The 243,793-nt window shown below is 44.2% G+C and overlaps 3 protein-coding genes across 5 annotated transcripts in view; 1 reads left to right on the forward strand and 2 right to left on the reverse strand.

Annotated features, from left to right (window-relative positions):
• Nucleotides 1-33,048, reverse strand: part of UBN2 (ubinuclein 2) — a 140,805-nt gene extending 107,757 nt beyond the window's left edge. The window contains exons 1-7 of one of the 2 annotated variants that reach the window (XM_040406644.1): nucleotides 32,435-33,048; nucleotides 26,100-26,192; nucleotides 19,093-19,194; nucleotides 15,818-15,955; nucleotides 12,044-12,153; nucleotides 3,803-4,292; nucleotides 3,642-3,712 (exon numbers count right to left, since the gene is read on the reverse strand). In XM_040406644.1, coding sequence (XP_040262578.1) covers nucleotides 3,642-3,712; nucleotides 3,803-4,292; nucleotides 12,044-12,153; nucleotides 15,818-15,955; nucleotides 19,093-19,194; nucleotides 26,100-26,192; nucleotides 32,435-32,842 — 1,412 coding nt within the window. In that variant the 5' untranslated portion in view covers nucleotides 32,843-33,048. The remainder of the gene's footprint in view (nucleotides 1-3,641; nucleotides 3,713-3,802; nucleotides 4,293-12,043; nucleotides 12,154-15,817; nucleotides 15,956-19,092; nucleotides 19,195-26,099; nucleotides 26,193-32,434) is intronic. The other variant, XM_040406645.1, reaches the window with a different exon arrangement.
• A 73,150-nt stretch (nucleotides 33,049-106,198) lies between these two features.
• Nucleotides 106,199-237,347, reverse strand: TTC26 (tetratricopeptide repeat domain 26). Of its 2 annotated transcripts, XM_040407768.1 has the most exons (18): nucleotides 237,192-237,347; nucleotides 209,380-209,517; nucleotides 208,076-208,168; nucleotides 195,905-196,019; nucleotides 182,440-182,489; nucleotides 175,061-175,206; nucleotides 174,673-174,844; nucleotides 168,609-168,683; nucleotides 168,401-168,503; nucleotides 135,217-135,272; nucleotides 132,965-133,018; nucleotides 131,392-131,455; nucleotides 126,887-126,975; nucleotides 115,347-115,430; nucleotides 112,947-113,016; nucleotides 110,307-110,413; nucleotides 109,605-109,738; nucleotides 106,199-107,461 (listed from the first exon to the last, which is right to left on the reverse strand). In XM_040407768.1, the coding sequence occupies exons 1-18, from the start codon at nucleotides 237,303-237,305 to the stop codon at nucleotides 107,350-107,352; spliced, it is 1,776 nt and encodes a 591-aa protein (XP_040263702.1). In that variant the 5' UTR covers nucleotides 237,306-237,347; the 3' UTR covers nucleotides 106,199-107,349. The 2 variants fall into 2 exon arrangements, with proteins under 2 accessions (XP_040263702.1, XP_040263703.1); XM_040407769.1 differs by lacking the exons at nucleotides 195,905-196,019; nucleotides 208,076-208,168; nucleotides 209,380-209,517; nucleotides 237,192-237,347 and adding an exon at nucleotides 182,646-182,650.
• A 174-nt stretch (nucleotides 237,348-237,521) lies between these two features.
• Nucleotides 237,522-240,047, forward strand: SHLD2 (shieldin complex subunit 2). Its single transcript, XM_040408319.1, has one exon. The coding sequence runs from the start codon at nucleotides 237,585-237,587 to the stop codon at nucleotides 239,889-239,891; it is 2,307 nt and encodes a 768-aa protein (XP_040264253.1). The 5' UTR covers nucleotides 237,522-237,584; the 3' UTR covers nucleotides 239,892-240,047.
• The last annotated feature ends 3,746 nt before the right edge of the window (nucleotides 240,048-243,793 follow it).

Below are 243,793 nucleotides of genomic sequence, written 5' to 3' on the forward strand. Positions count from 1 at the left end.
GAGACTACACTGACATGTAGAAACCAGCTACCAGTAGAGCACAATGAAACCCCCAAGGAAGGGGGAAGAAACTGACAGTTGCCAAAAATGGCAAGGCCCAAGGGGACGGCACTACTGTCATGTAGCACCACTAAACCGCAAATCTAAGGGTGTACAAGAACGCCTGGACCATGGAAGAACTACAGGACCATATTCAATACCAGGGCGAGCAGAGGAAAATCCCACCCACCAAGTTGGTGTGAGGTGCTCACTAGTCCCGTCACAGCCATATCAGCAAGGACCTCCAGCGATGACCAGAAAACTGCAGTAGTGGCTGGTGCTCACAATGCTTTGTATCCCTGCAGGATAGAGCATTCAGTGGAGATCCCGGAACTCTGTCAGGACTGGACCATGTAACTCTGTGAAAACAAAGCAGAAAAGCAGTAAAAACAACGCGAGTACTCCATCATGAAGTGGGGTAATGCGACTGTGCGGAATACAGTAGTACTTTATGGGGTTGAAAATCTAGCATGACAGCCAACAACCTGCGCACGTGTGGTTGTCTGGTGCGCGACAAGCATTAAAGTAAAAATCATGCCTAGTACAGGGGCAATGAGAATACTTGGAGGTACTGCATCGAGTGTCAGATCTGAAGAAGCCAGCCATACACTGGATCTAAGAATTGCAACTCTACTCCGTCCAAAAAGGGGCGAGAACCTACGGTTGCCAGGTACATACTCCAACCATGATGGCCTGTCTGATACAGCGCCTTGAGATAGTACAAGTACACTGCCGAGCACGATGGTAATGAGATGCCAGATGCATACTAGAAATAGAAAAGGGTTATGAATACAGAGTCTGCGGATGGTACCATCAGCATGAAGAGGGACTCCAGGATTGCCTAGCACACAGAGCCAGGAAAATACACCCAGTAATGCAGGAGCCGTATGGGCCACAGATTGTACCAATAGGGAACAGCACTTGGAGATACTATAAATACTCCGCCTGAATCGGAGTAATCTGATTGCATGGTACACACGATAATGAGAGTGGAGACATAGCTACAGCATCTGGAAATGGCATAGGTACTGCGCTTGATAAAGGAGTAGAATGACTGCATGATGCATACTAGAACCAGACATATGTAATGGCGAGAAAAACGGCTGTGTAATGCAGATTAAAAACCAGACAGGTGTAAAGGCTACAGCATCTGGAGATGGTATAGGTACTCCACTGAAGAAGGAAGCAAGGTGGTTGCATGGTGCACACTAGAGCCAGACAGGTGCCATGGCTACAGCGACTGAACATGGCAGGTATACTTCGCCTGTGATGCACACTAGAACCAAACGGGTGTAATGGCTACAGCCGCTGGAGATGATACAGGTACTTCACCATATAAAAGAGTAATATGGTAAACCAGGGCTCCCCCAATAAGATGTTGCGTGGTGCATGCTAGCCCCAGGCTGGTATACTGGCTACAGCATCTGGAGAAGTAATACGGTGGCCTGGAACACTCTCCGACTAGGAGAGTGTGTTGAATATAGCCCTGGAATAGAGAAATTACTCCAGCTGAAAAGGAGATACCTTGGAACGAGGAAAGTCTGCCGGATACAGCATTTGGCAGTGGTATGAGTACCCCCTGTGAAGGGGAAGGCGTATGTACCTGGGACACCACATAGGTGTACTGACATGCTAAACACGGTGACGGGTAAAGCACCACATACTGGAGAGGCGGCAAGCTGACTTACCTGTGTAGATAATATCCTGTGCAGCCAGGGAAGTGCCATCTGAAAATCCACTAAAGGGGGTACCAACCCTGGAGAGGAGAGGTTCCTCAGTGGACATTTGTCTTTGACCACCCAGAGAGATTCTGTATGGTGGAAGAATGCCTGATGCTATGTTCCGAGTCAGAATCGGTGCAGAGGAGTCCCCCGAGGAGGCGCAAGATGCGGCAGGGAAGAATACGTCACCAGCCTCAGACCTGTCCTGGGGTAACCGGAGGATGCCGAGGAGGAGCAGGACTTAGTTGTGACAATCCAAGGTAGTTTACGGGACCTAGTTACCTGAATGTGAGCGTGCCCCGTCCGCAGAGGAGTCCCTGGGAGGGGCAGAGGCGGCTGCAATTTTGGCAGGCAAGCGGTCCAGCAACTCCACCATGGATTGGGAGAGTCAGACAAGGTTCCCTATGGCTTGGGACAGGGAAGAGGCCCAGTCAGGGAGACATGAAGGGCCTGGGAGCAAGGTACTGCGCACAAACAGGGAAGGCTGACCGCATGGCAACTTTTTATCGCAACGGGCGTATGTAAGATACATGGCGACCAGAAGCGGGGGCTGGGAATGAGAGTCCTCTCTGGAGGAGGATATGGGGGCTGATAGGGAGCCCGGACAAAGAAAAACAGGCAGACAGGTGCCGGGTCCCTGAAGAGGTGCAGCAGCTGCAGAAGCATGCAAGGAGGTTTGCTGGCAAGATGGAGGCTCTTTCTTCTTGAAAAAGAGGTAAAGTGGAAACCTCCCCCAACAGGGTTAAAGCCCACTCTTGGCTGGGATAGGAGGGGGAGTGAACCCCTCCCATTAGCCGAGAGGAGCAGGGAGGGGCCAAGAAAGAAGCCGGGGCCTCGATTAATGAGGTGACCGGAAAAGGTGCGCTATTGGCAGACTGGAACCGCTGGAGACCTGGGGCCCTCTGGAATAAAAAAAATAAAATAATAAATAAATGGGTGAGGGGGTGGGGGGGCTCCTGAGGAGGAGCGACGCTCAGGGAGGGTAAAAACGGGACAAAAGGAGCACCAGGAGCCCGAGGACAGGCCGGGGAAGATGCAGCCTAGTCCCAGCAGAACCAGGGGACTAAAGTAAAGGGAAAGGACGGGAGAGACATGGGTGGCCAGAGAGGTGAAGGATACCCAAGGGTGGTAAGAAAAAGGGGAAAGGAGTGACCTAACCAGGCCCCACAAATAAAATGAATCCCATCCCTTGGCCAAAAAGGGGGGTTTAACCCCGGGAACCTCTTGAGGCAGGGGAGAATACTTACCGTCCAGCATCTTCAGGTGCCGCAGGGTTACCCCTTCAGCAAACTCAACACTTACGCGAGATTGCCAGCATGCCACTGTGGATGCAGTAATGGGGGAGTGGGTGACCGGCGTAAGTACTTCAAGTACGTGCCCGCAGGGGGTGCAACTAAAAGTGGTAATCCACGATGGAGCCCCATCCTGCAGCAGGCAGAGACCTGCAGAAGAAAGAAATAAAAGAATAAAATAAAAAATAAAAAGCAGCAACACCTGCAAAAAACTGAGTAGGTCATGTCTGCCTCCTACGCACTCTAGACTAAAACTGATTAGCCTAGGGTCTGTGGAGAGGGTATAGCCCACCTGGGCGAAGCCAACCTTTTAGATATCTAGTGTCGCTTCCTAGTGGTAGCTGGGCATATACCTATGGTGCTGTGTCCCCAATGACATTAACGAGAAAGAAAAGCAGGCAGAATGCAAGTCAAGCGAGTCCAGAATTCAATCCTTTAGACTTTACCTTTCTGAAGTGAATGGATGGCTGAGGAATAAGTCTGAAAATAGTTTTTGGGTATTCAGAAAATCCAACAGAGCATAAATGCAGTGCTAACAGATGATAAACTGAATGTGCATTTTTCATAGCAAAATAAAAGTTTGACATACTCTAACAAAATGTTATTCATCTCTTGAGTGAAAAATCTTTTCCGACCTTCTTCATCAAACATTTTTGCAGCCTAGGGGAAAACAGAGGGATATGCTAATGAAAACACAGACACACATATAGAAAGAGCACTACTACACAATCCTGCCTCTTTCGAACTTACCGCCCGCAGGTCTTCAATTCTTTTTTCCAGCTGAGCTGGTAGACCCTCGGGAAGAGGTGGGATTGGTTTTGGTGTCTGCACCTGGGCTGGATTTGTTGTCTGTACCACGTTCCCATTCTCACCCTGATCTGAAGCTGCAGGACTGTCATTAGATGCAGAATCCAAGAGTTTATCAAGGTCAAAATCCCCAAGCATTTTAAGTGCACACTCTGCCTCCTGTAAAAGCTCTCGCTCACTGCCCCCACCAAAGATGGCAAGGACCGGGTCATTACCAAGTGTCAGATCAGACAAATCGCTGGAAATGGGTGCGGTGTTGGCCTTTGGAGGGGCAGAAACTACAGTTACAGTTGGTGGGTTTGGTTTGTTTTCATTTTTTCGCATTGCATCTTTCTCCTTCTGAAATTTCTGAAGCATTGCAGCGAGAGCCATGGAGTCTTTGTACAGCTTCTTCTTCTTTTTGTCAGGTTTATGCGCATTAAAGGCCACAACCCTAAAACATAAATATGAGGAATAAATTAAAACCCTGAAACGAGCCATACTTTACAAATAACTCTTCTCTCCTAATTTATAGCGACACCCCTTTCTGAAGTAAAAAGGCTTTCACCACCCCAGCTCAGGCATGCTGGGGAGAGTAACTATTCAGAATGGGGCTGACAGACATTTTTACCCTTTCCCCTTGTCAGAAGGATCAACTATAGGGATGGTTTCACACACAGGGGGATTTAAAGCCCTGCAGAAATTTGAGACTTTTGGCTCTTTTATGCATTTGTAAAAACTTTGCACCAGTTTTCTGGCTGCTAGCGGGCACAGATGGCAGATTCTAATACAAGAACTGCCCAGATGCAGCAAAATTATTAAAAGGTATGGGCCGCTTCATAAATCTGCCGCATCTCATGCAAACTAGATCACGACAGCTGATAGAAATGGCAGTCTTGATAAACTCCCCTCTTACTGTTTTTTGGAAAAATACTGCCGTTTTGAATGCAGTATTTTGAAAGAAAGGCAGAAGTGGATATAAAAATGGAATCAGACATATATAGAAAGGGCTTATACTTCTCATTTCTGTTGGTTCCCTTCTGGCTATGGTTAGAAGTAAGAAGAAAAAAAAAAGCCACAATTACTAATTTGTCCAACAAAATGGCGCAATCTTTCAAAAAATAAAAATAAAAAGTGGCACAAATTGGTGCAATTAGGGTTTCTATGCTTTTTTCTGACTTGTTTGAAAAGGGAGTTTATCTCAAAAGGGAGCTCCACGAGAAAGAGGGTGTAGCATAAGATGTAACATTTCGCACCTAATTCAAGCCACAATTCTGGTGTAAAATTCTGTATCAAAGCAAGCAAAGAGTTGGTATAAAGAAAAGTGACTACCCCTGCACCACATTTATCATCCAGCCTGAGCCCCTGTGATACATCTGGTGCAGGTCTAGGCTCAATAGGATTAGTAGATCTGGAACAGTGAGTGAAACCACTTTTAGTGTATCAATCTGATACACTGCAGATTTTTAAATCTGCATGGAAGAAAAAAGCAAAAAGTGTACATAAGATTTGTCAAATGTCATTCACTTTGATGGTAATGTACTATGCTGCGGTTTTATTTACTGCAAGAAAATCAGTGCGGAAAAACCACACGTAATCTGCATCGTGTGCAGTTACCATTAAAGAGGCCTTTTCAGTGCATCCCCTTCTGATTGAGGAGGACAACCCCCCAGCTGCCCAAACCATCTGCAAAGACAAGCAATGCATATGCAGGATGCAAAGGGAAATATGTACAATATTTTACACACGTTGTAAAGCTAGAAGGAATTACATTATCTTGTTCTTCAATAAAAAAATACAGGAACATTTTAGTTATGTTAAAGAGGTTGTCCAACTTAAAGGGTAACTCATTTTCATAAAAATAAAAAAAATATAAGAATTTTAGCATATGTTACTGCTGTAGCAGCATTATGCATAAGGCAATCTTTAGTTTCTTCACATACCACTGTTTTCCTTAAGTTTTTCCCCTTAGTTACGGATGTTTAAACATTTACAATATGAGGACCTTCATAAGGCTACTTTCACACTAGCGTTCGGGGCTCCGCTTGTGAGCTCCGCTTGAAGGATCAGTCTGGCAGCGTCTGTCCGCCTGGCCGTGCGGAGGCAAACGGATCCGTCCAGACTTACAATGTAAGTCAATGGGGACGGATCCGTTTGAAGTTGACACCATATGGCTCAATTTTCAAACGGATCCGTCCCCCATTGACTTTTAATGTAAAGTCTGGACGGATCCGTCTGAAGCTACTTTCACACTTAGAATTTTTTCTAAACTATAATGCAGACGGATCCGTTCTGAACGGATCCAAACGTCTGCATTATAGAAGCGGATCCGTCTGTGCAGACAGCAGACTGATCCGCTCTGAACGCAAGTGTGAAAGTAGCCAAAGATGGCTTCTCTGCCAGTTTTCTCAGGCCAAAACTGCTTTCCCTCACTTCCCATACACACTTGCTGTAGCAAGCAGCTCCCTGCCAGCCAATCAGATTGGATTACTGAGAGACACGCCTCCTCACTCTGAAGCCTAATGCAGGCATGCAGTGTGGAGGACTGCCCCTCCCCTCCGTACATTAAAGGGAAGACAGACAAGCCCTAGCAACAGTCTTAAGGGAGCAGTGGAAAGGGATAGAGGACAATAATGAAAGCTGTTATTATAAGGTCATTACAGATCTTTTGACAAATCATTGACAGACTAACTCAGGTATATATGCCTAGCTCTAATAAACTTGCAAATAAAAAATAAATATGACAGTTACCCTTTAACCACTTGCCATCTGGGCCATTTGCCCCCTTCCTGACCAGGCCAAATTTTGCAAAACTGACATATCTCACTTTATGTGGTAATAACTTTGGAACGCCTTTATTTATCCAAGTCATTCAGAGATTGTTTTCTCGTGACACATTGTACTTCATGATAGTCATAAATTTGAGTCAAAATATTTCACCTTTAATTATGAAAAAATCCCAAATTTACCCAAAAATTTAAAAAATTCGCAATTTTCTAAATTTCAATTTCTCTGCTTTTAAAACAGAAAGTGATACCTCATAAAATATTTATTATTTAACATTCCCCATATGTCTACTTTATGTTGGCATCATTTTGGAAATGTCATTTTATTTTTTTAGGACGTTAGAAGGCTTAGAAGTTTAGAAGCAATTCTTCAAATTTTTAAGAAAATTGCCAAAACCCACTTTTTAAGGACCAGTTCAGGTCTGAAGTCACTTTGTGGGGCCAAGTGGATACCCCCATAAATGACCCCATTGTAGAAACTACACCCCTCAAGGTATTCAAAACCGATTTTACAAACTTTGTTAACCCTTTAGGCGTTCCACAAGAATTAAAGGAAAATGGAGATCAAATTTTTAAATTTCACTTTTTTGGCAGATTTTCCATTTTAATCAATTTTTTTCTTTAACACATCGATGGTTAACAGCCAAACAAAACTAAACTCAATATTTATTACCCAGATTCTGCGGTTTACAGAAACACCCCACATATGGTCATAAACTGCTGTATGGGCACACGGCAGGGCGCAGAAGAAAAGGAACTCCACATGGTTTTTAGATGCCATGTCCCATTTGAAGCCCCCTGATGCACCCTTACAGTAGAAACTCCCAAAGAAGTGACCCCATTTTGGAAACTAGGGGATAAAGTGCCAGTTTTATTAGTACTATTTTTGGGTACATATGATTTTTTGATCATTCATTATAACACTTTATGGGGCAAGGTGACCAAAAAATTGCTGTTTTAGCACAGTTTCTATTTATTTATTTTTACAGCGTTCACCTGAGGGGTTCAGTCAAGTGACATTTTTATAGAGCAGATTGTTACGGACGTGGCGATACCCAATATGTATACTTTTTCTCATTTATTAAAGTTTTACACAATAATAGCATTTTTGAAACCAAAAAATTATGTTTTAATGTGTCCATGTTCTGAGAGCTATAGTTTTTTTATTTTTTGAGAGATTTTCTTATGTAGGGGCTCATTTTTTGCAGGATGAGGTGACGGTTTTATTGGTACTATTTTGTGGGACATACGCGTTTTTGATCACTTGGTGTTACACCTTTTGTGATGCAAGGTGACAAAAATTGCTTGTTTTGACAGTTTTTTTTTTTGTTTTTTTTTACGGTGTTCACCTGAGGGGTTAGGTCATGTGATATTTTTATAGAGCTGGTTTTTACGGACGCGGCAATACCTAATATGTATACTTTTTTTTTTTTTTTTTCATTTTTAACTTTTTTTTTTCATTCCTTACTTGGGGACTTTTATTTTTACATGTGAAACTTTTTTTTATTTTTTATTTTCAACCTTTTATTTTTATTTTTTTTATTTTACACTTTCCACTGTTGATTTCTCCTGTAACTGGGGCTGACATAGTAGCCCCAGTTACAGGACAAATACACCCCTAGAGAGGCTGTACAGCAGCAATCCAGCGCTGTACAGCCTTAGAGCAGGGCTGTTCGAGGTCTCTGAGAGACCTCACACAGCCCCTGCACTCTCCGGTCACGGCGGTCACATGACCGCCGGGCCGGAACAGGAAGCGCACAGCGCTTCCTTCTCTGCAGACACAGCGCTCGGTGAGCGCTGTGTCTGCAGCGATCTAGGAGGCAGGGACACCTGGGCACTGTCCCTGCCTTGTCTTAGGGTTGCCCTGCTGTCACTGACAGCGGGCAACCCGATCAGCAGCTGCACGATTAGCGTGCAGCTGCTATTTCTGAAAGGACGTTCTAAAACGTGCTTTCAGAAATAGACGTCCACCCATAGGACGTTTATATCCTATGGGGGGACGTAAAGCGGTTAACTACTTCCCCCACATCAGTAAATGTAATAAAGTAACAACCAAAGTCATACTTAGTACATTTTTCCCCTGCTGCTTCCTGCCATGCGCTTTGGCCCCCTAGAGCTGATTGTGACCATCATATGAACCAAACAGGATGCAGTAGATATATTCTGTGCACAGCTCACCACCATGCAGCCACCAACTGGTCTCAGCAGTGTATAGTATGTGACTGCTGATGGCAGTGACTGGCTGCAGCAGTGGCACATGGTGTATGGGATTTCACTGCTGCAGCCAAACATTGGTGAAGAGGCGCAGGAATGCACAGGGAAGAAATGTGGTATTACATTTACCGCTACTGGGGAAGGATTATTGCACTTGGATAATCCCTTTGAAGGCAAATTCCAGTTTAAGCAGACAAAAAAGTTATTCACTGTACAATTAAAATGCATACAGTTTTCTAATATACTTTCTGTATCGGTCCTCACAATTTTCAACATCCCTGCTTGCTGTCATTTAATAGGAATCTTTATTGCTTAGTTCCAGCAGTCCTGTCACATGATGGACACATAGGTGGGCAGCCAATTATGGTACAGATATCAGAGCTGCGGCTTTCAAAGAGTCAAACATCTGTGTGACCCGAACAAGAGGTGAAGAATAAAGGGATCAGCCACAAAAGGCAGAATTTCCACAATGGATTCTGTTGTAAATTCACAGGAAAGATTCACAAGTTTCGCATTGCAAGGGCCGCAGCCAAAATTTGCAGCATATACTGCGGATTTAAGATTTGTACTGCAGCTCACTTTTGGTGCAAATACTGCAGGTATTTTTTACACATTATTTGGATGGGATTTCGCAAAATCTCATCTGGTTTGCTGCTACGGTATACGCTACAGATTATCCACCTGCAATTCCACAGCCTAACTGAACCGACCCACATATTGCGTATATGCTGCAGACTTTTCAAAGAGGAACCGAGATAAAAAATACACAGCATTTACAGTAGCAACAAAGTGAATGAGATTCCAACTAATATTTCACACACTGTAGGCGATGTCTGCAGCAAAATCCGCACATAACTTGCAATGCAGATTTTAAAGAGTATCAGTCAGCTCTGTCTGGTAGGGTCAATCATGCTGAATAAAATAATATCTTCGTTATCTATTCTCATGCCTGCGCCATTGCTCAGTGACTTGGTACTAGCACCCTCAATGTACTGCTGCTTCCGAGGCAGTGCAGATGCTGACTGTGCATGCCCCAAGGGCACATGAGTCCACCCGGAAATGGAGAGGACAGCTTTGATACTTCTGCTTCCAGGTGCAGTCTCAAGTCATTGGCATATGCGCAGTCTGGCTCTTTGCTGCTCGAGAAGCAGCAGTAGATCAAGGGTGCAAGTATCAAGTCAATGAGCCATGGCACAGGCATGAGAATACAGGGCTAGGTGGGATGTCTAGCGCTGTAAATCACAGGGAAGGGAAAGTCCACAGAGGAGATGGGTGTTTCAAGGCTTATATGACCGGCCCACTGGTGCTCAAAAGAGCACACCCATGGAACGCACGCAATGGACTGCGCAACAAAATCTGCACCATTTAGTGATATTGCTGCTGTGGAGATCCAGAAGATACAAAGATCTCAAAAACAGTGAGGAACAGATATTGAAATAGATTTAACAATTCTTTCAATTATACAGAGAATAACATTTATTAGTTGATACTGTAGCTGGCCAGCTAAGACCTGTCCTGGGTTGCTAGGACAGGTCTTAGCAAGAAAAAAGCAAAGTGTACATAAGATTTGTCATTTTCCCTAAATAAAGCAAAAAATTAAAAATAAAAATTGGTTAAAAAAAAAAGAAAAAGAAAAAAAGTAGACATATTAGGTATCACCGCGGCCGTATCGACCGGCTCTATAAACATATCACATGACCTAACCCCCTCAGATGAACACCGTAAAAAATAAAAACTGTGCTAAATAAACCATTTTTTTGTCACCTTACGTCACAAAAAGTACAACAGCAAGCGATCAAAAAGGCGTATGCCCACCAAAATAGTACCAATCTAACAGTCACCTCTTCCCGCAAAAAATGAGCCCCTACCTTAGACAATCGCCCAAAAAATAAAAATAAACTATGGCTCAGAATATGGAGACACTAAAACAATTTTTTTTGTTTTAAAAAAAGCTGTTCTTGTGTAAAACTTACATAAATAAACAAAAGTATACATATTAGGTATCGCCGCGTCCGTGACAACCTAGTCTATAAAAATACGCCATGATCTAATCTGTCAGATGAATGTTGTAAATAACAAAAAAATAAATAATTTGCCAAAACAGCCATTTCTTGTTACCTTGACAAAAAGTGTAATATAGAGCAACCAAAAATCATATGTACCCTAAACTAGTACCAACAAAACTGCCACCCTATCACATAGTTTCTAAAATAAGGTCACTTTTTTGGAGTTTCTACTCTAGGGGTGCATCAGGGGGGCTTCAAATGGGACATGGTGTCAAAAAACCAGTCCAGCAAAATCTGCCTTCTAAAAACCATATGGCGTTCCTTTCCTTCTGCGCCCTACCGTGTGCCCGTACAGCAGTTTACGACCACATATGGGGTGTTTCTGTAAACTACAGAATCAGAGCCATATATATTGAGATTTGTTTGGCTGTTAACCCTTGCTTTGTAACTGGAAAAAAATTATTAAAATGGGAAATCTGCCAAAAAAGTGAAATTTTGTAAAATGAGTTTTGAATACCTTGAGGGGTGTAGTTTCTAGAATGGGGTCATTTTTGGGTGGTTTCTATTATGTAAGCCTCACAAAGTGACTTCAGACCTGAACTGGTCCTTAAAAAGTGGGTTTTTGCTTCTAAACTTCTAAGCCTAACATCCCCAAAAAATAAAATGTCATTCCCAAAATGATTCTAACATATGGGGAAAGTAAAGTAATAACTATTTTTGTAGGTATTACTAACTATTATAGAAGTAGAGAAATTGAAACTTGGAAATTTGCTAATTTTTCCAAATTTTTGGCAAATTTGGTATTTTTTTATAAATAAAAATGATTTTTTTTTTTACTCCATTTTACCAGTGTCATGAAGTACAATATGTGAAAAAAAAAAAAAAAAAACTCTCTCAGAATGGCCTGGATACGTAAAAGAGTTTTAAAGTTATAACCACAAAGTGACAATGGTCAGATTTAAGGTGAAAATGAGCCCGGTCCCTAAGGGGTGAAATGATTGTCTGTATGACAACATCTTCCTTCTGTCTTCACTGCAACAAATTTACTATTAGAAAAGAAATCATTTGTCAAAGATGACAAGTGATCACAATGTGCTCCTCAACATTCAGGAGCATGGACAAGAGCCAACCAGGCCAAATACCCCCTTTCACTTGCTCTTTAAAGTACAGAGATAAGGAAAACAGTTGTCCCGTTGTACCCCATTGATTTGGCGACTTTCAGTTTTCTTGACTGTTTTTCCTTCTCTCCTGGGTCTTCCTTCCGTTTACGTTTCTTAAGTGACCGATCATCATCTTTCAACTTCGATACCTAAAGAGAACAAAACTGATCAAAAAAATTCCAGATGCCTATTACAGGAACTCATTGTTGTCATTTGCGCGTACTGGAAATCTGAGGTCCTCCATTCTTAATGGGGATGGCCACTTTTTAGATTTTTTCCTCGACCCTGGTCAAACCTGCAAAGGGAACCACACTTACCTGCTAGCGTTGTTTGGTCCTGGCTCCTTCGATCCCTGGCCCCGGCTGATTCACTCTGGTCCCCTGCTGTCAACATACGCTTTGATGCCGCTGTAGCTAATGACTGGCCACAGCAGTGACCTGCCCACCTAGCGTCACACAACCAACTGACATGACGCAAGTGGTCAAGGCTGCAGTAGCATCAAAGCAGATGTCAACAGCAGGGGACAAGAGCAAGGCAGCAAAGGCTGGGAAGCAAAGGAGGCTGGGCCCAGCAGGAAGAAGGTAAGTATGCTTTCGTTTGCAGGTCTAGCCAGGATGATTTGGGTATGCCCAAAAAAAAAAAAAAAAAGTCCAAACCCTTTAACATAGACTGTCAATATGAAAATTGTGGACAACTCCTTAAGGCTACATTCACACGTCAGTATTTTTCTATAATCCGATTTTCTGTCCGTTGTTTGCGGATCCGTTTTTTCTGAAAATGTTTCCGTATGTCATCCGTTTTTTGCGGATCCGCAAAAAACGGAAACATGTATAAATTTCAATAAGCAAATAAAGTTGTTTGGATTTCTTTAAAAAAAATAAAAATATTTTTAATGTCATTTCCAGGAACGGATTCCGTATAAAACGGATGACATACGGAATGACATCCGTATGTCATCCGTTTTTTGCAGATCCATTGACTTTGTATTGTACCAGGATCCGATTTTTCAGGAAAAGAATAGGACATGTTTTATATTTAAACGGACATGCGGAACGGAACAACGGAAACGGACAGCACACATTGTGCTGTCCGTTTTTTTCCAGGACCCATTGAAAATGAATGGGTCCAGAAAAAACGGAACAGATCAGGAAAGAAAAAACGGATGTGTGAATGGACCCTTAGGCTACTTTCACACTAGCGTTAATATTTTCCGCTTCCGTTTTGTCCCCATTCATCGTTAATGGGGACAAAACGTAACTGAACAGAACAGAATGCTCCAAAATGCATTCCGTTCCGTTCTCATAACAGAGAGCAAACCGCAGCATGCTGCGGTTTGCTTTCCATGCTTGGATGAGGACCAAAACGGATACGTCATGACCCACAATGTAAGTCAATGGGGACAGAACCGTTTTCTCTGACACAATAGAAAACGGATCCGTCCCCCATTTACTTTCAATGGAGTTCATGACGGATCCGTCATGCGTACGTTAAAGATAATACAACCGGATCCATTCATAACGGAAGCGTTTTTTCTGAACCTTGCCGGATCCAGCAAAAACGCTAGTGTGAAAGTAGCCTTAAGGAAGCACATTATTTTTTCCCAAAACTTGTACAACTTTCATTTAAAAGGGTTGTCTCATCATGGACAAAGGGGGCATATCGCTAGGATATGCCCCCATTGTCTTATAGGTGCGGGTCCCACCACTGAAGGGCGCACTACACATGCGCAGCCATCCTTTATTCATTTTCTATTGGTTCGACGAAAATAGCCAAGCGCTGGCTCGGCTATTTCTGTCGGCCCCATAGAAATGAATGGGAGCGGGGGCCGCGCATGCACAGTACGCTCCTATTCACTTCTATGGGGAGCCGGCTATTTTCGTAGAAAATGAATGGAGGGCGGTTGCACATGCGCAGTGCGCCCTCCTTCACTTGCTGGGCCCCGTTCGATATAGGTGGGGGTCCCAGCGGTGGGACACGCACCTATAAGACAATGGGAGCATATTCCTAGTGATAGGCCCCCATTGTCCATGATGAGACAACCCCTTTAGGCCCCAGTCCCAGAACTTGAACATATGGTACTTTTGATCACTTTCATTATACAGGGTGGGCCAACTATATGGATACACCTTAATAAAATGGGAATGGTTGGTGATATTAACTTCCTGTTTGTGGCACATTAGTATATGTGAGGGGGGAAACTTTTCAAGATGGGTGGTGACCATGGTGGCCATTTTGAAGTTGGCCATTTTGAATCCAACTTTTGTTTTTTCAATAGGAAGAGGGTCATGTGACACATCAAACTTATTGGGAATTTCACACAAAAAACAATGGTGTGCTTGGTTTTAACGTAACTTTATTCTTTCATGAGTTATTTACAAGTTTCTCTTTGTTTACAGCCATTGACATGTCGCCGAGGTTAACACGTGAGGAGCGGATAGAAATTGTGTTTATGTCTGGTGAACGCAGTAACCGGGTCATTGCAGCAGATTTCAATGCAAGACACCCAACGAGACCACCCATCTCCCATGCTACAGTTAGCAAACTGCTTGCTAAGTTTCGTGAAACTGGTTCAGTGTTGGATTTGCCAAAATGTGGATGCATGAAATCTGTCTCTAATGAAGAAACATCAGTGGCTGTCCTAGCTTCATTCACCAAGAGCCCACAGCGTAGCACTCGCCGCATGTCACTGGAGAGTGGCATTAGTCGAACATCCCTTCGGCGGATATTAGCTACTCACAAATGGCACCCTTACAAACTCCAGCTACTGCAGCATCTCAACGAGGATGACCCAGAACGGTGCACTGAATTTGCAGAATGGGCAAAACAAAAATTGGAACAGGACCCTCAGTTTACGCAGAAGATTTTGTTCAGTGATGAGGCAAACTTTTATGTGAATGGTGAGGTTGACAAACAAAACCACCGCTATTGGTCTGACACTAACCCACATTGGATAGATCCCTCCAAGACTGTTGGAACAAAAAAAATTGATGGTATGGTGTGGTATATGGGGTACAAAGATAGTGGGGCCATTCTTCATCAATGGAAACCTCAAGGCCACTGGATATGTGAAATTGCTACATGATGATGCGTTTCCCTCTTTATGCACTGAAGCTGGCACATTCCCTGATGGTGCACCACCACATTATGGGTGTCAGGTCCGAGCATTCCTAGATGAACAGTTTCCTGGAAAGTGGATTGGTCGTCGTGGGCCCCCAAGGTCTCCTGATCTGACCCCCTTAGACTTTTATCTTTGGGGTCATCTGAAGGCAATTGTCTATGTGAAGATACGAGATGTGCAGCACCTGAAACTACGGATACTGGAAGCCTGTGCTAGCATTTCTCCTGCGGTGTTGCCATCAGTGTGTGAAGAGTGGGAGAAGAGGGTTGCATTGACAATCCAACACAATGGGCAGCACATTGAACACATTTTATAAGTTGTCAGAAACTTGTAAATAACTCATGAAAGAATAAAGTTACGTTAAAACCAAGCACACCTCTGTTTTTCTTGTGAAATTCCCAATAAGTTTGATGTGTCACATGACCCTCTTCCTATTGAAAAAACTAAAAGTTGGATTCAAAATGGCCGACTTCAAAATGGCCGCCATGGTCACCACCCATCTTGAAAAGTTTCCCCCCCTCACATATACTAATGTGCCACAAACAGGAAGTTAATATCACCAACCATTCCCATTTTATTAAGGTGTATCCATATAAATGGCCCACCCTGTACAATGCAACACTTTGCACTGCATAATGCCTGTGAGTATTGAAAATTTATTGTACTGCACAGAAAAGGGTTAACTGCATACTCACTTTCGACGATTTGTGCTTTTTACTTTCAACAAAATCTTCAGCTTCTGAATCTGAAGCCTGGCGAAATTGCAGTGTCCCTGTGTTTATATAAAAACCCCCGTATTTCGTAGTCAATGATGCTGGAACCAACTCATCATACTAACAATGAGGGAAAGAAAAGAACAAAAGAACGAAGTTATTTTAAATGTAACAATATAAATTATAACAAGACATTTTGTTATTACAACAAAACACATTAGACATTTTGGACAAAGAAAGAAATACGGAAAATGAACCAAACATTGGCAAAGTAAAATCCCATTAGGGAGTGTAATTTCAGTTAGGGAAAAGGTTCATTGATTAGGTATAGGTTATATCTCTTTTTTTGCTACATGGAAGCCTAAGATGTGTGGAATACCTGAGCCTACATGAGATAGAATAGGCCTGCAGCTACTGATTCTTTCAGTAATCTAGTATTCTATTCATTAATCCAACAATTAATCGAGTACTCTAATAAAATAAAATAAAAAGCCATCTGTACCCTCCATGCCATCAGTTCCCCCACTCCTAGCTGTCAGTGCTCAGCCACAGCTCCAGTGGAATCAAATACTTACCACCGACACTCGACAGCTCTTCCATCCTCTTCTTCATGCGATGCACTGGGACCCAACGCCACAAAGTGTCAGGTCACAGTGCGTTCTTAAGTGCACTACATCCTGACTATGTGTGTAAGTCAGTGAGTGTAGCACAGTGCCAGCTGGCGGGAGACCAGATAGTGGTGAGTGATCGCAAGCGCTTCTCTCACGCTCCATGGTCACATGATACCAATGGACCCTCGATGCAAAAAAATTTGCCGAGGATATTTTATGTATGTTACTCAACTGATTCGAGTAATCATTTCAGCCCTAAAGATAGACATTAGACATACATGTATTTACTTAAAAGGAAAAAAAAAAGAAAAAGAAAAAAATTACACATACACACTGTACAGTAGCAGTATACTTTTCCTCAGCATTGCTGGGCGAATGGGAGATTATGTACGTTTGCCACGTCCGCTGGGAGCTTCCCTGATGCACATGCCAAAGGTGGCAAAAAATAAAATAAAAAATAGACGACATATTCCCTGGACATGTAAAGCTAAAATAATGGGCGAATACACTTCATTTGTATCATGAAGTACATAAAATTTAATTACATCCAATAGGTCAACACGTGTATAAACATAAAATCAAGTCATTCAATAAAATAAAATACAATAAAATACCATAAAACCTATGTGCTTGGAATAGTACACTTAGATTAATACCACAAATGGGTGGGATGATTTTCCACAATGTAGTGAAGTCCAATTGATGGTATTGAGACCAGAGTATCATATACCTATAGATATCATGTGAAAGTCTGCTAGTTTAGTAGGGTATCTGAGGTTCTCCTATCCAGGAGATCTCTATTCACAGGTCTAATTCACGGATAGTGCACAAAAGATATATGCTGGTGTTATGACTCCAATGTGGATAGGAAGTGTATAGATCTCCTATTTCAGTCTCTGGTCGACTGCATACATTGAACTCCTGTATATTCCCCAAACCTTGGATGCTGGTTTTCTACACCAGTTTGCTGAATAGTATTTCAAAGTCCCGTAATCACTGTCTAAATTTCAACTTGTATATAAAAGATTCTTACCTCCCTCGTGGTGGACGGACTGTTTCAAGCGTGAGTCGGGCAGCGCAGGACACTGCCGGCGTCTGACTTCGTTCAGCTGCTCCCAAACGGGATTTCGGCCGGCACGATAGAGAGGGCACAGTGAATCTCCAATATGTTTCTGGTTATTGAAAAAAGTCCTTCAGTTCAGTTTCATAGCATGGCCATGCTTAGACGTGGAGGTGCTTATATTACAGGTGTGCGATCCGGCCCATACGCGTTTCGGGAACTCTCCTTCCCTTCATCGAAACGCGTATGGGCCGGATCGCACACCTGTAATATAAGCACCTCCACATCTAAGCATGGCCATGCTATGAAACTGAACAACTTTTTTCAATAACCAGAAACATATTGGAGATTCACTGCGCCCTCTCTATCGTGCCGGACGAAATCCCGTTTGGAAATCTCGTGAGACCTCGGGTAAGTCAGCTGCAGCTGAACGAAGTCAGACGCCGGCAGTGTCCTGCGCTGCCCGACTCGCGCTTGAAACAGTCCGTCCACCACGAGGGAGGTAAGAATCTTTTATATACAAGTTGAAATTTGCACAGTGATTACGGGACTTTGAAATACTATTCAGCAAACTGGTGTAGAAAACCAGCATCCAAGGTTTGGGGAATATACAGGAGTTCAATGTATGCAGTCGACCAGAGACTGAAATAGGAGATCTATACACTTCCTATCCACATTGGAGTCATAACACCAGCATATATCTTTTGTGCACTATCCGTGAATTAGACCTGTGAATAGAGATCTCCTGGATAGGAGAACCTCAGATACCCTACTAAACTAGCAGACTTTCACATGATATCTATAGGTATATGATACTCTGGTCTCAATACCATCAATTGGACTTCAATACATTGTGGAAAATCATCCCATCCATTTGTGGTATTAATCTAAGTGTACTATTCCAAGCACATAGGTTTTATGGTATTTTATTGAATGACTTGATTTTATGTTTATACACGTGTTGACCTATTGGATGTAATTACATTTTATGTACTTCATGATACAAATGAAGAGTGCTCGCCCATTATTTTAGCTTTACATATTTACCCTTCTGAGGGTGGGTGTTTCTCTTATTTGGGCTAGCAGCACCTGTTCCACATTACCGTCTAGAGTGAGCCACCGCCCTACTGTTTGAACACTATATTCCCTGGACAGCTACCTCATCTTAAGGTGGTCATACACATGAAATTAAAGTCGGCCGGAATGGTTGATTTTGGCCATTCCGCCAACTATTTGAAAAACTAGAGTGAACAAGCATTCGCTAACGATGACGGCAGACAACAAATTGCGATCCACCGTGCTGAAAAACTTTGGCTGTTCATCAGCCAAAACGTAATGTTGATGGCATGATCGGCTGAATTCGGCCAATCACTTGTTTTCTAAAAAACGTACTCTGTTCGGGCAGCTTAATTGGTGGGATCATTCATACAAATGATCCCAAGGATTACTGATCGGCCGCAATGTGGCCGATCATTATCTCAAATGTATGGCCAGCTTTAGGTGGTGTTAACCTGTTTTTTGCACAGGTGCAACAAGGTTAAATTGTTTTTGTAGTACACACGTTAGAATTGAGAAAGTATACTTACTGCCTCAGAGTTATCAATAAAGGGATCTGTCTCATCATAGCCATAACCTATATCAATAAGATCCTGCATACGATCCTTCCGATGGCGGTGACTTTTTACGCCCTGCAAAGATTTAAAATATAAAATTGGAATTTCTAATTGTAAGTTCTTTAAAAATTTAGCTGAAGAGTGGGCAGGCACTTACTACTATGTTGCTCTCTCACACTTGGGAGCTCTGAACCAAAGTAAGAGCAAGCATGCCAGGTAGAGCCTGCTTACTTAAAGGGGTTATCCCATGACTAATGTAAATAATGAAAATCAGACATCATATAGTACATCCTGACAATCTCTAACAAAGCTTGAACCAGCCCTGTACCTCACATGGATCCAGAGATCTCCCCATTCATTGCTCTACTAGATTTATGTCAAGCTGTCAGCTCAAGGGGAGTGTCTTTTCTGCTGCAGCTAAGGGGCGTGTCTCAGCTCTCCCTATCACAGCTCAGGAGGCATGTCTTTTCTGCTGCAGCTAAGGGGCGTGTCTCAGCTCTCCCTATCACAGCTCAGGAGGCATTTGAAGGATGAAACTGAGCATGTGCGGCCTTCTCAGTGAGCAGGTCAAAGTAATAAGAAAAAACAGCAGGTGGCGCTGTAGAGATACATTTTATTGAATAACACAGTGGCTATACTAAATCAGCTGTGTGAAGAGGCCTAGCACTGTATCCTCTTCACTGTTTAACTGAACGCTGTCTAACTTCTAGTGGCAGTGTAATTACAACTGCTCGGCTCCTTCAAGACAACGGGACAAGCAGTTGTAATTAAACTGCACTAGCATTAAAACGTTACAAGTAAGATCGTGTGCAGTTAGACGTCAAGCACATGACCATATTTTGTATCCTTGTCCAATACATTCATTTCTATGCTGTCTGCATCCATGTGTCCGTTCCTTAAAAAGATAGAACATTCTTGGCCACAAAATGCTCACCACAGACCCATTGAAGTAAAAAATAAAAATAAAAAAATAAAAAGCACACAGACGTCATCAGTGTCTTGTGGACAAAAATGATACGGTCATGAGCATGAGGCCATAAACAGTGAAGAGGACGCAGTGCTCACACAAAAGCCACAGCCTCCTTAAACAGCGGAAGGACCCCATCTTGTTGGGTACTTAAACAGGTTGTCCGGGTTCAGAGCTGAACCCGGACATACCCATATTTTCACCCATGCAGCCAGCCTGATGTTAGCATACTCTGATGCGCTCCCTTGCCCTGCGCTAGATCGCAGGGCAGGGCTCTTTTGTTTAAAATAACACACTGCCGGGAGAAAGCTTCCGCCCAGCAGTGTTGTTCGGTGACGTCACTGGCTCCGATGGGGGTGCTATAGCGCTGCCCTAGTCATTTTACTGGCTAGGGCAGCGCTGAAGCCCACCCATCAGTGCCAGTGACGTCACCAGGCTTCCTGGCAGCCCCATGGACAGCCCAGTTCGTCACTGGAACTCCTGAAAATGCCTCTGCCCTGCTAGATTTAGTGCAGGGCAAAGGAGAGCATCGGAGCATGAACTGCTCCGATGCTAAAGTCAGGGGGGCTGCCTGAGTGGCTTGTATTAACTTTCTCTATATGATAAATGCCACTTGCTGAAGTGACACAACCCCTTTAAGGCTCTGTTTTTTTCTTATTTTTTTTCCCATCTCTGCATTGCAAAAGCCATTACTTTTTTTATTTTACCGTCAAGTCATATTAGGGCTTGTTGTTTGTGGGAAAATTTTAATTTTTAACGTCACTATTTTGGGGTACCTTTACTGCATTGTATAACTTTTTATTTTTACAGCGTTCATTGTGCAGAAAAATTACGTTAACTTTTTCTGTACAATTATGGAGATACCAAATTAGGGCAGCACGGTGGCTAAGTGGTTAGCACTGGGGTCCTAGATTTGAATCCGACCATGGACAACATCTCCATGGAGTTTGTATGGGTTTCCTCCAGGTAATCCGGTTTCATCCCACACTCCAAAGACATACTGATAGGGACCTTAAATTGTCCCACTGGGGACCATGTGATGCTAATGCCTGTAAAGCGCTGCGGAATATAGTAGCGCTATATAAGTACATAAAATAAACAAACAATAAATAATGTTTTATGCTGTGCTACTATCAGAAAATTAAAAATTTCTTAAAAAATATGAACTGTGTAAACTAAACTATATTCTGACATCCATAACTTTTTTACTTTTCTGCCAAAAGAGCTGTGGGGGCAAAATGTTTGCAGGTCGAGTCATAGTTTTTAAGGATATCAATTTGGGATACCATTTGATCATTTTCTATTTTTATTTTTATTAATTATTTATTTATTTTGGGGGGGGGAGGGACGAGGTGCGACTGAAGAGGCCATCTGTTGCGCACTGTGGCCGCCTCCTAGTCCAATAAGGTAACACTGGCTATGTGTAGCTTAGACGCATTGAAGAAAATAGGCCATGGCCTCAATACCAAGAACTGCTCCATGGAGCTTGGTATGCTGAGGAGCTCTGCATCCCTTTCACACAGCTGATCAGCAAAGGGTGCCTATCCTTAGGACAGGTCATTAATATTATATTCCTGGAAAACCTATTTAAAGGGAACCTGACACCTCCATAATGTCCCTGCCCCCAACCGCTTGCAGTACCTTAACCCCTTAAGGACTCAGCCCTATTTCACCTCATTTTTTGCAAATCTGACCAGTGTCACTTTAAGTGCTGATAACTTTAAAACGCTTTGACTTATCCAGGCCATTCTGAGATTGTTTTTTCGTCACATATTGTACTTCATGACACTGCTAAAATTGGGTCAAAAAAGTAAATTTTTTTGCATAAAAAAATACCATATTTACCGAAAATTTTGAAAAATTAGCAAATTTCAAAGTTTCAGTTTCTCTACTTCTGTAATACATAGTAATACCCCCAAGAATTGTGATGACTTTACATTCCCCATATGTCTACTTCATGTTTGTAGCATTTTGGGAATGATATTTTATTTTTTCGGCTTAGAAGTTTAGAAGCAAATCTTGAAATTTTTCAGAAATTTACAAAAACCCAATTTTTAGGGACCACTACAGGTCTGAAGTCACTTTGAGAGGCTTACATAATAGAAACCGCCCAAAAATGACCCCATTCTATAAACTACACCAATCAAGGTATTCAAAACTGATTTTACAAACTTCGTTAACCCTTTAGGTGTTGCACAAGAGTTATTGGCAAATGGGGATGAAATTTGAGAATTAAATTTTTTTGCCTAATTTTCCATTTTAACCCATTTTTTTCACTAACAAAGCAAGGGTTAACAGCCAAACAAGACTGTATCTTTATTGCCCTGACTCTGCCGTTTACAGAAACACCCCATATGTGGCCGTAAACTACTGTACGGGCACACAGTAGGGCGTAGAGGGAAAGGTGCGCCGTATGGTTTTTGGAAGCCAGATTTTGCTGGACTGGTTTTTTGACACCATGTCCCATTTGAAGCCCCCCTGATGCACCCCTAGAGTAGAAACTCCATAAAAGTGACCCCATCTAAGAAACTACACCCCTCAAGGTATTCAAAACTGATTTTACAAATGTCGTTAACCCTTTAGGTGTTGAACAAGATTTATTGGAAAATAGAGATACAATTTCAAAATGTCACTTTTTTGGCAGATTTTCCATTTTAATATATTTTTTCCAGTTACAAAGCAAGGGTTAACAGCCAAACAAAACTCAATATTTATGGCCCTGATTCTGTAGTTTACAGAAACACCCCATATGTGGTCGTAAACCGCTGTACGGGCACACGGCAGGGCACAGAAGGAAAGGAATGCCATACGGTTTTTGGAAGGCAGATTTTGCTGGACTGTTTTTTTTGACACCATGTTCCATTTGAAGCCCCCCTGATGCACCCCTAGAGTAGAAACTCCAAAAAAGTGACCCCATTTTAGAAACTACTGGATAGGGTGGCAGTTTTGTTGGTACTAGTTTAGGGTACATATGATTTTTGGTTGCTCTATATTACACTTTTTTGTGCGGCAAGGTAACAAGAAATAGATTTTTTGGCACTTTTTATTTTTTGTCATTTAAAACATTCATCAGATTAGATCATGTGGTAATTTTATAGAGCAGGTTGTCACGGATGTGGCGATACCTAATATGTATACAATTTTTTTTATTTATGCAAGTTTTACAAAATGATTTCATTTATAAAACAAAAAAAATGTTTTAGTGTCTCCATAGTCTAAGAGCCATAGTTTTTTCAGTTTTTGGGCCATTATCTTAAGTAGGGTCTCATTTTTCGCGGGATGAGATGACAATTTGATTGGCACTATTTTGGGGTGCATATGACTTTTTGATCGCATGCCATTACACTTTTTGTGACGTAAGATGACAAAAAATTGCATTTTTTTACACGTTTTTATTTTTATTTTTTTACGGTGGTCATCTGAGGGGTTAGGTCATGTGATATTTTTATAGAGCCGGTCGATACGGACACGTTGATACCTAATATGTATACTTTTTTTTTTATTAATTTAAGTTTTACACAATGATTTCATTTTTTAAACCAAAAAAATCATGTTTTAGTGTTTCCATAGTCTAAGAGCCATAGTTTTTTCAGTTTTTGGGCGATTATCTTGGGTAGGGTATGATTTTTGCGGGATGAGATGACGGTTTGATTGGTACTATTTTGGCGTACATGCGACTTTTTTGATCACTTTTATTAGCTTTTTTGGGAAGTAAGGTGGGCAAAATTTCAATTTTCTCATAGTTTTTTTATTTTTATGGCGTTCACCGTGCGGGGAAAGTAACATGACCGTTTTATAAATCAGGTCGTTACGGACGCGGCGATACCCAATATGTGTAGTGTATTTATTTTTTATTTATTTTTTATTCAGTGATAAGTGTTTTTTTTTTATCTTAACTTTTTTTTTACATTTTTTTGACCCAGACCCACTTGGTTCTTGAAAATACAGTGGGTCTGATGTCTGTATAATACAGTACACTATATAGGGTACTGTATTTTACTTACACTTTGTCTGAACAGATCTATGCCTTTAGCATAAATCTGTTCAGCACCATGGACAGCAGGATGCCTGAGAAGGCGTCCTGTTGCCATGGGAACCTTCCCGTCTGCTCAGTTGTAGCCACAACTGCGCAGACGGGGAAGGGTAAGGACGGGGATGTCGGGGGGCTCTCTCCCTCTCCCATCGGGGGGCTGCAAAGGCACAGCAGCCCTCTGATGGGAGAGGGAGGGTGCTCCCTGAGCTGTTAACCTTTTCCATACAGCCGTCCGTACGGACCGCTGTATGGAAAGGGTTAAACGGCTGACATCGCATCACCGATGTCAGCCGTTTATACCAGGGTGTCAGCAATGTGCTGACACCCTGGTATAACCACTGTCCACCAACGATTATTCAAGGGGAGGCGGGCGGGGGATCGCGATCCCGCCTGCCGCGCCGCCCGCCTCCCGCACCGCCTGCGACAGCCCCCTGCACCACCCGCCCACATAATATCATTCAGGGGTGCAGGGAGGGTTAATAAAACTTTATTTCGGGCATTTTCAAGTTTGATCCCCGATCAGAATTGGCTAAACGCGCAGCAAACCGCAGGTCTGAATTGACCTGCGGTTTGCTGCGATCGCCGATACGCCCCCCCCCCGGCGTTGTGACAGGATGAAAGGCTGAATGATTTCAGCCGGCATCCCGTTCGGATTAACCCCCGGGGTGCCGCAATCTTATTTTAAACTCATGACGTACCGGTACGTCATGGGTCCTTAAGGACTCGGGACCCATGCCGTTCCGACACGTCCTAAGTCCTTAAGGGGTTAAAGCTCAAATCACCTGGTCTTCAATGCTGTATTTTGTCCTGTCATCTGATGGCCAATTTTGATGAAAATCTACTTTGTTCCCTTGGCTCGGCATATGTAAAGGAGAAAGCTGGAAGTCAAGGGGGCAGTAGGCTTCACACCTCGAGTCAAGCTTGCCACATCTCCTTCCTGTCCCCTGCAATCTTAGTCGACAGCTATTTTCTTTTCTTCAGGCCAGATGCGCCTGATATCTCGCTCTTTTGCTCTATTATTTTTTCGGCGCTTGTGCATTGTGCCAGGCCAACTGTAGTGTACTGGGCTTCCAAAGCTCACTGCGCAGGCGCCCAGGAGTGAGCAAGCCTGGGAGTCTGCGCAATGAGCCTCAGAAGCCCAGTACACTACAACTAGGTGCACTGGGAACAATGGAGGATGGTGCAAGCGTGAGAAATCAGGTGGTTAAATTGCGAGCACCCACAAGCAATGGAGCAGGCCCAGTTCCTGAGCCTGCACATGACATGCTACTGCAGCACAGGGCATTAATTACCAGTGCAATGTGACAAAGTAAAAGGCAAACTATTTCTTACGTACTAAAATCTAATTGGTGAGCTTAAAAAACTAAATACAAAAGACATTCCCTTTAATATGAAAATGGACATAGGACTACTTCCATGTGGTTTATACACCGAGTTAGGCCTCACACGAACGATATGGATTAGGTCCAGATGCATTCAGGAAAACTCGCACCATTTCGCAAGCAAGTTCAGTCAGTTTTGTTTGCGATTGCGTTCAGTTTTTTCTGCGCGGTTGCAATGCACATTGATGCATTTTTCACGCGCGTGGTAAAAAAACTGAAGGTTTACAAACAACATCTCCTAGCAACCTCGCGGATGCGATACGTTTTTGACGCAGCCCTGTTCACTTCTATGGGGCCAGCAAAAACGCAGAATATAGAACATGCTGAGATTTTCACGCAACGCAGAAGTGATGCGTGAAAAACAACGCTCATGTACACAGACCCATTGAAATGAATAGGTCCAGATTCAGTGCGGGCGCAATGTGTTCGCATCACGCATTGCACCCGCGTAGAAAACTCGGTCATCTGAAAGGTGCATAACAGTCATTTTTCCATTAAAAAAAGGTATTTGCATAACAATGGAAAGCAATAACCATCAGTGGATAATCCTTCATTTGCCAATTCTTTCCCCAGTACAGAGAACTAAAAACCTACTTACATATTTAGCTTCAAATTTCTTTGCAATTCTTTCTACTTCAAGCCTTTCACGTTCGTCATCATTAAACGGATCATTGGATGGTGGAGCTTTCTCCTAGAACGTAAAATACAGCAGAACTGATGGTTATGGGATCATGGGTTACTTTTTAGTTATTTTATTCCAAAACATAGAGCTTTGTTTAAGGGGTTTTCTGAGATTTTTATCCAATGATCTATCCCCTGGATGGGTGATCAGTATCTGATGAGTGGACGCTGGCCAATCAGCTGTTTGAGAAGGCAGCAGCACTACTGTGAGCACTGCAGTCTTCTCTGAGTTTATTGTTCACGTGGTCTAAGAGCAGCTCAGACTCATTCAAACAATACCGCGCACATCCGCTATACAATGTACTGTGCTGTGCTTGGTGAGCTGAGAGAAGGCAGCAGCACTCACAGGAACACCAATGCCTTCTCAAACAGCTGATCAGCGAGGGTCCAGGGTGTCGGACCCCCACCAATCTGATACCGATGACCTATCCAGAGGATAGGTCATGAGTAAAAAAAAAATAATAAAAAAAAATCTCAGAAAACTCTTACTCGAAAAAGGTGTCACTATTAGTACAGTGAAATAGAGCATACTGCTGAGCAACACCCACAAGCTGCTTGTTCCATGCGCCCAGCAGACACAGCATGATGTTGACAAGGTGGTCCCTTTTTTCAGCTAAGGGTGACTTCAGACACAACCGAGCCTGGCAAATAACACTGCGTCTGATCCGAAGCAACCAATCCAGAGAAGCAATGAAAAATGAAAGGTGGAATCTGATTGGTTGCTAGGGGCAGCTAAGCCTGTTTTCCTCTACATCCGTTTTGATAAATCGAATTCTGTGTGTTTTTGGCACCAGTCTATATGCCTAGCGAAGGCCTGTGTGGCATCCATCACTCACAGGGTCCCATGATAAAAGCACCATCAGTGCAGTACCTGATGCGGCGATGTCCGTGCCCACGTTGCAGAGTCTGCTACTACGGCTCAGTCTACTCCACTGAAGGGGCAGTTTGCTATGGTAGCTCCAGCTAGCACCACTTGCCTCTTCTCGTCTGTGCAGCATTGCTACAATATTCTGAAGTGCACGCTCCACACCTCCACTAGCCTTCCAGTCTGCTTTCTTCACAGACATGGAGACCAGCCCGGTACACAGGCATTAGCCTGCCTCCGGCACTCCAGCTGTGGTAAAACTACAACTCCCATAATGCACATTTGCTGGAGCATGCTGGGAGAATTAGTTCACCACAGCTGGAGTCCCGGAGGTTAGCAATCCCTGGCCTACCTGCATGCGGGTATGGGGTGTCTAGCGGACATGCCACACAAATGCATGTGCATATCTCCGGGTTACGGATTTTGGTGCAGCTTTCATGCCGTTTTGATGCAGATCTTATCCTTTCACTAAAAAGGGTGAAATCTGCACAAAGAACTGACAGGCTGAGGATTTCAAACTCCACAAGGCAGATCAATTTACACAAAGAACGCCAAAAAAGTGTACATGAGATTTGTCTAACTTCATACACTTTGCTGGTACTGTATAGCGTGCCCGCAATGTGTGCAGCTAGCCTTTTAGTTTTAAAGCGGATCTCTCAGCTGAACTTGTCCATGCTGGACTCTTAGTTAGGAGTCCGACATATTCATGAGGTTGTTCTATTCACAGCTACTTGTCAGTCAGCGCCACGAGGGACAGGGGTGGCACTCCCTTCATAACTACCAGTCTGCTGTGCTCTTCACATGCTCAGATTAGTCATATGCACAGATTTCGGGCCGTTTTGGAAACAGGGCATAAGGATGAGTAGCTGCGATGTGATTTTGCCCTACAAAATCTTGGCAACTCCTTAAGGAAACATACTGTTAGGTTGGGTTCACATGCGTTGCATACTACATTATAACAAAATATTGGAATTTAAGGATGGGATGTAAAACAGAACCCTTAGGGTCCATTCACACGTCCATTGTTTCTTTCCTGATCTGTTCCGTTTTTTGCGGAACAGATCTGGACCCATTCATTTTCAATGGGTCCTGAAAAAAAAAAAAAAAATCAGAGATTGAGCTGTCCGATTTTTTTCAGGACCCATTGAAAATGAATGGGTCCAGATCTGTTCCGCAAAAAACGGAACAGATCAGGAAAGAAACAACGGACGTGTGAATGGACCCTTAAAAGACATTCCGTTTTGATCCGTCCTGATGGAGTTCTATGGGCACAAATAATCGTTCCATCTTGTTCGGTTGTGTAAGGTGGAAAAAAAATCCAGTCTACAGGCCTTTCTCCATCTTACATAACGGAACCGTTATTTGTGCCCATAGAACTATATTAGGATGGATCAAAACTGAATGTCTCTTAAAGGGAACCTGTCATGTGGATATATGATTATAATCTAACTAATTATATACAATCATTAAGTACTAAAAAGTGCCTTAGATGTATTCACTTACTGGTGTGACAGATGGTTACCTCATAATATACACACAAAGATGCCGCATGCTAATGAGCTGATTTGAGTCCAGCGTGATGTCAGCGAGTCCAGCGTTTTTTTCATTCAGAGCTATAGCCACTCCCCTGCCCACCTGCTGCTGATTCATATGGAAACAAACTGTCATTCAGCAGCAGGTGGGCAGGGAGAGTCAGGAGCTCATGAATATTCATGACTCATCATTATCAGCTGGAGCTTTTTAATACAAGATGTTGGCAGATTGACTGGGTCAATTAAAGAAAGTGCCCCAGCATTGTGCTAAGAGAATCAGTCACTTATTTATGTTGCCCTTAGTTAGGACACCATAAAACTGGTGACAGGTTCCCTTTAAGGGGTCTGTTTTACATTCCATCCTTAAAAGGGGTTTTATCACTTCAGCAAATAGCATTCATTATGTAGAGAAAGTTAATACAAGGCACTTACTAATGCATTGTTATTATCCATATTGCTTCATTTGCTGGCTGGATTAATTTTTCCATCACATCATACACTGCTCGTTTCCATGGTTACAGACCACCCTGCAATCCATTAGTGGTGTTCGTGCTTGAACACTCTGGTGACCAGGACTGCGAGAGTGCTCATAGTCTGGCACTTCCTCCTATAGTGTGCAAGCACAGCCACTGCTGATGGATTACAGGGTGGTTGTAACCATGGAAACGAGCAGTGTATAATGTGATGGAAAAATGAATCCACCCAGCAAAGGAAGCAATATGGACAAAAACAATACATTAGTAAGTGCCTTGTATTATCGCTTTCTACATAATAAATTCCATTTGCTGAAGTGAGACAACCCCTTTAAATTTCATTATAACATACCGGCATAACGGAATATAAAACCCGTGTGTGAACGCATCCTTACACTATAACGATGACCACTTTATAATAAAGCACCTTAGAAGAGAGGAAGAGCTTACAATCCCTTCATTTGGCACAGCACGACAACTGCATGGCATGGCGTTTCACCAACTATGCTTGACAAACACAATATGGCACTTAAAGGGGTTCTCCAGAATTAAGAAAATTAAAATACTTAAATATGACTTTATTAGAAATATATTCCCAAATACCTTTAGTTATAATGGCTTGTTTTGTCTAGGGAGCAATCAGGGAAAATAAAATGGCCGCTGTAAAACCTGTACTGATCACACAGGAGGACAAGTTACTACACATCACTGAGCTGAAGAGCTGCCTCACTCTCCTATACTACCTGTCAGGGAATATATTTATAGGCGTTATCCAAGATCTATAATGCCCCCTCATATGTCTGGGCCCCTCACATGGATTGTACTTACCTCGCTCCCGACACCCGCATCACTTCTGATACTGGCACAGCCGCCGCATCTCCATGTCGTACAGATGAAAACATCCGGCGTCGGTGGTGAATGCTGGTGGTAGCCAATAGAAGGCCGCGATGGGAACGAACTTCCCTAGCATCGCAGGTGACGCGACCGGCTATTCTAATCTGTGTGAGGCCCAGGCATATATGGGGGGGCATTATTGAATTTGGATAATCCCTTTAAATATTTTAATTTTTTTAATCCCTGGAGAACCCCTTTAAAGATGACCTTTCATCGGTCCAAACATTGTGAACTAAGTATCATGATCTGTACAGCGGCGCCCAGGGATCTCACTGCACTTACTATTATACCTGGGCACCGCTCCGTTCTCCTGCTATGCCCTAGGGCGGTGGTGGCGAATCTATGGCACGGGTGCCAGAGGCGGCACTCAGAGCCCTCTCTGTGGGCACCCGCACCCTGGGAAAAGTCTATGGTGTACCAATATGCCTTAGACTTTTCCTGCCATTCATCAGCGCAGGGCGCACTGTAAACAGCACAGGCAGTGCATTGAATGTAGGCAGGCTATTATAGATAAATTACATTGAAGACATACTATATTGGTATTCATTGTCATTGCAGTGTTGGCACTTTGCGATAAATAAGTGGGTGGTAGGGTTGCAGTTTGGGCACTCGGTCTCTAAAAGTTTCGCGACCACTGCCCTAGGGTATATTCGGTCGCTTGGTTATAGGAGAAAAAAAACTCCCAGGCTGTGAGCTCTGCGCTGCGATTGGCCAGTGCTACAGCCTGGGAGAAGGAGACGCCCAGGAGACCAAGGGCAGACTCCTCCTACTATAACCAAGTCCCGTAAGTCTCCACCTACTATAACCAAGTGACCGAACATACCGGAGGATATAGCAGGAGAACGGAGCGGCGCCCTGGGATAATAGTAAGTGCAGTGAGATCATGATACGTAGTTCACAATGTTTGGACCGATGAAAGGTCCTCTTTAAGTAGCCAAAGATGACAATCAGCTGCAAACATTACACCCCGAATATTTAGCACTTTTATATAACAAGTGCATTCACACATGTAATCTCCATTCCAGGTGAGCCTTAGACCTCCTGCACACGAACATGTGCGCCCCGTGGTCGTGCTGCGGGCAGCAATGCACGAACACCGTCCATGGGGCAGCCGCAGTGGATCGCGGACCCATTCCCTTTAATGGGTGCGCGATTCGGCCGTTCCACAAAAAGATAGAACATGTCCCATCTCTTTGAGGAACGGAAGTATGGGACGAAACCCCACGGAAGCACTCCGTAGTGCTCCCGTAGGGTTCCGTTCAGTGTTTCTGTTCCGCATCTCCAGATTTGCGGACCCATTGAAGCAGAATGGCCACAGAACGGTGCCAGTGTATTACGGATCCGCAAATGCAGTCTACAATACGGCAACGGGAAGCAAACGTTTGTGTGCAGGAGGCCTTATAGGTGGCACGACACTAGAGCAGTGGCACATGTTAGAGAACCTGGCATCATAAAAAGCAGTGCGATCTGCAGGCAGCATGTGAAAGAGCAGGAGAAGATGAGCAGAGTGATGTATATTTGTGTGGGGAACGATGAAGTAAACACAGCTCTGAGGGAGGTGTCACCAGTCATAGCATTCTGTGTGTGTATAGCCATCTCTAATATCTGTACATGGAGTGGGGGCAAGTCAGAAAAGGCAGAGATCTAAATGTATAAACTAGAAGTCATGCTGACTATTCTCCCCAGCTCCTCCTGGTATATCACACACCTGCAGATTACACTGCATTTGGTGGTGGCAGGCTCTCTTTAACCCTTGGTTACAGTCCACACTCGTAATGAAGGCGAGAAGTTGATAGGGACAAAATCTGAAAGGAGCGGGTTGTTATGCGCTGCTGCTCCATTCAATTTTATAGGACTGGCTAAGATACCCAGATGCTGTACTTGACTATTGCCCACAGTCCTACAGAGTTGAGTAGAGGCAGTGGACAAGCACAACCACCTGCTGCACTGAAACAGGTTGAATAGGATCAGACACGTGTCCCTTATACTGTGGCTATGGGATAGGTGTTTGATATCAGAGAACCCCTATGTTACCTGTCGGTAGGTTTAGGGTCACTTAGGCACCAGCATGTTCTTGTGCAGTTTGGGTTTACATCCCTGCTCACTCTGGGCTTTGGAGTCCAGGGGGCGGTCCCATCAGTGACTGGCAGCTCTCTATATACACAGTCATAGAGGGAAGGCTGTCAGTCACCGATAGGACCACCTCCTTGACTCCAAATGAATGAAATACAAGTTTTACTGAATGATGTCCCATAAAAGCCTCAGTCTGCTCAGCTCCTCCTGCCGCCATGTCCAATGTGACTGGTTCCCTCTAATGCAGAAACAGCTGGTTTGGATGAGACAATTCAGGAACACTCAGCCCCAGCTGCATAAGGAACTGCTAGGGGCTTAGTGGCCCCAAACCTGCTGACAGCTTCCCTCTCACGAGGACCAGGGCACTGAAGAACGTGCCCGACAGGGCTATGCCCATACAGTGGTGCCGCCTCACCTCCTCCTTGGCCACACTGCCGCCTTTCTTCTCGTTCTGCAGCAGCACTCGGTAGCTGAACTCCGCACAGCTCTCCTCCGTGGGGTCTGCCAGGGTCAGCTCCAGCCTGATGGTGTTCTCCGACCTCGGCTTCTCGTCCTCCGCTTTGCTGTTGGCCTTGGCAGGACAGGATCCGGCCTCCCTGACCGTAGTGGAGGAAGTGGCTGCTTCTCGCTGGGGCCGCTGGAGCGAGGTCTGTGGAGAAGGCCTCTGCTGCATACCTGGAAGCGGAGGACGAGCTACCTGGGAGCGCTGAACGGCCGACGGGGTGGAAGTACTCCGCTGCTGCTCCGCCAGCAAGCTTCCGACAGTCTCGCGTGGCTTCACGGGTGACAGGCTAACAAACGGCACCCTGCGCGGCTCCGCCATTCTTTACCTATACGGGCACCTCCTGCGAGACCACCAGGCTAAGGGCCTGCACACCGTCTTGCTTATTCCTTTACTTCAAGCCCGTGTAGCCGGAGCACTGGTGACGGCAAAACTCCTATGTCCTGCTAGCCGCCACCAGCTCCATTACATTAACTATCCTGTGCCCCACCGCCATCTTGGACCCCACATAAATAATAATAGGGCCGCTTTCTGACACGCATGCGCTCAGAGGTCGCCGTGTATGGGCGTGAGTAAGACGTCATTACGCAGCTCGGGCTCCTCGTTTTGCATTTGTTTGGACGTGGTGACGAAAGGTTACGCGGCCGGCTGACGTAGAAAGCGCGTGCGTTGTCAAGACAACTAGGACGCTGCCTTTGTGCAGATAGTGGTGTTAGTAAAAGCTGTCGTGACTGTGCTGAGAAATATAAAACCAGAGCTCATGATAGTGCCATGGAGCGCACATTGATAATGATGTGCTTCTGCTAAACCTCTAGACTACAACACACTGTATCATGGCTGTGCCTATCCAGCCCCCAATAATCCTCAGAACTCAAGTAATGCAGACAATGCATTCAATCGTTTTCTTACATCAAAGTTGAACTGTTATCTATTGTTCCATTCATAGTAATACCGAATACGTAAAAAAAAGATTGTCACCAGATGTAGCCATTTACAGCCCACACTCAAGACCGTACCCATCATTTCATAAAAGCTCTGGCATGTCATGGAGATATTCCATGTAAAGGTGAGACCTGTGCCATGCTGTATGCTGCCAGTGGAGATGACATGTTCCTGTCAGACAATTCAATATCAAATTCCACAGCACACAACAGAATTTGCTATTTCTATCTGGATTTTTATTTGAATGCACAATGTGTATCCAGGTGAAGTCAGGATGAAGCCCTTCACAGTAGTTATGCCACCTTAGTGCCCCCAGACAGTAGTTATACAACCTTAGTGCCCCCACACAGTAGTTATGCCCATTAATGCCCCCTTCACAATAGAATGCTCCACAGCCCCAGGGGTTGACTGGCCATAGACCCTACAGGGAAATTTCCCAGGGGCCACCCGAGCCCTTCTCACGCTGCCGGGTACATAATGATCCAATACTCTCAACATGAATTAATGTTAACAGAATCTCGTACTTATGAACCTGGCCAGCGACCGCAGGTGCCCTCCTGAACTCAACTGTATCACCGTCCTCAGGATGAGGACAGTATTTTATGCTGCACTGTGGTATTTGGTTCTGCTGGGGAGGTATTTTGTGCTGCACTAAAGTATTGCTGGCCCTGCCTGCCTGTGTTGGACTCGCCTACAACATGGGGCCACTTTAAGTTCCCAGTCCGCCCCGTTCCCCCTGTGAATCCTGACCATCATACTCTCCTTAGCAGCAAGATGAACACAAGAGCGCACAGGCTGGTGAATGATTATCAATCCTAGGCCTGTGCACAGTGATGGTCGGTTCACAGTGTTCGCCAGCCCGTTGAAGGCTGTTTTCGGAACTGCCTGCTCCCGGTGACTGCATTTGTTCTCAGACCAGGTAAGGGCTTACCTGTGCATCGCCGGACGGGTGAGTCTACCTTACTAAAGATGGTAGCCCGCATGTGTTCGCTGGCAAACACTGCGAACTGACCATCACTGCCTGAGCACTCTCTCAGCACCGGCCAGATGAATGGTCATGCAGGGAGTTGACGGCTACCATTGCATTCAACTGTCTCTGCGCCCTCAGGATCCTGGAAGGTAAGAAGGTACATAATTGGTCTGCCCTGATGCCAGATTTATCGCCAATTGACCATTTATTGGACCAGCATGGTCTCTAACTTCAGCAACGTATGAATATGCAGGAATTACAGCCCCAGCTGCATCTGTGGGCAATTATGCCGCTGCATACCACACGGACCCTGTATGCCTCCATGCCCAACTGTGTCTCATCTTGTACCACTGTACAAGGGTACTGCTAGAAACTCCATCCAACTGTACAGTTTTCCCCAGTAAATTGTATCCTTTCACTCTAATATTGTAATTACATATATCATCATTACATTCAAACATATAACATTTTATTTCATTCCACTTCTTGGTGCCTTCTTTTTTTTGTCAATGAGTGTATATCAATTAAATAATTCTTCTCTCCAGTGTAGTATTCACCGGTTTTCTTTTTTTAATCACATTATTTGGAAGACTTGTGACTTTCCTTTCTGTGGGACTTGTCACTGTTACGGACAGTTGGCTTGGATCCACTGTGCCAAATAACTGGTTTGGCTATGGGTTAAACCTAAGGGCATTGTCCTGGCGGTTGTTTGGTATTTAGCCATTGGGTGAGGAAGGATTTGGATGTGTGCACTGGCCCTATAAGAAGCTGAGAGCAAGCATGTGCGTACCCTAAGGAAGCAGACCAGGAGGCCAACAAAGAAGACATGCAGGCCACAGACAAGGAGCACCACAGCCAGGGAGAAGGGATGAGCAGTGTGGCACCCGTGCCTGCAGGAATGAGCGGGACAGCAGAGGACACCAGTGGAACTGTACCCTTCCTTACTTCCCCTTTTCTTTGCACTGGATTTTTGCAGAAATGTCTTCAAAAGCACCAGGACATCAATATTCTCCAGGGGCTCCCAGGATCTTTCCTCTGGGCCAAAGCCCTTCCAGTCTATCAGAAAGAAAGTCTTGCCTCTAAGAGGATATCCTTAACCTCATACACGTTTTCAGCAGTGACCCGTGAGACAGCAGGAGTAGAACCTCTGGAATAGGGATTGAAGATCACAGCTTTGAGGAGAGATATATAAAAGGAACTGGGTGTTTGTTGAAAGGCTGGTAGATGTAACTTATAGCAGACCAGAAAATCTGTAGTTTATTTATGCAAAAAGATAAGAAGCCATACAGATATACAACTGTTGTCTGTGTATGGCTTTTGATCTTTTTGCATAAGTAATCTACAGATTTTTAAGCTGAATTTCTCCATATTTTTATGTAAACATTGGTACACCCATAGGTGAGCAGGACTTGTGCTTTATATCAGACAGGATTCCCTTTCGGAATGATTTCAAATGAAACAAGGAGCCAACTTGTAAGACTGTTGCCAGTGGTTTAGACATCAATGGATATGTGTTGAGTTATTTTGAGGACACACCAAATTTACACTATTATACAAGCTGTACACTGACTACTTTACATTGTATCAAAGTGTCATATTGTCAGTGTTGTCCCCTAAAAAGATAGAATTAAATATTTACAAAAATGTGAGGGGTGTACTCACTTTTGTGAGATACTGTAGAGGATAAACAAACTTTATAGCCTAGAGAGAACTGAAAATCTGCGTTCATGGTTAGTGTTGAGCGCGAATATTCGAATATCGAAATTTTTAAGCAAATATCGGCACTTTGCTAATTCGCAAATATTTTGAATATAGTGCTATATATTCGTTATTTTGAATATCATTTTTTTATTTTTTTTTATTGTTACCCTTGCTTTGTCCAAAAGCAGTACTTTTAAGAGAGGATTCCTTGCTCCCTGCCCGCTCAAGTCAGTGCCCGTTGCCGCCTCTATCTACTTCCCGTGCGCATGGAGCATCCCCATCACCATGGGAACGCCTCCATGCTAGAATGTACTGTCGGATGTGAGAATCAAGTTGCAATCGCAATGCGAATAATATAACTTGAATAAATCGCATAACGATTTTAACTTGTACCTGGTTTACAATGGTTGGCTTTCTTGAATTAGCGAAGATGGAGAATATTTTGTTTTGACTAATAAATCTATTCGTCATCCTCGCTAATTGAAAGTAATTTAGTAAACCAGGTCTAAGTTGAAATCCCAATGTGATTAATTCAAGTTATATTAATCGCATTGCGATTTTAACTTGTAGCTGCTGCTGGGTCTCTAATGGAATGGGTCAGCTTGCTAGAATTAACGAAGTTAACGAATATGGAATCTAGCAGTGCTAATTTGTAATCGCAATGCGATATTTGCTATTATTATTAACCGCATTGCGAATCCAACTTTTATAATCCACTATTCTTAGATCTAGTACTATATTCGTTATCCGACCGTTAATTCTCCCAATACCACCATTATCAAAATCTCCTCTAAGTTGTAATCACAATGCGATAATATTTGCTATTATTAACCGCATTGTGAATCCAACTTTTATAATGCACTATTCTGACATACAGTACTATATTTGTTTTATTAGTTATTCTACCAATACCACCTATAGCAAAATCTCAAAAGCTGGAATTGCAATGCAATAATATTAGTCGCATTTCGAATCCAACACTATTGCTAAAAGATTTGTATTGCTTATATTGTTATAGTTAACAAGTGACCACTACATCTTATGGGTTAAATATCCACCATCGGTATTACTGACATTAGCCGTGGGTTTATGCAGCCACACAAAGCAGGTGGCCATGGCGCCCGCATAAGGATTGATTCATGTTTAATTATTCTGCTGGATGAAGTGTAGCTACGTCATTGGGTGTGAAGCGGTAAATGATTATGACACAAATTATAGTGGTTACATCACACTACAATGTCTGTAACATGTATGTATGGATAGCAGACAAATATCTCTCATATGCACATAGCACCTCTATTTACGTGCTACACACTGTATATCCCACGCTATAAAACCCACACCAATAGTAACTTTAATACAGTGTTATGCTAACTTTTTTGGAGCATTAAACATAGGAAGATATATCACCTTACTCGATAATGACGTAGTTGTCATTATCGCGTAATGCGATAGTAACGTTAATACGGTGTTATGCTATTTTTTGTGGAGGATTTCAATGCTGTATTGGGACAACATAGGAAGATATATCGCTTTACTCGATAATTACGTAGTTGTCATTATCACATAATGCGATAATAACTTAAATTAAGGAAGATGTAGAATACTTCGCTATCTTCGTTGATGTAGAATACTTCGCTATCTTCGTTGATGTAGAATAAAGAATACTTCGCTATCTTGATTCTTTTACTAATATAAAGAGTGACATAGAATATAGTGCTATATTCGTGTTTAATCTAGATCTCCAAGATTAAAGAATAGGAAAGTTGCCTTATTATTAAGTTATAAGGCAATTAGAAGTTCTAATTTATAACTTCTAATTCCAATCTTAAAAATCGCAATATGCAAATGATTAAATCGCATATTAATCGCGATAAATACAATAATGACAAATATTCGATTTCGACGAATATAAGACGAATATTCAAGCGAATATTCGCGAAAGGTCTATACAATCTTATCAACTAGCGCTTGAACACATAAATGATGCTGCAGTGTGATAGCAGTCCCGTACCTGCTATACAAGACTTAATACAGACCAGCTGTACAAGACACGAATATATAAAACAATGTAACACTGCGCGTCAAACTCTACAATAAACAATTAAATGATAGCAATTAAATAATAGCAAAGCTTATCTCCACCCTCCTATCTAACACGCCGATGTGTAAAGCAGCGTGGATACCTATATATGTCTCAGTGCCTACCTTGACATAGGTGTCCGTACTGTGATGTATCCCGTGCAGGTCTTCGCTTTTTCTCCTATATGGTAGTTGCTAAATGGAGCAAAATAGGGAGGGAGGGTCCCAGGGAAGATGGCTATAGCATGAACTATTAAAAAGTATTAAAGTTTTGGGAGTACGCCCCGGCCGGTGGCGTTATGCTCCCGTCACCTTTCACTTGAGCTCACGTATGAGCGGGTGACGTCACCGTTAGTGAGCTACGGGTGGCAGTGAGGGTCTAACTTCCTACGCGTTTCGAGTACAGGCGAAATCGAATATGGCACCTCCCGCTCAACACTATTCATGGTCAGAAATTCGCTGACAAGGTTGTTGTGGGAAAACTCTGCCCAAGGGAGCAGCTCGGCCATGGGCGTCCGCAGGAGGGGGCAAGGGGGGGCAAGTGCCCCCCCTGGCCCGCCACAAACTAACCCAGTACTACTTAAGTTACTCCCATTATGTTGCGGCCGGCGGGCGCCTGCCGGCCGACTAAACAACAGCACTGACTGAAAGCGCATGCCCGGCCTGAAAGAGTGAGGAGGGGGCGGGGCCCGCGGCCGCTCTGAGCTCCGCTGCCTGGCCTGCCTGTCTCTAGACTCTGCAGACAGTGGCTGCTGGAGTGTGCCGCAGGCTCGCAGCTGCCGCACACCACAGGCACGTCTTCACATAATGTTGCCATGAGCTCCGCCCCCAGTAGAGCCTGCCTGTCACTGACCCTGAGCCAAGTTCGGTAACGGCTCCAACATCAAGTTCCAAGTTTCCTATTCCAACAGTCACAGAAGTAAGTTAACGTTATTACAGGAATTTATATTGTACAAACAAAAAGAAAGATAACATAACAACAAGTGGATGGATCATGATGACATGGTGGATGATGGATCCCATGTCTGCCACTGGTCTGGCCCATGAGATGGAGTGGGAGAAATGTGCCTGGGGAGGGGGGGGGGGGGAGATGTGCTGCTGACATTGGCCCATGGAGGGGCCTGGGGGAAGAAATGTGCCATTCAGGGGGGGGGGGGGGGTGGAGGGTCACGGGTGGGAAGTGTGCTGCCCTGATGGAGGAGGGGGAGAAATAATGTGGAGCGAAGGGGGTGATGTAAAAAGAAGGGGGTGATGTAAAAAGAAGGGGGGGTGACGGGTCACATGACATGGAGGGGGAGAAATGTGCCATTCGGGGGGAGGGGTGGAGGGTCACGGGTGGGAAGTGTGCTCCCATGATGGAGGGGGGGGAGAAATAATGTGGAGCGAAGGGGGTGATGTAAAAAGAAGGGGGTGATGACGGGTCACATGACATGGAGGGGGAGAAATGTGACATTAAGGTCGGGGCCCGGGGGGGCATCATTGGGGGCACTTTTTACTGGCACATTATTAGGTTGCACTATGGGGTCACTTCTTACTGGCACATTATTGGGGGGCACTATGGGGGCACTTCTTGCCAACACATTATTGGTGGGCACTATAGGGGCATCTACTGAGGGCGAGGCTACAAAGAAGTGGTATGTTATATGGAGGGCTCTGTACAGTAGTATTTTATACTGGGACACATTATGGTGGGTACTATGGGGAAGGGGGAGAGGAATACTATGGGGTCATCTACTGGGGGCACTAAGAAGGGGTATTTTATGCTTGCAAATTATGGGGGACACTGAGGGCATCTACTGGGGAACTATATAGGGGCATTTTATACTGGTACATTATGGGGGCACTAGGAGGAAGGGGGGAGAGGAGCACTATGCGGCATTTACTGGGGGCACTATATAGGGGTATTTTATACTGGTACATTATGGTGGCACTATGGGAACATTAGCTCAATTGGGGGCATTACAAGGGGGTATTTTTTGCACTGTCTAATATAAGGAGAATTAGTTCTACTGGGGGGGCATTATGGTGGGCTTTATTACTCCCCCATGGTATGACCCCCTAGTAGCAGCACCAGCCTCTCCCTGCTCTGCTATCCCTCTGCCCCTTCTCCAAATCCTTATTATGAAATCTTTCTCATTAGGATAAAACACAACATCAGCTCCGCCGAGCCCCCCGGCCAAAGTGTGGAAGTGGTGTCCGAGATCCCCAAGGGCCAAGCCAAGTAATTGTAAGTTTTCATGTAAAATATATTTGTTATACACATATTGCCTACACTGTGCCACACAATATACAGTTTCTTCTGTATGAACGTCCACAAATTAAATCTCCAAACTGATTGATGAACCAGATGTGTGGGCCAGTCACGATTAAACCTATTATTGTTTTTATTGATGAGAGTACTCCCTGAGTGTTAGGTGTGGGGTGACCAGGCGGTATATGAAGGGGCAATACTGGTATTATATGGACAGCAGATATGGCATCCTCTGGGCAGTACTGTCTATGGTCAATTCATCCTTAACAAGCACCCTGACTGCCACCTGCTTGGCTATCAGTGAGTGACAGTCAGTCAGTGTCACAGTGTGACTACTGAGTCACTCCCTGACCCTGAGTGTTAGGTGTAGGGTGAGTCACTGATAGCCAAGCAGCAGGCAGTGAAGTGCCATGAGAGCCAGGCCAAGCAGGTGGCAGTCAGGGTGCTGGAGAAGGATGACCATAGACAGTACTGCCTAGAGGATGCCATCTCTGCTGTCCATATACCAGCCAGTATTACCCCTTCAATCACATACCGCCTGCCCGCCTGGTCAGGGTGACCAGGCAGGCAGGTGGTATATGAAGGGGTAATACTGGTGGTAGGCCTGGTATTCTGCAGACCATCTGCTTGTAAGTTACATATGACAATGTGGATACAACTTTGTATTCCTGGCACTTATAATATCCATTTAAGCTTTTCCATCACGTTGCACAGCTCATGCATTATTATACTTTGTGATAATGAATATGCCCCATCCCTTCATTACATTCTCAGAAACAAGCAGAGCATGGATGTCAATAAAATTATGCAGTTTATATAGTGAAATGGTGTAGATAGTTGGTCAAGGTTTGATTTATACGCTCACTTGTCCATTAGACTAGGAATGGTAAGCAGAGGAGAAGTCTAAGGATACATCCAAAAGTTTACAAATTGCTCTCTAGAACTTTAACATAAACTGCATTCCTCTATTTGGCACAATATGTTGACGGAAGATATGAAGAATGAAAATCTTGGCTAGCGGACATGGGTATAAAATAGGCCATTTTAGAAAAGCAGTCTACCACTATGCAAATAACTGCATCCAGAGGAGTACAGAAGGTAAGTAATAAAGCCCATACTAGTTGTGTGCTGCTAGGTAGCTTTAGAAACATGTATGGAGAAGGACGGCGGTTTTTGCCTTAGAGTCTTATTCTGGGCACACGTGGTACATGCTGAAACAAAACTCCGTACATGGACAGCCACCAAAATATTAGGAAATTAGTTTGGCAGTTTTATGTTGCCCTGGATGTTTGGCAGTTTTGGAACAATGATCCTGAGGCAGAGCCAGTCTCCTCTTGGATTCAGATACATAGGTTTTACCAGGAGGAATGTACCTTATACAAACTCGGGCAACAGTCACAATTTTGGCAGAATCAATCATATGCTGCAGTTTCTCCCCTTAGGCCTCATGCACACGAACGTGCCGCTTTTTGCAGTCCGCAAACCGCCCGTGTTGCCTTCCGCAATTTGCGGAACGGAACGGGCGCCGGCAATATAAATGCCTATTCTTGTACGCAAATCGCGGACAAGAATAGGACATGTTATATTTTTTTAGCGGGGCCACGGAACAGAGCCTCGGATGCGGACAGCACAATTTTGCAGCCCAATTGAAGTGAATGGGTCAGCATCCGAGTCGCCAAAATGGCGGCTCGGATGCAGACCCAAACAATGGTCGTGTGCATGAGGCCTTAGTCAGTAGGATTGAAGGATCTCGACAGGGCATCTGCTTTAATATTCAGAGCGACAAGAAATTAAACCAGGCGAAAAACAAGGACCATCTGGCATGACCAGGGTTAATGCATTGTGCAGACTGAAGATATGTCAAATTTTTATGATCAGTATAAATGATGACTAGACAACTAGCTCCCTACAAAGGTAGCGCCACTCGTTCAAGCCCAAGTGGTCCCAGGCACCAAATCAATTGGGCAATCGTAAGGACGATGCATTGGCAATGACATGGCTTCCTTTTTGTCAAAGACATTAGCAAAGTCTTAGTAAGCTACTGGTAGACCTTCCAGATTTTGAGGTACAGGTAGATGTCGAACAGGCTGCACAGAAAACATGTATTTGGAATGGCAGGTTGATCTCCAATGTAGAATGTTGACATCCCATCAAGGACTGGAGTATGCAGACGGAGCCAGGGTGGTCCCAGCAGTAGGGAAGTAGAGGACTTCAGGTGAACCATTAGGGAGATCTTCTCAGAGTGGAGTGCACCCACTTGCAAACCCATCAACAGACGTCACCACTAGGGATGAGCGAATCAACTTCAAATGAAACATCCGAAGTCGATTTGCAAAAAAATTATTTCTAATACTGTACGGAGCAGGAGCTCCGTACAGTATTAGAATGTATTGGCTCAGATGAGCCGAAGTTATTGCTTCTCGCGAGACTTCGCGCAATAACTTCATAAATTAACTTGTACTGTAAAAAAACATTTCCAGAACTCGGGTTCAGTTCGCGAGACTTCACGGAGCAATAACTTCGGCTCATTGAGCCAATACATTCTAATACTGTACAGAGCTCCTGCTCTGTACAGTATTAGAACGAAGTGTTATGTGAATCGACTTCGGATGGTTCATCCAAAGTCGATTCACTCATCCCTAGTCACCACCAAAGGTCTCTGAAGCCATTGCATGAAAACCGATATTCGCCACAGCCTGATGCAAGAAGTTTCCTGCCAACTGTAATACAGAAGGGCCGACATGGTGAGCAGAGTACCAGGGAAGGAAATAATCACAGGCAAAGTCAATATTGCAGATGACTGATCTTCACCTAGGGTAACCTCTCCTACTAACCCTAGGCTCTATAGTTCCCCAGCTTGAAAGGGGAGGTGCGTGCATTGTGATCCTTGCCTCCATGATACATACACAGATTATTGGTATGCCTGTGCATACTCTCCTCATCCATTAGCTTGAGCCTGTCCACCTGCATAGGCTCTGGTCCAGTAGCTAAGGCGGAAGTAGGAGATGAAGAGGCAGTCTCTGGAACTGGGGTGCCAGTGGAATAGATCTTCATTTATGGGCTGCTTCCCTGGAAAGCTGGTTGATACTTATGGCCAAAGAGATCAGAGTGTCCAGAGTAGAGGGAATGTCACAACCTGCCAACTCCTTAAAGACCCTCCCGGAAAGATACCACCAAAACTTTATTATTGCAAGCCAGTTCCAGGCCAGTGTTTGTAATTGGATGGCCCATGGTGAGACTGCCCTGAACTGTAGTAGATAGGAGGCAGCTGAAGAAGTGCTCAGGGTTCTTCAAAGACCCTTTGGAAGACCTACAGGAAATCTATAATCCATAACGGATTTATCCAGGCCAGCGCTTCTGCTGAAAGATGGGATATCAAAGCGGCCAATGGGAAACTGGTGGGACAGCAGCTCCAAATTCAATATACACTGGTTAATGAAACCTGGGCATTGCTTAGGATCACCATCATAATGTGGATTTGTTGACAGATCAGGACCGGAACCTCCCATAGCTGTGATATGATGCAGTGGTATGGGTACTGTGCCTGTAAAAGACCCCATATGCTAAAACATTATGTTAATGAGATCCACGTGTGAGAATATATTAATAGTATTAAATACACGTACAAACCCATTGAATTAGGACATATATACCGCCCTCCAGGGGTCAAGTCCTGGGAAAAAAAGTGTGGGAACTCACCCAAGATGCACTGCAAACCCCGCCCCCCCGCAACCCCGCCCCCCAACCCCGGCCCCCCCCCCCAAAAAAAAATATAGATTTCGCTGAAAATTCAGTGCAACATTTATTGTAAAGTGCCAGTAAACAAGTGCAAAATTAACATGAAACAAATATATATATATAACAGTTGGAGCAAATTAAATTAACACAGTGACACAGCCCATTAGAAAATAGCCCACAAACTGGAATAACGTTGCCCTTGCCGTGCAAGATTTTCAACTTTCCTAGATTTATTATCATCTGCGCTGCGATGTGTGGTCAGCCATTTTGTGACGTATGGTAAAGGATCCCATAAATGCACAGGAGGCCCAATGAGACTGATAAACAAAAGAGAAGACACGCGTTCAATGCCAAGCCCACTCCTAATGGGCGACATCACCAAATTCATTGTACTGAAGCCCCTTTCACAATCACCGGATGTCACTGGAAGACTGTTAACTGCTGTCACCACTGGTTTCAGATTTTCAGGAATCTCTACACCACCATTATCAATGTAGTCTCTGAAACCTTCACAGATGGATGCATAGTTGAGACGGAATCTTTTGCATAGCTGCTCCAGCTTCACTTCACCTTCAAACCACGGACTGTCCACATTGATTGGCCAGCGTTGTGAATTCAGGATGTCAATTTCAGAAACAAGAGTTTCAAATTCACCCGACTGTGATGAAGCGGCAGGTCTGTTGCTTGCAGTTAAAGCAAAGAGTCTGGAGCGTAAATTATCCACCAAACTTTGATAAAATTGAGGGAGATTTATCCTCACTTGGCCTTTTGAACTCCCTGGGTTGATGGTCACACCTTTTGAAATTCCCTTTCTGCAGCGATTCCATGACTTCTTTCAGATGTTTGCCAGGCATGTCTTTCATTTTTTCAATTGCACGAACTGAACGATTGATCAGCTGATAAGCTCGTGGAAGTGTGATGTCATCTCTTTGTAGCGCTTCAGATAACAGTCCCATTTCCTGAACTGCATCCGCAACCCCTGCAAGGTTTAACAAATAATCTTCTGATGTCAAGACCTTGTTAAGGCCACTAAATACAGATTTCTGCTTACTGTTATGAGCGGAGCTTACGCTTGCTTGCAGGAAATGACTGTGTAGTGCAGGATATGACTCCCAAACTGCTCGTATAGCTCTCTGGCTTGAAGCAACCCATCTAACTGAAAAAACTTTTCCAATTTTAAGAATTTGTACTTCTAGTTTTTTTGCACATTCTGAGAGCTCTGCTAGATTTTTTGGTGACTGATGATACACAGCATACAACTTCTCAAAAAATGATGTGACATGATGAAGACCAGGAACAGAATCAATTGTATCTGAAATGCACAATTCAAGCCTATGACACAAGCAGTGCCATTTCACAATCTGCGGATATTTTTGACTGAGTCGTTCCAGAACACCCGACTTTCTTCCAAGCATTACACTTGCACCATCACTGCAAGCTCCAATCCAGTTTTCGGCAAGAAAGTCATTACTATACCCAAATTTAGAAAGACAAGCTAGAAGAGTGGCTTCAATAGACTGTGCATCTGCTTTAGGCAAATCAAGCAAATCGAGAAAGAAAGTGACTGGGTCTTTTCCGTTAACAGCGGCACGAATATAAACGATTAACACTGAATGGGTAGAAACAGTTGTAGACTCATCAATATAAACAGAAATTTTTGGAGCCTGCGCAACAATTGCTTTGCAAAGCTTTTTTCTCATTTCACTAGCAATGCAATCTATTATTTGTGCCGCTGTGTACTCACTATGGAGAATACATCCTAAGTCAGCTCCATTTGCAACTTGCAAGCTGATAAGATCTCTGAAATCTGTGAAAGGGCGATTTTTTTTCGCACAAAAGTAGGCAGTGCGAAATACCTTAGTGGTTGACACAAACTTATGCTTCTGCTGTTCTGCAATATTGGATTGCAGAATCTCCTTTCTGGATACTGCTTGGATATCTCCTGCCTTTACATGTGCTTCTGAAATCTTATGTATGTGGATTTTTTTACGTAGTGAGGTCAACATATCTTTTTTTGTTTTGCCATATGGAGTAATTGTACCAGTGCTCCATTCTTTAGAAATGGATACACCTTGCGAAACAGACACTCCAAGGTGTTTAACCTCCCGACACACTTTGCACCCTAAAAGACCATTGTCTACAAACAGCCAAGGGTACTTTTTTTTAAATTCTAGCCACCGATTCTGGTCCCAACATTCTGGAAGAATGTTATCATTGACATCGGCATCTTCAGCCACATCAGTAACCATGTCCACTACAGCCGATTCACTGACTGGTATAGTTTCTGAAGCGGACACCGCCGCCTGAAGCAAAGGCTCCGACTGAGTGGAGCAACTTGCAGAATCAGCATGTGATTTTTTATTGGATGCGTTTATGAAGAAATCCGTAATGCTGGTTTTTCGCTTTCTCATTTCTGTACAAATAAAAATTAAAAAAATGGTGTCAAATCATTTTCGGATTTAAAAAAAAAAAACTAAATATTCTGATAAAATGACCTCTTTAGGTAAAGAATTCCCCATCCGTTCTGTTATTACCTCTTATTGTGAAAAACTCTTTCCTTTGTTGTCTCTGGTGGCAGTGGTTGGGTGGTCCGGTGACTGTGAGGTGCAGGGTAAGGCACAAATCTGCACACTTGTATGAAATAAAATCTATCATTATTCTAAAAATTATTTTAAAAAAAGCCTAAATGATCTAACAATTAGTCTCATATATGAGTCTCCAGTCCAGTGGATGTGACACAGATATCTGTTATTTTAACCCCTTAAGGACACATGATGGAAATATTCAGTCATTATTCCCTTTTATTCCAGAAGTTGTGTCCTTAATTACATATGGTTTGTGATTCTGTTTGCCACCCTTTAGTGACTGTTTTTAAATCCTTAAAGGGGTATTTCCATTTCAGACAATGGTGGCATATTGCTAGGATATGCCCCCATTGTCTGATAGGTGCGGGTCCCACCTCTGGGACCCGCACCTATATCGAGAACGAAGCGGGGAGACTTGTGGCTGGAGGACCCCAGGTTTCCCGGGGTCCGTCCACCACCAGGCACAGCGCCCCGCCTATCCAATTGAAATGAATGGGAGCGCGCCGCACATGTGCGGCCACCACTCCCATTCATTTCTATGGAGCTGACGGAAATAGACGAGGCAGCGAGCCACAAATCTCCCCGCTTCGTTCTCTATATATCCTAGTGATATGCCCCCATTGTCTGAGATGGGAAAACCCCTTTAAAATACAATACATGTGAATGGGCTTTTGAAAGCTACATGTAGCGGGAAAAAAAAAAAAAAGCACAGAAAATCTAGCATGCTGTAATTTGTGTCGCTGCGGACTGAGCCAAATGTACACATTGTGATCAAAACAAAACAAAAACTGCCCTTATATATAATTTACTTACAGTTCTGAAGCCTCAGGGGTGCTGACAGGCAGCTGGGCTCAGGGGTGCTGACAGGCAGCTGGGCTCAGGGGTGCTGACAGGCAGCTGGGCTCAGGGGTGCTGACAGGCAGCTGGGCTCAGGGGTGCTGACAGGCAGCTGGGCTCAGGGGTGCTGACAGGCAGCTGGGCTCAGGGGTGCTGACAGGCAGCTGGGCTCAGGGGTGCTGACAGGCAGCTGGGCTCAGGGGTGGAAGTGGGCACCGCACAATAAGAAAAAACTTTTTTTCATTACACCTCAGACCACCAATCAGACCCCCAATGTTAATAAGACCCCAATAAGACCTCAGATCAGAACCCAATATGAATGACCAACAATCAGATAGCAACCCCCCAGTGCCTCTCCATCAGCCCCCCCCAGTGCCTCTCCATCAGCCCCCCCAGTGCCTCTCCATCAGCCCCCCCAGTGCCTCTCCATCAGCCCCCCCCCCAGTGCCTCTCCATCAGCCCCCAGTGCCTCTCCATTAGCCGCCCAGTGCCCCATTCACTAGCGCCCAGTGCTGCCCCCTCCACCAGCCTCCAGTCAGTGCCTCTCCATTTAGCCTATACGCCTTTAGTATAAAATAAAAAAAAACTTACACTTACCTCTCCTGCTCCTGGACGCTCTTCTCTTCTACTGCTGTAGGCTGCGCACGGAGTGACGTCACAGAGCGACTCACTCGGCTCCTGTGCGCAGCCCTCACAGCCGAGGACCAGGAAGGTGGCGGGGGGCAGGGGCGTAGCTATTGCCTCCCTTAGGCAAGTGACAAACTGCCCCCCTCATTCTTAGGCAAGTGACAAACTCAGCTCTGCTACATCTACAACAAATCAAATGTAATGCCAAACAGCAGTTCCTCTATGTGATGGACGGTCCAGTGTAAGCTATCCAAGGCATCACAATCACATAGAGGAACTGCTGTTTGGCATTACATTTGATTTGTTGTAGTTGCTTATTGTAGATGTTCAAAAGCAATGGATAAGCACTCGCGCTGCCGTCTGGGTAAAGTGGGTTGGAGGTGAGCTCACACAAAAAGACTATGTGTGCGCCCCGTCGCTGCTGGGTTCTGCTGTGGGGTTAATTGCCAAAAAACAGCCCACAGAATAGGAGAAGACCTAGTATTAGAAATAAAAGAAGAAAGAACCCGCGCTGACCTTGTTCCTACCTATAAGATATACCACTAATGAAACACTGGATATAGTAGACACTGCCTAAAACTTTCTGGTGTCTATTATGGTACCTCTATTATCATTCGTTTATAATCAATCACAACATGCGTTTTGTTCCAGGAACATACGGTGAATATTGCACAGTGATATAGTACTACTAGGATAGTCTGCTGTGGCAGGGCAGTGGTTAACACTTACTGTTATGTGCCCCGCTCAGTCCGTTCCTGAAGAAACCGCTGTTGTAGGTAAAGATGCTGGTAATCCTCTTCTCTTGTCCTGTTCTATCTTCAGCTTGCTTTGTGTTGCGTGCGCAGCTCCAGCCGGTAGCTTGCGCGCGCACAGAGCAGCCGTTGTTAGGTTCGCTGTCCTGGAGACCTGCAGTGTGACGTCACACCCGAAGCTACGGAAGCCTCTAGGGTCCACAATTCCTCCGACGCGTTTCGGAATAGACGTATTCCTTCCTCAGGAAGGAAGGAAGGAATACGTCCATTCCGAAACGCGTCGGAGGAATTGTTGACCCTAGAGGCTTCCGTAACTTCGGGTGTGACGTCACACTGCAGGTCTCCAGGACAACGAACCTAACAACGGCTGCTCTGTGCGCGCGCAAGCTACCGGCCGGAGCTGCGCACGCAACACAAAGCAAGCTGAAGATAGAACAGGACAAGAGAAGAGGATTACCAGCATCTTTACCTACAACAGCGGTTTCTTTAGGAACGGACTGAGCGGGGCACATAACAGTAAGTGTTAACCACTGCCCTGCCACAGCAGACTATCCTAGTAGTACTATATCACTGTGCAATATTCACCGTATGTTCCTGGAACAAAACGCATGTTGTGATTGATTATAAACGAATGATAATAGAGGTACCATAATAGACACCAGAAAGTTTTAGGCAGTGTCTACTATATCCAGTGTTTCATTAGTGGTATATCTTATAGGTAGGAACAAGGTCAGCGCGGGTTCTTTCTTCTTTTATTGTAGATGTTGCTCATTGTAAATTGCCCCCACATACAGTAATATTGCCGCCACATACAGTAATATTGCCCCCACATACAGTAATATTGCCCCCACATTGCCCCCAATACTGAACTGCCCTGCCCCCACAGACTCAATCACAGGCTCCATTATGTAATTTGCCCCCCAGTGCCCCCACTAAGTAATATTGCCCCCAGATACAGTACTAATACAGTAATATTGCCCCCACATTGCCCCCAATACTGAACTGCCCTGCCCCCACAGACTCAATCACAGGCTCCATTATGTAATTTGTTCCCCAGTGCCCCCACTAAGTAATATTGCCCCCAGATACAGTACTAATACAGTAATATTGCCCCCACATTGCCCCCAATACTGAACTGCCCTGCCCCCACAGACTCAATCACAGGCTCCATTATGTAATTTGCCCCCCAGTGCCCCCACTAAGTAATATTGCCCCCAGATACAGTACTAATACAGTAATATTGCCCCCACATTGCCCCCAATACTGAACTGCCCTGCCCCCACAGACTCAATCACAGGCTCCATTATGTAATTTGCCCCCCAGTGCCCCCACTAAGTAATATTGCCCCCAGATACAGTACTAATACAGTAATATTGCCCCCACATTGCCCCAATACTGAACTGCCCCCACAGACAGTGCACAGACTCAATCACAGGCTCCGCTCCATTATGTAATTTGAAATTGCCGCCAAAAAAAAAAACCCCACCCCCGTACATACCACAGAGCTGTCGCTGATGATCCTGTTCCTGTACTTGCAACGGATGTCTGTCTAGTGATTTTTCCTTACCCCCCGTAATATTTGAATGCCTTCAGTCGTCACTTCCTGTTGTGACGTCCCCCGGATATGACGATAGGATCGGGTGCGAGATCCCGCGAGACCCGCGACCTCCAGCCGAACAGGAGGAGTCAAGAAGCCGGCGCAGATCATTATCATTAATGCAGAGCAGGCGCAGCAGATGATATCAGTCAGACATGGATCACAGGTAGGGGGCGTGGCGCGGGCGGCGGCTAATGGTACTCGGGATTCGGAATCCAGAGCGTGAAAGGGAACGGCGTTCCTGCCATGAAAAAAGTGCAGGAACGCCGTTCCCACGCGTTCCCCCTCGACTCGACCCCTGCCGCCCTCCCCCTATATTTTTTCTCATACACAGGTACACTACTAGGATATAATGTAGATGTTCAAGGGATATCCGATTTTTTTTATCCCATTTTTCATGTATTATCACTTTATATTGCATTTTTTTTACTTTCTTGCAGGGGTATGCTAGGTTAAAACATTCGGGGCCTAGGCCACAGATGTTTAGTCCCAGGCCCGAATGTACCGCCTCCTCAGGATGGCAATACAATTGAATCTAATGCACTGCAAGGGCTGAAGGACCTGTGATGACATCACAGTCCATATTATCAGTGCAAAAGGCAGTAGTTGAGAAGGACCTGCGATGATGTCACCATCATGTGACCAGTGCAGGAGCTGATGGCGTTCAGGAGTGAAGAGGACAAGTCCTGGGAAACAAGCTGTGGTGAGGTCTGCTACATGAGGAGAGGTAAGTGAAGGGATAGATTCTCAGTGTGAGAGGCAGAGTAATGCTAGGAGTTGTTATTTAACTGGGACTGTATGTTAGGGCTGAAGGAAGGGATGTTATTTACATAGGACTGTATGTTGGAGTGGGGTGGAGTGGTGTTATTTACATGGGACTGAATGTTGAGGGGGTGATGTTATTTACATGGGACTGTATGTTGATGTTGGCTGTGGGAGGGGGTGATGTTATTTACATGGGACTGTACATTGGAGGGGCTGAAGGGAGGGGAGTGATGTTATTTACATGGGACTGTATGGTGGAGGGGCTGAGGAATTATAATTTCTGAGGGCATTAATCCCTTGAGGACCCTGAGATTTTCCATTTTTGCGTTGTTTTTTTTTTACTCCCAGCCTTCCATAGTCCTAACTTTTTTATTTTTCCATTCACATAGCCTTATGAGGACTTATTTTTTGTGGGACAAGTTGTACTTTCTAATGGAACCATTTACGGTTGCATACCAAGTAGTAGGAAGCAGAATTTCTTTTCCAAATGGTGTACAATTGGGAAAAAACGCAATTCTGATAAAGGCTTTTATTTTTATTTAAACTGTCCACTATGTGGTAAAATTGACCTGCTATATTCATTCTCCAGGTCAGTACGATTAAAGCGATACCACACTTGTATAATTTTTCTTGTGTTTTAATACTGAAAAAAAATTAATACCTTTTGAGGAAAAAAAAAAATTTATAACCATATTCTGACCCCTATAACTTTTTTGAAGTTATGTGTACGGGGCTGTATGAGGGCTCATTTTTTGCGGGACGATCGGTTCTTTTCAGTGATACCAATCTGAAGTGTACAGTCCTGGCCAAAAGTTTTGAGAATGACACAAATATTAGTTTTCACAAAGATTGCTGCTAAACTGCTTTTAGATCTTTGTTTCAGTTGTTTCTGTGATGTAGTGAAATATAATTACACGCACTTCATACGTTTCAAAGGCTTTTATTGACAATTACATGACATTTATGCAAAGAGTCAGTATTTGCAGTGTTGGCCCTTCTTTTTCAGGACCTCTGCAATTCGACTGGGCATGCTCCCAATCAACTTCTGGGCCAATTCCTGACTGATAGCAACCCATTCTTTCATAATCACTTCTTGGAGTTTGTCAGAATTAGTGGGTTTTTGTTTGTCCACCCGCCTCTTGAGGATTGACCACAAGTTCTCAATGGGATTAAGATCTGGGGGGTTTCCAGGCCATGGACCCAAAATGTCAACGTTTTGGTCCCCGAGCCACTTAGTTATCACTTTGTGCTGGAAAATGCATTGTTCTTCACCAAACTGTTGTTGGATTGTTGGAAGAAGTTGCTGTTGGAGGGTGTTTTGGTACCATTCTTTATTCATGGCTGTGTTTTTTGGCAAAATTGTGAGTGAGCCCACTCCCTTGGATGAGAAGCAACTCCACACATGAATGGTCTCAGGATGCTTTACTGTTGGCATGACACAGGACTGATGGTAGCGCTCACCTTTTCTTCTCCGGACAAGCCTTTTTCCAGATGCCCCAAATAATCGGAAAGAGGCTTCATCAGAGAATATGACTTTGCCCCATGTAACGGACCGTTTCAGCAGACAAGGGGTTAAAATCCGTTTAGGCGATAAGCCCCTTTCTGAGAGACAGGCACAGCTACTGCAGGATACACCAAACTCCCGAACTGGATACAAAATAGCACTCCAAACTGGAACCTCACGAATAGCTGCTAGCAGATGAACAGGAATCAGCTTACACTCCTGGCAATCAGCCTCTATCAGCATACAGCGGATCCCCCCAATAACGAGACAAGGCTCCGTGTTTAGGGTCAAGCAGTGGTCTGACTGTACTTCACGTACAGCCTCTTTTATTCATAAACCACAAACATAGTACTGCCCACAGGGGTTTGAAATATAACCAATCAGTAATTTACAACACATACAATGTAACTACAGCAACCAATCGTTCACGCCCCCAGAGGACCAGAATGAAGACTGTGACATAGGACAGATACAACATATCCCCACAATGCATCATGGTTCCCTCCTCTCTGTCCCGGAGACAACCTGAGGAGCAATCCAATTATCTCTCAAGACAAAGAGAAGTCACCAATACACATGTGCAGACAATAGGACAGACATCACCCTTTAAACACACAATGGGACAATGGCACAATAGAAACACACCCAGCATATTCCTCCCAAGCTGACAAGTTACACTTATTATAAATTGTTACAACTTTGTGAGTTTACATTGGCCATACATATAACTTACATCAATTTAAACAGTATAACTTCGGGACAAACCTATCCAAAATTCACTTGAATCGGTTCAGGGGTTTAAAAGTTAGTATATGGCCCATAATCCTGGGGCAAGAGGCCAGCAGCCAGGCCTCTCCAAAACCCAGTGGCGAGGTTGGTTTCGCCACACCCCAGTTCTCAGCAGTCCATTCACCATACTTTCTGTAGAAGATCAATCTGTCCCTGATGTTTTTTTTGGAGAGAAGTGGCATCTTTGCTGCCCTTCTTGACACCAGGCCATCTTCCAAAAGTCTTCGCCTCACTGTGCGTGCAGATGCGCTCACATCTGCCTGCTGCCATTCCTGAGCAAGCTCTGCACTGGTGGCACTCCGATCCCGCAGCTGAATCCTCTTTAGGAGACGATCCTGGCGCTTGCTGGACTTTCTTGGACGCCCTGAAGCCTTCTTAACAAGAATTGAACCTCTTTCCTTGAAGTTCTTGATGATCCTATAAATTGTTGATTGAGGTGCAATCTTAGTAGCCACAATATCCTTGCCTGTGAAGCCATTTTTATGCAACGCAATGATGGCTGCACGCGTTTCTTTGCAGGTCACCATGGTTAACAATGGAAGAACAATGATTTCAAGCATCACCCTCCTTTTAACATGTCCAGTCTGCCATTTTAACCCAATCAGCCTGACATAATGATCTCCAGCCTTGTGCTCGTCAACATTCTCACCTGAGTTAACAAGACGATTACTGAAATGATCTCAGCGGGTCCTTTAATGACAGCAATGAAATGCAGTGGAAAGTTTTTTTTTGGGATTAAGTTAATTTTCATGGCAAAGAAGGACTATGCAATTCATCTGATCACTCTTCATAACATTCTGGAGTATATGCAAATTGCTATTATAAAAACTTAAGCAGCAACTTTTCCAATTTCCAATATTTATGTAATTCTCAAAACTTTTGGCCACGACTGTAGGTGACTTTTTGATCACTTTTTATAAAAAAAAAATATTGGGTAGTTAAAGTGACAAAAAATGGCAAATTGGTTGTTTTTATTTTTTTGCCGTTACACCATTTGCTGTATGCCATTAATATTTTTATATTTTAATTGTATGGGCATTATCACACGCAGCTACCCTTCTTGACACCAGCCCATTCTCCAAAAGCCTTTGCCTCACTCTGTGTGCAGATGCACTCCCACCTGCCTGCTGCCATTCCTAAGCAAACTCTGCACTGGGGGTGATTCGATCCCATAGATCAGGGATGGGCAAACTGCGGCTCTCCAGCTGTTGGCCAACTGCAGCATGTGACCCTGCCTCTATTTAAGCTGGAGTCACGTATCGCGTGCCCGTCACTCTGCTCGGATTAGTGTAGGGAGAGGCTGCAGCTGCTGTGAGGGAGAGATCAGGGAGAAATCTTATCAAGAACTTCTTTTTTTACTCAGCGATCTACAGCAAATGTGTTTTGTGGGTGCAGTGCACAATTTTTTTAAGCCTGCCCTGCTGAAAACGAACTTTTTTTACTTCAGTTTGTCAATATCAATACATAATCGGCAGCCATTTTATGCAACGATTTTATGCACAGGCTATCTGCATGTCTGCAAGTCCAGAAATACAGTTTTTTGCTTACTGGGGTTAAAAAAAAACTATTTTTCATATAGTGGACATTTGGGATAAGACGTGCATAAGTGACTGTCACATTTAGGCCAGAAATACATCTTTTTGATTACTGGGGTGAAAAAACCCTCTAATATACTGCACATCTGGGATTAGACGTGCATACAGTCAGGTCCATAAATATTGGAACATCGACACAATTGTAAAATTTTTGACTCAATACACCACCAAAATGGATTTGAAATGAAACAAACAAGATGTGCTTTAACTGCAGACTGTCAGCTTTAATTTGAGGGTATTTACATCCAAATCAGGTGAACGGTGTAGGAATTACAACAGTTTGCATGTGTGCCTCCCACTTGTTAAGGAACAAAAAGTAATGGGACAATTGCCTTCTCAGCTGTTCCATGGCCAGGTGTTTGTTATTCCCTCATTATCCCAATTACAATGAGCAGATAAAAGGTCCAGAGTTCATTTCAAGTGTGCTATTTGCATTTGGAATCTGTTGCTGTCAACTCTTAAGATGAGATCCAAAGATATATCAGTGAAGCAAGCCATCATTAGGCTGAAAAAAACTAAATAAAACCCATCAGAGAGATAGCAAAAACATGAGGCGTGGCCAAAACAACTGTTTAGAACATTCATCCCTGGTGAGCTCAGCAACACCAAAAAACCCGGAAGACCACGGAAAACAACTGTTGTGGTTGACCGAAGAATTATTTCCCTAGTGAAGAAAACACCCTTCACAACAGTTGGCCAGATCAAGAACACTCTCCAGGAGGTAGGTGTATGTGTGTCAAAGTCAACAATCAAGAGAAGACTTCACCAGAGTGAATACAGAGGGTTCACCACAAGATGTGAACCATTGGTGAGCCTCAAAAACAGGAAGGCCAGATTAGAGTTTGCCAAATGACATCTAAAAAAGCCTTCACAGTTCTGGAACAACATCCTATGGACAGATGAGACCAAGATCAACTTGTACCAGAGTGATGGGAAGAGAAGAGTATGGAGAAGGAAAGGAACTGCTCATGATCCTAAGCATACCACCTTATCAGTGAAGCATGGTGGTGGTGGTAGTGTCATGGTGTGGGCATGTATGGCTGCCAATGGAACTGCTTCTCTTGTATTTATTGATGATGTGACTGCTAACAAAAGCAGCAGGATGAATTCTGAAGAATTTCAGGCAATATTATCTGCTCATATTCAGCCAAATGCTTCAGAACTCATTGGATGGCGCTTCACAGTGCAGATGGACAATGACCCAAAGCTTACTGCAAAAGCAACCAAATAGTTTTTTAAGGGAAAGAAGTGGAATGTTCTGCAATGGCCAAGTCAATCACCGGACCTGAATCCGATTGAGCTTGCATTTCAATTGCTGAAGACAAAACTGAAGGGAAAATGCCCAAAGAACAAGCAGGAACTGAAGACAGTTGCAGTTGAAGGCCTGGCAGAGCATCACCAGGGATGAAACCCAGCGTCCGGTGATGTCTATGCGTTCCAGACTTCAGGCTGTAATTGACTGCAAAGGATTTGCAACCAAGTATTAAAAAGTGAAAGTTTGATTTATGATTATTTTTATGTCCCATTACTTTTGGTCCCTTAACAAGTGGGAGGCACATATGCAAACTGTTGTAATTCCTGCACCGTTCACCTGATTTGGATGTAAATACCCGCAAATTAAAGCTGACAGTCTGCAGGTAAAGCACATCTTGTTCGTTTCATTTCAAATCCATTGTGGTGGTGTATAGAGCCAAAAATGTTAGAATTGTGTCAATGTCCCAATATTTATGGACCTGACTGTAAGTGACTGTCACATTTAGGCCAGAAATACGGCTTTTTGGTTACTGGGGTGAAAAAACCCGCTAATATACTGCACATCTTGGATTAGACGTGCATAAGTGAGTGTCACATTTAGGCCAGAAATACGGCTTTTTGGTTACTGGGGTGAAAAAACCCTCTGATATACTGCACATCTGGGATAAGACGTGCATAAGTGAGTGTCACATTTAGGCCAGAAATACATCTTTTTGCTTACTGGGGTGAAAAAACCCTCTAATATACTGCACATCTGGGATTAGACATGCTTAAGTGAGTGTCACATTTAGGCTAGAAATACATCATTTTGCTTACTGGGTTGAAAAACTCCTCTAATATACTGCCCATCTGGGATTAGACGTGCATAAGTGACTGTCACATTTAGGCAAGAAATACATCTTTTTGGTAACTGGGGTGAAAAAACCCTCTGATATACTGCACATCTGGGATAAGACGTGCATAAGTGACTGTCACATTTAGGCCAGAAATACGGCTTTTTGGTTACTGGGGTGAAAAAACCCTCTGATATACTGCACATCTGGGATAAGACGTGCATAAGTGACTGTCACATTTAGGCCATAAATACGGCTTTTTGGTTACTGGGGTGAAAAAACCCTCTAATATACTGCACATCTGGGATAAGATGTGCATAAGTGAGTGTCACATTTAGGCCAGAAATACAGTACATCTTTTTGCTTACTGGGGTGAAAAAACCCTCTAATATGCTGCACATCTGGGATTAGACGTGCATAAGTGAGTGTCACATTTAGGCCAGAAATACACCTTTTTGCTTACTGGGGTGAAAAAACTCTCTAATATACTGCACATCTGGGATTAGACGTGCATAAGTGACTGTCACATTTAGGCCAAAAATACATCTTTTTGGTTACTGGGGTGAAAAAAACCCTCTAATATACTGCACATCTGGAATTAGACGTGTATAAGTGACTGTCACATTTAGGCCAGAAATACGGCTTTTTGGTTACTGGGGTGAAAAAACTCTCTATTATATACTGCACATCTGGGATTAGACATGCATAAGTGACTGTCACATTTAGGCCAGAAATACAGCTTTTTGGTTACTGGGGTGAAAAAACCCTCTGATATACTGCGCATCTGGGATAAGACGTGCATAAGTGAGTGTCACATTTAGGCCAGAAATACATCTTTTTGGTTACTGGGGTGAAAAAACCCTCTGATATACTGCACATCTGGGATAAGACGTGCATAAGTGACTGTCACATTTAGGCCACAAATACCGCTGTCATATAGAGTTTAAAAAAAAATAATTGAGTGCAATACCTTACATCAGGGTTTTTTTTTTTTTTTACTTTGCTTTGTGAACGCTAACTATGAGGCAAACATCTAATAAGGGACGCGGTCATGGTCGTGGTGGTGGTGTTGGTGGCACCTCTGGTGCAGGGAGAGGACGTGGCCGTTCTGCCACAGCTACACGTCCTACTGAACCTACTACCTCAGATCACAGTAGCCGCCAGAATCTACAGCGATATTTGGTCGGGCCTAATGCCGTTCTATGGATGGTAAGGCCTGATCAAGTACAGGCGCTAGTCAATTGGGTGTCCGACAGTGGATCCAGCACATTCACATTATCTCCCACCCAGTCTTCTGCAGAAAGCACACAGGTGGCGCCTGAAACCCATGCCCATCAGTCTGTCACATCACCCCCATGCATATCGGGGAAACTGTCTGAGCCTCAAGTCATGCAGCAGTCTCTTATGCTGTTTGAAGACTCTGCTGGCAGGGTTTCCCAAGGGCATCCACCTAGCCCTTCCCCAGGGGTGGAAGACATAGAATGCACTGACGCACAACCACTTATGTTTCCTGATGAGGACATAAGAATACCACCTCAGCATTCTCTGATGATGACGAAACACAGGTGCCAAATGCTGCATCTTTCTGCAGTGTGCAGACAGAAAAGGAGGTCAGGGAGGAAGACTGGGTGGAAGACGATGCAGGGGACGATGAGGTCCTAGACCCCACATGGAATGAAGGTCGTGCCACTGACTTTCAGAGTTCGGAGGAAGAGGCAGTGGTGAGACCGAGCCAACAGCGTAGCAAAAGCGGGAGCAGGGTGCAAAAGCAGAGCAGCCATCGCCAAAACAGTTTGCCTGCTACTGGCCACCGTCACCAGAGACCGAGCACACCAAAGGCAGCTTCAAGGAGTTCCCTTGCATGGCACTTCTTCACACAATGTGCTGACAACAAGACCCGAGTGGTTTGCACGCTATGCCATCAGAGCCTGAAGCGAGGCATTAACGTTCTGAACCTTAGCACAACCTGCATGACCAGGCATCTACATGCGAGACACGGGCTGCAGTGGAGTAAGCACCTTCAAATCCAAGAAAGGGCTCAGGCCCCTCCTGCTCCCTCTTCTGCTGCTGCCTCGGCCTCTTCCTCGGCCTCTGGAGGAACTTTGGCACCTGCCGCCCAGCAAACAGAGGATGTGCCACCAACAACACCACCTCCGTCACCAAGCATCTCTACCATGTCACACAGAAGCGTTCAGCTCTCCATCTCACAAACCTTTGAGAGAAAGCGTAAATTCCCACCTAGCCACCCTCGATCCTTGGCCCTGAATGCCAGCATTTCTAAACTACTGGCCTTTGAAATGCTGTCATTCAGGCTGGTGGAGACGGACAGCTTCAAACAGCTCATGTCGCTTGCTGTCCCACAGTACGTCGTTCTCAGCCGCCACTACTTCCCCAGGAGAGCGGTGCCCTCCCTGCACAACCAAGTATCGGATAAAATCAAGTGTGCACTGCGCAACGCCATCTGTGGCAAGGTCCACCTAACCACAGATACGTGGACCAGTAAGCACGGCCAGGGACGCTATATCTCCCTAACTGCACACTGGGTAAATGTAGTGGCGGCTGGGCCCCAGGCGGAGAGCTGTTTGGCGCACGTCCTTCCGCCGCCAAGGATCGCAGGGCATCATTCTTTGCCTCCTGTTGCCTCCTCTTCATACTCGGCTTCCTCCTCCTCTTCTTCCACCTGCTCATCCAGTCAGCCACACACCTTCACCACCAACTTCAGCACAGCCAGGGGTAAACGTCCACAAGCTGTTCTGAAACTGATGTGTTTGGGGGACAGGCCCCACACCGCACAGGAGTTGTGGCGGGGTATAGAACAACAGACCGATGAGTGGTTGCTGTCAGTGGGCCTCAAGCTCGGCCTGGTGGTGTGCGATAATGGGCGAAATCTCGTTGCAGCTCTGGGACTAGCCGGTTTGACACACATCCCTTGCCTGGCGCATGTGCTGAATTTGGTGGTGCAGAAATTCATTCACAACTACCCCATGTCAGAGCTGCTACGTAAAGTGCGGGCCATCTGTGCGCGCTTCCGGCGTTCTCATCCTGCCGCCGCTCGACTGTCTGCTCTACAGCGCAACTTCTGCCTTCCCGCTCACCGCCTCATATGCGATGTGTCCACCCGGTGGAACTCCACCTTGCGCATGCTGGAGAGACTGTGCGAGCAGCAGCAGGCCATATGGATTTTCAGCTGCAGCACGCACGGGTCAGTCACACTGTGGAACAGCACCACTTCACCACCAATGACTGAGCCTCCATGCAAGACCTGTGTGCCCTGTTGCGCTGTTTCGAGTACTCCACCAACATGGCCAGTGGCGATGACGCCGTGATCAGCGTTACAGTACCACTTCTATGTCTCCTTGAGAAAACACTTAGGGCGATGATGGAAGAGGATGTGGCCCAGGACGAGGAGGAGGAAGAGGGGTCATCTCTAACACTTTCAGGCCAGTCATTTAGAAGTGGCTCAGAAAGAGGATTCATGCACTTATCAACAAGCTATAGCACTACCACATAGAGATACATTATTTTTCTGTGCTTAGAAGCTAACACATTACTGGTGTCTGTATAATCATATATTGTGCTTGTGAATAAAGCAGTAACATGTAGATTAGCTTTATGAGCAGATCTCAGTGTGGTGAAGCTATAGTACAGTATATGATTAGGGCTGAGCGAACCCGAACTGTAAAGCTCGGGTTCGTACCGAACTTTAGGATTTTTGGACCCTGGACCAGAACCCGAACATTTCTCTAAAAGTTCAGGCTCGGTGTTTGGCGATTTCTTAGCGCTTTTTAAAAGGCTGCAGAGCAGCCAATCAACAAGCGTTTAACTGAGTGACCTTAGAAGCCATTACAGCCATGCCTACTAATGGCATGGCTGTGATTGGCCAGCGCAGCATGTGACCCAGCCTCTATATAAGCTGGTGTCACGTAGCGCTGCACGTCACTCTGCTGTTACAAGTGTAGGGAGAAATCTGTTGTGAGGGAGAGAATAGGACAGAATCTGTTATCAGAACTCCAATTGAATTCAGCGATCTACATAGATTTATTGTGTGGGTGTGCAGCGTCCCACTACGTGTGTGTGGGCACTGCTTAAAGGCACTTTTTATCTTGTCAATTGCATTATGTTGTATTGTGGTACTTTGTACTAATGTATCTACAAAATCCCTGTTACCAGGCAGATTAGGTGTAATTTATACATCCCACCACTAGATGAGGATAAAACTTAGGTTATATATATACCTAGGTCAGGCCTAGTTAGGAGTGGAGACAGGTCAGTGTGGAGATCAGTACTTAGTAGACTGATACCAAGAGTGAAAGAGTGCAGATCTAGCACTTCTGCTCTGATGAAAGTTTAGTCCAGAAAGGGAGGAGGAAAAAGGACTTCTCTATCCAAAGGATAAAAGCCACAAATCAGGCATCAAGGACCTTTGGGATATTCAGGTGAAGGATACCATAGCCTCCGGCAACCTCACCAAATTGCACTGATACAGAAAACATCCGGCTAAGCTCCAAGACAAACCTAAAAAGCCTAGAAACAGTGGATTTGCAGACCTACTCTGTTAACATCAAGAGACTGTATTTTTGTACTGCTGCAACCAAAGTCATCAACAGTAAAAGTTGTGAGTTGCATCTTACCACTGTCTACCTCATTATTACCATTACTGGTTGTACCACCATTAACGGTACTGGCGTCACGACAAAAACCATCAAGGGACTCAGCCGCAACAAGCACCCCTAACATCAAGGGCACCTCAACCACCATCTTGGCTGATGCTTCCCTTCCACAGAGCGTGCCCCGGAGGATTTCGTGCTGTCCACCTCAACATTGTGCTGCCAGCCCAGGGAGGCTTTCTGCTAACCGTGAGTAAACTGATGAACTGTGTGTTATAATTTGGCCCCTCATCGGTCCACCATGCACCTCACGTGTTGCCCCTGCGCTACTGGCTGGCTGCATATCTTTTCTTGGCGTCACGAATAGGATATTAACCCTTGCGCCATATTTGAGAGACTGTTGCATGTGAATAAGCGCCTTTATTTGATTGAAAGACTTTTGCTTATTGTGCGCTGTTTTGAGCTACAGAACTGTTTAAACTGCTTGAAAAGTATATGGAGGTGCTATACTAGTCCCCAGCATAAAAATTGCAGTGTTAAAAATGAGAAAATCCAACATTTGTGTGTCACTAAAACTGCTTGCTGTCAGTGAATGGACTGTTTATAAGCACTTAAGATGGCCTCCGGAGTTCTTGTTTAAAAAGAAATACTGCACCGTCACTGTGTACAAGTTAGCGACACCCCCTGAAGAGCGGGAAAACGCCCATTTATGCAAACTGTCTGGTTAAAGCCCATCCTACCTTACTGTGTTGTTTCTGAAGAGGCCAGTCCTGTATGCAAACGCAGCGCCGCCTATTCTGCCTGTAGCCACATCAAAAGGAGACGCCGCGCACGGAAGGAGAGTGCATTTAGCCGGTATCAAGTATTTAAAGGGCCATACAATGCAAAATAGCGGTCACCAATAGTAACGCCACATAAAAAGTATCTACAGCCACAATTGACTTACTTAACTATAATTCACCTATTGACACCATGTCTGTGCAAGAAGATAACGTGCAGGCTGACGTCCGCGGACCCCCTGCGGCAGCCGCAGCTGGTCCCAGCGCAATACCAACTGCTACAGCACCAAGTTTAATGCCTTTAACTATGCCTTATTATTTTGGGGCCCCCTGGTTCCCACGGTATTCTGGAGAAGTTCACACTTTAAGGGATTTTAAAGAAAAAATTCTTGCTGTGTTCAGATTGTACCCTGTATCCCCAGAACAACAGATGGAGATTCTCCTTGCGCAATTGGAAGGAGCTGCTCTCAGAGAAGTGAAATCCTGGCCAAGCTCAGAAAGGAGGACACTGAAGCAGATATTTGAACGTCTCTACACCACCTTTGAACCCAGGACCATGTCAGAGGTCAAGATGAGGTTCTTCAGCAGAAAACAGCAAACGGGTGAGTCACTCAGAGACTTTGCATTATCTTTGCAGGAAGCCCTTAGAGCTGTTGTTCAAGTAGACCCCCGTGAGGCAGAGAATCAGGACAAAACCCTGAAAGAGCAGTTTAATGAAGGTGTCAATACAGACAATTTAAAGAGCCAACTAAGAATGTTAGCCCCCCAGCATCCAAGTGCTGCTTTCTTAGACTTCAAAGAATTAGCTATCAGTATACTGGGAAAAAGTTCACCAACAGAACCCGTTGGATCCGCTGTAGTGCCAGCAACACAGCCAGTCACCCCTGTCAAACCTTTACCTGTCGTCAGTCAGGCAACCCAAGCCCCAATTCCTGATGCAGTTGCTGCCCTTACTGAGCAAGTCCAATTCCTGACTAAAAGTCTGGAGAAAGTTCACAAAAAATTGGAACAATGGGAAAAGCCACTATTGCTGGAGGATGAGAAACCTGTGTCCAGAAGGCTCTTCTCCCCTGATTATAAAGAGACTTATTCTAGAAATTCAGGCGGATGCCCACCTGACCGCACTAATACCCCCAAGCAGCCTATTTGCACATACTGTCACAAGCCAGGCCATACTGAAGCCACCTGCTGGCAGTTAAACGGGTGACCCCCGAGGTCAAGGACCACCCCTCGGGAGGTAGATCAATAGGTCCAGAAGATCCCTATTGGATGCCAAGATATGTAGGATCCCGTCCAGAAGTGACACTTCAAATAAATGGAGTTCCTTTTGTTGCCCTATTTGACACAGGATCCCAAGTCACTACCATCCAACAAACTGCATTTGAAAAATACTGGGACCAAAATCTGCTTACCCAGCCCCCAGAATCCTGGCTGAGTCTCATAGCTAGTAACGGCAAACCTGTACCAATACTGGGTTACTGGGAACCTACCATTCAAATAGGAGGAACTATTCTATCCCAACAAGGCATTATTGTAGTACAAGTCAAAGAAAACAACAATAACCCTCCAATAGTCCTAGGCATGAATGTCCACAGGAACTGTTATGTTGAAATGCTGGAAGCCTTACACCAGTCAGTGCCTACTGCTTCTTTTGCTTTTAAGAAGGTGATCCAACAAACCATCCGTGTACTGAGCGCACAACAGAAATTCGCCAATGAGAAAGGAGAAATCTGCTGTGTCCGCATCCGAGATAATCAACCTGTGATTCTCAAACCCAACACCAAAACCCTCTTGTGGTGCCGAGCTGTAGTCGGAATTCAAGGTCAAGACTACCAAGCCTTGGTAGAGCCAGTTGTCTTGGAAGACTATCCTTTAGTTAGAGCTGCAAGAAGCCTGGTAACCGTCTCTGAAGGTAAAGTGCCTATTCGTCTCCTCAACTTGAGTGATCACAGCGTAACATTAACAAAATACTGTCCCATTGCACAGCTGAACCAGTTACCTTTCAAGATGTCATCAGTGTGACTACAGATCTCAAGAAACAACACCCACAGGGTCAAAACTTAAACACCCCCTGGTGGAAAGAACTTCATGTGGGAGATGCTTCCACACCAGAACACCAATTGGAAGGAGTACTGCAAGTCGTGAAGGAGCATCACCGTGCCTTCAGTAAGCATTCTACCGACTATGGGGAAGTGGATATCATAAAACATTCCATCCCCACAGGTTCACACCAACCGATCAAGGAAAGGTATCGGCCTATACCACCTACTATGTACCAATCCGTAAAACAAATGATCCAAGAGATGAAAGACTCAAATATCATCAAAGACAGCCATAGCCCATGGGCTGCACCACTAGTCCTAGTCCGAAAAAAAGACAGCCACATCAGATTCTGTGTGGACTACAGAAAAATCAACCAAATTACTCACAAAGATGCTTACCCTTTACCACGCATAGAGGAATCCTTGACAGCCTTAGGATCTTCAGCCTACTTCTCTACTCTTGATTTAACCAGTGGATACTGGCAATTACCAATGGCACCAGAAGATCGTGAGAAGACTGCATTTACCACCCCTATGGGCCTATTTGAGTTCAACTGCATGCCCTTTGGACTTTGCAATGTGCCTGGAACTTTTCAGAGATTAATGGAGCGTTGTCTGGGCCACAAAAAAATTTCAACTGTCCTGTTGTACTTAGACAATGTCATCATCTACTCCAAATCTTATGAAGACCACTTGAAACATCTGGCTGAAGTTTTTCAAGTTCTTATTAAGCATGGACTTAAAGTCAAACCATCCAAGTGTCATCTACTGTAGCCAGAAGTTAAATACTTACGGCATATCATCAGCTCTGAAGGTGTTAAACCAGATCCAGAAAAGATAGCCGCTGTCCGAAATTGGCCTACTCCTACTACGGTGAAAGAAGTGAGAAGTTTCCTCAGTTTCACAGGATATTACAGACGTTTCCTTCCTCACTTTGCCCAAATTGGAACTTTTGAGAGGGCATCCTAAAAGATATCAGAAATCTCCAATACCAGTTGAATGGAACACTGAAAGAGAAATTGCCTTCCAGCTCCTGAAAAAGAAGTTAACAGAACCACCAATCTTAGGTTATCCGGATTATCAACAGCCATTTCATCTTTACACAGATGCAAGTAAGAAAGGCCTAGGAGCTGTTTTGTCACAAGTACAAGAAGGTAAAGAAAGAGTAATTTCCTACGTTAGTAGATCTCTTAGAGGTGCTGAAAGAAACGACCAAAACTACAGTTCCTTCATATTGAAATTCCTCGCACTTGTGTGGGCTGTCACAGAAAAAATTTAAGATTACCTTGCCGCAACACCCTTCGTGGCCTTCACAGATAACAACCCACTAGCACATCTTAACACCGCTAAGTTAGAGGAGCGTTGGAACAAAGATGGGCCTCACGCCTTGCTAACTACAATTTTAAAGTACAGAACATGAAAAGCAAACGAAAATGCGGATGCATTATCCCGTCTGCCGACCCAAGAAGACCCTGCTTCACAAGAAGATGTTTGGGAAGAGTTAGAGATGCCACCCTTCTACAAAAACTTTGCCCACCAAGACATCATCACTGTCAAAGGTAAAAAGGTTTTCAACCTTAGAAACATAGAATGTGTCGGCAGATAAGAACCATTTGGCCCATCTAGTCTGCCCAATATATCTAAATCCTATGAATAGTCCCTGGCCCTATCTTATATGAAGGATAGCCTTATGCCTATCCCATGCATGCTTAAACCCCTTCACTGTATTTGCAGCTACCACTTCTGCAGGAAGGCTATTCCATGCATCCACTACTCTCTCAGTAAAGTAATACTTCCTTATATTACTTTTAAACCTTTGCCCCTCTAATTTAAAACTGTGTCCTCTTGTGGTAGTTTTTCTTCTTTTAAATATGCTCTCCTCCTTTACCGAGTTGATTCCCTTTATGTATTTAAAAGTTTCTATCATATCCCCTCTGTCTCTTCTTTCTTCCAAGCTATACATGTTAAGGTCCTTTAACCTTTCCTGGTAAGTTTTATCCTGCAATCCATGTACTAGTTTAGTAGCTCTTCTCTGAACTCTCTCTAGAGTATCTATATCCTTCTGGAGATATGGCCTCCAGTACTGCGCACAATACTCCAAGTGAGGTCTCACCAGTGTTCTGTACAGCGGCATAAGCACTTCACTCTTTCTACTGCTTATACCTCTCCCTATACATCCAAGCATTCTGCTGGCATTTCGTGCTGCTCTATTACATTGTCTTCCCACCTTTAAGTCTTCTGAAATAATTACTCCTAAATCCCTTTCCTCACATACTGAGGTCAGGACTGTGTCAAATATTCTATATTCTGCCCTTGGGTTTTTACGCCCCAGGTGCATTATCTTGCACTTATCCACATTAAATTTCAGTTGCCAGAGTTCTGACCATTCTTCTAGTTTTCCTAAATCCTTTTCCATTTGGCGTTTCCCTCCAGGAACATCAACCCTGTTACATATCTTTGTGTCATCAGCAAAAAGACAAACCTTACCATCGAGGCCTTTTGCAATATCACTTATGAAGATATTAAACAAAATTGGTCCCAGTACAGATCCCTGTGGAACCCCACTGGTAACAGGACCTTGTTTTGAATGTTCTCCATTGACTACAACCCTCTGCTGTCTGTCACTCAGCCACTGCCTAATCCACTCAACAATATGGGAGTCCATGCTCAATGACTGCAGTTTATTGATAAGTCTTCTATGTGGGACAGTGTCAAAAGCCTTACTAAAATCTAGATATGCGATGTCTACTGCACCTCCACCGTCTATTATTTTAGTCACCCAGTCAAAAAAATCTATAAGATTTGTTTGACATGATCTCCCTGAAGTAAACCCATGTTGTTTTTCATCTTGCAATCCATGGGATTTTAGATGTTCCACAATCCTATCCTTTAATAGGGTTTCCATTAATTTGCCTACTATTGATGTCAGACTCACTGGTCTATAGTTGCTCGATTTCTCCCTACTACCTTTCTTGTGAATGGGCACGACATTTGCCAATTTCCAATCTTCCGGGACGACTCCTGTTACTAATGATTGGTTAAATAAATCTGTTAGCGGTTTTGCCAGCTCACCACTAAGCTCTTTTAATAATTTTGGGTGTATCTCATCAGGCCCCTGTGACTTATTTGTCTTCACCTTAGACAGCAAACTTAGAACATCTTCCTCTGTAAAGATACATGCATCAAATGATTTATTAGTCATCCTTTCTAGTGGAGGTCCTTCTCCTTTTTCTTTTGTAAAAACTGAACAGAAGTATTCATTAAGGCAGTCGGCTAGCCCTTTATTCTCTTCTACATACCTTCCGTCCTTTGTTTTTAATTTAGTTATTCCTTGTTTTAATTTCCTTTTTTCATTTATATATCTGAAGAATGTCTTATCCCCTTTTTTCATAGACTGAGCTAGTTTTTCTTCTGCCTGCGCTTTAGAAGTTCTTATAACTTGCTTGGCCTCTCTCTGCCTAATCTTGTAGATTTCCTTATCTTCATTGCTCTGGGTTTTTTTATAATTACAAAATGCTAGCTTTTTATTTTTAATGATTTGGGCCACTTCTGCTGAGTACCACAGTGGTCTCTTCCTTTTTTTGCTTTTACTGACAAGTCTAATGCAATTTTCTGTTGCCTTCAATAATGCACCTTTTAAGTAGTCCCATTTCTCCTGGACTCCATGTACTCCGTTCCAGTCTGATAAGGACTCATTTATGACTAATTTCATTTTTGAAAAGTCTGTTTTTCTAAAATCTAAAACTTTTGTTTTTGTGTGGTGGGACTCTTTCACAGTTCCTATATTAAACCACACTGACTGGTGATCACTAGATCCCAAGGTTTCGCCTACAATGACATCATATACCGAATCCCCATTTGTGAATACCAAATCCAAAATGGCCTCCCTCCGGGTTGGCTCCTCAACCACTTGTTGTAGAGATAACCCCAGTAGGGAATTTAGAATATCTGTACTCCTGGTAGAACTTGCTATTTTGGTTTTCCAGTTTATATCTGGAAGATTGAAATCTCCCATAATGATAACTTCTCCTTTCATTGTCATTTTAGCTATTTCTTCAACTAGTAGATCATCTACTTCTTTTACTTGACCAGGTGGTCTATATATCACACCTACACGAGTTACTGCATGGTTAGCAAACTGCAACGTAACCCAAACTGACTCTATGTTGGCCTCACCAACTTGTATTAGGTTAGAGTTAATGCTATCTTTCACATACAGGGCCACTCCTCCTCCTTTCTTGCCTTCTCTGTCTCTTCTGTATAAAGAGTACCCTGGTATGGTTATGTCCCAGTCATTTCTTTCATTAAACCATGTCTCCGTAACAGCCACTAAATCTACATTCTCAGATGCCATTATTGACCCAAGTTCATTGATTTTTTTACCTAAACTGTGAGCATTTGTAGACAGGACTCTGAGCTTATCATTTCTTAACCTCTGTGCTTCTGACCTGTTCTGGCATTGTTTCGGGGGGCAATTGGACTCTTTTATTTTCACTCTTTTGCCCCCCCCCTTCCTAGTTTAAATACTCTTCCGCAAATTCTTGGAGTTGTTCACTAAGTACATTTGTTCCTTTGAGAGAAAGATGCAAACCATCTTTTTGTACAGTTCCTTTCTATTCCAAGTAGAGCTATCATGAGAAACAAAGCCAAATCCTTGCTCTTGACACCATTTACCAAGCCATATGTTGAACTCCTTTATGCGCCTCTGCCTATCATTCTGAACATTATGCACAGGCAGAACTTCAGAAAATGAAATGGTGGATGCAAAATCCTGTACGTCATTACCAAGTGTGATAAAAGATTTTTTCACCTCTGACACTTCATTGCAAGCCAGGTCATTTGTCCCTAGATGGACAAGAACATCCACGTCCCCTTCCTGCTTTGCTTGCTTAACAATATTAATAATACGTCTTCTAGCAGTAGCCCCAGGGAGACATCTCACAAAACCATTTTCTTTAAGCTCCACACTTCTTATGATTGAATCACCCAGCAACAGCTGCTTCCTTTGAGACTTCACTTTATCTTTTTTGTTGCATACATTAGACATAGGAGTCGATAGTTTCTCACCCTCTGTGCTTGAGTCCATATCCATGTTGTCCTTACATTCTGAGAGTGCTGCAAATGAATTATGGAGAACCACCGACTGTGGGACATGTCTTCTATCCACCACTCTAAGTCTTCCAGAACCTACATTAACCCATCTGCCATTTCTGGGGGTCCTCTGTGGCAGTGGCATTGCAGCAGTCCTAGCTGGAGTTTGTTTAACAGATAATTTAAATATTTCAGATTTCAAAAATGCAATTTCCTGCTGCAGTAAGGAGAACTGTCTACAGATCTGACAGCATCCGAATCTCCAAAGAGTGGAACATGAAATAAATGCACAACAATTCCTGCACTGAACCAAGTCTGCCATTTTAAAGAGGAAAAAAAAAAAAAATAATAATAATAATAATAATTTGTAAGTTTAAATCAAACAAATCTTACCTTTTTTTTTTTTTGTATTGTTTCCACCTTCCAGCCTACCTCCTGACTATCTCCTGCAATATCTCTTTACTGTACTTAATGTAGTACTTGAAGGTAGTACTTGCAGCTAATGAATTAGGCCAGCTAATGAGTCTGTCTCTATATATACACACACTGCTTCCCAAGCTCCTCCCCCAGCAACAAATGTAACACCTTAGTGAGCTAGGCTCATTAGCAAACGCACAATAGCAAACACCTGACCAAATTCCTTACCTCTTTTTTCAAGCAATGGTCAGAAAAAACAACACAGATGAGCCAGTTGCAGACTCTAAGCCAATCTCTTGCAGTCTCTCTTCAATCTCTTCAGTCTCCTGCAATATCTCTTTACTGTACTTAATGTAGTACTTGAAGGTAGTACTTGCAGCTAACCTTCAACAAGTGGATCCAAAAACCCCTGTAGACAAAGAAAGATGGATCAAGCTACAAAATGAAAGCAGAGTGTTAGGTGAATTGCAAGATTTCTTCACCAGTGGAAGAACACCCAAAAGAATCCGCAGGAAGAATGCTGATCTAGAGTTGCCAAAACTATGGAGACACAGAAAACACCTCTTTCTACAGAAGGGCCTACTATTAAGAAGAACTTTAGACCCAATTACATGGGATCGTCTATATCAAATCCTAATACCACGCCGTGATGCAAGAATCATTCTGAAGATGTACCATGATCAATCAGGACACTTTGGCGTGCAGAAAACAGAAGCCACCATCCGTAGAAGATTCTTTTGGATTGGGATGAGAGGAGACATTGAAAAATGGTGTCAAGAATGTTCCACCTGTGCTGTCGGAAGAAATGAGAAACATGACCAAAAAGGCCCCTTACATTCCATTGTGAGCAGAACACCGCTAGAAATAGTAGCAATTGACCATGTGAAGTTGGAACAAAGTCGCTCAGGTTACACATATGCTATGACCATCATTGACCATTGCACTAAATTTGTTGTAGCCGTGCCTGTCAAAGACTTGACCGCAAAAACAACTGCAGATGCTTTCTGGAAACATTTCTTGTTGCCATATGGATGCCCAGAGAGAATACTCACAGATCAGGGATCTGCCTTTGAATCACAACTCTTTAAAGAACTGTGTACCTTTCACAACTGTCAGAAAATCAGGACCACAGCATATCATCCCCAAGGGAATGGACTTTGTGAAAAGATGAACCAAACCATAATTGAAATGTTAAGAGCAGTCCCACCTGCTACAAGAAATGATTGGCCTACTCTATTGCCTCAGCTGATGTATACCTACAATAACACTATTCATTGTTCTACTGGGTATACACCCTACTACCTTATGTTTGGCCGACAAGGTACATTACCTGCTGATCACACTTTGGGCGTACAAGTGCCTGATGCAATCAACCCCCTACCAAAAACTGATTGGGTGACTGAACACCAAAGGCGCTTGATTGATGCACAAGAGATTGTTCAACAACGCATGGGACATGCCCATGAAAAACAACAGAAAGACTATAATCAATCTGCCAAGGCAGAACCTCTCGAAATTGGTGATGGTGTGTGGTTAAAAAATAACCATCGAACCAGCAAATTAGATAGCAAATGGGAGAGAGAACTTTACACCATTACTGCTATTCTCAATCCAGAAACTGATACGTATGAGATTACCCAAGAGGACAAATCCCGGGTAGTACATCGAAATCGCCTAAAATTGTGTCTTAAAGAAGACACTCCAGTAGAAACTTCGCAAGAAGAAGCTGTTCGAGAAGAAATTCAACCCATTGAGCCAGAACTGGAAAAACCAACTAAGCCAGAGGGACCAATACAGTCCTTGGGAAAAACATTATTAGCCTCTGATCCTTTGCTATGGTTCTTAACTCCATGGCTCAACATCTTAGTGCCTGCTAAAAACAACACCCCAACACTTCAACCAGAAGCTGAAGTTGTTGCAACTCAGGAAACCTCAAGTTCCCTTGAAGCAAGGTCTGAAGAGTCTCAGCCGCTTCGTAGATCCGACAGGATTACAAGAGGACAACCACCAGTCCGTTACAGAGATTTCCTGCTCCAGCAGCCGAGAAATTAATTTACAGCTCTGTTAATTCAACGTTGAGGACACCCTTAACTTATCTGGAGTTCCAGCGATCTAGAAAAAGGACTAATCCTTGTTTATCATGTTCCTGTCACGGATGGTGTTGCGGAAAGCTGGAACTTATAAATAAACATCTGACTGGCTTGATCCCAAACTAAGGAGCATATGGGTGAGCCCTATAAAACCCCTGGAGCTCTCCCTGACTGCTATGCCCATGCAAAGATCTTTATGGTAGACGATTGCATGTCCACGTACCTTATACTATCTGACACCTGAAAACCCTATAATAGTGAGGGGACACGACCACCGGCTCCCTGCACTTAATACAGACGGAGTCAGGGTCACCTACAATCAAGCCAGCAAGTAAACACAAATAAAAGAAACATACTTATCTGAGGAATAAGGAGAAGGAGCATCCAGCAGTGAACAACTCATCCAGGAAGAAATATAAACCTCAAAGTGAGGTAGTATGGGAGGGAATATAAAAAGAGACAATCAGTGCAAATAGATGACATCTGGGAGAAGGAAAGAAGATGACAAAGTGAAACCAAAACAAAGCACTTCATGCAAGAGGTAGCGAAGAACGTCTAACAGACCTTCTCACAGAGCTGGCGGTGACAGTACCCCTCCCTCTACGGGTGGACTCCGGACACTCAGAGCCCACCTTCTCAGGATGAGACCTATGGAAAGCCCTGATGAGACAAGTGGCCTTAATGTCCGCCACTGGGACCCACATCCTCTCCTCAGGACCATAACCCTCCCAATGAACAAGGTACTGGAGAGAACCGCGAATAATGCGAGAATCCACAATCCTAGAGACCTGAAATTCAAGATTACCATCAACAACAATCGGAGGAGGAGGCAAAGAGTAGGGTACCGTGGGTTGGACATAAGGTTTTAATAGGGACCTGTGAAAAACATTATGGATCTTCCAAGTCTGAGGAAGATCTAGACGGAAGGCAACGGGATTGATAACGGACAAGATCTTGTAAGGCCCAATAAACCTAGGACCCAACTTCCATTAGGGAACCTTCAGTTTGATATTCTTTGTAGACAACCACACCAGATCCCCCACATTCAGGTCCGAACCAGGCACACGTCTCTTATCCGCCACACGCTTATATCTCTCACTCATCCTCTTCAGATTACCCTGAATCTTTTGCCAAATAAATGTCAAAGACGAGGAAAATCTCTCCTCATCAGGTAAACCAGAAGACCCCTCTCCAGAGAATGTCCCAAACTGCGGCTGAAACCCATATGCACCAAAAAATGGTGACTTATCAGAGGACTCCTGGCGACGGTTATTTAAAACAAACTCGGCAAGGGACAAAAAAGAACACCAATCCTCCTGATTCTCTGCCACAAAACAGCGCAGATATGTCTCCAGATTCTGATTGACGCGTTCGGTCTGACCATTTGACTGTGGGTGAAAAGCAGAAGAGAACGACAACCGAACCCCCAAGCGAGAACAGAAGGCCTTCCAGAATCTGAAAACAAATTGCGTGCCTCTATCAGAAACGATGTCTGAAGGAATGCCATGCAATTTAACAATGTGATCAACAAACGCTTGCGCCAGCGTCTTAGCATTGGGTAACCCAGGAAAGGGAATAAAATGCGTCATTTTGCTAAAACGGTCCACTACTACCAGAATCATAGTCTTCCCCGAGGAACGAGGCAGGTCCGTAATGAAGTCAATGGACAGATGCGTCCAAGGACGGGAAGGAATGGGTAACGGGAGGAGAGAACCCGATGGCCGTGAATGAGGGACCTTGGACGAGCGCAGGTCTCGCAGGCTGCCACAAAACCCTCAACCGTCTTACGAAGAGCCGGCCACCAGAATCTCCGAGCAATGAGATCCACTGTGGCTCTGCTCCCCGGGTGCCCAGCAAGGACAGTATCGTGGTGCTCCTTAAAAACCTTGTGTCATAAAGCAAGAGGCACAAACAACCTCCCAGGGGGACAAAGATCAGGAGCCTCTGCCTGGGCTGCCTGAATCTCTGCCTCCAAATCAGGATAAAGAGCAGAGACGACCACCCCTTCAGCCAAAACGGGACCCAGGTCTTCAAAGTTCCCCCCTCCCAGAAAACAACGTGACAGGGCATCCGCCTTCACATTTTTAACCCCAGGGCGGAACGTAACAACAAAATTTAATCTAGAAAAGAACAAAGACCATCTGGCCTGTCTCGGGTTCAGACGCTTGGCCGATTCCAAGTAGGCCAGATTCTTATGGTCTGTAAACACAGTAATAGGGTGTCTGGCTCCCTCTAACCAATGGCGCCATTCCTCAAAAGCTAATTTGATGGCCAACAACTCCCTATCTCCCACATCGTAATTTCTGCAGCGGAGAGTTTCCTTGAGAAAAAGGCACACGGTCGCCATTTGGCAGGAGAGGGACCCTGAGATAAGACCGCACCCACACCCACCTTAGAAGCATCCACCTCAACAATAAAAGGTAGAGAGACATCAGGTTGTACCAAAATGGGAGCGGAAGCAAAACTCACTTTGATACTAGAAAAGGCTTTAAGCGCATCTACCGACCACGAAGAAAAATCTACCCCCTTTTTAGTCATATCAGTGAGTGGCTTAACAACAGAGGAATAATTCAAAATGAACTTTCTGTAATAATTGGCAAAACCCAAAAACCGCAAAAACACAAATAAAGGAAACAGACTTATCTGAGGAATCAGGAGAAGGAGCATCCAGCAGTGAACAACTCATCCAGGAAGAAGTATAAACCGCAAAGTGAGGCAGTATGGGAGGGAATATAAAGGGAGACAATCAGTGCAAATAGATGACAGCTGGGAGAAGGAAAGGAGATGACAAAGTGAAACCAAAACAAAGAACTTCATGCAAGAGGTAGCGAATAGGGATGAGCGAACCCGAACTGTATAGTTCGGGTTCGTAGCGAATTTTGGGGTGTCTGTGACACGGACCCGAACATTTTCATAAAAGTCTGGGTTCGGGTTCGGTGTTCGGCACTTTCTTGGCGCTTTTTGAAAGGCTGCAAAGCAGCCAATCAACAAGCGTCATACTACTTGCCCCAAGAGGCCATCACAGCCATGCCTACTATTGGCATGGCTGTGATTGGCCAGTGCAGCATGTGACCCAGCCTCTATATAAGCTTGGGTCACGTAGCGCTGCACGTCACTCTGCTGTTACAAGTGTAGGGAGAGGTTGCAGCTGCGACGTTAGGGCGAGATTAGGCAGTGATTAACTCCTCCAAAACACTTAAGACAGTGATCGATCTACAGCTGTGGATCATTGAACTGCTGCTATTCAATTGCTCACTGTTTTTAGGCTGCCCAGAGCGTTTTTCAGTCACTTTTTTCTGGGGTGATCGGCGGCCATTTTGTGGCTTGTGGTGCGCCAGCACAAGCTGCCACCAAGTCCATTTAACCATCAATAGTGTGGTTATTTTTTGCTATATCCTACATCAGGGGCAAGCTGCCACCAAGTCCATTTAACCATCAATAGTGTGGTTATTTTTTGGCTATATCCTACATCAGGGGCAAGCTGCCACCAAGTCCATTTAACCATCAATAGTGTGGTTATTTAAATCTATCCCTAAAAGGGTATATTAGATTCAAGGTGCTGATAGGGTCATTCTCAATAACTTCACACACACGCTACTGTGCAGATCCAAGTCTAATTCTGTCCGTAAACGTATACCTGTCACCCAGCGCCTAAATAATAGGCCTCAAATTTATATTCAGCTAAATCTGTGGCTATTGCTGTAGCTGGTTAAGTTATATTGTGTCCGTCAAAGCACAGTTTTTGTTCTGGTTTGAAATACAATTCCCAACCTAGCAATTTCCTAAATTAGTGGTTTCTGCTGTATCAGGCCTACTTTAAATCTATCCCTAAAAGGGTATATTAGATTCAAGGTGCTGATAGGGTCATTCTCAATAACTTCACACACACGCTACTGTGCATATCCAAGTCTAATTCTGTCCGTAAACGTATACCTGTCACCCAGCACCTAAATAATAGGCCTCAAATTTATATTCAGCTAAATCTCTGGCTATTGCTGTAGCTGGTTAAGTTATATTGTGTCCGTCAAAGCACAGTTTTTGTTCTGGTTTGAAATACAATTCCCAACCTAGCAATTTCCTAAATTAGTGGTTTCTGCTGTATCAGGCCTACTTTAAATCTATCCCTAAAAGGGTATATTAGATTCAAGGTGCTGATAGGGTAATTCTCAATAACTTCACACACACGCTACTGTGCATATCCAAGTCTAATTCTGTCCGTAAACATATACCTGTCACCCAGCGCCTAAATAATAGGCCTCAAATTTATATTCAGCTAAATCTGTGGTTATTGCTGTAGCTGGTCAAGTTATATTGTGTCCGTCAAAGCACAGTTTTTGTTCTGGTTTGAAATACAATTCCCAACCTAGCAATTTCCTAAATTAGTGGTTTCTGCTGTATCAGGCCTACTTTAAATCTATCCCTAAAAGGGTATATTAGATTCAAGGTGCTGATAGGGTCATTCTCAATAACTTCACACACACGCTACTGTGCATATCCAAGTCTAATTCTGTCCGTAAACGTATACCTGTCACCCAGCGCCTAAATAATAGGCCTCAAATTCATATTCAGCTAAATCTGTGGCTATTGCTGTAGCTGGTTAAGTTATATTGTGTCCGTCAAAGCACAGTTTTTATTCTGGTTTGAAATACAATTCCCAACCTAGCAATTTTCTAAATTAGTGGTTTCTGCTGTATCAGGCCTACTTTAAATCTATCCCTAAAAGGGTATATTAGATTCAAGGTGCTGATAGGGTCATTCTCAATAACTTCACACACACGCTACTGTGCATATCCAAGTCTAATTCTGTCCGTAAACGTATACCTGTCACCCAGCACCTAAATAATAGGCCTCAAATTTATATTCAGCTAAATCTCTGGCTATTGCTGTAGCTGGTTAAGTTATATTGTGTCCGTCAAAGCACAGTTTTTGTTCTGGTTTTGTCACGAGGGTGTCTAGAACCACGCCTGACTCCGTTATACCCGGGGTCAGGAAGTCGCAGCGGTTGGCTGCGCGCTCTATGTAAGATAGGGCTGTTTCCTTATGGTAGCTTTCTGGGTTTGCTTTGCAAACCCTTTTGGCTCACTCAGGGATCCGTAGCTCCTTCTCCTCAGCTGTTCCTTGTCCAGCACTCCCAACCTCCTTATATTCCCCTCTCACACTTCTCTGGTTGCCAGATATAGAGCTTCCTGCCTGGACATCTATTCTGACCCTCTGGAGCTGTGTTGCTGCGTTCTCTGGTTGTTGGTCCAGAACGCTGCCCTCCGGATCCCTGTTGGACCTTTGTGGTCTGCTGTGGTCGCCCACCTGGGTGTATGTGTTTGTCTGTATTGTCTGTCCTCTCCCTGGTGTTTCCCTCTTAGTGTCAGTGGTGCGGACTAGCGATCCCATCGGCCCGTTCACTATCTAGGGCTCATTTTAGGGAAAGCCAGGGTTTAGGCACGTGATCGCCGCACGGGTGAGGAACCCGTCTAGGGACGTCAGGGCAGTCAGGTGCCAGCCGCAAGGTGAGTCAGGGGTCACCACCTTTCCCTCTCCCTTGGGCAGGGCTTTCCCTTTTCCCTCCCTGTGCGTGTTGCCGGTCATTACAGGTTTGAAATACAATTCCCAACCTAGCAATTTTCCTAAATTAGTGGTTTCTGCTGTATCAGGCCTACTTTAAATCTATCCCTAAAAGGGTATATTAGATTTAAGGTGCTGATAGGGTCATTCTCAATAACTTCACACACACGCTACTGTGCATATCCAAGTCTAATTCTGTCCGTAAACGTATACCTGTCACCCAGCGCCTAAATAATAGGCCTCAAATTCATATTCAGCAAAATCTGTGGCTATTGCTGTAGCTGGTTAAGTTATATTGTGTCCGTCAAAGCACAGTTTTTGTTCTGGTTTGAAATACAATTCCCAACCTAGCAATTTCCTAAATTAGTGGTTTCTGCTGTATCAGGCCTACTTTAAATCTATCCCTAAAAGGGTATATTAGATTCAAGGTGCTGATAGGGTCATTCTCAATAACTTCACACACACACTACTGTGCATATCCAAGTCTAATTCTGTCTGTAAACGTATACCTGTCACCCAGCGCCTAAATAATAGGTCTCAAATTTATATTCAGCTAAATCTGTCATTACTGCTGTGCCTGTATTAGTGTAATACAGTACCTAAATAGATAGCCAGATAGTGTTAGGTGTCTGTAAAAAAAGGCCTGAATTTGAATTCAATACATTGGGCCAAATAATATTTTTCTTATTGTGGTGAACGGTAACAATTAGGAAAACATCTAGTAAGGGACGCGGACGCGGACATGGTCGTGGTGGTGTTAGTGGACCCTCTGGTGCTGGGAGAGGACGTGGCCGTTCTGCCACAGCCACACGTCCTAGTGAACCAACTACCTTGGGTCCCAGTAGCCAGCAGAATTTACAGAGATATTTGGTGGGGCCCAATGCCGTTCTAAGGATGGTAAGGCCTGAGCAGGTACAGGCATTAGTCAATTGGGTGGCCGACAGTGCATCCAGCACGTTCACATTATCTCCCACCCAGTCTTCTGCAGAAAGCGCACAGATGGCGCATGAAAACCAAGCCCATCAGTCTGTCACATCACCCCCATGCATATCAGGGAAACTGTCTGAGCCTCAAGTTATGCAGCAGTCTCTTATGCTGTTTGAAGACTCTGCTGCCAGGGTTTCCCAAGGGCATCCACCTAGCTCTTCCCCAGGGGTGGAAGAAAAAGAATGCACTAACGCACAACCACTTATGTTTCCTGATGATGAGGACATGGGAATACCACCTCAGCACGTCTCTGATGATGACGAAACACAGGTGCCAACTGCTGCATCTTTCTGCAGTGTGCAGACTGAACAGGAGGTCAGGGATCAAGACTGGGTGGAAGACGATGCAGGGGACGATGAGGTCCTAGACCCCACATGGAATGAAGGTCGTGCCACTGACTTTCACAGTTCGGAGGAAGAGGCAGTGGTGAGACCGAGCCAACAGCGTAGCAAAAGAGGGAGCAGTGGGCAAAAGCAGAACACCCGCCGCCAAGAGACTCCGCCTGCTACTGACCGCCGCCATCTGGGACCGAGCACCCCAAAGGCAGGTTCAAGGAGTTCCCTGGCATGGCACTTCTTCAAACAATGTGCTGACGACAAGACCCGAGTGGTTTGCACGCTGTGCCATCAGAGCCTGAAGCGAGGCATTAACGTTCTGAACCTTAGCACAACCTGCATGACCAGGCACCTGCATGCAAAGCATGAACTGCAGTGGAGTAAACACCTTAAAAACAAGGAAGTCACTCAGGCTCCCCCTGCTACCTCTTCTGCTGCTGCCGCCTCGGCCTCTTCCTCGGCCTCTGGAGGAACGTTGGCACCTGCCGCCCAGCAAACATGGGATGTACCACCAACACCACCACCTGCGTCACCAAGCATCTCAACCATGTCACAGGGCAGCGTTCAGCTCTCCATCTCACAAACATTTGAGAGAAAGCGTAAATTCCCACCTAGCCACCCTCGATCCCTGGCCCTGAATGCCAGCATTTCTAAACTACTGGCCTATGAAATGCTGTCATTTAGGCTGGTGGACACAGACAGCTTCAAACAGCTCATGTCGCTTGCTGTCCCACAGTATGTTGTTCCCAGCCGCCACTACTACTCCAAGAGAGCCGTGCCTTCCCTGCACAACCAAGTATCCGATAAAATCAAGTGTGCACTGCGCAACGCCATCTGTGGCAAGGTCCACCTAACCACAGATACGTGGACCAGTAAGCACGGCCAGGGACGCTATATCTCCCTAACTGCACACTGGGTAAATGTAGTGGCGGCTGGGCCCCAGGCGGAGAGCTGTTTGGCGCACGTCCTTCCGCCGCCAAGGATCGCAGGGCAACATTCTTTGCCTCCTGTCTCCTCCTCCTCCTACTCAGCTTCCTCCTCCTCTTCTTCCACCTGCTCATCCAGTCAGCCACACACCTTCACCACCAACTTCAGCACAGCCCGGGGTAAACGTCAGCAGGCCATTCTGAAACTCATATGTTTGGGGGACAGGCCCCACACCGCACAGGAGTTTTGGGGGGTATAGAACAACAGACCGACGAGTGGTTGCTGCCGGTGAGCCTCAAGCCCGGCCTGGTGGTGTGCGATAATGGGCGAAATTTCGTTGCAGCTCTGGGACTAGCCGGTTTGACGCACATCCCTTGCCTGGCGCATGTGCTGAATTTGGTGGTGCAGAAGTTCATTCACAACTACCCCGACATGTCAGAGCTGCTGCATAAAGTGCGGGCCGTCTGTTCGCGCTTCCAGCGTTCACATCCTGCCGCTGCTCGCCTGTCTGCGCTACAGCGTAACTTCGGCCTTCCCGCTCACCGCCTCATATGCGACGTGCCCACCAGGTGGAACTCCACCTTGCACATGCTGGACAGACTGTGCGAGCAGCAGCAGGCCATAGTGGAGTTTCAGCTGCAGCACGCACGGGTCAGTCGCACTGCGGAACAGCACCACTTCACCACCAATGACTGGGCCTCCATGCGAGACCTGTGTGCCCTGTTGCGCTGTTTCGAGTACTCCACCAACATGGCCAGTGGCGATGACGCCGTTATCAGCATTACAATACCACTTCTATGTCTCCTTGAGAAAACACTTAGGGCGATGATGGAAGAGGAGGTGGCCCAGGAGGAGGAGGAGGAGGAAGAGGGGTCATTTTTAGCACTTTCAGGCCAGTCTCTTCGAAGTGACTCAGAGGGAGGTTTTTTGCAACAGCAGAGGCCAGGTACAAATGTGGCCAGACAGGGCCCACTACTGGAGGACGAGGATGAGGAGGAGGTGGAGAAGGATGAGGATGAAGCATGTTCACAGCGGGGTGGCACCCAACGCAGCTCGGGCCCATCACTGGTGCGTGGCTGGGGGGAAACGCAGGATGATGACGATACGCCTCCCACAGAGGACAGCTTGTCCTTACCTCTGGGCAGCCTGGCACACATGAGCGACTACATGCTGCAGTGCCTGCGCAACGACAGCAGAGTTGCCCCCATTTTAACGTGTGCAGACTACTGGGTTGCCACCCTGCTGGATCCCCGGTACAAAGACAATGTGCCCACCTTACTTCCTACACTGGAGCGTGATAGGAAGATGCGCGAGAACAAGCGCACATTGGTAGACGCGCTACTGAGAGCATTCCCAAATGTCACAGGGGAACAAGTGGAAGCCCAAGGCGAAGGCAGAGGAGGAGCAAGAGGTCGCCAAGGCAGCTGTGTCACGGCCAGCTCCTCTGATGGCAGGGTTAGCATGGCAGAGATGTGGAAAAGTTTTGTCACCACGCCACAGCTAACTGCACCACCACCTGATACGGAACGTGTTAGCAGGAGGCAACATTTCACTAACATGGTGGAACAGTACCTGTGCACACCCCTCCACGTACTGACTGATGGTTCGGCCCCATTCAACTTCTGGGTCTCCAAATTGTCCACGTGGCCAGAGCTAGCCTTTTATGCCTTGGAGGTGCTGGCCTGCCCGGCGGCCAGCGTTTTGTCTGAACGTGTATTCAGCACGGCAGGGGGCGTCATTACAGACAAACGCAGCCGCCTGTCTACAGCCAATGTGGACAAGCTGACGTTCATAAAAATTAACCAGGCATGGATCCCACAGGACCTGTCCATCCCTTGTGCAGATTAGACATTAACTACCTCCCCTTAACAATATATTATTGTACTCCAGGGCACTTCCTCATTCAATCCTATTTTTATTTTCATTTTACCATTATATTGCGGGGCAACCCAAAGTTGAATGAACCTCTCCTCTGTCTGGGTGCCGGGGCCTAAAAATATCTGACAGTGGCCTGTTCCAGTGGTGGGTGACGTGAAGCATGATTCTCTGCTATGACATGAAGACTGATTCTCTGCTGACATGAAGCCAGATTCTATGTTATGGGACCTCTCTCCTCTGTCTGGGTGCCGGGGCCTAAATTATATGACAATGGACTGTTCCAATGTTGGGTGACGTGAAGCATGATTCTCTGCTATGACATGAAGACTGATTCTCTGCTGACATGAAGCCTGAATCTCTGTTATGGGACCTCTCTCCTCTGCCTGGGTCTAAATATCTGACAATGGACTGTTCCAGTGGTGGGTGACGTGAAGCCTGATTCTCTGCTATGACATGAAGACTGATTCTCTGCTGACATGAAGCCAGATTCTCTGCTATGGGACCTCTCTCCAATTGATATTGGTTAATTTTTATTTATTTTATTTTTATTTTTATTCATTTCCCTATCCACATTTGTTTGCAGGGGATTTACCTACATTTTGCTGCCTTTTGCAGCCCTCTAGCCTTTCCTGGGCTGTTTTACAGCCTTTTTAGTGCCGAAAAGTTCGGGTCCCCATTGACTTCAATGGGGTTCGGGACGAAGTTCGGGTCGGGTTCGGATCCCGAACCCGAACATTTCCGGGAAGTTCGGCCGAACTTCTCGAACCCGAACATCCAGGTGTTCGCTCAACTCTAGTAGCGAAGAACGTCTAACAGACCTTCTCACAGAGCTGGCGGTGACAGTTCCACTTTCCTTAAAGGACTTTTTAAGGGACTATTTGCCTTTTATCCTGTTTGCAACGTTCAAGTCTGCACCCGGAGATAGACTTTCATGTACCCGAGCCTCCGTGATATTCCATTTTGACATTTACTTAAAGGGAACCTGTCATGTGGATATTTGATTATAATCTAACTAATTATATACAATCATTAACTTCTAAAAAGTGCCTTAGATGTATTCACTTACTGGTGTGACAGATGGTTACCTCATAATATACACACAAAGATGCCGCATGCTAATGAGCTGATTGGAGTCCAGTGTATATTTAATTCAGAGCTATAGCCACTCCCCTGCCCACCTGCTTCTGATTCCTATGGAAACAAAATGTCATTCAGCAGCCGGTGGGCGGGGAGAGTCAGGAGCTCATGAATATTCATGACTCATCATTATCAGCTGGAGCTTTTCAATACAAGATGTTGGCAGATTGACTGGGTCAATTAAAGAAAGTGACCCAGCATTGTGCTAAGAGAATCAGTCACTTATTTATGTTGCCCTTAGTTAGGACACCATAAAACTGGTGACAGGTTCCCTTTAAGCCCAGGGAACGGACTTATACCCTGTGAGCCTCCTGAGATGTTATTTTTGTTTTTCTTCATCATTGTGGACAATTTTGGTTTCCGGTACATCAGCAGTATTTAGAGAGAAAAAAAAATGTTACCCCATTTGTCACATTTCGTTGTTGCCTGAGATATGCTTGCCTAACCCATTTTATTTATAGGTACAAGAAGTACAAGAATGGAAGTTATGGCATTATTTTCCTATGCATGCATGCTTTTCCTTTTTTATATCTTACAGCAAGATACAACATTGAGTAAGGAATGTGTCGAGGTAGACTTACATTTTACCATGGGGGTATGCAGCGTCCCACTACGTGTGTGTGGGCACTGCTTAAAGGCACTTTTTATCTTGTCAATTGCATTATGTTGTATTGTGGTACTTTGTACTAATGTATCTGCAAAATCCCTGTTACCAGGCAGATTAGGTGTAATTTATACATCCCACCACTAGATGGGGATAAAACTTAGGTTATATATATACCTAGGTCAGGCCTAGTTAGGAGTGGAGACAGGTCAGTGTGGAGATCAGTACTTAGTAGACTGATACTGAGAGTGAAAGTGCAGATCTAGCACTTCTGCTCTGATGAAAGTTTAGTCCAGAAAGGGAGGAGGAAAAAGGACTTCTCTATCCAAAGGATAAAAGCCACAAATCAGGCATCAAGGACCTTTGGGATATTCAGGTGAAGGATACCATAGCCTCCGGCAACCTCACCAAATTGCACTGATACAGAAAACATCCGGCTAAGCTCCAAGACAAACCTAAAAAGCCTAGAAACAGTGGATTTGCAGACCTACTCTGTTAACATCAAGAGACTGTATTTTTGTACTGCTGCAACCAAAGTCATCAACAGTAAAAGTTGTGAGTTGTATCTTACCACTGTCTACCTCATCATTACCATTACTGGTTGTACCACCATTAACGGTACTGGCGTCACGACAAAAACCATCAAGGGACTCAGCCGCAACAAGCACCCCTAACAACAAGGGCACCTCAACCACCATCTTGGCTGATGCTTCCCTACCACAGAGTGTGCCCCGAAGGATTTTGTGCTGTCCACCTCAACATTGTGCTGCCAGCCCAGGGAGGCTTTCTGCTAACCGTGAGTAAACTGATGAACTGTGTGTTATAATTTGGCCCCTCATCGGTCCACCGTGCACCTCACGTGTTGCCCTTGCGCTACTGCCTGGCTGCAGGTGTAGTGCACAATGTTTTTACCCTGCCCTGAGCCCAGTGACAGATGATATATATTTTTTATCTGTCTGTTAGTTAGGTGGGCGGCGGCCATTTTATGCAAGCTCAGTGCACCAGCACTGCATCTGTGCTTTTCTGACATTCAAATCCAAGCTTGAAATACTGCAATAATAATCTGGTTTAAAAAAAACACCCTTTTTTGGCAATATCCTACATCTGGGGCCTCTGCAGTATTAGTCAGTGTGCAATTTAAGCTAGAAATACAGCTATAATTTTCTGGGTTTTAAAAAACACCCTTTTTGGTCAAAATACACAATTTTACAGCCCTTGCTGCATCTGCACGTGTGAAATTCAAGTGTTATATACTGCTGTCCTATTCTGTTATTAAAAAAACACCCATTTTGGGCAACAAACTTAATTTTGCAGCCCTTGCTGCATCTGTGATTGTTAAAAACAAGATTGAAATACTTCAATAATTTTCTGGCTTTCAAAAAACACCCATTTTTGGCAATAACCTTCATCTTGGGCCTCTGCCGCATTAGTCAGTGTGCAATTTAAGCTAGAAATACAGCTATAATTTTCTTGGTTTTAAAAAACACCCTTTTTGTGCAAAATACACAATTTTACAGCCCTTGCTGCATCTGCACGTATGAAATTCAAGCATGATATACTGCTGTCATTCTTTTATAAACAAAACAAAATCAATTTTAGATAAAAAACTTAATTTTGCAGCCTTTGCTGCATATGTCATTGTGAGATACACCCTTTAGATACTGTGATTCTATTCTGCTAATAATAAAACACCCATTTTAGACAAAAATTTTTAACCCCTTAACCACCTCAGCTCCCCTAGCTTAAACCGCCTTAATGACCAGATCACTTTTTACAATTCTGCACTACAGTACTTTCACGGTTTAGTGCTCGGTCATACAACTTACCACCCAAATAAATTTGACCTCCTTTTCTTCTCACAAATACACCTTTCTTTTGGTGGTATTTGATTGCTGCTAAGATTTTTAGTTTTTCCGATATTAATCAAAATAGGCCGCAATTTTCTCAAAAAAAGTGTATTTTTAACTTTCTCTGGTTAAATTGTTCAAATATAATTACATTTCTATGCAAGTCAGAATTTATTGTGCTACATGTCTTTGATAAAAAAAAATCCAATAAGTGTATATTTATTGGTTTGCGCAAAAGTTATAGCATTTACAAACTATGGTACAAAAATGTGAATTTCCGCATTTTGAAGTAGCTCTGACTTTCTGAGCACCTGTCATGTTTCTTGAGGTGCTAGAATGCCAGGATAGTATAAATACCCCCCAAATGACCCAATTTTAGAAAGAAGACACCCCAAAGTATTCACGGAGGGGCATGGTGAGTTCATGTATGATTTAGTTTTTTTTCACAAGTTAGCGGAAAATGACACTTTCTGAGAAAAAAAAAAATAATAATAAAGTTTCCATTTCTGATAACTTCTGGCAAAAAAAAAAAAATCTCCCCCGGACTCACTATGCCCCTCAGTGAATACCTTGGGGTGTCTACTTTCCGAAATGGGGTCATTTGTGGGGTGTGTTTACTGTTCTGGCATTTTGGGCGGGGCTAAATTGTGAGAAACCCTGTAAAGCCTAAAGGTACTCGTTGGACTTTCGGCCCCTTTATGCACCTAGGTTGCAAAAAAGTGTCACACGTGGTTTCGCCGTACTCAGGAGAAGTAGGGCAATGTGTTTTGGGGTGTATTTTTACATATACCCATGCTGGGTGAGAGAAATATCTCTGTAAATGACAACTTTTCCCATTTTTTTTATACAAAGTTGTTAATTTACAGAGATATTTTTCTCACCCAGCATGGGTATATGTAAAAATACACCCCTAAACACATTGCCCTACTTCTCCTGAGTACGGCGATACCACATGTGTGACACTTTTTTGCAGCCTAGGTGCACAAAGGGGCCCAAATTCTAATGAGTACCTTTAGGATTTCACAGGGCATTTTTTACGCATTTGGATTCCAAACTACTTCTCACGCTTTAGGGCCCCTAAAATGCCAGGGCAGTATAAATACCCCACAAGTGACCCCATTTTGGAAAGAAGACACCCTAAGGTATTCCGTGAGGGGCATGGTGAGTTCCTAGAATATTTTATTTTTGGCACAAGTTAGCGGAAAATGATTTTTTTTTTATTTATTAAATTTTTTCTCTTACAAAGTCTCATATTCTACTAACTTGTGACAAAAAATTAAATTTTTCATGAACTCACCATGCCCCTCACAAAATACCTTGGGGTGTCTTCTTTCCAAAATGGGGTCACTTGTGGGGTATTTATACTGCCCTGGTATTTTAGGGGCCCTAAAGCGTGAGAAGTAGTTTGGAATCCAAATGCGTAAAAAAATGCCCTGTGAAATCCTAAAAGTACTCATTGGAATTTGGGCCCCTTTGCGCACCTAGGCTGCAAAAAATTGTCACACATGTGGTATCACCGTACTCAGGAGAAGTAGGGCAATGTGTTTTGGGGTGTATTTTTACATATACCCATGCTGGGTGAGAGAAATATCTCTGTAAATGACAACTTTTCCCATTTTTTTATACAAAGTTGTCCATTTTTCAGAGATATTTCTCTCACCCAGCATGGGTATATGTAAGAATACACCCCAAAACACATTACACTACTTCTCCTGAGTACGGCGATACCACATGTGTGACACTTTTTTGCAGACAAGATGCGCAAAGGGGCCGAAAGTCCAATGAGTACCTTTTAGGAGGGCATTTTTAGGCATTTGGATTCCAGACTTCTTCTCACGTTTTAGGGCCCCTAAAATGCCAGGGCAGTATAAATACCCCACATGTGACCCAATTTTGGAAAGAAGACACCCCAAGGTATTCCGTGAGGGGCATGGCGAGTTCATAGAAGATTTTTTTTTTGGCACAAGTTAGCGGAAATTGTTTTTTTTAAGTTTTTTTCTCACAAAGTCTCCCTTTCCGCTAACTTGTGACAAAAAGTTCAATCTTTCATGGACTCAATATGCCCCTCAGCGAATACCTTGGGGTGTCTTCTTTCCAAAATGGGGTCATTTGTGGGGTGTTTGTACTGCCCTGGCATTTGAGGGTCTCCGCAATCATTACATGTATGGCCAGCATTAGGAGTTTCTGCTATTCTCCTTGGGCCTCACGCACACGACCGTTGTTTGGGTCCGCATCCGAGCTGCCATTTTGGCAGCTTGGATGCGGACCCATTTATTTCACTGGGGCCGCAAAAGATGCAGACAGCACTCTGTGTGCTGTCCGCATCCGTGGCTCCGTTCCGCGGCCCCGCTAAAAAAATATAACATGTCCTATTCTTGTCCGCGCTTTGCGGACAAGAATAGGCATTTATATTGCCGCGCCCGTTCCGGACCGCAAAAAACGGCACGGTCGTGTGCATGAGGCCTTTTATTAAGCATACGGGTAATGAGATTTTTTTTTTTCGTTCAGCCTCTGGGCTGAAAGAAAAAATGAACGCCACAGATTTCTTAATTCGCATCGATCAATGTGGATGAAAAAATCTCTGCCAAAAAATGTGCAAAAAAAAAAAAGCTGCGATCGCTAATAAAGATCCAAAAAGCTCAAAAATGATCTTTATAGCGCCGCAGCGATTTTACAGTGTTTTTGCAGTGATCATAAAAAAAACATTTCTGTCACTGCGGTGGGGCGGACTGAACGCAAGTGTGCGCACAAGATCAGGCCTGATCGGGCGAACACTGCGTTTTTTGTAGAGCCTAAGGTGACACTAATGTACTGATATAGATCTGATTGCGATCATTCTTGATCACTTACAGATACTATATAGTACTAGTGCTGATTAGCGACAGCGATGATGCTAATCAGCGGTGCGGTGGGCGCTAACTACCTAACAAGTGGCTAACTAACTGGCGGTGATAAGGGACCCTTAGGCCCCATTCACACGTCCGCAATTCTGTTCCGCATTTTGCGGAACGTAATTGCGGACCCATTCATTTCTATGGGGACAGACTTTGTCCCGCTCGGATCCGGAATTGCGGATCTGCACTTCCGGGTCCGCACTTCCGTTCTGCAAAAATATAGCAATTGCGGACAAGAAAAGGCATTTTCTATATAGTTCTGGCAATGTGCGGATCCGCAAAATGCGGAAAGCGCATTGCTGGTGTCCATGTTTTGCGGATCCGCAAAACACATACGGACGTCTGAATGGAGCCTTACAGGGGGGTGATCAGGGAGTAAATATGGGGTGATCAGGGGTTAATAAGTGACAGGGGGGGGTGTAGTGTAGTGTGGTGCTACTTACAGAGCTGCCTGTGTCCTCTGGTGGTCGATCCAAGCAAAAGGGATCACCAGAGGACCAGGTAGCAGGTATATTAGACGCTGTTAACAAAACAGCGTCTAATATACCTTTCTGATGTTAAAAAAAATCGCATCTACAGCCTGCCAGCGAAAGATCGCCGCTGGCAGGCTGTAGATCAACTCGTTTACCTTGCGATCCTGTGAACGCGCGTTCACAGGAAATCTCGCATCTCGCGAGATGACGCGCCGATGCGTCCAGGAGGAATAACCCCGCCGCCCGCAGGACGCATCCCTGCTTTAGGCGGTCGGGAGGTGGTTAAGGACTCAGCCCTATTTCATTAAGGACTTGCCAATTTTTTGAAAATCTGACCAGTGTCACTTTAAGTGGTGATAACTTTAAAACTCTTTGACTTATCCAGGCCATTCTGAGATAGTTTTTTCGTCACATATTGTACTTCATGACACTGGTAAAATGAAGTAAAATAAATTCATTTTTATTTATAAAAACATACCAAATTTACCTAAAATGTTTAAAAAATTTCAAATTTCCAAGTTTCAATTTCTCTACTTCTATAATACATAGTAATACCTTCAAAAATTGTTATTACTTTACATTCCCCATATGTCTACTTCATGTTTGGATAATTTTGGGAATGATATTTTATTTTATGGGGATGTTACAGGGCTTAGAAGTTTAGAAGCAAATCTTGAAATCTTTCTGAAATTTTCAAAAACCCAGTTTTTAGGGACCAGTTCAGGTCTGAAGTCACTTTGCGAGGCTATTCTATAAACTACACCCCTCAAGGTATTCAAAACTGATTTTACAAACGTCGTTAACTCTTTAGGTGTTCCACAAGAATTAATGGAAAATAGAGATACAATTTCAAAATTTCACTTTTTTGGCAGATTTTCCATTTTAATATTTTTTTTCCAGTTACAAAGCAAGGGTTAACAGCCAAACCAAACTCATTATTTATGGCCCTGATTCTGTAGTTTACAGAAACACCCCATATGTGGTCGCAAACCGCTGTACGGGCACACGGCAGGGCGCAGAAGGAAAGGAATGCCATACGGTTTTTGGAAGGCAGGTTTTGCTGGACTGTTTATTTTGACACCATGTCCCATTTGAAGCCCCCCTGATGCACCCCTAGAGTAAAAACTCTATAAAAGTGACCCCATCTAAGAAACTAAACCCTTCAAGGTATTCAAAACTGATTTTACAAACGTCGTTAACCCTTTAGGTGTTCCACAAGAATTAATGGAAAATAGAGATACAATTTCAAAATTTCACTTTTTTGGCAGATTTTCCATTTTAATATTTTTTTTCCAGTTACAAAGCAAGGGTTAACAGCCAAACCAAACTCAATAATTATGGCCCTGATTCTGTAGTTTACAGAAACACCCCATATGTGGTCGTAAACTCCTGTACGGGCACACGGCAGGGTGCAGAAGGAAAGGAATGCCATACGGTTTTTGGAAGGCAGATTTTGCTGGACTGTTTTTTTTTTGACACCATGTCCCATTTGAAGCCCCCCTGATGCACCCCTAGAGTAGAAACTCCAAAAAAGTGACCCCATTTTAGAAACTACGGGATAGGGTGGCAGTATTGTTGGTAATAATTTAGGGTACATATGATTTTTGGTTGCTCTATATTACACTTTTTGTGAGGCAAGGTAACAAGAAATAGCTGTTTTGGCACCGTTTTTATTTTTTGTTATTTACAACATTCATCTGACAGGTTAGATGATGTGATATTTTTATAGAGAAAGTTATTACGGACGCTGCGATACCTAATATGTATACTTTTTTATTTATTTATGCAAGTTTTACACAATGATTTCATTTTTGAAGCAAAAAAAAAACATGTTTTAGTGTTTCCATAGTCTGAGAGGCATAATTTTTTCAGTTTTTGGGCGATTACCTTGGTTAGGGTATGAGTTTTGCGGGATGAGATGATGGTTTTATTGGCACTATTTTGGGGTGCGTGTGACTTTTTGATCGCTTGCTATTACACTTTTTGTGATGTAAGGTGACAAAAAATGGTTTATTTAGCACAGTTTTTATTTTAAATTTTTTTATGGTGTTCATCTGAGGGGTTAGGTGATGTGATATTCTTATAGAGCCGGTCGATATGGACGCGGCGATACCTAATATGTATACTTTTTATTTATTTATGTAAGTTTTACACAATAATATCATTTATGAAACAAAAAAAATAAATCATGTTTTAGTGTCTCCATATTCTGAGAGCCATAGTTTTTTCAGTTTTTGGGCGATTGTCCTAGGTAGGGTCTCATTTTTTGCGGGATGAGATGACGGTTTGATTGGCACTATTTTGGGGTGCATAGAACTTTTTGATCGCTTGCTATTACACTTTTTGTGATGTAAGGTGACAAAAAATGGTTTATTTAGCACAGTTTTTATTTTTTACGCTGTTCATCTGAGAGGTTAGGTCATGTGATATTTTTATAGAGCCGGTTGATACGGACGCGGCGATACCTAATATGTATACTTTTTATTTATTTATGTAAGTTTTACACAATAACAGCTTTTTTAAAACAAAAAAAATTATGTTTTAGTGTCTCCATATTCTGAGCCATATTTATTTTTATTTTTTGGGCGATTGTCTCAGTTAGGGGCAAATTTTTTGCGGGATAAGGTGACGGTTAGATTGGTACTATTTTGGTGGGCAAACGCCTTTTTGATCGCTTGCTGTTGTACTTTTTGTGATGTAAGGTAACACAAAAATGGTTTATTTAGCAGTTTTTATTTTTTATGGTGTTCATCTGAGGGGTTAGGTCATGTGATATGTTTATAGAGCAGGTCGATACGGACGCGGCAATACCAAATATGTATACTTTATTTTTTACCAATTTTGTTTTACTTTATTTGGGGAAAATGACGTTTTTGTTTATCTTTACTTGAAACGGTTAATTTTTTGGGGGGAAAACTTTTTTTTTTTCACTTTAATTTTTGTCCCACTTTGGGACTTGAACTTTTGGGGGTCTAATCCTTTACAATGCATTCCAATACTTCTGAATTGGAACGCATTGGCTGTATGAGTAATACTGTGTGTATTACTCATACAGCTTCCGCCTGTGAGATCCAGGGGGCTGGATCTCACAGGCACGTCACAGGAAGGCAGCGCAATGCCTTCCTTAAGCATCGCGCTGCCTTCCATGCCATCGGGTCCCCCCTACATCCGCATGGGGACCTGATGGCACCGCCACACGTCGCTGCAAACTGCAGGTAAAGCAGCAAACAGCAGGTCTGAATTGCGGGGGTTAATTGCGGCCTAGTTAGCATCTGTACGTGTGAGATACACACTTTAGATACTGTGGTTCTATTCTGCTATTAATAAAACACCCATTTTAGGCAAAAATCTTTAATTGGGGCCTAGTCTAGATCTGTACGTGTGTGAGATCCACCTTTTACATACTGTGGTTCTATTCTGATATTAATAAAACAACCAATTTGGGCAAAAATCTTTAATTGCGGCCTAGTCTGGATCTGTACGTAGGAGATACACACTTTAGATGCTGTGGTTCTATTCTGCTATTAGAAAAACACTAATTTTGGGCAAAAATCTTTAATTACAGCCTAGTCTGTATCTGTACGTGTGAGATAGACCCTTTACATACTGTCGTTCTATTCTGGTATTAATAAAACACCCATTTAGATCAAGATCCTAAATTTAAGAAATATGAGAAGAGCGTCAAATAAGGGACGTTGCCCAGGTCGTGCTGCTGCTGGTTGAGCTCCTGTTGCAGGGAGAGGACGTGGTCGATCTGTGCCAGCTACACGCACAAGTGAAACCCCTTCCTCAGGTGCAAGTAGGCGACAACTTGCAGCGGTATTTGGTAGGGCCTAATGCGTCTCTACGAATGGTGAGGCCAGAACAAGTACAGGTGATAGTAGATTGGGTTTCTGACAGTGCCTCCTGTTCCTTCACATTGTCTCCCAGTCTCCTGCTGAAAGATCAGAGTTGGCACCTGCAGCCGATGTCCATCAGTCTTTCACCTCACCCCCTTGCAAATCAGCCAAGTAGTCTGAGCCCCAAGTCATGCAGCAGTCTCTTCTGCTTTTTGATGACTTTGTTAGCAGGGTTTCCCAGGGCCATCCACCTATCCCTGCCCCAGAAGTGGAAGAGATTGAGTGCACCAATGCCCAACCACTTATGTTTCAAGATGAGTACATAAGAGGACCATCGCAGCACTTCTCAGATGATGACGAAACACAGGTGCCAACTGCTGGGGCTTTCAAAAGTGTGCAGACGGACAAGGAAGGCAGGGGTGAAGACTGGGTGGAAGATGATGTGGAGGACGATGAGGTCCTCGACCCCACATGGAATCAAGGTCATGTGAGTGACTTGTGTAGTTCGGAGGAAGAGGCGGTGGTCTCACACCAGCACAGCAGAAGAGGGAGCAGGGTGCAAAAGCGGAGCGACCGTCCCCTAGACAGTACGCCTGCTACTGCCCACCGCAGCAAGGGACTGAGCACACCAAAGCCAGCTCCATGGAGTTCCCTGGCGTGGCAATTCTTCGGGGAGCAGTTTGCTGCTTGTCCTTCCACCACCGAGGATTGCAGGGCGCTTCAGTTTGCCTCCTGTTGCTTCCTCCTCCTACTCCGCTTCCTCATCCTCTACCGCCTCCTCATCCGGTCAGCGTAACACCTTCACCACCAACTTCAGCACAGCCAGGGGTAAATGACAGCAGGCAGTTTTAAAACTTATCTGTTTGGGGGACAAACCCCACACCACGCAGGAGCTGTGGACGAGCCTTGAACAACAGACCGATGAGTGGTTGATGCTAGTGAGCCTCAAGCCCGGCCTGGTGGTGTGCGATAATGGGGGAAATCTCATAGCAGCTCTGGGAGTAGCCGGTTTGACGCACATCCCTTGCCTGGCGCATGTGCTGAATTTGGTGGTGCAGAGATTCCTTAAAAATTACCCTGATATGTCAGAGATGCTGCATAAAGTGTGGGCCGTCTGTGCGCGCTTTCAGCGTTCTCACCCTGCTGCTGCTCGCCTGTCAGCGCCTTGCTTTGTTACTGGAAAAAATTGATTAAAATGGAAAATTTGCCCAAAAATTTTAATTCTTAAATTTTATCTTCATTTGCCAATAACTCTTGTGGAACACCTAAAGGGTTAACAACGTTTGTAAAATCTGTTTTAAATATCTTGAGGGGTGTAGTTTCTTAGATGAGGTCACGTTCATGCAGTTTCTACTCTAGGGGTGCATCAGGGGGGCTTCAAATGGGACATGGTGTAAATAAACCAGTCCAGCAAAATCTGCCTTCAAAAACCACATGGCGCACCTTTCACTCCACGCCTTACCGTGTGCCCGTACAGTAGTTTACTACCACATATGGGGTGTTTCTGCAAACTACAGAATCCGGGCAATAAATATTGAGTTTTGTTTGGCTGTTAACCCTTGCTTTGTTACTGGAAAAAATGGATAAAAATTGAAAATTTGCCCAAAAAAAAAAAAAAAAAATCGAAATTCTGAAATTTTATCTCCATTTGCCACTAACTCTTGTAGAACACCTAAAGGGTTAACGACGTTTGTAAAATCAGTTTTGAATAACTTGAGGGGTGTAGTTTCTAGAATGGGATAATTTTTGGGTGGTTTCTATTATGTAAGCCTCACAAAGTGACTTCAGACCTGAACTGATCCTTAAAAAGTGGGTTTTTGAAAATTGTAGAAAAATTTCAAGATTTGCTTCTAAACTTCTAAGCCTTCTAACGTCCCCAAAAAATAAAATGTCATTCCCAAAATTATCCAAACATGAAGTAGACATATGGGGAATGTAAAGTAATAACTATTTTTGTAGGTATTACTATGTATTATAGAAGTAGAGAAATTGAAACTTGGAAATTTGCACATTTTTGCAAATTTGGGTAAATAAAAAGTTTTGACTCCATTTTACCAGTGTCATGAAGTACAATATGTGACAAAAAAACAATCTCAGAATGGCTTGGATAAGTCAAAGCGTTCGAAAGTTATCACCACATAAAGTAACACTGGTCAGATTTCCCAAAAATTGTCTGGTCTTCAAGGTGAAAATTAACCCAGTCCTTAAGGAGTTAACCAGCCATTGTTATACTACAGCGCAATTGCTATATTTTGGATATTTCACACTCTTTTTGAGTGTACCTTAATTAAAAAATTAAAACCAAAAAACATTGTTGGCTACCTCGTCCTCCTCCACCACTGCTTCCACCTACACCGCTACGTCCACCGCCTCCTCAAACTCCTACTCCATATGGACCTCAACCATTTAATGTCATTTCACAAATTTGTCTGTTACATTTTTGGGTAATATTCACCAATGTTTGGGTGTGATATACCACTGCTATACCTAGTAGACAGGTTAATAAATCTCACAAATTTTTTACATTCTGGGGTTGACATTTTACAATTTTTGACGTGAATAAACCCCTGCTCTGCATAGGTGACAGGGACAGAAATTTTAAAAAATAATCTGTTCCATTGGTGGGTGACATTAACCCAATATTGGCGATGAAAAAACCCTACTCTGCATAGGTGACAGGGACTTAAAGAGGACCTTTTACTAGAATAGAAAATCTAAACTAAGTATACAGACATGGAAAGCGGCGCCCAGGGATCTCCCTGCACTTACTGTTATACCTGGGCGCCGCTCCGTTCTCCCGATATAGGCACCGGTATCTTCATATGTTCGGCTCCACCCAGTTGAGCCTGCCGGCGTCTCCTTCTCCCATGCTGTAGCGCTGGCCAATCGCAGCGCTCAGCTCATAGCCTGAGAGTTTTTTTTTTCTCTCAGGCTATGAGCTGAGCGCTGCGATTGGTCAGCGCTACAGCCTGGGAGAAAGAGACGCCGGCAGGCTCAACTGGGTGGAGCCGAACATATGAAGATACCGGAGCCTATACCGGGAGAACGGAGCGGCGCCCCGGTATAACAGTAAGTGCAGGGAGATCCCTGGGCGCCGCTCTCCATGTCTGTATACTTAGTTTAGATTTTCTATTTTAGTGAAAGGTCCTCTTTAAATTTCTAAAGTTCGTCTTTAATTGGCCCTTTCCTTCGATCCTTCTGCTTTAATAACTTTTCCCATATTTCCGCTCGATCAAAATAAAATTTCATCCATTTATCTCCCTTGGATGTGGTCTCTCTTTCTCCCTCTCCCTCCCCGGCGTGGAACCCTGATTCGCCGATAACCGTGATCAAGATGGTAGGCTCAGAAAAGAACATCAAAAGTTGATAGAGAAGATATCCAAATGGATGGTGGACGTCACGGGGGCACCTCTGCATAGGTGACAGGAACATACATTTCAAAAAATCATCTGTTACATTGTCAGGAGACATTTTACAAATTTTGCTGGATAGAAACCCCTGCTCTGCATAGGTGACATGGAATTAAATTTCAGAAATTCTTCTTTAATTGATGCATGCCACCTCTTTTCATTCAATGCTTAAACTTTAACAAGTTGTCCCACATTTGCGCTTCAATAGTTTGTTTGTCCCACATTTCCACTCTATCATATTTAATTTGAAATAATTAACCTCCCTTGGATGTGGTCTCTCTTTCTCACGCTTCCTCTCCGGCGTGGAACCCTGATTCGCCGATAACCGTGATCAACATGGTAGGCTCAGAAAAGAACATCGAAAGTTGATAGAGAAGATTTCCAAATGGATGGTGGACGTCACAGGGACGTGCGATCAGGCAGAAGTTATCTAGCGTCAACAAAGCGGAAGCAGGGTCTCTCCTGTCTAACGTTTCCTAATCCAAAATACTGCAGTGACATGACCTGTAATTTTTAATTAATCATTCAAATAACAGGGCATCTTAAGAGTCCTGTATTGTTATTTATCGTCACTACCTCCCCGAGACAGGAGTGGGTAATTGCCGCGCGCCCCCTCCTTAACCTCCTCAGGACCGCCGTACGCAGGATTGCGTCTTTGCGGCGGCCCTGCTCTTCTGGGTGGACGCGCTGGCGCGTCCTCTCGCGAGACGCGAGATTTCCTGTGAATGCGCGCACACAGGCGCGGAAGGTAAGAGAGTGGATCTCCAGCTTGCCAGCGGCGATCGTTCGCTGGCAGGCTGGAGATGTGATTTTTTTAACCCCTAACAGGTATATTAGACGCTGTTTTGATAACAGCGTCTAATATACCTGCTACCTGGTCCTCTGGTGGTCCCCTTTGTTTGGATCGACCACCAGAGGACACAGGTAGCTCAGTAAAGTAGCACCAAACACCACTACACTACACCCCCCCTGTCACTTATTAACCCCTTATCAACCACTGATCACCCCATATAGACTCCCTGATCACCCCCTTGTCATTGATTACCCCCCTGTCATTGATCACCCCCCTGTAAAGCTCCATTCAGATGTCCGCATGATTTTTACGGATCCACTGATAGATGGATCGGATCCGCAAAACGCATACGGACGTCTGAATGGAGCCTTACAGGGGCGTGATCAATGACTGTGGTGATCACCCCATATAGACTCCCTGATTACCCCCCCTGTCATTGATTACCCCCCTGTCATTGATCACCCCCCTGTAAAGCTCCATTCAGACGTCCGCATGATTTTTACGGATCCACTGATAGATGGATCGGATCCGCAAAACGCATACGGACGTCTGAATGGAGCCTTACAGGGGCGTGATCAATGACTGTGGTGATCACCCCATATAGACTTCCTGATCACCCCCCTGTCATTGATCACCCCCCTGTCATTGATCACCCCCCCTGTCAGGCTGCATTCAGATGTCCGTATGATTTTTACGGATCCACGGATACATGGATCGGATCCGCAAAACACATACGGACATCTGAATGGAGCCTTATAGGGGGGTAATCAATGACAGGGGGGTGATCACCCCATATAGACTCCCTGATCACCCCCTTGTCATTGATCACCCCCCTGTCATTGATCACTCCTCTGTAAGGCTCCATTCAGACATTTTTTTGGCCCAAGTTAGCGGAAATTTTTTTTTTTTTCTTACAAAGTCTCATATTCCACTAACTTGTGTCAAAAAATAAAATCTCACATGAACTCACCATACCCCTCACGGAATCCAAATGCGTAAAATTTTTTAGACATTTATATTCCAGACTTCTTCTCACGCTTTAGGGCCCCTAGAATGCCAGGGCAGTATAAATACCCCACAAGTGACCCCATTTCGGAAAGAAGACACCCCCAGGTATTCCGTGAGGGGCATATTGAGTCCATGAAAGATTGAAATTTTTGTCCCAAGTTAGCGGAAAGGGAGACTTTGTGAGAAAAAAATAAATAAAATCAATTTCCGCTAACTTGTGCCAAAAAAAAAAAAATTCTATGAACTCGCCATGCCCCTCATTGAATACCTTGGGGTGTCTTCTTTCCAAAATGGGGTCACATGTGGGGTATTTATACTGCCCTGGCATTTTAGGGGCCCTAAAGCGTGAGAAGAAGTCTGGGATCCAAATGTCTAAAAATGCCCTCATAAAAGGAATGTGGGCCCCTTTACGCATCTAGGCTGCAAAAAAGTGTCACACATCTGGTATTGCCGTACTCAGGAGAAGTTGGGGAATGTGTTTTGGGGTGTCATTTTACATATACCCATGCTGGGTGAGAGAAATATCTTGGCAAAAGACAACTTTTCCTATTTTTTTATACAAAGTTGGCATTTGACCAAGATATTTATCTCACCCAGCATGGGTATATGTAAAATGACACCCCATAACACATTGCCCAACTTCTCCTGAATACGGCGATACCACATGTGTGACACTTTTTTGCAGCCTAGGTGGGCAAAGGGGCCCACATTCCAAAGAGCACCTTTTTTCCTTACAAAGTCTCATATTCCACTAACTTGTGACAAAAAATAAAAACTTCCATGAACTCACTATGCCCATCACAAAATAACTTGGGGTGTCTTCTTTCCAAAATGGGGTCACTTGTGGGGTAGTTATACTGCCCTGGCATTTTAGGGGCCGAATGCGTGAGAAGTGGTTTGAAATCAAAATCTGTAAAAAATGGCCGGTGAAATCCGAAAGGTGCTCTTTGGAATGTGGGCCCCTTTGCGCACCTAGGCTGCAAAAAAGTGTAACACATGTGGTATCGCTGTACTCAGGAGAAGTTGGGGAATGTGTTTTGGGGTGTCATTTTACATATACCCATGCTGGGTGAGAGAAATATCTTGGCAAAAGACAACTTTTCCCATTTTTTTATACAAAGTTGGCATTTGACCAAGATATTTATCTCACCCAGCATGGGTATATGTAAAATGACACCCCAAAACACATTGCCCAACTTCTCTTGAGTACAGCGATACCACATGTGTGACACTTTTTTGCAGCCTAGGTGGGCAAAGGGGCCCACATTCCAAAGAGCACCTTTCGGATTTCACAGGTCATTTACCTACTTACCACACATTAGGGCCCCTGGAAAATGCCAGGGCAGTATAACTACCCCACAAGTGACCCCATTTTGGAAAGAAGACACCCCAAGGTATTCCGTGAGGGGCATGGCGAGTTCCTAGAATTTTATATATTTTGTCACAAGTTAGCGGAAAATTATGATTTTTTTTTTCCTTACAAAGTCTCATATTCCACTAACTTGTGACAAAAAATAAAAACTTCCATGAACTCACTATGCCCATCACGAAATACCTGGGGGTGTCTTCTTTCCAAAATGGGGTCACTTGTGGGGTAGTTATACTGCCCTGGCATTCTAGGGGCCCAAATGTGTGGTAAGAAGTTTGAAATCCAAATGTGTAAAAAATGACCGGTGAAATCCGAAAGGTGCTCTTTGGAATATGGGCCCCTTTGCCCACCTAGGCTGCAAAAAAGTGTCACACATGTGGTATCTCCGTACTCAGGAGAAGTTGGGGAATGTGTTTTGGGGTGTCATTTTACATATACCCATGCTGGGTGAGAGAAATATCTTGGCAAAAGACAACTTTTCCTATTTTTTTATACAAAGTTGGCATTTGACCAAGATATTTATCTCACCCAGCATGGGTATATGTAAAATGACACCCCATAACACATTGCCCAACTTCTCCTGAATACGGCGATACCACATGTGTGACACTTTTTTGCAGCCTAGGTGGGCAAAGGGGCCCACATTCCAAAGAGCACCTTTTTTCCTTACAAAGTCTCATATTCCACTAACTTGTGACAAAAAATAAAAACTTCCATGAACTCACTATGCCCATCACAAAATAACTTGGGGTGTCTTCTTTCCAAAATGGGGTCACTTGTGGGGTAGTTATACTGCCCTGGCATTTTAGGGGCCGAATGCGTGAGAAGTGGTTTGAAATCAAAATCTGTAAAAAATGGCCGGTGAAATCCGAAAGGTGCTCTTTGGAATGTGGGCCCCTTTGCGCACCTAGGCTGCAAAAAAGTGTAACACATGTGGTATCGCTGTACTCAGGAGAAGTTGGGGAATGTGTTTTGGGGTGTCATTTTACATATACCCATGCTGGGTGAGAGAAATATCTTGGCAAAAGACAACTTTTCCCATTTTCTTATACAAAGTTGGCATTTGACCAAGATATTTATCTCACCCAGCATGGGTATATGTAAAATGACAACCCAAAACACATTGCCCAACTTCTCTCGAGTACAGCGATACCACATGTGTGACACTTTTTTGCAGCCTAGGTGGGCAAAGGGGCCCACATTCCAAAGAGCACCTTTCGGATTTCACAGGTCATTTACCTACTTACCACACATTAGGGCCCCTGGAAAATGCCAGGGCAGTATAACTACCCCACAAGTGACCCCATTTTGGAAAGAAGACACCCCAAGGTATTCCGTGAGGGGCATGGCGAGTTCCTAGAATTTTATATATTTTGTCACAAGTTAGCGGAAAATTATGATTTTTTTTTTTCCTTACAAAGTCTCATATTCCACTAACTTGTGACAAAAAATAAAAACTTCCATGAACTCACTATGCCCATCACGAAATACCTGGGGGTGTCTTCTTTCCAAAATGGGGTCACTTGTGGGGTAGTTATACTGCCCTGGCATTCTAGGGGCCCAAATGTGTGGTAAGAAGTTTGAAATCCAAATGTGTAAAAAATGACCGGTGAAATCCGAAAGGTGCTCTTTGGAATATGGGCCCCTTTGCCCACCTAGGCTGCAAAAAAGTGTCACACATGTGGTATCTCCGTACTCAGGAGAAGTTGGGGAATGTGTTTTGGGGTGTCATTTTACATATACCCATGCTGGGTGAGAGAAATATCTTGGCAAAAGACAACTTTTCCTATTTTTTTATACAAAGTTGGCATTTGACCAAGATATTTATCTCACCCAGCATGGGTATATGTAAAATGACACCCCAAAACACATTCCCCAACTTCTCCTGAGTACGGCGATACCACATGTGTGGCACTTTTTTGCAGCCTAGGTGGGCAAAGGGGCCCACATTCTAAAGAGCACCTTTCGGATTTCACCGGTCATTTTTTACACATTTTGATTTCAAACTACTTACCACACATTTGGGCCCCTAGAATGCCAGGGCAGTATAACTACCCCACAAGTGACCCCATTTTGGAAAGAAGACACCCCAAGGTATTCGCTGATGGGCATAGTGAGTTCATAGAAGTTTTTATTTTTTGTCACAAGTTAGTGGAATATGAGACTTTGTAAGAAAAAAATAAAAATAAAAATAAATTATCATTTTCCACTAACTTGTGACAAAAAATAAAAAGTTCTATGAACTCACTATGCCCATCAGCGAATACCTTAGGGTGTCTACTTTCCGAAATGGGGTCATTTGTGGGGTGTTTGTACTGTCTGGCCATTGTAGAACCTCAGGAAACATGACAGGTGCTCAGAAAGTCAGAGCTGCTTCAAAAAGCGGAAATTCACATTTTTGTACCATAGTTTGTAAACGCTATAACTTTTACCCAAACCATTTTTTTTTTTACCCAAACATTTTTTTTTTTATCAAAGAAATGTAGAACAATACATTTTGAGAAAATGTCGTTTTTTTTGCAAAATTTTACAACTGAAAGTGAAAAATGTCATTTTTTTGCAAAAAAATCGTTAAATTTCGATTAATAAGAAAAAAAGTAAAAATGTCAGCAGCAATGAAATACCACCAAATGAAAGCTCTATTAGTGAGAAGAAAATGAGGTAAAATTATTTTGGGTGGTAAGTTGCATGACCGAGCAATAAACGGTGAAATTAGGGTAGGTCAGAAGTGTAAAAAGTGGCCTGGTCTTTAAGGGTGTTTAAGCTATAGGGGCTGAGGTGGTTAACTTGGAAGCTTATGCTTCAATACTTTGTCCCACATTTCCACTCGATTACATTTAATTTCATCCATTGACCTCACTTGGATGTGGTATCCCTTTCTCACGCTCCCTCTCCGGCGTGGAACCCTGATTCGCCGCTAACTGTGATCAACATGGTAGGCGCAGAAAAGAACATCGAAAGTTGATAGAGCAGATATCCAATTGGATCGTGAACATCACGGGGGCATGAAACATGGTGGGGCAGTATGTTTGCACACGCCTACACGAACTGACTGATGGTTCTGCCCTCGGCAACTTCTGGGTTTCCAAATTGGGCACATGGCCTGAGCTTGCCCTTTAATCCTTGGAGGTGCTGGCCTGCCCTGCAGCCAGTGTATTGTCTGAACGTGTGTTTAGCACAACTGGAGGGGGTTATCACAGGTTATATTTCCCAATGTTTTTGGATGTACCCTAATTTTAAAAAAATAATTTAAAACCAAAATGCAGTGTAGGCTACCTCCTCCTCATCCACCGCCGCTTCCACCTACACCGCTACATCCACCGCCTCCTCAACCTCCTACTGCATATGGACCTCGTCCTCCTAGATTAAGATTCAAATTTTTTTTAAACGTATTTTATGTTATTTTGTCATTTCCCTATCCACTTTTGTTTGCAGAGCACTTGCCATGCTCGTAACCACATTTTGATGCCATTTGCAGCCCTCTAGCCCTTTCCATGACATTTTTACAGCCAGTTTAGTGCTGTATATTGACTTCAATGGGGTTCGGGGTCAAGTTCGGGTCCCGAACTCAAACTTTTTTGTGAAGTTCGGCCGAACCCGTCGAACCCGAACATCCAGGTGATCGCTCAACTCTATACATGATATGTAGATGCTAGGACACAGGTCTGCTCTCAGCATGCCTAGCCCTGTCAATCAAGGGGAGGGGGTGTGTGTAGAACACAGGGGGTGTTAAGAATCAGTGCTCAAAGAAGCCTCGCCTCCTGGTGCTAGATGTTCTCATTTGCATAGGAATAAAAAATAGATTTCTCTATAGCTGTTTAACATACAGACAAAAGAAAGGTATTGTTTTAATCAGCATGATGAGCCCTACCAGCCAGTATGTCTGGTCTTATAGGGTTGATCCTAGTGACAGAGCCGATCACTCTTCAAAATCTAGAGTTAATGCAAATTTCCACCATAAAAACTGAAGACGCAAACTACATTTATCAAATAACTATAAATTTTTATTACTGTTATTAATGACCTATAATACAAAAAATAATACAAATTTGCTACTGTACAAACCCAATCACAAAAATAAGAATGTAATTGGAAATATAATTCCAATTTCGATTTAAAGTAATTTCCACTGTTTGGCATCAATTTACAGTTTACACATACATCTGTAAGCAACCTGAAAGTACATTACTTAAAAACAAAATAAATACATTAACCCCTTAAAGGTCACAGCCTAGTTTGGTACATAAATTGTAACATAGTTTTAGAGCACCTCACAAATTAACTTCTGCTTTTGCTGGGGACAGTGTGAGAAATCCATTCCAGCCTTGACTTCTAGCTAGAAGTATAGAGTAGTAGGGCACACCAACACCTGGGCTACACACGGAGAGTTTTGATATAACGATATATTTATTGTGACATATAAAGCTATCTATTCCGACATATTAAAATACATAGCTAAAATACATAAATACAATACATTATATTGTATTTATGTAATTTATGTATTTTAGCTATGTATTTTAATATGTCGGAATAGATAGCTTTATATGTCACAATAAATATATCGTTATATCAAAACTCTCCATGTGTAGCCCAGGTGTTGGTGTGCCCTACTACTCTATACTTCTTGTTCAAAAATTTTAGAGGATTGGGTGAATCCTTTTGTAGGAGCACCCATACCATCCTTGACTAGTAGGTGAGCCCTCTCTAATTTATACTTCTTGACTTCTAGCTACCCTAGTATGCTGCTCCTGTATCCAGCAGTTCTTCTCATGCCTGGAGTTGTGTCCTAATACAGGCAGTCTGGCAGTACTATACTGGTCTAGACTTCCTTTTCTATACTTCTAGGCAAATTGGTGAGCGCTAGTCTAATCCTTGCACTATCCTCAACGTACATGGTGTGTTTATGCTCACAGCACAGAGGGGAAAGATCCAAACTATAAAAAATACTATTGATTATAGCGGAGATGGGCCAGGGATTATATAAACGGATGCAGAGTCAGTCCTGTGAGGGATGCTGACTAATAAGCAAATTAAAATCAACACATGCAGAGGCACTTAATAAATTAATTATATTATGACTTCAGTAACAAATGCACTTACTATGTACTGGAGGAAAGATGTGGCTGTCATACACAGCAGTCTGAAATGCTGAGCACTCTGCAGTGTGCAAGCGCTGAGCCTTAGATGTGGTAGGGGCCTCTGCACTGAGCTTTGGAGCCAGTCAGTGAAGAAAGATACATCCACTTCCTACATTCATAGCTTCCCTTGTTGGTAAGGATGTGATTCACCTACTGTGTCCTTCTCCCCAAACCATGTAGATTGTAAGCCCTCACGGGCAGGGCCCTCTCTCTTTCTGTACCAGTTTGTAACTCGTCTTTATGGTTAGTGCAATTGTCTGTATTCTGTATGTATACCCCTTTTAATATGTACAGCGCTATGGAATGAATGGCGCTTTAATAATAAATAATAAAATAACAATGAGTGGACAGCAACATTGATAGAGTGGAGAACCCTAGTGACAGAGATTCAAAAAGTTTTTTTTTTTTAGGGTGGATGACATGAACATTTTTAAGCAAAGCTATTTACAGATTTGTTCAGGATCACCTAAAGTGACCTTTGAAAAGAAGTACCGTATTTTTCGCTTTATAAGATGCACTTTTCCCCCCTAAAAGTGGGGGGAAAACATCTGTGCGTCTTATAAAACGAATACTAGTGAGCGCTTTCTTTATGGAAGCACTCACTAGTATGTATTATGAGCGGGGAGCGAAGCGCCGCAAGCGCAGGTAATATTACCCTCCCGGGTCTGCGCCGCAGCTCCTCTTCAGCTGTTGCTCTCCCATCTTCCCGGCCTGTGCTACACTGTCCTGATCCCGTACAGCGTCAGGACGTAGTGCGCGCACTATGACCTGACGCTTCATGCAGTCATGTGACCGGGAAGATGGGAGCGCGACAGCTGAAGAAGAGCTGCGGCGCAGGACAGGTAAGATGATTTTTTATTTTAGTCTGATGGGGGTACTGATGGACTATTCTGAAGTCTGGGGGTACTGATGGGCTGATCTGAGGTCTGGGGGTGCTGATGGGCTAATCTGAGGTGTGGGGGTACTGATGGGCTAATCTAAGGTCTGGGGGTACTGATGGGCTAATCTGAGGTCTGGGGGTACTGATGGGCTAATCTGAGGTCTGATTGGGGGTACTGATGGGCTAATCTGGGGTCTGATGGGGGGGTCTGATGGGCTAATCTGAGGTCTGATAAGGCTCTGAGTGGGCTGATATGAGGTCTAATGAAAAATATTTTTTTCTTATTTTCCTACTCTAAAATCTGGGGTGCGTCTTATCATCGGGTGCATCTTATAAAGCGAAAAATACAGTCGTTTGAAAAGTTAGTGGCCATTTAATGACACGATTGCCTTTTCCTGCTGGTCAATATGACTAGGGATATACCAAATTAATATACTTTTTGTTGAGTTTGCCTACGAAATAACTTTCTTTTTTTTTTTTAATTGCTTTGTGCCAACAAATTCTGACACCCATAACTTATTTTTCCACCAACAGAGCTGTGTGAGGGCTTGTCTTTTGTGGGGCACGCTCTAGTTTCTTTTGATACATGTGATACCAATTATGCTTATCTTTATATATATATATATATATATATATATATATACACACATACATACACACACATACAGAGAGAGAGAGAGAGACAGAGAGAAAGGATTTTTTTTTTTATATGTTTAAAAATTTTATTCAACTATTTTTTTTAATTTTTTTATTCTCTGAATGGTTAGAAAGGTACATGATGTAAACTGAAGTGAAGGTAATCTTCTTGCCATTGTATGTATTTGTGAGTTATAACCTCCCTTCTAATCCTCAGCTCTGTCATGTGAACGACACTCTGATCTCCAAATAACATGCCATCTTGCGGGGGGCGGAAAGGAAGCCAGTATTTTTTCATGTATTCCTATGGGAGCCTCAATGTCGGTCTTATAGAAATGAATACAGAAGTAACTGACTTCCCATACTGTGTCAATGGAGATTGGTGTTTACCTTTGTACAGTTTATATAACATACCTTTATAACCAATCAGAGAGTGCTTCTTTTAAAAATAATTGTATACTTAGGGGACTTCAACCTTCGATAGCTTATACTATACCCTGTAATACTTCTGCATTACAGTGTATAGGGATTCTTCTAAGCAACCTACTACAACCTACCAGAAGCAAGGTGCGGGTGCTGTAACAGGGCAGACTCAGCACCCCATGTTTGCATTTGCAGGGTGCCGACTGGAGGAAAGAGGAAGCTCCCTTCTGCAGCTACTGACTGCTAGATCTGAGGGCTTAAAGGGGTTCTCAGGGAATAAGAACATTTTAGCAAGTGCTGTAGCCTGCCTCCCTAAGCTAAAAATTCATACTTACCTGTTCCCCGCTGCTCCAGTTCTCAGCGCTGCCTAAGCTGTGTCCATTTTCCAGTTCCCGCAGTGTATACAGCCTTGTAAACTTTGTATGTTACCATTTTATACATCTGGCGCATCATGGGCAAGGTCACATGCTCCACTGCATCCAATGACTGGCTTCAGTGGAGACGTGCCTCTTGTGACAGCAGTAATTAGCTGTCTGGTGGTATTCGGAGAATGGTGGTGACCAGAGTGCTAGTGATGTTGAAATGACAGCGGTAACAGGTAAGTATTGGTTGTGTTTAAAGCAACTTTCATTTTTTATACTGTATACTGAACAACCCCTTTAATATATAATAGCGCTGCTATGAGGTGAATATATGTTTCAATTAAGTAAACCTGTGACATTTTTCATTCTTCAGTTTGTGGGTTGCATAGGAGAAATGGTGTCTTTAGTTCTTAACCTGAGAAAACATTTTACTAAATGTGAGATTTTGGTAAATTCAAATGGTGTTCGGCCAGAATGCTCAGACTGGTACACGATTGTCCTTGCCCCATTTTTTCATAATCCGGATGATGTATTCAACTTGTGTACTGCCAGTACTTCTCAGCAAATGAAGAACTTCTCTCAGAGTCTCTCTGTATTAAGAAAAAACATTGTTTAAAATGATTAGTTATACATATTGATCTCCCCATGATAATGCCTCTTTAACTGCTTCCGGACCGCTCAGACTATAAACAGCTTTAGTGTGTATTATCTGATGAAGGGACTAGTCCAGTCCTGAAACGTGTTGTCCTTTACACATTTAATAAATGGACTGAACTCGACATTAGTGCCTTTGAACTCCTACTGGGATTTCATTGCTTATGTGAGTCCATTTTTGGCCTCTTTGACTATTTTCAATTCCGGCTCTCTTTCCCAGCTGGATAACCATGCAGTAGCTTCCCACTATCTATGTCTCTGGAGCTTTGGGTTGGTGAGCAGTACTTACTCATACTCCTCTTCCAATGCACTAAAACATATTGCTCTATGTGCACTTTCTGTGTATTTTGTAGACTTGTAGAGTCTCTGGCCGCATAGACATTGTACCGCTGCTGGAGCAGGGATGTGGTTGTCAGTGTCAGCTGGGCCCCTCGCAGAGAAGGCAAAGCGTTTATTATTGTCCCTGCCTTCCCCACTGCTGTATACACAGCACTCTATATGTGCTCTGTATACTAATCTGGAAGCAGCCATGATGCTTCTTTCTCCTGTCCCAGCAATCACTTGGCTAACTGCAGGAGCTGCAGACACAGATCAGCTCTGCAGTGAGGCTCTGAAGGGGGTGTTTGCCCTGTCACTGGCGTTAATAACCCAGTTAAAGGAGAAATCAGCATTAAAAATAAAGGAATGGTTGGATCAAGGTTTCACAGCAACTGGAGTGCCGAAGGTTGCTGATCCCTGGGCTAGATTGTTCCCCCGGAGAAGGGGGGCACAAACTGTAAAATAAAACAAATAATTACATAAATAAAGACAACAGAAAAAAAAAAAAAAACAAAAAACACGCTTAATGGGAAGGGGACAATTAAAAAAGTATTTTAGTTGCACTTTGTGCTATTTTAAAAGAATGGGAACATTTAAACATTTGAAAGGGCTCTTTTATTAACCACTTACTGTGTATATAAAAAACTAGAACACAAACTGCATCAAAATAAAGTGCTAAATTATTTATAGCGCAATAAAAAAAGTTATGGCTGTTGAAGCTACATGTGCCCTGATCCTAAAATGGTTAAAGGGGTTTTATCACTTCAGCAAGTGGCATTTATCAAGTAGAGAAAGTTAATACAAGCCAATTACTACTATATTGTGATTGTCCATATTGCTTCCTTTGCTGGCTGGATTCATTTTTCCATCTCATTATACACTGCTCCTTTCCATTGTTACGACCACCCTGCAATCCATCAGCGGTGGTCGTGCTTGCACACTATAGGAAGAAATGCCAGCCTCTCTGGTGGCTGAGACCGTGGGAGTGTGCATAGGCCACTGCTTTTTCCTATTGTGTACAAGCTCGACCACCACTGCTGGATTGCATAATATGATATAATATGATGGAAAAATGAATCCAGCCAACAAAGGAGGCAATATGGACAATCACAATACATTAGTAAACGGCTTGTATTAACTTTCTCTACATAATATATGCTACTTGCTGAAGTAAGACAACCCCAGAGAGGACACGCCCCCTGAGAAAGGACACGCCTAATGAGCTAAATCTAGCAGAGCAATTAGAGCAACAAATGGGAGATCTCGGGGTCTGTGTGTGATACAGGGCTGGTTCTAGCTTTGTTAGAAAGAAATTGTCATGTCCTATATGATGTCTGATTTTAATTTTTTTCATTAATCATGGGATAACCCCTTCAAGATTTCCTAATAAACTTTTTCCAGCATCAATGTTGTGCTCCAAATCGGTGCACTGAAAGCCTTCTAGTCAATAAGCTTACTTACATGGTACATTTTCCCTAGGTGAGAGTTACAAACAAAAAAGCTGCTGCTGTAAATGCTGTACTATTGTGGTGAACCCAGTTCTAATCATCTCATCTGACATAGTCATGGTAAGGTCTGTGACCTAAACGCAGAACTTCTATGTAGTGATTGGAATGAACTGGAATACTCTTTTCCTAAATGAACTGTATATTTTAGGCACTTTTAAGGTGCATATAAGAGCCACTAAATTATAACATTACATTACTTAAAGCTAGAAACGCCAGTATTCCACATTTTAAGTTCACATCATGAGACACTTACTTGGGTTCTCGTCCTGCCAAAATCATCTGAAAAATACCAACACACGCTCCACGCTTTCCTTCCCAATATTCAGGACTTGGATCAAGTCTTTCCAATACATCAAATGCTTTAGCGGCATAGTAGAATTGACCCATCTATAGAAAAACAAGATTGAGTGTACTGAAAACTTACAGCGGAGGAAACAGTTTGGACAAACATTATGACAATGGTGTATGTCTGTCAATGGATACACAAGGCAACCACAAAACAGAACTTTTTTTTTTTACTATTGCAAGTCAGTTGGTCATACAGCTACCTCACCTAAACTTGACAAGAGGCGTACTGCTTGCCATCCCTTTGTTATGATCTTCTTAAAAGGGAACCTGTTCTAGTGCAGAAGGAACTGAGCAGATTGATATATAATTTTGTGGGCAGAGATGCAATACAATCTCTGCTCCTTGGGCATTGAGGGGTCATGTGGGTTGTCAGCTTTCTATATGCACACTCACACAGGGAAGACTATCAATGACTGATAGAATGCCAACATAACTCCTTAGATTAGAATGCGCAGAGATTTTATTATAGTAGAAGTTTTACTGAATCTTTTCCCACAAAGCCATATATTAATCTACTCAGCTCCTACTCTAAAACTTTTCACCGCATTTTCATGATGACAATTTCCCTTTAAGCAAAAATACTACTTGTAAAAGAGAAAGTTCTTACTTTGTAACAGTCATTGGCAATAAGTTGCAGTAGGCTAAATGATTCACCAGATGTTTCCATTTTTAAATACAATTCCCACGCCAATCTTGGTTTCTTGTTCATGATATCTAAAAAAGAAAAATAATAAATAAAAGACATAAATGTACTAAGAATATTATTCACCTTCCATCTTATCATGTAGCGGTATATAGCCATAAATTTCCCCAAGTCCTAAAAGATATGTCCTAATTGTCTCACAAATGTGGGTCCCAAGTCTGCGACCTGCGCCAATCTCTAGACTGCCCCTCAATCACCTCCACCCTGCTGCTGTAACCAGAGGTGTTGGGACTACAGAAACGCTTGTTCTGTAACTTACATATAAGTTAAAGCTGTTTCCATAACTTGTGAGATCCGGAAACAGTGTAGTCTGTTGTGCTGCGCTCTTTCCATAACTCCTATTAACTAATATGGCTGTTTCAGTTGGACTTGAAATTGCATTATTAAAGGGGTTTTCTGAGATTTTTTAAGTGATGACCTATCCTATAGGTCATCAGTATCTGCTAAATGGGGTCTGACACCCGCAACCCCTCAGATCAACTGTTTGAGAAGGCACTGGCGCTTGCAGTAGCGCTGAGGCCTTCTCGCAGCTTTCACTAGACCAAGTTACTAGGGTTGTTGCGAGTATCGAAATTTCGATACCCAATCGATACTTTTGTCCCGGTATCGATACGATACCGGGATTTCCATTTTTTAGATACTGGGCTGCGCTGTCTAGTATCTCTGAACATGAGCGCGCTGCTGTTGGCGCGCTCATGTTCTCTCAGCAGCACGGGGAGAAGGAAGCTGTCCTTCCTTCCTTCCCCTGTGCTGCTGCTGCTGCCACCAATGAGGAGAGAGGGGTGGAGGAGGGGCGGGCGCACTGCGCCACCAATGATAGTACTCTTCCTACACAGAGCGGCGCCCAGCGATGTCCCAGCACTCACCATTATTCCTGGGCGCCGCTCCGTTTGCCCGCTGTGCCCCATTACTGTCTCCTCTCCTGCTCCACATGCTGATTACTATCGGAGCGATTGGGAGGAGACATCAGCTTCACTAGTGGGCGTTCCTTCTTCCTGCGCTGTGATTGGACAGCGCTACAGCCAGGGAGAAGGAACGCCCAGTAGTGAAGCTGATGTCTCCTCCCCATTACGCCGATAGTAATTAGCATGTGGAGCAGGAGAGGAGCAGCGCCCAGGAATAATGGTAAGTGCTGGGACATCGCTGGGCGCCGCTCTGTGTAGCCTAATACTTAGTCTGGACCCAGGAAAAGTAGACTTTAACACATAATACAGGAGGTGGGTGCCGGCAGCAGAATCGCATTGCCGGCACCCTGCCCCTGAGGGGTTAACTGCCGCTGATCTGCCAGTACCCGCCTCCTGTATTAAGGGGTAATTATCATTGGTGGCGCAGTGCACCCTCCCCCCCCTCAACCCCCCATCCCATTAAAATCATTGGTGGCACAGTGCGCCGACCCCTCTCAACCCCCCAGTATTAAAATCATTGGTGGCAGTGGCCACAGGGTCCTCTCCCCTCCCCCTCATTGGTGGTGCAGTGGCAGCTCCTGATCGGAGCCCCAGCTGTGTAAGCCTGGGGCTCCGATCGGTTACCATGGCAGCCAGGACGCTACTGAAGCCCTGGCTGCCATGGTAACATCCCTGATGCTGTGTGCACAAAGCACAGAGCAGCAGGGACAGTGTGAGGTCTTATTCACCATGATACAGCTCTATCAGGGTGAATAGGACAAGGGATGAAAGATCCCAGGTTCTGGCCCCTAAGGGGGAAAATAGTTATTAAATAAAAAGTGTAAAAAAAAAAAAAAAGGAAAAAACCCCCCCACCAAAATATTAAGTATGAATCACCCCCTTTTCCCAATTTCACATATAAAATGTATAAATAATAAACATATTACATATCGCCAAGTCCAAACTATTAAAATATAAAAAAAAAATCTATGCGGTGAACGCCGGAACAGAAAAAATAAATAAAAACTGCGCGATTCGCCATTTTTAAAAATGCGGAATGCACGTGGCTTTTTTGGTTTATTTTTTTTCGCATGGTATCGTATATGACCCTGTAATCCAGCAGTGGTGGTAGCGCTTGCACACTATAGGAAAAAATGCCAGCCTCTCTGGTGGCTGGGACCGTGGCAGCTCACATATGCCGGTGCTTTTTTCTATAGTGTACAAGCAAAGCCATGCTGCTGGACTGCAGGGTGGTCGTAACCATGGAAACTGTCTCTGCATAATAAATGCTATTTGCTGAACTGGCAAAACCCCTTTAAGCCATGGTAAAGGAGCCAGGCCTACTGGCCTGCCCTTTTCCCTGACTACACCATGCCCCCTTTTCTTACCACTTCGGAAAAGTTGCATGAGCGGGGAAAAGTCACAGACTTTTGCCACAAAATCTGCAACCTTAATACGCCACTTTTGTAGAATATATCTTAATAAATGTCCCCCAAATTCTTAAAACAATGATAGAATTATTGGAATTTGTTTTCACAGAGGATTTTTTCACATTTTTCAGTACATTAAAAGTAAAAAGTTTTGAAAGGCCAGGAGGGCAAAAAAGGAAACCCATTCGGAGGGAAGGTGCTAAATGTAGAACTGAGTTTCAAGTACTTACAACATCGTGCAAGCCAGCTCAGGTAAACATAATCATTTTTAATCTTCTCACTCTGAATTAATAAGAATACCTAAAATAGAAATTATCAAAAAGTAAAATGGACAATACTCAGAGCTTTTGTATTTACGGTAAGTATGCATTTTATTTAATAGATTTTTTTAGAAAATTGGGCATAAAATTGTTAGTGTTAACGTATGCTCAGCCTTTCCTGAAAACATACTGACAATCTTTAGATATCGAAGAAAATGACATATACTGTAACTGCAGACATATTTCTAAATGTCTCTGCAGAGTCTGCAGTTGACGGAGATTATGCAGATGTAGGAACTGGGTAGCTGACTTTATACATGGCACAGTCCACAAAGTAGCAATATGGTTTACTGCTGCAGTTACAGCAATTACATGATGACCGGGTACCGGGAAGCTACATGAGGTTCTCAGCAGTCATTAGGCTGTATGACCCCTGTAACTGGGGCTAACATGATAGGGAAATTAGCAAAAAGCAAAGAACATCACCACTAGCATAAAATACCACACGGCTATAGCCCTGGCCTGCACAACCCAAAACTGTGAATGAATGTAAATGGAAGGGGGTCACAAATGAAACATGTATTTTAGTGGCACTTTGCACTATTAGAAAAAATGTGAGATGCAGATACTTATTTGGCTTTTTTTTTTTTTACATTTCCCCTGACATTACCATTTAAAAATCTAATATAATAATATAAAAATGTCATACAAATATAACTCCATGTATCTTCTTAGCCATAGAGTAATATGTAACTTTCTATGTTTATTTTATCCTTTCTCCGTGTTTTATTCTTGCAAATTTATGTTTGTAAACCACTTGGGATTAAAGGTTATGAACAATGTGAGGGCATTTTTATCTTTGAATTTTACTCATTTTGGGATAAAAATCATGCTTTCAGTTAGTCTTTATTAAAAATGTCAACAGTTTTTGTTCTATAGCCTTCACCTTCAGTGTATTTGCAGACTCTCTTTTTTTTGTTTCATAGAGAATCTGTCAGGCAGCTGTCCTGACAGCTCCATGTGTAGCCCTTATTTCTGAACTCCTGACAACTCACAAACATTTACTTAAAGAGGGCCTGTCACCGCTCCTGACATGCCTGTTTTAATTCCCCATGTAATAGCAATTCTGGAACATCTATTCTTATGGCTCTATGTTGTGCCAATCCTTTATTATCTCTACTAGGAGTTATGAATGAATTGCTAGCAGTCTGCAGTAAGGGTACAGAGGGGAGATAAAAAATTGGGGGGTGTACTTACTCAGTCTCACTCTATCCAATCAGTGCTGCCATTGTCAGACTGTGCAGGTACACACTCCCAACTGGTTACCACCCCTCTGTACCTTTACTGAAGGCTAATAGCAATTCATTCATAACTTCTGTTAGTTAAAATAATACATGAATTGCACAACATAGAGCCATAAGAATAGTTGCTCCAGAATTGTTATTACACAGGGAATGCATGAAGCTATTAAAACAGGCATGTCAGGAGCGGTGAAAGGTCCTCTTTAAACCATATTCCTATCAGTTTAATATAAATTTAGCAATAATGAGTGTTTATGTGCTGTCAAAAGTTCAGAGATAAGGGCTATACATGGAGCGCTAAGAGCAAGTGCCTGACAGACTCTCTGTAAAAGAGAAAACAAGATAGTCTGCAGATACACTGAAAGTGAAGGCTGTAGAACAGATCTGCATCATTTTACACCTGAAATGAGTAAAATGCAATGATTTAAAAAGCAAAGGTTACTAATTGTGTGTAGTAGGTTTTATAGGATTTAAAAAAATGCCCCGACTGCCAATGCAAGTTATTGGCCCTGAACAATTGCATTGTGCAGGGTGCCAGTTGGTGGACAGAGGGAACCCATTCCCTCTGTCTAACCTCTCAGATGCTGTAGTCGCTATTTACAGTTGCATCTGAAGGGTTAAACATTCGGAACTGTTGTTGCCGGCCAATGTGGACAGTGTCATCTGTGTAATGCAGCCTACACCCACCGTGTATGGAGAAGGCACAGCCCAAGAATCTGCTAAACACAATCTCTGTCCACCTCGGCCACACAGTTACACCCAGGTGTGTAAAGAGGTTCATATGCAGTCGAATAAAGATCATAAATATTTTTTGGGTTTTGTTTGACTATGTGTAGGTTCATTTTTGGGTATAATTAACCCTATGCTCACTTGTTTGGTCAGTAGTCATATGCAGCAGTTTAATAAGTATGACATTTTTTTTCTTTGTTTTATGTTGTATAAACCTGGGTGCATCCTAGAGTCAGAAGATGCTGCATTATTCTAAAGGGTCACAAAATGGCCTGCAGGTCATACAAGTTTTTCCACATCATACTGTATGAAAATGTAACAGGATTCCTTATGAACTTACCTCCTCAGCCTCCTTGTAATTTCCAGCTGCAGCCTTGGCTTGAGCGTAGTTAAAATTAAAGGTATCATCATTGTAGAAGTAACTCTGAATTAAAGATAAAAAAAGCCAGATTTTGTTACCATCTGGGATTTTCAACCCCTTAAGGACCCCCACTGTACATGTACGGCGCTGGTGGACGTCACTTAAGGACCAGCACCGTACCTGTACAGCAGATGGATCGGGGGCGGGTGCAGGAGCTGCGCCCACCCGATCAGTGGCACAGAGCCGGCAGTCACTGACAGCCGGGCCCCTGCTGCATACGTCGACATCAGTGAAAACACCGATGACGGCATATTATATTAACCCCTTGTATGGTGCGGTCAAAGCTTACCTCGGCATCTCCATCGGGTTCCCGCGCTGCAGTGGCAGGGACCAGATGACAGAGAAGGCAAGCCCAATAGCCCAATGCCTTCCATAGGCATCGGAGCTTGCCTTCTATGGAAGCCTGTGAGATCCAGCCCTTAGGCTGGGTCTCACAGGCAGGCTCTCAGCATAAAAGCTGACAGCCAATGCATTACAATACAGGTTGTATTGTAATGCATTGCAGAGGGGATCAGACCCCAGAAGTATAAGTCCCATAGTGGGACAAAAAAGAAGAAGTGTTTTTTTATAATTAAAAAAAATAAAGTTTCAAGTAAAAAAAATTACATTTCCCAAATAAAACACATAAAATTGTAAAAAAAAAAATTAAAACCAGACATATTGGGTATTGCCGTGTCCGTTACAACCGGCTCTATAAAAAAAAAAAAATCACATGATCCACCCCCTCACCTGAACACCGTAGAATTTTTTTCAAAAAACTGTGCTAAAACAATAATCTTTTGTCACCTTACATCACAAAAAGTGTAATACCGAGCGATCAAAAAGGAGATTTTTTGTGAAACTCACCTGTAAAATCTTTTCCTCGTCTTTTCCATTGGGGGACACAGACCATGGGTATAGCCTAGGTCATTACTAGGAGGAGACACTATGCAAATAAAAAAATAAAGCTCCTCCTCCCTGGGCTATACCCCCATGTTTCACCGGGAGGACCCCAGTGCGTGCAAAAGCAGTAGAGAAGGAGAACAAAGCCATAGAGACCAGAATAACGGAATACCGCCATCGGACCGAAAACCATCAGGACGCGAAGAACTAAACCAACCCTTCCTACAACAGGTAAGAATGGGAGGGAGCTGTGTCCCCCAATGGAAAAGACGAAAAAAAAAATCTCCTTTTCTCGCACATTCCATTGGGGGACACAGACCATGGGACGTCCTAGAGCAGTCCATGGGGTGGGAAAAAGCCAGCACCTCCAGGAGAAAACGCCCAATGGTCAAACAGGAACCACCGCCTGCAATACCTTGCGCCCAAGGACAGCATCAGCCGATGCCAAAGAGTGCAACTGGTAAAACTTTGTAAAAGGTATGCAAGGAAGACCAGGTGGCCGCCTTACAAAGTTGAGATGCCGAGGCGCGATTACGCCTAGCCCAGGAGGCTGCCCTGGTGGAGTGTGCGGTAACCCCAGCTGGGGGAACCCTGCCACGGGCACGATAAGCCGTGGCAATAGCCGACCAAATCCATCGGGCTACCGAGACCTTGGAAGCCACCAGACCTTTACGAGGCCCTTCCGGAATCACGAAAAAGGGAATCCGTACGTCGGAAAGAGGCAGTAACCGACAGGTACACCTGCAGAGCTCGGACAACGTCCAGGGAATGGAAAGCGCGCTCCTTGTGGTTCGCAGGAGATGGACAAAAAGAGGGCAGGACTATATCTTCATTAAGGTGGGCAAAAATGAAGGGACCGGGCGCAGCACCGCTTTATCCTGATGGAAGACCAAAAAGGGCTCCCTACAAGAAAGCGCGGCCAGCTCCGATACCCTCCTGATTGAGGTGATCGCCACCAAAAAGACCACCTTCCAGGTGAGAAGATTCAAAGAAACCTCCCTCAAAGGTTCAAAGGGAGCCGCCTGGAGGGAAGACAGAACCAAGTTCAAGTCCCAGGGGGTAGGGGAGGAACATACGGAGGGACCGAATGCGCCACCCCTTGTAGGAAGGCCCTCACTGGACCGAGCAGAGCCAGGGATCGCTGAAAGAAAATGGCCAGAGCAGAGACCTGACCCTTCAGAGAGCTCAACGACATCCCCATCTCAAGACCCGACTGGAGAAAGGAGAGGACCACCGGAACCGAGAAACGAAGGGGAAAAACGCCCAGTTTCTCACAAAAGACAAGAAAGGCCTTCCAGGTACGATAGTATATACGGGATGAAACTGTTTTTCTGGCCTTGATCATGGTCTTCACCACAGAGTCCGAGAAGACCCTCTTCTTCAGGATGGCGGTCTCAACAGCCACGCCGTCAAACGCAGCGACCGTAAATTCTGGTGGAAGAGCGGTCCTTGAGACAGTAGATCCTCCCTGAGAGGAAGAGGCCACTGCATGTCTGCCAGCATCCGAGTGACGTCCGAGAACCAGGCGCGGCCAATCGGGGGCGATGAGAATGGTCGGAATCCCTTCCAACATGATCTTGCGAAGGACCTTCGGTAGCAGAGGCAGAGGTGGAAAGACATAAAGGAGTTCGAAGCCTCGCCACGGAGACACCAGCGCGTCCACCCCGTACGCCTCCGGGTCGCGAGCACGGGCCAGAAACGTGGGAACCTTGTTGTTGAGCCTGGACGTCATCAGGTCGACACCCGGGCGGCCCCACCTGCGACAGATGTCCTTGAAAACTTCCGGATTTAAAGACCACTCTCCTGGATCCACCAGGATGTACACTGCCGACAGTACTGGAACATGGGTCTCCGCCCACTGGAGGATCCTCTCCGCCTCCTGCATCACCGTCCGGCTGCGGGTCCCACGCTGGTGGTTGACGTAAGCCACGACGGTGGCATTGTCCGACTGGACCCTTACCGGGAGACCTGCCAGGAGATGAGTCCAGTGAGAAAGGGAGAGGAAAATTGCTCTGAGCTCCAGCACGTTGATCGGAAGGCGGGCCTCCTCCGCCGACCAAAGCCCCTGCACCGTCCGGGTCTGTAGAACACCACCCCAACCTGGGAGGCTGGCGTCGGTGGTGACGACTGTCCAGGAGATCGGAAAAAAGGATCTCCCTGAGATCAAGTTTTGGGGGGACAGCCACCACAAGAGGTCCGCCCGAACCCGAGGAGGCAGACGGACTCGAGATGCCAGACCGCGCGACGTCCTGTCCCAAAAGGACAGAATCGCCCGCTGTAGAGGCCGAGTGTGCAACTGGGCAAAGGGGACGGCCTCGAAGGAGGCCACCATCAGCCCCAGAACCCTCATGCACTCCCGGATGGAGAGTCGTCGGGAACGCAGTAGGAGAGATAACGATTCCTGAATTCGAGAGGACTTGGAACTCGGAAGGAATACCCGAGCTGCTGTGGTGTCCAGAACCATCCCTAGGAAGGTCAACCTCTGTGAGGGGAGAAGAGATGACTTCTGGACATTGATGAGCCAGCCGAACTGCTCCAGAGTCTGAACCGTGATCCGGATGCTGTCCTTGGCCTAGGGAAGGGAGGAAGCCTTTATCAGTATGTCGTCCAGGTAGGGCAACAGAGATATGCCCCTGGTACGGAGAAGCGCCAAGAGCCTCGTAAATACCCGAGGGGCCGTAGCCAGCCCAAAGGGCAGGGCGAAAAACTGGTAATGCTGCCCGCCGACAGCGAAGCGCAGAAACCTGTGGTGAGATTCTGCTATAGGGACATGCTAATAGGCGTCTTGCATGTCCACCGACGCGAGAAATTCCCCTGGAAGAAGAGAAGCAATAACGAATCGGAGGGACTCCATCCGGAACCGCAGAGACCTGTTCAACAGCTTCAGATCTAGAACAGGACGCACCGATCCCTCCTTCTTTGGCACCACGAACAGGTTGGAGTAGAAACCTGCGCCTTGCTCCTCCAAGGGGACTGGAACAATTACTCCCCTGTCCAAAAGGGAAGAGACCGCCTGCAAAAGAGCCGAGGCCCGGACCGTATTCCCCGGAACCCGAGAAGAGAAGAAACGCTCCGGAGGCCTGGAAGCGAATTCTATTTTTGTAACCAGATGTTACAATTTCCAGGGCCCAGGCGTCCTGGATATGATCTCTCCAGACCTGTTGAAAGGAGAGCAATCGGCCCCCCACTGTAAGAGGTGGGGTGCCCCTTCAGGCGGAAGACTGCTTGGGAGCAGCAGGGCAGGCTGATCGTGGCCACGGGCGCCAGGAAGGCTGGGGCTTAAAGGCAGGTTTCTTACGGGAGTCTTGAGAGCCACCCTGGAAGGGGGCCGCCGCAGATCTGGAAGAGGAGAAGCGACGAAAGGACTGGTTCCTAGAACCGGAGGACCGACCTCCAAAAGGTGCGCTTGGATCTAGGTTGGGGCAGGTTGGTACTCTTGCCCCCCCCGTCGCGTCCGAGATGATCCAGCTTAGCAATAAGCAGGTTTGGGACGTCGCGTCCAGCTTAGCAATAAAAAGCCTGGAACCCGAAAAGGGGAGGTTAGTGAGGGAACGCTTAGAGGATGCGTCAGCGTCCCAAACCTTCAACCAGACTTCTCTACGCTGTGTGACCGAAAGGTCCGAGATACGCGCAAAAAGAATGCTAACATCAAAGGAAGCTTCGCAGAGAAACTTCGTCGCCTGAAACATCTGGAGGACAAAATTTAAAGGTGTCCGCAGAGGCATCCTGCTCCGCCAGGTCCTGATGGTGGCGCTGCAACCATACGGAAAGCACTCTGGATACCCAGGCCGAGGCGAAGGCAGGCCGCAGGCCAGTGCCTGCCAGAGTGAAGATGGCTTTGGACAGAGAATCCAAATGCCTGTCAACTGCATCCCGTAGGGACGAACCCTCCAAGACAGGAATGGCCGTATTCTTAGCCAATCTGGCCACCGGCGGGTCAACCTTAGGAGGAGAAGACCACTGCAGCACATTTTCTGCAGGAAATGGATAAAGATTATCCATACGTTTCGTGGCAGAAAACCGGTGATTCGGGCGGTCCCAGGCCTTAGAGAGGACCTTGTCGAACTCGCCATGTATGGGGAATACAACCGTTTGAGGTTTCCTCGAGTGGAAAAGAGGGAATTCCTGGCTACCAGCGGAAGGAGATTGCCCCTGGATATCAAACGTATCCCGGACCGCCGCCACCAAGTCTGCCACCATAGTGGACAGTTTGGGCGAGGGCTCCAGCTCTGTGTCCTCATCAGAACTGGATCTTTCCCCTTCCGATCTATGTTCCCTGCGAGGAGGGGAAGTGTCTGAACAGGCCTCTAGGCGAGGAGGGGGAAGCAGAATCATCTGAGGAAGGATGCTGCTGTGTACGCTGCCTCTTAGTGGTTGAGCGTCCTCTGTGGAAACCACTGTGAAGCGGTATGGTTTTAGCCGCAGGATCCGTAGACGCCATGCGCTCCATGAAGGTCATGGCGGCCCAAGAGACTTGGGCCAAGTCAGTGGCCGCCCTAGAAATGGCAGAGGCCCAGGCGGGTTCCGCGGGCTCCGACAGGGCGGAGGGAGGACTGGGCTGAGTGAGAGGGGGAGGAGAGGATGATCCTGTCCAGAGGCAAGGCAAGAGTCACAGGACCCAGAGACCGAAAGTGGTAAGCAGCAAACCTTACATAGCCCCAGAGGGGCCGACTTGGATTTTTGTGAGGCCCCAGGTTTCGGCATGATGGCGGTAATCCCACAATGGAAGGGGCCAGGGTCTCCTACCATTCCTGCAGCACGCAACCGGAACAGAGTGGAGCCAGAGCAGCAGAGAGCGCTGAGCAGGAAGTAGCAGAAGACAGAGCGCCGCCCACACATCGCGTCAGGAGGCGGTTGCCGGAAGGGTAGGAGAGACTGCCCCCTAGACACAGCCGAGGGAAGCCGGGAAGTAGCCGCTCATGTAGCGATGCCCCAGACAGGTATCCTCTCTCCCCTCAAACCCCCCACCAAGCGGTCCTAGCGTCAGACCGGGAGACAGGGGAGGCAGTGTACTTATCTGCGTCCTGTAGTCTTCGCCCCCAAATCCACACCAGTGGAGGTCACCTCTCAGTCAGCTGGCACAAGTTGTGGCAGTGATCTGGAGGAGGGCAGGAAGGTGACCCCGAATCTGATAGGCCGCCGGAGCTGCAAATCGAGCCCGGTTCCACTTAACTTCTGGGGAAGGGTGGAAGGTAGCCGGGGACGTCAATTCGACCCCGACGCTTGCTCCACCAAGAGACCAGGGAAGCAGAATTGCGACCCTGCGTCCACAGCAAAAAAATAAAAGGGAGTAGAAAGAATGTCAACCTCCTTATCCGACACTAAGCAAAAACTGGGGTCCTCCCGGTGGAACATGGGGGTATAGCCCAGGGAGGAGGAGCATTATTTTTTTATTTGCATAGTGTCTCCTCCTAGTAATGACCTAGGCTATACCCATGGTCTGTGTCCCCCAATAAAATGTGCGAGAAAAGTCATACGCACCCTAAAATAGTACCCAGTAGACCGTCATCTCATCCCGCAAAAAATGAGACCTAAGACAATCACCCAAAAAATAAAAAACTATGTCTCTCTGAATATGGAGACACTGAAACATGATTTTTTTGTTTCAAAAATGATTTTATTGTGTAAATCTTAAATAAATGTTAAAAAGAATACATATTAGGTATTGTCGCGTCCGTAACAACCTGCTCTATAAAAATAGCACATGATCTAACCTGTCAGATGAACACTGTAAAAAACAATAAATGAAAATGGTGCCAAAACAGCTATTTTTTGTTACCATACCTCACAAAAAGTGCAATATAGAGCAACCAAAAATCATATGTACCCTAAAATAGTACCAAAAAAAAATGCTACCTTATCCCAGAGTTTCTACTCTAGGGGTGCATCAGGGGGTCTTCAAATGTGACAAGGTAACTTAAAATTATCCCAATGAAATCTGCCCTCCAAAAACCACCTGGCGCTCCTTTCCTTCTGCGCCCTGCCGTGTGCCTGTACAGCAGTTTACAATCACAAATGGGGTGTTTCTGTAAACTACAGAATCAGGGTAATTGAGTTTTGTTTGGCTGTTAACGCTTGCTTTGTTAGCGGAAAAAAATAGATTAAAATGGAAAATCTGCCAAAAAAGTGAAATTTCATCTACATTTTCCTTTAATTCTTGTGGAACACCTAAAGGGTTAACAAAGTTTTTCAAATCAGTTTTGAATACCTTGAGGGATGTAGTTTCTAAAATGGGGCCATTTATGGGTGGTTTCTATTATGTAAGTCCCACAAAGTGACTTCAGACCTGAACTGGTCCTTAAAGATTGGGTTTTTGAATTTTTTTAAAAAATTCTTAAAAAAAGATTTGCTTCTAAACTTCTAAGCCTTCTAACGTTCCAAAAAAAGAAAAATGTGATTTACAAAATGATCCAAAGATGAAGTAGACATATGGGAAATGTAAAGTAAGAACTATTTTAGGAGATATCACTATCTGTTTAACCCCTTAAGGACTCAGCCCTATTTCACCTTAAGGACTTGGCCATTTTTTGCAAATCTGACCAGTGTCACTTTAAGTGCTGATAACTTTAAAACGCTTTGACTTATCCAGGCCGTTCTGAGATTGTTTTTTCGTCACATATTGTACTTCATGACACTGCTAAAATTGGGTCAAAAAAGTAAATTTTTTTGCATAAAAAAATACCATATTTACCAAAAATTTTGAAAAATTTGCAAAATTTCAAAGTTTCAGTTTCTCTACTTCTGTAATACATAGTAATACCCCCAAAAATTTTGATGACTTTACATTCCCCATATGTCTACTTCATGTTTGTAGCATTTTGGGATTGATATTTTATTTTTTGGGGATGTTATAAGGCTTAGAAGTTTAGAAGCAAATCTTGAAATTTTTCAGAAATTTACAAAAAACAAATTTTTAGGGACCACTACAGGTCTGAAGTCACTTTGCGAGGCATACATAATAGAAACCGCCCAAAAATGACCCCATTCTATAAACTACACCCCTCAAGGTATTCAAAACTGATTTTACAAGCTTCGTTAACCCTTTAGGTATTGCACAAGAGTTATTGGCAAATGGGGATGAAATTTGAGAATTTCATTTTTTTGCCTAATTTTCCATTTTAACCCATTTTTTCCACTAACAAAGCAAGGGTTAACAGCTAAACAAGACTGTATCTTTATTGCCCTGACTCTGCCGTTTACAGAAACACCCCATATGTGGCCGTAAACTACTGTACGGGCACACAGTAGGGCGTAGAGGGAAAGGTGCGCCGTTTGGTTTTTGGAGGGCTGATTTTGCTGGACTGTTTTTTTGACACCATGTCCCATTTGAAGCCCCCTGATGCACCCCTAGAGTAGAAACTCCATAAAAGTGATCCCATCTAAGAAACTACACCCCTCAAGGTATTCAAAACTGATTTTACAAACTTTGTTAACCCTTTAGGTGTTGCACAAGAGTTATTGGCAAATGGGGATGAAATTTGAGAATTTCATTTTTTTGCCTAATTTTCCATTTTAACCCATTTTTTCCACTAACAAAGCAAGGGTTAACAGCCAAACAAGACTGTATCTTTATTGCCCTGACTCTGCCGTTTACAGAAACACCCCATATGTGGCCGTAAACTACTGTACGGCCACACAGCGGGGCGTAGAGTGAAAGGTGCGCCGTTTGGTTTTTGGAAGCCAGATTTTGCTGGACTGTTTTTTTGACACCATGTCCCATTTGAAGCCCCCCCTGATGCACCCCTAGAGTAGAAACTCCATAAAAGTGACCCCATCTAAGAAACTACACCCCTCAAGGTATTCAAAACTGATTTTACAAACTTTGTTAACCCTTTAGGTGTTGCACAAGATTTAATGGAAAATAGAGATACAATTTCAAAATTTCACTTTTTTGGCAGATTTTCCATTTTAATATTTTTTTTCCAGTAACAAAGCAAGGGTTAACAGCCAAACAAAACTCATTATTTATGGCCCTGATTCTGTAGTTTACAGAAACACCTAATATGTGTTCGTAAACCGCTGTACGGGCACACGGCAGGGCGCAGAAGGAAAGGAATGCCATACGGTTTTTGGAAGGCAGGTTTTGCTGGACTGGTTTTTTTGACACCATGTCCCATTTGAAGCCCCCCTGATGCACCCCTAGAGTAGAAACTCCAAAAAAGTGACCCCATTTTAGAAAGTACGGAATAAGGTGGCAGCTTTGTTGGTACTAGTTTAGGGTACATATGATTTTTGGTTGCTCTATATTACACTTTTTGTGCGGCAAGGTAACAAGAAATAGCTTTTTTGGCACTTTTTTTTTTTTTTTTGTTATTTACAACATTCATCTGACAGGTTAGATCATGTGGTAATTTCATAGAGCAGGTTGTCACGGACGCGGCGATACCTAATATGTATACAATTTTTTTTATTTATATAAGTTTTATACAATAACTTCCTTTTTAAAACCAAAAAAAGTTTTAGTGTCTCCATAGTCTAAGAGCCATAGTTTTTTCAGTTTTTGGGCGATTATCTTGAGTAGGGTCTCATTTTTTGCGGGATGAGATGACGGTTTAATTGGCACTATTTTGGGGTGCATATGACTTTTTGATCGCTTGTTATTACACTTTTTGTGACGTAAGATGACAAAAAATGGCTTTTTTTACACCGTTTTTATTTTTTATTTTTTACGGTGGTCACCTGAGGGGTTAGATCATGTGATATTCTTATAGAGCCGGTTGATACGGACGCGGCGATACCTAATATGTATACTTTATTTTTATTTATGTAAGTTTTACACAATGATTTCATTTTTGAAACAAAAAAAATCATGTTTTAGTGTTTCTTTAGTCTGAGAGCCATAGTTTTTTCAGTTTTTGGGCGATTATCTTGGGTAGGGTATGATTTTTGCGGGATGAGATGACGGTTTGATTGGTACTATTTTGGCGTACATATGACTTTTTTGATCACTTTTATTACCTTTTTTGGGAAGTAAGGTGGGCAAAATTTTAATTTTCTCATAGTTTTTATTTTTTTATTTTTATGGCGTTCACCGTGCGGGGAAAGTAACATGACCGTTTTATAGAGCAGGTCGTTACGGACGCGGCGATACCTAATATGTGTAGTGTATTTAATTTTTTTAATTTTTATTCAGTGATGAATGTTTTTTTTTTTATCTTAACTTTTTTCACTTTTTTTCACTTTTTTTTTGACCTAGACCCACTTGGTTCTGGAAGATCCAGTGGGTCTGATGTCTGTATAATACAGTACAGAACAATATATATTGTTCTGTACTGTATTTTACTTACACTGAACAGATCTATGCTTTCAGCACAGATCTGTTCAGCACCATGGACAGCAGGACGCCTGAGCAGGCGTCCTGTTGCCATGGGAACCCTCCCCGTCTGCTCAGAACTTCGCAGACGGGGAAGGGTAAGCACAGGGCTGAGGGGGGCTCTCTGGGGGCTCTCTCCCTCTCCATCGGGGGGCTGCAAAGGCACAGCAGCCCCCCGATGGAGAGGGAGGGAGCTCCCTGACCGACGACAGTTAACTTTTTCCATACAGCGGTCCGTACGGACCGCGGTATGGAAAGGGTTAAACGGCTGACATCTGCACAGATGTCAGCCGTTTATACCAGGGTGCCAGCAATGTGCTGGCACCCTGGAATAACCACTAGACACCAACGATCATTCATGGGGAGGCGGGCGGGGGATCGCGATCCCGCCTGCCGCACCGCCCGCCTCCCGCAACGCCCCCACCGCATGCGACACCCCGTGCACGGGTGCAGGGGGGGGTGAAAAATATAGATTATAGGCACTCAAAAGTTTCTGATCCCCGCGGTCAGGGACCGCGGGCATCAGAAACTGCAAAAAGCGCAGCAAACCGCAGGTCTGAATTGACCTGCGGTTTGCTGCGATCGCCGACACGGGGGGGTCATATGACCCCCCCTGGCGTTGTCACAGGATGCCGGCTGAAGGATTTCAGCCGAAATCCCGTTCCGTTTAACCCCTCGGGCGCCGGAATACTGATTTCAAGTTAGGACGTACCGGTACGCCCTGAGTCCTTAAGGACTCGGGAAATAGGGCGTACCGATACGCCCTGCGTCCTTAAGGGGTTAAAAAGCTGAGAAATTGAAATGTAGAAAATTCAGAATATTTTTCTAAATTCTTGGTAAATTTGGTATTTTTTTATAAATAAAAATGAAATATTTTGACTCAAATTTACCACTGTCATGAAGTACAATATGTGACAAGAAAACAATCTCAAAATGGCTTGGATAAGTAAAAGCGTTTTAAAGTTATCACCACATAAAGTGCCACATGTCATATTTGCAAAAAATGGCCTGGTCCTTAAAGTGAAAAATGGCAGGGTCCTGATTAATGACTTCTACAAATACATTTGGAAAACAATTCATATAAAAATATACTTCATGTGTGTACAGTATAATTCCATTAAACAAGAATCTGCATTGTCATCTGGGCAAAGAAACATTTAACAACTGACCAAGCAAGGGGTTCTCCAAACACGTATTCAATGTGCTTGCATTTCATAAAAATGCTCATCAATGATGTTTGCTAGGGAACCATAACTGAACTGACCTTGATGGAGTTGAGATAAATCAGGACATCATCAAACTGACGGAGTAGAAAAAAGCAAGACGCCATACACTGTCTCCCGGGTATCGTATCTATGTATGAAATAATGATATTGTAATAATGAGATATTTCAAAGCTAGGTGTTCTGTACAACATTATTCCACAAGTGTATTTTAATTGAAAATAGTCCTAGCTGCAAACAATTTTTTTTTTTTTACATGTTACACTTTTGTAATCATTTTTATTGTTCCAAAGCACCCAAACCAAAAAAATAAGAATCAGCTTTGCAAATAGTCTTGATTGAAAATATTATTTTGGATGCAACTTTTTTTTTCTATACTGTAGCTTCTTTAGAGATGGTCTGTGAGGAGGCGAGGAGAGGGGGCAGGTGGAGTGGATTAACACAGGATGTCAGATCTGAACTCACAAAGGGGGCTCCCTCCTCTGTGATCTGCACTGATCTCTGGGAACTTCTGCCACTTTAACATTCTACAGCACTTTCTAGAAGATGCTATTTGTAGAGGCTAGGGCAATATATGGCCATCGATACCAACGTTATATGTTTTATTTAGATACTGTATGACAGCGTTATAGAGTAAGTGTATGGCAATATTTTTTAGTCACATACAGTGGTATTACTCAATCATTATATGGTGGTAGCATTTGGGCACTGCATGACAGTTATATTCAATCACTTCTGAGGCCATATTATTTGGTAACTTTATGGTGGCATTAAAAGGGTTTTCCAAGATTTTAAGGCCTCATGCACACGACCGTTGTGTGCATCCGCGGCCGTTGTTCCGTTTTCCGTTTTTTTTTTCGCGGACCCATTAACTTTCAATAGGTCCGTGGAAAAATCCAGAAAATGCACCGTTTTGCAGCCGCATCCGTGATCCGTGTTTCCTGTCCGTCCAAAAAATAGGACCTGTCCTATTTTTTTGACGGACAACGGTTCACGGACCCATTCAAGTCAATGGGTCCGTGAAAAAACACGGATGCACTCAAGATTGCCATCCTTGTCCGTAGGCTACTTTCACACAGACGGATCCGCTGATCCGTCTGCATAAAAGCTTTTTAGATCAGATTTTTCACTTTGTGAAAACTCAGATCCGACAGTATATTCTAACACAGAGGCGTTCCCATGGTGATGCTCCTACTGGTGCTCCTCCTACTGGTAAGTGAAAGATCTGTGCGGCGCATTGCTTATAGCACAGACCTTTCACTTACCAGTAGGAGGAGCGCCGGTCATAGACATCGCAGGTAAGTATAATGCTTCTAAAATTGCTAAGTAACCATGGCAGCCAGGACTGCAGTAGCGTCCTGGTTGCCATGGTTACCGATCGGAGTCCCAGCAATTAAACTGGGACTCCGATCGGAACTCTCCGCTGCCACCAATGATGGGGGGTCGGTCATTTTAATTAGGGGGGAAGGGGGCGGCCGCACTGGCCACCAATGTGTTAAATACAAGGGAGGGAGGGGGGGCCGGCCGCACTGGCCACCAATGTGTTAAATACAAGGGAGGGAGGGGGGGGGGGCGGCCGCACTGGCCACCAATGAGTTAAATACAGGGGAGGGAGGGGGGGCCGCACTGGCCACCAATGAGTTAAATACAGGGGAGGGAGGGGGGGTCTGCCCCCTGCACACAGTTCTTTTAGTATATTCTAACCTGAAGCGTCCCCATCACCATGGGAACGCCTCTGTGTTAGAATATACTGTCGGATCTGAGTTTCACGATCTAACTCAAATCCGATGGTATATTCTAACATAGAGGCGTTCCCATGGTGATGGGGACGCTTCAAATTAAAATATACCATCGGATTGGAGAAAACTCTGATCCGATTGTATAATAGGGACTCCTGACTTTACATTGAAAGTCAATGGGGGACGGATCCGTTTGCAATTGCACCATATTGTGTCAACGTCAAACGGATCCGTCCCCATTGACTTGCATTGCAAGTCAGGACGAATCCGTTTGGCTCCGCACGGCCAGGCGGACACCAAAACGACTTTTTTTTTTTTTTATGTCCGTGGATCCTCCAAAAATCAAGGAAGACCCACGGAAGAAAAAACGGTCACGGATCACGGAACAACAGAAATCTGTTTTGCGGACCGCAAAAAAAAACGGTTGTGTGCATGAGGCCTAATACTGATGACCTATCCTCTGGACCCCCACGATCAGCCGTTTGAGAAGACACTGCGCTACTGTGAGTGCTGCTGCCTTCTCAAACAGCTGATCGACAGAGGTCCCGGGTGTTGGACCCCCACCGATCGGATACTGATGACCTATCCTCAAGATAGGTCATCAGCATTAAAAACCTCTTTAACCTCCTGTTCTGCTAGAGTGCTCCAGCAGCAGGGGGAGGGGTGCTTTAGCTGCTCATACAGTCAGGTCCATAAATATTGGGACATTGACGCAATTCTAAAGTTTTTGGCTCTATACACCACCACAATGGATTTGAAATGAAACAAACAAAGATGTGCTTTAACTGCAGACTGTCAGCTTTAATTTGAGGGTATTTACATCCAAATCAGGTGAACGGTGCAGGAATTACAACAGTTTGCGTATGTGCCTCCCACTTGTTAAGGAACCAAAAGTAATGGGACAGAATAATAATCATAAATCAAACTTTCACTTTTTAATACTTGGTTGCAAATCCTTTGCAGTGAATTACAGCCTGATGTCTGGAACGCATAGACATCACCAGACGCTGGGTTTCATCCCTGGTGATGCTCTGCCAGGCCTCTACTGCAACTGTCTTCAGTTCCTGCTTGTTCTTGGTGCATTTTCCCTTCAGTTTTGTCTTCAGCAAGTGAAATGCATGCTCAATCGGATTCAGGTCAGGTGATTGGCTTGGCTATTGCATAACACTCCACTTCTTTCCCTTAAAAAACTCTTTGGTTGCTTTTGCAGTATGCTTTGGGTCATTGTCCATCTGCACTGTGAAGCACCGTCCAATGAGTTCTGAAGCATCTGGCTGAATATGAGCAGATAATATTGCCCGAAACACTTCAAAATTCATCCTGCTGCTTTTGTCAGCAGTCACATCATCAATAAATACAAGAGAACCAGTTCCATTGGCAGCCATACATGCCAACGCCATGACACTACCACCACCATGCTTCACTGATGAGGTGGTATGCTTAGGATCATGAGCAGTTCCTTTCCTTCTCCATGCTCTTCTCTTCCCATCACTCTGGTACAAGTTGATCTTGGTCTCATCTGTCTATAGGATGTTGTTCCAGAACTGTGAAGGCTTTTTTAGGTGTCGTTTGGCAAACTCTAATATGGCCTTCCTGTTTTAGAGGCTCACCAATGGTTTACATCTTGTGCTGAACCCTCTGTATTCACTCTGGTGAAGTCTTCTCTTGATTGTTGACTTTGACACACCTACCTCCTGGAGAGTGTTCTTGATCTGGCCAACTGTCGTGAAGGGTGTTTTCTCACAAGGGAAAGAATTCTTCGATCATCCACCACAGTTTTTTTCCGTGGTCTTCAGGGCCTTTTGGTGCTGCTGAGCTTACCGATGTGTTCCTTCTTTTAAGGAATGTTCCAAACAGTTGTTTTGGCCACGCCTAATGTTTTTGCTCTCTCTCTGATGGGTTTGTTTTGTTTTTTCAGCCTAATGATGGCTTGCTTCACTGATAGTGACAGCTCTTTGGATCTCATCTTGAGAGTTGACAGCAACAGATTCCAAATGCAAATAGCACACTTGAAATGAACTCAGGACCTTTTATCTGCTCATTGTAATTGGGATAATGAGGGAATAACACACACCTGGCCATGGAACAGCTGAGAAGCCAATTGTCCCATAACTTATGGACCCTTAACAAGTGGGAGGCACATATGCAAACTGTTGTAATTCCTACACCGTTCACCTGATTTGGATGTAAATACCCTCAAATAAAAGCTGACAGTCTGCAGTTAAAGCACATCTTGTTTGTTTCATTTCAAATTCATTGTGGTGGTGTATAGAGCCAAAAATGTTAGAATTACGTCAGTGTTCCAATATTTATGGACCTGTCTGTATGTCTGGATTGGTAGCAGCTCGACATTCACTTTGTCTGGCTTGAAAGCTGGCATTATCACAGCATTATCCTCACTACATTGGTAGATATCATTGTTAAAAATTGGGATGGCAGTGTATGCAGCTGAAAATGAAAGTAAATGCAGATTTTACCTTGTTTATTACCGACTCTATTTCTAACTATGTAGTGCTAAAACTGTGATTCTGGTCTTGTATGAAAGTTTGGACTGCCAACAATCCTGAGATATGAGCATCTAAAACAGACCCCCCCCTCCCCTCCTCCTGCCCGAGCTGTGGTCGGGCAGAACTGTTAGGTGGTTGAGGTATTGTAAACACTAAAACACTATTATCTATAGATCCAAGTATCTGTTAGGGGAGGCTAAATTCAAAAGTGAGGACGAGGTGGGTCACAATTATACATGTTGGTGTTTTACATTTCTATTTTTCTGATATTGTGTAAAAGTTATAATGCACAAGACTTACCACATTCACTGGCTGATCCACCAACAAGCTGGAAGAACTGCTGTGCAATTTTGAGATGGTCTCTCTATACATAGATGAGAAACAATCATATAAGACCAAACATACAAAAAGAGATTCAGTGCTTATTACACATGCTTGTATTGCAACTGAATTTGCCAATGGATGCATCATCCACAAAAAAAAAAAATAATAGAAAATTAATTAGGGTATATTCACACGAAAGGGAAAAAAGATGTCAGTTAAAAATGGATACACTGTAAAGTTTTTACGGCCATTTTGCATTAGTGAGTATATCCATTTTCTGCCAGTCTATAAATTTTAATGACAGTTTTGCATCACTTTCTAACGGCCATTAAAAACGGATACATTTCATTGGCGTTTTTTTGACATCCCAACCTCTGCAGTGCCCTCTGGACATTAAATGACCTTCATAGTGCCCCGCAGTATAAATAATGCCCCCATAATAACCCCAGTATAAATTATACCCCCCTTGCCCCCACCCAGCATATATAATTTACTCGCCTTAGTGCCCCCAATGTGTGTGTGTGTGTGTGTGTGTGTGTGTATATATATATATATATACACACACACACACACACACACTCTCCATTGTGCCCCCAGGATATATAATGGTCCCCTCTCAGCCCCCCCAACCCCATGTAGTGCCAACAGATGCTTTAAAAAATAAATAAAAAAACTCACAAAACTCACCTCCTCCACTTGCACGTGAGGGAACATTGCTCTGCACTGGAGGCACCAGGATGTGACGCTGCAAGGGAACACTTAATCCCAGCGGACTCCAGTGCAGAGTAGGTGCTTCTTTGAATGCAAGTTGATGAGGTTTTTTTTTTTTTTAAACCCCTGAAAGGCCTTTTTTTAACAGACGTTGATTTCAATGGGGCCCATCTGGCTGTGAAAATGCCAAAAATAGGACATATCCTATTTTTTCTGACATCTGCTATTCATTGGATGTTAGAAAAACTGCAATGTGAATAGCCCATAGACTTTAATTGGTACTGAAAACAGCCGTGTGTCATGTGAATGAGGCCTGAGTGACATAAAATTTCCTAATAAATAATTTACTGCTATTATTGGAATCTTTATCCCTTAGTGCGGAGTGATGTTCGTGTCATCCGCGCAGGATACTCTGCACAAACTGTTGTACATGTACGCCATTCTGATTGTGCAGGGACATAAGCAAGATAATTTACTTGCTAAAAGTAAAAAAAACACACACGTTATGGTTGTCATAGTAACAGCCTGAAGACCAAAGCTACCAATGTTTCATAATGCCATAATCATACCATGGGATAAAGATGGCACATTATTTATATTACACAGTGAACACCACTGGATATAAAACACAAAAAAACAAGCACTCAAATGGCTGTGGACAAAACAATAAAAAAGTAGATGGGTTTGGAATGCAACAATAATAAAGTAGGCCTGGTTGCTAAGTGGTTAAATGTGATGGCCTATAAAATAATTTAGGATGGCTTTAATTTTCTAGGAGACAAAAGAAAAGAAAAGTGCATTGGACACAAAAGCTATAATGTACAAATGTTGAACTCACCGAGCCCAATTCTTGACCTAGTGCTGCATTCACAACACCCTTGAGGATATATTCCTGTACAATACAAACATAGTTGTAGGAATGCTTCAAATTGCTTATTTTTATATTATGTACCACTGCATGACAAAGACAAAAATGTTATCTGCTGCCTGTTTTTTAAAATGCAAGCAAACTCTAAGGCCTCTTTCACACGGGCGTCATGTTTTTGTCCCGGATAAGATGCGGGTGCGTTGCGGGAAAATGCGCAAATTTTCTGCGCGAGTGCAAAACATTGTAATACGTTTTGCACGCGCGTGAGAAAACTCGGCATGTTTGGTACCCAGACCCGAACCCGGACTTCTTCACAGAAGTTCGGGTTTGGGTTAGGTGTTGTGTAGATTTTATTATTTTCCCTTATAACATGGTTATAAGGGAAAATAATAGCATTCTTAATACAGAATGCATAGTACAATAGGGCTGGAGGGGTTAAAAAAAATACTTTTTTTTTTTTTAACTCACCTTAATCCACTTGTTCGCGCAGCCGGCATCTCTTATGTCTTCTTCTTTGAGGAATAGGACCTTTGATGACGTCACTGCGCTCATCACATGGTCCATCACATGATCTTTTTTACCATGGTGATGGATCATATGACGGACCATGTGATGACCGCAGTGATGTCACCACAGGTCCTTTTCCTGTGCCCAGCAAAGATGAAGACAGAAGAGAAGCCGGGCTGCGCGAGTGGAGTTTAAAAAAAGTATTTTTTTTAACCCCTCCAGCCCTATTGTACTATGCATTCTGTATTAAGAATGCTATTATTTTCCCTTATAACCATGTTATAAGGGAAAATAATAATGATCGGGTCTCCATCCTGATCGTCTCCTTGCAACCGTGCGTGAAAAGCGCACCGCATCCGCACTTGCTTGCGGATGCTTGCGATTTTCACGCAGCCCCATTCACTTCTATGGGGCCTGCGTTACGTGGAAAACGCACAAAGAGGAGCATGCTGCCATTTTCATGCAACGCACAAGTGATGCGTGAAAATCACCGCTCATGTGCACAGCCCCATAGAAGTGAATGGGTCCAGATTCAGTGCGGGTGCAATGCGTTCACCTCACGCATCGCACCCGCGCGGAAATCTCGCCCGTGTGAAAGGGGCCTAACACTTCTTGAAGCCGGCACAATGATGGGCTAACTGATCGGGGAGGCCTCAACTTATCTGCATTACAACAGGAGTAGTGTCTGGTACTGTAGCTCATCTACACTGATAACTTGGGGTTGAGCTGTGGCGGAATTGATGTACCAAACACATCTATACAGATGAGACGTCATTTTATCAGTTATTGCAATTAAACCTGGAAATCTTTATAACAATTTAATGTCAGATTGTTGCACATAGGGTACGACCACAAAGCATGGTCGTGTTGTGGTTGCAATGCTGCTGTCCTGCGGTTGAGTATCATGTGGAAGTACATGCCGCAGCAGGCTCTAATTGAACTAATGAGGGCCGCACTCTTTAGACCGTCTGCGTTGTTAATGGCTGTGCAGCCATTAACAATGCAAACCTCCTAAACAGTGCGGTCCTCTTTAGTTTAACAGGAGACAGCTGCGGCTTGTACAGCAGCGTGGCCACAGCGCAACTGTGCTGAGTGGTCATAGCTTAAAGGAGATGTCCAGTGAGTTACCAAATCAGAGTAAGGATTCAACTACTTGCTCTATATGGGCTGCGACCCTATTCTGCCCTGCCGTCACTTGATCACAAGATTCTGGTTTTCAATAATGCAGCATGACGTCTTGTCTGCCAGTCATGTGATGTCCCTTCCCTGTTACCTTGCCATTTGAGATGGTACATGCAGTCAAACTGTATTTTCTACCGCACTGGATCACTCCAATTAATGTTCACGCCTATAGGGTGAAGAGGAGCGCCTATACATACAGTGTGCTTCTGCACTAAAGAAAACAAATGACTACATGCTGAGTCTTAAGGGGGTAGAACAGCAAGGATGGGACGTCACATGATCGGCCAATTGACGTCATGCTGCAGAGCAGGACAGGTTCGCAGACTTAATAGAAAGCTGGGTGTAATTAGTAAGTAACTGAGAACACTTTCATTACTCGGATTTATTAACACACTGCACAACCCCTTTCATGCCTTTGCAGCTGTGAAATAATGTTTCAGGTATCGGCAGAAGCAGCTGCACAATCAGTTGTTAGGAAAATGACTTTTTCAGTCTTTATTCTCCAAAGGAAGTAGAAATTAACGTATTTATACCTGTGGGGTAGTCGGCTCCAGGTCTTTAATTAAGTTAAAAGCTTCCTGAACATCATCTAAAAATGAAGAAAATGATGCAATGTAACTCCTGTAATCTACCTAGCAGTATAGATTTCAATGAGAATTGAACAGCTATTAACCCCTTCCCATCATATACAGTTTATTATTATTATTATTTTTTTTTTTTTTTACTTCTTGCCTTCCAAAAGCCATAAATGCTAAATTTTTCTATTCACGTAGCTATATTAGGGCTTGTTTGGACTGTGAAAAAAATTTCTTCGTATCACTATACTCTTCTGGCACCCAAAACTTGTTTGTATTTCTATCTATTGAGCTGTATAAGAGCTTGTTCACACGAACGTATGTGTTCCGTTCCGTGCACTGGGCACCGCAATTTGCGGTCCCCAATGCACGGAGAACGTTCGTGTAGGCTCCGGGACGGATCCAGACCCATTCAACTTAAACGGGTCTGCATCCTTCCATTCCGCAAAAAGATAGAGCAAGTTCTATCTTTTTGCGGAATGAAAGTACGTAGTCCGTAGTGCTTCCGTAGCGTTCCGTACTTCCGTTCCGCATCTCTGGATTTGCGGACCCATTGAAGTGAATAAGTCCGCATACGTGATGTGGAATGCACACGGAATGGTGTCCGTGTATTGCGGATCCGCATATGCGGTCCGTAATACGGAAACAGAACACACGTTTCTGTGAACAAGCCTAAGGGCTCATTTTCTGCAGAGCAATCTATAGTTTTTATTGAGCATTTTGGGGTTATGGGGAGCATTATTGAGCATTTTGGGGATATGTATGACTTTTTGATCACTTTTTTTGCAAGGCTTTTTGGGAGGTGAAGCAACTAAAAGAAACTTGATTTGGCCATTGGATTTGGAGTTTGTCTGACTTTTTTTTATCACTGATTATAAATCTTTTTTGGGAGGGGAAGCATTAAAATAAAAATGGGGAATTGGAATTGGATTTTTTTCCTGTTACACCATTTATATAGGATACTTTTTTAATATTTTAATAGTATGGATGTTTTTGCATGCAGCAATGCCTATGAGGTTTATTTTTTTATTGTTTATTTTTACTTTACTTTTGGGAAAAGGGGGATGATTTGAATGTATATATATTTATATTTAAAAAATAATAATGTTTTTGCCCCTAACATGCAATCACTAGATTGCGATTTGTATAAAGTAATGGAATTTTATCAACTGCAGAATACAAAGATCGGTATATTCCAAATGCAGGGCTGCCACCTGAAGGCCTGAATTGGGATATATCAATAATAAGCTTATGTAACAGCAGCTGCTGTGCGCCGCTGTTCTCCTGCTTACCGCTGCGGTCCTGGGCGCTTTTTTTCAGCGGTGATCTGCTGCCTGTGCTTCCCCATTCACTGCTGCAGTCCTGGGCTCTGTACTTGCAGGTATTGTTTGTTATGGGATCTGCTCCACAGTTTCCTTTCAGCCCTGACCAGAGCATGCTTGCTGCTCTTTCCCGGCAGCACTTCCTTAACCCCTTAAGAATCCTGCCATATTTCACCTTAAGGACCAGGCCATTTTTTGCAAATCTGACATGTGTCACTTTATGTGGTGATAACTTTAAAAAGCTTTTACTTATCCAGGCTATTCTGGAATAGTTTTCTCGTCACATATTGTACTTCATGACAGTAGTAAAATTGAGTCATAAAAATTTTCAATTTCTCTACTTTTATAATAGATAGTAATAATGTCACGACGGACAGGATATCAAATACATAGAAAAACAAACAAACAAGTTTCTAGGCGAGAAGCTAGGGATCAAGGTCACCTCCTGATAAATCCCTACCAGCTCTCCCTATACTGCTATGCCCACATTCAGACCCTTAAGGTGGGAATAATGTGTCCTCGTGCCTGGGCTGAAAAAACCCTAGAATCCCTGAGATGGTGAAAGGGGAATAGAGGCAGCCTGCTCCCTCAGAACCTGGAGGGGCAGGCGTCTCTCTAACAGCCTAGAAAGCAAACCACAAGAGAACAGAAAAAACACTTATCTTTTCTGAGCAGGAAAAGCCAATCCTTCCTTACTTCCACAGAGCCTGACAGAAACTATAACCCGCAAGGAACACTGGGAGTGGGTGTGATTTAAACTGAAACCAACGACCCCACCCAGTGCACCTGAAGGAAGGCGGATCTAGCTAGACTCCAAAACAAAACAAAAGACTAGACACGTGCTGCTAATCTGGCAGACCTCCGGACATAACCTGAGCAGGGCATGACAAATACCTCCTAAAATAGTTATTACTTTACATTCCCCATATGTCTCCTACATGTTTGGATCATTTTGTGAATACCATTTTATTTTTTGGGGACGTTAGAAGGCTTAGAAGTTTAGAAGCAAATATTGAAATTTTTCCGAAAATTTCCAAAACCCACTTTTTAAGGACCAGTTCAGGTCTGAAGTCACTTTGTAAGGCTTACATAATAGAAACCACCCAAAAATGATTCTATTTTAGAAACTACACCCCTCAAGGTATTCAAAACTGCCCTGATTCTGTAGTTTACAGAAACACCTCATATGTGGTTGTAAACTGCTGTACGGGCACACGGCATGCGCAGAAGGAAAGGAACGCCATATGGTTTTTGGAAAGCAGATTTCACTGGGATAATTTTAAGTTATCCCTGAGGCACCCCTAGAGTAGAAATTCCAAAAAAGTGACCCCATATTAGAAACGACACCCCTCAAGGTACACCAAACTGATTTTACAAACTTTGTTAACCCTTTAGGTGTTCCACAAGAATGAATGGAAAATGGAGATGAAATTTCAGAATTTCACTTTTTTGCCAGATTTTCCATTTTAATCATTTTTTCCCCCCACTAACAAAGCAAGGGTTAACAGCCAAAAAAACTCAATATTTATTGCCCTGATTCTGTAGTTTACAGAAACACCCCATATGTAGTCGTAAACTGCTGTACGGGCACAAGGCATATGGTTTTTGGAAGGCAGATTTTGCTGGACAGTTTTTTGGACATCATGTCCTATTTGAAGCCCCCCTGATGCACCCCTAGAGTAGAAACTCCAAAAAAGTTACCCCATTTTGAAAACTACGGGATAAGGTGGCAGTTTTGTTGGTACTATTTTAGGGTATATATGATTTTTGGTTGCTCTATATTACACTTTTTGTGAGGCAAGGTAACAAAAAATAGCTGTTTTGGCACCGTTTTTATTTTTTGTTATTTTCAACATTCATCTGACAGGTTAGATCATGTGGTATTTTTATAGAGCAGGTTGTTACGGACATGACAATACCAAATGTGCCTACTTTTTTGGGTTGTTTGTTTCAGTTTTACATAACAAAGCATTTTTGCAAAAAAATATAAATTTTTTTGTGTCTCCACATTCTGAAAGCAGTTGTTTTTTTTTTTTTTTTTTTTGGGTGACTGTCTTGTGTAGGGGCTAATTTTTTTGTGGGATGAGATGACGGTTTGATTGGTATTAATATAGGGTGCATATGACTTTTTGATCGCTTGCTATTACACTTTTTGTGATGTAAGGTGATTAAAAAATAGCTTTTTTTTTTACTGTATTCACCGGAGGGATTAGGTCATGAGATATTTTTATAGAGCAGGTTATTATGGACGCGGCGATACCTAATATGTCTACTTATTTTTATTTATGTAAGTTTTACACAATTATATCATTTTTTAAAGAAAAAATATTATGTTTTAGTGTCTCAATAGTCTGAGAGCCATAGTTTTTAATTTTTTGGACGATTGTCTTAGGTAGGGGCAAATGTTTTGCTGGATGAGGTGACAGTTAGATTGGTACTATTTTGTGGGGTATACGCCTTTTTGATCGCTTGGTGTTGCACTTTTAGTGATGTAAAGTGACAAAAAAATTGTTTATTTAGCACAGTTTTTATTTTTTTGACGGTGTTCACCTGAGGGGTTAGGTCATGTGATATTTTTATAGAGCCGGTCGATACCGACGCGGCGATACCTAATATGTCTACTTTTCTTTTTTTCCCAATTTTTTCCCCCTTTATTTTGGCAAAAGGAGATATATATATATATATATATATATATATACACTGCTCAAAAAAATAAAGGGAACACTTAAACAACACAATGTAACTCCAAGTCAATCACACTTCTGTGAAATCAAACTGTCCACTTAGGAAGCAACACTGAGTGACAATCAATTTCACATGCTGTTGTGCAAATGGGATAGACAACAGGTGGAAATTATAGGCAATTAGCAAGACACCCCCAATAAAGGAGTGGTTCTGCAGGTGGTCACCACAGACCACTTCTCAGTTCCTATGCTTCCTGGCTGATGTTTTGGTCACTTTTGAATGCTGGCGGTGCTTTCACTCTAGTGGTAGCATGAGACGGAGTCTACAACCCACACAAGTGGCTCAGGTAGTGCAGCTTATCCAGGATGGCACATCAATGCGAGCTGTGGCAAGAAGGTTTGCTGTGTCTGTCAGCGTAGTGTCCAGAGCATGGAGGCGCTACCAGGAGACAGGCCAGTACATCAGGAGACGTGGAGGAGGCCGTAGGAGGGAAACAACCCAGCAGCAGGACCGCTACCTCCGCCTTTTGCAAGGAGGAATAGGAGGAGCACTGCCAGAGCCCTGCAAAATGACCTCCAGCAGGCCACAGGTGGGGGTTGTGCTTACAGCCCAACACCATGCAGGACGTTTGGCATTTGCCAGATAACACCAAGATTGGCAAATTCGCCACTGACACCCTGTGCTCTTCACAGATGAAAGCAGGTTCACACTGAGCACATGTGACAGATGTGAAAGAGTCTGGAGACGCCGTGGAGGACGTTCTGCTGCCTGCAACATCCTCCAGCATGACCGGTTTGGCATTGGGTCAGTAATGGTGTGGGGTGCCATTTCTTTGGAGGGCCGCACAGCCCTCCATGTGCTCGCCAGAGGTAGCCTGACTGCCATTAGGTACCGAGATGAGATCCTCAGACCCCTTGTGAGACCATATGCTGGTGCGGTTGGCCCTGGGTTCCTCCTAATGCAAGACAATGCTAGACCTCATGTGGCTGGAGTGTGTCAGCAGTTCCTGCAAGACGAAGGCATTGATGCTATGGACTGGCCCGCCCGTTCCCCAGACCTGAATCCAATTGAGCACATCTGGGACATCATGTCTCGCTCTATCCACCAACGTCACGTTGCACCACAGACTGTCCAGGAGTTGGCAGATGCTTTAGTCCAGGTCTGGGAGGAGATCCCTCAGGAGACCGTCCGCCACCTCATCAGGAGCATGCACAGGCGTTGTAGGGAGGTCATACAGGCACGTGGAGGCCACACACACTACCGAGCCTCATTTTGACTTGTTTTAAGGACATTACATCAAAGTTGGATCAGCCTGTAGTGTTTTTTTCCACTTTAATTTTGAGTGTGACTCCAAATCCAGACCTCCATGGGTTAAAAAATTTGATTTCCATTTTTTAATTTTTGTGTGATTTTGTTGTCAGCACATTCAACTATGTAAAGAACAAAGTATTTCAGAAGAATATTTAATTAATTCAGATCTAGGATGTGTTATTTTTGTGTTCCCTTTATTTTTTTGAGCAGTGTATATATATATATATATACACTGCGTGCAGAATTATTAGGCAAATGAGTATTTTGACCACATCATCCTCTTTATGCATGTTGTCTTACTCCAAGCTGTATAGGCTCGAAAGCCTACTACCAATTAAGCATATTAGGTGATGTGCATCTCTGTAATGAGAAGGGGTGTGGTCTAATGACATCAACACCCTATATCAGGTGTGCATAATTATTAGGCAACTTCCTTTCCTTTGGCAAAATGGGTCAAAAGAAGGACTTGACAGGCTCAGAAAAGTCAAAAATAGTGAGATATCTTGCAGAGGGATGCAGCACTCTTAAAATTGCAAAGCTTCTGAAGCGTGATCATCGAACAATTAAGCGTTTCATTCAAAATAGTCAACAGGGTCGCAAGAAGCGTGTGGAAAAACCAAGGCGCAAAATAACTGCCCATGAACTGAGAAAAGTCAAGCGTGCAGCTGCCAAGATGCCACTTGCCACCAGTTTGGCCATATTTCAGAGCTGCAACATCACTGGAGTGCCCAAAAGCACAAGGTGTGCAATACTCAGAGACATGGCCAAGGTAAGAAAGGCTGAAAGACGACCACCACTGAACAAGACACACAAGTTGAAACGTCAAGACTGGGCCAAGAAATATCTCAAGACTGATTTTTCTAAGGTTTTATGGACTGATGAAATGAGAGTGAGTCTTGATGGGCCAGATGGATGGGCCCGTGGCTGGATTGGTAAAGGGCAGAGAGCTCCAATCCGACTCAGACGCCAGCAAGGTGGAGGTGGAGTACTGGTTTGGGCTGGTATCATCAAAGATGAGCTTGTGGGGCCTTTTCGGGTTGAGGATGGAGTCAAGCTCAACTCCCAGTCCTACTGCCAGTTTCTGGAAGACACCTTCTTCAAGCAGTGGTACAGGAAGAAGTCTGCATCCTTCAAGAAAAACATGATTTTCATGCAGGACAATGCTCCATCACACGCGTCCAAGTACTCCACAGCGTGGCTGGCAAGAAAGGGTATAAAAGAAGAAAATCTAATGACATGGCCTCCTTGTTCACCTGATCTGAACCCCATTGAGAACCTGTGGTCCATCATCAAATGTGAGATTTACAAGGAGGGAAAACAGTACACCTCTCTGAACATTGTCTGGGAGGCTGTGGTTGCTGCTGCACGCAATGTTGATGGTGAACAGATCAAAACACTGACAGAATCCATGGATGGCAGGCTTTTGAGTGTCCTTGCAAAGAAAGGTGGCTATATTGGTCACTGATTTGTTTTTGTTTTGTTTTTGAATGTCAGAAATGTATATTTGTGAATGTTGAGATGTTATATTGGTTTCACTAGTAAAAATAAATAATTGAAATGGGTATATATTTGTTTTTTGTTAAGTTGCCTAATAATTAGGTACAGTAATAGTCACCTGCACACACAGATATCCCCCTAAAATAGCTAAAACAAAAAACAAACTAAAAACTACTTCCAAAAATATTCAGCTTTGATATTAATGAGTTTTTTGGGTTCATTGAGAACATGGTTGTTGTTCAATAATAAAATTAATCCTCAAAAATACAACTTGCCTAATAATTCTGCACTCCCTGTATATATATATATTTTACTTGAAACTTAATTTTTGGGGGGAAAACTTAATTTTTTAAACTTTTTTTTAACTTAATTTTTTTGTCCCACTCTGGTACTTCAACTTTTGGGGGTCTGATCCCCTTTACAATGCATGACAATACTTCATTGGCTGTAAGTCTATTACACTGGATCTCACAGGCTCTCCCGGAAGGCAGCCACGATGCCTAAGAAAGGCATCGTGCTGCCTTCCATGCCATCGCGTCCCCGTCACAGCAGCGCACGGATCCGATGGCTGCTTCCTCCTTGCACGGACATCGCACGTGCCACGATCAGCGCTGACCGCGGCTGTGCAATGGTTAATGCGCCGGCATCAGTGATTTCACCGATGCCAGCGCATGCAGCAGGTGTCCGGCTATCAGTGACTGCCGGACCCCTGCCACTGATCGGGCGGGCGCAGCTCCTGCACCCGCCCGATCACCATGACGTACATGTACTTCTCTGGTCCTTAAGTCACTGCCAAAGATGACGTTCATGTACGTCATGGGTCCTTAAGGGGTCAAGGGCAGGCGTGCGTCACTTCCTGTGCTTTGTGAGTTAGATCCTGTGACCTCGCTGACCAATCCCAGCCCTCCTGAACGTATATAAGTGGCTCAGCCCCCCTTCCTAGATGCCTGAGTACCAAAGTCCTTGTGTCCTGCAAAGGTTGCTGATTTCTCTGCTTGTGGTACTGTGTACCTGACCCATGCTTGTGTTCCTGGACTCTACAACCTGTTTGATCCCTGCCTGCTTGCCTTGACTCTCCTGTTGCCGATCTGGATTGCCTGACCTGTACCTGTGCTGCCTGCCCTGACCTATTGCTTGTTTGACTTTGTCTCTGCCTCATCCTTTAGTCCTGCACTGTTGCTCCTGGTTATGACTCGGCCTGCTGACTATGTCTATACCTCTGGTACCTTGCTCAGGTACCTTGCCCTTGCTCAGGTACCTCCTGGACCAGCTGCCTTGCGTGCCAAACCTCCTCAAGAGGTACTGTAGCGACCTGGTGTTCCTCTTGGGAAAGCCTATCCCCACCATCAGGGGTACTGTGAAGAACGAGGGGTTCACTTAGACAACACCCTTAGAGGAGGTGGGACACATGGCACAGTAGGTTCAGACCCGCTGGTTTGAGACAGCTTAGAAGCCTAGTACAGGCTCTGGCCTATTACTTCAATGGAACACCTTCGATGATCTCAGCCAGGGGGAGGAGTTCCTGCCTGGAAAACGCGCGTTTCTCGTTTTTTGCCCTTCAGGTGCCGTGGTCACATTTGACCATGGCACCTGAGGGGTTAGATGTGCACGACTGGAATTACTGCCAATTGCAGACCTTAGCCCGGAGTGTCTGCTGTGTAACTCCACAGCGGGCGCCATCTTTCAAGACATGTCATCCGCTGTAATAATATGGCGAATGTTGGGACGGAGTTAATAGCTTGGGCAATTTTGGACATGGTGATACCAGATATCTTTGGTTTTTATTGTTTATATGCAATGTGGAAAGGGATTTGAACTTTTAACCCCTTCAGGACCCTGCAATTTTTCACTTTAACCACCTCCCGTACGCCCATTGAATATAAACGTCCGGGAGGTGGATCTCTATGTCTGAATGCACGTTTTAAAACGACCATTCAGATAATCGTGCAGCTGCTGATCGGGTTGCCCGCTGTCAGTGACAGCAGGGCAACCCTTAGAGAAAGCAGGGACAGTGCCCAGGTGTCCCTGCCTTCTAGATCGCTGTATACACAGCGCTCACCGAGAGCTGTGTATACAGAGCAGGAAGCGCTATGCGCTTCCTGTTCCGGCTCGGCGGTCATGTGATTGCCGGGACCGGAGAGTGCAGGAGCTGTGTGAGGTCTTTCAGAGACCTCGACCAGCCCTGCACTGAGGCTGTACAGCGCTGTATAGCCTCTCTGGGGGGTACATTTCTCCTGTAACTGGGGCTACTATGTCAGCCCCAGTTATAGGAGAAATCAACAGTGCAAAAAAAAAAGTGAAGTAAATGTCCCCCAGAGGTCTTGTATGACCTTATGGGGGATGAAAAGTGTAAAAAATAAAAAATAAAATAAAGTTTCACATGTAAAAAAAAAAAAATCCCCATGTAAGGAATAAAAAAAAAAATGTTAAAAATAGAAAAAAATAAAATAAAATAGACATATTTGGTATTGCTGCGTCCGTGACGGTCGGCTCTATAAATATATCACATGATCGACCCAGTCCGATAAACACCATAAAATTTTTTATTAATCAGAGAAGGGTGGCTCTAATGAATATAGGGAATTCTGGTTAGGTGCACAATCTGGTGTAAACCCCCGTTTACCAGATAAAATGTGATTAATAATTAGATTGGCACTCAAAATACAAGGGTCACGCAGATGCAACAATATTAAAATGTATTACTTAAAATTCCCTATACATAGAAATTCACACAATATGTATTGGCCAATACTCAATTATTAAAACATTGTACATGCATTGGTCCTAAGACTCATATACAAAAAAACCCTAATTAAATCCACATGTATATATTTTACTTGTGAGGCTGATGGTTCTTCAAATATTACAGTTATGCAAACATCACGCTTGATAAGTAAATAGCTGAGCCCCTTTAGAGCAAACAGAAGTAGCTGGATAACTTTCAAAAGGCTACACAATTCTGTTATAGGCACTTGAAACTTGATAAATCGAAAGTTCAGTATATTAACTTGAAAGTTCAGTATATTATATATTCGTATATAATTATCGATCGAATATTCGCGTGTTACGTTTGTGCGAACCTTCTGATCGAAACATTTGATATAGACACAGTGAAACACTATTCATGAGGTGCTTGCGATTCTATAGTGCACAAGTTCATATATGGTATTCATGCGGTCTTTCTAATCCAAAAGATTTTGTATAGGAACAGTAGAGCAAAGTTCATGAAGTACTCACGATTTTCTCGGCCTTACGTGTGATTTTTATAGGCACGATAGCACAACATTCATGAAGTACTCACGATTATTTTCAACCTTGCATGTTTGCTGCCAGCAGTATTCTTAAAGTTGTTTATTCCTTAGCTGGCACTGGAAGCCGATTTACTTGAACGAACGCGTTTGGTTCGCTCAAGTAAATCGGCTTCCAGTGCCAGCTAAGGAATAAACAACTTTAAGAATACTGCCGGCAGCAAACATCTTGAAAAGATCAGCCTAATAAGGAAGTCCAGCAAATCTTTTCTTAAAGACAGCAAGCTACCAAGTGAGACACACAGGTGATCCTGCGATAATATACCCTGGACATTCGGGTAATGACAGCAATACACGCCAACAGCATGCGGTAAATCAGAAGCTTTGGAACACGTGCAAGGTTGAAAATAATCGTTAGTACTTCATGAATGTTGTGCTATCGTGCCTATAAAAATCGCACGTAAGGCCGAAAAAATCGAGAGGCCGAGAAAATCGTGAGTACTTCATTAACTTTGCTCTACTGTTCCTATACAAAATCTTTTGGATCAGAAAGACCGCATGAATACCATATATGAACTTGTGCACTATAGAATCGAAAGCACCTCATGAATAGTGTTTCACTGTGTCTATATATAATTTTTCGATCAGAAGGTTCGCACAAACGTAACACGCGAATATTCGATCGATATACAGTACAGACCAAAAGTTTGGACACACCTTCTCGTTTAAAGAGTTTTCTTTATTTTCATGACTATGAAGGCATCAAAACTATGAATTAACACATGTGGCATTATATACATAACAAGTGGGAAACAACTGAAAATGTGTCATATTCTAGGTTCTTCAAAGTAGCCACCTTTTGCTTTGATTACTGCTTTGCACACTCTTGGCATTCTCTTGATGAGCTTCAAGAGGTAGTCCCCTGAAATGGTCTTCCAACAGTCTTGAAGGAGTTCCCAGAGATGCTTAGCACTTGTTGGCCCTTTTGCCTTCACTCTGCGGTCCAGCTCACCCCAAACCATCTCGATTGGGTTCAGGTCCGGTGACTGTGAAGGCCAGGTCATCTGGCGCAGCACCCCATCACTCTCCTTCATGGTCAAATAGCCCTTACTTTCAAAGTAATGATGGCCACTCGTTTTTCTTTACTTGGCTGCTTTTTTCTTGCCATAATACAAATTCTAACAGTCTATTCAGTAGGACTATCAGCTGTGTATCCACCTGACTTCTTCTAAACGCAACTGATGGTCCCAACCCCATTTATAAGGCAAGAAATCCCACTTATTAAACCTGACAGGGCACACCTGTGAAGTGAAAACCATTTCAGGGGACTACCTCTTGAAGCTCATCAAGAGAATGCCAAGAGTGTGCAAAGCAGTAATCAAAGCAAAAGGTGGCTACTTTGAAGAACCTAGAATATGACATATTTTCAGTTTTTTCACACTTGTTTTTTATGTATATAATTCCACATGTGTTAATTCATAGTTTTGATGCCTTTAGTGTGAATCTACAATTTTCATAGTCATGAAAATAAAGAAAACTCTTTAAATGAGAAGGTGTGTCCAAACTTTTGGTCTGTACTGTATATATACGAATATATAATATACTGAACTTTCGAGTTAATATACTGAACTTTCGATTTATCAAGTTTCAAGTGCCTATAACAGAATTGTGTAGCCTTTTGAAAGTTATCCAGCTACTTCTGTTTGCTCTAAAGGGGCTTAGCTATTTACTTATCAAGTGTGATGTTTGCATAACTGTAACATTTGAAGAACCATCAGCCTCACAAGTAAAATATATACATGTGGATTTAATTAGGGTTTTTTTGTATATGAGTCTTAGGACCAATGCATGTACAATGTTTTAATAATTGAGTATTGGCCAATACATATTGTGTGAATTTCTATGTATAGGGAATTTTAAGTAATAAATTTTAATATTGTTGCATCTGCGTGACCATTGTATTTTGAGTGCCAATCTAATTATTAACCATAAAAAAAATATATACTGTGTCAAAAAAAGCCATTTTTGTCACCTTACATCACAAAAAGTGCAACACCAAGTGTGCTGCCATGCAGCTTTTACTGTCTAGCAGTTGTTATTACATGTTATGTTACTATATTATTTGGTATGATCCTTACACCCCTGCTGTTTCTGGCTAGTTGGTTGTTCCCACCCTCCATTTCCTGCTGTAACTCCATTTTGTATAGTTGTTATGAAGAGACTGCAGAGTGTGGGAGCTGTGTAACTTCATTAGAAATTTACCTATGAAAAAGCCTCTATGTTTATATCCTTACTACCTTGAAGCATAAAGAAGCATTGAAAATCACCTCTGGAGTCTTTATTCATTGAGTAAGCTATCTGTTAAAGTGATCATTCAACCTGCCGCACACATCCTTACAGACTGGGTCTACAAGAAGCCTGTCGCAGGTACAACCGATGCCGAGACAGAATAGTAAATTTCTAGAAGAATCCATCACATGGCTATCTCTGCAGCTTCAGAAACGTGAGTAACCACGCGCCTGTGTGAAGAACTAACACCCTAAGACAGGAAGCCATCTTCAGGCTGTGCACTGAAAGTTCAATGCCTGTGTGTCACTGCCGCAGTCACCAGAAGCATTACTCTGCATATGAAGCCAGCCATCTACTGAATGCTCCATAACTGTTACAGCCTGTACTGCCAGGGATTGCTGGTCTGTGCTGTGAACCAATTTCTCTAGTAATACCAGCTTATACAAGTTTTGCCTTTATTGGGGAGCCATAAGTACCTTTTGAAGGACTGTGTATCATAGCTATATCAAGTCCCAAGGATTCATCATTGTCAAGCTGTTTGGGTTGTGAATCCAATACCTGAATCTACTGAAATAACTGTATATTCCTGCCTGTATAAAGTGAGAGTGAACTGTGCACTGAGCTGAGCTATCCAGTCTGAACCAGTTGCAGCACTAGCTGGCTCATTGTCACAAATATCCAGCTCCTCAGCTCAGCCTGCTTACTAACAGAAGTCACTACCTACAGAGCTGAGCTCTGGCAGATTTCTAACAAGACACCAAAACTACAGCACTTGTCATTATGTCTGACAGAGATCCCACAGAGTTACCTGTATTTAATCAAGATAAAGCAGACTCCTTACTTCATTCTGCTCGTCCTGTTAGAGCCCCTCATCCATCCTTGAAGGCAAGGGAGGCTTATGAAGCAAGTAAGGAAGAAACATCTAGTAACCTGACTGCATTATGGGAGAAGACTTTAAGTTGTATAAAGACCACTAATGAAATTAGCAACAATTCTGAGCAATTGAACACTGCTCTCTCAAGGGTTAAGAAGGCATTTGAGAACTATAAAAGACTTTCTGAGAAGTACTATTCCCTATTGTCTCATTCCAACATAGAGGAAGCTGCATTGGAATTAAAGGACTTTACTTCTACTGACCAGCAGAGGCATAGCACATATCTTGAAGCAAAGGCACAGATAGAAGGTAGATTAGCACAGCTACATGAAACTACATCCTGTAAATCTGCTTCTTCCAGACACTCAGGAAAATCATCTAGATCTGCCCGCTCCTATCATAAATCCTCTTCTAAGTCACTGCGGTCCTGCTCTGTAAGGTCAACACTGAGCGACCAAATAGTCAAAGCTCGCCAGAAGGTTGCAGCAGCCCAGGTTCAAGCCGCCTGTTCTGAAAGAGAAGCAGCCATCAAAGCAGAAGCTAAACGCATTCAAGCAGAAACAGAGGCTCAGCTAGAAATCCTTCAGAAGAATAAAGAAAAGGAAGTAGCCTTAGCTGAATTATCTGTCTTGGAACAAGCCCTATTGGAAGAAGAAGGAGCAGCTTGTCCCAGCTTGGCTGCTTGTCAGGACCCTGTTGAAAGGACCCTACAGTTTGTCTTAACCCAGAACCACGACAATACAGTCCCACCTACAGTTGGAGATTATTCTCATAATCATCCAGCAAGTGGATCAGAAGGCAACGTGTTGCCAAATCAAGCTCGTCAACTACACACACCTACTAACAGAGACACTCCACAACTACCGCATGTCACAAAATCAAGTGAATCAACCTACGCAGCTCATGTGCCACCACAACCCTATGTGAATAGAGATTACAAAGGCACAGCAGAAAACTACAGAATGAACTCTATACCCCCTGTGATACAGCTCTCTTCAGCTTCAAATGCTCAGAGACCTTCAGACGACAGACCCTTACCTAGTTTGAACCCATCTGCAACACCTTTCTCTCCACCTACCAGCCAACATCTGATACCAACCATGGTCCAAGTCAGTGCACCATCAGTATTCCCTGTGGCTATAAAAACCGAAAGCACTGATGCTGCAGAGTTCAGCAAGTATATGATTCGACGAGAGTTGATTACTATTGGACTGTCTAGATTTGATGACCGCCCAGAGAACTACAGAAGTTGGAGATCTACATTTAAGGCGGTAACCAAGAACTTGGACATTGAACCTCAAGCAGAACTCGACTTACTAATAAAGTGGTTGGGGCGTCAATCTTCAGAACAAGTAAAGAGACTTAAATCTGTTTACATTTATAACTTTAAAGCAGGCCTTGATGCTGCCTGGGAACGTCTAGAACAAGACTATGGGAGCCCCGAAGTCATTGAATCTGCCTTATTCCAGAGACTAAACGACTTTCCTAAGATCTCTGTTAAGGACAATCATAAGCTTAGAGAGTTAGGTGACCTCCTTCATGAACTTGAAATTGCTAAGTTAGATCCTAGTTTACCAGGTCTTAGCTATTTAGACACTGCTCAGGGCGTAAATCCTATTGTAGCAAAGTTGCCTAGTTATCTTCAGGGAAAGTGGACTAGTGTAGGATCAAAGTATAAGTATGAACATCATGTTTCCTTCCCTCCTTTTTTTTATTTTGCAGAGTTCGTGCAGAAGGTTGCAAGATCCAAGAATGACCCAAGCTTCTTCTATCCAGATACAACCACCATTCCTTTAACTACTTCAAGGGATATTGCCACCAACAGTAAATTTAGGAATTTAAGGCATCCTATTGTCGTGAGGAAGACCGCGATAGCATCCAACGTCTTGGCTACAGACATTAAGGCAAGCAATCTTAATCAACAGTGTCCTATTCATAATGCGCCACATTCTCTCTCCAAATGTCGTGCATTCAAGGACAAGCCTATTGAAGAACGCAAGTCATTTCTCAAAGAGCATAATATCTGTTTCAAGTGTTGTTCATCCTCCGATCATTTAGCTAGAGACTGTAAGATCGCCATCAGATGTTCCCTGTGTAACAGTGCCAAACATGTGGACGCTCTTCATTCAGACCTATTCAAAAGGAAACCTTCACCCGGCAGCAACCCCAAGACTACATCAGATGATGGCGGGGAGAGAACTGAGCAATGTGCCAACCCCGTAACCACAAGGTGTACAAAGGTATGTGGAGAAGGGCTTCATAGCAAATCTTGTAGCAAGATATGTCTTGTAAGGGTTTTTCCTGAAGGATGTCCACAAAATTCCATAAAAATGTATGCCATGCTCGATGATCAGAGCAATCGCTCATTGGCCAGTACAGAATTCTTTGACCTATTCAACATTCATGGAGAGACCTGCTCCTATACCTTGCAGACATGTGCAGGAAAGATCAATACTTCTGGAAGAAGAGCCCATGGCTTCATAGTGGCATCAGAATATGAGGACATAGAGTTTCCTCTTCCAACTCTAATCGAATGTGATCAGCTACCGAACAATAGTGAAGAAATCCCCACACCAGAGGTTGCACGTCATCACCCTCATTTGAGCCACATTGCTGACTACATTCCACCTCTTTACAAGGATGTTAAGATTTTGATTCTACTAGGGAGAGACATTCCTAGAGTTCATAAAATAAGAGAGTTATGTAACGGTCCAGATGATGCTCCTCAGGCCCAGAAACTTGATCTTGGATGGGTGATAATAGGAGAAGTCTGTTTAGATCAATCTCACAAGCTCTTGGACGTAGCTTCCTACAAAACTAATGTTGCCTATTGGTCGATGAAATGTCCATTGCACTATTATGTGAAGGAAAGACTTGATTTTAAAAACGAAGTTCCATATCAAGCACTCCAAGGTATAAACTGCAAGCTCACTTCTCAGAAGGACCTTGGTGATTCAGTGTACCAGACTACTTGTGATGACAACAAGATTGCCCCTTCAGTCGAAGACAAGGAGTTCATGAAGATTATGGATGAAGAGTTCTTCAAGGATAATTCCAACAGTTGGGTAGCTCCATTACCCTTCCGAGTACCAAGGCTTACTCTCCCTAACAATCGACAACAAGCTTTAACCAGATTTGCTGCACTTAAGAAAACTCTGTAACAAACCTGAGATGCAAGAGCACTTTATAGCATTTATGCAGAAGTTTTTAGATAACCTTCACGCTGAGCCAGCACCAGACCTTATGGAAGGTGACGAATGCTGGTACCTTCCATCCTTTGGAGTCTACCATCCTCGTAAACCGGGGCAAATCAGAATAGTCTTTGATTCAAGCGCTCAGTTCCAGGGAACCTCTTTAAATAACGTTCTTCTAACTGGTCCAAATCTAACAAACAACCTTGTAGGAGTGTTGATGCGGTTCAGGAAGGAACCAATTGCCGTGACAGCTGACGTCCAATAGATGTTCCACTGTTTCATAGTCAAAGAGGACCACAGAAATTATCTCCGGTTCTTGTGGCACCGCAACAATGACGTTAACGATCAGGTGATAGATTATCGCATGAGAGTCCATGTCTTTGGAAATAGTCCATATCCTGCCGTGGCAACTTATGGACTGAGAAGAACAGCGCAGGAAGGTGAAAAGGAATTTGGATCTGACACCAGGCAATTTATTGAGAGAGATTTTTATGTAGACGATGGCCTGAAATCCTTTTCAACACCTGAAGAAGCCGTCAATCTGATAAAAAGAACTCAACAGCTCCTGTTGACTGCTAACTTAAGGCTTCATAAGATTGCATCTAATAGCAGTGAAGTAATGAGGTCTTTCAATCCAGAAGATCATGCTAAGGATTTGAAGGATTTGGACTTGGGAGTAGATGCCCTACCCACTCAAAGGAGTCTTGGTCTTCTCTGGAATATAACTTCAGATACATTCACCTTTCAGGTCTTTGACGCCAAGAAGCCATTTACCAGACGAGGAGTCCTGTCAACTGTTAATAGCCTTTACGATCCCCTAGGCTTTGTGACTCCAGTTACCGTCCAAGGGAGATCCATACTTCGCCAGCTTACTGAGAGAGTAACAGATTGGGATGCCCCTCTGCCAGTAGACCTACTGCCTAAATGGGAGAAATGGAGAAACTCCATGAAAGTACTGGAAGAACTTAATATCCCGCGCTGCTATTCACCCACTTCAATTTCAAGAAGTCTGAGGAAAGAGATTCATATCTTTTGTGATGCATCTACCGAGGCTATAGCGGCTGTGGCTTATCTCAAGATCATAGATCCCTCCGGGAGATCCTATGTCGGTTTTCTACTAGGAAGAGCCAAGTTAGCTCCAAAACCTGCTCACACTATTCCAAGATTAGAATTGTGTGGCGCAACCCTAGCTGTCGAAGTCGCAGAATTCCTGCAAAATGAAAAGGACATATATAAACGTCAGTGGAGATACGCTCAATACCTTGCAGATTGTTTCTGGGACAGATGGAGGAAGGAAAACCTCACACTTCTTCAAGGATGTAAAAAGTGGCAAACCCAGAAGCCTAACTTAAAGAAAGGGGACCTGGTCCTGTTAAAAGACCAGCAAGCTCACCGGATCCAGTGGCCAGTTGGACTTATTACAAAGGCCATTACTAGTGATGATGGAAGAGTCCGAAGTGTGGAAGTCAGGATCGTTAAGGATGGGGCATCAAAAACCTTCCTGAGACCAGTCACCGAGACAGTCCTAATTATGCCTGCGTCCAAAAATTCTGATTCAACGTTATGTGAAGGAGTCACTTAAGACCTTTACTATAGCTAGCTTATAGACTTGAGAAGGTTAAATAGCATGTTACTGTATGCAATGTTAATAGTATGTTAAAAGAAAATAATGTAGTGTATAGTGGTATCTCACGATACCAGACGGGGAGTGTGCTGCCACGCAGCTTTTACTGTCTAGCAGTTGTTATTACATGTTATGTTACTATATTATTTGGTATGATCCTTACACCCCTGCTGTTTCTGGCTAGTTGGTTGTTCCCACCCTCCATTTCCTGCTGTAACTCAATTTTGTATAGTTGTTATGAAGAGACTGCAGAGTGTGGGAGCTGTGTAACTTCATTAGAAATTTACCTATGAAAAAGCCTCTATGTTTATATCCTTACTACCTTGAAGCATAAAGAAGCATTGAAAATCACCTCTGGAGTCTTTATTCATTGAGTAAGCTATCTGTTAAAGTGATCATTCAACCTGCCGCACACATCCTTACAGACTGGGTCTACAAGAAGCTTGTCGCAGGTACAACTGATGCTGAGACAGAATACCAAGTGATCAAAAAGGCGTATGTCCCACAAAATGGTACCAATAAAACTGTCACCTCATCCCGCAAAAAATGAGCAAAAAAACTATAGCTCTCAGAACATGGACACATTAAAACATAATTTTTTTGTTTCAAAAATGCTATTATTGTGCAAAACTTTGAATATCCCCACGTCTGTAACGATCTGCTGTATAAAAATTTCACTTGACCGAACCCTTCAGATGAACGCTGTCAAAATAAATAAATAAATAAAAACTGTGCTAAAACACCTTGCCCCATAACGTGTTATAATGAATGATCAAAAAATCATATGTACCCAAAAATAGTACCAATAAAACTGGCACCTTATTCCCTAGTTTCCAAAATGGGGTCACTTCTTGGGAATTTCTACTGTAAGGGTGCATCAGGGGGGCTTCAAATGGGACATGGCATCTAAAAACAATGTAGCGCTCCTTTTCTTCTGCGCCCTGTCGTGTGCCCATACAGCAGTTTATGACCACATGTGGGTGTTTCTGTAAACCGCAGAATCTGGGTAATAAATATTGAGTTTTGTTTGGCTGTTAACCATCAATGTGTTAAAGAAACAATTGGATTAAAATGGAAAATCTACCAAAAAAGTGAAATTTTAAAATTCGATCTCCATTTTCTTTTAATTCTTGTGGAACGCCTAAAGTGTTAACAAAGTTTGTAAAATCGGTTTTAAGTAACTTAACCACCTCAGCCCCCAGTGCTTAAACACCCTGAAAGACCAGGCCACTTTTTACACTTCTGACCTACACTACTTTCACCGTTTATTGCTCGGTCATGCAACTTACCACCCAAATGAATTTTACCTCCTTTTCTTCTCACTAATAGAGCTTTCATTTGGTGGTATTTCATTGCTGCTGACATTTTTACTTTTTTTGTTATTAATCGAAATTTAACGATTTTTTTGCAAAAAAAGGACATTTTTCACTTTCAGTTGTAAAATTTTGCAAAAAAAACTACATCCATATATAAATTTTGCTCTAAATTTATTGTTCTACATGTCTTTGATAAAAAAAAAATGTTTGGGTAAAAAAAAAATGCTTTGGGTAAAAGTTATAGCGTTTACAAACTATGGTACAAAAATGTGAATTTCCGCTTTTTGAAGCAGCTCTGACTTTCTGAGCACCTGTCATGTTTCCTGAGGTTCTACAATGGCCAGACAGTACAAACACCCCACAAATGACCCCATTTCGGAAAGTACACACCCTAAGGTATTCGCTGATGGGCATAGTGAGTTCATAGAACTTTTTATTTTTTGTCACAAGTTAGCGGAAAATGATGATTTTTTTTTCTTACAAAGTCTCATATTCCACTAACTTGTGACAAAAAATAAAAACTTCTATGAACTCACTATGCCCATCACGAAATACCTTGGGGTCTCTTCTTTCCAAAATGGGGTCACTTGTGGGGTAGTTATACTGCCCTGGCATTCTAGGGGCCCAAATGTGGGGTAAGGAGTTTGAAATCAAATTCTGTAAAAAATGACGAGTGAAATCCGAAAGGTGCTCTTTGGAATATGGGCCCCTTTGCCCACCTAGGCTGCAAAAAAGTGTCACACATCTGGTATCTCCGTACTCAGGAGAAGTTGAGGAATGTGTTTTGGAGTGTCATTTTACATATACCGATGCTGGGTGAGATAAATATCTTGGTCAAATGCCAACTTTGTATAAAAAAATGGGAAAAGTTGTCTTTTGCCAAGATATTTCTCTCACCCAGCATGGGTATATGTAAAATGACACCCCAAAACACATTCCCCAACTTCTCCTGAGTACGGAGATACCAGATGTGTGACACTTTTTTGCAGCCTAGGTGGGCAAAGGGGCCCATATTCCAAAGAGCACCTTTCAGATTTCACAGGTCATTTTTTACAGAATTTGATTTCAAACTCCTTACCACACATTTGGGCCCCTAGAATGCCAGGGCAGTATAACTACCCCACAAGTGACCCCATTTTGGAAAGAAGACACCCCAAGGTATTCCGTGAGGGGCATGGCAAGTTCCTAGAATTTTTTGTCACAAGTTAGTGGAAAATGATGATTTTTTTTTTTTTTTCATACAAAGTCTCATATTCCACTAACTTGTGACAAAAAATAAAAACTTCCATGAACTAACTATGCCCATCAGCGAATACCTTGGGGTCTCTTCTTTCCAAAATGGGGTCACTTGTGGGGTAGTTATACTGCCCTGGCATTCTAGGGGCCCAAATGTGTGGTAAGGAGTTTGAAATCAAATTCTGTAAAAAATGACCTGTGAAATCCGAAAGGTGCTCTTTGGAATATGGGCCCCTTTGCCCACCTAGGCTGCAAAAAAGTGTCACACATCTGGTATCTCTGTATTCAGGAGAAGTTGAGGAATGTGTTTTGGGGTGTCTTTTTACATATACCCATGCTGGGTGAGATAAATATCTTGGTCAAATGCCAACTTTGTATAAAAAAATGGGAAAAGTTGTCTTTTGCCAAGATATTTCTCTCACCCAGCATGGGTATGTCATGGTCTTACCTGCTTGCTGCTCTCCTTCGTTTGACATGTGCTGGCGGCCATCTTGGTTTCTGGGTTTCTTGTAGCCTTCCACCCTGCAGCTCCTCCTTCCCCTGGGAGGAGCTGGATGCCTAGCTCATATATATAGGAGGTCTGTGGCTTCAGTTCCTTGCTTGGTCCTCTTGTGTTCACATGCTTCTAAGACTGCTGCTGCTTCTGGTTCCTGATCCTGGCTTCGTCTGACTACCCTGCTGGTTCCTGATCCTGGCTTCGTCTGACTACCCTGCTGGTTCCTGATCCTGGCTTCGTCTGACTACCCTGCTGGTTCCTGATCCTGGCTTCGTCTGACTACCCTTCTGGTTCCTGACCTCTGGCTTCGCAAAGACTCTGCTCGGTTTCACCATCAGTTTGGACTTTTGCTTTACAGCTTTATTTTCAATAAAGCCTTCTATTTTCACTTATCTCTTGTTGTACGTCTGGTTCATGGTTCCGTGACATTAGGACCAAGCCATGAATTCTGACGGTACAGGGCCATCCTCGCTACCCACGCTGGTTGCCAGACTTGATCAGCAGGATCACCTGTTGGGTCGGTTCGCTGTGGCGTTGCAAACCCTGCTTGAACGCACGGCTCATTTCGCTCCCGTTGCCGATGGGTCGGTTGTCGCTCCTGGGCTCGCTCCTACTGACGCTCCGGTTGTTGCGCCAGAGTCTACCCCGACACCTGTTGTTGCGCCTGCGGTGTTTCGGGGTATGACCGGTTCTGCCCCTCTTCCACAGCGCTTTGGGGGAGAGCCAACTCAGTGCCGAGGTTTCCTTAACCAGGTGGGCATTTATTTCGAGTTGCTGCCACATGCCTTTCCTACTGAGAGATCAAAGGTGGGCTTCTTGATCTCGCTGCTCTCGGACAAGGCCTTGGCCTGGGCCAGCCCTTTATGGGAGAACAACAATCCGGTGGTTGCCGAGTTTTCCGGTTTTGTTGCTTCTCTTCGGAAGGTATTCGATGTGCCGGCTCGTGCTGCCTCTGCTGCGAAGCTCCTTATGTCCATCAGACAGGGTTCACGATCCGTAGCTGAATACGCCATTGAGTTTCGTACCCTGGCAGCAGAGGTGGGCTGGAATAATGAGGCTCTGGTCGCTGCTTTCTCTCATGGTCTCTCGGATGCCTTGAAGGATGAGGTTGCAGCTAAGGACCTACCAGTTGAGCTCGAGTCTCTTATTTCTTTCCTGATTTTGATTGACACCAGACTCAGGGAGAGACCTTCCTTTAAGGAGAACCTGCGGAGGTCTTCTAACAGATTGGTGCCTACGTTTGCTGTCCCACCCGTGCCTCCCTCTCCTCCCACGCCTCCTGGGGATGACTTGTCTGGGGGTGAACCCATGCAGCTGGGGTTTGCTCGCCTGTCCGAGGGGGAGAGGGCACTCCGGAGACGCGAGGGCCGATGCATGTACTGTGGTCTCGGTGGGCATTTTCGGTTGGCATGTCCGAACCGTCCGGGAAACGCTCGTACCCTGAGATCCTGTCGGGGGCAGATCTTGGGTGGAGTCTCCTCGTCCCCGGTTTCCCGTGTTGACAAACCACTGATCACTGTTGTCCTCTCCTGGGTCGGGGGCTCGGTGACGACCCAGGCGTTGGTGGACTCTGGTGCTGGTGGTTTGTTCATTGATAGTGTGTTCGCTGCCGCCAATTCCATTCCTCTGCAGGCTCGAGGTTCCCCACTGGCTCTTGAGGCGATAGACGGCAGACCCCTTCTGCCGCCACACGTGACTCATGAGACCCTTCCAGTGGGGATAGCCATTGGTGCCGTTCACAGAGAGTCGGTCTGCCTCCAGGTTATTTCGTCTCCACACTACTCGGTGGTCTTGGGGTACCCCTGGCTCCAGAAGCATAATCCGACTTTCGATTGGAGATCGGTCGAGATCCTCTCGTGGTCACCGCAGTGTGGGGCTAGTTGCATCCATGGGTCTGTCAAGTTGCTGTGTACTTCCTCTGACTCTCTGTTGCCTCCTGAATACGAGGAGTACCGGGAGGTATTCGATAAGGTGCGCGCGGTTGCCCTACCTCCGCACCGCCCATACGATTGTGCCATAGAGTTACAATCTGGTGCCGTTCCTCCTCGTGACAAAGTCTATCCACTGTCGGTAGCGGAGAATGAGGCCATGGAGGAGTACGTGAGGGAGGCGCTTTCACGCGGACACATTCGCAAATCTTCGTCCCCGGCAGGGGCTGGATTTTTCTTTGTGGAAAAGAAGGGCGGTGAGTTGAGGCCTTGCATCGATTACAGGGGTCTCAATCGCATCACGATCAAGAACGCTTACCCGATACCCTTGATTTCCGAGCTGTTCGATCGCCTTAAAGGGGCCACGGTCTTTACCAAACTCGACCTGAGGGCGGCATATAACCTGGTAAGGATCAAGGCGGGCGATGAGTGGAAGACCGCGTTTAACACCAGGACCGGTCATTACGAATCCTTGGTTATGCCCTTTGGGTTGTGCAATGCGCCCGCAGTCTTTCAGGAATTCATCAACGATGTTTTCCGCGACCTGTTGCAGCAGTGTGTGGTAGTCTATTTGGATGACATCTTGGTATATTCTGAATCCATGGAGGCCCACATTCTGGATGTCAGACGAGTGTTGCAACAGTTACGAGAGAACAAGCTGTTCGGTAAGCTTGAGAAATGCGAATTTCACCGATCCCAGGTAACCTTCTTAGGTTACATCATTTCCGCTGAGGGGTTCTCCATGGATCCTGAGAAGGTTTCGGCTGTCTTACAGTGGCCCCAGCCCAGTGGTCTTCGTTCCCTGCAGCGCTTTTTGGGCTTCGCCAATTATTATCGGAAGTTCATCAGGGACTTTTCCATGCTGGCCAAGCCTCTCACGGATCTGACCAGGAAGGGCAGTAATTCCCAGGTCTGGCCGCTCGAGGCCATCCGAGCTTTTGAGGCCCTAAAGTCCGCCTTTGTGTCGGCTCCGATTCTGTCGCTTCCCAACCCTGGGTTGCCCTTTGTCCTCGAGGTGGACGCGTCTGAGACGGGAGTAGGCGCCCTTCTGTCTCAGCGTAGAACACCAGAGGGTCCTCTGCTTCCTTGTGGGTTTTACTCCCGGAAACTGTCTTCCGCGGAGTGCAACTATCAGATTGGTGACAGGGAGTTATTGGCCATCGTGCAGGCCCTTAAAGAATGGAGGCACTTGCTCGAGGGTTCGGTGGTTCCGGTTCTCATCCTGACGGACCACAAGAATCTGACCTACCTTTCTGAGGCCAAGAGATTGACACCACGTCAGGCCAGATGGGCTCTGTTCTTGTCACGTTTTAATTACGTGGTCTCCTACCTACCCGGTTCCAAGAACATCAGGGCGGATGCCTTATCACGGCAGTACTCCGAGCTGTCCAGGGAGGAGTCGATTCCGACTTCGGTCATACCTCCGAATCAGATCCTGGCCGCCATTCGCACCAGCCTGACCTCTCCCCTGGGTGAGCAGATTTTGGCGGCTCAATCTGGTGCTCCCTCTGGGAGACCCAACGGCAGATGTTTTGTGCCTGAGGAGTTGCGCACTCGGTTGTTGCGAACCTACCATAACTCCAAGACCGCGGGGCATCCTGGAAAGAATCAGCTGTCCTGGGCTGTTTCACGTCTGTTCTGGTGGCCTTCCCTACGTTCCGACATCGCCGCATATGTAGCGGCATGCTCCGTTTGTGCCCAGAGTAAGTCCCCTCGGCACCTTCCGTTGGGCCTTCTGCAACCCATAGCCACCGGGGAGCGCCCATGGTCACACCTGGGGATGGATTTCATTGTGGACCTCCCTGCATCCCGAGGCCATACGGTCATTCTCATGATTGTGGATCGGTTTTCCAAAATGTGCCACTGTGTTCCTCTCAAGAAGTTACCCTCTGCACAAGAGTTGGCCACGATTTTTGCCAGGGAGGTCTTCCGGTTGCACGGTTTGCCTAAGGAGATTGTGTCGGATCGGGGGAGTCAGTTTGTGTCCAGGTTCTGGCGCGCCTTTTGCTCCCAGTTGGGGATTCATCTCTCCTTCTCCTCGGCCTACCACCCTCAGTCCAATGGGGCCGCAGAACGATCCAATCAGGCCTTGGAGCAATTCCTTCGTTGCTATGTCTCCGATCACCAAGACAATTGGGTTGACCTCCTGCCTTGGGCTGAGTTTGCCAGGAACACGGCGGTGAACTCTTCCTCTGGGACGTCTCCCTTCATGGCCAATTATGGGTTCCAACCTGCCGTGTTACCGGAGGTATTCTCTCCCCAGGATATTCCGGCTGTGGAGGATCACCTTTCCGTCCTACGTGCTTCTTGGGTACAGATCCAGAAGTCCCTTGAGGTCTCTGCGCAGCGCCAGAGACTCCAGGCTGATCGCAGACGAGCGCCTGCTCCTTCCTACCAGGTCGGAGACCGTGTATGGTTGTCCACCCGCAACCTCAACCTTCGAGTGCCCACTCCCAAGCTGGCGCCTCGCTTTGTTGGTCCCTTCCGAGTGCTTCGCAGGGTAAACCCGGTAGCCTATGCCCTTGCGCTTCCTCCTGGCATGCGGATCTCCAACGTGTTTCATGTCTCCCTGTTGAAGCCTCTGGTGTGTAATCGTTTCACTTCCTCGGTTCCTCGGCCTCGTCCGGTCCAAGTGGGCAATCGTGAGGAATATGAGGTGAGCAATATCCTGGACTCACGCCTGGTCCGCGGTCGGTTGCAGTTTTTGGTCCATTGGCGTGGTTATGGTCCAGAGGAGCGTTCCTGGGTTCCCTCCGCAGATGTCCATGCTCCTGCCTTGCTCCGAGCCTTCCACGCACGCTTCCCTCAGAAACCGTTTTGTGCTCCGCGGAGGAGGGGCCCTTGAGGGGGAGGTACTGTCATGGTCTTACCTGCTTGCTGCTCTCCTTCGTTTGACATGTGCTGGCGGCCATCTTGGTTTCTGGGTTTCTTGTAGCCTTCCACCCTGCAGCTCCTCCTTCCCCTGGGAGGAGCTGGATGCCTAGCTCATATATATAGGAGGTCTGTGGCTTCAGTTCCTTGCTTGGTCCTCTTGTGTTCACATGCTTCTAAGACTGCTGCTGCTTCTGGTTCCTGATCCTGGCTTCGTCTGACTACCCTGCTGGTTCCTGATCCTGGCTTCGTCTGACTACCCTGCTGGTTCCTGATCCTGGCTTCGTCTGACTACCCTGCTGGTTCCTGATCCTGGCTTCGTCTGACTACCCTTCTGGTTCCTGACCTCTGGCTTCGCAAAGACTCTGCTCGGTTTCACCATCAGTTTGGACTTTTGCTTTACAGCTTTATTTTCAATAAAGCCTTCTATTTTCACTTATCTCTTGTTGTACGTCTGGTTCATGGTTCCGTGACAGGGTATATGTAAAATGACACCCCAAAACACATTCCCCAACTTCTCCTGAGTACGGAGATACCAGATGTGTGACACTTTTTTGCAGCCTAGGTGGGCAAAGGGGCCCATATTCCAAAGAGCACCTTTCGGATTTCACTGGTCATTTTTTACAGAATTTGATTTCAAACTCCTTACCACACATTTGGGCCCCTAGAATGCCAGGGCAGTATAACTACCCCACAAGTGACCCCATTTTGGAAAGAAGAGACCCCAAGGTATTCGCTGATGGGCATAGTGAGTTCATGGAAGTTTTTATTTTTTGTCACAAGTTAGTGGAATATGAGACTTTGTATGAAAAAAAAAAAAAAAATCAGCATTTTCCACTAACTTGTGACAAAAAATAAAAATTTCTAGGAACTCGCCATGCCCCTCACGGAATACCTTGGGGTGTCTTCTTTCCAAAATGGGGTCACTTGTGGGGTAGTTATACTGCCCTGGCATTTTCCAGGGGCCCTAATGTGTGGTAAGTAGGTAAATGACCTGTGAAATCCTAAAGGTGCTCTTTGGAATATGGGCCCCTTTGCCCACCTAGGCTGCAAAAAAGTGTCACACATGTGGTATCGCCGTATTCAGGAGAAGTTGGGGAATGTGTTTTGGGGTGTCATTTTACATATACCCATGCTGGGTGAGAGAAATATCTTGGCAAAAGACAACTTTTCCCATTTTTTTTATACAAAGTTGGCATTTGACCAAGATATTTCTCTCACCCAGCATGGGTATATGTAAAATGACACCCCAAAACACATTCCCCAACTTCTCCTGAGTACGGCGATACCAGATGTGTGACACTTTTTTGCAGCCTAGATGCGCAAAGGTGCCCAAAGTCCTTTTAGGAGGGCATTTTTAGACATTTGGATACCAGACTTCTTCTCACGCTTTGGGGCCCCTAGAATGCCAGGGCAGTATAAATACCCCACATGTGACCCCATTTTGGAAAGAAGACACCCCAAGGTATTCAATGAGGGGCATGGCAAGTTCATAGAAATTTTTTTTTTTTGGCACAAGTTAGCGGAAATTGATATTTTTAATTTTTTTCTCACAAAGTCTCCCGTTCCGCTAACTTGGGACAAAAATTTCAATCTTTCATGGACTCAATATGCCCCTCACGGAATACCTGGGGGTGTCTTCTTTCCGAAATGGGGTCACATGTGGGGTATTTATACTGCCCTGGCATTCTAGGGGCCCTAAAGCGTGAGAAGAAGTCTGGAATATAAATGTCTAAAAAAATTTACGCATTTGGATTCCGTGAGGGGTATGGTGAGTTCATGTGAGATTTTATTTTTTGACACAAGTTAGTGGAATATGAGACTTTGTAAGAAAAAAAAAAATAATTCCGCTAACTTGGGCCAAAAAAATGTCTGAATGGAGCCTTACAGGGGGGTGATCAATGACAGGGGGGGTGATCAATGACAGGGGGGGTGATCAATGACAGGGGGGGTGATCAATGACAGGGGGGGTGATCAGGGAGTCTATATGGGGTGATCACCACAGTCATTGATCACTCCCCCTGGAAGGCTCCAGGGAGACGCCTGTATGTGTTTTGCAGATCCGATCCATCTATCAGTGGATCCGTAAAAATCATGCGGACATCTGAATGGAGCTTTACAGGGGGTTGATCAATGACAGGGGTGTAATCAATGACAGGGGGGTGATCAGGGAGTCTATATGGGGTGATAACCACAGTCATTGATCATGCCCCTGTAAGGTTTCATTCAGACGTCCGGATGCCTTTTGCGGATCCGATCCATCTATCAGTGCATCCGTAAAAATCATGCGGACATCTGAATGGAGCTTTACAGGGGGGTAATCAATGACAGGGGGGTGATCAGGGAGTCTATATGGGGTGATAACCACAGTCATTGATCATGCCCCTGTAAGGCTTCATTCAGACGTCCGGATGCGTTTTGCGGATCCGATCCATCTATCAGTGGATCCGTAAAAATCATGCGGACGTCTGAATGGAGCTTTACAGGGGGGTAATCAATGACAGGGGTGTAATCAATGACAGGGGGGTGATCAGGGAGTCTATATGGGGTGATAACCACAGTCATTGATCATGCCCCTGTAAGGTTTCATTCAGACGTCCGGATGCGTTTTGCGGATCCGATCCATCTATCAGTGCATCCGTAAAAATCATGCGGACATCTGAATGGAGCTTTACAGGGGGGTAATCAATGACAGGGGGGTGATCAGGGAGTCTATATGGGGTGATAACCACAGTCATTGATCATGCCCCTGTAAGGCTTCATTCAGACGTCCGGATGCGTTTTGCGGATCCGATCCATCTATCAGTGGATCCGTAAAAATCATGCGGACATCTGAATGGAGCTTTACAGGGGGTTGATCAATGACAGGGGTGTAATCAATGACAGGGGGGTGATCAGGGAGTCTATATGGGGTGATAACCACAGTCATTGATCACGCCCCTGTAAGGCTTCATTCAGACGTCCATATGCGTTTTGCGGATCCGATCCATCTATCAGTGCATCCGTAAAAATCATGCGGACATCTGAATGGAGCTTTACAGGGGGGTAATCAATGACAGGGGTGTAATCAATGACAGGGGGGTGATCAGGGAGTCTATATGGGGTGATAACCACAGTCATTGATCATGCCCCTGTAAGGTTTCATTCAGACGTCCGGATGCGTTTTGCGGATCCGATCCATCTATCAGTGCATCCGTAAAAATCATGCGGACATCTGAATGGAGCTTTACAGGGGGGTAATCAATGACAGGGGGGTGATCAGGGAGTCTATATGGGGTGATAACCACAGTCATTGATCATGCCCCTGTAAGGCTTCATTCAGACGTCCGGATGCGTTTTGCGGATCCGATCCATCTATCAGTGGATCCGTAAAAATCATGCGGACGTCTGAATGGAGCTTTACAGGGGGGTAATCAATGACAGGGGTGTAATCAATGACAGGGGGGTGATCAGGGAGTCTATATGGGGTGATAACCACAGTCATTGATCATGCCCCTGTAAGGTTTCATTCAGACGTCCGGATGCGTTTTGCGGATCCGATCCATCTATCAGTGCATCCGTAAAAATCATGCGGACATCTGAATGGAGCTTTACAGGGGGGTAATCAATGACAGGGGGGTGATCAGGGAGTCTATATGGGGTGATAACCACAGTCATTGATCATGCCCCTGTAAGGCTTCATTCAGACGTCCGGATGCGTTTTGCGGATCCGATCCATCTATCAGTGGATCCGTAAAAATCATGCGGACATCTGAATGGAGCTTTACAGGGGGTTGATCAATGACAGGGGTGTAATCAATGACAGGGGGGTGATCAGGGAGTCTATATGGGGTGATAACCACAGTCATTGATCATGCCCCTGTAAGGCTTCATTCAGACGTCCGGATGCGTTTTGCGGATCCGATCCATCTATCAGTGCATCCGTAAAAATCATGCGGACATCTGAATGGAGCTTTACAGGGGGGTAATCAATGACAGGGGGGTGATCAGGGAGTCTATATGGGGTGATAACCACAGTCATTGATCATGCCCCTGTAAGGCTTCATTCAGACGTCCGGATGCGTTTTGCGGATCCGATCCATCTATCAGTGGATCCGTAAAAATCATGCGGACGTCTGAATGGAGCTTTACAGGGGGGTAATCAATGACAGGGGTGTAATCAATGACAGGGGGGTGATCAGGGAGTCTATATGGGGTGATAACCACAGTCATTGATCATGCCCCTGTAAGGTTTCATTCAGACGTCCGGATGCGTTTTGCGGATCCGATCCATCTATCAGTGCATCCGTAAAAATCATGCGGACATCTGAATGGAGCTTTACAGGGGGGTAATCAATGACAGGGGGGTGATCAGGGAGTCTATATGGGGTGATAACCACAGTCATTGATCATGCCCCTGTAAGGCTTCATTCAGACGTCCGGATGCGTTTTGCGGATCCGATCCATCTATCATTGGATCCGTAAAAATCATGCGGACGTCTTATGGAGCTTTACAGGGGGTTGATCAATGACAGGGGGGTAATCAATGACAGGGGGGTGATCAGGGAGTCTATATGGGGTGATCAGTGGCTAATAAGGGGTTAATAAGTGACGGGGGGGGGGGGTGTAGTGTAGTGTAGTGGTGCTTGGTGGGACTTTACTGAGCTACCTGTGTCCTCTGGTGGTCGATCCAAACAAAGGGGACCACCAGAGGACCAGGTAGCAGGTATATTAGATGCTGTTATCAAAACAGCGTCTAATATACCTGTTAGGGGTTAAAAAAAACACATCTCCAGCCTGCCAGCGAACGATCGCCGCTGGCAGGCTGGAGATCCACTCTCTTACCTTCCGTTCCTGTGAGCGCGCCTGTGTGCGTTTCGCGAGATGACGTATATATGCGTGACTGTGCGCAGGGCTGCCACCTCCGGAACGCGATCCTGCGTTAGGCGGTCCGGAGGTGGTTAAGGGGTGTAGTTTCTACAATGGGGTCATTTATGGGGGTATCCACTATGTAGGCCCCACAAAGTGACTTCAGACCTGAACTGGTCCTTAAAAAGTGGGTTTTGGCAATTTTTTAAAAGATTTTAAGAATTGCTTCTAAACTTCTAAGCCTTCTAACGTCCCCAAAAAATAAAATGACATTTCCAAAATGATGCCAACATTAAGTAGACATATGGAGAATGTTAAGTAATTAATATTTTATGAGGTATCACTTTCTGTTTTAAAAGAAGAGAAATGTAAATTTAGAAAATTTACAATTTTTTTAAATGTTTGGTAAATTTGGGATTTTTTCATAAATAAAGGTGAAATATATTGACTCAAAATTATGACTATCATGAAGTACAATGTGTCACGAGAAAACAATCTCTGAATGACTTGGATAAGTAAAAGCGTTCCAAAGTTATTACCCCATAAAGTGAGATATGTCAGATTTGCAAAATTAGGCCTGGTCAGGAAGGGGGCAAATGGCCCAGATGGGATGTGGTTAAGGACCAGGCCGTTTTGTGCAAATCTGGATCCGTCTGACAAATGCATTGCAATACCTGATCCGTCTTTCCGGTTGTCATCCGGAAAAACGGATCTGGTATTTATTTTTTTCTCATTTTTTAAGGTCTGTGCATGCGCATTTCCAGAACATTTAGTACCGGATCCGGCATTAATACATTTCATTGGAAATTAATGCCGGATCCGGCATTCCGGCAAGTGTTCAGGATTTTTGGCCGGGGAGAAAAATGTAGCATGCTGCAGTATTTTCTCCAGACAAAAAACGTAAGAGGGACTGAACTGATGCATACTGAACGAAATGATCTCCATTCAGAATGCATTAGGATAAAACTAATCAGTTTTTTCCCAGTATTGAGCCCCTAGGACAGAACTCAATACCCGAAAAGAAAAACGCTAGTGTGAAAGTACCCTTATCCAAGCCATTCTGAGATTGTTTTCTCGTCACATATTCTACTTCATGACAGTGGTAAATGAGTCAAAATATTTCATTTTTATTTATAAAAAAAATACCAAATTTACCAAGAATTTGGACAAATTCGCAATCTTCAAATTTTCTATTTCTCTGCTTTTAAAACAGATAGTGATACCTCCTACAATAGTTATTACTTTACTTTTCCCATAAGTCTACTTCATGTTTGGATCATTTTGTAAATTACACTTTCTTTTTTTGGGACATTAGAAGGCTTGTTACGGATGCAACAATACCAAATATGACTACTTTTTTGGTTGTTTCAGTTTTACAAAAAAAATATTTTTTAGTGTCTCCATATTCTGAAAGCCATAGTTTATTTTTTATTCTTTGGGCGACTGTCTTATGTAGGGACTCATTTTTTTCGGTATGAGATGACGGTTTAATTGGTACTATTTTAGGGTGCATATGACTTTTTGATTGCTTGGTCTTACACTTTTTGCGATGTGAGGTGACAAAAAATGTATTTTAGGCCTCATGCACACGGCCGTGCCGTTTTTTGCAGTCCGCAAACCGCGGATCTGAAAAAAAACTGAAGCCGTCCGTGTTGCCCTCCGCAATTTGCGGAACAGAACGGGCGCCGGCAATATGGGTACGATTTTGGGGGGGGGGGGGATACGCCTTTTTGATCGCTTGGTGTTTTTTGTGGTGTAAAGTGACAAAAAAAATGATTGTTTTAGAACAGTTTTTATATAATTTTTTCTACAGTGTTCAGGTGAGGATCATGTGATATTTTTATAGAGTAGGTCGTTACGGGCGCGGCAATACCCAGTATGTCTGGTTTTCTTCTTTTTTTTTCACTTTTTTTTTTCAATTTTATGTGTTATTTTGGGATTTAATTGTTTTACTTGAACCTTTTTTTTTTACTATAAAACCCCTTTTTTTTACCAATTTTTTTTTTTGTCCCACTATGGGACTTCAACTTCTGGAGTCTGATCCCCTCTGCAATGCATTACAATGCAACCTGCATTGTAATGCATTGGCTGTCAGCTTTTTATGCTGACAGCCTGCCTGTGAGACCTAGCCTAACGGCTGGATTTCACAGGCTTCCATAGAAGGCAGGCCCCGATGCCTATGGAAGGAATCGGGCTTGCCTTCTCTGCCATCTGGTCCCCGCCACTGCAGCTCGGGGACCCGATGGGGAAGCGGAGGGCACCCGTCACTGTGTGTAACCAGGAAGCCTATTAGTATTTAATTCTGCCCATGGTTCGGGCAAGTGTTTTGCCCAGGATACCCATTGCTACTATATTTCTTAAACACAGCAGAATAATAAACCAGGATAGATTCACAAACTGTACCTTGTCTGAGATAATAGATAACCAAGTTCAGTCGCGCCTCTGGAATAACATCAACCAAGGGTGGAAGTACCTGCAAAGCACCCTCCCCAGCACGGAACACCACCTGACAAAATATATACAGATATATATATTTTTTATTATATGACTTAAAGGAAAAATAAACACCACATGGCACACACCATTACCAATTTTAATTAAAAGAACTTACAAGGTTGTGTTTAATTAGCTCCTTCGCAAATTCAAAGGAGGATAGTGTATTGTCCATTAAACTTTTTAACTCTGCCTGTAACAGAAACAAATGGAACATAAAAATGCCAGTTACAGGTAAAACAATACAATAGTAGTAGCAGTAATATCAGCCACTTCTTCACCTCTCCACTGCCTCCTGAGCTGATCACCAACTCTAAATTCACTGGTAAATGTTGTCTTCAGAGAGGCAGAGAAAAGAGGGATAATCAGATCAATGTGGGAATCAGGTTACAGGTGCTGCCTATAGAAGTCTATGGGGAGTGGAAAACTGGCTGCACAGGTGGAAATGGCTGATAAACGCAGAAAATGCCAAATAGTGTTATTCCTCATGTACATCTGAAAAGATAGGGATGTTTTAACCGTAGTTTTCAAGGAATACACTGATTGCCTAACTGGATTATAGGCCATGTAAAGTTGCCTGGTACTATTAGTTAGCAATATTCAGTCCCAGCGATCAGACTGATTACACACTTTTATACCCAGAGAACCACATTGAGAACTGAGTGATGGTCGCGAGCAACAGTCAATGTAACCATTGTGTACATACTCTATTCTAATTAATAAGACCTGTGCATGGTACTTTTTATGTGTTGAACAGCCACCTCAGCAGCCGTCCCACCCATCGTGTAGCAGAGTCTCTCTGCGCCCCTCCTCAGATTGGAAGGAAGAGTGCGGTACTATACTCCTATTACCTATTAAAGGGGACATACAGGTAATTAGTGAAGCTACCGCATTTTAATGAGAGGTGGAGATGGATGGATTGCATAACATAACGTTCCTCTCTTTGGAAATCCTACATCCACACGTCCTTGTCATGTCCTTCAGTCTGAATGACCGGTTTCTGTAGCCCAGGAAGGGTGAGGTGCTGAGGAGGAGGACAGAACTATTTGTCTCCCTGATGCATGCACAGATGAGGGGGATTCAGGAGTTTCCCCATGCGCCAGGGTGAAGGATAGTTCTGGTCCCATTACCAGCACCTTCTCCACCCTGGGCTGGGGAAGTGATGTGCCCATCCATAAATCCAACTGGTAACCTGGTATTCTGACTGATGGACATGACATCAGCAGGATTGCTGAGGAGAGGGTTTGTAAAATAATAAATCTAACTTCATATTACCTACAGTAGTCAGACAGCAAATGCCAGTGCTTTCAGTTTTAGCTGTTTTCTGCCTGCACATCTTGAGCCTCAGGATTAGGCTACTTGCACATGACCGTTGTGTGTTTTCCGGTCTACAAATTGTGGATCCGCAAAACACGGATGGCGTCCGTGTGCGTTCCGCAATTTGCGGAACGGCACCGACAGCCATTAATATAACTGCAAAATGGATAAGAATAGGACAGGATATTTTTTGGCGGGCCATGGAACGGAGCAACGGATGCGGACAGCACACGGAGTGCTATCTGCATCTTTTGCGGCCGCATTGAAGTGAATGGGTCCGTATCCAATGGGTCCGTATCCAAAATACTGCGGCTCGGATGTGGACCAAAACAACGGTCATGTGCATGAGGCCTTAAGCTGAGTAATTCTTCCAGTTACTGCTGTATCCACCAGTCACATCTAATATATAAAGCTGAGTGTGTGTCCGCTAAAAGAATCCGCACCGTCGCATTCACAATCATGAAATTTGGCACACAGGTACATCAAGTGTCCGGGAGGATTTAGACCAGGTCTCAGCTCTCTAGGACGTACCGTTCCTGAGATATTCCCAAAAAATGCATTAGCCAATAGAAGCTTGGTCACATGACCCTTATCAGCCAATATAAACTTGCAGGTCCTCCATTCTCCACATACACTGTTTTACTCAAGGTTTCCATAACCACCCAGCCATTTATCTTCACTGCTGTAGGAGAGCTTTAAGGAAATCTGTCACCAGGATAATCGCTATTGCAGTAAAGCCAAGGCCTAATAGCACTTAGTACCTTATTTCAAGATGTGCCTTTGTTCCAGCAATAGATGTTTTTATCCTCTGAAAATCCAGTTTATTTGGTATGCTAACGAGCCAGTAAGGTGCCCAGAGGGGCGTCACTCTTGCAGGAAGGAGCCCAGACACGCCCCCTGCCACAATGTGTCCACCCTCAAAAGACTTTAAACCGCGCCCCCAGGTCCTGCTAAGCAATGCCCCCTCCCACTCCTGAGCCGATGGGGATTGAAAAAATGAAGGTAAAAATAAACTTCTGTCAGCTTCATGGGTGAGAGGGTGGGTGACTTTCTCCCTGCAGCTTACATTTTTAGAGTGAGCTGTTCAAAAGGACATGCCCCCGATCCAGTTAGGCCATGCCCCCTCCCACTCCTCAGCCGACTGAGATTGAAAAAAATTACGTTAAAAATCAACTTCTAGGTCATGCTAAGCCACGCCCTGATCTGGTTAGACCACGACCCCTCCCACTCCTCAGCCTACAGGGATTGAAAACATGAAGGTAAAACTCAACTTCTGTCAGCTGCAGAGGTGGGAGGGAGGGTGACTTTCTCCCTGCAGCTTACACTCAAACAGCACAGTGCTGCTGTCCGAGAGTGAGCTGTTCAAAATGACACGCCCCGGATCCAGTAAAGGCCACTGTTAAGGCCTCTTTCACACTTGCGTTGTCCGGATCCGGCGTGTACTCCACTTGCCGGAATTACACTCCGGATCCGGAAAAACGCAAGTGTACTGAAAGCATTTGAAGACAGAACCGTCTTCCAAATGCTTTCAGTGTTACTATGGCACCCAGGACGCTATTAAAGTCCTGGTTGCCGTAGTAGGAGCGGGGGAGCGGTATACTTACAGTCCGTGCGGCTCCCGGGGCGCTCCAGAATGACGTCAGAGCGCCCCATGCGCATGGATGACGTGTCCATGCGATCACGTGATCCATGCGCTTGGGGCGCCCTGACGTCACTCTGGAGCGCCCCGGGAGCCGCACAGACAGTAAGTGTACTGCTCCCCGCTACACTTTACCATGGCTGCCAGGACTTTAGCGTCCCGGCAGCCATGGTAACCATTCAGAAAAAGCTAAATGTCGGCTCCGGCAATGCGCCGAAACGACGTTTAGCTTAAGGCCGGATCCGGATCAATGCCTTTCAATGGGCATTAATTCCGGATCCGGCCTTGCGGCAAGTGTTCCGGATTTTTGGCCGGAGCAAAAAGCGCAGCATGCTGCAGTATTTTGAAGACATCCTGATGCATCCTGAACGGATTTCTCTCCATTCAGAATGCATTAAGATAATCCTGATCAGGATTCTTCCGGCATAGAGCCCCGACGACGGAACTCTATGCTGGAAAAGAACAACGCAAGTGTGAAAGAGCCCTAAGGGGGCGACCCCTGTGGAGGTCACTGTCAAGGGGGTGGTATGCTGTGAAAGTCACTGTTAAAGGGGAAGGCTGCTGTAAAGGTCAGTGTTAAGGAGTGGGGGGCTGTGGAGGTCACTATTTTGGGGGCAGGGTGCTGTAGATGTCACTATATAGAAATAGATGTCACTAGATAGTGTTGATATCTTTTAACGACACACACAAACATTAAATGAAATAGATTAAATATACCCGAGCAAAGCCAGGTCCTTCAGCTAGTGTATTATAATGCTGTACATTATACTGTGGCTTCACTTCTCATATACAACAACGGATCTCCCACACAGTAGATTGTCCCCGTAGTAACCCGCACTAGCTCTTTCAGTGGCCGTACTCGGCGCTCTGACGGTTACCAGGCACCACTTCACTACTGCTGTATTCTGCTATAACCTCATTTATTTAACATTTTATCTGGAAATCTGACATATCTGTGTCCTAGCTTGCAAGTCTCATGAGTAAGACCGTACCCTATATACCTATATCTAATATTTGTTTCTAACTATCAATAGAATCTCATTTGTTTCAGATTCCATCTGATAATCCGGCATGTCTACATCATTTACATCTCTAATTTCACATACATACTGTTTCCACTCATAATATATCCTGCTATGCCCTAAACTATAAAATAGGCCTACTCAATCTGATAATTCGGGATCTTCTCGTATATTTTGTTAAATATAGTTCATTATAATCTCGATGTCACCCCCTATATATCTCAGTATCAACTCCATCATCCTAGACACCATTTCACCATGTGAACTGCCCTGTACTCCATTTGATATTTACCATTACTCAAGACTTGCTAGGCAGGATGCAGATATGCTGAATTATCAGATAAAATATAAAATAAACAAGATTTGATTCATGAGGATATTAATTTATAAGAACTGTTATTTTATGATGCCAGGAATGTGGGAATACCCAATCTGGGTTTACCATATGGTCTGAAGAGGTTATATATCATGTGCCAGACCTATAACCATAGATTCTACTGAAAGAGACTATGGAATCTCCAAAAAGGTGCCTAGGAAGCCATTACACCAGCAACTAATACTCACCTATGCCAACCTATTGACACTAGTTACTGTTAATATCCACCACAACAGCTATACTCCACAAAGCGCACGTGCAAGGCTTTGTAGCGCTGAGCGCGGCCACTAAAAGAGCTAGTGTGGGAATACTATGCTGACAGTCTACTGTGGGTGAGATCCATTATTATATTTGAGAAGTGAAGCTGCAGTGTAAAGTACAGTATTATAATACATCATTGTGACGGGTGGATGCAACAGTAATTGGATTATTTACCTAAATTCTGAGGCTCATGCGGTGCGGTCAGCAAATGCTACGAAAAACAAAACCGCTGGCATTTCCTTTTTTACTACAAAAAGTAATATGAAGTTGTATTAATCACTTTACAAGACTGTGAATGGCATTTAATATATAATTATCCCCTTATAAGTCTGAGGTCTGACATCTGCTACTGGAGTAAATAGAATTGTATTTGAAGAAGGGAACTTTGATTTAAAGATTGAGGACTTTGGACTGGATTATGTGGTTAGATGTCAGCTGTTTTCCAAGCTATATATATAAGATCATAATTATTTGTGATTGTTCGGATCTAGATCATTTAGGCACAATATACCGTATTTTTCGTGTGGGGGGGAAATGGTCGTGTGTCTTATAAACCGGATACTTCGCTGGCCGCTATGCTGCACAGCGCGGCCAGCAAAGTATCAGTGTGGAGGGAGGAGGCGGGGACACTCATGGCGGGGCCAGTGCAGTGACTCTACTCTAATACACCGGGCCCCGCAACTGTTAAATACATTCAATCTGATCTATATCTAAACGTATACCGCACTGTTCGGTACTTACTGTAGTACCGTAAGTATAGCATTAACATGGCACAGACTGGCAGCTCCCTCGGTCATGCGCTGCCTGCCGCAGCTCCCTCCTCATGCGTCGCCTGCCGCAGCTCCCTCGGTCATGTGCTGCCTGCCCCGTCTGCCTGTTCATTCATAAAGTGAGATAGGCAGGCGGCGCATGAGGAGGGAGCTGCGGCTGGCGGCGCATGACCGAGAGAGCTGCCGGTCTGCGCCGTCTTAATGCTATACTTCTTAGTTCTGTGAAAAATATTCCTGCCATTTGATTCATAATGGCACATTTTTTAACATTACTGTAGGATGTGCATGAACTTTGTACATTTTGATTTTAATTTCAGTTAGTTTTTATTCTGCCTAATCTGGTATTATTATATCCCTTAACTGTTTGACCTAGAGATCAGATCTAATTTATTCATTGTCATTCTGCATTCCCTGGAGGTGCCAAGATTGATCTATACACTTGGTCATGCAGCTATTGGCATAGTTGAGCTGCCTACTTATTAAGTCTGATTTTATTCTACAATAACTGCAAAGTAAAGGAGTATTCCCACTTACTGATCCACTGCACAAGTGGGGGCTCCAACTGCTGGGACCCTCACAGATTGATCACACATGCTTCCTTTAGTGCCATAAGCTTTGAATGGAGTAGCAACAGACAAGCATGAGTGTCATTCCATTCAAACACCTTTGTGCAGCTATGGGAGGATGGGGTGCCAACTCCAACAGTTGCGGGGGTCCCTGCGGTCAGACACATAGAAGGGTGCTGAATATCCATTTATTGTAAATTCTACTAGACAGAAACCCATTTGCATCCTTACTTCAGCTGCTTTTCCATTGTAGAGACGAAAGTGATTACATGCTTTCAGATTGAGGGCAATAGTGCTGTCAGGAACCTGTTGTAAATATACTGCAAGGACCTCTTGTGACACATCGTAATAATCAAGTTTATAGTAGCAAAGAGCAACATAGACATTCAATGCGAGGAAATCCCTGCAAAGGAAATAAAAATGAAATGCTTAATATACAGAAGCAAACAAGAATTTATGTTACCAGGACAATTAACCATGCTCATGCCACTAAAAATTAGGCACACCATTATAAATCTGCAATACCTGCTAGTCTAAAGGGGTTCCAGGGTGGAAAAGACAAAGCTCGGAGTGGTGAAGTTATTATATACATAAGAAGCAATTGTGCTCCTGTTATTACCTGTTTTCTAATAATATTCTCTTGTAGATATCTATTGCTTCCTGATAATGAGATCTCATGTAGTGTATGGAGGCCAGGCTCAGCTGATCCTCAATAATATCCTGCAAGTTCTGGTGAAAGACCATCAGCTTCTTCTCATCATTGAACTATTGTAAGAGAGAACATGTTTAGTTACAAAATAGACATGGCAGGAATTTGCTACAGCAATGGCTCATTTTCCAATCTGCAATACTGTTAAAAGGAGATCAACCTTCCTGCTCAATGTACACGAGGCTGGAATGACACAGACTTTGTATTTAGTTGTGCAACAGCTGAAAATTTGTATCATAAAAGATACATGTACATGAAACACAATGGGAGAATTTATTAAGACTGGAGTAAAAATACGCCAAGTTTAGTGGCACATCTCGTAATAATTTTGGCATATCTTGGGAGGTCCATGCATCAGAAACTGAAATCTACGCTAGCTATGAGCTGATGTACAGTTCTCTCGTATAAGTAATGTTAAATTGGTCACACTGTGAAGGACCGCCCACTCCGACCCCCTTTTTTAGAAAGCTAACATATAAGCATTAATAAATGCTTGAAAGGCTTAAAGGCTATGTACAATTTTGGGGGCATTTTTATGATTGCATTTCACTTATTTTGGGCTAAAAATAATTTTTTCAATTGGTCTTTATTAAAAATGTTCAGCTGTTTCTGAAATACAGGAGTTAAAAAAATTATCAGTCTGTTTGCAAGCTTACTTTCTCTTTTTTTTAACCCGGTCAGCTGACCGCTCATGCAGAGCTCTTATCTCTGACTTCCTCACCTCATAAACACTCATAGATCAATTCTAATTACACTGATAAGAATATGGCTATGGCTACTTTCATATCTGCGTATTTGCTGGATCCGTCAGGGGATCAGCAAAAAAACGCATTCGTTCAATAATACAACCATCTGCATCTGTTCAGAATGGATCCGGTTGTATTATTTCCAAAATGAACAAGACGGATGCATCACTAAAACCACTGTAAGTCAATGGGAGACGGATCTTTTTTTTTTTTTGTGTCCGAAAAAAAACGGATCCTTCTCCATTGACTTACATTGTGTTTCACGACGGATCCATCTTGCTCAGTATTCCATGACACACATAAAGACGCTGCTTGCAGCATTTTTGTATGTGCCATGGGAACGCAACAAAACTGAACGGAGTGCATTCTGATGCACTCTGTTCAAGTTCGTTCAGTTTTGTCCCCATTCAAAATGAATGGAGAGAAAACTGAAGCGTTTTCCTGCTGTTTTGAGATCCTGTGACGGATCTCAAAATAGTTCAGTAAAACGCAGATGTGAAAGTAGCGTTACGCTGAGTTCACATTACCGTTTAGCTTTCTGTTCTTCTGATCCGTCAGAAAAAGAGAGAGAAAAAAAAAAAACAGGATCCTGTAATAAAAACAAAAACAAAACAAAACAAAAACAGATCCTGTTGCATGCAGTACTTTTTTTTCCCCATCTAAAAAAACGGATCTCAGGCGGAAATAGCTCAAAAGGATGACCACTGATGCAACAGGATCCTGTTGGGTCAGAACCCATTTAAGCCTACTGAGTTTACCACATAAGACAAGGCCAAGGCCATCTGTTGCTACCTGCAGACAAGATAGATACAGTGACTAGTGTGCTAAAGAAAAATGCTAAAATGATGGACTGGTAACGGAAAAGGCAGCACATTGATGATAAACACCATGGGGTTGATTTTTCTGAGTAAAACGATACTTGTCTTATGATCCTCTGTTACGCTGTTCGTTTTACTAATAAATTGACAGATGAAACAGAGTGTAAAAGTAAATTCCTTATTAAAAGTGCCCTGTCTGACCCAGGAATAAGTGCAGCGGTGTCTTAAAAAGATTAAAATAGACAAATCGCCGGAACCAGATGGCATACACCCCCGTATCCTTAGAGAATTAAGTAATGTCATAGGCAGACCCTTATTTCTGATATTTAAATGGGTTTTGCAACTTCAGCAAATAGCATTTATTATACAGAGAAAGTTTACATGGTTATGATCACCCTGCAGTCCAGCAGCATGGCTTTACTTGCACACTATAGAAAAAAGTACCAGCCTACATGAGCTCCCATGGTCCCAGAGCTAAATTCACTTTTATGGGTCTGCTAGGCTCGGCTGAACGGTATAGAGTCATATGAATCTATACACAGATTGGAAAGCCAAGCAGAGTTGAGCAAAAGGGCACAGAGCTCAGCTGAGTGATTCTGCCCCTTCATTTTAAAAAATTGTGAGGATCTTAGCACCTGGACCTATACCGATAGGTACCCTTTCAAACAAGTGCATAGTGAGAAAGATTCTTAAAGGGGTTGTCCGGGTTCAGAGCTGAACCCGGACATACCCATATTTTCACCCAGGCAGCCCCCCCTGATGTTAGCATCGGAGCATCTCATGCTGTGATGCGCTCCCTTGACCTGCACTAGATTGCACAGGACACGGGGTCTTTTGTTTACAATAACACACTGCCGGGTGGAGGCTTCCGCCCGGCAGTGTGTTCGGTGACGTCACCGGCTCTGATGGGCGTGCTTTAGCGCTGCCCTAGCTGTTTTAAGGCAACCCCTTTATGGTGTAAATGTTGTTTATTTTTAATATTGTGTAGGGATACAGATGTTAAACATTTTTGTAATGTACTTTATTAGGGAAAGATGTTTCTTTCTACTTGAAAACATGGTGTAAAAAGTCTTCTTAGCAAAGCTCGAACAGCATTGCTAAGGAGAATCTTTAGACGGCTGTGTGTAACATGTAGAGGCTTCCAGCCACCTCGTCACTACCTCAGTCCCTGACTGTGGATATGTGGCATATCTATCACTGCCCATCACCCTGACTATCTGACTTGTTACAAACAGGTGTCTTTAGTGCCAAGTAAAATGCTGAAGACAGACTCTCCTAAGGCTACTTTCACATCTGCGTTTTTACTGGATCCGTTATGGTTCAGCAAAAACGCTTCCGTCATGATAATACAACCATCTGCATCTGTTATGAATGGATCCGGTTGTATTATGTCTAAAATGGCCATGGCGGGTCCGTTACAAAAACCATTGTAAGTCAATGGGGAACGGATCCGCTTTCTTTTGCATCAGAGAAAACGGATCCGACACCTTTGACTTACATTATGTGTCATTACGGAGCCGTCTTGCGTCGCATCCCATGCCTGACAGAAAAACGATGCTTGCAGCGGTTTACTGTCTGTCATGTGTGGCAATGTGAATAGTGATGGGTGCAGTAAAGTCCCGGGGAAGCATAAAAAAAAGGGTGTTTGCACCAGGAGCGTGTCACCAAGGGGCCCGGCCTTGGTGGAGTAAAGGCCCTAGATATAGGTGGCCACCAAGTTAGTTGGTGGACACCAAGACAGTTAGCTTTGCTGGCTCCAGCTAGTCCGGGGCGGGCTTTTACTGGGAACAGGCAATGTGTTGAGTGGGTGCCTGTTCGCCATGCTCCAGTCCGGGATTTTGGAATATGCCCATGTCCAGGGATAGTATTTAATCATTTGCTGGACTTGGGTGTGGCTCCCAGTCTGGGGAAGGAGACAGAGTTTTGCTTTGATGTAGAGCGTGAGGCGTTGAGGGCTCAATTGCAGTGAGCCCACGAGACCAATTCTCCAATGCTGTATGGACCCTTTGTAAACGTCCAAGGTGTTGGTGGTGTGGATCTATGCCGTTGCCCAGGGAAGACAAAGAGGGGGAGAGCGGTGCAGCTCTCAGGAGTGCCTATGTTTTCTGTGATTGTGTACAAGGTCCTAAAGGGTGTGCCTGGAGTGACCGTCCGGGAGAGGTCTGGACTCCAGGCCATGTGGTTTCCGGTGGCAACGATTTCAGTAACGAGTCTGCCGGTGGTCGTAGTACCAGGAAGCCAGAGAAGGCTGGAGATCTTGGCAGAGATGATCTTGAGATATCTTCATCTCCAGAGACTGCAGAATCCGCGACGTCAGGCGGTAAGAACGTTCCTGTAATTATTGAGCTGGCAGACTCCGGGACAGTACGCCGACGACAGTTGCTACCTGCTGGGCCGGCAGGTGGCAAGTCCCAGAGGCAAGGAACTGTCGTAAGGGGATGTGTCTCTGTGAAACCGCAGCGTCTGAACAATCCTGTTGCGGTTGCTCCCTCGCGGGAATCCGCTGAGGGGGAAGGGTATTGTGCCGCCCAAAATGCACATGAACAAGGCTAGGCTTGGGGTCGTGAAAGTTAGAGACCCTATGCTAGCCCGGGTAAGGAGTAGCACAATACTGAAAACTAAGACTGGTATAGTGATGAATATGCTGGACAGTCATGCCATTAAAAAGGACTGTCAGATAGTTCCCACCGGACATGAGACTATGGTGACAGCTGGGACTGAAGTGCCAACTAGAACCAATGGTGCCAAATTATCTGCATTGCCTAATGAAAATGTGAAGTTATGTAAACTGAGGGGGGAGTCTCTAGTGAGAACTGGGTCTTGTGGACCTGTTGTTACAAATATGTTCATATATGATGGGATGTTGGGCTGTGATATTGTTTCGTTGTTGTGACGAAACTCCTGCAGAACCTGTACTTGCCCATTTAAATGAAGGTCTAAGGGAGCTGCACATTGACCACCATGGGGAAAGAATATTGCCTATTGAAAACAATGGTGATGATAAGGTGCAAAGCGATTGTGCCAAGTTTGCGGAAAGGCATAATGAAAAGGCGATGACAGGTGAAATATGTGATGATGACATGCATTTTCCGTTGCAGGAGGTGTTAAGGGGAATAGCGCCCCCGGGTGGAAAACATCTGAAGGATGCAGAAGTGCAGATAAATGTTGTGAGCACTGAGTGGAGCAATCCTACTATGGTGAACGTGCAAGAAAAGGTAGCAGTCCTAGAGGGTGTATCACACGTACCAGAGGTAGAAATGCAGTCTCCACAGTGTTTTATGGTCAATAAAGTAATGTCCCAGGTAGGGATTAACTCGGCAGTGCCCCTAGAGGTCAGCATTAATAATGACACAAGTGACATAGGCGATTTATGTGCTGTGACCCATTAGCAACTCTGAGAGGGTAGCTACCAGGTCAAGGTATTGCAAAATTCCGGCGGTCACCAGTAGCGACCAGACGACTGTTATACCTGACGTGACGAGAGCTGAGTGGGGAGACGGCAGCCTAGTGTCTGAGACCCATACCCTGGCAGGGGTAGATGACCTGACACGTCAGTACAGCAGGGATGGAAGATCTCATGAGCTCAAAAGATGATGTCGGGAAGAACATCTATGAGTTGAAAAAGTCTAAGAATGGATCTGGAGATGGTGGCGCCGTGGTGCCAAACGAGGCGGAGAAGACGGAAGATCTTTCTGCTGAGCCCGTTGATGGGGCTGAAGTGAATGGAGACGCCAAAGAAACAGAGGCTGAAGAAGCTAAGGCCGAGGTCTTGAAATAGGAGAAATCCTTGGATGTTCCAGAGACCAAGGTTAGGGCGGAAGGAGCGACTGCCGAAGTGGGAAAAGCTACTGAAGACGCAGAAGACTCTGAAGCTGGCCCCAAACCCGAAGAAACCCCTGCTGAGAATAATGGGAAAGTGGTCCAGATGCGTGGAGAAGGAGCAAGTCGTAAGAAACCTGCTCTGCTGAAGGAGCCCCGCAAGGCAAAAGAGAAACGGTCGGGACACGACTATTACTGGGACCAGCTCAGTCAAGAGTTGCCGCAGTCCAAAAAAGGACGCGAGGGGCCTGTGCAGAAGCCAGGAAATATAAAAAGAGAGTACCTGCTCATCAGATGGGCAAGAAAATCTCAGAGGCCTTGTCAGCTCTGTAATAAACTCATGAGGGTGACAAACCAAGCGCTGTTGTCCTGGGTCTGGCAGAATAAACGGTAAGCCTGTGATGCTGGCCACATCTTCCAGGGGGAATGTTGAGCTGGAAGATGGCAAGTTAATGGGGATGCCCTATCACAAGCATCCGTTTGGTACATGTGTTCACCCCCACAGGGTTGAACACAGGGGGGGGGATATGTGGCAATGTGAATATTGATGGGTGAAGTAAAGTCCCGGGGAAGCATGAAAAAGGGGTGTTGTTTGCACCAGGAGCGTGTCACCAAGTGGCCCGGCATTGGTGGAGTAAAGGCCCTAGATATAGGTGACCACCAAGTTAGTTGATGGACACGAAGACAGTTAGCTCTGCTGGCTCCAGCTAGTCCGGGGTGGGCTTTTACTGGGAACAGGCAATGTGTTGGGTGGGTGCCTGTTCCCCATGTTCCAGTCCGGGATTTTGGAATATGCCCATGTCCAGGGATGGTATTTAATCATGTTGCTGGACTTAGGTGTGGCTCCCAGTCTGGGGAAGGAGACAGAGTTTTTGTGAAACAAAGTCCTGCTGGAGGCTCTAGAAGAGTGGTCTCAGCTGGGCTGGCTGAGGGGCCATGGGGCTAGGTGCTAGCCGGATTGTTGGGGGACGCCGTGACACTTGGGCGCAAGTGGTCACAAGGCCAGGGTCGGGAGGACTACTGGGCCACACTCCCCCATAAACGCACTGGACTTTAGACTGTGTGTGAACGGTGATCTGTACAGACAGGAGGCTGATGGACATTGGGCTGGGAAAGCCTCATGTTATGACCGTGTGTGAACGGTGCTTTAGGTGAGTCAGGTTATGTTATGTTTAGTTTGAGCCCAGCCGGGCAGGTGTTTATTTTGTATGATTTATGTTTGTTTTGCTGAGGTGCCAAATAAAGCGATGTTTGGACCTGAAACTTGGTGTCTGGCGAAGATACTTGTGTGAATGACCCCCGGAGAAGAGCTAACCTCCCACACATGGGAACGCAACAAAACGGAACGCATTCTGGTACACTCAGTTCCGTTTAGTGTTGTCCCTATTGACAATGAATAGGGACAAACTGAAGAGTTTCCTCCGGTATTGAAATCCTCTGCCGGATCTCAATACTAGAAAGGAGAAACACAGATGTGAAAGTAGACTTAGTAATGTTCAGTTACAGCTTTGATAGGAAGCTCTTTTAACCGAAACAACAGATTCCCTTTAAAGCATCTTATGCCTGAATGTAGGTGTGCAAGAAACAGTATATTAATGAGAAATGGTGCATTTTTAAGAATGGGTTGGAACAGGTGTAAACAATACACTGACAGAGCTTATCATACCAAATTCACAAACGTTTTCTCACTTGCTTCCTGAAAAATGCTCACAAATTGTCACATCTATTTTTACACTTCCTAATTTCACACCATTTTTAAGAATCTCCCTTAGTATGTCCAGGTTGCGTGTGTGTGTGTGTGTGTGTATACCAGACTGTCACAATTGTAGATCACAAAAAAAAAACTCTCAAGAACAGCTATGAGACATTCTGTATCTGTTAAGACAAAATACCAATAGTTTTATACCTTATGAGCCAAGTGGAAAAGCAAGCGATTCTGCAGGTGGCTTTTTGGAGCTGAAAAATAATTGCGCACAAAAATTTCAATTGATTATGGTAATAGAACAAAATAAAATGACAACCATTATAAGTTACACTTGATAACATTCCTATTTTCATAAATGGCATAAACTATGAAATGGTCTACTATGTGATGTTCTACAGAACAGGAACCTCTATTGGCATTTCTCCAAATAAACTCAGGCGCATACGGTTTCCTGCTACAGATAAATAAGTAATATTTGGACATTTGGATTCCATGACCCACACTAAACCACAACACATGTTTTATTTCACAAATATACAGTCAGGTCCATAAATATTGGGACATCGACACAATTCTAATTTTTTTGGCTCTATACACCACCACAATAGATTTGAAATGAAACGAACAAGATGTGCTTTAACTGCAGACTGTCAGCTTTAATTTGAGGGTATTTACATCCAAATCAGGTGAACGGTGCAGGAATTACAACAGTTTGCATATGCGCCTCCCACTTGTTAAGGGACCAAAAGTAATGGGACAGAATAATAATCATAAATCAAACTTTCACTTTTTAATACTTGGTTGCAAATCCTTTGCAGTCAATTACAGCCTGAAGTCTGGAACGCATAGACATCACCAGACGCTGGGTTTCATCCCAGGTGATGGTCTGCCAGGCCTCTACTGCAACTGTCTTCAGTTCCTGCTTGTTCTTGGGACATTTTCCCTTCAGTTTTGTCTTCAGCAAGTGAAATGCATGCTCAAATCGGATTCAGGTCCGGTGATTGACTTGGCCATTGCATAACATTCCACTTCTTTCCCTTAAAAAACTCTTTGGTTGCTATTGCAGTATGCTTTGGGTCATTGTCCATCTGCACTGTGAAGCGCCGTCCAATGAGTTCTGAAGCATTTGGCTGAATATGAGCAGATAATATTGCCTGAAACACTTCAGAATTCATCCTGCTGCTTTTGTCAGCAGTCACATCATCAATAAATACAATAGAACCAGTTCCATTGGCAGCCATACATGCCCACGCCATGACACTACCACCACCATGCTTCACTGATGAGGTGGTATGCTTAGGATCATGAGCAGTTCCTTTCCTTCTCCATACTCTTCTCTTCCCATCACTCTGGTACAAGTTGATCTTGGTCTCATCTGTCCATAGGATGTTGTTCCAGAACTGTGAAGGCTTTTTTAGATGTCGTTTGGCAAACTCTAATCTGGCCTTCCTGTTTTTGAGGCTCACCAATGGTTTACATCTTGTGGTGAACCCTCTGTATTCACTCTGGTGAAGTCTTCTCTTGATTGTTGACTTTGACACACATACACCTACCTCCTGGAGAGTGTTCTTGATCTGGCCAACTGTTGTGAAGGGTGTTTTCTTCACCAGGGAAATAATTTTTCGGTCATCCACCACAGTTGTTTTCCGTGGTCTTCCGGGTCTTTTGGTGTTGCTGAGCTCACCGGTGCGTTCCTTCTTTTTAAGAATGTTCCAAACAGTTGTTTTGGCCACGCCTAATGTTTTTGCTATCTCTCTGATGGGTTTGTTTTGTTTTTTAAGCCTAATGATGGCTTGCTTCACTGATAGTGACAGCTCTTTGGATCTCATCTTGAGAGTTGACAGCAACAGATTCCAAATGCAAATAGCACACCTGAAATGAATTCTGGACCTTTTATCTGCTCATTGTAATTGGGATAATGAGGGAATAACACACCTGGCCATGGAACAGCTGAGAAGCCAATTGTCCCATTACTTTTGGTCCCTTAACAAGTGGGAGGCACATATGCAAACTGTTGTAATTCCTACACCATTCACCTGATTTGGATGTAAATACCCTCAAATAAAAGCTGACAGTCTGCAGTTAAAGCACATCTTGTTCGTTTCATTTCAAATCCATTGTGGTGTATAGAGCCAAAAATGTTAGAATTGTGTCGATGTCCCAATATTTATGGACCTGACTGTATCAAATTGTTGCACACACTGCAATCCTGCGAATGAGGAGATTAGACATCTGTAATGAATTGTGTGACCTTTGGTCCTCCAGTTAGAGTGAGGTTACGCTATGATTATCAATATTCAACCCATACAGATAAGTATTTGGTAGAACCACTTTTTGCTGCAGTAACAGCTTTAAATCTGTTGGGATTCTACCAACTTTTCACTATTTGGGGGTGACTTTCACTAATTCTTGTATCTTGTTGGATCAATCCTCTCTTGAAAATTAACAAGGTATCTAGTCACCATTGAGGGAAGCATCCCTGCAACAATGATGCTGGCATCACAATACACATACAGTATGGATGATAGAGAAATTGCTGTTTGTTTCACTCAATATTATAAACTAGCTGAAGGAACCGTTCGCTCGGGTATATTAATTCTATTTAATTTAATATTTGTGTGTCGTTAAAAGATATCAACACTATCCACTATAACAGTGACATCTACAGCACCCCACCCCCTTCAGACTCCCTGTCCTCCGTCTGGCGCAGAGCCTGGACCGACACAAGGATGTCCTTTTGAACAGCTCACTCTCAGACAGCAGCACTGTGCTGTCTCAGTGTGAGCTACAGGAAGAAAGTCACCCTCCCTCCCACCTCTGCAGCTGACAGAAGTAGATTTTTAACTTCATTTTTTTCAATCCCTGTCGGCTGAGGAGTGGGAGGGGCGTGGTCTAACCGAATCAGGGGCGTGGCATAGTGGGACCTAGAAGTAGATTTTTAACTTCATTTTTTCAATCCTTGTTGGCTGAGGAGTGGGCGTGGCGTAACTGGAGCAGGGCGTAGCTTAGCTGGACCTGGAGGCGGGGGTTTTAAGGTCATCTTTTGAGGGTGGACACATTGTGGCAGGGGGCGTGTCTGGGCTCCTTCCTGCAAGAGTGACGCCCCTCTGGGAACCTTACTGGCTCATTAGCATACCAAATAAACTGTATTTTCAGAGGATAAAAACATCTATTGCTGGAACAAAGGCAATTCTTGAAATAAAGTACTAAGTGCTATTAGGCCATGGCTTTACTTTAATAGCGATTATCCTTGTGACAGATTTCCTTTAAAGCTCACCTACAGCAGTGAAAAAAAATGGCTGGGTTGTTATGGAAACCTGGAGTAAAACGTGTATGTGGAGGCTAATGGCTTGCTGGAGTAAAAAGTGTATGTGGAGGCTAATGGCTTGCGAGCTTCTATTGGCTGATAAGGGTCAGGTGACCAAGCTTCTATTGGCTAATGCATTTTTTGGGACTATATCAGGAACGGTACGTCCTAGAGAGCGGAGACCTGGTCTAAAACCTTCCCGGACACCTGATGTACCTATGTGCCAAATTTCCTGATTGTAAATGCGACGGTGCAGATTCCTTTAGTGGACACACACACACACACTCAGCTTTATATATTAGATTTGGCCAAAAAGTTATTATTTTTTTCTATCTGACCACATAACCCAAATCTCCACATTTTAGCTGGGTCACTCTGATGCTTTTCAGGCAAACTTCAGATGTGTCTTCATAGGGACCATCCAATACGGGCTAGTTGTATGTAGAGCCTTGCCCTGTGAATGTGTTTGTTTTGATTTGGATTTGAGCTGGATACACCTTCCCTCAGGTGTACTGGGTTTCATTGTTAGTGAGGCTATTTATCCCTCCCCCCCCTCCCCAGTGGCCTGTGCGGGTTATAGTTCTTTTCCTGGGAGCTCTTCATTTGTGGTGGATCGTCTTCGCCAGCTTTGCTCAAGATAAGTCCTCTTCTTCATTTCCCTTTGTGTGTTTTAACTAGGCCTTTAGGGAGATGCCTGCTTCTTCCTGGTTAGGCCTGGTCCTTAAGGCCAACGGTTCACGGACCCATTCAAGTCAATGGGTCCGTGAAAAAACACGGATGCACACAAGATTGGCATCCTTGGTCCGTGGCCGTGGGCTACTTTCATGCAGACAGATCCGAAGATCCGTCTGCATAAAAGCTTTTTCAGAGCTGAGTTTTCACTTCGTGAAAACTCAAATCTGACAGTATATTCTAACACAGAGGCGTTCCCATAGTGATGGAGACGCTTCTAGTTAGAATATACTACGAACTGGGTACATGACTGCCCCCTGCGAGAAAAATCGTGCGTGTTTGGTACCCAAACCTGAACTTCTTCACAGAAGTTCGGGCTTGGGATCGGTGTTCTGTAGATAGTATTATTTTCCCTTATAACATGGTTATAAGGGAAAATAATAGCATTCTGAATACAGAATGCATAGTAAAACATCGCTGGAGGGGTTAAATTATTATTTTTTTAACTCACCTTAGTCCACTTGTTCGCGGCCCGGCATCTCCTTCTGGCTTCATCTGATCTCTGTGCAGCAACAGGACCTTTGGTGACGTCATTCCGGTCATCACATGATCCATCACCATGGTAAAAGATCATGTGACGTACCATGTGATGACCGGAGTGACGTCATCAAAGGTCCTGTAACTGTATTTAATGCTCACCACAGGTAATTTTCAACAAAGGAGACAGAAGGAGATGCAGGCTACGTGATCAAGTGGACTAAGGCGAGTTAAATTATTCTTATTATTTTTTTAACCCCTCCAGCCCTATTTTACTATGCATTCTGTATTCAGAATGCTATTATTTTCCCTTATAACCATGTTATAAGGGAAAATAATAATGATCGGGTCTACATCCCGATCGTCTCCTAGCAACCGTGCGTGAAAATCGCACCGCATCCACACTTGCTTGCGGATGCTTGCGATTTTCACGCAACCCCATTCACTTCTATGGGGCCTGCTTTGTGTGAAAAACGCAGAATATAGAGCATGCTGCGATTTTCACGCAACGCATAAGTGATGCGTGAAAATCAGCACTCATCTGAACAGCCCCATAGAAATGAATGGGTCGGTATTCAGTGCGGGTGCAATGCGTTCACCTCACGTATCGCATCCGCGCGGAATACTTGCCCGTGTGAAAGGGGCCTTAGAGAGAACTTGTGACATTGAACATGGAGTCTGATCTGCAGGGAGCATGTTATAAAGCAGGAGCATTGATATACATATATATATTTATTCTGTGGGAAAAGTTTCAGCATACAGCATAAGGCCTTATGCACACGACCGTTGTTTGGGTCCGCATCCAAGCTGCCGTTCTGGCGGCTCGGATGTGGACCCATTCACTTCAATGGGGCCGCAAAATATGCGGACAGCACTCCGTGTGCTGTCCGCCTCCGTGGCTCCGTTCCGCGGCCCCATTAAAAAAATATAACATGTCCTATTCTTGTCCGCGCTTTGCAGAATAGGCATTTATATTGCCCGCGCCCGTTCCGTTCCGCAAATTGCGGAAGGCAACACGGGCGGCTTCCGTTTTTTTGCGGACCGCACAAAATGGCACGGCCATGTGCATGAGGCCTTACTTCATTCATTTAACCTGTTCCTGACATACTATTACGTCACATGTCGGGTCTTTAAACCCTTAGGGACCCATGACGTACCGGTACGGCATGGATCCTGAGTCCTTAAGGACCCATGACGTACCGGTACGTCATGTATATTTCCGATCACCACCGCCCGGAACCTGGTGCCTGCTCAAATCATTGAGCAGGCACCTAGGCTAAATGCGCGGGGTGGTCCCGTGACCCCCCGTGTTGGTGATCGCAGCAAACCGCAGGTCAATTCAGACCTGCAGTTTGCGGCTTTTTATTGTGCCGGCGGCGGTGCCATCAGGTCCCCATAGGGCTGTGGGGGGGACCCGATGGCATGGAAGGCAGCGCGATGCCTTCCTGAGGCATCGCGCTGCCTTCCGGTGAAGAGCCTGTGAGATCGAGCCCCCTGGATCTCACAGGCCGGAAGCTGTATGAGTAATACACACAGTATTAGGCTGAGTTCACACAGGCGTGTCCGGATTAGGTCCGGATGCGTCCCGGTGTATTGCGGCAAACCCACGCGAGTAGGAACGCAATTGCAGTCAGTTTTGACTGCGATTGCGTTCCGATGTTCAGTTTTTATCGCGCAGGTGCAATGTGTTTTGCACACGCGTGATAAAAAACAGACTGTGGTACCCAGACCCGAACTTCTTTACAGAAGTTCAGGTTTGGGTTAGTTGTAGTGTAGATTGTATTATTTCCCCTTATAACATGGTTATAAGTACAATAGTACAATAGGGCTGGAGGGGTTAAAAAAATAAATAAAATAAATTTTACTCACCTTAATCCACTTGTTCGCGCAGCCGGCTTCTCTTCTGTCTTCATCTGTGAGCAATAGGACCTTTGATGACGTCACTGCGTTCATCACATGGTCCATCACCATGGTGATGGATCATGTGATGAGCGTAGTGATTTCATCTAGGGATCGACCGATTATCGGTTTGGCCGATATTATTGGCCGATATTGAGGATTTTGAACGTTATCGGTATCGGCATCTATTTTGCCGATATACCGATAACGTATTGGGAACACAGAACGCGCTGCTCTCAGCGCTCTCTGTGTTCCCTCCGCAGCACAGGGGAGAAGGAAGCAGTGTCTCCTTCCCCCTGTGCTGCTGCTGCCGCTGCCGCCATTGACAGAAGGGAAGACAAGAGGAGGGGAGGGGCTGTGGCCGCTGCGCCACCAATGAAGATAAGTCTTTCATTCATTCATATACAGGAGGCGGGAGCTGGCTGCAGAATCACATAGCCGGCTCCCGACCTCTATGAACGGCAGCTGCGATCTGCGGTAGTTAACTCCTCAGGTGCCACGGATTGCAGCTACCGCTCATAGAGGTCGGGAGCCGGCTATGTGATTTTGCAGCCAGCTCCCGCCTCCTGTATATGAATGATTGAGAGACTTATCTTCATTGGTGGTGCAGTGCGCCCCACCCCCCCACCCAGTATTACTCATTGGTGGCAGTGGCCACAGGGTCCCCTGCTCCTCCGATCGGAGCCCCAGCAGTGTAATCCTGGGGCTCCGATCGGTTACCATGGCAGCCAGGACGCTATTGAAGCCCTGGCTGCCATGATAAAGCTCCATGCTGCTGTGTGCACAAAGCACAGAGCAGCAGGGACAGTGTGAGCTCCTATTCACCCTGATAGAGATCTATCAGGGTAATTAGGACAAGGGTTCTAGTCCCTAAGGGGGCTAAAAGTTAGTAAAAAAAAAAAACACAAAAATATTAAGTATAAATGAAAAAGATTTATAAAAAAAAATACACATTAACAATAAACATATTAATTTTCAGCAGATTTGTGTAGGAATTTTTTTTTTTCTCAAAAATGAAAATTCCCAGAATATCGGTATAAATTATCGGCTATCGGCCTGAAAGTTCACAAATTATCGGTATCGGCCCTAAAAAATCAATATCGGTCGATCCCTAATTTCATCAAAGGTCTTATTGCTCACAGATGAAGACAGAAGAGATGCCGGCTGCGCGAACAAGTGGATTAAGGGGAGTTAAATTTTTTTTTTTTTTTTTTTTTATTCTTTTTTTACTGGATTTTTTTTACTGTGAATATATATATATATATATGTATATGTATATATATATATATATATATATATATATATATATATATTAGAAGAAAAAAAAAAAAAATATATATATATATATATATATATATATATATATATATATATATATATATATATCACACAGGTTTAATGAGACGCACAGGACTGAGGAAAAATTAGGACGAGGTGCTGCCAGTAAAAGAGGATCCGCCCTTCCTCTAAAGTGAATAAATAATGTTAAAAAGTATACTGGGCACACTCACTTATGTAGAATCATATATTTTATTCAAGGACATGTAAGGTAAAATAAAATCAATTATTTTAAAAAACACATATAAAATACAGTCAAGCAATATAAGAACACATGGATACAATAAAATATATAGATATAGAATAAATATTAGGACCAATGGTGGATAGGCTGGGGATGGTAAAAAATCAGTCCATATGAAAGTTAGAACAAATAGAAGTAAAGCCCAGCTGGTGGCTTGAGCTAATGTAGTGGCTAGCTTAACCAAGTACTATAAAGTTCACAGTCCTGATTCACTGCAGGAGGATAATGTAACTGTGGTAAAGCAGAATTCACTTAAGTGAGTATACTTGCGGCGTCCCGCTAATACTCACTGTGCTGTGCGGTTCCTTATGTAGATAAACTTGGAAACAAATTGTCGTTATCAGCTGCTGCTGTAGCAACTGAAAGATACTGTGTCTTTTCTCTGTGCCTTTGCGGTCCTCTGGCTGCCGCTCCGTAGTAGCAGGAAGCCGGTCAGCGCTGGGACTCAAGATGCTTTTCCCCTCGTCGGTATGTTATGCGACACACTCCTCGTGTGTTTGCGCTTGTAGGTCCCGGCGTATCAGGGGTTTAGTAAGGCACGGAGTTTCCAAAGACTTTGAATTGCCGCACGGCTCTGGATAGTTCAAGCACGTACTGTACTCCTTGGGGTTGTTCCGGGGGGCTCCTCACCAAACGCGTTTCGGGGTACTTGCCCCTTCTTCAGTGGTACAGGTTCCCCCACAACTGCCTACTTATATAGTGTCTTACAAATGGTAATTGTTCAAACACATGGTGAGCCTCCTCATTTGGCTCAAAAGCTGGCACGGAGTAGAAGAGTCCATTCCATTCAGATCCACCCAATTATCCACAAAAAAGACTTAAATTTCAAATAACCTACTGTTTAATACACATCATAATAATCCGATTCCTATAGGTACTAATACAATCCATTCCTAACTCTACATGTTATGTTGATTTCATTTCTTTCTCCATCAAATAAATTTATTTATACACTTCAGTGGTTTTATTCGTCTACAGAAAATCCCTTGCGGTATCTATGCGGTTTGGTTATTAATCACAGGGTTATAGCTAACAGATTAAATAACAATCATTCCCTACAGTCCCCTGTCATTTATATATGGCTACAATTACAAATAAATATAAAAATAAAAATAAAATTGTATAAATAAGAAATTTTTTCTAAAAATCTTTTTTATATATAAATAAAAAAATTTTTAATTTTTTTTCATATATAAAGATAAGAACAATAAAGTTAAAAAGTAAAACTATAAATATATATATAAACCACTTTATTTCATGCATTGTTAAAAATGTATAATTTATTCATTATAAATGCCTCCATTTTTCTTCATGATTTGAACACCAGGGTGGATTATTGCACCCCGCAGGGGTTAAGATGTTGGGTGGAGGCCCCCCATGAAGGGCCGAACCCCCCAGGATATTACGCAACCTGCTGGGGTTTTGACGGCAAAACCCCAGCAGGTTGCGTAATATCCTGGGGGGTTCGGCCCTTCATGGGGGGCCTCCACCCAACATCTTAACCCCTGCGGGGTGCAATAATCCACCCTGGTGTTCAAATCATGAAGAAAAATGGAGGCATTTATAATGAATAAATTATACATTTTTAACAATGCATGAAATAAAGTGGTTTATATATATATTTATAGTTTTACTTTTTAACTTTATTGTTCTTATCTTTATATATGAAAAAAAATTAAAAAAAATTTTATTTATATATAAAAAAGATTTTTAGAAAAAATTTCTTATTTATACAATTTTATTTTTATTTTTATATTTATTTGTAATTGTAGCCATATATAAATGACAGGGGACTGTAGGGAATGATTGTTATTTAATCTGTTAGCTATAACCCTGTGATTAATAACCAAACCGCATAGATACCGCAAGGGATTTTCTGTAGACGAATAAAACCACTGAAGTGTATAAATAAATTTATTTGATGGAGAAAGAAATGAAATCAACATAACATGTAGAGTTAGGAATGGATTGTATTAGTACCTATAGGAATCGGATTATTATGATGTGTATTAAACAGTAGGTTATTTGAAATTTAAGTCTTTTTTGTGGATAATTGGGTGGATCTGAATGGAATGGACTCTTCTACTCCGTGCCAGCTTTTGAGCCAAATGAGGAGGCTCACCATGTGTTTGAACAATTACCATTTGTAAGACACTATATAAGTAGGCAGTTGTGGGGGAACCTGTACCACTGAAGAAGGGGCAAGTACCCCGAAACGCGTTTGGTGAGGAGCCCCCCGGAACAACCCCAAGGAGTACAGTACGTGCTTGAACTATCCAGAGCCGTGCGGCAATTCAAAGTCTTTGGAAACTCCGTGCCTTACTAAACCCCTGATACGCCGGGACCTACAAGCGCAAACACACGAGGAGTGTGCCGCATAACATACCGACGAGGGGAAAAGCATCTTGAGTCCCAGCGCTGACCGGCTTCCTGCTACTACGGAGCGGCAGCCAGAGGACCGCAAAGGCACAGAGAAAAGACACAGTATCTTTCAGTTGCTACAGCAGCAGCTGATAACGACAATTTGTTTCCAAGTTTATCTACATAAGGAACCGCACAGCACAGTGAGTATTAGCGGGACGCCGCAAGTATACTCACTTAAGTGAATTCTGCTTTACCACAGTTACATTATCCTCCTGCAGTGAATCAGGACTGTGAACTTTATAGTACTTGGTTAAGCTAGCCACTACATTAGCTCAAGCCACCAGCTGGGCTTTACTTCTATTTGTTCTAACTTTCATATGGACTGATTTTTTACCATCCCCAGCCTATCCACCATTGGTCCTAATATTTATTCTATATCTATATATTTTATTGTATCCATGTGTTCTTATATTGCTTGACTGTATTTTATATGTGTTTTTTAAAATAATTGATTTTATTTTACCTTACATGTCCTTGAATAAAATATATGATTCTACATAAGTGAGTGTGCCCAGTATACTTTTTAACAATATATATATATATATATATATATATATATATATATATATATATAATTTTTTTTTCTCCACAATCGGATTGCTTCTATAGTCTGTAAATTAAAGCATTATTGCCTGTCTATTAGATTGTCCCTTTGGAACAGTCAAATAGGCATATAGCCTTTGCGGGCTTGGGGTCCTTTGTTTATGTCAATCATTGCCACCCAGTGATTGCATTGCAGAGGGGCAAATTGAGTGACAGCAGGAGCCCCTCCATCTAACTACTTAGATGCCACGTGGCAGAAGACAATGGTATCTAAGGGGTTAATGCAGCACAGTGGTCTTGCTCTGTCTTCCCTATGAACGATGCTGTATATTACAGGGGGAGATTTATCAAAACTTGTTTAAAGGAAAATTGGCTCAGTTGCCCATAGCAACCAATCAGATTCTACCTTTCATTTTCCAAAGGAGCTCTGAAAATGAAAGGTAGAATCTGACTGGTTGCCATGTGCGACTAAGCCAGTTTTCCTTTACACTGGTTTTTATAAATGTTCCTCGTAGTGCTTAGCAGAGCTATGCGGCACTGGTACATAGGAATTGAATACCGCTCCAACAGGTATTAAAGCGGTCCACAAGTTAAAATATAGCAATGACTTTGTGGTTGAGTTCCACCTGAGCACCCTGCTACTCTGTACAAATGAGACGTTACACATATACACATAGGGGGTCATTTATCAAACTGGTGTAAAGTAGAAATGGCTTAGTTGCCCATAGCAACCAATCAGATTCCACCTTTCATTTTGGACAGCTCCTTCGGAAAATGAAAGGAGAAATTTGGTTGCTATGGGTAACTAAATCAGTTCTACTTTACACCATTTTGATAAATGACGCCCATTGTAGGGTTGTTTCGGGTATCGAATTTTCGATACTTTTGCCTGGTATCGACCTCGATACCAGGATTTGCCTTTATTCGATACTACGCTTCGCTATTGCGCAGTCTAGTATCAGAGAATAATGAGCGCACTGCTCTCAGCGTGCTCCGTGTTCTCCTCAGCAGCACAGGGGAGAAGGAAGCAGTCTCTCCCTCCCCCCTGTGCCGCTGCCACCAATGAGGTGAGAGGGGCAGGAGCACTGCGCCACCAATAAAAGTAAATGAGGACCTTTCATCTGGCAAAACATTCTGAACTAAGTATCATGATATGTACAGCGGCGCCCAGGGATCTCACTGCACTTACTATTATCCCTGGGCGCCACTCTGTCCTCCCGCTATGTCTTCCGTTTTTTTCTGGGACTTGGTTGTACTGGGCAGAGACCTGGGCATCTCCTTCTCCCAGGCTGTAGCGCTGGCCAATCGCAGCACAGAGCTCACAGCCTAGGAGAAGGAAACGCCCAGAAGAACAAGGGCAGTCTCCGCCCAGTATAACCAAGTCCCCGAAGTCTCCGCCCAGTATAACCAAGTCCCCGAAAAAAACGGAGGACATAGCCGAAGAATGGATCGGCGCCCAGGGATAATAGTAAGTGCAGTGAGATCCCTGGGCGCCGCTATACAATTTTTTGCCAGATGAAAGGTCCTCTTTAATACAAATCCCGGAGGCGGGTGCTGGCGGGGAGCTGTGATTAGAAGGAAAGGAACTGCTCATGATCCTAAGCATACCACCTCATCAGTGAAGCATGGTGGTGGTAGTGTCATGGCGTGGGCATGTATGGCTGCCAATGGAACTGGTTCTCTTGTATTTATTGATGATGTGACTGCTGACAAAAGCAGCAGGATGAATTCTGAAGTATTTCAGGCAATATTATCTGCTTATATTCAGCCAAATGCTTCAGAACCCAAAGCATACTGCAATTGCAACCAAAGAGTTTTTTAAGGGAAAGAAGTGGAATGTTACGCAATGGCCAAGTCAATCACCTGACCTGAATCCGATTGAGCATGCATTTCACTTGCTGAAGACAAAACTGAAGAAAAATGCCTCAAGAACAAGCAGGAACTGAAGACAGCTGCAGTAGAGGCCTGGCAGAGCATCACCAGGGATGAAACCCAGCGTCTGGTGATGTCTATGCGTTCCAGACTTCAGGCTGTAATTGACTGCAAAGGATTTGCAACCAAGTATTAAAAAGTGAAAGTTTGATTTATGATTATTATTCTGTCCCATTACTTTTGGTTCCTTAACAAGTGGGAGGCGCATATGCAAACTGTTGTAATTCCTACACCCTTCACCTGATTTGGATGTAAATACCCGCAAATTAAAGCTGACAGTCTGCAGTTAAAGCACATCTTGTTCGTTTCATTTCAAATCCATTGTGGTGGTGTATAGAGCCAAAAATTTTAGAATTGTGTCGATGACCCAATATTTATGGACCTGACTGTATAAGCAATACATAAATAAACATATTACATATCGGCATGTCTGAAAAGTCCAAACTATTAAAATATTTTAAAAAATGTCCTATGCGGTAAACGCCATAATGAAAAAAAAAAAAACTAAAAAAATGCGCGATTCGCCATTTTTTTTTCACCTTGTCCTGCCAAAAAATAGGATCGGACTGTCCTATTATGGGCTGGACGTTCCATAAAATGCGGAATGCATGCGGCTTTTTTTGGCGTTTTATTTTTTTCGCATGGTATCGAGCATCGCAATACTTTTTTATGGTATCGAAACCGAATCAAAATTTTGGTATCGAAACAACCCTACCCCATAGTGCCAATTATATTATTTCCATGTTTCTGAAGTCTTTGGATGGCCTTACCTCTATTGGCAGCCTCATCTGCTTCTTTATACATTCCCAAAAAAAAGTATGTACAAGCCAAATTCACCCAAACATCAGGGTTGCATCCTTCTTGTTGACTTGCCTGCTTGAACACCTATTAATGACAAAATATCACCTTGTAAGTATTCTTCCTCCACATAGCCATTGTACTGTAAAGTGAGTATGCCTAATCTTTGTACTATTTGGTAGTAATCTAGCTTAGCAAATTGTTCAAAAGTGGAGAGAGAGGGGATGTAAATGAGCTATCAGATGTCCAGTCTGACAGATATCGCTGTGAAAAGCATTCCGTGGCTACTATGTAATCTGAAATTTAGAAGCTGCAGAAAATGAAGAAAACTACATTTTTAATAAAAACTTTATATTAGCCCAAAATACATCTAAATCAATAAAACTGCTTTTTTTTTTATTCAGAACCAATAAGTCCCCAAATGGGATGAAAATAAGAAAAATAAATAGAAGAACTTAATGACCTATCCACAGACAAAAGCACAAATGCAAAATCAGTAGGGGTCTGTCTCTGTGCCACTGTGATTAGCTGTTTAACCCTTTCAGCCGCCGGAAGACTTAACATTTTACTCTCTGCCTTCCTGGACCCAAAACTTTTTTATTTTTTCTGTTCAAATATCTGTATGAGGGCTTGTTTTTTGTAACATTTTTGGCACCATTAAATATTGCATACGATGAAGCGGGGAGCTGGAAAAAAAATGGGGTGGAATTGGAAAAGAAACACAATTCCAACACAGTTTTATTCTCCAGGTCTGTACAATTACAACAGTAATTTAATACATTTTTTGGGGAGTTGTTTTTTTTTTTGTTATGGCGTTTAATGTACCGGATAAATATGTTTATATTTTATTAGTTTGGGCATTATATTATTTTTATTGTTTTTTATTTTAATTATAGAGAAAGGGGGTGATTTAAATTTTATTTTTATATATTTTTCAAAACTTTTTTTTTTTTTTTTTTTACTTTTTATGTTACCTTAGTTGACCATAAGAAGTAATTATTAGATTGCAATAGTAATAGCAAGATTGCAGTATGGGTTTCTTCTGAGAGACCCAGGCTATCGCAGAAAATGAATGGCTCCCTCAACCGCCGCATGGGGGAGGCGTTCAGGTCCCAGGAACGCAGCACTCCTGGGGTAACCTGCCTCAGATGTCTTGGTCACAACTGACCATGGTATCTGAGGGGTAAATGTCTGCAATTGGCATTATCACCAATCGTAGACATTAGCCCAGGATGTCTGTTGTTTAAAACAGCAAAAACCTGGCAGCTATGGGCCCTATGCATTCGCTAGCAGGCTCCAACTTGAAAGACCCGATGGTTGGGAAGGGGTTAAACGGGCTGAGGTGCTCATTTGAACAATGTGGCCTCTTCATTGCCTATATTGGTGCATCTACCTGCATGTCATCTACTTAGTAGAGCAGTACAGTACTCTGCAGATTCATCCCATTCAAGAGAGCAGGACAAAGCTGTAATACCCTTCATCACCAATACTAGGTACAAAGTGCACAAGTAGATGGACCAAAGTAAACCGCTGATGAGCAGGAGTGCAGAGAGTCAGATCCCTGCTGATCGGATACTGATGGCCTATCCTGACAATCAATGAAAAAAGTAAAACACATCAGATTCTTCGCAGAACTGTGCCATGGTCAGTGTAAAAAGGGAGACAATCAGCCCTAAATAGCCAAAATCAGTCATTAGGTATCACTTTAGTTCAGTAAAGAGGATTCAAGGGAGGCCTTTGCTTTTGTTGTAGTTATTACACTGACAGACATTCTTCCCTTCTCTGCCAATAGAAACCTTCTTCTGTAATAGGGTGTTAATATGCTGCAGACATGCCATGTCTTTGCTCCTTTTTGTCTGCAAATAAGCAAAAAACATCATGTGAAAAACACTGGCCCTCATTTATCAAGACTGGTGTGCAATGCTGGTCTTGATGGGGTCTGCACTGCCGGAGGAGGCACAGGCAGAATGAAGTCAGAGCTGCTGTAAGTTTTAGTCCAAATTTAATAGAGTTTCTTATGATGATGAATGGGCTGAGGCCAATGGTCCTACCATTGCCATGTCTCCTTTTTCAGAAACTGGTGATGGCAGTGTAAAAAAGCCAGTTGTGTCAGAAAAAGTCTGAAGGCATTTGAATGAAACAAAATAATAATCACAAAACTGAGGTTTTGTGACTTTTTAACACAAAAAAAAGTGTAGAGGGAATGATATATTTTCCCATTTTTCCCCCATAATTTTAAAATAGTGAGAACCTTATTTAAAGCAGTCTGTTAAAAAACATGGCAGCTTTCCTTCCATGTGAAAACAGGACTTTTTTTTTTATCATAGTAGATCTTTAATAACATTAAGGCTCTGTTTCACCAAGGTTACCTACCCCTGATCTTGGCAATTCTATGTGAGATACATACATCAGCAGCAGAGGTGTAAGTAAAATGTAATAGTCAGTCCAGTTTAAAGAGGACCTGTCTTCATGTCATGGAGCAGAGCAGATTGATATCTATTTTTGTGGGAAAAGATTCTGAAAAAACGGTGTTTTACATTTCTATCTGGCTTTTTCTAACAGCTATTGGTACAGGAGGGAGGTGTTATGCACACTTATACACGCACTGCTATCAATCACTGATAACCTGTCCCTCCTGTACCGATAGCTGTTTACAGGAAGTGAAAAAAGAAAAGATATAAATGTATAAATTACAGGTTTAACTGAATCTTTTCCCATAAAATTATATATCAATATGTTCAGCTCCTCCTTCTTTATAACATGGTGCTTTCAGATTGCATTGCATTTTGTGGCGTCAGATCCTCTTCAACCCCTTGAGTTCTAGAGGATTTTTTCTTTTCCATTTTTGTTTTTTACTCCCTGCCTTCCCGGGCCCATAACCATTTTTCCATTCACATAGCCATATGAGGGCTTGTTTTTTTTTCAAGACAAGTTGTATTTTCTAATGGTACCTTTTACTTTTGCATACTTTGTAGTGGGAAGCTGGAAAAATATTCCAAATGGGGTGGGATTGGAAAAAACACAACTATGCCGCAGTTTTATGGGTTTTGTTATTACTATCTATTCATAAAAAAATACAGGATTTTGTATATTCCAAAGCACCTGCTGGCCAGCATTGGAGTATATTAGCAATCGGCTTAGAAGCCTTGTACAGGCTCAAGCCTATTAGTAGTATGGACCGCCTTCCCCGATCTCAGCCAGGTAAAGGCAGCCCTGGATGGTAAGCGCGCGCCTCCGGTTTTAGTGTTCTTAAATGCTGTGGTCACATTTCACAACGACATCTGAGGGGTTAAATGGCTGCATTTGGAATTATTGCTAGTTACAGACATTAGCCCCAGGTGTTTGCTGTTTAAAACAGAAGGCACCCGGCGGCTATGGTGCCCGTTGCGCTCAGGAGTGGGAACCATCTTTAAACCCCTCCCTTCCGCCGTACATGTATGGTGATGGGACTCGAGGAATTAAATAAAATGTTCTTGGTAGCGCTGATCGGAGCTGACTGAGAAACAGCAGACCAGAATACTCCCCACAAATGTACTTTTCACTCGGATGCTGGTTACAATACAGTCCTTCAAATTGGGATACTCGGGAGTGTGTAGAAACTTAGTAACTGATATAAGTGTTATATTAATTATGGATAATGGATATACATTCATACTAAGTTTTAGATACTTTTTACTCCTCTACCTACAGTGTCTAGAGCCACAATTGCACCAATTTATTATTCACCATTTTGTAGCACTAAAGGAATACTGCTCTACAATCAGACAGAAGTGACGTGATCCTCGCTTTTGATGCCACCAGGCCGAGCAGTGTGACAAGAACACAGAGACTATTAAAACTACATGATGACATTTTTCATATTTTCATTGCCAACTCTTTTTTTTTTTTTTTTTTACACAGCCCATTATTGTTATCTCTGCCCAGCCTTGGCCGCATATGGTGAACTTTTTTGGGGGGTTATCACGCCTCCCACCAATATGGGAGGACATATTCTCTAACTCTCCCATTTAGGCTACGTTCACTCCTCCGGCGTGAATTCCAGCAGGCTGTTCCTGCAGAGAACAGCCTGCTGAAATTCACTGGATCAGGCACTGCCAGAAGCATGTACGCCAGCCCCATTAAGTATAATGGGGTCTGGCGGAGATCCGTACGCTTTCCGGCAGAGAACCGGACGGACACAAACTGCTGCATTCTGTGGATTGTGTCTGGCCGATTCTCCGCTAGTCTCCAGAACGGCCATGCCGAAGTTTCACACCAGAGGTATGAATGAACTAGCCTTAGAGGGGATCTTTTTTTCAAGTAACGCTGGACATCCAAGTTCAGATTTTGTGATGCAGTTTTTGGAGTCAAAACCAGGAGATGATTAAAAAAAGAGGTGAGATAGTATCTGTCCTTTATACTTACACCTGGTTTTGGCTTTGAAAACTGCAACAAAAAAACTTTCAAAAATGTATTGACTTTAGATCCTGGATATTTTTGGTCTCTTCTAGTGATCTTCTGGAAAAAAAAAAACGGTGCATGCAGATATAAAAAGGTCATGTATAAACACTGCACATCTTGAACTATTTTTTAGGAGGGGTAATGCGTTCCATGCTCTGCTTGGGTCACTTTATGCATTATTTTTATTTATTTTTTACAAGCCATTACACTTTCATGCTTATTATGTAAAGTGGCAGTGTCTTATTGTGGAAGATGCCTACTTTCCAAAAATGTATTGGTATGGGGGTATAATATATATATATTTTTTTAATTTTGATAATTCAGGTTTTAATTGTGCCTTACAAATGTGTGAAAACTGTCCATGCAGCAAAAGAGTTTATACTGATGGCGACATGGAAAATAAAAAGTAATAAAAAATTATAATTAAAAGCTTTTTCCAAGACTTTATAAATGATGACCTATCCTCAGGATAGAACTGAAAAATAGGGATTATACTAAATTAAAGTGGTATTTTACCTACTATAAATGGAAAAATAGAAGCTCTTTGCGCACATTTTTGATCAAACGTGTGTCGGGCCTTTCTACCAGGCGTCAAGGTGGCTTCTGCAGATAGGTCCCTAACACTAACAGAACTGCCTCTCCTGGGCTTGACCTAAGTCTACAATGTTCAGGGTGGTGTAGGAACCAGCTATATTTAGGCCTCATTCACACATACGTGGACCACGGTCCGTGAAAACCCGTCCTGCTGAGTGCACGAGCGCACGGCGTCATTGGTTGCTATCGTGCATTCCACGTATGTGTGAATGAGGCCTTATACTTTGCTGAGAAGCCCCAGGCAGATGGGCGGGGAGTGCTCAATCTAAAAGAGGCAGCTACCCTCAATATATACTACAAGAAAATTTAAACTAGCACATTCATAGTCACAGGTACACATCCATAAAGCTAGCATGCAGGAAGCAAACAAAAACAGGTATGGCAGCACAAATTTTCTCATACAAACAAAAAAACTGGGAAATAGGGATTACGTATACTAAATTAAAGTGGTATTTTACCTACTATAAATGAAAAAAGCTCTTTGTGCACATTTTTTGATTGAACGTGTGTCGGGCCCATCTACCAGGCGTCAAGGTGGCTTCTGCAGATTGGTCTCTAAGGCCTTTTTCACACGGGCGAGTTTTCCGCGCGGGTGCAATGCGTGAGGTGAATGCATTGCACCCGCTCTAAATCCAGACCCATTCATTTCTATGGGGCTGTGCACATGAGCGGTGATTTTCACGCATCACTTCTGCGTTGCGTGAAAATCGCACCATGCTCTATATTGTGCATTTTTTACGGAACGCAGGCCCCATAGAAGTGAAAGGGGCTGCGTGAAAATCGCAATCATGTGATGGACCATGTGATGAGCGCAGTGACGTCACTAAAGGTCCTTTTCCTCCAGGTCATCAAAGAAGAAGAAGTGGATGAGGTGAGGTAAATTATTTTTATTTTTTTTCAACCGCTCCATCCCTATTTTACTAAGCATTCTGTATTAAGAATGCTATTATTTTCCCTTATAACCATGTTACACAACACCTAACCCAAACCTGAACTTCTGTGTTCGGGTCTGGGTACCAAACATGCATTTTCCCTGCACACGCGCAGAAAAATCATGCATTTTCCCGCGATGCACCCGCATCCTATCCGGCCCTCACATGCGACGCCCATGTGAAAGAGGCCTAACACTAACAGTGTAGGAACCAGCTACATTTACTGTATACTCTGCTCAGAAGCCCTGGGCAGATGGGCGGGGGAGTGCTCAATTGAAAAGAAGCTACCCTCAATATATACTACAAGAAAATTTAGACCACTTTAATTTAGTATAATCCCTATTTCCCAGCTTTATTGTTTGTAGGTAAAATGTTGTGCTGCCATACCTGTTTTTGTTTGCTTCCTGCATGCTAGCTTTATGGATGTGCACTTGCGACTATGAATGTGCTAGTCTAAATTTTCTTGTAGTACTATCCTCAGGATAGGTAATCAGTATCTCATCGGTGGGGTCAGTCACACAGGACCCCCAACGATCAGCTATTTGAGAAGCACCAGCACCCCTGTGAGAGCTGTGGCCTTCTTGGTACTCACCAATCACAGTGCTGTACATTGTATGGGACTGAGCTGCTCCTAGGCCAAGTGACAGATGAACGAGTCGTCACTTGCCTAGGAAAAGCTGAGGAAAGAAGGCCGCAGAACTACTACGAGGACCCACACATTCAGTCGGACCCCCACTGATCAGATACTGATGACCTATCCTGAGGATAGGTCATTAGTATTAAAGTCTCGGAAAACAACATTGCTTACCGGTAATTGGTTTTCTCGATACCCATGACGGCACCCCATGTGACCAGGGACCTCCCATCCGGGACAGGAAACCTGAGAAGATAAAAGGTTCACACCCCCACCAAGCACCAGTGATAGTAATAAACAGTACTCCGGAAGTGAACACACTTAAGAAAAGAGAGAGAGAGATCCAATACGGTAAATTATATCTCTTCTGATTTAGACTGTTCATCAGGGAATTCCCTAAGAACTTTACCGAGGAGTAGAAGGCTACACCGTATTAAACCTATTAAGGTAAATATATATATATATATTATATTTTTATTTATTTATTTTTTTTCGGTAGGGAAAAATTTTGGGGGTGCCGTCATGGGTATCGAGAAAACCAATTACCGGTAAGCAATGTTGTTTTCCCCTCACCCATGATGGCACCCCATGCGAGATAGACTATTAATGAGGAAATTAGGGGGGGACCACCGCCTGAAGCACCTTCCTACCAAAGGCGGTATCCGCATGAAGTTGGAGTCTGTAATGCTTTAAGAAAGTATGTGGGGAACTCCACGTTGCTGCTCTACAAATTTGAGCCAGAGAGGCATCCGCCTTCTCAGCCCAGGACGTAGCCACCGATCGGGTGGAGTGAGCTCCAAACCGTGAAGGGGGAGAGAGACCCTGTGCTAGGTAGGCCTTGATAATGGCCCTTTTGACCATCTAGCAATGACTGCCGTGGACACTTTTCGCCCCTTATTCTTACCCCAAAACTGAATAAGGGGGTTTCTTCTAACCTCCAGGCCGAAGTAGACTCCAGATAAGTTAGCAAACATCTTTTAACGTCAAGGCAATGATACTCCCTTTCTAAATTATTGGAAGGATTTGTGCAAAAAGATGGAAGGATAACATCCTGACTTCTGTGAAAGTCCGTAACCACTTTTGGCTGAAAGGACGGGAGTGGCCTGATGATAACCTTGTCATTTGAGATCTGGGTATATGGTGGAAAAGCCGAGAAGGCTTGCATCTCTGAAATCCTTCTAGCCGATGTAATGGCCAGTAAAAAAAACATTTTAAAGGAGAGCATGTCTATGGGGATCTCTGACAGAGGTTAAAAAGGTTTCTGTGACAGGGCCGTCAAGACCGTGTTTAAGTCCCAAGGAGGGGACAAAGGTCTTATCGAAGGGCGGATCCTGGAGGCCGCTGATAGAAACCTTTTTACCCAAGGATGAAGGGCCAGCTGCAAATCAAAAAGGTAACTCAAAGCTGCCACCTGGACTCTCAGGGTGGAAGCCTTAAGCCCTTTGTCCAGACCAGCTTGTAAAAAGTCTAGGACTCTTGAAACATCTGGAGGAGAGAAAGGGTCAGGACTGATACCTAGGAAAGAGGAGAAGACTTCCCAGATCTTATTGTATGTCCTGGCCGTAGTGGATTTCCTACTACCCAAAATGGTGGTAACTACCGACTGGGAAAGACCTCGACCTAACCATATCACCCTTTCAGTCTCCACACTGCCAGGTGCAAGATTTTTGGATTGGGATGCAGAATCGGGCCTTGATACAATAGATCCTCCCGAGGAGGCAGAATCCATGGGGGGCTATCGCTAAGTTTAGCAGGTTGGAGTACCAGGATCTTTTCGGCCATACTGGGGCAATCAGGGTAATTATAGCTTTTTCCTTCTGGACTTTCTTTAGGACTTGCGGAATTAGAGAAAAAGGAGGGAAGGCATAACCATCTAGGGCTGTTGGATTGTCCGAACAGTTCAGGGAGAAGAATCTCTCTACTTTTTTGTTCTTCCTGGAGGCAAATAGGTCTATCGTGGGAGGCCAAATTTTTGAGCTAACTGGGAGAATACCTCTAGGTTTAGACACTAATCTCCTTGTTTTAGTTGGACGCGGCTCAGAAAATCGGCCACTATGTTCTCCTTTCCTTTTATGTGGACTGCCGACAGGGACAGATGTTTCTGTTCTGCCAGCTGGAAACTCTGCTGACAAAGTTTTGCCAGAGAGGGTACCCTCGTTCCCCCTTGATGGTTGACATATGCGACTGTTGTTGAGTTGTCCGAGTATAGGATTATTTTCTTGTGGGATATGCCCGGAACTACTGACTTTAACGCCATTTCCACTGCCTTTAGCTCTTTGAAGTTTGAGGTGGATTTCCTGGTGTTCAAATCCCACCTCCCCTGCCAGCCTTTTTTCTTGGAGTGAGCCCCCCACCCCATGGGCTGGCATCCGTAGTTATTAGTATCGGATCCTGAAAGGACCAGGGTACTCCTGCCGAAAGATTCTCTGGCACTGTCCACCAAAGGAGAGACATCCTTGCTTCCGAGGATAAATGGAAGGTCCGATCTAACGACTGTTGGCAACCGTCCCATTGATGAAGGATGCAGGACTGTAGCTATCTCGTATGGGCCTGCGCATATGGGACCGCCGGAATTGTTGCTGTCAGGTGGCCCAGTACTGCCATCGCCTTTCTGAAAGAGCAGAGGTAAGACCTGAAAAGATCCCAAACGTGTTCCCTGATGGAAATTATCTTGGTAGAAGGAAGGAACGTTTTTTCTACCCGGGAATCTAAGAGGATGCCTAAAAACACACAGGTCTGAGATGGCGACAGGCAAGACTTTTCCCAATTTATTTTCCAGCCCAGGTTCTTTAACAGGGAGCAGGAAACACTGATGTTTTGGTTTAATTTTTCTTTTGTTTGGGAGATAAACAGGAAATCGTCTAGATATGGCAGTAACGGAACCCCTGACAATCTTAGAAAGGAAGCCACCTCCGCAATCACTTTCGTAAAGATTCTGGGGGCTTGCGAAATGGCAGGGCTTTGTACTGCAGGTGTAGACACTCTCCCTGAACCCAGACCGCCGTTCTTAAAAAAATTTGGGAGGACGCATGAATTGGCACATGGTAATATGCGTCCTCTAAGTCCAGAGTCGCCATTCAGCAATCTCTTGATAGAAGTTCTATGGCTGATCTTATGGTCTCCATACAAAACTTCTTGTATTTGAGAAACTTGTTTAGTTTCTTTAGGTTTAGGATTACTCGGAAAGAGCCATTGGGTTTCCTCACTAAAAAAAGAGGAGAGTAAAATCCCTTGGCCCTCTCTGCCTGTGGAACCGGGACTACCACCCCCTTGCGCAGAAGAAGTAAGATCTCTGACTCTAGGGCCTGTCTTTTGATCTGGTCTTTGGGGCAGTCTGTTTGAACGAATGAATCCCGGGGAAGGGTCAGAAATTCCAGGCGGAAACCTTCTCCAATCCCCCCCAAGATCCAACCGTTTTTGGATACCGTTTTCCAGACTGGGAGAAAAAGAGATAATCTTCCCCCCACCTGGGACTCGGCGTCATTGCTTATCCTTAGATCTTGGGTCCTGGGGCTTAAAAAGGAAACAACCGGATTTCTTAGGAAACCTATCCCTTTCCCTTCTATCGTACTGTCTACCCCTCTGTTTTGTACTCTGGTATTTACGAAAAAAAGAGGGGCGTTGGGGAACCGGAAAGCACTTCTTTTTATCTGAGGCTCTTTCAAGTATGTCGTCAAGAGAAGACCCAAAAAGTCTATCACCTTCACAAGGGATAGAGCAGAGTCTGGCCTTCCAGCCCTGATCCGCTTTCCAGGACTTCAGCCAGATAGCTCTCCTTGCCGCATTAGACATGGCGGATGATCTGGCCGAAAATCTAATCATATCCGTGGAAGCATCTGCTAAGAAGTCAGCGGCTTTAAAAGTAGGAAGGGAAGCTAAAAGATCCTCTCTTGGCTTTTTTTCCCTGAGATGCTGTTCTAACTGTTCTAACCAGATATGCAGTGATCTTGAAACCCAAGAGGCTGCGACTGCTGGTCTCAGGCAAGCAGAGGTCGATTCCCACTCCCTTTTTAAATAAATATCTGCTTTTTTGTCTAATGGGTCTGACAGGCTACCCAAATCATCAAATGGCAATGCATATTTCTTGGCGATCTTTGCTACCGGGGCGTCTACTGTAGGGGCCTTGTCCCAAATAGCTGCTACTTTTTCTTCAAAGGGATATTTTCTTTTAACTGAATTTGGAATAAAAAATTTCCTGTCAGGATTTTTCCATTCCTTTTTAATTAACGCTTGAAGGTTTTTGTGAATGGTGAAGACCCTGTGCTTCCTGGGGCCTAATCCCTGAAAAGCTAGGTCTGCTGTTGACTTAGGCTGTTTCACAACCTCAAGTTGCATTGTCGCTCTGACAGCTTTAAGTAGGGTTTGAGTGTCCTCAGGTGGAAATAGGCAACTCCCTGCCTCCTCATCTTCTGATGATGTAGCGTCGTCAGAAAATAACTGACCAGCTTCCTTTTCTTCCACGTCCGAGAGGTCTACATCAGAATCCCTAACATCCGGGGACTTATCTGGTGACCTAGGGCGGCCCTTATTAAATGATTTTAAGGAGGCCCTGACCTCGGATCGTATTAAGGACCTCATATTTTTGGAGAGGCTCTGAGACTCCTCCGCCACTAATTTATGGACGGCGTGCATAACGGCTTAGAATAAGAAGATGCTAGGGCCACTCTGCATCCCGCACACTCTTTATGCTTTGTTTTTGAAGCCGCTTTTTTGGGGGTCTTTGCAACCTAAAACAAGTCAAACATCACCCCATTAATAAAAAGAACAATCTCACCAACAGATCTTTTGACCCCACTCCTTAGGACCGGTACCGGACTAGCGGGCCTCGAGGGTTCCAGGGGTTCGGCGCGTCCATCTGCTGGCTCTGTCATCTCTGGAGGAATGGAGCCTCTTCAGCACAGCACTGTGTGCTACATCAGCTGGCTGGATTCCCCCGCAGCCCCATTTATATTTAACAGACGCGCCTAGGCTATCCCGGCGCTTTTGCCAGCCTCCGGGTATAAGCCCTATCCCCTTACACCGTGCGCCGGAGGTGCGCGCATGCGCAGACGCCTCCCGACCGGAACTGGGCAAAACGCCGTACAGCATGAGGGAAGCCGCCTGAACACGGCCACAGCGGCTCCCTCGGGATCGTCGCCGGAATGCAGGGGAAGGCAGGCTTTAGGTAGCAGCTCTCAGAGAGATTTCAGCCGCCTGGGGAAGGCCCCACACCGGATCAGAACCTTGGCCTCCCCCCAGCTGCAGGTGAGAACCATGTTCAATCTTCCCAGGAACCTCCTATCCGGAGGACAGGAAACCTGAACTGGTGCTTGGTGGGGGTGTGAACCTTTTATCTTCTCAGGTTTCCTGTCCCGGATGGGAGGTCCCTGGTCGCATGGGGTGCCGTCATGGGTGAGGGGAAAACCACTTTTTAGAATCTATTAAACATAAAAAGCGGACTTTGATGATAGGTTATTTTGTAATGATACATTCCCGTTAAGATGTCTATATTTGCAAAGTTTGGTTAAGTTCATTTGGGCATCAGTCTACTAGACATGCATTACCTCCAGAGATTTTTTGTAGTCACCCAGGTGAAACGAACAGTACCCGATCCACAAGTCTGTGTCATCTTCACTCTCTCCAACATGGCGTTTAAACTATGAAGGAATATCCATACAGACAGGTTACAAAGAGCCTCAGAGAGTGAGCAACAATACATTAATCTTATTTATAAGGCGGCAACATATTCTGCAGTGATATATAATATAGAGAACATTAATGAATATTGTCCCATGATACTTTAGCTTGTCACACTAAGGCCTCCTGCACACGACCGTATGGCTTTTTCAGTGTTTTGCAGTCCGTTTTTCACGGATCCGTTGTTCCGTTTTTTGTTTCCGTTGTGTTTCTGTTTCTGTTCCGTTTTTCCGTTCCGTTTTTCTGTATGGCATATACAGTAATTACATAGATAAAATTGGGCTGGGCATAACATTTTCAATAGATGGTTCCGCAAAAAACGGAACGGAAACAGAAGACATACGGATGCATTTCCGTATGTGTTCTGTTTTTCTTGCGGACCCATTGACTTGAATGGAGCCACGGAACATGATTTGCAGGCAATAATAGGACATGTTCTATCTTTAAACGGAATGGAAAAACGGAAATACGGAAATGGAATGCATACAGAGTACATTCCGTTTTTTTTTTTTGCGGAACCATTGAAATGAATGGTTCCGTATACGGAACGTAAAAAACGGCCAGTAAACGGGGGGAAAAAACGGTCGTGTGCAGGAGGCCTAAGAGTGCTGCCACTCTTCCAGGCTTTTTGACACTTTTTGGCGTTTTTGGAGCCCAAACCAGGAGTGGATTGAATAAAGTGGAGATGTACTATCTGGCCTTAATATGATCCACATCTGATCAAAAAGCCTTAACATGTGGCAGCACCCCAAATGACACAAGACAGCTTTTACACTACTCTATGATAAGGAAAAGCTGTGCAGTTTTTCCTGACACCCAAAGAATCCCATCTAGCTGCTGCATTTTACCCATTTGTTCATCTAGCGAGTATAGCATTCAGACATCTGCAGGCCGCATCCACCAGGCTCTGAACTGCTGTGACAACGCACTTTCCAGCAAACGTCAATATAGCAATCCTTTTAGGTCAAATAAAAGGCAGAAGACTGTACAAACAACTGGATGCTAACAGTGAATGGGTGCTGACACATTTTGTCCTAGTAAATCTGTAAAGGTCACGTGCATCATATTAGAGACTATTGGGCTTGATGAGACAGCGAGGAAAAAACAACATGCTTGTGATATGGCATCCAGGATATACAGTTAAAAAAAGGTACAATAAGTAGGACCCTACCTCTAACAGGGTTATTGCGCCAGTGAAGTCCCGTTGGGCTAGCAACTCGTCCAGTTTGGGGACTTTCTTTCCCTTCTTTTTGTCCTTATCAGTCTGCTGTAGATCACTGCCTACAGCAGGTTTGGCTCTTGATAACATCTGTAAACAAAATATTACTTTATTTGGTACTTTTGCATTGGATTATTCATTAATATAATAAAACCATTATACCATTATACATTCTACTTTTTTTTACAGGTCCACACACCTGGATCTGCTGTCGGGTGCAGGTCGAAGCAGAAACAATGTAAGGAGGGACAACACCAGGTGTGAAGTGCACTGTGGCAAGTTGTTGTTTTTATTTACAATGAACCATGCCTCTAATCCCACCCAGTCGCTTTTGGGGCCCCCACACAGTAATGATGCTCTCTTTGTGCACCAACACAGTTAGGCTACTTTCACACTAGCATTTTTTGCGGATCCGTCATGGATCTGCAAAAACGCTTCCATTACAATAATACAACCGCATGCATCCGTCATGAACGGATCTGGTTGTATTAGGTCTTCTATAGCCATGACTGATCCGTCATGAACACCACTGAAAGTCAATGGGGGACGGATCTGTTTTCTATTGTGCCAGATTGCTTCAGAGAAAACGGATCCATCCCCATTGACTTACATTGTGTGCCAGGACGGATCCGTTTGGCTCCACTACGTCAGGCGGACAGCAAAATCCTGCAGGCAGCGTTTTGGTGTCCGCCTCCAGAGCGGAATGGTGACTGAACGGAGGCAAACTGAGCGGATCCTTTACCATTCAGAATGTATTAGGTGAAACTGATCCGTTTTGGACCGCTTGTGAGAGCCCTGAACGAATCTCTTATTACGGGCACGTGATGGGGGGGGCTCTTATTACTGGCACGTGATGGGGGGGGGGGCTCTTATTACTGGCACGTGATGGGGGGGGCTCTTATTACTGGCACGTGATGGGGGGGCTCTTATTACTGGCACGTGATGGGGGGGCTCTTATTACTGGCACGTGATGGGGGGGGCTCTTATTACTGGCACGTGATGGGGGGGGCTCTTATTACTGGCACGTGATGGGGGGGGGGCTCTTATTACTGGCACGTGATGGGGGGGGCTCTTATTACTGGCATGTGATGGGGGGCTCTTATTACTGGCACGTGATGGGGGGGGGCTCTTATTACTGGCACGTGATGGGGGGGGCTCTTATTACTGGCACGTGATGGGGGGGGCTCTTATTACTGGCACGTGAGGGGGGGGGCGCTTATTACTGGCACGTGATGGGGGGGGCTCTTATTACTGGCACGTGATGGGGGGGGCTCTTATTACTGGCACGTGATGGGGGGCTCTTATTACTGGCACGTGATGGGGGGCTCTTATTACTGGCACGTGATGGGGGGGCTCTTATTACTGGCACGTGATGGGGGGCTCTTATTACTGGCACGTGATGGGGGGCTCTTATTACTGGCACGTGATGGGGGGCTCTTATTACTGGCACGTGATGGGGGGCTCTTATTACTGGCACGTGATGGGGGGCTCTTATTACTGGCACGTGATGGGGGGCTCTTATTACTGGCACGTGATGGGGGGCTCTTATTACTGGCACGTGATGGGGGGGCTCTTATTACTGGCACGTGATGGGGGGGCTCTTATTACTGGCACGTGATGGGGGGCTCTTATTACTGGCACGTGATGGGGGCTCTTATTACTGGCACGTGATGGGGGGCTCTTATTACTGGCACGTGATGGGGGGCTCTTATTACTGGCACGTGATGGGGGGCTCTTATTACTGGCACGTGATGGGGGGCTCTTATTACTGGCACGTGATGGGGGGCTCTTATTACTGGCACGTGATGGGGGGCTCTTATTACTGGCACGTGATGGGGGCTCTTATTACTGGCACGTGATGGGGGGCTCTTATTACTGGCACGTGATGGGGGGCTCTTATTACTGGCACGTGATGGGGGGCTCTTGTTACTGGCACATTATTGGGGGGACTTATTACTGGCACATTATTGGGGGCACTTATTACTGGCACATTATTGGTGGGCACTATAGGGGCATCTACTGAGGCCACAAAGAAGGGGTATTTTATATGGGGGGCTCTGTACAGTAGCATTTTATACTGGGACACATTATGTTGGGTACTATGGGGAAGGGGGGAGAGGAGTACTATGGGGTCATCTACGGGGGGCACTAAGAAGGGGTATTTTATACTTGCAAATTATGGGGGACGCTGAGGGCATCTACTGGGGCACTTTATATGGGGCATTTTATACTGGTACATTATGGGGGCACTAGGAGGAAGGGGGGAGAGGAGCACTATGGGGGCCATTTACTGGGGGCACTATATAGGGGTATTTTATACTGGCACATTATGGGGCACTAAGGGGACATTAGCTCAACTGGGGGCATTACAAGGGGGTATTTTTTGCACTGTCACATTATAAGGAGAATTATTTTAATTGGGGGGAAGGGGCATTATGGTGGGCTTTATTACTCCCCCATGGTATGACCCCCTAGTAGCAGCACCGGACTCTCCGTGCTCTGCAACCCCAGTGCCCCTTCTCCAAATCCTTATTATGAAATATTTCTCATTAGGATAAAACACAACATCAGCTCCACCGAGCCCCCCAGCCAAAGAGTTGAAGTGGCGTCCGAGATCCCCAAGGGCCAAGCCAAGTAATTGTAAGTTTTCATGTGAAATATTTTTATGTTATACACATATAGCATACACTGTGCCACACAATATACAGTATACCTCTACACTGTGTAGTCTTTTTGGCGGCGGACAGAAAATAACCTGGAAGTGCCCCTTCCGAGACAAGGCTCTGGTTCCGCCACTGGTCTGGACCGCTCACAGGAGTGTACATTTCTTCTAAACTGTAATCCGTATCCTCTGACCTTAAGAAATCAGCGCTCGCTCGGTAACAACTAACAGGCAGGGACTGTAGGCTGTAGCCTGGCCCTGTTACCGAAGCTAGCCGAGTGGTGTAAGGTTAAGGTACTAGTAGAGATGAGCGGCCGCTGAATCCTGATTTAAAGTAAAATTTTCTGCAGGATATGGATTACAGTTTAGAAATGTTAAATGTACACTGTTACAGGGAGGGGGATCTGTGGATGACACTGTTATAGGGAGGGGGATCTGTGGATGGCAATGTTATAGGGAGGGTGATCTGTGGATGGCAATGTTATAGGGAGGGTGATCTGTGGATGGCAATGTTATAGGGAGGGGGATCTGTGGATGACACTGTTATAGGGAGGGGGATCTGTGGATGACACTGTTATAGGGAGGGGGATCTGTGGATGACACTGTTATAGGGAGGGGGATCTGTGGATGACACTGTTATAGGGAGGGGGATCTGTGGATGACACTGTTATAGGGAGGGGGATCTGTGGATGACACTGTTATAGGGAGGGGGATCTGTGGATGACACTGTTATAGGGAGGGGGATCTGTGGATGACACTGTTATAGGGAGGGGGATCTGTGGATGACACTGTTATAGGGAGGGGGATCTGTGGATGACACTGTTATAGGAAGGGGGATCTGTGGATGACACTGTTATAGGAAGGGGGATCTGTGGATGACACTGTTATAGGGAGGGGGATCTGTGGATGACACTGTCATGGGGTGGATCTGTGGATGACACATATAGCATAAGATGCTATATACGGTATGTATCATCCACAGATCCCCCTCCATAACAGTGTCATCCACAGATCCCCCTCCATAACAGTGTCATCCACTGATCCCCCCCATAGCAGTGTCATCCACAGAGCCCCCTCCCTATAACAGTGTCATCCACAGGCAACTAGGACATGTTGAAATCTGAGTGATTGTTTTATTTTTTCAAACCACAGACAGCAGGACTTTTCTTCCCTGTTGCGGTTTTAGGTATTGGGTAAAGTATTGCAGTATTTCTAAGCATACTTGTATAAATGTATCGTTGTTATAGCTGCCCCCCCTACTTTTGTCTTGGCCCCCAATGTGACCCCTCCAAAATTTGAAAGCTAGAGACGCCACTGGGCTCAGGAGGGAGGTTATAACTCACAAATGCAGTCACTGGTAAGAAAATTAACTTCGCTACCATTTACATCATGTACCTTTCTAAAAGGTCAGAGAATTAAAAAAAATTGTGGGAGTGCTTATTTAAGCACTCCCACACATACTGTAGTGATCTCCTCTAAGTGCCCTCTCACAGCGTGATGCCCCTTAAGTGTCCCCACACAGTATGATGTCCCCTTAAGTAGCCCTGCACACAGAGTGATGCCACCTTAAATACTATTTGTCAGAATTATTAATCCTATTAAACCAGACACAGTGCCTGGTAGGGTTGGCCATGCTAATTAAAAATGTCACCTTGCTTATGTCTGTATGATGCATCATCCTAGAGAAAACTGCATTTTTATGGATATGCTAATTAGCTAGTTGGAGCACTGAAGGGCTGGCAAGAGCCCTTAGAGCACCAGTTTGTGAACACCACTGCAGCCTTAGCCACTTCCCCATCACCAGAGATATCCAGCCATGTCAATCCAGGGGATGGGGGAAGTGGCTAAGGCTGCAGGGGTGTGCACAAACTGGTGCTCCAAGGGCTGTGGCCGATACCCAAGTGCTACAACTAGCTAGTTAGCATATTGATAAAAATGCAGCTTTTTCTGGAATGGTGCACTGCAAAGACATAAACAAGGTATTATTTTAATCACCATGGTCAACCCTAGTACCCTACCATGTAGTGTGCCTGGTTTAATATGATAAATCATGCTGACAGATGCTCTTTAAGTGCCCCCTATAGAGTAACGCCCCTTATTGTCTCCATTTTGAATATTCACATAACCCACGTTCTCCCGGTAAACAGAGTAAAGCAGGTCTGCTTTGTTCAGTGACTGGCTGTGGCTCAGTGCATCAGGAATGATGACATAACTGCATAGTGCCTGCCTGTGCTAAACCACTAATGGCATGAGAATGGTGAAGCAGGGAGCTGACTGTGCCCTGCTTCACCATTGTATTCAACTGTATTTGCAATCTGAGGCCACAGATACAGTTGAAAACAGTACATACACAGGTCCAGATTCAGGCTGCGGTCCACAGTAATACAAAAAAAGGAGTTCTGTCACAAACACAACCCCTGTCCATAGAGAGCTGCTTACAAACAGCAGCTCAAACCCTGGCAGGCATAAGATGTTCATGTATCGTATGCTCAACTTCATTTCAATAGCTGCATTTAACTACCCAGTGTACTGAAACAACCCCTGCAGTGGTCTCTGACACTAACTTCTCTCGCCAACATCAGCTGCTTGCCTTGATGTGTGAAGCTTGATCTGATCAACTGATTGCTGCTTGTTTAACCTGGATAGGTCATCAGTATCTGATCTGTGGGGGTCGGACACCTGGGACTCCTGCCAATAAGCGGTTTGAGACGGCACTGGCGCTCTTGTGAGCGCTGTGGCCTTCTCACAGCTTTTCCTAGGCCAGCGACATCACATTCATCAGTCACATAGCCTAGGAGCAGCTCAGCCCATTCAAGTGAATGATTCGATAAAAAAGAAAAGACAGCTCACCACCTTGTAAATTCGCTTGCACGGGAAGGGATCGCTCCAACTATAAAATCAAAATAAATCCCAGCAGGCGTATCGATTTTTCTTCAATGTTTATTGATCACACAGATTGATCCATACACAGGATGCGTTTCTGCCCGTCCGCGTCCTGTGTATGGATCAATCTGTGTGATCAATAAAGCATTGAAGAAAAATAGATACGCCTGCTGGGATTTATTTTGACATTCAAGTGAATAAGGCTGAGCGCTATACCATGCACAGCCGCTATATAATTTACTATGCTGTGCTTGTTAAGCTGCGAGAAGGCAACAGTGCTCACAAAACAGTTAATTGGCTGGGGTCCCAGGTGTCGGACCCCCATTGATCAAATACTGATGACCCATCCAGAGGATAGATCATCAGTTATCAGGCTTTTTAGTCATGTGTCCTAATGAATATGTATGGGGACGAGCAACTGCAATAGCAACCGCTCACCTCATATAGTGGAGGTGATCCCTGCATGTAAATACAGGTCTCACTAACTCTGACAAGCAGGTAAATTTTTGGGAAGGAACTATTCCTTCCTAATCATTGCCTGCTCAGTGGGTGCATGTAAGGATACCTCGGTACCAAACGCCACTTTGGATTCCTATTTTAAAATGTTTTTAAACACGTAGATAGGAATACCATAGTAATTCACCGAAGTTATATTACGTGACATCAGATTCAGGGACTTTAGGAGAGGACTACAGTAAGTCGGTTTCTTATTACTGCACCGTATTGTATTTTTTCTCTTTTCTTGCGTAATCCCCATTTAGTATGTGTTCCATTATTGGCAGCGCAGTCCAGTGCACATCTTGTCTAATGTATGCAGTCCTGGAACAGCCTGCATATCTTTGTTCAAAATGTGAGCAAATTGCCCATTTGAAATCGCACATCGTGTATCGAACCGGGCAAGTTTCAACACTGAGAAGCGTTGACAATTTGGAATACAGTTTGCTGCTCACTGATCAAGCACTCGATGGGGTAGATGTGGGGGAGGGTGGTAGTATGTAGGATCAGGAAAGTGAGGTAGCTCGCTGGGTAACAGTTAGAAAGCGGGGTAGAGGGAAGAGTGCCAGGGAGGATAGCCCTGATCTGTCACACCCCAACAAGTTTGCACGGTTGGCAGATGAGGGGGATGTCGGTTCAGGGACAGCACTGCTGCAGCTGGACCCTTCCTCTTCCAGTCAGGAGAAGGTAAGCTCCAGTAAGCAGGGGACCAGGAGAGCAGGGCAGGCCAGACAGGTGCTGGTAGTGGAAGACTCAATTATTAGGGGTACAGATAGGGCAATCTGTCACAAAGACTGTGTGTTGTCTTCCTGGCGCTCGAGTTCGACACATCGCGGATCAGGTTGACAGATTACTGGGAGAGGCTGGAGAAGATCCAGCAGTAATGAGACAATTCTGAGCCAATGACAAAGTTAGAGGTAGGTGGAGTGTTCTTAAAAATGATTTTAGGGATTTATGTCACAAGCTTAGAGCAAGGACCTCAAAGGTAGTGTTTTCCGAAATACTACCTGTACGAGCCACACAAGAAAGGCCGCAGGAGATTAGGGAGGTTAACAAGTGGCTCAAGAACTGGTATAGGAAGGAGGGGTTTGGGTTCCTGGAGAACTAGGCCAACTTCTTGGTCGGCTACAGGATCTATCGTAGGGATGGTCTGCACCTCAATGGGGAAGGAGCAGCTGTGTTGGGGGAGAAGATGGCTAGAAGGTTGGAGGAGTGTTTAACCTCTTCCAGACACATGACGTACCGTTACGTCATGTATAGTTCCGATCACCTCCACCCGGCGGACGGTGATCGGAACCCGATGCCTGCTCAAATCATTGAGCAGGCACCTTGGCTCAATGCGCCGGTGGGTCCTGTGACCCCCCCATGTCGGCGATCGCAGCAAACCGCAGGTCAATTCAGACCGGCGGATTGCTGCGTTTCCGGGTTATTCGGGTCTCTGGGGACCCGATAACCCGGAACAGGATGGTGATCAGTGGTGTGATAATACACCACCAATAACCATCCTGCGATCCTGAGAGGTGATGGTGACATCACCTCTCAGGATCGCTCTCATTGGTCGGCTGCAGGGACGGGAGGTTCAAATTATCGCAGCGCTCCTCTCCTCCTCCTTTTGTGTGCTGCACGGATCTCCAGCCAGCACCCCCATCTGTGCCCCAGCACCCAGGTAATTAGGGAAAGGCTAGGGACAGGTTAGATTAGGCAGGGATATTTCAGGGCAAATGTTTGATTGTATCACCCTAAATCGAGTGTCTGGGGTCCACAGCATAGCGGTGTGACCCTAGACCCCCCATGGGTACTGCAGCTTGCCCCCCCACCCACAACTTGTTTTTGGGCGCAAGCAGTTGTTTTTTTTGTGCGTTCACTGACTGTGGCCGGCACTCTTAGCGTCTGGCCACTGTTAGCGCATCGCACAGCCCACACTTACAAGTTTCGTGTGTACGAGGGGCGAGATTCCTGTATTCAACTCCCAGAATGTGGGACCTTATGCACCCACTGCTAGATAAGGGTTACCACCTGAACGTGGATAACTTTTATACTAGTATCCCCTTGTTCCAGTCCCTCGCCGCCAGATCCACGTCTGCTTGTGGGACCGTGCGAAAAATCAACGCGGCCTCCCTGCCCACCCCCTCCAGGTACCTATCCCAGGGGTGAGACCCGTGCCCTTACCAGTGGAAACCTGTTGCTGGTCAGATATAAGGACAAGAGGGATGTCCTTGTACTGTCCACAATTCATGGTAACGGCATCACCCCTGTCACTGTGCGAGGTACCGCGGCAACGGTCCTCAAGCCCGATTGTATTGTCGACTACAATCAGTATATGGGAGGAGTTGATCTATCTGATCAAGTCCTCAAGCCATATAACGCCATGCGCAAAACCCGGGCATGGTACAAAAAAGTTGCGGACTACTTGGTGCAGGTTGCCTTGTACAACTCTTTTGTGCTGTCCCGGAGCGCTGAGAACACAGGGATATTCCTTCAGTTCTATGAGGCAGTCCTCAAGGACCTGATCTTTTCTGACCGTGAAAGAGCAGGCCGGAGTACCTCGGGAACTGGAGGCGCCCGGATCGTTCCTGGCCAACACTTTCCAGGTGTGGTTCCCCCATACTGGAAAGAAGGGACGGACCCAAAAAAGGTGCAGAGTGTGTCACAGGAGGGGGATACGGAAGGACACCACTACTCAGTGCGACACGTGCCTCTGCATTATTGGTTGCTTCAGGGAGTACCATACTTCCATGGAGTACTACATTTATATCCCAATTTAGCCACTGACAATCGGATAAAAAACTGGTTCTCAGACTTGAGACACTAAAAGTAAAAAAAATAAGAAATAAAAATATTGTTTAGTAAAACTAAAATAAATTTAAAAAGTAGACATATTAGGTATCGCCGCGTCCGTAAGAATCTGCTCTATAAAAATACCCCCCCAACCCCTCAGATGAACACGGTAAAAAAAAGAAAAAGTGCAAAAAAAAGGTATTATTTTGTCACCTTACATCACAAAAATTGTAATAGCAAGCGATCAAAAAGTCATATGCCCCCCAAAATAGTGCCAATAAAACCGTCCTCTCATCCCACAAAAAATGAGCCCCTACCTAAGATAGGCTACTTTCACACTTGCGTTCGGGGTTCCGCTTGTGAGCTCCGTTTGAAGGCTCTCACAAGCAGCCCCGAACGCATCCGTCCAGCCCCAATGCATTCTGAGTGGATGCGGATTCGCTCAGAATGCCTCAGTCTGTCTCCGCTTGGCCTCCGTTCCGCTCAGCAGGCGGACACCCGAACGCAGCTTGCAGCGTTCGGGTGTCCGCCTGGCCGTGCGGAGCCCAACGGATCCGTCCAGACTTACAATGTAAGTCAATGGGGACGGATCCGTTTGAAGTTGACACAATATGGTCCCCCATTGACTTTCAATGCAAAGTCTGGACGGATCCGTCTGACTAACTTTCACACTTAGATTTTTTTGTGAAATATAATGCAGACGGATCCGTTCTAAACGGATACCATCGTTTGCATTATAGGAGCGGATCCGTCTGTGCAGACACCAGACGGATCCGCTCCGAACGCAAGTGTGAAAGTAGCCTTAATCGGTTAAAAACGAAAAAAAATAAATGACTCTTAGACTATGGAGTTTTTTTTTGTTTATAAAAAGATAATATAGTGTAAAACATAAATAAAATAAAAAAAGGAGACATATTAGGTATCGCCGCATCCATAAGAATCTGCTCTATAAAAATACCCCCCAACCCCTCAGATGAAAAAAAAAAAAACGGTGCCAAAAATGCTATTTTTCCAATAACAAAGCAAGGCTTAACAGCCAAACAAAACGTAATATTTATTACCCTCATACTGCAGTTTACAGAAACACCGCATATGTGGTACTAAACTGCTGCATGACCAAACAGCAGGGCGCAGAAGGAAAGGAACGCCGTATGGTTTCTGGAAGGCAGATTTTGATGGCCTTTTTTTTTTTTGGGCACCATGTCCCATTTGAAGCCCCCCTGATGCACCCCTAGAGTACTCCATAAAAGGGACCCCATCTAAGAAACTACACCCCTCGAGGTATTCTAAACTGATTTTACAAACGTCGTTAACCCTTTAGGTGTTCCACAAGAGTTATTGGCAAATGGAGATTAAATTTCAGAATTTCTATTTCTGGTAACCTTGCCTCACAAAAATGTAATCTAGATAAACCAAAAACCATATGTAGGCCACTGCTACACGCGGGACGCCAGGGAGCACCCTCCATCCATCCCTATCTGGGAACAGTTATTATCAAGGACTGGACAGATAAGCCGCTTATTTATTTATGCTTGTATATCAGATTGTGACCAGCATTAGATAAGCAACGTTGCACTGATCTTTAAACATCCACTAGAGACATCACTAGTGGGAGATCGGTTACAATGTATATCAAATAGATACTATCAATTGACACAATGCATTTACTATTGAAAGTATACTGAATAGATACTTCCAGCTAATGTGATATTTTTATGAATATATTATCATTGGTCCACTAGGTTTGGACTGAAGTCTGATGTACAATGTGGTTTAGTTAAGACTGGTGACCTCTGGTTATTCCTGGTTTATTTCTCAGGTTTAGACACCCATACCTGGATGTAGGTGTGCATCAAACACTGAACACCCTATATCTCTATTTTTTCCATATGGATAGAGTTTAATTACCAGGAATTACCACAGGCCATGCGAAATAGAGGGTGATTTGGCCTTTAACTCGACATTGTTTGGCTGATTGGAGGCCACATAATAACTCACTTTTACACCTCATCTGCTGCACAGTTACCTACCACAAGTGAGACTGTAAAAGCTTATTGGGTATGATACACCAGTGTGCCCTCTGTGACCCCTCCATTTTGTTGGATAATTGAGCCCAGTTGAGGGGCTCTCTAGATATAATCTGGTCCCCTGACGAATCAGATAACACTGAGGAAACGCGTCGGGACTTTATTACCGCTTGAATATCTACATTCTTGTGACAGCATGATTTTTTGATTATATACATAATTTGTGTATGAACCAGTTCAGGTACTACAGGTTATTTTAAACCAGCTGTGGGTTCACCTGTTCTTGATTCATCATTTTCACCCTTGCCAGCTTGTCCCTTTCTCCCTTTTTTCCCTTGTTGTTAGGGATACCATCTATAGGACCATTTTCTGGCTATCGGGCAAAGCTGGGCAGTCCACAATTAGGAAGGGTGATGATAGGGATACGGTGGTAGATAGGAAGAAGGATATAGAGAGACAGGGCGACTTAGGGCTTTTTAACCCAGCACTGTGTCTTTCTGCCTTGGTACCTGGTTACCCTTCACCCTGTCTCCTTACATTATTACTATCCCTTTATGGTCCCTTCCCATCTCCGCCCATTTTTTACAGGAGATTAGTGTAACTAGTGGCAACCGTTTAATATTGTCAAGTATAGTAGGGCCCATTATTTTATCTACATACATAAATAAATGTTATGAAAAAAGAAAACGAATTCCAGCTCTTCACAATAAAAGGCTTCTTTATTCCACTTCTTTAAAAACAGACATCAAAAGCAGAGTAGTATGCTGTGACGCGTTTCGGGCTGTTATATCTTAGCCCTTCATCAAGACGTCTTGATGAAGGGCTAAGATATAACAGCCCGAAACGCGTCACAGCATACTACTCTGCTTTTGATGTCTGTTTTTAAAGAAGTGGAATAAAGAAGCCTTTTATTGTGAAGAGCTGGAATTCGTTTTCTTTTTTCATTTTGCTCCAGACTGAGTCCAGGTCTGTACATCCGTGCTCTGCTTAGTGTGAGGTGAGAGCTGCAGCAATCTCTATAAATAAATGTTATGTTTTAAAACTCTATAAGCTACCCATTCACTGTGATTTCTATTCAAAAACCATATGTACCCTAAAAATAGTCCCAACAAAACTGCCACCTTATCCCGTAGTTTCCAAAATGGGGTCACTTTTATGGAGTTTCTACTCTAGGGGTGCATCAGGGGGGCTTCAAATGGGACATGGTGTAAATAAACCAGTCCAGCAAAATCTGCCTTCCAAAAACCATACGGCGCACCTTTCCCTCCATGCCCTACTGTGTGCCCGTACAGTAGTTTACGGCCATATATGTGGTGTTTCTGACAAACTACAGAATCGGGACAATAAATATAGCATTTTGTTTGGCTGTTAACCCTTGCTTTGTTACGGGAAAAAATTGATTAAAATGGAAAATTTGCCCAAAAATTGAAATTCTCAAATTTCATCCCCATTTGCCAATAACTCTTGTGCAACACCTAAAGGGTTAACAAAGTTTGTAAAATCTGTTTTGAATACTTTGAGGGGTGTAGTTAATACCTTGAGGGGTGTAGTTTCTTAGATGGGGTCACTTTTATGGAGTTTCTACTCTAGGGGTGCATCAGGGGGGCTTCAAATGGGACATGGTGTAAATAAACCAGTCCAGCAAAATCTGCCTTCCAAAAACAATACGGTGCACCTTTCCCTCTACGCCCTACCGTGTGCCCATACAGTAGTTTACGGCCACATATGGGGTGTTCCTGCAAACTAAAGAATCGGGGCAATAAATATAGCATTTTGTTTGGCTGTTAACCCTTGCTTTGTTACTGGAAAAAATTGAAAATTTGCCAAAAAAAATCTATCTCCATTTGCCATTAACTCTTGTGGAACACCTAAAGGGTTAACGACATTTTTAAAATCAGTTTTGAATACCTTGAGGGGTGTAGTTTCTAGAATGGGGTCATTTGGTGGTTTCTATTATGTAAGCCTCACAAAGTGACCTCAGACCAGAACTGGTCCCTAAAAATGTGTTTTTTGAAAATTTCTGAAAAATTTCAAGATTTCCTTCTAAAGTTCTAAGCCTTGTAACATCCCCAAAAAATTAAATATCATTCCCAAAATGATTCAAACATGAAGTAGACATATGGGAAATGTAAAGTAATAACTATTTTTGGAGGTATTACTATGTATTATAGAAGTAGAGAAATTGAAACTTGGAAATTTGCAATTTTCTACAAATTTTTGGTAAATTTGGTATTTTTTTATAAATAAAAATACATTTTTTGGACTTCATTTTACCAGTGTCATGAGGTACAATATGAGACAGAAAAAAAAAAAAAAAAGAATGGCCTGGATAAGTCAAAGCGTTTTAAAGTTATCACCACTTAAAGTGACACTGGTCAGATTTGCAAAAAATGGCCTGATCCTTAAGGTGAAATATGGCTGTGTCCTAAAGGGGTTAAACTAGGGACTGGGGAGGGGGGGTAATTACGTTACAGGATGTGAAGATAGTGCAGATAGAGACCGGGGGCAAGGTAATGGAACTGGGAGAGGAATGGCAGGAGGGACTAGAACAGTTCAGAAGGAAAAGTGTAGGGTAAAAAATATACATAAATCTCTTAATTTTATGTACTCTAATGCCAGAAGCCTGACTAATAAAACTAGTGAACTGGAATTAGTGATGTGTGAGGAGGACTATGACATAGTGGGAATAACTGAGACATGGCTGGATGATAGCTATGACTGGGCAGATAATGTACAGGGTTACAGTCTGTTTAGAAAGGATCGTCAAAACCGGAGAGGGTGGGGGGGGTGTCTGCCTTTATGCAAAGTCCTGTCTAAAGCCCACAGTCCGGGAAGATATAAGTGAGGGACATGAACATGAGGAGTCACTGTGGGTAGAAATACATGGAGGAAAAAAACGGAATTAGTACTCACCGGTAATTCATTTTCCATGAGATCACCATGACGGCAACACAAGGAGATTGACCCCTGACCTCTGTAGAAGCAGGAAGCAGAGAAACGATTAAATACCCCCCCTCCCACCACCAACATCAGTGATTCCAAAATACAAGAGTAGAAAGGTGGTGGAAAACAAGTGATTTTATAATATCCGAATTTTAACCAAACCGAACGGAAGGAATTACTCCATAGCAATCCCAAAAAAGCAAGGAAAAGAAATGTAATGGGAAGGAATTTATATGCCATCGTGGTGATCTCATGGAAAAAGAATTACAGGTGAGTACTAATTACGGTTTTCCATAGCATCACCACTACGGCAACACAAGGAGATATACAAAATATGATCTTGGGTAACAGCCTGAAGGACTTTTTGTCAGATTTTTTTGAAAAGGTCTAGTCTATAGTGTTTAATGAAGGTATGGATACTAGACCAAGTAGCGGCTTTACAAATTTCTTCTAGGGAAACACCCACTCTCTCCGCTTGGGAGGAAGACATCGCTCTGGTAGAGTGAGCCTTCAGATTATCTGGGCAAGAGAGATTCTGAATAGTATAACAGGTTGAAATAACATTCTTAATCCATCTAGCGATTGAGGATTTGGAAAAAAAAAATGTCCTCTGTTTTTTGCCCCCGAATTGAACAAAGAGACAGTCGGACCTCCTAATCTCTTTTGTAGAGTCTATGTAGTCAAGTACCGCTCGTCTGACATCTAGGGAATGGAAGGTTAGTTCTCTATCATCTGAAGGGTTATCATAGAAAGAGGGGAGCGTAATTTCCTGATCCTTGTGGAATTTAGACACTACTTTTGGCATGAATTCTGGGTCTAGCCTCAGGATTAATCTATAATTTTTGCCTTGCAAATAAGGTTCCCTCATGGATAACGCCTGTAGTTCGCTAATTCTTCTGGCAGAAGTGATGGCCACTAGGAAAGCAGTCTTGAACGATTTTAGTTTTAGTGAGCAGTCACGTAATGGTTCGAAGGGGGGGCGTGATAATCCTGTGAGAACTATGTTCCAGGTAGGAATACGAGATTTTAACGTTGGATGTATTCTGGTAACCGCTCTCATAAATCTCCTGATCCATTTATGATTTGCTAATTTAGTGTCGTAGAAACAACTTAAAGCGGATATTTGAACTCTGAAGGTAGCAGGTCTTAACCCCATATCGAAGCCATTTTGTAAGAAATCTAGAATCGATTGTATATTTGGAGCGGATTTATTAGGAGAGGATGATCCCGACCAAGAACAAAATTTATTCCAGATCTTCATATAAATGGTGAAGGTAACCTTTTTCCTGGAGGCCTTCAAAGTAGAAATCACCGGATCCAAAAGACCCTGGGATTTCAGGATTTGGGTTTCAGGATCCAAGCTGTCAAATTTAGAAGGTCCGGGTCTGGATGAAAAATTGGACCTTGATGTAGAAGGTCCTTCCTCCTTGGAAGGGGCCATCTTACGAATAACGGGAAACCAGCTCTTTTTCGGCCAACAAGGTGTTATCAGTAAGATATTTGCTCTGTCCTGATAGATCTTATGTATCACCTTTGGTATTAGCGGAAGTGTCGGGAAGGCATAGTACAGTGCTTGGTCCCATGTGATTGAAAAGGCGTCTAGAATCCACGGATTGTCCATGGGGTCTAGGGAGCAAAATGTTGGAACCTTTGAATTTTCCCGAGAGGCGAACAGGTCCACTTCCGGTATGCCCCATTTGTTTGTTATCATATGGAAGATCTCTTTGTTCAAGGACCATTCCGATTGGTCTATCTTTTTCCTGCTTAAGTAGTCGGCTTCTATATTCAGGGATCCTTTTAGGTGAACCGCTGAAATGGATTCTATGTTTATTTCTGCCCAACTGAATATTTTTGAGGGTCGTTTTAGTAGACTCATAGATTTTGTACCTTATTGTCGTTGTGTTGTCTGATAGTATTTTTAAATGACGGCCCCGGAGTTGTGATTCTACAATCTTCAGAGTTTCCCATACCGCTCTTAGCTCTCGGTAGTTCGATGACTGACTTCTGATTGAACTGGACCATGGTCCCTGATAATAAACTTTGCCGACCTTCGACCTCCAGCCCCACTGGCTTGCATCTGTGGTGATTTGGGGTGTGAGGTATCTTCTTCCATGTTACTCCTCTGGTCAAGTTCTCCTGGATCCTCCACCACTGAAGTGAGGATTTTATCCTCTGAGATATGGTAACCCTGTGATATAAAGAGAAAACTTGTTTGTCCCATACTCTGAGTATCCACATTTGAAGAGGTCTGAAGTGAATTTGACACCATTGGACTGATGGGATGCAAGAAGTGAGGTTGCCTAGAAGACTCATTGAGTCTCTGATGGAAAAGGTTCTTTGGGATGAAAATACCTTGATCTTCCGTTGGATGTCGGATATCTTGTCCCGAGGTAGACTGGTTAGCTGTTTTTGAGAGTCCGGGATAACTCCTAGGAACCTGATCTTGGTCGATGGTACAAGGTTCGATTTCATTCTGTTGACCATCCATCCCAGTCTGTCCAATGTTAGTAGAAACACTTCCAGGTCTTTCTGTAGTTGGGAAGGAGAGTTGTTGGTTATTAATCGTCCAGATATGGGAAGATTGTTTATCCTTTTTTCCTCAGCTATGCTACTACTTCTATTATCAGTTTTGTGAACACCCGAGGAGCCGAGGATATGCAGAAAGGGAGAGAGGTAAATTGGTAGTGGTAAATATCGCCCCTGTGATCCTTTATTGCAAACCTCAGAAATTGCTGGGAATTGTGGTGTATTGGGACATGGTAATAAGGGTCGCTTAAATCCACCGTTCACATCACTGACTCTTTCTGTAAGAGGGGAATGATTGAATTTAGTGTCTCCATACGAAACTCCTGATAAGAGATAAATTTGTTTAGGAGCTTCAGGTTTATAATGGTTCGAAAGGAACCCTCTTTCTTTTTCACTAGAAAAAGAGTCGAGTAGAACCCTTTCCCTCTTTCCAATGGGGGTACCTCTGTTATCACCTGTTTGGATATTAACTCCTGAACACCCTTCCAAATTGGGCTTTGATATGTTGGAGCAGGGAGTCTTGAGACTATAAATGTTCTTGGGGGAAGGGCAGAAAAATGAATCCTGTAACCTGATTTGATAATCTTTAGCGCCCATGGGTTTGAAGAAATTTCCTCCCAGAAAGGAAAAAATTTCTTCAGTCTTCCCCCCACTCTGGCGTCACTGATTTTCGTTTCCCTTCTGGGATAGGGCGAGGAAACCCCTTCCTCTTCCTCCTTTGGGGTAACTATAACGCCCCGTTTTCCCTTTACCACTGTAAGGTCTGTTCTGATTAGAGGGGGCACAAAAAGGGCATTTCCTTTTGTAGGCCTTTTCTTCTGGGAAACCCTTATTTTTATCCGAAGCTTTCTCAAGTATTTTTTATCTAGTTCGGGCCCGAATATATATTCCCCTGAAAAAGGTATAGAACAAAGTCTCAATTTAGAGACCTCGTCTCCCGACCAACATTTTACCCAAAGGGCTCTCCGAGACGCAATTGAGAGCCCTGCTTCCTTAGCCGCAAACCGAACGGATTCTGAGGAGGCATCAGCAAGAAATGCTGTGGCAGATTTTAAGAGTGGGAGCGCACTTAGAATTTCTTAGTTATCAGAGACACGATTTTCTAACTCCGAAAGCCATACAAACGTGGATCTGGCTACAGAGGTAGCAGCTATGTTAGATTTTAGATTGTACATAGCCGCCTCCCAGGACCTGCATAATAGACCATCGGCCTTCCTGTCCATAGGGTCTATTAGTTGTGATGCGTCTTCAACTTTTGCTACCTGAGCATCTATTTTAGGAATCGTATTAAATATTTTGGCTTCCTCCTGATCAAAAAGTAGACGACTCTGATAAGCTCTGGAGATTCCTAGATGCTTTTCCGGATCAGACCATTTGTCTAATATCAAACCTTTAATGTTTTCATTAATAGGGAAGACTCTAGTTTTTTCACTCTCAGTCCACCGAACATTTCTTCCTGAACAGAAGGGGTTGGTTGAATTTCTTCTACCCCCATGGTTGCCCTGACTGCTTTGAGTAACTTTGGCATATCATCTGAAGAGAAATAGAATCTTTTTCTACCTTCAGGGATATCTCGCTCGGATTATCTGTCATCTTCCTCCCATGCTTTGGAGGAAGAGGCACCATCGAATTCATCTGACTCAGAGGAAAAAGAATCCCCTGTTCTCAGACGCTTGTGTGGGGGTTCTATTTGAGGAGGGGTATCTTTGTGTAATCCAGACAAAGATGCCAAAGAAGATTTAATTTCCTCCTGCATCATGGTTCAGAACTCATCCATTAATGATGGTTGTTCATCTCGTATAATCCTGGCAATACAATCACCGCATAGCTTTTTCAAATAGTCATCTGGCAAACGTTTAAAGAAAGAAATGCATTTTGTCGATTTCTTGGGCTTCCTTTGAGATTCTTTAGAAATGCAAGGCGGCGCAGCGGCTTCTGAGTGCTCTGGTGCGGACATCCTGGAGGAATAGAGGAGGCAACAACTCACCACAACCAGGGGGAAGGAAAAGATTTCAAATTTTCTTCCGGTCCCGCCGAATATGCGCCGCCTTCGTCACTTCCGGTGATGTCATCTCGGCGCCGGAAGTGACGTAACTTATATAGCGCCCGCCTGCACTGGGCGCGCAAACCAGCTGGAACTAACAGAGCCCAGACGGGGACTCCCGATCCACTCCCTGCCCCCAGCGTTAGTACAGAGACCGCGGGAGGGCAGGGAGTCATCATGTGGATATGGTGTTAAGGTGCGCATCTTCTTCATCTCCCTGGCGCGAGGCACACAAGGAGACCTTTCTCCGCCCCTGTCCTCTGTTAGGACAGGAAACACTGGTGTTGGTGGTGGGAGGGGAGTATTTAAACCTTTCTCTGCTTCCTGCCCCTACAGAGGTCAGGGGTCAATTTCCTTGTGTTGCCGTCATGGTGATGCTATGGAAAGGTGTAGAGTAAAAAATATACATAAATCTCTTAATTGTAAGATTTGCAAAAAATGGCCTGATCCTTAAGGTGAAATATGGCTGTGTCCTAAAGGGGTTAAACTAGGGACTGGGGAGGGGGGGTAATTACGTTACAGGATGTGAAGATAGTGCAGATAGAGACCGGGGGCAAGGTAATGGAACTGGGAGAGGAATGGCAGGAGGGACTAGAACAGTTCAGAAGGAAAAGTGTAGGGTAAAAAATATACATAAATCTCTTAATTTTATGTACACTAATGCCAGAAGCCTAACTAATAAAACTAGTGAACTGGAATTAGTGATGTGTGAGGAGGACTATGACATAGTGGGAATAACTGAGACATGGCTGGATGATAGCTATGACTGGGCAGTTAATGTACAGGGTTACAGTCTGTTTAGAAAGGATCGTCAAAACCGGAGGGGGGGGGGGGGTCTGCCTTTATGTAAAGTCCTGTCTAAAGCCCACAGTCCTGGAAGATATAAGTGAGGGACATGAACATGTGGAGTCACTGTGGGTGTAAATACATGGAGGAAAAAACAATAATAAAATACTAATAGGAGTTTATTATAAGCCACCTAATATACCAGAGTCCACAGAAAATCTGCTACTAAACGAGATAGACAAGGCGGCAAATCATAATAAGGTGGTTATTATGGGGGACTTCAACTACCCAGATATATACTGGGAAACTGAAACCTGTACATCCCATAAATGAAACAGGTTCTTGGCAATAACCAAAGACAATTACCTTTCCCAACTGGTTCAGGACCCGACTAGAGGGATGGCCATACCGGACTTAGTATTAACCAATAGACCTGACAGAACAACAGATGTGCAGGTTGGGGGACACCTGGGAAATAGTGACCATAAAGTAATAACCTTCTAATTGTCATTCAAAAGAGTGTTTCTTCAGGGAGAAACAAAAATACCAAACTTCAAAAAAAGCTAAATTTAGCCAACTAAGAGGCTATAGGCCTAACTACCTGGGACAAAGTCCTCAAAAATAAAAATACAGCCACAAAATGGGATATTTTTAAAAGCTTCCTAAAATCTAATTGTGAGAGGTATATACCGTATGGGAATAGAAGGTTAAGGAACAAGAAAAAAAACAACGTGGATAAATAGAAATGTAAAGAAAGCAATAAATGACAAAAAGAAAGCATGTAAAATCACTAAAACAGGAAGGTAGTGAGGAAGCACTGAAAAACTAAGGAAAAAAATTGAACATGTAAAACATAAATAAAAGAAGCCAAACTAGAGACCGAGAGATTAATTGCCAAAGAGAGCAAAACTAACCCTAAAATGTTTTTCAATTATATAAATGGTAAAAAGTATAAATCTGAAGGTGTCGGCCCTTTACAGAGTAATGAGGGTGGGGGGGGGGGGGGGGGGGAGTTGCAGAGAGCGATGAGGAGAAAGCAAACTGTCAGGGCCGACACCTGTCTGACCCAGGAAGAAGTACAGCGGTGTCTTAAAAAGATTAAAATAGACAAATCGCAGGAACCAGATGGCACACACCCCTGTATGCTAAAAGAATTAAGTAATGTCATAGCCAGACCCTCATTTCTGATATTCAAGGACTCTATACTGACAGGGAGTGTTCCACAGGATTGGCACTTGCATATGTAGTGCCAATCTTTAAAAAGGTCCAAAAACAGAGCCCGAAAACTATAGGCCAGTAAGTTTAACATCTGTCGTGGGTAAATTGTTTGAAGGTTTTCCAAGAGATGCTATCTTGGAGTACCTCAATTAAAATAAGCAAATAACGCCATATCAGCATGGCTTCATGAGGGATCGGTCATGTCAAACTAATTTAAATCAGTTTCTATGAGGAGGTGAGTTCTAGACTTGACCGCAGCGAATCAATGGATGTCATATATCTGGACTTCTCCAAAGCATTTGACACTGTACCACATGAAAGGTTAGTATATAAAATGAGAATGCTCGGACTGGGAGAATATGTCTGTATGTGGGTAAGTAACTGGCTCAGTGATAGAAAACAGAGGGTGGTTATTAGTGGTACACACTCAGATTGGGTCACTGTTACTAATGGAGTACCTATTCTCTTCAATATATGTATTAATAATCCTGTAGAAGGCTTGCATAGTAAAATATCAATTTTTGCAGATGACACTAAACTGTGTAAAGTAATTACTGTCACTGTGATGTCACTGTGTGTATAATCCCTGCGCTGTGACGTCACTATGTGTATAATCCCTGCGCTGTGACGTCACTGTGTGTATAATCCCTGCGCTGTGACGTCACTGTGTGTATAATCCCTGCGCTGTGACGTCACTGTGTGTATAATCCCTGTGCTGCAGCTGACAGAACTGATATCCCTTCCCCAGGATGTTTGGTCCGGGCTCATTCATCTCATAGAACTGCAGCTATGAAATCCACAGCGTATTGCAGCAAATACCAGCAAAATAGATGAGATTTTACCAAAAATCCTCACACTTCATAAAATCCACACGGAAATGAACCTACTGTGCACATTTCAAATCCGCACCGTGGTCATATATGATTTCACCACGTGTAACTGATCGTGGCTGAATTCCACAGAAAATCCACACGCTACATGTAGAGTTTGATAAAAATCCACAACAGGTAATCCTCTGTGGAAAATATTTCCATTGGAATTACCCTAGGAATACTGAGGGGCCTTCCAGCTCTCTCATGGATTGCCACCAAGCTTTCCTGGTCTCCTAGTCCTGAGGAGAACATATCTCAGTACGGGAACATATAGAGAAGTTATCAGATGATTTAGCCATTCAGGAGTCTTATGGCAGCTCCTAGGAGAACTGTGTGGTATACAGCCTGTCACCCAGCTTTCCTGAGGAGAATATATCTCAGTATGGGAACATATAGAGAAGTCATCAGATGATTTGGCCATTCAGTAGTCTTAGTTCTCATAGGAGCTGCAAACCGGCTTCCCAAGACTCCTGAATGGGTAAATCATATGATAACGTATCTAAATGTTCCTATACTGAGATATATTCTCTTCAGGAGACCAGGAAAGCTGGGTGACAGACAGCCTGTATACCACACAGCTCTCCTAGGAGCTGCCACCCGGCATTCTGTGTGGTATACAGGCTGTCACCCAGCTTTCCTAGAAAGGGAAAGAACTAAGAAATTGCCGAATGGTAACTGCAGGAATGGAGCACGGAGCAGGAATGGCCACCAGTTGTGGCTAGCAGGAGCTCCGGCCTAATGACGGCAGCAGGTATGCAGCTCCCCGCTGGGTTCATGGCCGTGCTCGAGGCCAACTTGGCAGTAGCAGGCAGACATTACAAACTTTGAGCCTACCGGATAAGTGCAGAGCGCATCATTTACCGCCGCAGAGCCGGCCGTGCAGGAACCTGGCAGCACTTGGTGTCCTGGGATGTTGCGCTGCCCGATCATGTCCCCTGCTGTATACAGCAGGAAGAATGATGATGGGCCGATTGTCTTTCCTCCACTTGTCAGCGAGTGCAGCACTGCTACCTGTGCTCCCGCTCTGCCTCCCCTGCACTAACTCTTCTTCCCCCGCCGAGGCTCTCTTAGGGCTCTTTCACACCTGCGTTCTTTTCTTCCAGCATAGAGTTCCGTCGTCGGGGCTCTATGCCGGAAGAATCCTGATCAGGATTATCCTAATGCATTCTGAATGGAGTGAAATCCGTTCAGGATGCATCAGGATGTCTTCAGTTCCGGAACGGAACGTTTTTTGGCCGGAGAAAATACTGCAGCATGCTGCGCTTTTTGCTCCGGCCAAAAATCCGGAACACTTGCCGCAATGCCGGATCCGGAATTAATGCCCATTGAAAGGCATTGATCCGGATCCGGCCTTAAGCTAAACGTAGTTTCGGCGCATTGCCGGACCCGACATTTAGCTTTTTCAGAATGGTTACCATGGCTGCCGGGACGCTAAAGTCCTGGCAGTCATGGTAAAGTGTAGCGGGGAAGCAGTATACTTACCGTCCGTGCGGCTCCCCGGGCGCTCCAGAGTGACATCAGGGCGCCCCAAGCGCATGGATCATGCGATCGCATTGGACATGTCATCCATGCGCATGGGGCGCTCTGACGTCATTCTGGAGCGCCCCGGGAGCCGCACGGACTGTAAGTATACCGCTCCCCAGCTCCCCGCTCCTACTATGGCAACCAGGACTTTAATAGCGTCCTGGCTGCCATAGTAACACTGAAAGCATTTTGAAGACGGTTCCGTCTTCAAATGCTTTCAGTACACTTGCGTTTTTCCGGATCCGGAGTGTAATTCCGGCAAGTGGAGTACATGCCGGATCCGGACAACGCAAGTGTGAAAGAGCCCTTACCGGGACACGGGCTCTGATGTCTGCCGGACAGTTATCACATAAGTACCGGCCGGGCTCTGGTAAAGGCTTCGCCATTTTTAACTGCCCTGGAGATGACGCACTGCGACATCAGCACGCTGCGACCGATAGACGGCGAGAGAGAGTGGACAAACCACAATGGAGCCGAAAGCTGAGGGGTCCGGGCAGGGTGGCAGTCCGAGCCTGGGCGCAAGTGATTTAAAAAAAAAATACGGTTTCATTTTGCTCGCGGTCCTAACCCTCCAGTGGCTGCGCCTATTTTCAAGCAGGGGCAAATACCCAGGAGCCAGGACAAAATTCCTAGTCGCCATGGCGACCTGGCGTCTGGGATTTGTCGAGCCCTGAACTAAAGTAATAACTGGAATGGGGGGACTACAGTACCCTGAAAGATTATCAACATTAAGGTTATTCCCTTTAGAAAAAAGACGACTGAGGGGAGATCTAATTACTATGTATAAATATATCAGGGGTCAGTACAGAGATCTATCCCATCATCTATTTATCCCCAGGACTGTGACAAGGGGACATCCTCTGCGTCTGGAGGAAAGAAGGTTTGTACACAAACATAGAAAAGGATTATTTACGGTAAGAGCAGTGAGACTATGGATCTCTCTGCCTGAGGAGGTGGTGATGGTGAGTTCACTAAAAGAGTTCAAGAGGGTCCTGGATGTATCTCTGGACTGTAATAATATTAGAGGTTATAGCTACTAGCAGGGTTGTTGCGGGTATCGAAATTTCAATACCCAATCGATACTTTTGTCCCGGTATCGATACGATACCTGGATTTCCATTTTTTCAAAACTGGGCTGCGCTGCTGCGCAGTCTAGTATCACTGAACATGAGCGCGCTGCTGTCGGCGCGCTCATGTTCTCTCTGCAACACAGGGGAGAAGGAAGCAGTCTCTCCCTCTCCCTGTGCTGCTGCTGCCACCAATGAGAAGAGAGGGGCGGGCGCACTGCGCCACCAATGGGAGTTCCTTCTTCCTGTGCTGTGATTGGACAGAGCTACAGCCAGGGAGAAGGAACGCCCACTAGAGAAGCTGATGTCTCCTCCCCATTGCTCTGATAGTAATTAGCATATGGAGCAGGAGAAAGTAATGGGGCACAGCGGGCGAACGGAGCGGCCCCATTAGGAATAATAGTAAGTGCTGGGACATCTCTGGGCGCCGCTCTGTGTAGCCTAATACTTAAAGTCTGGACCCATGTAAGGTCGTCTTTAACACATAATACAGGAGGCTAGAGTTGTTGCGATACCAAATTTTTGATTCGGTTTCGATACCATGAAAAAGTTTTGCGATACTCGATACCACGGGGAAAAAAATAAACCAAAAAAGCCACGTGCATTCCGCAGTTTAAAAAATGGCGCAGTTTTTATTTATTTTTTCTGTTCCGGCCTTCACTGCATAGATTTTTTTTATATTTTTATAGTTTGAACTTTTCTGACGTGGCGATATGTAATATGTTTATTATTTATAAATTTTATATGGGAAATTGGGAAAAGGGGGTGATTAATACTTAATATTTTGGTGTTTTTTTTTTTTTTTACACTTTTTATTTAATAACTATTTCCCCCCTTAGGGGCCAGAACCTGGGATCTTTCATCCCTTGTCCTATTCACCCTGATAGAGCTCTATCAGGGTGAATAGGACTTCACACTGTCCCTGCTGCTTTGTGCTTTGTGCACACAGCATCAGGGATGTTACCATGGCAGCCAGGGCTTCAGTAGCGTCCTGGCTGCCATGGTAACCGATCGGAGCCCCAGGCTTACACAGCTGGGGCTCCGATCAGAAGCTGCCACTGCACCACCAATGAGGGGGAGGGGAGAGGACCCTGTGGCCGCTGCCACCAATGATTTTAATACTGGGGGGTTGAGAGGGGCCGGCGCACTGTGCCACCAATGATTTTAATGGGATGGGGGGTTGAGGGGGGGAGGGTGCACTGCGCCACCAATGATAATTACCCCTTAATACAGGAGGCCGGTACTGGCAGATCAGTGGCAGTTAACCCCTCAGGTGCCGCTGATCGCAGCTCCCTGTCAGGGGCAGGGTCCTGTATTATGTGGTATTATAAAGTCTACTTTTCCTGGGTCCAGACTAAGTATTAGGCTACACAGAGCGGCGCCCAGCAATGTCCCAGCACTTACCATTATTCCTGGGCGCTGCTCCTCTCCTGCTCCACATGCTAATTACTATCGGCGTAATGGGGAGGAGACATCAGCTTCACTAGTGGGCGTTCCTTCTCCCTGGCTGTAGCACTGTCCAATCACAGCGCAGGAAGAAGGAACGCCCACTAGTGAAGCTGATGTCTCCTCCCCATTACGCCGATAGTAATTAGCATGTGGAGCAGGAGAGGAGACAGTGATGGGGCACTGCGGGCGAACGGAGCGGCGCCCAGGAATAATGGTAAGTGCTGGGGTATCGCTGGGCGCTGCTCTGTGTAGGAAAAGTCCTATCATCTCTGTGTAGGAAAAGCCCCTCCATCCGCCCCTCTCTCTCACAGGGGGAGGAAGGACAGCTTCCTTCTCCCCGTGCTGCTGAGAGAACATAAGCGCGCCGACAGCAGCACGCTCATGTTCAGAGATACTAGACTGCGCAGAAGCGCAGCCCAGTATCGAAAAAATGGAAATCCCGGTATCGTATCGATACCAGGACAAAAGTATTGATTGGGTATCGAAATTTCGATACCCGCAACAACCCTACAGGAGGCAGGTGCCAGCAGCAAAATCGCATAGCCGGTACCCTGCCTGACAGGGAGCTGCGATCAGCGGCAGTTAACCCCTCAGGTGCCGCTGATCTGCTGCCAGTAACCGCCTCCTGTATTAAGGGTTAATTATCATTGGTGGCGCAGTGCGCCCTCCTCCCCCTTCAACCCCCCCACCCTATTAAAATCATTGGTGGCACAGTGCGCTCGCCCCTCTTAACCCCCCAGTATTAAAATCATTGGTGGCAGTGGCCACAGGGTCCCCTCCACTTCATTGGTGGTATAGTGGCAGCTTCTGATCGGAGCCCTAGCAGTGTAATCCTGGGGTTCCGATCGGTTACCATGGCAGCCAGGACGCTACTGAAGCCCTGGCTGCCATAGTCTGCTCCCTGCTGCTGTGTGCACTATGCACAGAGCAGCAGGGAGAGTGTGAAGTCCTATTCACCCTAATAGATCTCTATCAGGGTGAATAGGACAAGGGATTAGAAGATCCCAGGTTCTGGCCCCTAAGGGGGGAAATAGTTATTAAATAAAAAAAAGTGTAAAAAAAAAAAACAAACACCAAAATATTAAGTATAAATCACCCCCTTTCCCAATTTCACATATAAAATATATAAACAATAAATAAATAAACATCACATATCGCCATGTCCGAAAAGTCCAAACTATTAAAATATAAAAAAAATCTATGGGGTGAACGCCGGAACAGAAAAAATAAATAAAAACTGCGCGATTCGCCATTTTTTAAAATGCAGAATGCACGTGGCTTTTTTGGTTTATTATTTTTTTTGCGTGGTATTGAATAGTATCGAGTATAGCAATACCGTTTTATGGTATCGAAATCTAATAAAAAATTTGGTATCGCAGCAACTCTAGCTACTAGAGAGGGGTCGTTGATCCAGCAAGTTATTTGACTCCCTGATTGTAGTCGGGAAGGATTTTTTTCCCCCTAAAGTGCCTTCCTCTGGATCCACTTGTAGGATAACAGGCTGAACTGGATGGACGGATGTATTTTTTCAGCCTTATAAACTATGTTACTATGAGACAAAGTTTGCCTACACAGAGACAATACATTTTATGTACGGAAACATCATTAATGACAAAGGGGGAGATTTCTCAAGTAGAACTGGCTTAGTTGCCCAAATTAACCAATCAGATTCCACCTTTCATTTTCCAAAGAAGCTGTGAAAAATGAAAGGTGGAATCTGATAGCTTAGTTGTCCATAGCAACCAAAGTCTACTATACACCAGTTTCATAAATATCCTCTAAAGTTTGTGAATAAATCAACTTCAGATCTATGATCCGAAGCTCGATTGGCCCAAGCCTACTGGTGACCTATCTACAGAATAGGTCACCAGTATCTGATCGGTGGTGGGCCAACACTTGGGACCCCCTCTCCCCAATCAGCTGTTTGAAAAGGCTTTCCCAACACTCACCGAGCACCCCACATTGTATAGCGGCTGTGCATGGTATCGCAGCTCAGCCCCATTCACTTGTATGAGGCCGAGCTGCGCCTAGGCCATGTGACTGATGACCGTGAAGTCACTGACCTAGGGAAAGCTGCAAGAAATACATAGCCTGCCTTCTCAAACAGCTGATCAGCAGGGGTCCCAGATGTCGGACCCCCACCAATCACAGAGGATAACAAGTCTTGGAAATCCCCTTTAATAATGCAGATTGACCTTACAGTTGTCATTCTTTCAGCAGGAGCCAGCTGTGGCCTGTGAGCAACTACAACACAACTGCACAGAGTGGTTGTACCCGAAAGGCGCCATAACTGCCATTATAAGGGTAGAGTAATGTGAGCCCTATGCCCAGCGCTGTCTGACACTACTGTGTGCAGGGAGAAATCTAAACGGAGCACAATGGCTGCCAGCATTAACCCCATAGTTGTATCATGCTCCATACTCATTACTTTCCAAGGATTTCTGAATACAAAGCACAGACACCAGTCGCACTGTCACTGCCATGCCTCACCATTTTCGCCGCCCCTGGAGCACAAACCGATATGAAAACAGCGTGAAGATCTCCTGCTCCACGAAAGGCGTCGGACACCCGAAACGACTCTGTCACCAAGGCAACAGTCACCATCCACTGCGCCTGCGCATGGTCGAGGTGCCGAGAACGGGTTATATAATATGTTAACATTAAAATGTGTTTCTAATTTTCAAGTAACGTTAACTAGACCTTCATTAACCAAACAGCGCGACTTTTCTCCACAGTTATCAATGTATCAACCAGATACCTCCGCTGCCAACGTCCGGTTTTGGTTTCGGCTTTAGAACGAGGCTTGGAACGCATACGTTTACACCGCAGAAGCAAGAAGTTGTGACGTAAGAACGTCTGGAAGTGGGACTTGCCGCAGAAAGGATGTGCACTAGAGGTGCGATTCACGTTTTTATCGGAGCCCCATCTGTGCCATGTGGAATAGAGGGATCAGTTTCAGAAGGCCACACAGCAGTTTGGGAAGACATCCCATTTACTCATAAGATGCAGGATGCGTCCTTACAAAGTGGTGGAAGCCACCTAATATCTTCACACCAGGTGCTGAATGGAGGTCAAAATGGAAAGACTGAGCATGGAAAACATGCATGTGATGGTCACCCAGTACTGGCGGAGCAGTTTGGCAGAACTTGTGACCAGGAGTGTGATTTTGGGCAGAAAGTGGTTACCGATGACATAGCAATTGTTTCAGATTTGGTTTCTAGCACAGAACTCTGTCATATAACACATGCTGTACAGAAACCTGTAGGAAAGGAGGGCGAATTCCAAGATCCTGATGTCATCGAAAGTGATGTCTGCCGTACAATATCTGCTGAAACCGAGTTCCTCGCCGTTCTGACATCTAGTCAACTTGCTGTAAAATGTCCAGACAACAACGGAACAAAAGGCGCCAATCATACTGAACTGAGAAGGTCAGAATTGATGGCACCAGACATCTTAGTGGAGGACCTCACCACAGGATCTGAATCTCAGGAAAGTTTTACCTGCTCCTCTGATCTCTTCACAACCACATCTGATGAACTGCTTAACAAAAAGTCATTAGAATCTCAGACAAACGAGGAGGGATTGTTACTAATCAAAGATGAGTCTGCTGCACTGCTAGGTAATAATGCAGATTATCTTGGGAGTGCAAGCAGCAAAAGGAAGAAAGATTTCACTGCTTCCTCGGCACCTTCTCACCATAAACTGCAATCTAAGAAATCGAAACAATCCACATCACCAGTAAAGTATACTATGGAAAGGTATGAACGTGGGCAGACGACTCCTGGAAAGCCTTTGGCTCTTCTGAATCATTGCTCTGAAAAGAACAAAGACTACAGTATCATGGTGGTGGTGTTGCAGCCCTGTCATGTCAAAGAAATCAAGGTCAAAAGTGGGCCAAGTATTGGTTCCACTCTTCCATTAGCAACAATTGTTGTTATGGACCAGTCTGAGGTTAAACAGAAAGTGTTGATGTGGAGAACTGCTGCATTTTGGAGTTTAGCTTTACTTCCCGGTGAAGTAATTGTGCTGACAGATGTATCCGTTTGTGAAGATAGGTGGACGGGAGAGATTTTTCTTCAGTCTAGCTTTAGAAGTAAACTAATTAATTTTGGAAGCTGTTCTTCTCTCCTCTCGGGAGAAAGTTCTCATCCTGTAGAGCGTCCTGCTGTGAAGGAGTTACTAGACTACCTTCAGAAAAAGCATTCCTATTTAAGTGAGCTTTCTCCACGACAGCCCCAGAGGCTAGAACACATACAGCACGTTAGCCTTGCTGATCTTCAGCCAGAATTATTAGTCCATGCCGTTTTGAAGGTGAATAACATTTCCATTCTTAAGGAATCTACATATCATTTTAAGGGATTGCTGCAAAATAAAATCATTCTTACTGTTGAACAAGTCAAAGGACAAGCAAGTACATTGGTACTGTGGGGAACGTGTGTCACATGGAGTGATCAGATCCACCTTAAAAAAGATCATATCTGGATCTTTAAATACTTACTCTGTAAGAAGAACATCATTTCAGGAGATCTGGAATTACACACTACCCCTTGGTCATCCAGTGAATGTTTGTTTGATGATGACCAAAGGGCTCTAGATTTTCGGAAGAGGTACAATATATCCTCAGCAAAGCATATGAGCCTTTTGACCATGATTGATGACAGGTATTCAGGAGAAATCCAAGTTAGAGGTAGTATAATGCAAATAGAATTTAACATTTCAGACAAGCACAAAATATTAATAAAGCATGAAACTTCCGTTTCTGACATTCTGAAGTCTCTGCCGGATATTATATACACAGGGTGTGGGAAATGCAGAAGAGAGCTAAGGATTGATGACAACAATGTGTATGAGCAGTGTTATGTGTGCCTACCCTTCAACCATGTAAGAAGTTTCTATAGATCAGCACACATGACTGTGGTGGGTGACGACTGTTGTGTACGCGTCCAAGTGCCACCAGATATTCTTGAGATTGTGTTTTTAAATATCTCCCCTAACCTATTAGACAAGGTTTTTTCCAGCTGTACAGATGTCACATATGGGATGGTAGTGGCAGATCTGTGCTGCTCCCTGTTAGCACAGACTGGAGAATCTTTTGTGTTCACTATAAGAAGTCAGTTCATGCTTGATGAAAACAGCATACCATTGGAGGCGGACTTTCACCTTTCAGATTTTCATCTTGACTGTATATAAACCTTGTTAGATGACGTGATTACATACATGTACAAATACGATTGTAGCATTTGTAAAGCTGAAGATTTATTTTTATAAATATAAGCAATAAAATGTGTATTTTCAGACATGTTTTGGTGGCACAAATAGAGATGTACACAATATAAGGCAGGTGGTTTGTCTGGTCATTATATGTATTGTGAGGGATGAGAATCCATTTTCTATAAACATGTCCTCCATCTTGTGTATATGGGAGATTTAGGTCAAGTCCTAAATGTAGCTTACAGGGTTAAATAGACAGATAATAATGTCTAAAAACACACAGTTTCCTCTCAAGCAGAGCTATCTGTCTGAGCCTCACAAAGTGCGGGGGGGGGACGACGACCTACGTATGGTCTTATGATCTATATCTTATAACCGCAAATGTCATGTTATGTTTTTTTTTCTGTTTAAAGTATATATTATTGTGATCTTGTCTTTGAATTAAAGAGAGAAATCAGATACAACTATATCCAATACTTGTGTCAGTTTCCCGAGCGCTCAAATCCATTTTTAATTTGGATTCCAACAATCATAGGTAAAGGGATATTTCCCTAACAAAATCATGGCCCCCAACGTGGGGCTAAACTAAAGGACACTTCATCTGGCCTCCGACAAATTGGATGTTCCAGTCCTGGATTTGCAGATATAAGAAATAGCGCTAAAAGGTAAGAGACTTTATCTTACACTATATCTGTGTCTCCCTGAGTGGTTTGTCCTGTTCGAAGATCTGGTGATTGAATGTATGTATAAGTCCTTTTATAGTTGAGCCTATTTTTGGTAAGAACCTGAAAATGACTATGATTGTTGGATTTTGAGACCTAAGAGATGGACAGTTTCAATTGGGAAGTCTTTGGTTTAGTTTTGGTATATTCCTTATTTGTTCTTTATTGTATTTGGAAAATCTTGGAGAATTACAGGAAGGGTAATCAAAGTACTCGGACTCCAATGTCCGGTTTGTGAGGTTTCGATTAGTTAAGAAATTTAGTAACAGAATACACTAGGTAAATATAGTGGGGAAATTCAGAGGAAACTGAGGGAAAATAGACGTCTGAATAATTGTTTAACTTTCTGTGGAAAAAGATTGACATACAAAATGGGGAACAATTTCAGTATACCAGAGGGTTACAAAACAGCTAAGACTTTAGTTGAAGAGAGGGAAGGAAAAGAAGGTCTGAAAAATATTGACAGAGTGTTGAAGAAGGTAGGCATGAAGGATGGAAATTTGAATGTGGATACTTGGGAAAGTACATTGTGGTTGGATAAAGGATCATGGATGTGAAGTAGTTAATACCTGGGTTAAAGTGGCAGGGGAAGTTGAAACTGAGGGGTGGTGAGGAGAAGTAGTCAGAGGTAGACTGTTGTATACTCAGAAATCAAAAGACAATGACGCTGATGAACGACCTCCCACATATCCAACTGCCTCTAGACCTCCAAGTGGAAATGAACCTGAGGGATGGACTTGTAATGTCTGTGGTAATCAGAATCCAGACTGGGTCAATGCAGGGCCGGTGCCACCCATAAGCAAAGTAGGCCACCGCGTAGAGCGTACTCTTGCTGGGGGCGCCCGCGGTGGCCTACTTTGCTTATGGGTGGCGCTGGCGCCGGCCCTGCATGTAAATCCTCCTCTCCTAAGCAGTACACATGTATAGACGAGCTCACTGCTTTCTGTTCTCTGGAGGCCCCGCCCCTTCCTGTGACATCACGCCTCCCAGAATCACATGACCAGTGAAGGGTAAGTGACCGGAGATCCTGTCCTGTGTTCTGGACCTGTGACTCCAACCACCATCATGCTTCAGGACCAGCCCCAGATGTCATTGCAGCACGCCAGACCTGCAGGGTATTGCGAAGTGAGGTCACGGTTATGGGCGATCGAGGGTTACTCACTGTATTGGAGGAGAACCCTGGGCAGGCATGCGGCAGTGAAGGAGAGGTAGACACAAGTTCCTCTGGGGCACACTCTGGATGTAGGGACCAGACCTGATGGTGGATGAGGTGCCCTGGATGTTGCAGGTATTTTGAGTGCCTGAGGCAAGGTCCCTTTAAGGATCGTGACGCCAGTGCCTGTAACGGTGGCACACCGATTTGTAGGAGCAATAAGTGAGGTACACAGGTGATATAGTGAACCAAACGTTGCTTTACTTTGAACAGTCCAACTTTATACAATAAGATGATGATGATGATGCAGTCCCTTATATTACAGATGTCAACAGCAGGTTTATTTTCAATAATGGCAGGTATTAATCATGCAAGATACTTGGAGGGTAAACAGTTAATGCTTAGCAGACCTTTGCTGCACTATCCCCTTTAGCTATTCTAGCTGGCTGGATCCCACGGCCCGGATGCCTAAATGCTGGCTTTAATCCTTGGTAGAAATTCTTTCTCCAGTATTGACTCTTGACTTTAACTTATAATACTCCTGCTCATCAGGTTACTTATCTGAACTTGTTGTATTATTCCTGTTGTGACGGGAGCTGCAGGTTTCTCCCAGGAGGTAGATTCTTCTTCTGGGTTAACTCTACTGAGCTAACTTAGCCTCATGAGCTTCAGGCTGACTACATTACTCTTCTAGCCACCTGGAATGAACTAACTCACCCCTGTCTGGGCCTACCTATATATACTTAGGGCTCTCTAGCTCCCTCTAACGTCTAGGAGGCTAAACTACACCCTAACAGGCCTGACACCCAGATAACACAGGGAAATGCATATTAAACATCACATTAATGCAAAAGACATGTTAACCCTTGTGTAGCACCCACCTTTACCTAGTGGGACACTACATCATTATAGGGTTAAACAGAAGGGGAGAATTGAGGGAGAGCAGTGTGTGTGCAGGCAGCAGGGGGAACAGTGTGTGTGTGTGTGCAGGCATTAATATCTGCTACCAATGCTACCTCTTAGGCCTCATGCACACGACCGTTGTGTGCATCCGTGGCCGTTGTGCCGTTTTCCATTTTTTTTCGCACCATTTTCCAGCCGTATCCGTGATCCGTGTTTCCTGTCCGTCAAAAAAATAGGACCTGTCCTATTTTTTTGATGGACAACGGTTCACGGACCCATTCAAGTCAGTGGGTCCGTGAAAGAACACGGGTGCACACAAGATTGGCATCCGCGTCCGTGATCCGTGGCCGTAGGTTACTTTCGTACAGACGGATCCGAAGATCCGTCTGCATAAAAGCTTTTTCAGAGATGAGTTTTCACTTCGTGAAAACTCATATCCGACAGTATTTTCTAACATAGAGGCGTTCCCATAGTGATGGGGACACTTCTAGTTAGAATATACTACGAACTGTGTACATGACTGCCCCCTGCTGCCTGGCAGCACCCGATCTCTTACAGGGGGCTGTGATCCGCACAATTAACCCCTCAGGTGCTGCACCTGAGGGGTTAATTGTGCATATCATAGCCCCCTATAAGAGATCAGGGGCTGCCAGGCAGCAGGGGGCAGACCCCCCTCCCTCCCCAGTTTGAATATCATTGGTGGCCAGTGTGCGGCCCCCCCCTATTGTAATATCATTGGTGGCCAGTGTGCGCCCCCCCCCCCCGTCCCCCCATTGTAATATCATTGGTGGCCAGTGTGCAGCCTCCCCTCCCCCCGATCATTGGTGGCAGCGGAGATTCCGATCAGAGTCTCAGTTTAATCGCTCTGGGGCTCCGATCGGTAACCTTGGCAACCAGGACGCTACTGCAGGCCTGGTTGCCATGGTTACTTAGCAATATTACAATATTAGAAGCATCATACTTACCTGCTGCGCTGTCTGTGACCGGCCGGGAGCTCCTCCTACTGGTAAGTGACAGGTCTGTGCGGCGCATTGCTTAATGATCTGTCACTTACCAGTAGGAGGAGCTCCCGGCCAGACACAGACAGCGCAGCAGCCAGCAGG

This window comes from Bufo bufo, chromosome 9, assembly GCF_905171765.1.
Source record: "Bufo bufo chromosome 9, aBufBuf1.1, whole genome shotgun sequence".
In the NCBI taxonomy this organism is placed as follows: Eukaryota; Metazoa; Chordata; class Amphibia; order Anura; family Bufonidae; genus Bufo; species Bufo bufo.

Bases quoted from the DNA above. Each gene is read 5' to 3' on its own strand.
- SHLD2 (XM_040408319.1), top strand. From the start codon at position 237,585: ATGTGCACTAGAGGTGCGATTCACGTTTTTATCGGAGCCCCATCTGTG.
- TTC26 (XM_040407768.1), bottom strand. From the start codon at position 237,305: ATGGTGACTGTTGCCTTGGTGACAGAGTCGTTTCGGGTGTCCGACGCC. The intron at 208,169-209,379 runs GTAGGGTCCTAC...ATTCCTTCATAG, and splicing joins GCGCAATAACCCTGTTAGAG to TTTAAACGCCATGTTGGAGA. The intron at 131,456-132,964 runs GTGAGTTCAACA...ATCTATGTATAG, and splicing joins TAGGTCAAGAATTGGGCTCG to AGAGACCATCTCAAAATTGC.